The sequence below is a fragment of the Meles meles genome, chromosome 12, assembly GCF_922984935.1.
Source record: "Meles meles chromosome 12, mMelMel3.1 paternal haplotype, whole genome shotgun sequence".
NCBI lineage: Eukaryota > Metazoa > Chordata > Mammalia > Carnivora > Mustelidae > Meles > Meles meles.
In genome coordinates this window covers 90719875-91008232 of record NC_060077.1, presented here as the reverse complement: position 1 = coordinate 91008232, position 288358 = coordinate 90719875, and the positions used below count along the sequence as shown (strand labels likewise).

Sequence of the window (288358 nt, the reverse complement as noted above, 5' to 3'; positions counted from 1 at the left end):
GCCTCAGCTAATTTAGTTGGGCGTTAACCAACGTGATAAAGTCTGATTACAAAATGGCAGATGTATCAATGACTGTGCCCCCAAGGACCTGGCATGTAATAGTAAAAGAAATGCATGAAGTGACCAGAATACAATAGGGTCACGGAATATTCCCAAGGGCTATGCAACACAGAAATGGTTGTTTGCCTGGAGCTTGGGCTTTGATCTCAGTTGGAACAGGAACCTAACTTATTAACATGAAGGCTTCATAACTGTGGAAATACAAAGGGCCATACATAAGTGATCAAGAAGTAGCAATTTTTAGTTGCAGAAGGGTTGATCAGACACCGTACTATTTGCCAAATAGTACATGCACATTTCTTCGTGCACATTTGCTTACTGTAATAATCCTGCATCTGGTTATCACTAAAGATATTTGTCACACAGGAAGAGAAGTGTGGCTTCAAGAAGTGCAAGAAGCCAGATTAAGCATCCCAGGTCACATGGCAGGAACAAAATGGATTTGAACCCACATCTAAGAGACCCTCATGTGGAGTGCCCTGCCATCGAACCACATTCCTGGCAACCAGCACAACTATTCAGTAGAGCCCAGGAACACACATACATATATCTGTAGGAAACCTGTTCAGCTTATCAGTCAGGGTCCAATGAAGACACTGAATCCACACCAGTTGCTTTAACAGAATTGAGAAAGAACTTAACCTCCAAGCAATTGTTACCCAGCTTTTGAGATCTGAAAAGACAAAAAGGCAACACTGGGATATCTTGTGGCTTTGCACTAGGCAGCTACTTCTTAAGTTTAAGAATAAAGGATAGCAATTGTGATAATTTTGAAGTTTGAAAGATGGCCCCTTTATGTGGGATACAGATGCCTAAGGACAGCTCTATTTGACTACGACCCTCATTTAGGAGCTCAAAGGAGAGAACCCCATATATGTGCCAAGGAATAATGTGGCTTCAAGAGGCCAACCCTATGTCACAAAGCAGTCTACCAGAACAGGTTTGAAACAGAGAGACAGAAGCTTAATAACCAGTATGTTCACTAAGGCTGTATTTCCAGAAACCCAGATGCCCTTCTTGCAACTTTCAGAAATTCTTCTTATAGTTGCAACTGGTTATGAGTCATCGCCATTACTGAAATTAACTAATATCAGGAACTGCTATTAAGTAAGTATTTTGTTCTCAAAATGCCATAATTTAGCAAAAAGAATTTGGAACTTAATTGATTTGATATATAATTCGTGTTAAATTTTATTTATAAAATGATAGTTAATTTTAACTTGGATTTCAAAATTAGTACAGGAGTGTTGGTATTTTTATCATAGACTCACCACTAAATATAGTTCCTCTGCTGCAAACTTACATAAAATATTTACTTAAGCATAATTATACCACAAAAGCTTATTCAAATGCCAAGCTCCTTTAGGAGATTTTCACAGTTGTCTTAAATCTAGACAGGGTGGTTAATCATGGCATAATTACTCTGACCTTAAGCCACATATATATCTTTTTATATATCATGCTATTTATAGTGCATTTTGGCAGATCAGCATTTCAAATGTATAGGAGCCTGTTTAGTAAAATGAGCCTCATTATTGTCATCGAGAACACACAGACACCCATGAGAGACAGCAACAGGACTCCACCTGGATGCACAAGGCTCTCCTGGAGACACAAAGGACTATACAGGTCTTGGGCACGCTGTGAATTCACATTTGTGTGGAAGATAATTCATGCACACATGAAAACTACATTGCTCAGAGTATGTCATTAGAACCAAATGTATGCAATAACCTATAAGTGTTAAAAATTGAAAGCAGAGAAAGAAATTCCCCGTGGGACCCAGTGAAGTAGAATGAAGTAGAATTTGAGTTTGACCTTGAAGAATCATTGGTCTCTGCTGTCATGCACCCCCCACGCTGAGCACTGTATTAGCACTTAACTCGCCCCACGTTAGCTGTCTCTCCCATCAGTCTCCTGAGCGCTGCAGCAGGGATGTTGCCTTCGTGGACCCTGAATATCTAGTTTGTTTTAATGAGCATATCTAAACATTATGTTGTAAGGGACTCGATTACCCATTAACGAAGAGAAGTCAACAACCCCTATTCTTGCTCAGAGTCTCCCCAGGAAAGCAGGCATGTCAATGAAAAGGACAGTGTGCTAACCCAGAAAGGCAGACAATCTGTCTATAACCAAGAGAGAACTAATGATGTACCAGGCAAAATAAACAGCCACATATAATATCAATTCCATGAGTCTTTATAGGTTTTCATCCCAAAAACCACCACTGTGATTGATTGCGGAATATTTCCACCATTCCGCAAAGATTCTAGGCCCCTTGCCAGTCTGCCCTCCCTCTGCCGCCAGCCATAGGCAACCACCATTTTGCTTTCTGCTATTACAGGTGAGTTGATAGTTCATAAAAATGGTATCATATAATAATATGATTCACATATGTGTAGCTATGTGTGATGAGGGAGCAGAAGGTTGGCTGAGGACAAAGCAAAATGCGGACACCTCACAATCTCCCCCTCACTCCCACCACTCCTGGGTGGGACAAACATGACATTCCTTAGGAATCTCCCAACTATCTTGATGTTAATGGTTTGCTAAAGGGAAAGACAACTTTTTTTTTTTAAATTTCTTTTCAGTGTAACAGAATTCGTTGTTTATGCACCACACCCAGTGCTCCTTGCAATACGTCCCCTCCTTAATACCCACCACCTGGCTCCCCCAACCTCCCACCCCTCGCCCCTTCAAAACCCTCTGGTTGTTTTTCAGAGTCCATAGTCTCTCATGGTTCATCTCCCCTTCCAGTTTCCCTCAACTCCCTCTCCTCTCCATCTCCCCATGTCCTCCATGTTATTTGTTGTGCTCCACAAATAAGTGAGACCATATGATACTTGACTCTCTCTGCTTGACTTATTTCACTCAGCATAATCTCTTCCAGTCCCGTCCATGTTGATACAAAAGTTGGGTGTTCATCCTTTCTGATGGAGGCATAATACTCCATCGTGTATATGGACCACATCTTCCTTATCCATTTGTCCTTTGTCCTTTGAAGGGCATCTTGGTTCTAGGGAAAGACAACCTTGATCAAGCCGTAAGACCTCAGGTATCCCCGCACCTTGTAGGCCCTCTTTAGCATATGAAAGCTCCGTTGAAACCTCTCTTTCCCTCACCTTCCCCCAAAGGCAGGATATATAACCTGCCATCCCTCACAACCCAGGGCAGCAGATCTCCCTGCCCACGGGTCCTGTCCCCGTGCTTTAATAAACCACCATTTTGCACTAAAGATGTCTCAAGAATTCTTTCTTGGTCATCGGCTCTGGACCTCACCCCACCAAATCCTACCTATGTTCTAGAACTTTATCATGTGTACCCAATTTAGTGACTGGTTTCTTTCATGCAACCTGATGATTTTGAGTTTCATCCATTTTTTAAAAGATTTTATTTATTTACTTTTGAGAGAGAGTGAGTGAGCACATGTGCATGAACAGGGGGTTGGGAGGGAGCAGAGGGAGAAGAGACTCCCTGCTAAGCTGGGAGCCGACCCTGGAATCATGACCTGTGCTCTTGGCAGATGCTTCGCTGACAGAGACACCCAGATGCCCAAGTTTCATCCATTTTATTTCATGTATCAGTAGTTGGTTTCTTTCAATCTCTGAGTAGTATTTGTGCCACTACAATTTTTAATAAGGAACATATATTTGGTCTTTGTCCTTTCTGGCACAGAGGTCCTAAAAATTTTGGAATTTTTAAAGTGGGGACAGCAATAAAGGTGTATCTTTTTTTCATGTTAATGAGGTGACTTTTGGAAAGCACCTAAGGATGAGGGCTGGTTGCCAAAGGAGCCAGCCATGTTATTAAAGGCTTGGAGTTCAATCCTTCAGACATTTGGGGGAGGGACAAGGCCTAGAGGTTGGATTGACTGTCTATGGCTAATTTAATAAGTCATGTCCCTGTAATGAAGCCTCCATAAAAACCCAAAGGACAATTCAGAGAGTTTCTGGGTTGACAAACACAGGGAGATTCGGACAGAGTGGTGCTCTTGGAGAGGGCCAGGAAGCTCCATGCCCTTCCCACATACCTTCCCCTGTGCATCTCCATCTGGCTGTGCCTGAGTTATGTCCTTCTTTACTAAACTGGTAATCTTATAAGTGAAATGTTTCTCTGAATTCTGTGAGCCACTCCAGCAAATTAATCAAACCCCAGGAGGGAGTCTTTGAAGTCTCCAACCTATAACCAGCCCATAGGAAGCCCTGGTGACAATCTGGGCTAGTGATTAGCATCTGAACAGAGGGGAGTTTTGTGGAACTGAGCCCTTGGCCTGCGGGATCTGTTGCTCTCTCTTGGTCATATCAGCACTGGGCTGAATTGTAAGACCCTCAGCTGGTGTCCAACAACTCATGAATTGGAATTGGTACTGGAATTTTAGTATTCAATTGTATGGATTTTTTTGTCTGTTCAAGTGTTCATGGATACTGGTGTTGATTCCAGTTGGGGGCTTATGCATAAAGCTACTATAAACCCTTAACAAGTTTTTGTGGACATGTATTTTTCATTTCTTTTGAGTAGACTCACTTCTTTCTTTTTTATGGCATTATTGTTTTGGGTCCCTTGTTAACCACAGTTGAATCTCTCTGTTATGTATCATAAAAGCTAAATCTGATAAGTCATGTATATATTAGAAGTACATTTTCCCCTTCCATTATTTAAATAATTCCACAGGTCATCCTTGTTTATTTTTGAATATTTAATATTATTTTCAAATGATCAAAGAACCTATTCATTTATAAGGGAACCTAGTCTGTGTGATTAGACTGTCTTATAAATTAATAACCTATTTTAAATTGAGTTTTGAATAAAAAGTATGTAAGGAGGCAGTTAGGGCTTACAGTGGTCAAATCACACAGCTTCAGACATCCTCTGAAATAATAAAGTGAACAAACTATTACATCTCAAGTCAGGCATTGCTTGGAATACAATACAACTATTAACCACATCCACTCCAGACAATACCACAGAAGTGGGTATTTTTATATTTCAGATAAGGAAAATGAGGGATTCAAATGTTAAGTAACTTGCCCAACATCACAAAGCCCATAATCAGGAGACCTTGGGGGACAGTGGTGGACTCAATCCAAGTCATCTTCTCCAGGTAAGCAGCAGCACTTGGGGGACAGTGGTGGACTCAACCTAAGCCATCTTCTCCAGGTAAGCAGCGGGACTTGGGGGGAGAGTGGTGGACTCAATCCAAGCCATCTTCTCCAGGGACCACACACTAAACCTTCAGTGACTTTATTAAACTTTGCTGACTGAAGGAAGGAACCATGACTTGTCACTCTGCATCCCCTGTGCCCACTAGAGTGACTAGACATTCAATAAATATAACATATTTAATGTAATAACTCCAAAGTTTTCTAATAAAAAGCTCTGAACACTAAAAAAAAAAAAAGGTTGTTCTTTGTATTTCATTAAAATTTTCAGATAACATTGCTCATCATATTTTTTTAGTTAGTTTTTTTTGATAAACTCATGAGTCAACAGAGCTCTCCTGGAAGCGAGGAGACTATACGCTGTGGGGAAACTCTCCACCGGTGGTGAATTACATTCCAGGAAACAGCTTTCATTGTGTTCAGTCAACACCAGCTATTTGTACAGAGCAGACAGACTCGCTCTGAGACCTGGAAATCTAACTCAGTTCCTTCTATTGAACTCCACATAAACTCAGCTCTTACCTTTCCTTTTGGGGGGGAAAAAAAGTAAGAGAAAAAAGAAATCAAAGTTTAAAAGAACAGAAGGCACCTCCCATGGAGGAACGGCTATCCCCAGGAAGTTTCTATTCATGGGCCAGATCTGCTCTGCCAGGTATAAATTATGCAGCAGCAGAACTAAGTGATGGAACGACTATAACTTACTGGCAGTGCTCAGTAGGCATAATTGACATAGGATTCACAGGTCCTGTCTCCCGAGTTCATCCAAGCCTTTTACGCCTCTGGAGCTGATGTTTTTTTGATGTCTACAAGTGGGCCACAAGGATTTCCAATGGACCCAACCTCTGAGTGGTTTGCACCCACTTGAGTCAAGTTGCGTTCACCTCATCATCCTGTTCTTATCCTCATAGGAAAGGAAAAGAGGCTGCTTTCAGTCACTGCTATGCATGTCTAGCTATCTGAGGGGACTGAAATGCAAGGGAAGTCGGTGTTTTAGTCCATAGACAGAATTTAGGCAATGATGAATTACTAACTCAAGCACAAATAACCCATCAATCTTCATACTGTTAAATGCTTTGATACATCTTTTATTCATCTATTTATTTAAAGATTTTATTTATTTATTTATTTGAGAGAGAGAGAGAGAGAGCTTGAGTTGAGGGAGGGAGAGGGAGAGAATTTCTAGCAGACTCCATGTTGAGTGCAGAGCCTGATGCAGGGCTCAATCCCACGACCCTGAGATGGTGACTTGAGCCCAAATTAAGTCAGACGCTCAACCTACTGAGCTACCCAGGCATCCCTTGATACGTATTTTTTTTTTAAAGATTTTATTTATTTATTTGACAGACAGAGATCACAAGTAGGCAGAGAGGCAGGCAGAGAGAGAGGAGAAAGCAGGCTTCCTGCTGAGCAGAGAGCCCGATGCGGAATTCGATCCCAGGACCCTGGGATCATGACCTGAACCGAAGGCAGAGGCTTTAACCCACTGAGCCACCCAGGCGTTCCCCTTGATACCTATTTTAAGCTCTCTTTTGTTCACATTATTCCAGACCAAGAAAGATAACAAACTTAAATGACAACTCAGAATGAGAAAGGGATTGAGATCAGGGAAGAGATGCATCTGTTCATGGAAAAATACCATTGTTGCCCACCATGTCTAGGACCCTAAATGGTACTAAAGGGAAAGTTAAAGCTTCTGCTGCTTGAATATAGACATACATCTGCATGTTCACTTGAAATAGGTGACGAGAAGAAAGGATCCACATTCATTCTTCAGTGATGTAGAGATAGAGACGCTATTCTTTATAAAAATAAATTCAATTAAAATAATAAAGGTGAAAACATTTCAAAATGATAGAGTGTTTATTATATAAATGTAGGAAATTTATTACAAACCTACCACAGAGTGTAGAGATTTAACAGAAATCAAACAAGAATAAAAATATGTTCTTTTCTGTCCTATTTCCTAATCTCTACTTCCATTCTGAATTATATGACAAGTTAAACATCACGCTTGGCCTTGAAAAGTGTGAATAAAAAGCAGTTTAAAATAGCTATCAAATCACTTAAAAGTATGGAGATTGATGGGCCATTTGCTCTTGAGTTAATTATTCACATTACCTAAAATTCTATCTATAAACGGAAATGTCAGCTTTCTTTGCATTTCAATTAATTTTTTCTTGAATTCGACAGATTATTATTTCTTTAGTTCTTTGTACTATTAAATAACCTTTTACTTCACTGACAATATTGATTTTAATATTCTTCCCTTAGATTTATAACTTGGTGTGTGGTGGATAATACTCACAGTTGCAAAAAACAATAATTTATTGATAAATACATAAAACTCTTCAAAGTGTAATTAATATATAAGTAAAATAGCATTTACAGCCTTGTATCAGAATATAATACTAAAGTGCTGAATTATAGAACTGGTCATTTATTTTAAGGTTTTCTATATAGTGACAGAGAAAAGTATAAATATTGAACCCCCCAAAATTGAACACTGCTCTAAATTAGCCAGTATGTGCTGAATTTTTAAAACTTGAATATTTTTTCAGTATCTATTGAGGCACTATTATGTATAACATTCTGATACTCTATTCAAAAAAATAAGAGATTTGGGAGCACCTAAGTGTCTTAGTCGATTGAGGATCCAACCTTTGCTTTTGGCTCAGGTCATGATCTCATGGGTCCTGGGACTGAGCCCTGTGCTGGGCTCTGCACTCAGTGGGGAGTCTGCTTGAGATTCTCTCTCCCTCTGCCCCTCCCCTTCTTGCATGTGCATGTGTACTCTCTCTCTCTAATAAATAGGTAAAATCTTTTAAAATATTAAAAATAATAAAATAAGTGACTGTAGAGGTAGAGAACAGTTTAGGCTGGGAATAAACCTTTAAAAAGTGATTTTTTAGGAGTTATCAGAGGAGAGAAAAATTGCACAGTAAGGAAACCACATATGAGCATTTTGGATTCAAGATACATCTTAAAGAAAACTAAAATTTGGGTGGAAGAGAGAGAGAAAGCAAATTTTAGGGCAGTGGAGTGGTTTGAAGAAGATATGGAAATAAAAGAGATCATAGCCTATGTCTTCTACATTTGGACAACCTATCTGGCCAGAAAATGGATTTTACTTGGGAGCATATGGAGAAAGTTATGTTACATGCACTTATTTTTAATTATAGGAAGATTCTTCTGGCAACATACAAAACAGCCAGTTTTTCTGCGTAGCTGCTAGGCTATTTAGAAGCTAACATGAAAGTACTTTGTCCTGAACCATTCAGTCTCTCCTTCTCACCTACCTCTTCATGGGTAACAGAGGGCTGGTGGTTTGAAGAACTGCCATAGAAATATGACTTGGCTGAGGGGTGGGAAAATGGTTTCTCAAGTCCAAGGATTGATGCCAGAAGAGAGAAGGTATTTTTATGACATTTTAGTCTAAATGACATTTGTTCTGGGTAAATTTCTCTGTCAGTTGGCAAACCAGTTTCTTCTCTTCCCGCGCATGCTGTTGGAGCTTCCATCCTAACAGTGATCCTGATGTCCTGGGTAATTGTCTTTTCCTTGTCTGTGTCTCTTCCTGGGTGTCATGAAAGCCACAGTACGGAATGGTGTGAAAAGAAGAGAAGTGGATTTTTGCTCAGCACCTGAAAAGAAGAGAAAAGGAATTCGGAAAGTAAGAAAGACTCTGCTTCTCAAAGGCTCCATTTGCTTCATCACGTTTCCCTGGCCTCCTGGAAGTTGGGTTTTAGTCATGTGACCGATTTGGGAAATGGGTTATACATGGTGATGCTGTCATTTTGGGGCTGCGGGATTAAAAATCCAGTGTGTTTCCACTATTTCTCTTTTCTTTCAGCAGTGCTTATAAGAAGTCTTGGGAAAAGGAGATGATGAGTCTTAAGATAAAAATAACCCAAAAATCTGTGAAAGTTGCTGGACCCACACAGGACTTTGTACAAGAAATAAGCATTGTTTAATAATAATTTTGTGGTTTGAAGTCGCAGCAGCCAGCATTAGTTATTCTGAAGGAAATACATATGTTCCTAACTAGCTTAATGCTGGTTTCTCATGCTTGATACTGAAATGTGTTAGAATTCTTTTTAAGGCTGAAATAATGGTTTTCTAAAATGTAATACTGCTGGAGAAATTAATGTCGAATCTTCAAGTACCACCTCGACTTCAATTGCACGAAGAGAATAATTATAATCAAAGATATCCTAAATTTAAAGGTCAAGTTAAAAAAATAAACCCATCTGAAGAGACATTTACATGAAGATCATGCAGCCAATATCATATGGATAATTTGAGATCTTGAACTTGTAATATTCTGCACATGTCACATAAGTAAATAATAAATAAGTCAGTACTTCATTATGCAGCAATTCCAGTTGATTAATTCTATGAGGGCTCAAAATATTTTTTGACATAAATTTAGCCATTATCCATAATATAGATCACTACTTTTTTTCTTTCTTTCTTTTTTTCACAAAAGCCCTTGAATAGAGCTATCATATTTAAATTGGGCCCTTAGAATAATTTCTGCAAGTATATACAGAGAATGAATTATTTTTTAACCTGAAAGATTTTACCAATGCAGTTGAACTACTTTTGAGTAAAAGACTTGCTTTTGAGAAAAATTGGGTTATCAGTGCTGTGTGAAGGAAAATGCTATATTTTACTCATGAATACACAAAAACCCAACCAACCAAATAAGCAAAACTCTTGTTCTCTGTGGTACATTAAGAAATTCTGTGAAATCATGTGGGGGAAATTACTATTGTTTCTCCACCATTATGCTAACTGATAGATGTGTAATCACTAAATATGATTCCCATGTGAATTTACCTTAAATTGTAAGTAGAACAAGACTGCAAGTTTGAAGGGATTGTGCAGGGAAAGTTAACACACAGGGTTAGCAGGGTCCGTGGGCACCAGGTCTCTAATGGGCATTCCTTGTAGACATCGTGTGTGCTGTCTCATCTCGAGGCTGAGAGGGTTAGCATATCCTGTGTGATTTCATAGGGGGAGGACTCTTGGAGGTTTGCACCCAATTTCTCCCTGATTTTGGCCCATCTGCCTTTTCCCTTTGTTGATTCTGCTTTGCGTCTTTTCACTATAAAAAATCATAACCATGAATGTGATGATATGTGGAGTCCTATGACCCCCCAGGACCCCCCCAACACAAAATGAAAATTACCAAAATTGTGCATTTGTCTGTGGAGAGCTTTGAGCATAGTTTTTAAAACATTTTATTTATTTATTTTGGGGGTAGAGAGAAGCAGACTCCCCACTGAGCAGGGAGCCTGAGGGGCTCTATCCCAGGACCCTGAGATCATGACCTGAGCCAAAGGTGGATACTTAATGGACTGAGCCACTCAGGGGCCCCCGAGCTGATTTTTTTAATAAGCAGAACATTCCCCTGGGCTCTTGTGTCCTCACTCAGCTGGAAAGAGAGGTAAGTTCAAGGAACAGGGATTGGAGCTTCTACAAGAAAATAAAATGCAATTAATGTGAATTCTGAAAAACTAGACTATGTCAAACCAATAAATAGTAGTCACAGTTAGGGCTCAACCTACAAATCTATCTTTAAAAAAGAAACATAAATGTCTTATTTCGTATATCAACTTGTGGTTTTATAATTCTGCAAGCAATTACTTGGCTGAAAAAAAATTTTTGTACATATCATAAGAACAAGGACTGATTTACTATTCACTTTCAAAATACCCTCATGTATTCACACAATTTCCAGGCTTTTCTTTTGCCCACTTCATCTCTTAACTTCTGTGTTCCATGGTCAACTTATTAACTGTACTAAAAATGTCTTTAAATCAAAGGATCTACTCCTTACTTTGATTTAAAATGCTGTAGTATCTCTTTAGGCCTTATTTGACTATAATCTACAAATTTGGTTGCTGGTTTTTGGGGATTGAAAGATGAAATATCATATTGTAAAAGAATTAAAAAACGTGTTATTGATAATTTGTTTCTATCACTGCATTTTTAGGAGAAAGATACTAAATATTGAATAATATGATTGCTCTAAACCTACTCCACATTGTCATATTTTTAGGACTGGTCAGTTATTTTTAATTGTATGTTATGGACATTTTATTTGCATTTCAGGGGCAAGTTTCTTAAGTGCAGAACTTTGATATACTTTTGAAAAATTACCCAGAATTAAATCAGTAATACTCAAATAATATTTTAGGTTTTGAAGCATTAACTTCATATCACATGTTCCAGAGGTTATCAGAACTATTGACCATGAGAAATTAGGTCGAAGGGACGATTGCCCAGCAGCCCATTCTGAGAGCAAAAGCACAACCCTGCAGAGTATGACACTCAGTGTAACAAGGGGTGGGTTTGTAGAAGGAAAATTGATGGTGGTTGTTATTAGACCCACTCTGCAAAACTCCTGAACATCTTCTGTATCTTCCTTCTGGTGCTCATGTTACTTCGCTTTCTGCATTTCTACATTCATTTATGAGTGATCAACCCACTATAGAGACTCTGGACCATTTCTTGAACTTTGCAGCCACTTTTCTCTCTACCTTGGCATGGCCATCGCCCAAGTAGAACCAATGTCCTGGACATTTGGAATTTCACTGAGACCCCGAAGTTCATGCAGTTTGGTTTCTCAGGATTTACCCAAAACCCAGCCAGCCTTGGGGACTGAAGCAGAGAGACCAGCAGTTCTGAACTCTAAGTACCCTGAAGATTTGCATTAATGCCTATGCTCAGCTTCATGTCCAGGCATTCTGATTGAATTCCAAGGCCTGGTTGGGTATAAGCATTTGCAAACTCTCTTCAGGTTCTGGGGATGGATAGCCAAGAGGAGCCTTGGTGAACAGGTGATTGCAAACCTTGCTTCTCTGAATACCTTTCTCCAGTAACTGTTCCAAAAATGCATGCATGGTAGAGCAGCTTAGGGTTTAAGAGAAGAAATAACAGAAAGACAGATCTTCAAGCACAGAGTAGCCAGTGGAGGGCTGGGAAATGAAATGGTCAAGACAGCAGTGATGGGCACTGGTGTGTGGGCAGGTGCATGGCTTTTAGCTCTAACTTTGGCTTCCCTATGTGTGGGATCCTCAGACTTCAGGTCCTGCATCTACCCATTAAGTAAGGATAATACTACTTTCATTTCAGGTTTGTTGTAAGAGTTAAAAGAGACCGATAAACGTGAGTATTAGCCTGTATGAGAATCAGTGTCTAAACTGGAAACCTTTTAAGGATGAGTGTGGTTGTAGCCTGATGCTCTAACTCGGCATTTGCATTCAGACAGCTAGAGTTTGCATTCTCAGTCTGTTGCAGAGCTCTGAGATGTTCAGCATGTTCTTTAGCCTTTCCACATTTCATTCTTTCTTTCTACAAATGAGTATCACAGGTGTCCTATAAATAAGAACTGAGAAGTGTATGCTAAGTGCTTGATACAGAACTTCTCACACACTACCAGCTAGGTGAGTGGAAGCTGTCTTTGTTTACATGTGCCCATTATGATGGATATAATATAGCTCCTTGCAGTGTCCTAATTACCAACAGCTTAAAGCTCAATGCACTGAAATCCAAGATTATTTTTTTGATCTTGAGAAATACCGTAAGAATCAAAGTAACTATTTTTTCACTTTGTTCATTTATTTAAGACTTGGTGCTTATTAAATTAAAGTTATTAAATTAAATTAAAGTAATGTTATATATCTCTCTGAATACAGTGTTGTAAAGTTCACGGAACTTTAGTGTGATGCTGAATGCTTGCAACTGTGAGTGTGTTTAGTCTGAGAAAGAAGCCTGAGCTAAGTCAGAAATCTAGATACTATAGGAAGAAATTATAGAGAGTCAGAGTTTAATATACCTGCAGACATTGTATTTCATTTCCTATGGTGTAAAAATTTAATTTTATTTTACCAAAAACCATAAACCTCAGGTAATCTTACACAAATTATTTTTTAAAACTTATAGTAACAAAAAGCAGGTGATAATAAATAAGATGCTCACTTACTTTATTAAATATGTATATAATGCATATTTCAACAAATATGAAAAGTGGCATTTGAATGTGTAAATAATGCATACAAATGAATGGCATACTCAGTTCTCAATTCATGGAAAAATGTTACTTATTGTCTTTGGATATGATGCCCCACATATTTTCCAAGAAATATGATTATCTCTGAAAATATAATATTTATATTTTTTTCCTTTTCCCCCCAGGTTAGTCCATCTCACAAAGCTTCAAAATATATAATTTTTATTTCAAAGTAAAAAATATATGCTTACTTATTCACCTTGTAATTATTATGAAATTACCATTTTTCCATAAATTTAAAAGCAATTACCATATCCTAGCCATTAAGAAAGAAAAATCACTGAACAACTAGAATTTATTCTTTAATGAAATTAATATTGCACTCCCCTTATTTTGATCATTAATCAATTAGCAGTGATGATCAAGCATTATAATACTCAGGAAAAGTTAGTAGAAAGGAGAGAAAAGTGGTACAGGAGTCTTTAGAACTGGATTTAAATCTACTTCTATCAAAGATAATATCAACACCCTTTAAAAGCAGATGTTTTTGTGGACGTCAGTGTACATATTTGTAAAATGTGACAATTGACCTTGTTCTGTGAAGTGTCTTCCAAAAAATAAATTGCTTGATTCAATTCAGAAAACACTGAATAAATATTAGCTTTAATTAATATAAGGTCACTAATTTAAGCTTCCTCTTCTTTGTTTTCAATTGGTCAAGCAATCAGCATATTTAAGCAATCATTCACATGTATCAAGCAACCCTATAATTTACAATCCTATAAAAGGTACCTTTCTTTTTTTTTTTTTTGAAAATATTTTGCTTTTTTTTTTAGATTATTTATTTATTTATTTATTTGATAGAGAGAGATCACAGGTAGATAGAGAGGCAGGCAGAGAGAGAGAGGGAAGCTGAGCAGAGAGTCCGATGCGGGACTTGATCCCAGGACCCTGAGATCATGACCTGAGCCGAAGGCAGCAGCTTAACCCACTGAGCCACCCAGGCGCCCCCATACCTTTCTTTTAATAAGAAAAATAATTTATCATGAAAGCAACCACCCATAAGAAATCTGCTTAGGAAATTTAAGTTTTCTAAATTCTTCCTTCTTTGTATTTGCTCACAATTTCGATAAAGCAGATAACGGCTCTCATGTATTTGACTTCCTAAACACAAGTTTTTTTTTATTTTCTTGTATGCCATTACATAACATCTAATTTGCATTGTATGATGGTCTATAAAATGTTGCCAGACTAACTCATGTGTTATGACTCTGGATATGTTAGCATACTCTGGAATCCTAATAGAATATAGTGTTGAAAATCCTCAGCATTTCTTTCATGAATCAGTACTCTATAGTTGAGAGCAGTGATACCCCTGGGCTTATTGATCAAAATCCTTCTCAAGACTTCTAAAATTTGTCAGTCACATGGGAATTTAATGCAATCCTGCATTATTATTCTATTTCATTACTTGCTTATATTTTCTAAAAGGGTGATTATTACATTTGATTAACTAAAAAAGAATAAGAATAGTAGCTAACTGATTTGTTTTAGATTTTAAAATAGATATTTTAAAATTGTATCTCCAACTCTAGAAGACCAGCATTTCCACCAGTAATAACTTGAACAATGGTAAAAGTGAATTTAAGAATCTGTTTAAGGGTTGGGACACCTGGGTGGCTCATTTGGTTAAGCATCTGCCTTTAGCTCATGTCATGTTTAGCCCTGGGGTCCTAGGATAGAGCCTGCAGTGGGCTCCCTCCTCAGTGAAGAGTCTGCTTCTCCCTCTCTCTCTCTCTGCCCCTCATCCCACTTGAGTCTGCTTCTCCCTCTGCCCCTTAACCCTGTTCACTCTCTCACAAATAAATAAATAAAATCTTAAAAAAAAAAAGTATTTGTTTAAGGGCATCAGAGCATGACCAAAGCAGCACTGATATTAAAGTCAATGTCATAGAAGAAGGGGAGAGTCCCATCTTTGGCAACCCTTTTGTCCATGGGGTATTTGTTGATTTTAAGCGGCAGCTGATACTGAGTAGAGTTTTTAGCAGTTTCAAGAAGTGGTATTGGGAGCATAGGAATGTTGAATTCAGGCTTCATCAAGGAGTGCCTGCCTCAATAAGCATACTGTACTTTTAGTTTGGACCCAATAATAACTATAATGAAGGAATAAAAGGAAACCTGGTAAGCCAGCTCTCATAAAAACTCAAAGCTAGGTTTAAGTAGCTAAATTTTTACTCGGTACATAATGATTTGCCTCTTTCTTCTTCTTCTTCTTCTTCTTCTTCTTCTTCTTCTTCTTCTTCTTCTTCTTCTTCTTCTTCTTCAGATTTTATTTATTTATTTGAGAGAGAGAGAGCAAAAGCAGGGGGGAGGGGCAGAGGGAGAAGCAGGCTCCCCACTGAGCAGGGAGCCTGATCTGGGGCTTGATCCCAGAACCCAAGGATCATGACCTGAGCTGAAGGCAGACACTTGAGAGATTGAGCCACACAGAAGCCCAATTCATCCTTATTCTGTTTGCCATAAGTACAATTCCTTTGCTGGAGGAAAAGAACATCACCTAGATTATTTAATTATCTTTCCAATTTTTCAGACACAACCATTATTCACTGGGAAATAGCAATGCATAAGAAAGTCAAGAATTCACCAAAAAAAAAAAAAAAAAAAAAAAGTGAAGACCAATAGGGCACCACAATGTTACAATTAGTAATAACTTTAAAATAACCATGAGTAATCTAGAATATCAGAAGAGATTAAAACACTATGCAAGATGATCAGGATAAATTCTACAAGTGAAGAAAATATAAAAACATAAATTAAGTCAATCAATAGTTTTAACATTAGTTTAGACACACTTGGAGAGAGGAATAGTAAACTGGAGAGTAAGTCAGAAGAAAATATACACATTGAGGCATGGAGATAAAAGCCTGAATTATACAGAAACAAATGAAAGACAAAAATTGAATAAAACAAAAAGGCCCAAAATAACTGTGCTTTGAATTTTGGAAAAGAGGAGAAAGGAAAAAAGAAAAATTAGACCAAAACAATATTTGGAGATGTAATAGTTGAGGTTTCCACCCCTTCCCAAATATTAAAAACCTCAGTGTGAAGGTCTATAACTCCAAGCAGGGAAATATAAAGAAAATCACACAAGCATATCATAATAAAACAGTTAAATTTAAGATAAAGAATCTTAAAAGCATCCAGAGAAACATTGCCATTAAAGACATAGATGGCTTCTCAACAAATGAAGATAGGAAACTGAAGAAAATGGGTAGATCAAAGTACAAGACAAAAATATTGTTAATTTAGAATTCTATACATAGCAAAATGTCCTTTAAAAAGGAAATAAAATATTAAATAATATATTATAATATTATTAATATATCATATTATTAATATAAAATAAAAGGAAATAGAAATGAGGATTAATGAAAAGCAGATCTGCATTAAAAGAAATAATCTTCAGACAGAAGAAAAATGATCCCAGATAGAGCTATAGATAGAAAAAAAGGAATACAAAGCCCTACTAAAAGTAAAAGTAAATCCATGGATATCAATGAGTATAGATGGACTAAAACAATAATGATAAAATCTTGGGTATGTAAATGTATATAAAAGCAAAATAGTTGACCCCAGTGATACCAAAAACTGAAAGCTTTTGGGGGAATAAAGTAAGAGTTAACATGTTTTAAGTTCCTTGTCATTTCTAAGTTAAAAATCTAATGTACATTAGATTTTAATAAGTCTAATGATGCATTTTGTAATTTTCAGATTAGTACTAAAAATTAGTGAAATAACCTATAATACAGGAAAAACACAATACAATACAATTTAATTATTTGAAAATTAAAAGGAGAAAAGAAATAGAGGAGTATAGACCAGGCAGGACAAAAGGGGCACAAATAATAATATAGTTGATTTATACAAATTTATAGCAGTATTCATATTAAAGATAAATCAAATTATCCAATTAAAATTCTAGTCTTATCAGACTAAGATTTATAGTGCATCTATTATAAGCTTCTTCTTACAGAATAGATCCTTTAAAGTTATACATTTTTTTTTACTTTTTAAAAGATTTTAATTAATTATTTAACAGAGGGAGACACAGTGAGAGAGGGAACACAAGCAGGGGGAGTGGGAAAGGGAGAGCAGTCTTCCTATGGAGCAGGGAGACTGGGATCATGACCTGAGCCAAAGGCAGGCACTTAACTACTAAGCCACTCAGGCGCCCCTAAACCTATACTTTGAAAGCAGACATATTGCAAAAGACAGTAAGTTGCAAATATGAACCATAGGAAAGTTGGGAATAATATACAAAAAACAGATTCAGTATTCTTTAAGAGAAGATATATTACTGAGACAGACATTTCAAAATGTGAAAGGATCAATACATTAGAAACATAAAACATCTAAATGTGTTTGAATCTAATATATAGCCTCCTGAAGTTAAAGGTATCAGAACAAGTGAGATATCAATTTTAAAATGGAATTTTGTATAATTGTGTTAAATTAGCTTTTAACTAAATCTCACTTAATATTATAGGAAAATAATAATTTGTCAGTTTCAATGATTATCAGCTAATTAAACAACTTGAAAAAATTGAGATAAAAAAGATAATAGCATTTCTCATTTCATTCTATGTTTTCTCCTTGGTGCAGAAATTTTCATTCTGTCATTGTTTTAAGAACACAGAGATGTAGGGGCGCCTGGGTGGCTCAGTGGGTTAAAGTCTCTGCCTTCAGCTCCGGTCATGATCTCAGGGTTCTGGGATGGAGCCCCGCATCAGGATCTCTGCTCAGCAGGGAGTTGGCCTCCCCCTCTCTCTGCCTGCCTCATTGCCCAGTTGTGATCTGTCTGTCAAATAAATAAATAAAGTCTTAAAAAAAAAAAAAGAACACAGAGATGCTTCCTATGGGAAGTAGAATCTTTACTACTATTGTTTCCAATTTATAAAATAACTAATATTGAAGATAATAATAAAATTAAAAGCAATGTCTATATTGTGTCTTTACATTTTCAATAATAGGGAGTTTCAAAGAGTTTGTTTTTTTTTTAGATTCATTTATTTATTTGAGAGAGAGACATTACAGAGGGAGAAGAAGAGAGCACAGAGGGAGAGGGAGAAGCAGATTCCCTGCTGAGTGAAGAGGCCCACGAGGGCCTCCATCCCAGGACCCTGGGATCATGACCTGAGCTAAAGGAAAATGCTTTGCTGCCTGAGCCACCCAGCCAGCCCTTGAAAAGATATTTAAAAATTACTAGAGGGGTGGCTGTGTCTTTAAACTTTGTCAAGGATGATTTATTGTAATTCCAAAAAGATTTCAATCAAGAAGCTATGAACTGTTATGAATATTGTGGATTACTAGTATTTATTTACCAAAGGCAGTAGTGGAGGCATATGGACATCCTTTTGGTGCCTCTTGTTCCTCATCGCATATAGATCTTAGTGCCACACTGGGCTCCAGGCAGCGGCGTTGGGCTGTCGAGACATCACACCTATGCCCCTCTGGACTTGCCTGGGCCTTGGACCTTTGCCTCCACTCTTCTGTCACCAACTCATATGTTCTCATGCTTCTTAATCTGGATAGGTAGTTCCATAACTTACATATGAACAATGGCTTTTTAGAGGCCTATCGGTTTGTACCCATTTTTCAAGTTATAATTGCAAGTATTAACTATTCTACCCACTGAAGAGAGTGATTAATAATGAAAATAAAGATAAAAAGTTTGTTTACCGTAAGGTATTGCCAGATTTCTTACATCTAGGACCTTGCACTCATAACCACTTTTAAGTAGATATTCAGTGAGTTTGCTTAGTGATGGTATCACTTCATTGTTGTTTCTGCTTATGAATAGGATGTTGTTTTCCATTGATATATTGAATTTTTTTTTGCTAGACTTTGAAAGAAATAAACACAAGAGGGGAAAATGAATAAGCACTTGACTTGGCACAAAATCAAATAGAATAAAAAATCCTCCATAGATATGCTTTGATTGCTGTGTAATATCATAAATCAAACTTTCTGGAAGTTCTTGTAGAACATGGCAGAAGTGTTGCATTCCTACACTGCCAGCGCAGGGGTGGAAACTCTTTATTTGCTTATTTGTTTATTACAGAGGATGGGTGGTAAAATACTTCGTCTGATTTTACTCAAAAATATCTCACATTCTTTCTTTTTCTTGGATATTCCTATGGACTAATGTCTTATTCTTTTGTATAAGGATTTCAAATTCTCTATAGAAAGGTGTGTGTGTGTGTGTGTGTGTGTGTTTGGTGTGATTCATAAAGAGAAAAAGAGAGATGTCATATGTTCTTTATATACACTAAATTTAATTTGGGATGAAGTAATGTATACAGACATAAAAATAGTGAGAACTTCCTACTGCTTTGATACTTTTTATTATGCATTACAGATACACATATTTTCTCTTTCCCACAGATATAAGAGAACTCAATATTATTTTTTCAGTTCTAGAAAGAACAGAGACCATAAATGTGATGACTATTGGCTTGTTAAAGTCTAAGTCTAGTGCTTTGTGGAGTCAACTTTACATGTATAATGTTCATTTATCAATGGGTTTATTTATTTTGGGCTGAATTTCATTTGGGGAGAATTCTGAGCAAATTGAAACTGCTACACTTTAATATGAAATATGCAGCCAAAAGGAAGACAGCCATTCAAAATGACTCGTGATCAATTATAACAAGAATGAGGCACATGGTCCTGCTTTTATTTTTTTATTTTTTTGGAGGAGGGGGGAGAAGGAAAGTGACTTTAATAAGAAAACAAAATATAGAGAGCCAAAGTGCAAATTGTCCACCCCCTCATGGTCTTCTTTTAAAAAGCTAACAGGATTACTTTCCAAGTTCAGGTGAAACCAAATTTTTGAAACTAAAATGGAAGAAGTGTGAAAAAGAAGGAAATGGGTACTTTTGCTGAGATGTTGATTTCAATCTGTCCTTAAAGAGTCTTTCTTATCTGGGCTGATTTCGGTGCTACAGTGTGGAACCCAACTTAGAATCAGTTTGCGGCTTTCTCTTCACTAGGTATATAAGTGAGTTGCTCTGTGTTCTTTGCTGATGCTGATGTCCATGTAGCTACAGAATGACAACAGAACAGTGGCTGTCATTGGAACTGTTTGTTCTTCTGAGCTTTTGCTCTTACTGAGTTGAAATGTGGGAGCTCTTTCAGTCTAGATCTCCTGCCAGTGGCCCTAATTCTTTTTGTGGCCATACTGGATAAAAACAGAGAAGAAGACTAACAAAATGCTTTCTTTTTTTTTTCCAGAAACATCTTCACCTTGAAGTCTGTATATTCAAAGCCATGGATCATCATTTTTTCCCCTAAGGATGCCATAAAATACATCAAGTTGCATTACAATGCTGACTCTATTTGACTAATTGTGACACCAGAATAAGAATGATGCTAAGAACAAATCAACCAAGACCAAGATCAAGCACTCTTAGTTGATCACATGTCATTTAAATACATTTAATTTATACTGATAATATACTGATAAAATACAAATAATTTATACTGAGTACCTCCTACCTTTAGGTAGAAGGGATGCAAGTGTTATCAAGATGTATTCTCTATAACGGAGAACAATTTTCAATCATGCCATTACAAAGCTGTGACCAAGACTATAGAAGGAGCCTACAGGCTTCAAAAGACATAAATAAGAGAAGGTTTCTAAAGAAAGTTAACTTTAAGAAAGAGTACTCATGAAGAATAGTGATTAGCCAAGTGAAGAAGGTAACCTAGTGAGCTTCTGATAGAAGTTTTATAACAGCATTAATCCTAATAATAGCTAATACTTCATGTACGACCTACAATATATACTGGGTGTTGTTGTAAGTACTTTATAGTGCTCATGACAACTTTATGACAGAAGTAGTATTACCACATTCGTATTGTAGATAAGGAGGCTGAAGCACAGAGATGTTAGTTAACTTCCCCAAGTCACACAGCTAACAATTGGTGGGGGCAGGTTATCTGCCTCCTAAGTCTTACTCTGGTCATTGTCTTAAGGAAGAAACCTTTCTGGAGTGTCAAAAAAACCTTTAATCAAGACACATGTATATCCCCCTTTTCTCATTAAAAGGGCCGTTTCCAATAAAATTTTGCTTTTTATGCTTTTTTCAAAACTTTCGTATATTTACATTATTTTTATTATCTGTATATCAATAATAATTATAATGACACACCAATTGAGAATAAAACAATATAGGGTCACAAGAACATTTTAATTTATGTATATATAATATATATTATACACAAATACATATAGAGAGATATTATTGATGTTCAGTGAAATATTTTTAAAAATCAAAGCACACAATATTGGGATGGGATACTGTGGGGAAGATGAAATGCAGTTAGTGGTTCAGAGAGGAAAATGCAACAGTATAAAATTCACAACTTAAGAAGAGTACTTCTTTCTTTTCTTAATATGGACTCGGAGGTACTACATGGCGTGTCTATAATCTGTGGCATATATTTAGGTGAGATAACTCAGTTGTAGTTCATAATGCCCACATTTACAACATTACACAATAGAGCCTTTATAACAATTTAAACTCACGATGAAAACCTCAAATGCCAATTTGAAACAAGAGGTGATACTCAAGAACTTAGTGAAAAGACCGGTTCTTTCTCCAAAACCCAGAAACCATAATTTTTCTGCCTATTTCCTTCACACCAAAGAAAAAGGAGATACCCGCCAGTGTGGCCCCATCCAAGGGAACGTCACAGAGAACTACCCAGAAGGTATGAGGAAGTATAAGTAGATGGTTAAGCTACAGAGTCTGAGAAATTCACTGATGACGGTTAAATTACAAAACATTTTGGATGCTTGTATCTCTGTAAGTACATTCGGGTTCTGAGGAATGATGCATGTCTGCACACGGGACATGTTAGCAAATAATTTTTGAGAAGGGAAGACCCAAGAGACCTGTTCTCCCTTTTATTGTCACTCAAGTTCAACAATGGTAAGTCACTTAGGAAAAGTATTTGGCAATGAATCTTCTGAGATTGTTAAGAGCTTTAGAATGTCTATGGTCTGGCGAGCCGCCAGGGCAGTGTTCCCAATCCAGATTAAAACAAGTTCTGCAGAAGGAGCTAATCAAGAGTGACTTGGTAATGCTAATTATTTGAAACTGTTGGCTCCTGAATCTTAAGAGCATTCTACAAGCCACCGCCAATGTGACAGAGCTGTCTCTCTCCCTTTATGCCATAATTCTAAGAGAAGTGATTGTTTCTTTCCAACAATGGAAAACTTCGTCTGTACTGTTCCTTCAACCTCACCGGATGGCAGATAGCGGGCAAGTCCCCAGAGAATGAAAATGTTTTTCCAAGTCACTGTCTTTTTTTACCCTTCCCCCCAACATTACCTTAGGTAAAAACAAACAAAACCAAAGATAAAAAGTTCAAAGTTCAAATTTCAAACTTTCTCAAAACAGAAGTGAGCCTCTGCCTGGCGTGGAATGGATAAATTCTCTCAGAACGGGGCGGGCAGCATCCGCATCAGCCGAAGTAACACCTGGAATGTGCTAGACACACAAACTCTGGGGCGCAGAATGATGAGTTAAAGCCTCTGGGGTGGGGCCCTAAGTCAGTGTTCTCACGAGCTCCCCAAGCGCTCTTATGCACACTGAGTTTTAGGAACCGCTGGCCTGGAGTAATGCCCACGCTCCTCAGAGTGGTCAGAGCCTGTTTTGAATCCCAGCTCTGACGCTGACTGTGCACATGGCATCTGCCCATTTCCTTAGTGCCTCTCGGTTTTAGTTTTATTATCTATAGGTTGCAGACAGTGTTGACTACGATGAAATTCTAATAGACAGGATGGCACAGCTGGCTTCTCAGTCACCGACACTGAAGTGCCATACAAGGGGACGATGGAAACGGAAAGTAATCTGAGCCTTAGGACGGAAGACACTGGTTGCTGAGCCAGATGGGTGCATGCACACACACGGGGAGAAAGTTACCCCTGCCGTCTGTCTTTAACAGAACGCCGCCAACCCACCCACCCAGGCTCTAGGGGTCATAAACTTGCTAAAATTGATCCTGCTGAGTCTTTCCCAACCTGTCAGGCGCATTCCCTGGAAATGGCACGGAGATGAATGGATATTTACTGGGTTGTGAACATTTAATATTCTTGACTCTCCACAGATGCTCACTGTGAAGAGCACTAATTCAGTTAAATTAACGACTATTAAGAATTGGTGAGTCAGTGTGGAGGTCTAACAGTTACTCACTGTTAGTTACTGTTAATTTTAAGAGAAGACATATCCCATGTTCAGAGCAAACAGATGATGTTTTCAGAGATAAGGCAGTGAGGAGTTGGAATGTCTCTTCCATCCCAACGGAGGGCTTCCCAAATCAGACTGACATCCATCAGGAATCTGAGCAGAGTGCCCCATTAGAGAAGCTTCCCCTATAATCCTAGTTAGTATTATTTAATGTTCCTTTTCTCTCTATCCCTTTCTCTCCTTTATTTTTCATTATAACATTGATCGATATCTGATCTTTGAAACATGCATTCCTAGATGCCTGAGCTCTACAAAGGAGGGACTCTGCATGTTTGTTCACTGTTGTGTCCTCTGCACATAGAAGCATGCCTGAATATAGTTGCTGCTCAATAAATACATATTCTTTGGATGAATGAATTATTCTCTTTGCTGTTCTCATCACAATAGGCTCATCAATACACATTTTTCGATATACAATCTTTCAGTAGGCACTACATGTCGTGCCTCCTACATTCTACTTGGAACAGCAATGATTCCGAAAACCTTACATTATCAGAAGCCTAACACTCCTATATGCCGAAGCGGTCAGTGTCCTTTCTTAATTAGAATTTAACACTGCTGTCCATTTTCTGTTCTCTTTGAAGCACCGCGAAGTAGCAGTCTAAAGACGTATGCCTCTGTTTCCATGTCATCCTTTTTTTTTAATATCTAACATAAAAAATAGAAAGTACACCATGCCACATGAAAATACAGGGGAAGAATTTTATTTCACTTCCTGAGGTAAATCTCTATTTGGAAAGATAAAAACGAAAGGAAGGCAGCAATTCACAGATCTTGTGGCGCGGGCGGTGGGGGGGGAGTCGGATGGGGGGGTGGGAGGATGGAATGACTAAGAGGAAGTGCACAGAAAGAATGAGACATCGATTTGCTTTTACAGCTTCTCTGACAGGACAGTCAAGAACGCCAAGAGCAGAAGGACGGATCCGAGAGACAGAAGGGAGCCTGAGGAGTCGGGGTCTCCCAAAGGAGGGCAAATGTGGGAATCTGCCTTAGAGGAACACCTGCGTGAATATAGCTTCCTCAGTCCTTTAGAAACATATCTGTGTGGTATTTCTTGAGGGGGAAAAAAAAAGAACTACAGACAATCACTGCAGTCAAGTAATTCAAGAAGGAAGAAGGAACTATCAGGATTACAGTTATGGCTCTGCAGCTTAAGAAAAGTCGAAACTATTTTAAAGGAAAAAAAACTAGGAAAAATTAAAGACACGAGCTTTCTGATTTTATGTCAAGGAAAGACCAAAAGGAAACTAAATCTCATTTCTTCTTAACATGGGTTCTGTGGAAGTTGGCCCTTATCTTTTTCCCTGTTTCTACCATTATGCTTCAAGAATGCCCTCAGGAGTCTATATCCTCAGAATGACTGCAATGGCAGGTCTAAGGGGTGGAAGAGGGTCTCTAGGCCATTGCCCACAGATTCCTGTATCACCAAGAATCCTGCGGTGGAATTGGGAGGACAGGTCAGGTCATCAGGTCACGGGTCAGGAAGAAGGAACTTCTGAGCTAGATGGCCCCACCCACTGCCTGAACCCCTAATTTTACAGGCAAGATTGTCTTTTATGTATTATGATCTGAAAGTCTTAATTAGGGAGCCCTTTCACATCACTTTGCGTGGACAAAATCTTGTGTGTGATATATTACCCTAAATCATGCCCTCCCTTAGAAAACATAGTCTGGGTTTCCACAGTGTGAACTCTGACCTTCACAGACTAATCCATTGCCTTCAAAAGCCCTATTATGCACACTTCTGTGCATTAACTGTATTATTATGGGGGCTTTTATACACCCTTCTCATTGACGAATCCTTCAATTAAATTTGAACAGTGTTTAGACTGGCAGATGCCTTGAATGTAGCAAGCTTAATTAACAACCCTATTTATTCTCATTTTCACCTGGTTTAAGAATCTTTATTTAAGAATAATTTGAACGTGATATTCCATCCTTTCATTCCTAAGCAGGTAGGAAGAAATCACGCTCCATTCATGGTACTGAATAAAGCAGATTCACACAAGAAAAGTTCACACAATATCTAAAAACTTGTGAAAGTCTTGAGGCAGAGTGTCATGTATGAGCCAGTCATCCATGGAGCCTATGGACAAAATCAATACAAACCAACATCTAAACACCCACCAATCACAATTTATTTCCGTTTGAATTTTTTAAAATTTGTATGAAAGTAGCAAAATATATATTAAATTAGATAAAAATTACCATTATATGTACAGGCAGACATTACTCAAGAAATAATAATCAAGATCTTTGTTAGTAAAATGGAAATTCAATGAAAATTTAGATATCTTCGAAACGTTTTCTCAAAGGGAGGAGAAAAGTGAGAACACAAAATATCTTCCAAAATAAAATTTTATTAGTTCTAGATATTTAATATTGACTTTGAATATTCTCTAGTCCTCTCCTTTAACAACCTTTTAATATTCACTCCCAATAACATTTGAGTTAATAACAAGAAGGATCTCCTGGAGGAATAAACTTAAACTGGCATCCAACACTATGACTACAAATGGTATTCAATTCTGATATTTGGTCTACAGGGTCATATTTATCTGAATATTATTTCAGTATTCATACTATAACATGGTCATTTCAATCTATGGGGGGAAAGATGGATTATTCAATAAATACTGGGATAATAAGGCAGCCAGTTAGAGAAGAATCACAATGAATCTTAAGTTTACAGCTTTTACCAAAATAAATTCCAAAGGGATTAATTATGTGAAATAAAAACAAAATAAATCATAAAGCACTAAAAGAAAATACAGACTATAGGGGCGCCTGAGTGGCTCAGTGGGTTAAAGCCTCTGCCTTCGGCTCAGGTCATGATCCCAGGGTCCTGGGATCGAGCCCCGCATCAGGCTCTCTGCTCAGCAGGGAGCCTGCTTCCTCCTCTCTCTCTGCCTGCCTCCCTGCCTAGTTGTGATTTCTCTCTGTCAAATAAATAAAATATTTAAAAAAAAAAAAGAAAATACAGACTATAAAACATTTGGAGTATGGAAGATCTTTGTAAACATGAAACAAATCAAGAATCACTAAAAAGAGACATAAAAAGGTCATTACCTAAAATTTGTGATATTCTGCAGGACAATAAGTAACCACAAATGTAAAAAAAAAAAAAAAAAAGGTTAAGTTGAAAATGAAGAAAATCACTTGTGACAATGTGACAATCACGGCATGGTAAGCTTCATATTCCTATATACCAACAATAATAATTATAGATAAATAAACCAATGGGAAAATGAGGAAGGGAACTGCCAGAGTTCTCCATAAATAAGAATGACTTTCAATCAACATAACATATCAATAATCTCACTCATCATATGAATTATATGAAGAAAGAAACTGAAAGGGATGATATATCATTTTTACCGAGCAGTTAGCAGAGACCAAAAAGTTAGGTAATTGTTGGCAAAATGTGAGAAAAGAGGGATTCTCATCTTCAATAATAATTATTAATTACAGATAATTAAGGAAATCATAGATAATTAAGGAAATAACCAACGAAGAAAATTTAAAGATTCAGCAGATTAAAAAAGGTAGATGCTTATTTCTCCCTGTATCCATGTCTACCCATCTCAGGGTCCTTGTGCGACTCTTGCCCAGGAAGTCATTAAGAGACCCAGGTTATTCCACAGAACTGCTCGGCCATCCCCTAGGAAGACATGCATCCATCTCTGCACAGTGGGAGGTGGATGGCTGCTCCTTCCACATTCTGACAATGAGGAGAGAAAGGCAAGTTCCAGGGTTCATGATTCCCTGCCAGTCCCTGCCCAGGACTTTCCCCACTCTGTTCCAGATAAGAGGACAAAGAGAGTCCTTAGAGAACCCTAGACTGATGACAGACAGGCCCGGGGAATGAATGCATCTGCGCATTCACTGAAGGTAGTGAAACCCTTGTCTCCACTGGAATATGTCTGGACTCCCTGACCATAAGCAGGAGGGAAGATAGTGAGCAAGTGTGATGAGTCTTTTCTTCTAAGCTTGGGGTTGACCTGGAGGATACCAGGAGACATAGACTCTTGGTGCTTAATTAGTGTGCTGGCAGTCTCCCGATGACCAGCTGCTACTTTACCAGAATCAGATTATCAAATTAGACTGGCAAGAATCTGACATTTTGTCAAGGATGAGACAAATACTTACAAAGACTGAACCCAAGAGATCCAAACAAAGGAAAGATTTGAAACCGTCAACTCAGCTCTCCAAGGTCATTTCTCACCACCTTGACATACTTTGGTCTTGAAGAACATGAAAGGTCTCTGGGAAAGTTTTGCAGTTCCTATTACTTACATAGTTGAGAGTAATTTTGTTATGAAAATATTTTATACTCAGTTGCACAACTGCTATAAGCTTATGTGATATTTTCATGGATCCATGCTCCACCAACCCTCAGAATACAGCCTTGTTTGTTGTAAGTAATTCTAGACAACCAGGTATATCCTGCTTAAAGGGCTTCAGAGATAAGCAGTCCTGCTAGCAAGCACTGTTATCTTATTGCATGAATATCTGATAATAGGATGTTTACAAGCAAAGAGTTTATTCACCTTTTTTTCCTTTTTGGGGTCTTCCCACTGCTGTTGGGAGAGATGAAAGCACAGAATTGTTGCTTAATCCCCCTGCAATATTCTTTTCCTCATGATCCACATGTGACATTTAGTTTTCATGTCTCTTTATTTTACCCAACTCTAGAGAAGTCCCTGAGATTTTCATTCCTTTATGAGAATAACATCTTTTTGAAGTCCAGATTGCTTATCCTGTAGAATCCCCTATATTCCAAATTCTCAGGTTCGTCCTTTCTTTCTCATTTTTAGAACACAGGTAAAACATTGCTGGCCAGAAAACTACACAATACTATGTATATTATGCTATGTACATTTTTATTTTTTAATCCCTAAATTATATAGTACCAGTTATTATTGATAGGATGCACAGCAAATGCTACTCACTGACTGAGGAGTTAAACGGTTAACACCATGAATTAATAGTGCCAGGAAAGATAAGTCACTAGCACAAGAAAAAAATCAAAGGAAGGTAACTTTCACATGCATCTAAATGCTTCATCAAAAACATGGTTACTTAGATACGCAGCTTTCCGCAGAACCAGGAATTCTTGCTTCTGCAACTCTAAATGGATTCTAGATTGATAAAGCAATGGCCCACTTAGGGTGGGGACTGACTGCAGCAGGTGCCATTCATAGTTTGATTTACCTCTCTTAACTGTTTTCAAGAAGATAAACAAGTGATTCTTGGCTTATTTCTTATCTCTATAGTTCTTGAGCTCTGAAATCTAGACCAAGATTTGTGTAACCTTCAGTAGACACTGCATTGGTTCTGTGAGCGTGGTGCATGCCTGGGGGTGCCATGAATTGCTGTTTTATCACCTTATCATTTTACTAAACTGCTCATATAATTTTCTTGGTGATATTTATATCTTAACTGTCTCTCTTGATACAAAAAAAAACATTTATTTGCCTTTTTATTGAAATGTCGTCATACATTCTTAAATTGAATGTGAGTCTCATTGATTTTTTTTCTCAGCGAACTCTTCTGTGTAGAGGGCTAGGTAATTTCTTCTTATGAATATGATTTTTATTCATTCTATTGTCTCTGTACATAATACCAGGAGACACTAATTTGATAGTAAATGGTTTTTCACATTTGTAAGTTTACAATATTTTCTGCTGGAAAATATCAGCATCTCACAGTAATACTTCAGGTGGGTCCTTTATCCTCAATCTTACTGAGCTCTTAAACTTCTCAGAAGTATATCTGACATGCTCTTATAATACTTCACGGTTTCTCAATATGAAACCAAAACTACAAAGTCCTTGATGATACCCATGTATCTTTCCATGTCAGATCATCATTTTCTGAGAATTAAAAATGAATAAAAAATATTAGGTATTATAATGACATTGCTCTTAGTCATACATATAGGTGACAAGACATAAGATGATTATCGATTCTAGCAATAATAATTGTTTTATAACCAAGAATGAATTTGCACAGTTGAACTACATACTGGGCATCCTTCTGTTGAAATGCAACAAAAGGAATTATTTGGGAGAAATAATTATTTTAAGCTATAGGAAATGAAATGCTGAAAAATCATATTTTGATAGTTTTAGAGAGAATGATCCTTCTTAGTTAAGACCACTCTCTCAAAACATGTTTTACTATCATTTAAAAAAAATTAAAAGGCGATCAGCTACAAAAACATTTCTGGAAATAAGTGAAATCTTGCTTATTTCCACATAGGTATCCACAGAAAAGGACTTAAAATGTAAACAGCTTCCAAGAACAAAGAAGTCTACTGGTAGAGGATGGTAGGAGGTAATGGTGATAGGGAAACATTAGAAGAATGTATTTTGAGAATAATCTACAGGATGAAGAATGACTCTCTCTCCTAAGGGTTAAAGAATGGAGTATTTTTGGACTTGCAACCAAAGGAAAAAATGTCCACTTGAATCTCACGGTCCTTGACATTATTACGGGTGATGGTCACAGTATAATTTAATAGCCAACACTCTCAAGATTATGTCTAGGCACATACACTCTTTAGGGACAAGGTAAGTAAAATTATATCATTAGATTATTTTGTCGTTTGCATAACTAATTAAGTTTATTCCATGCGATTTTTATTTTCTAAGACTTATTAATCAACACACATTTAGCATCTAAAAGCCAGGCATGAAACTTGATGAAATTAAGAATATCATATAAAGGGGCGCCTGGGTGGCTCAGTGGGTTAAAGCCTCTGCCTTCGGCTCAGGTCATGATCCCAGGGTCCTGGGATCGAGCCCCGCATTGGGCTCTCTGCTCGGCGGGGAGCCTGCTTCCCTCTCTCTCTCTGCCTGCCTCTCTGCCTACTTGTGATCTCTGTCTGTCGGGTAAATAGATGAAATCTTTAAAAAAAAAAAAAAAGAATATCATATCAGTAATATTTTAAATTTGATTAATATTTGAAGATTTCATTTCATTATTTGACAGAGAGAGAGAGAGATCACAAGTAGGCAGAGCAGCAGGCAGAGAGGGGGAAGCAGGCTCCCCACTGAGCAGAGAACCTGATGTGGGGCTTGATTCCAGGACCCTGAGACCATGACGTGAGCTGAAGGCAGAGGCTTAACCCACTGAGCCACCCAGGTGTCCCTAATTTGATTAATATTTGATTCAGTCCCATAGGCTCTTCTGACTGAAATCAGTTGTCACAGGATTAAGTCAATCATAATAGGTTAAATTCCTTTTTGTTTAATTTTACCAACACTCACGTGTGGTTTAATTTCTACTTTTTAAGATTAAATATTCCATCAGAAAATATCGTAAATCCAAATTCCATTTTGGACTTAAAACAATGTGATTTGTGACAAAGGCATTAATTTGTTCTATTAATAACCTCTGAAATACAACATCGTAAGTGATGATACAATGTAGTTAGGTGGTAAATTTTGGCCAGTATAAATGATTACATCTAAAAACTAATAAAGGTTTAGAATATTTGAACAAGTTCAGTGAATTTTAATAATAACTTTCTTTGGGAGATTAATGTATAAAATAAAAGTGAAGTCAGTTTCTGACTTTGTAGTTAAATTATGTCAAGGATTTTTATCATTTGATTACCGTGTGAGATTAAAGTAAAGCACCATGCGGTATCTCCTCTTCAAAGTTAATGTCATGAGAAAAAATGGTCCCTAAATAATCATGATTTTGTTTCTTGTAACTAAATCATAAACTATCTCTTTTTTTATCTGGTTGCCAGGAAACTTAAGTATATGTAAATGCATATATTATAATAATCATAATATATGCATAATTTTACTGATGTGTTGCATGTAGTATGTAAATTTCTATGATTCATGTATTTAGATATTGGGGATACAGATTTGTGTTAATATTTCATTGATATATGCTATTTCTTATCACAGGTATTCACTATAAATTAGCTAAAATATATTTTTCTTAGTTCAAAGGTATGCTTATTATAAAATAAATTTTACAATCTGAAACCTCTGTCTTCCTGCTCTCCAGATAGAATAGGCGGGACCCATGAATGTAAGCCCCACTAACTATTCAGAGCCACACCGTCCAGGCCACTCGTACCTAGGGCAGCAGTCAGATGCTGTGGTGCAGATTGATGCCGGGTGGACACGTCCTTTCTCAGACTGACCAGGTTTTTGATTTGAGGATAGGCTTCTACTCACTAAAACCCCCACCACTTTCCTTACTAAAGAAGACATTCTGTTCTTTTAAAAAAAACCAGGCACCATCAATTTCTGGGCTGAACGAGGTTTGGTAAAGCCTTTGGAAATTTCTCCTTACCCTATTGATTGTTCCTCACAGGTGGTCTCTTCCCAACTTTCCTACAAAATCTTGTCCAATCTGAATTCTGTCCATTTTCCTGTCTCTTCTCCGCAGCAGATTTCTAAGTCTTAAGATCTCTATGTTATCAACTTGGAATATAATAAATATGTGGGTCAAATAACAGCAGATAGTGGAGTTTACCAGACAAACAAGCATTCTATAGATTGCTGCTCGAGATGTGTGATGCAGCCCGATGCGTCCTGTCCTTGACTGTTTATTGTAATATTTTATCATTTACTTGCTAGGATATAAAATACCAGTTACACAAATATATCAATAGTGCAAAGCGAGGAGGCTGTCATGAAGAATGGCAACAGCAGAATTTACAATGGACTTTGAAAAACTATAACAAAAGGCTGAAACAAGAAATACGAAATGTCATACAGGAAAAAAAAAAAAATGTCCAGTCTTGTATGCAGGTGTGTTTAAGGAAGAAGGATTGCAGGATTGAAAGAAGCAGATTCCAGAGTTAGATAGAACTGGGATCAAATCAATGAAATATCACTCTTTCTTTTGTGACCTCGGTCAATGATTTATTTCCTAAGATTCAGTTTCCTTTTTTCTAAATGGAAATGTGAGGGTTAAACAAGATAATACGCATAAGATGCTTAGCACGGTACGGGACACTAGGTACGTGACACTCTAGAAACATCTAGAGTGATATTTCACTCTAGAAGTATCATTTGCTCTTATGACAATCACCATTATCATCGCGTGGGAGAGGATAAAATTAAGATCAATTCATTAAGAAAAGCCTGGATTAAGAGTTAATCACAAGCGAAACATGAGCTGCAGAAAAAGGTTAAGTCGGTTGTACCCTACATTATCAGAAAAAAAAAACAGCTACCTCAAGGTTCGTAAACAACCTCTGTTAGTTCATGGCCTGATGCTTCCTGACCTTGAAAGTGCACATGAGTCACCTGTGAATCGGGTCGCATCAGATGCTTCCAGAGGTGTGGGTGAATTCTCAGGATCATCGAGCCAGTTGCCGGGCAGATGTTCATGCTGCTGGGGGCGGTCATAAGCAAGAATGAGTCTAGAGTGTATATTTCACAGAAGGTACTAAATATGAGGAATATTGACAATCTTTCAAGGACATTCTCTTAAAGAAAGCAATGAAGAAAATGAAAGATCAAAAATTTGTTCAAATTATAGGATAGTTAATAGAAGGCACTGGGTATAATAGCACAGACGTTAATTGTCTTCAAGTTATGTGAAGAGCATTACAAATAATTTATTAAATTTTTTTTAAAACTGCTTTTTTCCCAAATCCCACATTTTTGAGGACTAGGAAACTTAACGAGCACTTTAAAATACTAATTTGGGATACTCAGAAAAAGTGCCAAAAATTATTCTATGTTCAATTTTGCTGATGTTATCTTGTTAAAGGTCTAAAGTTAATTTTAAATATTTATTAAACAACCTATGAATATATGTCATTGTACTTAGCCTGGAAATTCTGTGAAACACTCTGCATTTGAAAATTCACACAGAATTAGGTGAGACACATACAGAAATATCTATTTATCATATAATAAATAAAGCATAAGCAAATACAAACTAATTTATGAGACAGCTATCATAATAGATAAACTGAGTGTCCTAGAGAAACAAAGATACAAAATGTGTTAAATTTTGCAACAGCAAACTAAATTGAAAAAGGTTCCATAAGATTCTAAGAGTCAGAGATACAGCCAAGTTCTACATCATATTTAATTCATTTTTCGGAATAATATGTCATGCTTTATTCCTAAAATAATCTTAGCCATTTTTATTATTACAGTTTATTGTGGTAATGCATCTATGAAATTAATGGCTATACCTGAAAGTCATGGTTTATAATGACCATCTGATAACCCCTCGTCCTTTTAAATTGTTCTAAATGGAACATCAAATTTCAAAATAGTTGGCTTATTCTGATGTTGCCTCATTTTCATACTGGTTTTCTGCTTCCTTGCCAGAATCACTATTAAATAGATTGCAAGTAGCACTAATAATAGTACTTTCCTTACGGAACTGCTTTGTCAAGGTTACAGACTGTATGTATTAATTTAAAAATAGGGGAACCCAAGTGTGTGTGTGTGGGGGTGCATGTATGTGTATATGTGTGTGTAAGCGTGTGTTGGGTTAGATTTTCTTAAAGTGTTTCCATATTGCCAGCATTATTCAGATTTCAATGTGGACGGGTGGCATGGACAACAAGAATCTTTGCCCACGGTCAGCATTTTCTCTTTCCAGAAACTATGGCCAAAATAAAACTGCAGGAAAAATGGGAGGGGAGAAGCATTTGAAGAGCTTGAAATGTGTAGGCGTCCTGCTATGCATGAAATGTTAGAATAAAACAGATCAATTTATGTTCAATTTAAATTTTGAAGCGGATGTCAAATGAAGTAGTGATGCTCCCGTGATCTAAAGAAGCAATTGTAAAAGTGGTCCTCAGAGTTCCTGAGCTGTGCTGCCCACTGGGCGTCCCAGTCTGGATGTATTACCATGGACGAGTCTGCCTCTACAAAGGGTGGAAATTGGGAAAACAAGAACTTTAAATGTTCTCTTTGACAAGGACTCTTTCAATTCTGGATAAGCCTGAGGCTCTTGGAGAACATGGCGTTGAGGGGAAATGACTGCACCAGAATTACAACCTTCCTGGCTTCCTACAGCTCAGAGCAGGTTGGCTGGTCTTCTGTTTTGTTCTGTGTGCTTTGTTTATATTTTGATACAAGGCTTTAGACAAATTCGTCTTCTTTTCTCGGCCTTCATAGCTCATGACTCTAGAGTCAGGTGAAATCACTGTGGTCTGTTTAGTTAGTGGCTTAAAGCCTGAAATAATAGTTTTGTCGAAGGAAGACTTGTGGCCGCACAGAGAGAGCTGGGGCTGAAGGACGTTGCTGTGAATCCAGGTTTCTCCAGGAATGAATCCTAGGACTCTGGGAAGGTAGGAATGCATACTTTATTTATTTTTTAAGATTTTATGTATTTATTTGACAGAGAGAGAGAGAGAGATCACAAGTAGGCAGAGACAGGGGAGAAGCAGGCTCCCAGCTGAGCAGAGAGCCCGATGCAGGGCTGGATCCAAGACCCTGAGCCGAAGGCAGAGGCTTAACCCACTGAGCCACCCAGGCGCCCGGAATGCATGCTTTAAAACCACGTTCATCTCCTTGAATCCTCATGTGGGGGCATTAATGAAAGGAGACTCATGCAGGTAACTGCTAACAGCCAGGTTAAAAGAAACACATAGGAAAGGAAATAATGGAGCTCTCCAGGATCAGTGAAAGATGAAAAGAGAAAGTCTCTGGACTTCCCTGTTCTAGAGCGTCTTTTGAAGTAGAAAGACAACTTAGCTAAGCCTTCATTTCAAATATTGCTCTTTTGGGAAAATCTGGAGGGGCCAGATAAATGAGGTCGGGGTATGGTATCATGGAAATCACGCCAATGTGTCCATTTCTCATAGTGTAAAGGAGCAGGGGAGGAGCAGTGGTTGATTGATTGACAGGTCCTACAGATTATTTGAAGAGAATGAGTACAACAGCTCTAAGATAAGCATAACTCACCCTTAAATAAACTGCTATATGCAGAGGGAAGAAGTCATTAAAAATATCTGTAAAACAATATATATGTGAACTGCCTTTCTTATTTTATTAGAGTTTGAAATGGTCACACTTGAAAGCGGTATTCACAATAGTCTAAGAAATTAATTTGTGTTTGACTTTTCCTCAGTTATCGTTCAGGGGTGGACCTGAAGTGTGGAAGACGTGCCCAGTGCTCGTAAATGCCTAAATTGCGGGGTCACTGGTCCTGAAAAAGATCCGAGTGCCTTTGCATGTACAAATAGATATGATGTGTCTGTCTTGGTGCTTCAAATTTCCCTTTTTCATCACACAAAGTGGATAAACTTTGCCCTGCTTCTTTGATGAGCCATTGGTCCTTCCCATTAACACAAGCTTAGGAAATCCCTTTGTTCTCGACTTAGAATTCTGCAGATTAAATGATGAGAACACAATTTCTCCTCCTGTATAATACTTGAAAGGCCAATTTATTGAAATACAGTTTTCACACCAGATTTTTACAAGTAGAGACAGGGTTTCCATTTAGGTTTTTCAAAAGTAAAAAGTTTTGCTTCAGATACAAGCACGTTTTGTGATGAATAGCATGAGTATGTGATTTTTGCTTGACTGTTGCCTCCCTTTGAATATGAAGCTGGGACTATTACTTTTCTCCAGTAGAAAGTGCTATGTAGTAAAATGGCTCTGTTTCTTAAAAATACAGTTGTTATTTTGTAGGTCAGACAACTGAATTTTCTTCTGTACCTCACAGACTTTCCAAAATCATATCTTAGATTTTATATCAAAACATTTATTAGTAAGAAGAAAAGATATTAAAAAGGAAATATGAAACACATAATAACTGATAAAAGTTAAAACTATTAGAGAGATTTTTAAAAAATTTTTAGAAATTATTTGAAGACTCGGTTCCTTGATAGTTTAAATTTAGACAGTCTAATATTTCCCACTATATTCTGTTTTATTTAAATTTCTATATAATACTATCATGCTTGTAGTAATATTATGATGATATAAAATCATGTCAAGTTTATGAATACACACACAGTTTAAGCTTAATTGCAGGAACTTATCAAAAATCATAATGTTCTAAATGCAGTGTGGTGTCCTGGATTGAGTCCTAGAAGGAAAAATAAAAGGTGTTAGTGGGAGGAAAATCCTAAAATGCAAATTAAGTGTGGACTGAAGTTGGCAGTGGTGAGATGGTTTTGGTTTCTCGTCTCTGACAAGTGCGCCAGGTACCGTCTACATCACCAGACACGGGATGAGGGCTTACAATGACTTTATTACCTTTGTGGCTTTTATGTAAATCTAAAATTATTCCAAAGTAAGATTTTTATTTTAAAATTACAAAACCTCAATCATGTATTTCTATGCCTCTGTAATGGAAATTACAAGTAATAACATGACCTTTTTAAAATAATTTGTAGGAAAGAAAATATTAATTACAATTAAAATCTGGTTGTAACATTTCCCTAAAAAATTCATGGTAAAAATTAGCTTATTTTCTTGTCCTGGTAAATTGTTCCATGCTACTGGTGGTAATGAAGATGAGTTTATTAGTTATGATGAGTCATTTTCATACCTTCATTTGTTTAGCAAATTGCATTTTCTATTTAATGCACTTTTTAATTTTAATTTTTTAAAATATTTTATTTATTTGTCAAGGAGAGAGAGAGAGGGAACACAAGGAGGGAGAGGGACAGAGGGAGAAGCAGAGTCCCCGCTGAGCAGGGAGCGCAATGTGGGGCTTGATTCCAGGTCTCCGGGATCATGACTTGAGCTCAAGGCAGAGACCCTTAACCAACTGAGCCACCAAGCTTCCCTCTCTTTAATGCATTTGAGAATATTTTTTGGATCCATAAGACACAATCCATTAAAAGCCTATAAATGAAAAAATATTCTCTGTGACAATAGATTATCTCCTACATCAGATTCTAGGGTTAAGGTCGTTGACTCCGATGTTTCCCAGCTATATGAAGGGTCACAAAGATTGTTCCCTTAGATCAAATATTGCTACCAGAGAACGATACACCTACAGTGTTATTCCCACCCACCAGAGAAATAAAAAATTAGCAATATTTGTCACAGACAACGCACTCTATTTACCAGATGCTAAAAAGAAATCCACTCACCAAATTTTGAATTGATAATAACCATTTCATATTAAACTCACAGTCTGGCAGGAAAGAAACACGGATATAAAGTTCAGGGAATCTGCAGCCAGAACACAAGGGACACATCTACTTTTACTGACAATGTTCCCCGAATTCTAAGTATAACTGACAGATACCTACCGAAGATGAAGACGGGACAATAATCAGATGTGAACTGAAAGCTCGAGGAACTAAGACATTTTATTTAAGCTTGCATAAGGATGTTTATAACAGCTCGAACTGGAAACAACCCAGTGTATGTCAACATGTCAATGAGAAAACACTCTGTGGTCCATTCACACACACACCGGAACTAGGACCTTATCTTGAAGGTTTAAACTGCCACAAGGCAGAAAATAGTGATGTGGCTAAGAAAAAAGAGGAATAAGTTTGGGACAGAGGAGAAAGATGAAATTTGTTAGACAATACAAAGCAGAGAAGATGCAAAGAATATGATCCCTGCCCTCATCGTTTAGTTGAAACCAGGCCTATAAAGAGGTTTATCCTCTAGGTTTATTAGTTTAAAATATAATACATTTTTTAATGACTTTCTCAAGGCCAGAGACCTCTTAGTAAGTGCATAGTAGTGAGGAGCGATCCATTAGTATTTATAATTGTCTTAATTAAAGCACTATGTTGGGATGCCTGGGTGGCTCAGTGGGTTAAGCGTCTGCCTTCAGCTCAGGTTATGATCCTGGGTTCTGGGATCAAGTCTGGCATCGGCATCCGGCTCCTTGCTCAATGAGTCCTGGGATCAAGTCTGGCATTGGCATCTGGCTCCTTGCTCCCTCTCCCTGCTGCTCCCCCTACTTGTGTTTGTTCTCTGTCTCTCTCTGACAAATAAATAAATAAAATCTTAAAAAAATAAAATTAAATTAAAACAACCCTCTATTCTGAATCTCAGAGTAATTTTTTGTACTGCGTCTACATTTTATTAGCGTATTGTTGGATCCATAGGAGAAATGAATAAAACTAAATGCTTTTTATTTTCAATCACTTACACAGAATATATTGAGTAGATTGGATTGTATTTGTGCACTTAAACATAAAAATCATAACATCGAAATTCATACACTTGCATCTAAAGTAAAGATGGCATAGGAAATCTGGGTAGAGAGATGTCCAGCTTCCTCTGACATTAACACTTTAATGATGCTCAATTTTCTCTGGACTGGGACAAAAAATATTATTAATTCTCTACCCCAGGTGTCCTTCTCTGGGGTAAAGAACATTCCATCCGTGAGCGAGCGTCTCTCATGAGACAAAGAATTTACAAAGCTTACAGTCTCATGAACTCACATTAGAGCCAAATGAATGTTTTCTATTCTGTGTTTTACAAAAAGTTAGTTTTCCTCTTTTGCAGGCCGATGTTATAAAAATTACATGAATACTCTAGGTTTCATTTTATTAAATTAGATGAAATACAGTCTATGGTAACTGAATTCTGAATGTTTTCATTGACACTCTATTCTTTTAAATATTCAACCTTCTGTAGACATAAGTAATTTAATTAGAATCCTGCCTGGTAGGCTACCAAAAGTCTTATTAATAGACAGAAGAAACATATATCGAACTGAATTTCTCTTAAGGGAAGCTGCTCTTACATATACTTGAACATTTAAAAATATTAAATAACTACATCCATTTCAATAATGTTGGTTCCTGTCAAAATTTACATTATAATCTTCATGAATACACATCACTGTCCCATGTGTTATGTGATTTAATGCCATAAATTCAAGAAAGTTATTGAATGTAATTGCCAATATTTACATAGTAGGGTTTTTGACAAATGCCTAGAGAGTTGTAAAGTGTCTATTATGCTTAGAGATAAATAGTATAGTATAGATTTGCTTTATATTCTGATGTTTGCTATTGCTTTTAAGATTTAAAATGATTTTTAAAATTAGCATATAATGTATTATTTGCTCCAGGGGTACAGGTCTGTGAATCATTAGGCTTACACATTTCACAGCATTCACCATAGCACATACCCTCCAAAATGTCCAAAACCCAACCACCCTCCCCCTCTCTCCCTCCCCCTGTTTTGTGAGATTAAGAGTCCCTTAAGGTTTGTCTCCCTCCCATTTGCTATTGTTATTTTTCTTTAAATTTTTGTTTATTTCTTATTTTTTAATAAACATATAATGTATTTTTATCCCCAGGGGTACAGGTCTGTGAATCACCAGGTTTACATCCTTCACAGCACTCACGATAGCACATACCCTCCCCAATGTCCATAACCCCCCCCCAACCACCCTCCCCCCAGCAACCCTCAGTTTGGTTTGTGAGATTAAGAGTCACTTATGGTTTGTCTCCCTCCCAATCCCATCTTGTTTCATTTATTCTTCTCCTATTCCCCCTAACCCCCCATGTTGCATCTCCATGTCCTCATATCAGGGAGATCATATGATAGTTGTCTTTCTCCGATTGGCTTATTTCACTAAGCATGATACCCTCTAGTTCCATCCACGTCATCGCAAATGGCAAGATTTCATTTCTTTTGATGGCTGCATAGTATTCCATTGTGTATATATACCACCTCTTCTTTATCCATTCATCTGTTGTTGGACATCTAGGTTCTTTCCATAGTTTGGCTATTGTAGACTTTGCTGCTATAAACATTCGGGTGCACGTGCCCATTTGGATCACTATGTTTGTATCCTTAGGGTAAATACCCAGTAGTGCAATTGCTGGGTCATAGGGTAGTTCTATTTTCAACATTTTGAGGAACCTCCATACTGTTTTCCAGAGTGGTTGCACCAACTTGCATTCCCACCAACAGTGTAGGAGGGTTCCGCTTTCTCCACATTCTTGCCAGCATCTGTCATTTCCTGACTTGTTAATTTTAGCCATTCTGACTGGAGTGAGGTGATAGCTCATTGTAGTTTTGATTTGTATTTCCCTGATGCCGAGTGATGTGGAGCACTTTTTCATGTGTCTGTTGGCCATCTGGATGTCTTCTTTGCAGAAATGTCTGTTCATGTCTTCTGCCCATTTCTTGATTGGATTGTTTGTTCATTGGGTGTTGAGTTTTCTAAGTTACTTATAGATTTTGGATATTAGCCCTTTATCTGATATGTCGTTTGCAAATATCTTCTCCCGTTCTGTCAGTTGTCTTTTGGTTTTGTTAACTGTTTCCTTTGCTGTGCAAAAGATTTTGATCTTGATGAAATCCCAATAGTTCATTTTTGCCCTTGCTTCCCTTGCTTTTGCCGATGTTCCTAGGAAGATATTGCTGCGGCTGAGGTCGAAGAGGTTGCTGCCTGTGTTCTCCTCAAGGATTTTGATGGATTCCTTTCTCACGTTGAGGTCCTTCATCCATTTTGAGTCTATTTTTGTGTGTGGTGTAAGGAAGTGGTCCAATTTCATTTTTCTGCATGTGGCTGTCCAATTTTCCCAGCACCATTTATTGAAGAGGCTGTCTTTTTTCCATGGTCAAGATTAGTTGACCATAGAGTTGAGGGTCCATTTCTGGGCTCTCTATTCTGTTCCATTGATCTATGTGTCTGTTTTTGTGCCAGTACCATGCTGTCTTGATGATGACAGCTTTGTAATAGAGCTTGAAGTCCGGAATTGTGATGCCACCAACTTTGGCTTTCTTTTTCAATATTCCTTTGGCTATTCAAGGTCTTTTCTGGTTCCATATAAATTTGAGGATTATTTGTTCCATTTCTTTGAAAAAAATGGATGGTATTTTGATAGGGATTGCATTAAATGTGTAGATTGCTTTAGGTAGCATAGACATTTTCACAATATTTATTCTTCCAATCCAGGAGCATGGAACATTTTTCCATTTCTTTGTGTCTTCCTCAATTTCTTTCATGAATTCCTCAATTTCTTTATTTCACTTTATAGTTTTCTGCATATAGATTCTTAGCCTCTTTGGTTAGGTTTATTCCTAGGTATCTTATAGTTTGGGGTGCAATTGTAAATGGGATTGACTCCTTAATTTCTTTTTTCTGTCTTGTTGTTGGTGTAGAGAAATGCAACTGATTTCTGTGCATTGAGTTTATATCCTGACACTTTACTGAATTCCTGTACAAGTTCTAGCAGTTTTGGAGTGGAGTCTTTTGGGTTTTCCACATATAGTATCATATCATCTGTGAAGAGTGATAGTTTGACTTCTTCTTTGCCGATTTGGATGCCTTTAATTTCCTTTTGTTGTCTGATTGCTGAGGCTAGGACTTCTAATACTATTTTGAATAACAGTGGTGGTAATGGACATCCCTGCCTTGTTCCTGACCTTAGCAGAAAAGCTTTCAATTTTTCTCCATTGAGAATAATATTTGCAGTGGGTTTTTCATAGATGGCTTTGATAATATTGAGGTATGTGCCCTCTATCCCTACACTTTGAAGAGTTTTGATCAGGAAGGGATGCTGTACTTTGTCAAATGCTTTTTCAGCATCTATTGAGAGTATCATATGGTTCTTGTTCTTTCTTTTATTAATGTGTTCTATCACATTGATTGATTTGCGGATGTTGAACGAAACTTGCAGCCCTGGAATAAATCCCACTTGGTCGTGATGAATAATCTTTTTAATGTACTGTTGAATCCTATTGGCTAATATTTTGGTGAGAATTTTTGCATCTGTGTTCACCAAGGATATTGGTCTGTAGTTCTCTTTTTTTGTGGGATCCTTGTCTCCTTTTGGGATCAAGGTGATGCTTGCCTCATAAAATGAGTTTGGAAGTTTTCCTTCCATTTCTATCTTTTGGAACAGTTTCAGGAGAATAGGAATTAGTTCTTCTTTAAATGTTTGGTAGAATTCCCCTGGGAAGCTGTCTGGCCCTGGGTTTTGTTTGCTTGGAGATTTTTGATGACTGTTTCAATCTCCTTACTGGTTATGGGCCTGTTCAGGTTTTCTATTTCCTCCTGGTTCAGTTGTGGTAGTTTATATATCTCTAGGAATGCATCCATTTCTTCCAGATTGTCAAATTTGTTGGTGTAGAGTTGCTCATAGTATGTTCTTATAATTGTCTGTATTTCTTTGGTGTTAGTTGTGATCTCTCCTCTTTCATTCATGATTTTCTTTATTTGGGTCCCTTCTTTTTTCTTTTTGATAAGTCTGGCCAGGGGTTTATCAATCTTATTAATTATTTCAAAGAACCAGCTCCTTGTTTCTTTGATTTTTTTTTTTTGTTTCTATTTCATTGATTTCTGCTCTGATCTTTATGATTTCTCTTCTCCTGCTGGGTTTAGGGTTTCTTTCTTGTTCTTTCTCCAGCTCCTTTACGTGTAGGGTTAGGTTGTGTACTTGAGACCTTTCTTGTTTCTTGAGAAAGGCTTGTACCACTATATATTTTCCTCTCAGGACTGCCTTTGCTGCGTCCCACAGATTTTGAACCATTGTGTTTTCATTATCATTTGTTTCCATGAATTTTTTCAATTCTTCTTTAATTTCCTGGTTGACCCATTCATTCTTTAGAAGGATGCTGTTTAGTCTCCATGTATTTGGGTTCTTTCCAAATTTCCTCTTGTGACTGAGTTCTAGCTTCAGAGCATTGTGGTCTGAAAATATGCAGGGAATGATCCTAATCTTTTGATAGCAGTTCAGACCTGATTTGTGACCCAGGATGTGATCTATTCTGGAGAATGTTCCATGTGCACTAGAGAAGAATGTGTATTCTGTTGCTTTGGAATGAAATTCTCTGACTATATCTGTGATGTCCATCTGGTCCAGTGCATCATTTAAGGCCTTTATTTCCTTGTTGATCTTTTGCTTGGATGATCTGTTCATTTCAGTGAGGGGAGTGTTAAAGTCCTCTACTATTATTTTATTATTATCGATATGTTTCTTTGGTTTGTTATTAATTGGTTTATATAGTTGGCTGCTCCCACGTTAGGGACATAGATATTTAAAATTTTTAGATCTTCTTGTTGGACAGACCCTTTGAGTAGGATATAGTGTCCTTCCTCATCTCTTATTACAGTCTTTGGCTTAAAAATCTAATTGATCTGATATAAGCATTGCCACTCCAGCTTTCTTCTGATGTCCATTAGCATGGTAAATTGATTTCCACCCCCTCACTTTAAATCTGGAGGTGTCTTCGTATCTAAAATGAGTTTCTTGTAGGCAACATATAGATGGGTTTGTTTTTTTATCCATTCTGATACCCTGTGTCTTTTGATTGGGGCATTTAGCCCATTAACATTCAGGGTAACTATTGAGAGATATGAATTTAGTGCCATTATTAGCCTGTAAGGTGACTGTTACTCTATATTGTCTCTGTACCTTTCTGATCTACTACTTTTAGGCTCTCTCTTTGCTTAGAGGACCCCTTTCAATATTTCCTGTAGAGCTGGTTTGGTGTTTGCAAATTCTTTCAGTTTTTGTTTGTCCTGGAAACTTTTTATCTCTCCTTCTATTTTCAATGATAGCCTAGCTGGATATAGGATTCTTGGCTGCATGTTTTTCTCATTTAGTGCTCTGAATATATCATGCCAGCTCTTTCTGGCCTGCCAGGTCTCTGTGGATAAGTCTGCTGCCAATCTAATATTTTTACCATTGTATGTTACAGACTTCTCTTCCCGGGCTGCTTTCAGGATTTTCTCTTTGTCACTAAGATTTGTAAATTTTACTATTAGGTGATGGGGTGTGGACCTATTCTTGTTGATTTTGAGGGGGGTTCTCTGCACCTCCTGGATTTTGATGCTTGTTCCCTTTGCCATATTAGGGAAATTCTCTCCAATAATTCTCTCCAATAGACCTTCTGCTCCCCTCTCTCTTCTTCTTCTTCTGGAATCCCAATTATTCTAATGTTGTTTCGTCTTATGGTGTCACTTATCTCTCAAATTCTCCCCTCGTGGTCCAGTAGCTGTTTGTCCCTCTTTTGCTCAGCTTCTTTATTCTCAGTCATTTGGTCTTCTATATCACTAATTCTTTCCTCTGCCTCATTTATCCTAGCATTGAGAGCCTCCATTTTTGATTGCACCTCATTAATAGCTTTTTTTTTATTTCAACTTGGTTAGATTTTAGTTCTTTTATTTCTCCAGCAAGGGCTTTTATATCTCCAGAGAGGGTTTCTCTAATATCTTCCATGCCTTTTTCGAGCCTGGCTAGAACCTTCAGAATTGTCATTCTGAACTGTAGATCTGACATATTACCAATGTCTGTATTGATTAGGTCCCTGGCCTTTGGTACTGCCTCTTGTTCTATTTTTTTGTGGTGAATTTTTCTGCCTTGTCATTTTGTCCAGATAAGAGTATATGAAAGAGCAAGTAAAATACTAAAAGGGTGGCAAAGGCCCCAGAAAAATGCACTTTAACCAAATCAGAAGAGACCCCAAATTGTGGGGGAGGGGGTGAAGGGGATAAAAAGAGGTTCAGAAAAAAAAAGAAAAAAATTTAAAAAATAAAACAAATAAAGAAAAAATATAAAAAAGAAAGAAAATATATATTTTGGATAAACTGGTTAAAAAACTTTAAAAAAAGAAAAGGGTAAAAGTTTTAAAAAATTTAGCAGAAGAAGAAAAAAAAATTGAAAAAAAATTAAATTAATCGCAAGACTGAAGAATTATGGGGAGAAAGCCATGAGTTCCGTGCTTTGCTTTCTCCTCCTCTGGAATTCCGCTGCTCTCCTAGGTACTGAGCCTGCTTTCATTGGTAGATGAACTTCGAACTTCGTCCTGGCTGGATTTTTTGTTGATCTTCTGGGGGAGGGGCCTGTTGTAGTGACTCTCAAGTGTCTTTGCCCGAGGCGGGATTGCACCGCCCTTACCGGCGGCCGGACTAAGTAATCGGCTCGGGTTCGCTTTTGGGAGCTTCTGTTCCCTGAACGCTTTCCGTAGAGTTCCGGAGGACGGGAATGAAAATGGCGGCCTCCCAGTCTCCGGCCCGGAGGAGCCGAGATCCTGGGGCCCCACTCCTCAGTGCGCCCCCAGAGGACAGCACCCAATCACTCCGGTATCCCCAGCCTCTAGCCGCGCTCCGAGCTCACCCAGCCCGCGACCAGTTCAAGGTAACCCCGAGCTGAGAGTTCAGTCCTCGGCTCTGTCTCTGCAGCCGGCTTCTCCGTTCTAATACCTGCGAGCTCTCCAACACTCCGACACCCCCGATCCTTCTGTGACCCTGCGGGGCCTGGGGCCACGCTGGCCCCGCGTGGGCTTCACCCCGGTTTAGCCCCTGGAGCAATGTCCCTCAGTGGAACAGACTTTTAAAAGTCCTGATTTTGTGCTCCGTTCCTCCGCCGCTTGCCGGGAGCCGGCCCCTCCCCCCGCGGTCTATCTTCCCGTCGTTTTAGATTCACTTCTCCGCCAGTCCTACCTTTCAGAAAGTGGTTGATTTTCTGTTTCTAGAGTTGCTGTTCTTCTTCTCTTCGATCTCCCATTGGATTAGTAGGTGTTTGCAATGTTTAGATAAGCTATCGAGGTGATCTCCTGCTACCTGATGTAGTCTCAGCCTGCTACTTCTTCACCATCTTGACTTCTTTCCCATTTGCTACTGTTTTTAAGACTATACAGTTTCCATAGTATGGCAAGAAACTCAAAAGCCTTTTTTTCTTTGTAATATGCTAAAGGATAACTTTATAATACACTCATAGTATAACATTCCCTGAACAAGCTACCTTTTAAATACAGCTTTTATTTTGTTGTCAGACCCCACTATATCAAACATGAACTATGAGCAGGAATTTTTGCTACTGAATAGGAATGTTTATTATGTTTGGGATTCTCATCAAAATAAGCTAAAGGAAGGGTAGAGATATAAAAATGATTTTTAGCTTACTTGATATTGCTATATTACTATAATTACACAATTTCATTTTTATTCATGGTACTCTAAGGCACTCATTTGTCTTTCCAAATCAATGCTTGAAAATTAGAGCATAATTTGCTGTTTCTTATATCAGTTGAGACCCACTGTGACTTGGAGACAGTAAACATTTGATAGAACCTTCTGGCGTGGAGGTCCTCTCTCCCCCGACTTTCACATCTGAAGTCCATGAACTGTCCTTCACTCACTCTCCCTTCATCACCTAATTCTGTTTCTCATGATCTTGTCCCTTCTCTCTGCAGTCCTTTCTTTGTACCCTGTGAGGGCAAAGCTGGCAGAGAAAGATGCTTGGCCTCTCCCTGGAGAAGTGGGGAGATGAGCAAGACAGGAGTTATGGCAGTGAACAAAGCTTCACATGCAGAGAGAAGTGTGAGCTTTTCAAAAGCATGATTCGAGCCCCTTGAGCTTCTCTGTTTATTTTCAGGACTGCTTCCTGGAGAGGAGCAAGGGTAAAACTAGCAAATAAATGTAAAGAAACACCTTTGCATAGTCGGCGATTGCTGGGAATTATCTTTCTTGAACTCTTTGGTTTCTGTTTTGCACGTGCAGCTTTAGAACAAGGTGAGCACCTGTGTTTGCCCCAAATCACCTCCCTGCCTCAGCGTCTAATGGCTTAAATACACCATCATCTGTTGCGCTGGGAAGTCCTATGAACGGATTCAGCATGACTTTTCATTAAGGAAAAAAATAAATATGGTTTCTATTCACTCCTTTCATTTTCCTCAAGGAAGGGGATTTTTCTCAATTTAAAACCAAACACTATTATCAATATCCCTTGGAAATTCTACTTAATTAAAATGCTCTAGTCATAAAATCTGCCAAATAAAAACTTCGTTAGGTTTTTCAATTAACTGCATTTAATTAGAACTATATAATATGAAGTAGATAGGCCTGGGTACCTTATCCTAATCAAAGAGGTTTGGGTTTGGTCAAAATAAAGAGAACATTAAAAAAGTAATGGATATCCATGGGATAAAATGTTCTTCATTCCAAATTAAGCTCTCCTCCCGCTGACACCACAAAGGGAAAAAGCCTCCCAGTCTTGTGCAGTGTTTGTCAGGAGTGCTTTCCCAGGCTCCAGCCTGCTGGTGCAAAGGGGCTGGGGCTCAGACCACAAGGAAGTTCTGTGTCTGTACCCAGTGCAAACCCACATTACCTGACCGTGTTCAGGGCATGGACTCGAAAAACAACAACAACAAACTGGCATGTGAGTCATTCAACTTATACATTTTATTTTCTTCAGTTAAAAAAAAAAAACAACAGAAAATAATTTCTACGAGCATTCAGTAACAATAGGACAAGATCCTAGACCCGTCTTTAAAAAGAAAGGGGAAGAAAAAGGTCATCCCTCAGGAAAACTATATGATCAAGGTCTGTCATCTGTATTTCTCTTTAAGGTGATGGCAACCTTTTCCAATATGTGAACAACAGCCACATAAGAACAGCATGCTGGGTTGAAGGCCCACTTCTTTTCATGCAAATCACATTCGCGACAAAACATTTGGGAATAGAATGTCCTGAGATCAGCTGGGATGTCCCCATTTCTAGTCACAGTCATAGATTGAGATTTCTAAATTTGCATTAGGAAAACTTTCATGCTCATAAAATCGTGATTTGGGGAGTAAAGAGTTTCTTTAGATGTCGTTCAGACTGTAGTGAGAGGAACAGAAGCGTGTATTTTAGATCTGGAGGCTTGGAGAGAGGGCTTGGTCTTAACCAGAAGCAATCTGGCAAATGTGGGCGTTTTATAAGAAGAGAGAGGGCAGCTCAGCAAAGCCCACGTCCTGACCTCAGTCAAAGGGAGGATAGCATAGGGACACCTGCAGCCTGAGGGATGTTCACTCCTTTGGCTTCACTGGCCAAGAGATTTGTTTGTTTGGTTGCATTTTGATTTATTTCTCTTGCTTCTTCAACTGCATTAATACATTATAAGCCTTCCTAATAAGGTCATACCAACTGCTATAATCCAAAGCAATACTGGTTAGAAGGGAGAGCCTAAAGCCTCAGTCTGCCCACAGGGCATTCTGGAGCGTGACCCGCTGGCCAGAGTTTGCCTGCAGATTTTATGGGCTGCAGGCTACGAGGGAGGCAGCTGGGGACGGGCTCCCGAAACACCTGGATCGTGTCTGCCGACAGCATCCTCTCTTCCGATGGAACAGAAAATCATCTGTTTGACAGATGGCCTGTAGCTGAGGCCCTAACGACGGAGGTCATGACTGGCATCTGCCCTTTTTCTGTAAGGACCAGAGTGGTCAGCAGTCATTCAACAGCAATGTATTGGGGCTCGGATTCATTCCGATCAGGAAGGCAGAGTGTTTCTGTGAAGGATCAGATACTAAATATTTTAGGCATCTTGACACACCTCTGATCTCAGTGACATTTCTTCTTCTTGTTTGGTTTTAGGATCTTTTGAAACCATAAAAACCATTTTTAGTTTATGAACCATGCAGTGATAGTTTGCAGCCTGAATTTGGTCTACAGGCTGTACTTTGCTTACCCCTGATTTATATGCATAAAGGTGGCTCTGATTTCTGTTGTGCTTACCTCCCCCTCCAACACAGTGTAGTTTGGATTCACTACTTGGCGGATGTGAAGGAGCAGTTCCTCACCCTTCTGCTGGGCCCTCTCACAATAAATGCCATCTGTGGCCTGGCTCCGATGTGCTCCCATTCTGACAGGGATCATTATTACACATGGGGTCTTCAGATAGTAAAGCCAACATAGACTTTGTGTCCAGCAGTGCTCGGAATGGCCGGGCATACCCTTTCCTCCATATTATGGGTTCAGTTGTGTCCCCCTAATACTGACAGGTTGACGTACTAACCTCCAGTACCTCGAATGTGACCTTTTTTGGAAATTGGCCATTGCAGAGGCAATTGTTAAGACCAGGTTATCCTGGAACGGGGGGCCCTGATCTGACTGGTGTCCTTACGGAACAAGATTCGGACACAGACACAAACACAGAATGAACTTCTTGTGAACATGAAGGAAGAGCTTAGGGTGATGTTTCTACAACCCAGAGCACTGAAATGGCCAGCAAGGTACTAGAAGCTCAGGGAAAGACCGGAAGCAGACTCTCTGTCCCGGCCTCAGAAGGACCCAACCCCACTGACACCACGGTTTCAGGTTTGCAGCTTCCAGAACTGTGAAAAAAGACATTTACTGTGTGTGAGCTGCCTAGTTACAGCAGCCCTTGGAAACGAGTATTCTCAGTATACATACGCCCAAGGACATGACTGGAGGGTCCTTGGTGGAAGGACAGAGACATGTTGCCAAGGACTATGGTGACATCGTTGAGTCCTTCCGTCTGGGAACATGGCCTCCTCTTCAGCGGGTGGGCTCCAGATTGGAAAGCTGGCACAGGTCCAGACATGGAACAAAAGATTTTGACAGTTGGGGAGAGGAAGGGTTCAGCATCCTGGGCATATGTCCTTGATTTATGGTAGTTCAAACCTTGCTGACCTAGCATCTATGTTGTTCTTAGGGTCCCCGTGTTCTATTAATTATCTCCATAACGTTCACTGGATTAGCCTTCTTTCCTGCACTCATTCCAACACGATAATGGTGACGCTCTGTCCACTTAGTTTCTTTCGTTTTAGGGTCCTGTCATCCCCATGGCTATCGGTGTGCCTAATTCTGTAATGACCTCCCTTGCCATATACCCTGGTGAGGAGGAGGGCCACCATTAAACATTTGGAGATGCTGGTGCCTTTGTCATCAGCTCATTCCTCATGATGGTAGTTAATGGTAGTTCCTTCAGACTTTACTGTGGATAGTAGTCCTCTGCAGGTCTTACACAGTATACGCACCCGAGCATGCCCATTTACCTCAGCCTGCCCATCCCTTAGCCACTCTCTGTTATGGAACTCTGACATTTCAACTTCACTTACTGCTGGAGATGCAAGACACAAAGGAGGGTAGACATTCATCTAGGCTGAAAAGAGGAAAATTAACTGAAAATCTTTATATACATTTGTAGGCTGTCATATCCTGCCTTCATGCACAGAATTTTGCATGTCTGGCATCTGTCTTCCCTCCCATTCCCCAGGCAGGAGATCTAAACTTTCACCCTGGGGAAATTAAACTTTCTTAATAGAAAGGCAATTCCATGATCTAGAATTTGGTTATCTCTCAGCGTAATTACATCTAGCTTACTTCCAATCATTCTTAAGCAAATCTGACAATAGACAAGTCTTAGAAATGTACCCAAATTTCCTACTATCTTTTAATCACATTATTTTTTAAAAAATAAGACAAAGTATGGACAGATACTTGAGAAAGCCTCTAGGTTGAAGTACATATTGAGGCTCCTCCCAAGATGAATAAAAATAAAACTAAGTATACCAAGGTGACATCTCATAACATTTAAGATAATCAGAATAATGAGAATATTCTGAATGCTCCTAGAAGTAAAAATGCAATTAAAGTACAGAGTTTCAGAATTTTTTTTCCTTTTACCTCTTATTCTCAGTACCAGACTCTAAATGCTTTCAAAATATCAATGGAAAAAAAAATATTTTCAACCTAAAATGTTATACCTCACAAAGCTATCAATTAAATGAAAGTCAAAAAAAAAAAAGACTTTTCAGTCATGGAAGAGCTCAGAACAATTTCTTCCTCTTGTAAGCTTCTCGCAGGAAATTATATGACAGCGCATTTCAGCCAAACCGAATATGAAACCAAAAAAAAAAAAAAAATATTAGATCTGTGGTAGCATCTAGGTCACGTTCCACTTTGAATACCAGAAAACCAATAAAAACTAGCACAAGCAAAGAAGAACGGCCAGGACAATAACGAGGTGGGTATCCTTTACTCATTTGCATGATGGTTTAAGGGCAGGGTTGGTGTTAGTCTCCAACAATGCTATCCGCAACTGATGACCTCCACCTTGACTCAATTCTCTCATCCTTGATGGCAATGGCAGGTGGATGCAAAGGATTCTGACACACCGTCTCAGACCCCTGTTCCTAAGGGAAAGAGAGCCTTTCTTCTCTTTCTCTCTCTCTCTCTCTCTCTTTCTCACACACACACACACACACACAAAAATGGTATCAGTCCCGATCACTCTTCTTGGCCCAAAGTGGTTACTCTATCAAAACTGGAACAAGAAGAATTAGTTAGAGTACGTAGCTTAAACTACTGAGAATCCACCTCTTGTGATGAAGGTCTCTCTCAGTGAAATCACATTATCTGAGAGTGGGATAAGGTGATCCTCTTGAAAGATTTCATGGATGCTGACAGGGCAACAGAGACCACTGTACTGAAGAATCATGAAACAGTGCATTAAAAACAAAGGAATGAATGAATATTCCCTGGTTTATAACCTAGAGGGCTACGAGATCAGTTGGGAGCTGGAAGAGACAATATTCAGGTTAGAGTTTACCAAGAAAAAAAAAAGTAATTCTCCTAGAACACCTGATATGATAAACCTTTTAAAAAATGATTTTATTATGAAGAGGACATTATAATAGCAAAAACAGTCTGAAACTCCAGTGAAAAAATTTCTAAGTGAAAGAAATATAATTGCATTCCACCTTTTGATTTTGGAGTGAACACTGTTTACATGATCATGTTTTTGTACACACTGAATATTCTTTTTTTATTTAAGTAAATATACTAAAAATCTCATGAGAGCTTGAAGCAGGGAACGTAGTGTGCCATGAACAATAGATAAATCATTAGCTGTCATTATAAGAAATAAATAGGTCGTGTCTCACATGACGAGAACTCAGGATATGGTGGTCTAGTAACCTCACAGATATGATTGTTAGCACCCAAATATAAAGCTTCAGGATGTAAAACCTATTGCCTTGGAGGGAAAGAAAGAGGGAAGGAGGAGGAGGTAGTTGTTTTTCATTGAAAGTTTTTTACAAGGGGTCCCTGGGTGGCTCAGTCGGCTAAGCATCTGCCTTTGGCTCAGGTCATGATCCCAGGGGTCCTGGGATCGAACAGAGTACCCCCCACCCCGACTTATGCTCGCTCTGTCTCTCTCTCAGTAAACAAATAAAATCCTTAAAAATGTCTTTCCCAATTATGTTATTTCTGTCCATGTTCATGTTATTTGGGAAAAATTAACTTTGTAAAGAGAAGCTCAAGTCATCTCTGTTGGTCTAATGCCAACTCTTTTAAGGTAAGAATTATCCAGTGTTATTTCAAGTTTTCCATAATTTGTAACTTTTTGCTTTTCCTTAGATGTGCTTTGTCTGAACAAAATGCAGCCAAGAATTAATTTGGAAACAAAAATGGCCATTTTTCTTCATGCATTCCACTAATGCCAACTTCTTACTATGGGTTGGTATTTTCACTGATCCGAAGTTTGTACAGCCCAAGTTTTGATGTAATGGATGAACCACAGGGCATATGAAAGTGGATGGATAAATGAAGGTATGAGCCGTTATATTCATGAGGTCCATGTGGTGCTCCTCTAGGATATAAAATGGCATATCCAGTCTTATTATTCACCTTCTCACCAGACACTAGAACTTGTCTTCAGGTAACAGTGACAGAAAAAGAAAACAAAAGAGATCACAAGTAGTTTATCTGTTCACCTTTCTACAATTTAAATGTATCTTCAAATGAACAAAACCAGCAACCTTGCATGAGAAACTAGAAATGTATTATGTCAGGAAAAGAAGCCTACAGCTTGTGAGTGGATATAAAAGAAAGGAGAAAGAGAGGGAATGTCTTGCAGCTTGCTGCCCTCCCACCTGTTTCTGGGGAGCGTGCATCTGTGAATACCTCAGCCTGTCTTAGTCCTGCTTGGTGGGTCCCCCTCCACCTCCCCCCTGCCACTTCTCCACCTGCTTCACATCTCCAGGCACCTGGTCCTCTCCCACCAAGTCTCTACCATACACTTGTGGCAACAACTTTATGCACAGTGAGGTCTTTGCTATTTGATAATCCTTGAAACTGACTTAGCAAAAGGGAATGGATGAAGCATGATGTGACTCCTTGTGTTTTTAGCGGAAATTATGCATTCAGTTCTTTGCTTCTCTGACACCTAACCTTTTTTTCTATAAGTGTCAAGGGGTGCTTCTAACAGGACCGATATTATTGAAATGGTTTTTCATCACAGATGTTGAATTTTAATAGAAACACATCTAAACACAGCTTTAAAAGCTATAGAATAAAAAAATCTAAATTTCAGTGTGTTTTAGAGAAAATTCTTATGCATTTTTTTTGAAAAATAAAACAACTTAATAATAGTATCAATTATTCCCTACTGGAAATTCTGGAGGTGATTTCAAAACCCAAGTGATATCATCAAATAGCCTCTTTCAATCTTTTCAAACTACCATCTTCAGTAAATTGACGTTAGTCTCAAGCGTGACCCCTCATGGTCAAAGTAGCTATGCGACCATCTCTTTGTACAGCCCCAGGAAATATCCTTGCAAAGATTTATATGAGAATGCTTACACTTGCTATGAGTTTGCCTCTAGGCTGATATAATAGTTTAAAAACTAATAGTTTATTATCTTATTTCTTAATATTGGGTCCTATAAAACAAAGTATTTATCAATAGCCAACTAAGACATAGAGATGATATTTTATCTCCTTTTTATTTAGTTTTTAAAGATTTTATTTATTTATTTGACAGAGGGAGAGAGAGAGAGAGAGAGAGAGAGAGCAAGCACAAGCAGGGGGGAACAGTGGAGGGAGAAGGAGAAGCAGGATCCTTGCTCAGCAGGGAGCTCAATACGGGACTCATCCCAGCACCCTGAGATCATGACCTGAGCCAAAGGTAGACACTTAACCAACTGACCACCCAGGCGCCCCAAGTTGTGCCATTCTTGATAGTAGCTTATCTGCATAATAATAGGTCCAATTTATTTATTTGTTTTTTAAAGATTTGTTCATTTATTTTATAGAGAGAAAGTTTGTGCTCAAGTCGGGGGAAGGGCAGAGAGAAGGAGAAAAAATCTCAAGCAGACTCCCCACTGAGCCCAGAGCCTGATGTGGGGCTCCATCCCACTACCCTGAGATCATGATTTGAACCAAAACCAAGACTAGGATGCCCAAGCACCTCATGTTTTATCTCAAAATAAACAAATAATAGAAATTCTTTCTCATATACAGAGTATTTTTGTTATTTCAATTTTCCAAACTTAGGTCTTCCTCCTAAAATATTTCTAAATGGTAATTCTAGTGATTTCTTATCATGTCAATATTCTGTTCATTAACTTAACCATTCATTCATTTACACATAAATATTTATTCAATTGAACAAGCAATAATATAGTGGAGAGACAACATGATCTAATGTTGAACTGTATGGATTCTCCAGGAAAACTGCCTAGGTTTGAATCCACTTCTTGGTATATAATTCAATCTCAGGATGCCTGGGTGGCTCAGTAGGTTAAGCTTCTGCCTTGGGCTGGGGTCATGATCTTTGGGTCCTGGGATCAAGTTCTGCATCCAGCTCCCTGCTCAGTGGGGATCCTGCTTCTCTTTCTTTCCCTCTCCCTTTCCTCCCCACTCTCTCTCTCTCTCTCTATCAAGTAATTAAATAAATAAATAAAATCTTTCATAATTTAGTGTCCTTGTGCCCTAGTTTTTCTATCTGGAACAAAATGAATAAAATGCACATACATTATAAGTTTATCCTTTTTATAAGAGTTACCATATGTAAATTGCTTAGAATATCAGGCTCTCAATAATGAGTAAATAATCATTAATATTTAGTTAAATGCAAATAAACAAATATATAGTATTGAAGGAAAAGGCACATTGTTTTCTTAATTGCCATATTTAGTTGTTTCTGTATGATAGAAAAGATGGCAAAAGTAAAAATAGAGAAGTGGACCTACATCAAGCTAGAAAGTCTGTACAGCAAAGGAAACAGTCAACAGAGTCAAAAGGCAAACTTACGAAATAGAAAATATTTGCAAACTTATCAGATAAGGAGTTAATATTCAAAATACATAAGGAACAGCAAACGAACAAACAAACAACAACAACAAAACTTACAACCACATAATCCGATTAAAATGGTAAAAAAAAAAAAGTTGAATAGACATTTCTCCAAAGAAGACATACAAATATCAAACATACACTATCAAACAAACAAAAAACGAAAAAATAGAAAATAAGAAGCATGGTAGGGATGGGAAGAAACAACTTTTTTTACATTGTTGGTGGGAATAGGAAATGGTGCCACCCCTATTGAAAGCAGGATGGAAGAATAATAAAAAATAATTGAACTACTATATAATCCAGCCATCTAAATTCTGGATATTTATCCAAAAGCACTGAGATCAAGATCTTTTTTTTTTTTTTTTTAAAGATTTTATTTATTTATTTGACAGAGAGAGATACAAGTAGGCAGAGAGGCAGGCAGAGAGAGTGAGAGGGAAGCAGGCTCCCTGCCGAGCAGAGAGCCCGATGCGGGACTCGATCCCAGGACTCCGAGATCATGACCTGAGCCGAAGGCAGCAGCTTAAACCACTGAGCCACCCAGGCGCCCCCTGAGATCAAGATCTTGAAGAAATGTTTGCACTCCCATGTTCATTGTAACATCGTTCACAATAGCTAAGTAGTGAAAACCACCTAAATGTCCATCGATGGAAAACTAGATAAAGAAAATTTAATGTATATACACACTGGAATATTAGTCAGCCTTAAAAAAAAAAAGTATACCTTGCTATATGTGCTAACACAATGAACTTTGAGGACATTGTGTGAAATGAAATGAACCTGAGTGGGAAAAATACTGCATAATTTCATCGTCATGAGATTCCTGAAATAGTCACTGTCCCAGAAGCAGAGAGGATAATTGTGGATGTCAGGGCCTGGGAAAGGGGAGATGGAGAGGAGGAGTTCTGCAGGCATCCGGCATCAGTCATGCAAGACGAGAATGTTCTTGAGATCTGCCCACAACAATATGCATATAAATAACAATATTGTGCCGTTCACTTAAAATTTTGTTAGCAAGTAGATTTCACGTTATGTGTTTATACCACAATTAAAAACAACAAAAAAAGAAAGTTCAATCAATTCCAACCCCGGAAAAACTGGGTTTGTTTTGGGCACATATCCCGCACAATCTGACAGCCGGCTGAAGACCTGTATCCTCCATTTGCTGCTTTGACTCCTGGTAGGGCATCACCTCAGAAGCCTCGGCTCTCTGCCGCTATCCCCGTGGTCCAGCTTGACCAGAGCAGGATTTCATCAGACAAAATTGCTTTAAATTGCATTGTGTCAATTTGGACTCCCTTCCTGTGCAAATGACAATAAACCAATGTAGACTGACTTTTGCCAAACTAGACTTATTGACTCATAAACCAAAAGATTCAGGGGTAGTACTTTGGACATAAGTTAATCCAGAAGTTCAAATTATTTGGAATCATTTGTTTCTGGTGGGTTTTTTGGTTTGTTTTTTGTTTTGTTTTGTTTTTTATTGTTGTTGTTTTGTTTTGTTTTGGCTCTTGGCTTCTTTTCTGAGGTCCCTCTTTACTCCCAGGCTCAAGACTTCTTCTCTGGCAGCCGTTCCATCCCCTTCTTCGCTAGTGCATCTGTAGTATCCTGTATAATACAGATAGATAGTATATTGGTATAAAATTATCATTCCTGGGGCACCGAGGTGGCTCAGTGGGTTAAAGCCTCTGAGTCATGATCTCAGGGTCCTGGAATCGAGCCCCACATCGGGCTCTCTGCTCAGCAAGGAGCCTGCTTCCTCTTCTCTCTCTCTCTCTCTCTCTGCCTGCCTCTCCACCTACTTGTGATCTCTGTCTGTCAAATAAATAAATAAAATCTTTAAAAAAAATTATTCCTGAGTAGGCTCAATAATATTCAACAGACAACATAACCATATTCGTAAAGCCCTAAGGTAAACATTCATCTGGACACGTGGACCAATGGATTCTCCCTGAATATTTGACAGAAGTAGTGTCATTCTATCTCATTGACTTGATCACGTGTTCATTCCTGAGCAGTCACTCTGGCCATGAATTTTCTGCATTAGTTGACTGACCTTAAATCTTCCTATAGTCCTAGAGGCAGGAGTGGAGCAATGCATTTTTGTATTTCATATTGTTTAAGCAAAGCCTTTAATTGTTAGATTTTAATAATCCCTTTGAAACCTGTGTTCCATCTTTCATTTCTAGTCTCCAAATTCTGCTTTCAGTGATGGGCTTTTATTTTGCATTCGGTATTGCAGAAGAGCAGATTTTCTTTTCAAGCACCTCTATCCATATGTATGCAGTTACGAATCCTGAGTTGTGTGCCTAAAATAAAAGAATATGAGTCAAAGGTATATACTAAGAATAAATCATAAAAAATCCTTATTGCTAAGGGAAACAAGAACAATGTGTTCCATCTTTAAATTAATATATAGATTGTCTAAGGCAAGGCAAATCCTTCATTTCAAAAAGATGGATAGTATGGTACTTGCAAGTAAATTCTCAATAGATAAAAAGAAGGCATTACATTTAGACATGAATATTTGTTTTCTATCTACCATCTATCAATCATCTACCTGTCACCCATCTATCATCATTGTCTATTTCCCTACTTGTCTATCCAATCTATTTTCATTTATTGAATGCTTTTTTCCTATTTTGGAGGGTCAAAATTATAACTCTTTCAGTCTTTTTAAGGGTACTACATACTCTTGATATCACTGTCTAATTCAGTTGGTCTAGGCTTTGCAAAGCAGACCCTTTGGCTGTGTAAGAAATTTACTCTAGCATAGCACCCAGCTCTTTAGGAATCAATCTGACCTTCTTCTCTCACTGCCTTGCAAATCTACTGTTTATTCAATGCAGAATCTTCTTGCAAAGGAAAATAAAAACGCGAAGGGAACAGACTTTATGTAAGAGCTTTGCTCTTCCCTTGAGGACTTTTTCATTCGAAAAAATAAAGAAGAAAGAAAGAAAAAAGTTGGGAGAACTTCCAAAAACAAACAAAAGGATGAATTGTCATGGCTACAAACTGGCAACAATCGTGTATTTGACATGAATTCGACCCTATTCCCTTGAATTCTCACGACCCCTCCTTGATAAGTGCTGTAGGCTCCTACCTCCGTTCCATCTACTACAGATATTTTTTCCTTTTTCAGTTTTGAGAAAAATTTTTGTATTGGGTGTAAGATTTCAGGTGGAATCTCGTCTCCTTGGTAGCTATATGCATGTCATGAGGAATGCTTCAGTCAAATTTGGAAATAAATTTGTTTTCCGGAGCAAAGAGAGACAGCCGGGTGTAAATCTAGCAGACTATGTACTCGGTGAACAAAAATATGACTAGCTCTATTTTCTTCTTTCTGAACTCAGTCTAACCCTCAAACTCTAATATTTGCTCAAATACAGGAAAACAGTTATTTTCCATATGGAGGATAACATGACTGCTTATGATTTAAAACTCCCTTCCTCCCTTCCCCTCGTTGATTCTAGACCAATGACAAGGTTCAAGGACCAGCATGTCCCAGTTGGGGAAATCCTATTTCTGCTTTGAGAGGAACAGAATTAGTAGCAAGAACTGGGAATTAATGAAAAGCTGCCAGGCTGGAGACAAATATAATATAAATGTCAATAAGATAATTTGGATACCCCATGACTCAGAACTTAATGATTTGACAAGGACACCTGAAGCAGGTACTGATAATAAACTACTGAAATGTTTCCTTGAAGCCTTCAGAGAAAAAATAAGGGCTTATAATGAATCATCTGGAGATGCTGTTTTCAAGGGTATGTAGCACCTTCAAGATCCAGTCCCAGATTCTGCTGAAGATCTCTTTTGTCTCAGAATAGATAGGTTAAGCTACCTAGATAGTTAAGATAGTTAAGATAGATAAGGTAGATAAGATAGTTAAGATAGATACTTAAGACAGGTAAGATAGATAGTTAAGCTACCCTGAGACCTTAACCTACTAATTAGTCTGGAGTCAATGAGGGGAGATGAGGTTAGACCTTGAGAAAGTAATTATCAACCTCACAGAATTTGTCTGGGGGGAGGGAATTCCACAGTTTTGAGATAAGGGGAGGCTGCTCTAGCAGGTGTAGATGAGACACTTAGGCTGGCCCAGAAGAATTAGGGGTGTCTGAATAGTCAAAGTCTCAGGCATGACAACCACGAACTCAGAGGTCTCAGGATCCCACTTCTTTCCCATCACAGCCTGACTTTAGTATGGACAGAGTCTTGATGGGCAAATGCCAGGGCACCCTGTTCTATTTTTCTGGGTCAACTTTCCATAGACCAAAGTCTTAGCAATTGTGATGTTACATAGTGTACTGGGTGCATCAAGATTCCAATTATCCCCATCAATGGAGTATCTGTTACTATATGGCCAGTGAATGATTCTAATCCAGAATCCCATCCTAGGGATCTGCCTTCTAGGAACACTTTGGGTACCAAATCAATTGTTTTCTTTGCCTTTCCCTTGCAGAAAACCAAAACCAAACCGAACAAACACAAACACACAAACCAAAAACAACCTCTGGGATATTAAATGGTTATTTTAGAGGTTCTTCTAGGAAGTATTATCAGGGTATTGGGCACGGAGGCTAGGAAAGCAATCAGCTGTGTATGTGTGTGTTATCCAACAAGCCACTGGTGTGGGCAGCTCCTTAATCCTGCTTTGAAGTCTGGATCAGGGTCAAATGTGTACTTCGAGATGGCACTACAGGGTGGGTGAGGGACACCAGCTCCTGGCAGTTGTTTGAAAACTGCTTGTACTTTTCCCTGCTGAGAGCTACTCAGGAGGAGGCCCTCCAGAGAGAGCCTGTAGAAAACCCTCTGCAGGGGCGCCTGGGTGGCTCAGTGGGTTAATGCCTCTCTCTGCCTTCAGCTCAGGTCATGATCTCAGGGTCCTGGGATCAAGCCCCGCATCGGGCTCTCGGCTCAGCAGAGACCCTGCTTCCCTTCCTCTCTCTCTGCCTGCCTCTCTGCCTACTTGTGATCTCTGTCTGTCAAATAAATAAATAAAATTAAAAAAAAAAAACTTTAAAAAAGAAAACCCTCTGCAGGTGCTAACCTTGGAAGAGTAAGCCAGTGTGAATGGACAGGGTAAGGCCCAAGAGGACTGTATGCTTATTATTTTCATTGGCCAATTTTGTTTTTTTGCATAGGTTGTATTTATTTTTAATAAATGTTTACTAGAAGTTTAAAATATGTTTATTTTCGTCAGATTTAAATTTCTGCATATGACCTTATATCCATGTGTTCTCAATCTTTGCTAATTTTGGGTATATTTAATCAGTTTCTGAGATGATTGCATTAAGAATTTTAAACTAGTTATTATTTAAAATAATTTTCTCGCTATTTTTTCATTTATTCTCTTTTAGAAAAATGTTAATCTGAGGCTAAATTTTAGCTGCATATATGTTGAGGAACATTCAGTTTGCCATATTCTTTTTTTCTACAAATATATGATAACATTTTTTTCCTTCATGATGTTTATTTTGCTTTGGTTCTATTTGGTTAATATTAAAATTGTCTTCTGGATATACATATTTGCCTGGGATGCCTTTTACTAATCATTTATTCTATGTCTGTAAACTATGTTAAATATTTCCCTTACAGATATCTTACTGATGGATTTCATTTTAGTTGATATCATTTGACATTGAATCAGAAAGACTCATTGCATTGACATATTTAATCCTTACATGTTCATAGCAAATTAAATTATAATTTAAATAATTTTTGTAGATCTGTTGTAATTACAGTTTTCCTTTTTTCTTTTGCTTTATTTATTTAGTACTTTATTGTTTTTACCTGCATCTTCCATTGGATGGGTTGATTTTTTTTTTTTTTTAAGATTTTGCCTACTTATTTTTCAGAAAGAGAGAGAGCACGGACACTGTGGGGGCACTAGGGGGAGAAGGAGAAGTCGACTCCACACTGAACAAGGAGCCCCATGCAGGGGCCTTGATCATGACCTGATGAAGGCAAACACTTAACAGACTGAGGCACACAGGTGTCCTGAATGAGTTGAATATTTCTTTTTATTTATTTAATATTTTATTAATTTGACAGAGAGAAATCACAACTAGGCAGAGAGGCAGGCAGAGAGAGAGGAGGAAGCAGGCTCCCTGCGGAGCAGAGAGCCCGATGTGGGGCTCGATCCCAGGACCCTGGGATCATGACCTGAGCGAAGGCAGAGGCTTTAACCCACTGAGCCACCCAGGCGCCCTGAGTTGAATATTTCTTAATTGACATGAACATTTACATTGTTCTAGTCATATAGTGATAACCTCTAATTTATTTATATAGAGTTACGCTTGTATTCCCTACCAATGGCTTGTGATATTAAATATCTATATATTTTTTGTCCAAACCAGACAGGAAACTTAGAACACACTTATCCTCTCTGTCTTGCCACCTGCCTGCCATACCCAATATACATCAATTGCTCACTTAGAGAACAATAAATTTTTCTAAGACTTTGCTCACCTTTATTTCCATATTGCTATATATTCTCCTTAAGTCATTATTCTTGCTGCTATAACTAACATTCTTTAAAATCAGATGTGCTTAAAATACCTTTCTTTTCCCTCTTGAATTTAGGCAATGATTTATATGCAATGCTTTTCTTTAACACTGACAATACTTGACTTTTTGTGCCCAGAAGGTCTCTGTGAATATAATTCTACTTTTCAGAAGATCACTGTGAATATAGTCTACTTTTCTGAGGTGCTCTATGTTTTTTTTCTGTTGGGCTTTGTTTGCTATTGTTTTCTCTTTCCTTTCTTCATAATCTTTCAGAACTTTCTCCTGCTTGTGATTTTATTAAATGTTATTATTGGATTCAAGTTGTTTCTTTTTCTCCAAAATATGCTGCTCAGTCCTCATATGTGGTTTTGGCTTGATGTCTGATAAAATTCTGTAATTATGCTATTATTAAATTAATATTTCTCATATTTTGTCATTTTTAACCTTTCTTTCATTCTGAGATGTATGTATTACCTGATATGTCTATCCCCTGTATCCATTAATATTTTCTTGAAAATATTTCTGGGAAAGAAATTCAACTTTGACCATTTCAATACATTAAGTTTTTTAACATTTCAACAATGATCATTCATATACCCAAATTTCCAATGTCGTCTTCTGTGTCAGTGATCCATTCCTAAAATAAACCAACTCAAAACCTAGTGGCTTAAAACCATACTCAATTTATTGACTCATGATTTTGTGGTTAGCAGTTTGTACTCTGCTCAGTTGGGTGGTTTTGTAGCTGGTTTTATATGAAGTCATTCATGCAATAGTGGTCATTAATGGCTCAACTAGTGTTGGATGGTCTAAGATCATCTCACGCAGATGTCTTGCAGACGGTGATGGCCCTTGGCTGGGAGTTTCTTGCTCTAGAAGCCTTCACTGGGATGGCATATCTATGTTCCAGATAGTATCATCCTTCAAGAGGCTGTCATTTTTCGCCAATGATGATGGAAGACTTCTCGTGAGCAGCAAGTTGAGTCCAGTTTATAAGCACTTGCTAAGTCTCTGCTTACATCACATGTGCTAATGTCTCATTGGCCAAAGAAAGTCACTGGGGTTAGGTGATAGAGAAGCGAACTCCAGCATCTTTGGGCGGGAAGCATCCATGTCATATTCTAAAAGACTGTGCAGAGAGAGAGGAAGGAATTATTGTGACCATGGATGACAATGCTCTACTACACCTTTTTAACTTCTTAAAAGTTTTCAATAGCCTTCTTTTATAGTATTTTTTTTCTTATGCTTGTATAGGTATTATGCCTTGTCCTCCTTTCCGAGTGCTTATACAAAGTCATCTGTTATTCTCTTGGGACTAGCAGCTGTCTTGACAGGATGCTTATGTAAAGGAAAAACAATTCAAGCTCTAGTTTGTTCTTCTCCACCTCAGTTTGGAGTATGTCTCAGGATAGGGAAGCTCTAGTGTTTTCATCTTGATTTCCCCATCCTCTGTGCACCTCACAATGCTTCCCCAGGGACTACTCTTGTTCCAGGGCATCCAACACCTTTAGTAAATGCTTGATTCGAGGAGGAGTGGATATGGATTAAGTGAAAGGATACTGATAACTTCACTATTTCAATGGCTCCCCATTATAGCTACACTCCTGGTCTCCCTGGATATTTACTGCTCACCTAGATGCATTCTAGCCCAAGGATGGCAGTGGGGTAGGTACAGCAGATTATATTTCCAAAGATGGTCGTCATCATATCTCTAACGCCACATGTTCTTCTGCAATGCGACCATGCTGTGAGGTGGATCCTAATTCTCTCTCTCCTGGAAACTGATGGACCCTGTATTTTGTATTTCTTTGACCAACAGAAGATGACAGAAATGGTAATGTGCCACTCGAGGCGTCCATTTCCACCGGGCCTGCAGTTTGCATTCCCTATTGAGTCAGAAAGCACTGACAGACATGCAGGTAGTCTTGAGAGTACCAGGTGAGAAGCCCCAGCCACATGGAAACACCGGAGGACACGTCATTGAGGAGAGGGAGAGAGAAGAGTGTCAAGGGATTGGAATTGCAAGTAAGGGAGTTTTCTGGAAGTTGAGCCTCAGTTCTGTCTACTTTGGCTGATACCAACTTCATGGAGCAGCACCAAGCCACCCTTCCACACTCTTCCCGAGAGTTTGTTTTCAGATGAAGCCTTGGGGCAGTTTGTTACACAGCACAGAATTAGGACTTCGAAGGGAGACGGTGCTGCTGTGAGAAAAGGCTGAAACAGATGGTGCTGTCTTTGGGACTGAGCTTCTGGAAGTCAGAGGCCTTGGGACCCGAGGAAACTGTGTGTAGGAGCTGAAAAGACAACGGGTAAATTGCTGTCAGAGGCAGGAGAAAAGTCGGCAGCTACTGTGTTGTGACAGAAAGTGTAACACGACTGTCACCTGCGTTAATGTAGAAAAGAGAAAATACACCTAGTGATGGAATGGATTTAGCTAAGGAGCTTCCTGAGAACATGCCAGCAGGTTTCTTAGAGCCGGGTGCGGTAAGACACAAGTAGAGAGGGAACAGCTACAGATGGAACTGTTCATCTTTTGAGCAGAATTTAGAGGAAATAGAAAGGAATCAGAACTTGCTATGTTAAAAAAACAAAACTTTTTGTCATTCTCAGCCTTTCCGGATAGCAAAATACTCTCAAATTTAAGAACTGGCTTAAAAAAAAAAAAAAAAAAGTCAGCCTGGGGCATAGCCAGTAAAAGGGGCTTGAGAGGAAGTTCAAAACAAGGTTGGAGTTATAAGAACCTTGGTTAAAAATTCAGAGAGAGTAAAATGTGTCAAGAATCTCATGTGAGTCTTGTGCATCCTCTCAACTAGACCAATCAGACAAGGGAAGACCTTGAAGGCATTGTTCCACGTGCCTCATGGTTAGCCCAAAGCTGAGAGAAGTCTCTCAAGGAGATTAACGAGTGTAATTTTTATCTGATGAATGGGAGCTTCTCTAACAAGATCTACAGGAAACCCACATTTTTAATAAAAGTATACTTTTAATAAAAGTATACTGATAGAAGCTTCCAGAGCAATGCAAGGTATATTTACAGCATTAATACAAACTCTTAGGTGTGTCTGGGTCACCCACTCAGTTAAGCATCCCACTCTTGATTTCAGTTCAGGTCATGATTCCAGGGTCCTGGGATCAAGGCCCTTGTCGGCTCCAGGCTCAGTGGGGAGTCTGCTTGGGGGTTCTCTCCTTCTCCCTCTGCCCCTGCATTTGTTTTCTCTCTCTCAAATAAATAAATAATTAAACAAACAAACAAACAAACAAAACATTCAAACTCTCCCTCAGCAATCCCCCCACTCAGCCTCTAGCCTGTGGTGTCTTTGCTGCAAGCCCCAGTTTTCTCAACTCAGGATACTAGTATGTTTGATTTCTTGAAGAACATCTCACAATATTTGTATTGTTACGAGCATGGCCGTGATATAGACCAACTTTTCTCAGCTCAGCCATGAATCAGCATTGTTACATTAAACCGTAAAACCACATATGTCTTAATGATAGAACTATATTCTAGGGATTGAGAGAGCTAGAGATATAAATGCAGATATAATACAGACAGAGATATAGAAATAGTTTTGGGTATACATATTATCCAGGTACTTAGGTTTTTATGAAATTGCTTCCATCTACCAAAACACAAAAATAGGTAGTTTTCATCACTGTGTTAATAAAAGTAGCAATATTTATTTACACGTCTGTCACTGTGCACAGTGCCTTATATGTAAATCCATTTCATCATTAAATAACTCTGTATATCACTATTCCTGTCTTACAGGTGAGAGAAATAGGCTAAGAGAGTTTAAGTCATTTTTATGTGTTTACTAACTGACAGAGCTGGCATTCTCACAAGAAATTCCTGACTCTAATCTTCTCAACTTGTACACATCACATTTAAACAATGTAAAAAGCTTATTAAGGAATTGTCCTTTCTTCCAACAGGTGATGTTATTCAGCTTGGTTATATGTATTGTGTACCCACCTGCTTTCTCCTTATGTTGTACATGTGTTTCTATATGAATGAGCATGCGGTTATTTATTTATTCTAGCAAGACTTTAACAACAGCACAATGATCACTGACATTCCCCACTTAAACCTTCTATGTACCAAGGCCTTTCTGTTCCCTAAGCTTCCCCCCCCCCCCACATTCACCTGCTGTTTTCTTTAATTGCTCTTTGAATTTTTTTTTTTTTTTTTAAATACTAACCCTCATGGACACTTCCACTCAGCAGCGGCAGTTCTAGAAGCACACACACTCTAGCCAGGAGTCAGTGGAACAATGGCAGAAAACATTAGGTTTTTCCTTTGAGCTCAAGGAAATGCATTCAAGTTGAACAGCAAGGTTTGTTTTTGTTTTCAGCTGTGAGTTGGAAGATCTGGAAGCCAACAGTTACTATGTTACAAATAAAGTAACACTGTGGAAATTACTGCACTTCCTTTGGCCTCATTTTCTTCATTCTTAAAATGATAAAATGGGAGAAGATCAAGTATTGCCAACTCACATGCATACAGAAGTGAGGCAAAGAAGCCTAACAATTCTAACTCTACTGTGTGTCCCCACAGACAAAACTGGTGTCATAACAGTATTGGCAGAGATGTAAAACTGCTGGTGAAAATGGTATAGAAGTGTGGATATTTCCTACATCATGTCTCAGAGCAGTGGAGGATGGCGGAGATCGTAGCATATGATCAAATATTTAATTGAATTAAACAGGCTGCTGACATTGGGAAGGTTCGTTAATTGTGGTCCAATCAGGATTTTTCAGAGAAGCAAAGATTATTAAGAATTGGACTTAATAAAATACATACCTCAAAAGCAGCAACTTATAACCTTTGAGCAAAAGAACTCTGTTGTGCTTTTAAATTATGAATTAAAATGATTTTAACTTAGTTGCTCTCAGATGCTAACTTGGACGCTAACTCCGAGAACTTACTCAGTTCTCATACCCTGACCTTGTGGGATGGGTTCCTGTAATACCAAACGTGTCATCCAGCTTGCAGTCTCTAAGCAAAACCTGAAAACAAACATCTTTTTAACAGAAGATTCAAATTTGTATCCTATGCATACTCAACAGTTCTTGTGGGTCCGTCTCATTACTTATCTGTCTGTTCCCTTGATAAAGGCGCATCCTGTGCAAAGGACTGTGTTAAGACAGCTCTCAGAGTGCCCCTCAGAAGGTTAATGCTTTATATCACTTCCAGCAACCTTTCTTTCCTTCTACTCGGTTGGAGAGCATCCTTTTAGAAGGAACTATAATTGCCACAGGAGAGTGTACTGTGCAGAGACACCCATAACTACAACAAACCCTTTATTTACAAGCTACATATATTGAGAAATTAACTATGTATGTCAATTAGAAAACTATTTGCAGACTACTGTTTAAAACGGTACATTTACAAAAAGCATTGATAGCATTTTTCCCTCGACGTTTTTAAAATCATCATAACTGTAACAGCCTGGCAAAATTTTTGCTGCAGGATCACTCCCTTCTGAAATTGTTTTTTTTTTTTTTCACCTTGGTGCTAAAATGGGGGAAAAGGACCATTTTACATTTTTCTTGTCTTACAAAAGGAACTGAGAACTTTGGGGATGTTTCTTGATACATATTGAATATTAAAGAGAATGGACAGCCAAGAAAATAATAGACACATGAATTTGCTATTATATGTATTTTAAAAAAACAGTATTTTCATTCAACATTCATTTCCATACACCACAGCTTGTTCACGCTTTAGAATTATTTCATGAGTCAGACATAAGTCCTGTCCTAGCCCAACATTAAGGCTTATTTTCAACAAGCACATCCTTGCTTTTGCTGTTTTCTAAATCATCTACTTAGCACCCAATAAATCATAATCATAGTATGACATGCCCTAACAATGCAAAGGAAGACAATTTGGATGATGCTGTTAACTTTTATAATTAAGTATAAAAAATGATACCTGATGCAAACAATAGTCACATATGTGGTTTAGCAACTTTAAGTGAAATTTTGTATTTCTTAAAGGACATTTTGTCATGAAATGTATACATTTGTTTTTTCAACTTAACTTATACTTACCAAATGTGGTTAGATTTCTTTTTCAACTAGTGATTGTTTTTTCCCCAAAATCACAGTGAGTGGTGGTTGCGGGCTATGTCAGTAGAGAGGCGGATCCTTTAGGGAGAACAGTGTACCTTCCTCTGTCAGGATGTATCTTCCAGATGTTCCTTTTGTCTGTGCTGATTTACAGAATACTAGCTATTAATTAGGCTGTGACTATTAAAATAATCCTGATGTTATCTTTATAAGCCACTGTCAGATAAATATTAATCACAAGTATGATAAAGCTTTTCTAAATTTTCCCATAGACAGGTGGATCATGGAGTTATTTTTACTTATCTCATTTCCCCAAACAGAGATACAATACATTGTTCCTGGAGCACAACCATCATGGGATATGAAACATTGTGGACAATGACCACACATCTGTAAGTACTGATAACAACTGGTGGAATAGTGTGTTCTGAAAATTCTTGCCCACAAAAGGCTAATATTCCTGCAATATCTAACAATACCATGTATTCATACTTCTAAGAACTCCATGTTTTATTTCTCTGTCATGTTCATAAGGTATCCTGCCTGGTTGAAATGTAAGATTTCAGTGATTTTCACTATCTCCTGTATCGTGAAGATTTTCTACTCTGCCCCAATATATTTACAGATTGTTGAAGGTAAGTGGCTTCCCATGTTGGTTCAAACGAGTTTCATGTTAGAGAATTGGAGATAATTTTTAAAGATGTTTTGATATTTGGCAGCATTTATTAATAATTGTTTTTGATAAACTAATACCATGATGTGTAGATTGATTAGTTAATAAAATGGAAAAACAACTTTATATAACTATGCAAGTAAATGAAAATAATTATTTAAAATAAGTTTATTTAATAGAGAGCATCAGAAGCACTATTTTGTTTGCTGCTTTTGTAACATCATCTGTTACGGTCATAGAAAAACAACTTTGAGGGTGCCAATACTGCAGATAAGTTAATGGAAGAGTCCTGGAGGATCTGAAGCTTTCTAAGTTTTTATAAAGAGCTATGAGTCTCAGACAAATACTACTTGCATTTGAATCCAAAGAGCAAGCGTCCTACACCAATTCTTTGAAGGGTTTTGGGAATCTTTCTTAACATTTATCGTTATAAGATACAATGTAAGGAAACCAATGTTACCTTAATTGGGTTCCAGAATTATGCATTCTGCATTTTTTTCTGTAAGTAGTATCTACTTTAGTGCTATTTTGAAGAACTGTGACAGGCACCATCTTCTGGGATAGCACATTGGGTTTACAAAGCTATCAGTTTATAACCACTCCCTCTCAAAACCATCAAGTCTTGAAACCTGACCATATGCACGCATAACCTTCCTTGGAGAAGCTGAACTTCTCCCATATGTTGGTTTTTCTCAGAAAGAAAAATCTTGTGGGTTCCCATTAGGGAGGTAGCATTACTCAGCAAGTGGTGGTTCTAAACTCAAAAGTGCAAAGGCAGTTTGCCAAGACAGCAGAATGTGGTGGGTAGTTCAAAGTATTTCTGCATGCCTGTGTAGGAAAATGAATAGAATTTTCAAGGAAAAGTTGCAGCCACAGCCCAGGAGGATTGGGCAATAGTGCAAACCACATCATCCGTCCGCTTCAAGTCTCTGGGTGAGTGAGCAGATGCCCTGGTCCAGGACAGGCACGCTTCTGCCCTCAGCACTGAGGTCTGAGCAGAAATGTCACCTCTCAGGCCCAGACACTGCCCAGGAGAGCTCTGGGGTTCATAAATCAAAGAGGCCACTATGTCTGAGAATTTGACTTCCAACGCAGACATATGGAGCCACTAGGTTATTGTGGAGGAGTGAGAAAATGGATAAAAAGTTTTTATCACCCTCCCCTTTTTTCCTTCTGGGATTTCCTTCCTGCATTTCCTGCAAGAACCACTTTTGTAGCACAATTTAGGAATGGCCCCTTCCTTGGCCCAGTAACACAGTCTGTGTGTTGGGAAACTGACCTAGGCAAAGGCAAGGAAGCAGGTTAGACATACTTGAGTGGGTGGATTTAGCAAAGTCCAAGTTTGTATTCTCTCATGTTCAAATGGCAACTGAGAAATGTAGTAATTTCCCTAAGATATTTTTTTAACATTGTTACTGTTGAATGGTTTTATCATTTTCCTAAAGAAGACATATTTTCCGGATGTAAAACATAATTACCATCCGGTTTTTAAAGTTTCAACATTCCACAATCCAACCCAAATGGGCTGAACATCTTTTGAGGACCCTCCCTCCCGCCTTGGGGGCCTGTGTCTTTGTCACCTATTCACACTTCTACTAGCCACTCGAAAGGTCTGCTAACCACCCTCTGGTCACTCCTGCTTCTTTGCAATTGGGGCATTTCTTCCTCGACTCCACTCCCATCCACCCCCAACACCCATGCTGGGACAAGAATCACGTGTGGGTCCTAGGACTCCCAAGGGACCTTCTGCCTATTTCTCCTCTTGACCCCTTTACAGGTACAAACCTGGCTAGATATACACCGGTTTTCTGGGGGCGCGCCTCCTGGCTTTCCACCCATTCACCCACCCCTTGCTATTTCCTTGAGCTCCTAGCTCCTCTCTCTGGCTCCCATCAGGTGGAGTTGGCTCTGTGGGTGCGCAGTCTGTCTGTTCTTCTAGCTCTTGGTTCCCCCCTGCCCCATTTACTCCCCCCCTCCCCGTTCATTAAATGGATGTAAACACACACGCGTGCGCGCACACACACACACACACACACACCCCTCTCTACCCTCTACCTTGTCACTTTTACCCACCTCGAGGACTTGCAGCTGCCTCGAACCCAGAAACCAAAAGCTCAGTGGAAGGAGACTTGGAGGTTGTGTCTGGACTCGGGGATCCCCCCGCCCCGGCCTTGGGGGTCGCCTCACTGTCCCTCTTGTCACGTGACGGACAGGAGCCCTCCACCCTCGCGGCCTCGGTGCCAGGGGAAGGCGCGCAGTGCGCTGGCACCGACACCCGCACGCACGTCCCCACGTGGGCCGCCCCGCGCCGCAGCAGCAGGTGCCGCAAGGCGGAGGCCAGGCCGGGAGCCCGGCGGCGACCGCAGCCCGGCGCTAACGCTCTTTCTTTCGTCCGCTTTCGCGGCCCTGTCCTCTCTCCTCCGCCTTCGGAGGGGGTCGCCCGCGTCGCCGCACCGCGCCTCTCCGCGGACCGCCTCCTGAGTCCTCCCTACCCCCAAATAATCACCGCCATCGTCCCCAACCTGAGCCCTAGGCCGCGCTCGGGAAGTGGGGTGGGGGAGCAGCCCTGGGGTCCAGGACCACTAAGGCGGTGGCCGCGGGTACCGGGCTTCGGGGTGGCGGCGACGTCCTGCCGGCGGCGGTGGTGGCGCGGGCGGTCCGCAGCGGCCGGGGAGGGACTCCCCCTCACCCCTGCGCGCTCCGGCCCTCCGCCGGGCGGTCCGCTGTTCGCTCTGCCTCCGCGTTCGTTTATTCGCATTGTGCAAGCGGGGCTTTTCCGGGCTGTTTCCCAGCAACTCCCCCCCGCCCCCTCCTGAGTTCAAGGCGCTGCGCCCGCGCGTGTCGGCGCGTGTCGAGGTGGGGCGGGAGGTGTTCCGTGTTTGCCCTGGGGCTTTGAAATACCTGGGCGAGGATGTGGGAGTGTTCGCAGAAGCACTTTGGTGGGGGCGACCTCTGCATCAGGCCGGGCGATTAACCGCGAAACTTTTACCGCGGCGTCTCCCTCCGGCGCGCCCCCGCCTGGTCTCCCAGCCCGAGAGCGCAGTAAACGGCAAACCTCCCCCCCAGCCCCGATGAGAGAGACAACCCGCTTCCTCTAGACAGATGCAATAGAAGGGGTGGGAGACACATCGGCCGCAATCTGCAACCCGTGAAAAGTGAAAACTAAACCCCGAAGGGAATTTTCACGCGATGGACCCTCCCCCTTGCTCGCCTTTTATCGGGCATCTGGATCCAGCTCCGGATTTGCCTGCTCCCTTCGGGTCCCCTCAGCCCCGGCTGGCCGAGTGACGGATCCCAGCCTGGTCCTCACCCCCTCCCCCTTCTCCCCCCCCCCCCCCCGCCCCAGGATCCGAGCGGGTGTGATGTCCTTGCAGCCGCCGTCGCCGCCCCAATCCGCCGCGCACCAGCCCCGGGGGCGCCGGCCGCGCCGCGCTGCCCGATTTCGCCCCGGCTCCGGGCTTCCTTGAGGGTCGCGCAGCCCACGGCTATGACTCAGGCGCCCACTTGGTAACTCTGCCATCTTCCTGCTCCTTCCTCCTCCCTCCCTTCCCCGCCCCCTTGGCCACCCCCGTTTCCCTCCGCCACCCTCACGCCCTCCTCCTAGACGCCCACCCACCCGCTCCTCTTTCCGCAAGATCGCAGAGGTGGCGCGGAGCCCGGCGAGCCGATGACGGACCCCTTCCTCCCGTCTTCAATGCCTCAGCGGAAGATCCCCAAGGGCTGGGGAGAGGAGGGCTGCTGCTGGACGTCCTCCCGGAGAGGCTGCTCCGACCTGCTGCTCGTGGTCTATGAAACTGGGGACTGAGCGAGCCCCAGCCGCCGCCGCCGCCGCCCGCCCGCCCCGTCGCTGCCGTCGGTCTGGACTGGCCCCCGCCTCGCCGCGCCCGCCGCCAGCCCCGGCCCCGGCCCCGGTCCGGGCGCCCCGGGGCTCGCCCCGCGCCCGCCGCCGCCCGCGCTCAGACTGCCCGCGCGTCCTCCTGACAGCTGCGGCGGCGGCGATGATGCAAAGGAGGAGGGTGCTGCCGCCCGCGGTGCTGATGGTGGCGATCCGCGCCCGGGTGTGAGGCGAGCGTCATGGTGGGGATGCTGGCTTCGCGGCGGTGAGAGAGCGAGCGAGAGCGAGCGCGAGCCAGGGGCGGAGGACGCCAGAATTCGGATCTTGCTGCTGTGTGGGCTCGGATCGCTCTTTCCCCCCGCTGTCTCCCCCCTGCATTTGGTTCCTGGTTTGCACATTTACAACCCCCGATTCCGTCCTCTCCCCACCACTGGAAGTCTTCCCGGCTCTAAATGGAATTAGTGGAGATCGGAGCCTCTGGTGTAAGGAACAGACATGATCTATGGACGCAGTTTGTTTCACAGTGAGTACCTTTCCCGCCGCGCGGGTCCACTTGCGGTCCCTCCTCCCTCTCTCCTCCCTCGTGGCCGAACGCGCAGGGGAAAGCCTCGCCGCCGCGCTCCAACCGGACCCCGCAGTCCCCGCGAGTCCGGGCACCTGTAAACTTTCTGGGCTGCAGCATAATCGGTCGAGGCGTGGGGGCGGCGCCCGGTCCGTGGTCGCTGGGGCTCAGAAGCCGCGGGGGACAGCATCCTTTGGGTCCGCAGGAACGTCCTGGGGGCGGAGGCGAGCACGTGCGGGAGCGCCTGGGAGTGGGCCCGGGTGAGGGCGCAGGTGGAAAGGAGGAGAGCTCGGGGCCGGCAGTCTGTGGGCTGCAGAGAATAGCCCTTTTCCGGGGGCTTCCGCGGGCTCCTGTTTTCCCTCCAGGAGGGAGTTTAGGGCGCACCTGAACGCAACGCTTGTGGGGAGGGCGCGGGCCAGCCTCAACTCTGTGGCCCGAAGACCTTTAGTGTTGCTTTATGGGTGTGCGGAAGCGCGTGCGGTTGAGAGGAAAATGGCTTCAGAAGTCTTCAAGTAAAAGGCAGTGTAAGAAAATGTGTGGTGGAAATTCCACATTAAAAAGCTAGGATTCCAGTGTTAATCCTGTACCACGCAGTTAAAAGACCGGTTTGTGGATGTGTTAGTCATAGTACTTGTTCCACCGTGTGATTCCATCAAAACAGGAAAAGCAGAGTAAAGACAACACCGCGAGTACGTCCTGGTAATGATGGCCCTGTACCTGTGTGTTTGTGTGTGTCTAGAATCCCGGCAAATTAAAATAAGATTTCTTTTTTCTGTTTAGACACAGACGACAACAGTTAATGTTTTAATCTAAAAGCGAATGATCAGGCAAGATTAGGAAGTAATATAACTGATATACTCTCTCAAATGCCAGTATAAAAGCCCACGTTCTCTTCTTGGAATAACCTAAAAGCATAGATTTATAAGCTCCTGCCGTGAGCTTCGGTTGAGGAAATCATTGCAAATTATACCTTCCCTTTCCCAAGTTAATTTTAAGTGGAATTATGATTATATACCCAATGGAAGTTAGAGCTTTTAGGGAATAGGCAACAAAATAAATAAGAGATAAAGTAGAAGAGGAAAAACCAGTAATTATGAAGACTAGATTGTTGCATTACTCTTCTAGTTTCAGGTTTTATAAACATGGTGTGTAAATCAAGGTACAAAAGTCAAGCAGAAGTTTGGGTTGCAATGGTCTTTGCGGATTCACTCTTGTTAGAGATGGGGTCTTTTTTTGATACTGAAAAACTGGCTCAGTAAAATGCTCGTTTCTATAATACTGAATATTAAGTCAAAGTTAAGGTTAGAAGAATTTAATTGCATAGCTTAGGAAGTGCTGAGGACAGGGGTTACTTGGTGGTATAGTCCTTTTTTATAAGAAACATTTTTGTAAAACTGCTTAATGCCCTCAATCCACATTTGTGTTTTTCTCCTGTTCCCCTCCCCCACCTGCCATAAGATTTGCCCTAGTATTTATTTTCTCAAATACATCAACACTGGCAGTGCCTTGGGGTCAGTCACAGAGCCCTTCCTCACTGTTTGCCTTTTCCGCCTTTCATTTGGTTCACTCTTTCTCTTCTTTGCTAGCAAAGCCATTCCCTGTGGGCAGTTAGAAACAATACAGGTCCTGAAGTGCTACTGTAATGTGCTTGAGTAAATTACAGCATTACCTCTGAAGTCTTGAGGTTCACATTTGCAGTTCTGGGGAATCATTCATCCTTAACTTGTGTTACTTCCTGAAGGGATTTCTAAATTTTCCTGATTTGTACATTTTTAACCAGTTTTGGCACATTCTGAGTTAACTTGGAACAGCTAACAATAATACCGTGAATCTGCTTTGATATTATCTTATCTTTATGTTGTTATAGAATGTGATCATTTTGGTGTATATTAATATGATCTCTTTCTAATTTTTCTTTTCTGTTTCAGTTGTAGCAAGTTTAATCATCTTCCATTTGTCTGGGGCAACCAAGAAAGGAACAGGTGTGTTTCTTTGGGAAAATGCAGTGAAAGACCTCTAATTATTTACATTTTCCTATTTTCCCCATATTCTTAATATTCCAGAATATCTGAACATTGTATAGTGTGTATAATTGATTGATTTTGACTAAGACGACATTTCAAAATTAATTTACTAATGGATATTATAAGAATGTCCTCTCTATTTTTAGTCTTATAGAAAATTGGATGATGGCACTTGTTTTTATTTTTTACAGAAAAGCAAGCCACCTCAGAAACTCAGAAGTCAGTGCAGTGTGGAACTTGGACAAAACATGCAGAGGGAGGTATCTTTACCTCTCCCAACTACCCCAGCAAGTACCCTCCTGACAGAGAGTGCATCTACATCATAGAAGGTAAGGGGCGAGACAGCCTGGGCTGGAGAGAGCGCCAAGCCAAACCTGGCCATCACTGATTTTGATGGACAGTATGCGTATATATTAAAAAATTGGTTTTAGAGACCATACACAGAAATATCTCTTAGTGAATCAAATAACTGTAAAATTTGGGATCAAACTAATTATTGAAATTATTAGCAATGGGTTTTGAGTAAGTAAATTCTGGCAAATAAAAGCAAACAGTTTATTTGGCAGTTAACAATTGATTTAGAATTCTTAATTAATTGGAATAGACGCATAGTTGGGATAATATTACCTAATGTATAACAATTTTAGAAACTAGTATTTTATTGGTTACCAGTTAGTATAAAAGCCTATACATTTGTTATTTTTCTTTAACAATATAAAGTACAAAAATAGATATTAATGTCAAAAATCAATCTATAATCATGTTTCCAAAGAGTCTGAATGATAGTTGCCTTAATTTATGTTAACAAGTGGCATTATCATCCTTTAATGCCAAAGTCAGAATTCCAAATTATGATGCTTCTTTTCATCATTTTCTTTCCTAACTCAAAAGATAAATAGTTCTGAAAAAGAGGTTCATTTCCCTTTAAACATTTCCAATTTCCATTACCCTTGTAAACAGCACTCGATTAAGTAACAGCTTTCTAAAATGATTGATCATTTCATCTAGTGATGAAGATTTCAATATTATAAATGTTAATACCTAAAAGCCCCAAACATGCAACCCTTCTCTGTACCCTACATGCATAGACAGATTGGATCAACTTAATGAAAAAGACAGTGTATACTCAGTGTTTATATCTAAATGAGGGGCGTGTTCATATGGTAGATCTTGGAAAGGAAAAGGCTTTCTGTTTAACTGATTTCAAAAATTCCTATTTAACAATGTTTCTTTTTTTCTTTTTATAACTTTTAAGCTAAGGATATTACTTCTCTCCTTTCTGTGTTTGAGGGTGAACTTTTAGCGAAGATATACTGCACTATAAGAAGGAGAAAAAAAGCATAAACTCTGATAATTAAAAGAGAAAACTGAGAAATATGAGCTCTGCAGTTTTATTCCTCATGTGATTGATAGAAAAGGAAATTGAAATATGGAAATTCTGGGTTAAACTCAGTTGTTCTCTTCACCAAGTTAATGGTACCTATCAGATATACATATACCGATATGTATATCTGTGTGTATATGCATAAAACGTTCAAAGATCTTAACATATATTAAAACATTTAAACATAGGTGGTAGGTACTTTTTGTTGTCCTCATTTTATGACAAGGAAGCAGACACAGGGAGGTTAAATGTCTTGCTTAAACTCACATGATTCGTGTTTTGAAGCAACAGTATTTTTAAACAGAATTATTAAAAAGAATAAAATCAACTAGTTCTCTCATTTAAAGGATTAATTCAGAAGCAGATCTTTGTATATTAATTGTGTTTCCATGTTTATTGTTATTTAGAATTGAAAAGCAGCACTAGCATTTTATTCTCACATCATGCACATATCTACATTCGTTCTCAGTTATGTCAAGGACTAAACATAAAGTTGAGACGTTAGTAGAACTTTCTGTTACTATTAATCATACTTCTGCACTCTTTTTGAAATACTTCATTCTAGCCATTGTTTTCTTCCATACATTTATTTAACCAATATTTATTGAACAATTACTAAGGAATAGCCACTCTTCTGGGTATAGTTTAGAGAGCCTTTAACAAAACAACCATGATACTTGCCTGTGGAACTTAAAATGTGGTCTGGGGACTATGCCCCATTCAGTAAACAGTCTAAAGGGACCCCCAAATTAGCAGTGTTTGGAGCAGAGAGGAGAGGAGCTTACGAGAAGAAGGAGATGATTTCACTCAGTTTTGAAAAACTTCAGGGAGGTAATTCTCTATTCGGAATGGCCTGTGCAAAAGCTCAAGATACGGCGTGGTCTGGACCCAGGTGTAGCTTCTGCGTGGTGTGAGGAGAGGGAGAAGCAAGGAGGCCCAAGAGGTCGACCGTTTCAGATAAAGGAGAACTGGCAATCCGTCTGGTCCAGCTATGAAAGTTTGAACTTGGTATCATAGACAACGGGATGCCACTGAAATAATTTAAGTGGAAAAATAATAAGCTGCTATTTCGGTGAGGTGACGGAAGGAAAAGTATAAGCAGAGACTATTGTGAAGGACCACGTAAACCATAGCTCTTACAAGTAAGAGCTAGTGTAGTAAGAGCTTGAACAACAGAAGTAACATTGGCTGTGGGTCAAAGGGAGAGATAAGAGGTCTTGAGGAAACCGAGTCACAAGTGCCTGGATGTAGGCAGGAGAGACAGGAAATCCCGACATGATTCTTGGTGACATATAGATGGAATTTCCATGCCAGGTAAAGAATATGGGTGGAGAAATAGGGTTTAAAGGAAAAATAATGAATTCCGCTTTGGTGTTTATAGAGATGTCACGTAAAGAAATTGGATATGTGAGTCTTTAGCTCACTGGAGAGCTCTGGGCTGAAAATAGATATTTATAGGTCATAAATATGGATTGTTGTTGAGGCTCTTGGTATGAATAAAATTATCCAGAGAGAATATTTGGAGCACTATTTTATAAATCTTTCAAAAAATACAGATCCCTGGGTCTGTCCCCAAGAAGTCTGGTTTAATTTGTCTTTGATGGAGCTGCAGGCATCATTACATTGTAATATATACATCCATTGGGATGCCAGTGGTACCCAGAACTCTGGTCTAGAAATAGTGGAAAGAAGACATAAAATGGGTTTCTGCAAAACAGCAGGTAAGGGATGGGAGAGTAAGGAGAAGGTAACAGGGACTGTGAAGGACGAACCACAGAGGTGGACTAGAGGTCAGGTAAAAGATGCCCCAGCACATAATGGAGGAGGCATTTCAGCAGGAAGGGAATAGCCAAAACACCAGCTATTACAGCAAAGAGAAGTAAGGTAACAGCAAACACATCTATTGCATGAGGCCACTGAGAAGCTGATAGTAACTTCCAGACGTGTGCACTCATTGCCCCAGTGGAGGTGGGAACTGGCTCACAGCCAGTGGAGGCATGGTGGGGGTGGGTGTTGATGGACCCACTGTTGGAAGGCAGTTACTTTCTTTGCCTTTTTGTCTTTTCTGCTTTCATGGGGGCAAATTGTCATGTTTAATTTTGAAAAGAGTAGCCTCTTCTGTAGAAAAAGGTGAATGTAAAATCCAAAAATGGTCTAAATCATTGGTCAAGTTTCTTGAGTTAGGACAGGTTCTGATGAACAGTGGAGGTCACAGAAAGGAAGATCCCTTTCGTGGTTTTGGGTTGTCCTAAAACTCCCTCAGAGAGGGGGCAATGTTCTGTAGCAATGTGCAGTTTTCAGGTGAACGTACTCAGGTCTTCAGTATGCACACGGACAGGTTAGGAGGGTAAGACCTCTCAAAAAGGAACGTCAGAATCAGATACCAGACGACTTAGAGAAAACGTGGACGTGAAAGGCCACTGTGAATTGAGAGATTCGAAGGGAAGGAAAGCGTTAAGTGTAAGGAGCTGAACCTTGAGAGCTTCCAATGCCTTCCAGGTACTATAATCACTTTTTTTGAATTACAACAACCACATGACATGCTCACTTATAAAACCCTATTTTATTGCCTTTGAAAATTCAGTTAGTGGAATTTTGTATATGAATGTGTGTCGTTAACTTCAACATGCTGACCAGAGGAAGATGAGCAGTCCATGTAAGTGTGGCCTGCCCAAGGCCACGGTGATAGTATATATTGTAAAGGAACACTGGGAGGTTTGTTCATCCACGTTGGGCAGAACTTAAGCAACAGTGAAAATGAAGGTATGCATACATGAGTTCATGTCCGATGGCCGTGCCTTTCCTAATAGGGAAAAATAGATGAATGGATGTTGCTTCCTAGAGTTGTAAGTAAAGTAGCACAGTTGTTCTCACTGCTTTATTGCTCCCTAGCCATACATTATTTACATCTGAAAGAAATATCCTACATTCTGAAATAGCTTATTTCCGTATAAAACTTACCATACTGGTTTGCCGATGAGCAGATAAACAGGCACAGGCTATAAGATACTAATGCATACAAATGATGTACTGAATTCTACTACATCAGGAGGTCCAGTTTCTTTAGCCTTTGCCTTTTTGTTGCTGGACAAATAATCTCAAGGGGGGGAAAACACATGGTTTTCCAAGTAATTTCTTAGGATACTTTCCAAATTACAGATATTTTTAAAAAAATTATTGAAACTTCATCAAATCTATCAATATGGTAATACTACAATTGTTGACCTTCATGAATATACCGTAGTGGTAGGTAAAACCATCCCTGGTTTTTTTTGAAGAGTAATAAATGTCTCTTTTACAATGTCCAAAGAGTTACAAACATTTTTAGAGATTAAAAATATTCCCTAAAATAGTCTTGTCACATGCATTGACCTTTAACCAAATGAGCTTCGATTATTCTGTACGTCTCTCATTTCCAATTCATCATGTATCTCAATTTCCTCTAAATGTTTGACATCCATGCACGCAAGGCTTTCGTGTTAAAGCCATCAAGGGTGATATTCAATACACATTTAAGAACTGGTGTGGTGCGGACGGCAGTCATTCAGAATGATTACTGACCACATGGGGAGCAGGCCATGCCGCACCGGGTCATAACTTACAAGTTTCTGGAGGGTGTTTGTCCCTGAAGAGGGCTACACGGCAGGAGAGCACCAAAGGACTCAAGGCAACAGCTGTTCACTAACTAGGATAAATGTGTACGGATATTTCAACCACTGTTATGGCTATTCTGGGGTATTCTGGCTGAATACCAGTCTGGAGTGCCAGGATTTTGAGCTGTTTTGGACAGGACAAGGGAGACATGGCAGGGCGCTAGCAAGTGCATCCAGTGTGGAGGTCTGTAGAGCTTCGAGCCCTCTGAGGCTCTCCCTGATGCTGTGCAGAGCTCCAAAACACATTTATGAAGATAACCTCATTTACTATTCACCCAACAGAGATTTTTTTTTCCTTTTCCTTTTTTTTTTTTTGAGAAATCCTCAACGACAAGTACTGTGCTGAGTGCTGAATTAAGAAGGTGAATACATTTGTCCTTAGTGAGTAGATTCAGAGGGGTGGTTCTTGTAAACAAGGTTTTCCTGCATAAACAGGAGTCAGCAAATTGGAGGTAGATACTCCAGAAAGTGCTAAAATATGTGAGAGCCCGAAAGAGCACACTGCGTTAGAAAACAGTGTTTCTGCAGTGGCCAGAACTTGGGCTGTGTTTGGAGTAGGTAGACCCTGGAAGTCTGAGGAGTAGGATACCCTCAAGGGTCCTGCGGTGTCAAGTGCATCGATCATTTTCCTGTAGCTGATAGGGAGTTGCTAAGTTTAAACCTGAGGGTGACGTAGTGAGATTTGTGTACTAGAAAAATTCTTCTTAATATCCTCGTATATGATCTTGGGTCTAATCAAGACGTCTGACTGCGAGTCTTCGAATGTTTGGGTAACTCTATGCTTAACAACTTGTAAGTGGCTTTTGACCTTAAAACTGGACACCTAAGAAGATATGAGCAAAGTGACAGAAAGATGTCTTTTACATTCTAAACCTGACACTAGTGGTCTTTCACAAAAAATTCTGTGATTTATGAGGTCTGTGTTAGACACTGAAACAGTCATTTTATATCTGAAAATCTTTTGTGCAACATCACCAGTTTTAAGGAGCATCCCCGAGACATTCTTGTGGAATGTTATCCCTTAGAATGCTCTGTACTACAGACTTGCTTTGCTCTTCTACGCAAGTCATGCTCAAAGTTTGATAGATGTACAGGTACAATCTGAAGTAGAATTACAAGTATCTACCTAAAGATTGAAAAACGGTCTTCTGGACATAGTCTTCCCTTTTTTTCAGCTGCCCCAAGACAGTGCATTGAACTTTACTTTGATGAAAAGTACTCTATTGAACCGTCTTGGGAGTGCAAATTTGATCACATTGAAGTTCGGGATGGACCTTTTGGATTTTCTCCAATAATTGGACGTTTTTGTGGACAACAAAATCCACCTGTAATAAAGTCCAGTGGAAGATTTCTGTGGATTAAATTTTTCGCTGATGGAGAGCTGGAATCTATGGGATTTTCAGCTCGATACAATTTCACACCTGGTAAGTGAGGGTTTGGTTTATTTTCCTATGTTTTTTCTTCCTTAGTTGTCTGTTGTCAAAGTAGAAGAACTTTCATAAGACAACTTAATATTTTCTCAAGTGTTCTAGCTCTATTTAAAATCACACCTACAGTGCTTTCTCTTTTCATTTCATAAATTCTGAAAGCAAAATAAGTTTTCCTTAAAATTTAGCCTCCACTAGAGGTGAGTGTAATGACTCAGGGGTCTTCATGATCATCAGGAGTACAGTTAATTAAATGGACTTCCATTATGCTGAAATGTGTAATTTGAGAGGCGGTCTGTAATAAAGAAACTAATTACAGTATACATTGAATCCCTATAAACTTGAAAAGGCAATTGTAGTATTGTAAAATGTATCCATCAAAATGATCTTTGGAGAACTTGAATAAAAAATTCTTTTGTTCTGAAAATTATGATTTTTAAAGCAAATGGATCTTACTATAAAGCAGTCTAATCCCTTTTTAGAAATGCAAATTCCTGAGAGTTCTGATCAAAGCAAAACTGAGACCCATAGCAGCCAAATATTCATTTGCAAAGTCTACAGACATTATTTGTCATTATACAATTATGCATTCTATGTCAATTTTCCTTTTAACTTGCTAATATTAAAAAAAGGGTCTATGATGTCGACTGGCTTACTTGATGATGAGTTGCCATTTGTTACAATAAAAATTGGTTATCACATTTTTAAATTGCAACATCAGGCTGAAGCGATTTGAGATTTGATGAAGTGAAGTCATTTTTTTAATGGAAAGATGACTCAACTTTACATAAACCATGTTATTTATATGTAATTACATATTTTTCCAGTCTGTATATATTGCTTTACTAAGGTTATAACAGGCAGTAGATGAAATTGTAGTATATGTAAAATTTTTTGAAGTTTCTATTACATACGATGGAGGTAACGTAAGAGCAGGGCTTAGCTGCTCAGTTCAAGCACTGAAATTAAAAAAAAATAATATAAGATTAATGAGGACTTTGGTTACAATATCATGGTTTATGTTAAATAAGTCATATATCAATCTATCACATGTATTAACCTTAAACATTAGGAATGTTTTCACAGTATCGCTAAGAGGTATTGTGGTTTTAATTATGCTTTGTTAATATTGGATTTTTCACAGAAGGCATGGTTATTTCATATTGGTGATTAAACTAACTTGATGTGTTCTGAAAAATTGCAAACATTGAGATTACTTTATTAGTTGCTATAGTTATACATGGAAATGTGGTTTTTTTTTATCCTTGACTGATAATTTCAAGTATAACCATGACCTGAAGATAGTTCTAGGCCTTTATAAGTTAGATCTTCATCCTGATATTGGAAGTCATGGGGATAATGTCCAGGATTTAAAATTGAGGTTGCATAAAGTTGTAGGGTCAACTTTATCAACATAAGCATTGCTGTCTACATTTCTAGCTCTGCCAGAGAGAACATAAATGTTGGAGCTCAGTGTGGTCTCCCAAGTTTTGAAAAAACCACTCTGGTCCCTGTTCTTTGCACCTTGTTTCTTTAGAGTCACTTTACTATATCTGTATATGAAAGGAGATTTTATTGCCAGGAACTACTGAATCAGAAGGAAACGTGAGGAGAAGATGGCATGAAATTGAGGATGAATTATGGATTGAGTGAGGCTTCTGTTTCCATTTAGATAAACTAGAGTAAATTAAGGGCACAGGGAGGTGTAGGCTTGGCGTACAAAGGAAGAGGAGGACCATAAAAGAGAGACTTGTAAAACTTCCATGACTGCGAACATTGATGTTCCATGGCTCAAGGCCATTGCCTGAGTGGCACAATCATCTACAACTCATTTCATAAAGAGGCAGGACTGAGGAAGCCAATTAGTTAATGAAAGAGGAAGGGGGCAGGGATTAGTAATAATTCAGACAGCATTTAGGGAATAGGGAGTCAGGCAGGCTTCAGTTTAATTTGGGCTTAATTTTGATATGGGAATGTGCTTCAGGTAGTGATTTGGGGAAACTGAAAAGGTAGAGTTCATGAAGTCAACTTCATGATTTAAATCACGAATCACTGTTGCTGTCACCAGGTGGTGACACCAGGTGCTGTCACTAGGTGCAGTCCGAGTGGACCCCACATTGGAGGGGGATGCCCCCTGCCACCAGGTCACTTCCAGAGCTAGACCCCACCGCGGTTCTGAGGAACACTAGTTTTGGAACACATCTGGCCTCAACACCGGCTCTCTTATTTCTTGCTTGCTGTAAACTGTGGACATGATCCTTAATGTTCTATGCCTCATATTTTAATTTATAAAATAGGGATGGTATTGACCACCACATTGGAGCGTTCGAAGATTGCGTGTTTGCCAACCAATGACTGTCTATGAATTTTTCACTTCATATGAGATCTCAACTCTTGCTTGCTATTATTTTTATTAATTTGATCACATGTTCCTTAAGAACAGAGGGGCCTTGTTATAGTTTACTGGGAGAACAAGTGTCCCAGAGACTTTAAATTACAACCGTTCTCGCTCTGATTTGGGGGGCAGATGTGCAACACAGATGCCTGTAAGATGTCATTTTTCCCTGTTAGTTTGTTTGAATGGGTCCAGGCCTCTGTGTGCGGTTGTTGTTATTCGCGTTGGAAGCCGTAAAATATCTCAAAGCAGAGACAACAGTGGGAAAGCCAGGTGGTCTTCACTATGTTTGTGAGATTCCTCCAGTCTGAAACCTGGGTCTTCACTGACAGCCTCAGAAACCTGAAGTCAGCATACTGAGAACATACCCACTTTTAAGAACGAATGACGTCAGCCAAGCTAAAAAGACTGAATATGCTTATAGACTTGTATGCATCGACACACACACACATACACACATATATATACGCTCGTAAACCTACAGGCACTTTCAGTAAGAATTCTGGGAATCACACGGCTCAGTTTTCCTTGTAAGGAAACATACGGGCATGGGTATCCAGTTTATATTGAGAAGATTACATGGTGGGTGTGCGATCCAAATATTAAGGCCTAATTACATGATGCCTGTTGACGAGCACACGGTTAAGTTTCATGATGATCTGTCTCTGTGGCCCTGGACCTTTTTTTCAAGGGTGCTCTTACGTCTCACACTGCCATGGGTCAGTTCCTCTGTCCTGTCTCTGCTTTCATCCTGCCTGACCGGGATGCTAATTCATGTCAACTCTTGCCTCAAAATTTGTTTCTATTTCTTAATACTTGAGTCTCTTTGGCTTTTCTTCCTACACAACTTTAAAAAACAACCTTTTCATTCTGGGCACCTGCGTTCTGGGGCGATGGTGGGTGGGAGCTAGCGAACTGGAGGTCTTGTGTGGATGTGCAGGGTAGGAGGGCAGAGCCAGAAAAGATGCCGTGGAAGCACTCTTAAAGGGGTAGCTCCTCTCTCTCCTGACACCCTGGACACTTTTTATTTCACGGATTCTGCTTATCTTTGCATACTGTGTCAATGCCCGGGACCACAGTGTGCCGGTGAATCACCCAGGGCTGTAGTCAGGCAGGTGTAAGAATTGTGATGTTGAGCAGGACTCAGAGAGCAGTTCGCTGGGTCTTGCCTTGGGATATGCAGAAGCAAAGGACAAGGGTGGGGCCTGAAGAGGGACCAGAGGACCCAGAGCCCTGATGGGAGGCCCCAGGGTGACCTGTAAGGGAACCTCTCTTCTTCCTTTGTAAACACAGTTGTGCTGTGAGCGCTCCTCAACTATGTGCTCCCGCTTCGGAGAAGAGGGATGAATTCAGAATCACCAAAAATGTTAAACGTTACATGATGGACAATTTGGGAGCCCACAGTTAATAAGAAAACATAAGAAAGTGCTCATTGTAGTAAAATGATATTGTTTTCTCATCTTCATAGGACTTTTTTAATCTTTTTTTTTTAAAGATTTTATTTACTTATTTGACAGACAGAGATCACAAGTAGGCAGAGAGGCAGGCAGAGAGAGAGGGGGAAGCAGGCTCCCTAACTGAGCAGAGAGCCCAATGTGGGGCTCGATCCCAGGACCCTGAGACCATGACCTGAGCCAAAGGCAGAGGCTTTAACCCACTGAGCCACCCAGCCCCCCCTCCTTTTTTTATCTTAAAAAAAGGGAGGGCACTTATTGCATGAAGCATTGGGTGTTATACGTAAATGATGAATCTTGGAACACTGCATCAAAAACCAATGATGTATTGTATGGCGATTAACATAACACAATAAAAAATAAAAGAAAATAGGCTAACTCGAAATAATAAAAATAAACAATGTAAACAAAAAGAAAGAAATATTTAAATCAAATACATTGCAGAGAAATGAACAACGGTTACCCCAGCTAGGTAGGGGTTGGTGGAGAATGAGGAGGAATTAAAGGGGCCCAGATGGGGATATGGTGACAAGGTATGAGCATTATCAGTAATACTTTCACTTTTGAAAAGGATACTACATTTTTCGTATGACTTATGTAAATAGAAGCCTTTAAGATTAAAAAAATCAAAAAAGAGAAATACTGTAGTCAGTAATCTTTAAAGGAATTTTGGAGGAGAAGAATACCATTTGTCTATAATCCACATTTTCTTTTTTACTCAAACTGAGAATGCTTTTTAAATTGAAAATAATTCTCCCCTACAGCCAGATCCCTATATGCCTCTATTTTCTTTACCACTGGAAAATATAAATGAGGGAGAAAACATGTAACACCTGCTGTACCCCCAGTCCAGTGGCATTATGAGGGGATTTATTCAATATTAAGGAAGACAAATATCTAGGATGCTTTACTCTTGGGGAAAGTAATCCTTTCAGTCTCTAGGAACAAGTCTCTTTTGCTAGCCTTGTGCTTTTCTTCCTAGTAGAGGCATTTTCTGCTAATCACCAACATATAATGTTTATGATCTTCCTCTTTCGACGATTTCTTTTTCTGAATTAGTTTTATGAAACAATGTTATATATACCCTATTAGAGAAATTCAACTTAAGGGTTATGCCTCAAAATACCAAACGGGTGAGGCAGAGTCAGGTGTCCCCATGCAAGTGAGTGGAGTTGTTAAATATATTGAGATAATTATGATTATTTGTACTTAAACAGCACCTTTCATCTGAGAGCTCAAAGTGTTTTAGGAACCTTCTGCCCAATTCTTAGCTTCCATTTAGACTCCAAGCTGATTGACATCAAAGGCATGCAAGTGATATACCACAGTGATTTAAATCGAGTGTTCTAAAAATATTTCTATGCATATTAAATAAATATATTATTTAGGTAAAATATTGTCATGGACTCCATGCTACTTTAATTATCCCACACAGTGCTTTTCTTCTTTGTATTTGAAATGTGAATGCATGTGTGAGTATTCACCCTATTGAAAGTTCCTACACTTGCTTCTCTACATAATCAGAGTTGTGATACCTGCTCTGGTAGGAAAGAAAAAAAATGCATACATCTACCTATCTATATCATTTTTTAACAACTAAATTTTAATTTGAACTTTGCTTTAAAAGATGAAAAAATAAAGGGTTTTAAAAGCTAAAATCGAATGGACTTTGATTACTTTTTCACATATAAATAAAAAATTGAATGACTTTAGATCAGATAGAATGTGTTGCCTTTCTATTATCTTTACACTGCAGACCCCAAATGGTCTAACTTCAGCCCAGCAAAGGCTGTCAGATAGAAAATGTATGAAATAACATCACATTTCCTCTTTCTCTCTCTCTCTCCTTTTAATAATTGAGGTACAATAACATTGCATTGGTTTCAGATATACAACATAATGATTTGATATTTGTATACACTGGGAAGTGTTCACAATGAGTCTAGTTTCCCCATCACCATATAAAGTTATAAATAATATGCCATACATTAATTAGAGTCACTATGCCGTACATCACACCCCCAGGACTCATTTGTTAATGACTGGAAGTTTGTACCTCTTGATCCACTTCTCCAATTTCACTCCTGCCCCCCAGTTCCCTTGATCAGGCTACCACTAAACTGTTCTTTGCATCTATGACTTGGGTTTTGTTTTGTTTGTTCATGTGTTTTGGTTTTTGGACTCCACACATATGTGAAATCATACAACGCTGGTCTTCCTAAGGCTGATTTGCTTCACATAGCAGAGTGCCCTTAGGATCCATCCATGTTGTCACGAATGGTAAGATTTCATTCTCTCTGTGGCTGAGTAGGATTCCATTGTGTGTGTGCATGTGTTATCAGTGAATTAACCCTTTGTATTACATATAATATGTATACACACATATATGTATGCACATGTATGTATCATCTTCTTCATCCATCGTTCACTGATGGACACTTACATTGTTTCCATATCTTGGCTTTTGTAAACAAGGCTGCAATGAACATAGAGGTGCATCTGTTTTCAAATTAGTGGCTTGTTTTCTTTGAATAAATACCCAGAGCGGAATTGCTAGATCATATCATAGCTCTATTTTTAATTTTTTAAGGAACTTCCATCCTGTTTTCCATGGTGACTCCGCCAATTTATATTCCTACCAACAGCACATGAGGGGGTCCCTTTCCTATGCATTCTTGCCAGCAGTTGTTATTTCTTGTCTTTGTGATGATAGCTATTCTTGGAGACCTGAGCCAAGGTCTCTTTGTGGTTTTGATTTGCATTTTCCCCTGATGGGGAGATGTTGAACATCTTTTCATGTGCCTAGTGGCCATTAACAGGTCTTTGGAAAAATGTCTATGCAGAACCTCTTCCCATTTAGAAAATCAGATTGGTTTTTGTTATTGAGTTTTATGGTTTCTTTTTTTAAAAAAATTTTTATTTATTTCTTATTTTTTAATAAACATATAATGTATTTTTATCCCCAGGGGTACAGGTCTGTGAATCGCCAGGTTTACACACTTCACAGCACTCACCATAGCACAACCCTCCCCAAGTCCATAACCCCACTCCCCCTCTCCCAACCTCCCCCCCCAGCAACCCTCAGTTTGTTTTGTGAGATTAAGAGTCACTTATGAGTTGTATGATTTCTTTAAATATTTTGTTGTTGGTTTACTTTACCATGCGGAAGCTTTTTAGTGTGATATACTTCCATTTGTTTATTTTTCCACTTGTTGCCATTGCCTTTAGGGTCAGAGCCAAAAGAAATATTGCCAAGAATGATGTCAAGGAGCTTACTCCCTATGTTTTATTCTATGAAGTTGTGTGATTTCTGGTCATATATTCAAGTCTTTAATCCATTTTGAATTAATTTTTGTGTATGGTATAAGGTAGTGGTCCGGTTGCATTCTTTTCTATGTGGGCTGTCCAGTTTTCCCAACACCATTTATTGATGACACTGTCTTTTTCCCATTATATTCTTGCCTCTGTCATAAATTAGTTGACTATATATGCATGAATTTATTTCTGGGCTCTCTGTTCTGTTCGACTGATGCCGTGCTGTGCTGTTTTGATTATAGCTTTGTATTGTAGTTTGACATTAAGGAGAACGATGCCTTCAACTTTGTTTTTATTTCTCAATATTTCTTTGGTATTTAGGACCTTTTGTGGTCCATGTGAATTTTTGGATTATTTATTCTATTTCTGCAAAAAACATTATATTTCTGTGAAAATACCAATGGGATTTTGATATAGAATGCATTGAATCTATAGGTTACTCTGGATAATATGGATATTTTAACAATATAAATTATTACAGTCCATGAGCACAGAATGTCTTTCCATTATTTGTGTCTTCTTCATTTTCTTTCACCAGTGTTTTGTGGTTTTCAGTGTATAGGACTTTCACCTCCTTGGATAAATTAATTGCCAGACTTTTTTTTTTCTTTGAAGCAATTGTAAATGGGGTTGTTTTCTTAATTTAAGGATTTTCTTGATTCTTAATCTGATTGCTGTTCATGTATAAAAAGACAACAGATTTTTGCTATTGATTTGCATTCATTTAATAGATTTTGGTGGCGTCTTTAGTATTTTCTGTATTTAGGATTATGTTGTCCTCCAGTAGTGACAGTTCCACTTCTTCCTTTCTAATTTGGAAGCCTTTTATTTCTTGCTCAGGCTAAGACTTCCAACACTCTGTTGAATAAAAATGGCAAGAGTGGGCATTCTTGTCTTGCTCCTAATCTTAGAGGAAAAGCTTTTGGCTTTTCACCCTTAAGTAGGATGTCAGCTGCACATCTATAGCCACAGGTGGTGTTTATTATGTTAATGGACATTCCCTCTATACCTGCTTTGTTGAGAGTTTTTATCCTACTTGGTTGTTGAATTTTATCAAATATTTTTTATGCGTCTATTTCAGATGATCATATAATTTTTATCCTTCATTTTGTTAATGTGGAGTGTTATGTTGATTGATTTGTGGACATTGAACCATACTTACATCCCTGAAAAAAAATCTCAGTCGATCCTGGTGTATACTGATCATTTTTATTGAATTCAATTTGCTAATATTTTGTTGAGGATTTTTGTATCTGTGTTCATCAGGGATAATGACTTTACTTTTCAATTTTCCTTTCCTTCCTTCCCTCCCTTCCTCCCTCTTGCTCTCTGTCTCTCTCCATTCCTTCCTTTCCAGGTTTCTTCCTTCCTTCTTCCTTCCCTCCACCTCCTTCCTTCCTTCATCTATCTTTCTTTCTTTCTTTCTTTCTTTCTTTCTTTCTTTCTTTCTTTCCTTCCTTCCATCCTTCCTTCCTGCCTTCTTTCCTTCCTTCCTTCCTTCTTTTTCTGTCTCTCATTTTGTGGTGTCCTTGTCTGGTTTTAATTTCAGAGCAATGCTGGCCCCATAAAATGAGTTTGGAAGCATTTCTCCTCTTTAATTTTTTGGAAGAGCTTTAGAATGATAGCTATTAAAATCTTTGAATGTTTGATAGAATTCACCAGGAAGCCATCTGGTCTTGTATTTTTCTTCATTGAGAGTTTGTTGATTACTGGTTCCATCTCCTTGCTAACAATTGGTCTATACAGATTTTCTACTTTTTTAAAGATTTTTATTTATTTATTTGACAGAGAGAGAGATCACAAGTAGGCAGAGAGGCAGGCAGAGAGAGAGGAGAAAGCAGGCTCCCTGCGGAGCAGAGAGCCCTGATGCGGGGGGGCTCCATCCCAGGACCCTGAGATCATGACCTGAGCCGAAGGCAGCGGCTTAATCCACTGAGCCACCCAGGCGCCCCTACAGATTTTCTACTTTTGATTCAATTTTGGAAGACTGTATATTTCTAGGAATTTGTCCATTTCTTCTAGGTTGTCTAATTTGTTGGTGTATGATTTTTCATGATAGTCTCTTATGATATTTTGTATTCCTTTGGCCACTTATAACTTCTCCTCTTTCATTTCAGATTTTATTTATATGAGCCCTCACTCTTTTTCTTTGTGAGTATAGATAAAGGTTTATCAGTTCTGTTAATATTTTTTAAAAAAACCAGCTCTTTGGAACCATCTTTTTAGTCTTTATTTGTTTCTACTCTAATTTTATTGTTTTCTTTCTTCTACTAACTTTGGGCTTCATTTGTTCCTCTTTTCCTAGTTTCTTAAGTGAAAAGTTAGATTGTTTATTTGAGGTTTTTTCCTTCTTTCTAGAGATAGGCCTCTGAACTCTTCCAAACTGCTTTTGCTGCATCCCATTGTTTTTGGTATGCTGTATTTTCACTTTCATTTGTTTCAAAGTACTCTTATTTCTTTTTTGATTTATTCATTGACCCACTAGTTGTTCAGCAGCATGTTGTTTAATTGCCACATGTTTGTGATTTTCCAGTTTTCTTTTTTTAATTGATTTTCAGTTTTATACATTTTTGATAAGAAAGGATGCTTGACATATTTTTAATCTTAAATTTATTGAGACATATTTTGTAATTTCTCTCTATTCCTTTCTTCTTCTCTTGCTTTATTCTATTGTAGTTTGATGTCTTTTATGTGATGTTTAGATTCCATTCTTAGTATCTTTTATGTATCTATAGTTTTTTGCTTTGTAGTTGCCATGAAAGTTTATGTATCAGTTCAAATATACCAATCTATTTTAGGTTAATAGCAACGTAAGGTTTTGTTTTTGGTTGTTTTTTTTCCCCCCGCCTTAAGATTTTATTTATTTATTTTAGAGTGAGAGAGAGTAAGCAGTGGGTGGGTAGAGCTTAGAGGGAGAGGGAGGAGGGAGGAAGATAATCTCCCGCTGACTCTGCTGAGTGCAGAGTCCTACTCAGGGCTTGATCCCAGGACCTTGAGATCATGACCTGAGCCCACGTCAAGAGTTAACCACTTAACCGATTAATCCACCTAGGTGCTCTACAAGTTAAATTTGCATATATTGTAAAACTCTATGTATATACTCTCCTCTATGTTTTTTGTTTTCGATTTCACCTATTACACCTTTTAATTTTGTGCATCCCTTAACTAATTGTTTTAGTTATGGTTATTTTTACTACATTTGTCTTTTAATCTTTCTGTTAGCTTTATAAGTAGTTTTTTCAGTTTACTATGTATTTACTTTTAACAGACAGACTTTTACTTTCATATGTTTTCTTGTTACGAATTAGTGCTATTTCTTTTCAGCTTAAAGAAGTTCCTTTAACATTTCTTATAAGGCCAGTTTAGTGGTGGTGAACTCTTTTAGTTTTTAAGGATAACATATTTCTCCTTCAATTATGAATGATAACCTTTCTGGATGGAGTATCGTGGTTAGAAGTTTTGTGGTTTTTGTTTGTTTTGTTTTGTTTTTTCTTTCAATACTTTGACTATTTCATGGCATTTTCTTCTGGACTACAAAGTTTCTGCTGAACAATCTGCTGATAGTTTTCTGGACATTTCCCTGTATGTAACAAGTTGTTTTTCCCTTGTTGTTCTTAAAATTCTCTCTTTAACTCTTGACATTTAACTATAATGTGTCATGATGTGGATATCTTTGGAATTATCTTATTTGGAATTCTCTGGGATTTCTGGACCTGGGTATCTGTTTCTTACAACTTATCAGGTCTCCTGGATAGAAACCCCATTGATTTTTAAAGCCAGACGTTTGAGAGGCTCATCTCTCCAGTGCAGGTCCCAAGAGTTGGGATGCCTGATGTAGGGCTCAGACTTCTCCTTCCCCACTGATACATTCCATATCTGTGACATTCCTCCCTCTTCACCTGCTTGGTGGAATCTACCTCTGCTTCTTCAGGCTTCTCAATATCCTTTGTTGTAGAAAAGTTGTTCAGCTAGTTTTCAGGTCTTTTTTCCAGGAAAATTGTTCTATATGTAACTATTGATTTGATGTTTCCATGGAAGAGGGGAGTTCAGGTTTTCATATACCACCATCTTGAACCACTCTTTTTTTTTTTTTTAATTACTTATGGGGGCTTATGTTTTAAGGAACAAAATTAAAACCTTGAGAGTCACAGCAGGGACAAAATTGAGTGTGTAATGGATACCAACATGTTCATGTCAGGGCAGTTTTCTCTATCCCCTACTCTCATCCACCCAGCCCATCCCTTGGTTCATCTGAGCTGTACAATATAGGGCTTAAGGGGAGGGATGAGGAATAAAGAGAGAGACAAAATGCTATTTGGTCTTGGTGGGTGTTCAGGAGAGAAGTTGAGAGTGGGAGAGAGGATTTCCAGGATTAGCTGCCATCTGTGCAGAGAATACTAAAGGCAATAACAAAGGAGAAGGAAGATTTTTAAGAAGTTTCCCGTATAGAAAGAATGCCTTCTTCAACTTGTTTCCTGGAGAGGCATAGAAAAGTGTTTTAAGTTGTCTATATTTATTTAGTGGTTAATTGCTGGCACACAAGATTAATTATGGTACATCTGGGGCTCGACCACATGGAGACTCAGGCACATTTCTGCTGTAGATGTGTATTTTCTTTAGTTCTGAAAGAGAGCTTGGAGTTCACCTCATTCAGCCTTTTCATTTTAAGGATGCAGATACCAAAGATGTAGATAAAATCTGCTGCCCAGGTTTAAGACTCTGTGTAGAAGTTAAGTTACTGCTCATTTATCTGTTACACAACCTAGTGCTGATACACCTTCTTCAAAAGGTAGAGATTATGACTTTAATTACATCACGTATTACAAGCACTTTTAGTACAGTTATATTAAGAAGTTTAATTAACTGGTGTGTGAATTTAAAAATTTATCTTTTTCATGTTGTCCAAAATGTCTTTCAATTCAAAATGGCCGAAGAGGCAATGATTTGTGTCCTCTCCCTCTACCTATGATATTATAAAACTCTGCCCTTTCAACCTATCTGAGCCTGAAGTTTGTGATTCATTCCCTGTTCTCAAACATCTGCTATGATGGACATGGCCAGTTGCTTCTAGTCTCCAGCACCATCCTTTACTCCAAGGTTGCTGTGGACAGCTGTGTACCCTAAGGACACTCAGTTGAAGGAGAAGGAAGGGCTGATCCCATTTACATTCAGATGCCCTAGCGCAGAGCTATATCCTGAAATCAATACTGCTTACTAATTTGCACAAACGTGTATTACGGACTAGCTGAGGCTATGCCTCAGTCAGTCATAATAACATCACCTCCGTACCCAATCACACAGTAGTCCCAGCATCAAAGGACCAGTGTCCACCCTTCACTTAGATAGTCCTAATGAGAAATTGTATCATTTAAGCAAGAGGAACACCTAAAAAACCAAACAAAAGAAAGAAAGAATGTTCATGTTCTGTCTTCATTTTGCATTGTCATGTTTTTTTTTTTTTTTCTGGATGTCTGGAGTCACTAAGCTTCTTGGCAAAATAATGAAGAAAACTCTATCATTTCTTTTATCACTGCATATTCAAGAAGTATGTGTTTCAAATTACAAACATCTGATGTATTTTGCCTTAGATAATATTACCTAACTGTAATTTTTTAAAACATTTTCTTCTGTAACAATTTGCATATAGTTTGAGACTTAATGTTATTTTATTTATATGCATAAAATCAAGGAATTATCAGGAAAGCAACCCACAGTGTTATTTTCTTGACCAAAAGTGTTTCCCTACTTTAGCATTTGTGTGCCATTATAGCTACTTCAATATAGCTCATACGACTGTTCTTTTTTTTTTTTAATATTTTATTTATTTGACAGAGAGAAATCACAACTAGGCAGAGAGGCAGGCAGAGATAGAGGAGGAAGCAGGCTCCCTGCGGAGCAGAGAGCCCGATGCGGGGCTCGATCCCAGGACCCTGAGATCATGACCTGAGCCGAAGGCAGCGGCTTTAACCCACAGAGCCACCCAGGCGCCCTCATTTGACTTTTCTTAAAGTGAATGCAGAGAATAGCGATTTCCACTAGGCTGTATGTGCCACTACATTTATTCAACACATGTGCTGTGGAGATGTAGTATATACACGATATATGTGCTGTATATCAACATTGTAGAAATACGATATATGCAAGCTTCCGTCCTCCATACAATGAGTTTATAGTTTATAAGATAACAAAAATCAGAGAGACTGTACTAAACAGAGCAATGCCCCTCCCTACACTTCCAAAAAAAATATTTATGACCAAATCCCTGGAATCTGTGAATATATTTGGTTAATGGCAATGGGAATTTAGATAATAGATTGGATCAAGGGTGCTACTCAGGGTACTACTGTGAACACAAAAGTTCTTTGGTGTGGAAGGGGGAGGTTGAAAAGTCAATGTCAGAGCGATGTGATGTAAGCAAGAATCAATGCCATTTCTGGTCTTAAAGTTGGAAGAAAGGACCATGAGCCAAGGAATGTGGGGAGCCCCTAGAAACTGGAAAAGGCAAGGAATGGATTTTTCCCTAAAGCCTGAAGAAAGGAAAAGAAAATAAATAACCTTGTCATCTCCTTGATGTAACCCAGTGAATCCCATTTCAGATTTCTGACATTAAGAACTATAATATAATACATCTGTGTTGTTTAAATCATCTAAGTTTGTAGTAATTTGTTCCATCAGTGATAGAAATAGATACAGATTTTCCTACCTGCAAGTAGAATGCTGCTGTAAAAACTCATCTAAAAAATGCGGATATGGTTTTTGCAGTTGGGCAGTGGGGAAAAGATAGAAGAATTTTGCAGAGAAACGTGATAGAAAGAGCCTATGTTATGTTAAACAGACTGTTAATAGATACATGGATATTAACAACTTTGCCAATAAGGAATCACAAGGAAGTGAGGAGGGTTGCTGGAAACATATATGCCTTCAAGAATACATGTGTCATCATAAACAAACTGCTGGTGGAAATATGAATGTGGAAGGTGCCAGTTTTGGGGACTCAGAGGGAATTGAGGGACATGGATTTGGAAATAGGAGGAAGAGGAATCTTTGTTCTCTTGAGTCAGAAAGCTTAGCAGAATTATGTCATGGAATTATATGGAAAGCAGAACTTTTAAGCAATGAATGTGGGTATTTCACTGAGGAGATTTCCAAGCAAAGTGTTGAAGGTTCAGCCTGGTTTCTCCTTAATGCTTTAGGGAGAAACAAGAGGGAAGAGACAGATTGAAGAAATAACTTTTAAACCAAAAGTAATTGAGGCTTAACAACTTGTTAGATTACAAACGATTCTAAAATTAAGAGATTCACTGCCTATTGAAATTTAGGGAGCTTGGGACGGGATTGGAAAAACATGCTCTAGAGAGAAAAACGAAGGTTTTCTCGTTGGACAACCTTTTGCTAATCCTATGGAAAGATAGAAACATCAAAATATTCAGTCTCACAAAAGGCTCTTTCAAATGATTAAGTGTGTGACTCATAAATCTCTTCAGTCATCTCAGCAGAATCCAAAAATAGAGATGGGATTATCTAGAAAAGACCTGTGGAGGAGACTCTTGGCTAATAGAGTGAATCTCGTGATATACACAGGAGACTCATGAGGTTGCTGGGAATGTTGTTATATCAGCAGAAACATTGCCATCTTGAACTGTAGGAGACAGGATGAAATGGAAGAAAATGGTTAAGACCACCAAATCTCTACAGGCGAGAAACCTGCGACAAAACTCCTCAGCTGCAGACATGTTCTACCTTTTATGAAAAAGGAAGGCTGATTCAGAGGGTGCAACCCCAAGCCCAGAGGATGAGGTTTTGAGCCCAGAGGTAGAGCTAAGAATCACAGAGGATGATTTCCAGGCTTTGAAACTAAGGGGAATTTTCCAGGTGGATTTCCTAGTTGCTTGGGACTGTCAAAACTCTTTTTCTTTCCACTTTTTCCTCTTTTAAGGAGAAATCTCTATAAATGTTACCTTATGCCTTCCTCACCATTGTGTTTTTGGAGCAGGTAAGATGTTTCTTGGGTTAAAGTTCCACAGATAGAGAGAACTTTTGCCGCAGGATTATACCCAGTGCCTGCTCTCTACCTGACTGAAATGACACAGATGTTGAGCTGATGGGATTTGGACTTTGGGTTGATGCTGTAATGGGTTGAGACTTTTGGGTGCCTTGGATGGAATGAATGTATTTTGCATATGGGATGGACTTCAATCTTGGTGGGCCACAGGTTAGACCATGGTAGGAAGAATCATGGCCCAAAAAGATGGGCCATTTTTCTACATCCAGAAATCTTGAACCTGGCTGTATGTTCTTTTACATGGCAAAGGGAAATTACGGTTGTGAACAGAATTAAAGTTGCTCATCAGCTGATCCAAAGATAAGGAAATTATTCTAGATGATCTGGATGGACCCAGTGTATTCGTAAGGGTCTTTCAAGAGGGAGGCAGAAGAATCAGTATCAGAATGATATAATGTGAGGAACACTCAAGTGGCTGTTGTTGACTCTGAAGATGGAAGGTACCCATGGGATGCGGGTAGTCTCTAGAATCTGAAAAAAAACAAGGAATGGATTTTCTCCTAGAGCCTTCAGAAAAGGAACAGAGTACTGCCAACACTTTGATTTTAACTCAGTAAGACATATATTAGACTTGACATCTAGAACTGTAAGATAATAAATTTGTATTAAGACATTAAATTTGTGATACTTTATTAGAGGAGCAAAAGGAAACTAGTTTGGCATGTAACTAGTTTTCAAAAATGTTTTGGAATTTGGGGACTGATACAGAAAGTAAACAAATGATATAAGAATTCATTGTTGGGATGAAGGACATAATCCTTTGAGTCCATCAGCTCAAACTTTGAAAATACTTGTGTTCAAAATGAAGAATACCCAGTCATTTCAGCCTGACTTTCCTACACATGAACTGATACTCTCTTTCTATGTGGATGTATACATATGTCTGTATATATATAACCATTTGATTTTATGTGAATGCCCTCATTATGCATAACTATGGCTGAAACTGCAACAAAATAATGACTTGCAGTCCTTCCCGAAGATGTGCATTGGGACGGTGGTATTTTTGTTTGTGGTAATAACAGCTATTTGTAGAACCTGGCACGCTTGAAGCCTCTGCCTCTTCACGGTGTATCTGCCCCATGCCTCTGCTTCAAAAGAGCTCTGCTGTCTGTTCTTGGTTGCTCACTTGGCTAGGTTCCCACCATTTTCACAGCTATGCTGACTTGCTTGAAATTCTGCCTCGGTACATCCTTATGGCATTTTCCCTTTCCAGCTACTTTCAGATACCTCACTTCAACTAGACGACCACAGAATTATAGAATGATAATAGCACAGTAGGGCTCTTTGCACTCAGCAAAGGCATGTACCCACAAAAGAACTAAACTTGACTTTTCTGAGCAGGTGGACATCTTAGTCACAAATATGTCACTTCTTTTCTGTTCTCTGTTGATCAGAACCTAAATCAGAAGACTGTTTTCTTCCCTGGGAACTTTTCCTCTGAAATTTGCACTTCAGAGCCCCAAGGATGTTCTCTAAGTGATTCAGGGAAAATTGTGATACAGAAAACCAGTACTCCCTTAAAACATTCCTAGATTCTATCATGCTTGCTGATGGGTCTGAAAGGAATGTGTAGCAGATTTGGTGGGCAAACATAGTAGAATTTGTAAACTGGTCAGTGTCTGTGCGATGAAATTGGTAAAGAAGATGGTTGTCCTGACAAGGGCTGGTAAAGCTGGCAGTCAAGGGCTTCCATGGGCCTTACTATGACCTTCTGCCATAGATCATTGGTTAACTGGTGAGAAAATTATTCCTGGTTTTGTTGCATGTGTTTATTACTTTCTTTTAATAATAATTTTCAAATTGTATTTACATCTCAGTTTGAAATGAAAGGACACGAGCATTTAAACAGTGATACAACTGTGCTTATTTTTGGTTGACAGCTGTTTGGTTTTTTTTTTTTTCTTAAATCTCATTTCCACTTGGTCCGTTCCCTTTGTTATTTTCTTGGATTCTTCCTCTGTTCCTGCCTGCCACCCATTCCTTCTCGATATTTCTCATTTACGGGCAGAGGCTGCATACCTCTTTCCTTGAGACTCGCTGGCCATGCAGCTCCAAACCCTTCTCCTTCCTGCTTCTCCTGGCTGCCGATTCCCTGGGCTGTCCCTCGCACTTCTTCACTCTGCTAGATCTTATTTATGTTTTTCTTTTATTTTTGTTTCTTTTGTCTTTGTTTTTCTCTTGGTCTGCATCCACATTTTCTAGAAAAAAAGATCCAGATGCTATTTCTATCCGAACTATTTGTGAACCCTCAACAAAAGAGAAACGTAGCAATTATATAAATAAATACAATAGTTTGCTGTTTGGAATGTCAGGGCTGGCATTTATGTTCACTGTGCCAAACATTGGATATAGTTTTTCTTTTAACAACAACTTCCATATTCTATTCTAGAACATAAAGTAATCCACAATGAAGTCCAACTTTTTGTGGAGGTAAAGTCACTCTAAAAATGTGATTTGGTATGGCTTTCTCGTTATCTGTGGATGAAATTTTCCTTTATGCCTATAAGGCATGCATGTTCTAGAGAAGTTCCTCACTGGTCTCAAACTATTTCTAGTGTAACTTATATTTTCTCATCAGGGAAAAAAATTAGTAATTTTAATTTACAAATAATTTAAAGCTGTAATCTTAATACATATTCAACTAAAAAGAATTTATTTTAGGTCTTTATTTTAAAATATATTGGAAGTTACTCTTTCTATTCAGAGAATATTAACAATGTGCCAAGTAATTGCTATAGTGAATTTGTGTATGTTTTTAGTTCTCCACTTCTTTATAAACGCATTATTTCTCATATTCATAGTTTTTTCATAGCTTCATATGGCATATAAACTTGCACACATATACATATATATAAACACATGCATATATATATATAATGCATATATATATAATATATATATTTATATAAAATATATATATATTTATGAAACATGGTCAAACATGCGCTCTGATGCTAGCTTGTTGTCTAAGTTCAAATTGTGGCTTGGAAACTTTCTTATGTGACTTTTGGCAAAAGCAATTTACTTAATCTCTTAGCTTTAGTTTCCTCATGAGACCAGCACTCAACACATTATCATTATAGAATTTTCTACTTAGTGATACATCCAGAATATTGGCATTACTTCACTTGTGGTGTGATTTTCCCCAAAGTCACATCTAAACCCCTGATTCATTATTTCATAAATTCATTCAATAACAATGGAAGATTGTTGACCCATAATTGGTCCAGACTCTAAATGCCAAGACATGAGATTGAGCACAGTCTTTGTTCTTGAGGAGATTACAGTGTATTTGACGGAATAATATTTTACCCAGTATGATGAGTGCCACGGATAAGTGGGGGAACTTCTGGATCTGACATGAAGCCTGTGCCTCAATGGTCCTTCCCCACGCAACCCTCCCAACATCTCTAGGGTGGACCATGTGTCCTCCTGTGCGTACCTGCCATAGCTCTGTCGTGCCCTTATGGAATACATCACGGAAATATTCTTTCTCTCTGTCAACACCAAACTTCGTAAAAGGAAGGAACTTTGGTTTATACCTTTAATTTTCCAGTGCATTGACAGTGCCTAACAGTCATTGACATTTATTGAAATTTATTTTAATAAATACCTGGATAAGATAATGAATGAATAAATGACTGAATGGGTGGATTGGATAATCAAATGAGGAAGGAGTAAGATACTAGGTATGAAAAAGTTGGTAAAATGTACAGCAGGTAGTCAAGACCATTTAAAAAGTAAATGTGTGACTTTGAAAGGAGAGGCGTTGAGATAAGACCAGAAGAGTAATCTAATTCAAATGCTGAATGGTTCTATGAATGATACAAACACAACTTCAGGAAAAGTGAGAAATGTACTAATATTTTAAACTGAATTGCCATGGATGGATTTAGAAGAGACAGAATAGAAGCCCAGAGAATGAAGATGAAACCATTTAAACACTGCAGGGAAGAAATTGTGAGAACGGAGATTCAAGTCATGTTTGGCCCTGCAGTGAAAGGGCAAATTTGAAGATTGAATGACACATCAGATGTGCATATTGAGAAAGAGAAGTGGAGATGTCTGAGGTTGCTGTCCTCCATGATCTGGTGATTGGTTGTGTCATAACTTATGTTGGAGAATAGAATAATAGAAAATTGTACGTTTGTTTTTGAAGATACTGGAAGAGAGGGACCGTTGTGTTATTGTAGACATGTTCTACAAGATCTTAGCAATGTTGAGCTAGAGCATAAGAAAATAGCCAGGGAAGGGGAAGAGACATAATTAGAGAATGAAGCACAAAACTCCAACTAGTGATGACATCCTCATATTAGAGTAGAACGTTAGAAGAGTTTGGGCCGCTGATTGCAATTGCAAGTTTTAACAGTGTAAATAGCAATGCTACTCACTATTGGCTGCAATTTAGATGACTGGATTGAGAAAGGGGATACTATTTTGCAAAATATTCTTATACATATATCCTACATATTTGCAGGAAAAATATAGTTTCTTCCTCAACAAAAGCATATGGATTTATTAGATAAAACACCTTTCTCCCAAATTTCTTTATAAAATTATCCAGCATAACAATATATGATAAATTAGTCATTCAAAATTAATTCAAATGAAATAATGGTATAATTAGGCAGTGATTCCTGCTTTCTACAATCTTATTATAAGATATTCATCTTAATAAAAATAATGAGTTATTGAGTTCTTATTATATGCCAGGCATTGTTCTAAGCACTTTGCATTCATTATTCCATTTGATTTTTGTAAGTATTGTAACATTGCCATTCTTCTTTTGGGTTTTGAAAAAAAAAAAGGTTAAAAATGGCTAAATACTATGCTCAAGGTCATCTCCCTAGCAAAGCTGAGAGTCGTACAGAAGAAATGTATATATTTAGGTATAGGCCCCACTCTCAACAAATTATCTATTTGCTTCAGGGCCTAATGTCTCAAACATTCATTTTTTTTTCATCCTTTGTGATTTTATTATGGAGTTTTGAGATGTTTTTGGTGATCCTAGAATTTCTCTTTTCACTATAGTCTAACACGTTTTATATAGCAGCAATATTTTCCTCCTGTATTGTAATTAAGCAAAACAATTGCCCAGGAGTTTTAAAATCTTAATTATAATATTTTATTTTCATTGTTGGCATCATCATCATTATTCATCAATATTAAGAATCAATAATAATAATATCACTGCTTATAATTATCTTATGAGTCCATTTTTATTCCATAAAATAATATTCATATTTTTCAAGTACATCATAATGCATATTTGTCAGAAAAAGACTAATTCACTCAATCACTATGTTGTCAACTAGTAACAAAATAGTAAATGACAATTTCAAACACTAAAAATATAATAGGCCTCAATCCTCTTCATTTTGAATATTTCCCCTCACAGGCTCTACTTTATATTTCTTTACACTTTTAAAGAAAATTGTGAAGCAGTTTCAAACTTAGAGAAAAGTTGAAAGTGCAATGAGACTCTCTTCCCTCCCAACTCCAAATCTTTTCTGTAAATATTTTATTTGTGTTCCTAAGTGGAAAGATAGCATCAATCAGCTTTACCTTTTTATTAAATTTCAGGAAGGGCTCAATATCTTTTCTCTTTAGCATCCCTTCATGACCATGAATGTCAAAGTGGTACAGCCCACAGTATTAGTGCATGGTGACAGGCAGGAGTGCCATGGGACACAGCAAGAAAAGCACAGCTTTTGAGCCAGCCAGGCTGAAGCTAAGACTTTAGACCTGGGAAATCTGGCAGTAGGTTTAGGAAGTAAGGTGAGCCTGTGTTTTAGCTGAAGTTAGGATGCTGTCCAGCTATTAATAAAAGCAAAACAATTAGCCCTTCTGAGCCTGAGATTTCTTGTCTGCCATGTGCTTGTTAGAATGACAGTTCAATCCAACTTTGCAAGGACTAAGTAAGATAATATATGTGTAACCCATTTGATCGGACACTTCGAGCCTTCTTCTCTACCTTGGGCCTGTGTGTAGACTGTAGGAAACCATTTCATCCCTCCCTACCAAAGCCACAAATATCATAGCCTAGTCTTTGATCTATGATGCAAATTTTGCTAAAGCTTTCTCGAGGAGCGGGGTTAGGTAACTACTTCAAATACCAAAAAGCAAATTTCCTAAATGTTTTATTTAAATATTTACTTCCTTCCAGATATTCTTTTCCTCTCCCTTGCCTCAAATTTTTCTGTCTCTCTGAACGTCTGACCCAGTCCCTGCCTCTCAAATGCCTCCCCTCCATCTTTCTGATGATCAGAACAATAGTTAGAAGGACTGTCACCAAAACAAAGGATGCCAATAGTTACATAACCAGCAACGGTTGTTCCCCAAATTTATGCTGCTGGAGCCCCAAAGAAGGGACTCTCTTCTTTGGAAAACAATATGTTGCCTGGGACAATATGAATTAGCAGGCACACTACAAAAGGTAGCTAATAAGCTTATATTAACTATGTTGGTAGTCACCATTCTCCTCTATCTGGTGTCTGTGAAGGTTTTCATTACTATCCTACTGTGATCACATCTGGTGTCAATCATTCTACCTTGAACCCCTAAAACAAACACTGATCTCACCAGGAAATTCATCTGCCTTTAAACTTACATTAGCCACAATCTTTTATCCATGTTAGTGGTTAAATCCCGGAGTACAATTCCCAAGAAGCACTTTTTTTTGTTTCCCCCACTTTACCTCTGAATTTGCTGTTGGAGCAAACTCAAATTCCTTACTCGGTTATATAATGCACGTTTGTGGAAAATTTCTCTAGGCCACTAGCAGACTTTCTGAGATCTTTATAAATCACCCTCGATAATTACTCCCCTCTTGCTTGTATCATTGGAAGGAAGAGTGATCCTTGAACTAGGAAAGGCTTGCCTGGCAGCCCGAGATTGATTTGTTGGGTTGTTTGTCTTTAATTGGCACTCTGATAATACCTATAGTGGCTCCAGATCTATGGTAATAATTGTACACATAAAAATTGAATGTCAGTAGACCAATGATGCCATTTTGGGGCTATTCTGGCTTCCTGTGAGAATTAAAGGCATACAGAAGGTACAGAAAGAGAACTGTGGTGAGCCCGTGAGTAGCTTTCCGTTTTGCATTTTCTTGCTTCCTCCTGCCATGCTTCCTTCCCTTGTCCATGTTCAGAAATCACCTTAGAATTCTATCTGGTCTCTTTCATGCAGATATTTATTCTGAACCCCTGTCCTGACTGGAGAATGGTCTTATACACCAGTCTCTACCGATGAGGAATTGTATTCCCTCAGCCAGGGCAACTGCCTTTCAAATGGTGACTGACAAACCCTGAAAATGGTTGGCCTCAGGGAAATGAGACACTGAGGTTACACTTCTAGGCAGTGGGACAAACAATGGACGAATGGAAACAGCTTCTGACCCTGAGAGCTTTGGAAGTCCTTTACTTGTAAACTGCGTTCACTAACTGGTGGTCATTTAGTCCCTGCTTTGTGTTAGGGGCTAGAAATAATAGATAGAGACTGTCACAGTTCTCCAGGAATAGGAGATAAACAGACAAATACAATTATGGCAAATACAAAAGGGTATGGCTGAATTAAAAACAAAAACAACTTAATAATAACCTTTCTTAAATATGCTTGGATGTTGGAGCCTCAGAAAAAATTAACCTTTCCCCCTTCTCTAGTCCTTTAATGTGGATAATATCTCTATTTACACTCTCTGTATACCTTAGGGAGAGTGTGTACTTTTATTTTTTTTTGTGGAAAGAAATTAAAGAAGTGGGCATTTTAAAGGCATTTGAGGTGTTCTACTAAAATGAGAGAAGGTTATCTTCCCTTCAAAGCACTTACATAATGGGAAAGTCTTACAGGCCCTGGATTAAGAACAAGTCATATGACCTTGAACATGTCCTTCACCCATCTAAGACTCCCATTTGCTCATTTATAAAAAGGAATGCATAGAACTTGATGTCATCCAAGGCTGTTAGAGCTCTAACATTCTAAAATTGTAGAATCATTCATAGTCCATTAAAAATGTTTTTAGAAACATCTATCCCTTAATTTTTCAAAACTTATTTGTATTGTTTCCCTTGTTCCTCTGTTTTATAGATGAGTAATCTGAACTTTGGAACATGTCTTAGTCCATTTGGACTGTTTTAACAAAATCATAGACTGGATAGCTTATAAATGACAGAAACTCATTTTTCACAGTTCTAGAGGCGGGGAGGCCAAGATCAAGCCACTAACGTATTGAGTACCTGGTGAGAGCCAACTTCCTGGTTCATAGACAACACCTCACTGTCCTCACGTGGAGAAGGGGAAAGGCAGTTTTCTGGGGTCCCTTTTATAATGGAACTAATCTCATTCTTGAGTTCTCTGTCCTCATGACATAACCACCCTTTGAAGGACCCACCACTTAATACCACCATCTTGTGAGTAAGTTTTCAGTAAATTAATTTGGGGAGGGGCGCAAAAACATTGAGTGGATAGCAGCGCGGCTAAGCGCCTTGTCCACTTAATGAATGAATGAATGTGCACAATGAGTGACTGAGGAACAGGAGGAGCTGAGAACGCAGTCGTTCAGCCAACTCTAAATTCTGCATTGTTTCTTTTTATTCAAACAGGGAGAACAACAGATTCGAATTCTTTGCTTCGTATATTCAGCAGAACTTCTTGATATTCAGTACTTTGTTTTTTAAGATTTTATTTATTTCACAGAGAGAGACACAGTGAGAGAGGGAACACAAGCAGGGGGAGTGGGAGAGGGAGAAGCAGGCTTCCCGCTGAGCAGGGAGCCTAATGTGGGACTGTATCCCGGGACCCTGGGATCATGACCTGAGCAGAAGGCAGATGCTTAACGACTGAGCCACCCAGGTGCCCCTTGATACTCAGGTCTTAATAATAAATCTGCAATAAGACAATTACCATTATTCTATTTACTTTCTCTCCACATTATAGGAACAGAAGCATACGTTTGTTAAAGGTCATGTGATTTTCAGTGCTTTGTGAAACAGTAGGAAAAAAAAATAATAACAAGAGACAAGTCTACATAGGTCCTTCATGCATTATTGCATTATTGCCTTTCACCTCCAGGACAGCCCTAATATTTTAAGCATTATTACAGATATAACAAGATGTAATTTTTCCTGTTGTCTACAGATTTTAGTCAAAGCCTTACAGTTGAGAAAAATAGGTAAAGAAAAAAGTTTAAATTCCAAAGACCACTGTTAGGTACATCCATGTGGAACTTAAGTGACCAAGATTGTGCCTCAAATTTCACCCACTACTTCCCAAGAGCCTTTCATTAAGAAAAAACCTGAAAATTCACCAAGTCTTAGAAGAGGAGAATTTTCATCCTGGTTGGGGATTCTCTAAGAAAACCAGTCTTAAAAGTTGGGGGTTCCCACAAGAAGTGGAGCTAGGAACTTGTCACAAGAGATGAACTGAAATGATGTGACCACGGAGTTCTGGGACACCTGTGTCTTGGGGTTTGAAAGTGTATGTCAGCAAAAAAATGCTGCCTGCTTCCTACTTAAAGTACTTCATAGGCGAGGGTCTGACTGGAGCTGCTTGTGATGGATGCAGAAATATAGGGGAGGAGAGGATCCCACTTGCTCTCTCACATCTTGGTGTAGCAAGAATGTATGTTTCCCATGGGCCGGGTGGTCACTGCCCAGCCAGGTGGACCATCTGGAAGGTACATGTATCGGAGATGCAAGAATTGTCTCATTGCAGAGTCAAAGAGAACAGGTTGGAGAAGAGTCCAAACTTCTCACATAACTATGACCTCTGTGTGAGAACGATTATTTAAATGTCTGCCACTCACGGTGATTCATCCATAGTCAAGAGATGACCCTGAATTTCCAACAGCTAAACGTATAAATTTATGCTCCTTTTCTTTTAGCCTGTGCCTAAGCCAAATGGGAAAGATGAGAGGGGTGAAGAAGCTAAGAAGAAAGAAAACATGTCTCCCCTCTCCCTCTGCAGGGTTCTCAGGACATTTGTTAGGGTTGGAGATGGGGGAAGGAAGAATGTGTGATAACCGGTGACTATTGGATTCTAAACAGTTGAAATATCAGAATGGGAGTCTTAATGATTGTAACAAGAAATTTCTTAGAAATTAAAAAGCTGTAGGGGCATCCCAAGCTCTCTTTTACTCACAGGGAAAAGAAATTCTTCATCAGTCAAAGGCTAGACTTGGAAAAAAAAAAAGTAAGATTATTCCTCTTTGAACCCCATTGAGATAAGCCTAGCAAATCATTAGGTTTATAATTATTTTCCTACATTAAAAAGAAGAAAATGGAAGCTCCAAAAAAAAAAAAAAAGGCGAAAAACCTACTCAGCGTAGCTCAATTTGCAAATTCCAACAGGAAATTTTAAGTCCCATGCAGTCTGACCCTAACACTTGTGTTAGCCTCTATGAAGTACTTCCTCTGTAAACAAAAATGACCAATTAAACTTACAGGTATCTTCATGGTAAGCAGGCTAAAAGAAAAGGAGCATAAGTTTTTATGTTTAGCTGTAGAAATTCAGGGTCATCTCTTGACTTACTGAGAAAGGGAATGATCGGTTATTCTTTTTTTTTTTTTTAAGATTTTATTTATTTATTTGACAGAGAGATCACAAGTAGGCAGAGAGGCAGGCAGAGAAAGAGAGGGAAGCAGGCTTCCTGTTGAGCAGAGAGCCCGATGTGGGACTCGATCCCAGGACCCTGAGATCATGACCTGAGCTGAAGGCAGCGGCTTAAACCACTGAGCCACCCAGGTGCCCCTGATCGGTTATTCTTAAACCCAAACTCCTTGGTATTCTTCCGTTTGTGTTACCACACTTTAGCTGGAGATCCAATTCTGCATTCCGAGCTCTTAACTAGGTATCACTTCAATGCACCCCAGACGATGAATTTACAATGTCCAAACTTGAGCTCACTGATTCCGCACCCCAGATGAACACCACATACTGAACATTCCCCACGCCTAGATCTTTTCCTAAGTTCCATTTGTGATTGGTCAACAGCAAGATGGTTCACTCAGAAACTCAAGGCCATAGGAAACATGCTTGATTTTTTCTTTCCTATTCACTAAGTCCTCATCTCTCACTCAAACGGAAGTAGCAGATGAGGGAGTCAGCACCAATCTGTGCATCGCTTTGAACACCTAATAACCTTTTTAATTTAAATCTTAAGAGAATGAGGAAGTGTTGAAAGTTTAGGACTATGGGAGTGCCATAGTTTTATCTGTAATTTACAAAGATTGTTTTGGCTCTTGGGTCCACCTGATAAACATTTGTTTGTTTGAACTGACATATAAAGTTCTGTAAGTTGAAGTCGTACAACACTGCTTGATACATGTATGTGTCGAGCAGGTATTACTGCCATAGTGTGAGCTCACGCCTCCATCACCTCACATCGTTATCATTTCTTCTCTGTGGTGAGAACAAGAAGGATCACCTCTAAATACTGCCCCCTTGGTCACTTCTTTCTCTTTACACGTCCCTCTTCCTGTCTCAAGGCAGAGAAGGTTCATTTCATGCCACTCCAGTGTGTGTGTGTGTGTGTGTGTGTGTACCTATATCTTTCTCTTGCTCTCTCACACTGCCTTGTAATTATCTATTTACATATTTTTCTCCCACTACACTGTGAGATTCATAAGGAAGTAAGTGAGTCACATTTGTGTTCCAAACATTAGCCATAGTGTCAACATATGGAAGAATATACTTCTCACCCGTTTATTTCCCAACACACTGCTGCTTTCACTTACAGATCCCATTTCCTCTTCAAACTCAAGAATATCAGTATTCCTTCCTCAGAAAACTACCGTTTCCTTCTGTGTTTCACATTTGGGGTAATGACTCTACCAACCCTGGTCTGCCACACAGTGACCTGTGATTATCCACCATTCTTTCCTCTCCTCTATCCCCACATGCTACAGAAATGCTTTCTGAGAATTTCCTGAGTCTCCACCTTATTATTCTACCTCATCACTAATTGCAGATATTCCCAATATTTTACCTGTGTTATTAGATTTTTAGCCTATGTTCCTACTTCGGAATTGCCCATCCCACCATACTCAAACATCTACTAGAGCGAGTTTCCTAAAATTCACTTGATCAGGAAACTGTCTGTGAAGGTCATGAATCTCTTTGATTGGCAGCTCATTGCCTGCAGGATACAATCTAAACTCTTGAGCAGAACATGTAGGGTGTTTCATGGTCTCCCTCCCTCTCTGGCTTCATCTCTGGAGGCTCCAGTGCAGAACTCTGAGCGTCTTGAACCACACTCAGAACACCCCCTGCATTACCACTTGAGCTCCTGAGAACACTCACTCCATCTAGAAAGTTTCTCCCATTTACCAGCTCCTGGATTACAACCCACACAAAGACCACCCTTCACTGTGAGGTAGTTTATGTTTATCCCTACTGAGACATTCATGACCTTTCTATTACAGTGTTAGCCATGACCTCCCCATGCTGCCTGCCCACCATATTGGGAGTTCTTCAGCCTTGAAGCTAAAGCTTATTATTATTATTTTTTTAACCAGCAGTGCCTGAGAATTACCATACATGTATTGTAGTTTTTATTCAAACAAATGTGCCAGTAAAAACTCAAATAATATTTTATTTCTTCAGTCAGTGAGAAAGTTGGAGGTGATTTTAGGGCCAAAAATAAACACATAAATAAATTAATGAGTTACAAAACATGGATTTTTCTCTATCATCAACTTCACTATGATCTGAACAATAAAATATGAAATTGACACCGAAGTTTTTTTCATTACTTCTGCATCATCTGTAAAGAAATCGATGTTCAGGATAGCTAATGAACGTCAAAAATCATACAACCTAAAGTTGTAATTGGAGCATGGGCCCAAGCATTTTGTCTGTGTTTTATTGTCTAGTATAGATTGTGACTGTATGAAAATTGTTAGTATTAAATACTGAAGGTCTGCCATAAAGTCACATATATTTAGATCCTTTAAACCAGTGTTCCAAAGATTTTGCTACAACAAAATGGAGGCTGTGGTTCAGAAGGAAGTAACTCAGTACAGAGAGTCTGATTAAAATCCTGCTCCAATTTGGCCTTTGGTGACCTTTAGACCTCTCACCTGTAAAGTGAGAACAGCGTGAAGTTCATTAGGGTGACAGTTGAGCATATAAGGCCATGCAAAGTTTTCAGGACAGTGTGTTTGTTCCATATGTGGTTTAATAAGGATATGTTAAGATCACTATTCTTCTCTAGTTTCAAGGTCAACCCCTGAACCTTCAATGAACATTTGGGCAAGAAGCATGATTAGATCTGTTGCCAGGGCAGGAAGAAATATTTCTAGGGGGCACTTTCAGTCGTAAGCTAAGTGCAGCCTGCCAACTGATTGTTTGTTCAATCAATGATTACTTTGTCTTATTTTTCTGTCTTTTGATTTTGTATTCTATCAAAATTACCTTGGCGGTTGTTGTGGCTACAAAGAGAACTGAAGGAAGGGAAGTGTGATAATAAAGTAACTTTTTTTTGCTTTCTCTGAGAAGCTCTGTACCACCCTTTGCCACATTTTTCTCAGCTTCTTTACCATTAATCATCTAAAGGGCGACTCTCCCTGGATTTTGACCCTGTGGAGAGAACATGTTCTACTGCTCTTATAGAGTATTTCCTTCCTGAATCTTCCTATCTTAGTGACCTTTCTTTGCTTTAAGTTCCTGTAACATTCCTTTTAGAGACCGTATCCCCCAGATTTGGCAGTATTATCTATTGTATGTTATTCTGTAGTTACATGTTGATGTGTTAAATATTCCCAGGTAGCTTTAGCATTCTTTGGTCTAAGGCTGTATCTCATTCCGTGCCTACCATGGATCTTTTGAAATCGATATATACACGATTACAGGCTTATGACCAGAGAAAATAAAGTAGAATAAATAATAATTTTTAAATTGATAATAATTATTTACATTGGGCAATGCTCAAACTCTCCAAGAATATTTCTGACTTTTTTTGCTCATCTCCTTTCATATTACCGGCATTATAAATCCTGCATTAGAAAATAGAACGGAATAGTATCACTTGCAAATAAAACTATAGCAATATTAAGAACAGCTCTACTACACTACTTTTTCAGTAAAAATATGCATATGAACATCCAAAGTATAAAGTTTTAAATGGAACACTGAATTATAATAAAGCATACTTTAGCCTACCCATTACTAACAGCCTGTAGAAGTGAGAGCAGCAGGCAGAATAGATTAGGTTAGTCCAGTCACACATCAGTCCCTTGGATGACACTAGGAAGCCAGAAGATGTTGTGCTACAGGTCTTATAAACATTAACTGCCAGATGTTACCTACAGGCTCCGGAGACAGAGTTCTAAGAGCTGCTTGTTGCAGGGCATGGGTTAGTAAAAGCCCAGGGAAGACTACTTGACTACTTCTTTATTCTTTTGCAGTATGAGTGAGAAGTGGCTGTCCCTCAAGAGTAAATACAAGTAAACACAATCTGAAGTGTTTATATTGCCCTGAAAGAAACTTGGTCTTTATGAAGGTGATGCAAATCCCTCTAATTTCAGACCTCAGACTTATGAACCACTGCAAACAATAACATTTCTTCTAAAAATATTTTGAGTCTTACTGGAATTTCTGTGATGTTGTGAAATATTTTTAATAAGTTTTGGGGACTATGTTTTTATTTTATTTTTTAAGAATTACAAAACATTCTACATTGCATCAAAACAGAAATAGCACGTTGTAGAGCTAGCAGGAATTTTTAAAATATCACCTGGTTCATCCATCAGTTATACATTTTTTCCTGTGCTCAGATAGAACTTGCTCATATCCTACCTGGGGACACGGGGTGGTGCAGTGTGACATATGTCATAATAAAGGTAACATGTGGCTTCTAGGAAGTAAGAGACCCTGAACTTTGATGAAGTCAGGCAATAGAGAGACAGTCAAGAGGGAAAACCAAGTCTGATCTCAAAGCACTTAGAACTAGCGAGGCGGAAGGTCTGACTGGGCCTCCCGGGGTCTAGGACTGTGATGCCCAAAGACAAATGTTACTATTGTTTTTCTACCAAAGAAATTGCAAATGATTTGACTTGTTGACATAAAGACTATGCACAAAAATGTAATGAGTGATGTGTTTAGAAAAGTTATCCAAGATGAAAGTCAGCATTTGCTAAGCTAACGTATTTGAATTTAGTCATGACATGGTGGAAACCACCAGAAGATTTTATATATGGATATGAGCATAGTGGAAACATAGAAACACCACCCGACCACAAGAGATTACAGTGAAAGAGGCTGCAACTGTTTATGAGTCGGGAAGCTGTGAAAGATGTCCAGGTGAATTAATATGAGTTCCAGTGGTAACACTGGAGATGAACAGAAAGATGTAGCTTCAGGTGTTAGGGAGATATTAAAATTTATAGCATATGGTTTCTGAATATATGTAAGGAGAAATGACAGCGAATTACATTGTACATCTTTGCTTTGAGGTACCTTTGAAATATGGAAGTGAAGTAACTTGGTGTCTTTTGTTATCTGACACAACAGACTGCAATTCTCTGAAGAAATAGATCATTTTTAATTCATTATCGTAGCTCCACTTGCTGAGTAGGATTTTAAATAAAAACGAGGGTCTGGTCAGTGAAATCATGCATCAGGCCTCTGCACGGAGGTGGGAGCAGAAATCATGGTGTGGATGGATGTCATTTCCCATCAGAGAAATATCGAGAAAGATAAAGACAGACTATCTGCATAGAGGTACTAGCGAGGGAACAGACAGGTGTTTTGGTTGAAGGAGCCAAAAGTCAATAGTCAGCAGTGTGGCTAGTGAGGATCAGGGCAAGTGAGCTTCAGGTGGGGGAGTAGAGGTCCTGGAAACCAGGGGAGAGAGACCTACTCAAGTTACAGTAGTGGAATACAATTATCAATCAGATTTTTTGATTAGAAGTTATTGATACTCCTACCAAATACAATTTCCTTGCAGTGGCCAGGGTAGAATTCAGATTGCAGAGAACTAAGTAGTGGATAAAGCTGAGGACTGGAGCCTGTAAGTGTGGGAATTGCATCGTTCTGGATCCTTGTCTGTGGGAGCAATGGTGATAGGAAGAAGAAGGGGTAGGTGGTTGAATTTAGGAAGAGTGCAGAATCAAGGAGATACTTTAAGGTTGACCTTTTGTCCCTTCTTTATGCAAGTCTTACTTGCACTAGGAATTAGCTTCGAGATAAGTTTCCTTTTGCCTTGCTTCTACCTGGTGACACCTACCCACCTCCCCCTTGCCCATTCTACCCCCTAAATAAAGTGCGCTCCTAAAAAATTGTCTCAGTGTTCCTTATCCTACCTACTCACTGCGCAATTGCAAGCTAAACTTCAGCCCCTGTGACTTGCTATTTTTGCCATTTTTCTACTTCTTGCTTGGGATCCTTATTTAGATGCCCCAGTCCCTTCTAGTGCCCACTAGAAGTGATAGGACAAGAGTGTTCGGAAACGCATGTGGTGCTACCGTTGCAGAAATTCACGCCTAGCTGCCACCCCCACTCCTGGCGTTTGGAGACTGTCCAGGACGCTCAGCGTGTGGACGCCAACACCTCGTTTTTGCCAATTCCAGGCAGCACAACCTCCACCCTCTCTCACCTCCGCCAGTACAACACTGCTGTTCCTACTCAGCACGGCGGCTTCCTCACCACACTGCCACTTCCCCAAGTCCACGGACGCCATTTATCCCCATCTGATGGCATGATGACACACTAGAGATTTTAGGACTTCCTTTGATTTCAGCAGCATGTGCAGATCTGGGGACAGGCCTGAGGCAGTCTCAGGGACAGGTGCTCTGATCTTCCAAATAGCCCACCTGCTTTATACATATAACCAGAAGTGTCTCTTTTCTGGAAGTGAGGCTTCCTTACTTCACCCGTGGACACACTCCAAATATATTCAGAGGTGTCTTCACCTCCCTGGTCAGCCCTGGGGGAATGCCTTTTAGCCTGGAGCTGGAGTAAGGCAGTGTTGTGCCCTATGTATGTGCATGTTGCCTTCACTGCTGCAAGGATGTGACAAAACCTTGCAGCTAGAACAACGTCCATGCTCTCGCTCCCAACCAAAGAGCTGTGGTGTGGGCACCACCTGGGTCTGAGAGAAACTGGCCCAAACTGTTTTGTTTTCCTAGGGTTCCTCTTCTGTCCTTATCTTTCCACTTGTTTCTCAGTGAACTTGTCGGCAGAGGAGCAAGTAATTTGCTTGTGTTTCGAAAAGTAAACATATGCTAAAGTAAAACAAGCATAGATCCATTTTAACAGCTACAGTAGACGCTGGATGTTAGAGTAGACCTCTGAGTTCATAGGTTTGAATATGGCAGGTGTGTTGGGAATGAGCTAGAGCGGAACACACAGCAATGATAATAATAAAGAATGACATCGTAATAAGACTTCATAACCCGTTGGAGTGTCTTGGTTATTTTTGACCCTGTATTCTTCCAGAGGGAGAGAGCATGAAAGAGAGAGAAGGAGAGAGAGAGAGTGAGCTTCTCATCTTCATGTAAAGAAAATCACTTTTGGGGCTTTGGTTGGTCTATAGATCAACTTGAGGAGAGCTAGCATTTTTAGTATGTTGAGCGTTGTGTTTCATGAACATGGCACATGCTGGGCCTCTCCTCTTATTCAGGTCTTATCTGTTCAGTAAGTGTTTTAAAATTTCTTGAGCCTCCCCTTTCTTTTTTGCAATAATGGTAGTATTCAACTTCTAAGTGAAATGAATTTACTTTTTGTTATTAACTTTTTAAATTGTGCTGTGATCAGAAAACGTGGAGTGTTCCTTGCTACCGTTTAATTTGTTTGCTGTTCTTTCCTGCATTTGAGACTATTCTGGGATTGTTTTTTCTTTTGGAACTACATCAAAGTTTCCTTTAAGACAAGCGTCTTAGAGATAAAATCCCTCAGTGTTTACTTACTTTCTAAATGTCTTCATTTCCCCTTCATCCTTGAAAGATCTTTTTGCTCACTGACAATTCTAGACTGACAGGTATTTTTTCCCAGTTTTTAGTAGATATTATTTGACTGTCTGTTGACTTGTGTTTTTGCCATTGAAATGTCTGCAATCTATTCTTTCACTTCCTTTAATTGACATGGTCTTTCTCTCTGACGCGTTCAAGGTTTTATCTTCATCTTCTGCTTTGTGATTCCATTGCCGTGTCTGTAGGCATGGGTTTCCTTTTATTTATTTTTTTCACGGAAGATATTATACTTCATAGATCAGTGGCTGCATATTTTCACCAGATTTGATGATCTAATATTTCCTTAAATATTGCCAGATTTCAGTTCTTTTCTTTAACAAATTTGTATGTGGAAATTCCATGTTCAATCTCTGTTTCTTTGTAATTTCTGATTGTCTACTTAGTTTCGAAAATGCCACTTTTAGAAAAAAGCATATTCTATATTTGATGATTCCAAACTCTAGAATCTATTAATTGTGCATTACTTCTACTGGCTGTCATTCAGAGTAATTTTCATTTGTGTATGTGGGGGGGGTTGTGAGCTCTTTATTTGGTTTTTACATCTATTCCCATTAATGTGTACTAATTTGAGGGAAAACTTTCCTCTAAAGATGACTTGTTATCTGTCTTGTTTCTCCCTGTAGCAAAAGAGAACATTTGACCAATACCATTTCAGCATCCCCCAGAAGTATTGATGCAGAAAAGATTATCAGGCCCAGTTTCCTTGTGTTCTCTCCCAAAGTTCAAAATCCCCCCAGAAGTGTTGCTGAAGAAATCCTGCATCAGGGAACCATCTGTTTCAGGGTGCTCTGACATTCAGACCATTTTCTGCACTTCTGCTCCCCACATTCCTTCCTCCTAAGGGTCTGTCTACCCATTCTGGATTCCAAGCATTCTTCTCCCAGATACTGAAGGCTAGTGTGACCTAGGGTCCAAGCATAGCAGGGGCTCAGCTCCCCGTTTTAGGATTGTTTGGGCCTGAGAGTCATCCTGTGGCTCATGAGACCAGTGAGGCCTTCGTGAGTGTGCCTGTCAGGAATTCTGTGGGGGAAGTGTGTGCATGCACATGTGTGTGGATGTGTCTGATGCCTCTCAGAACTCCTAACAACTGATATTACAACAAATGGAAGTCCTCAGAGTTATTTTCCAAAATTACTTTATTATGAATATATTAATGATCAAGAAAATATAGGGAGATTAATATAAACCTACAAACCTACCTTTAAATATAAATCTACAAACCTACTACTGAACCTTTACAGATATTGGAAAGTTACTATGAAAGAGGTAACTTACAAACTTGAGTTAAAATGGTAATCACTAATGATACAGAAATACACTCTATAGTGTCCAAGCCATCAAAGAATAAAAGGGAAACAAATCTTATAAATACAAGAAAACAAGAGAGTAGGAAAAAGAAAATGAAAAGAAAAAAGAAGGCTAAGAAAATACAAATTATGATTATAAAAATAAATCCGATGTTTTACTAATCAATGTAAATATAAATAGAGTTAATTCACCAATTAAAAAATACGGCGAAACGTGGATTCCACTAAGGAAAAATATCAGGAAACTAATACATAAAAAAACAAAAACAAACAAAAAAAAAACTAAACTTAAAATATACCCATCTACCTGCAGGAGGGCTAGAAATAAGGAATATAAAAAGATAGGCATTAGCTAAAAGAAAACCATAGGCTTCTGATCTCTTTCCATGGATGTTACAGTTGGCTTATGAGTCCGTGGCTGGAGGTTTCTTTCTTGTTAGAACATATGACAAATTTTCTTGTTCTAATAATTCTAAAGTCAAGACATAATTTTATATTTAATCCCAAAAGTCTTTTATGGTAATTTATTTTCTAGTCTGAAGAAATGAAATAAATACTTGGGAGCTATTTTTGTATTGTGATGTCCTCAGTAGTTAATGAGTATTTCTCAGAACATTTTCTGTTGTTCAAAAGGGATACCTAACTCATCTGTAGCAAGCATACAGAGCCAGGTAATTATAAATTCAATTTAAGATCATAATTTTAAGATTGAGGCTCACAAAATAGTTATGATAAAAGAAACATATTAATAATAGAATGCCATGGAAATATAATTAGAAATAAAGTTACTTCCAGCCAAGCCCCAGCCTGCGATTTGAGTCCGTTAGTTCTTTAATGAGTATAACATGAGTACCTGCTACGTGTTAGGGATTCTGAGGTATATTTACTGAGATTAAAACAACCTAGAAAACTCTACCTACCTTCAAAGTTTGTATCTAATCCATTAGGAGTTCAGGATGAGTAAACATTATTACTGTAGAACAAAATGCTGTAATTCAGACATAAAATTGTTAATAAAGTCAAGCCCTTGTTCCCAACAGAGTTTTTTCCACATAGCAGCCAGAGTGATCTTTTGAAAATAGAGTCAAAGTCACTCCTCCATAGAACCATTCACTGGCCCTGCTTTTCGATAAGAGTTCTTCCATTACTAAGCTCCTCTTTGGTGAAGGGCAAGATAGTAAATATTTTGGGATCACTCCATTTCCATGGCATTTACTCAGCTCTGCCCTGTGGTGGGTAAGCAGCCTCAGACAATGCATAAACGAGTGGGTGAAGACTGTTCCAGTAAAACTTATTGACGGACAAGAAGTCCTTTTGACTATCCTTTGTTTTTTTGTTTTTTGTTTTTCGTTTTTGGAGGGAGGGAGGGAAGAGAGGAGAGAGGTTGAGAAATTTGTTGCTATTGCTGATTTCACTTCCAGAAATCTGGTTGTATAAGCAAATTTAATAATTTATAAAACAGCTTACAGAACAGTGTCTGCCACAAGTCTTCAGCTTTTATTCCTGTGACAAGCCGTGTTGTTTTGATAAAAGTAGCACAATTATTCTCTCTCTTTTACAGTTACAAGATGCACATAACTCAGGGGCAGAAAAATGTCACTCTATTTCATAATCACAAAAATTGTATTTTTGACTGTGAGCTCACAGTTGTACTTGGCAATAGTCAATCTAACCAGTGAATTTTCTTTTCTTTTTTTTTTAAGTCATATTCAAGATTCAACTCAATTATTTTTGATGTATCTTCTGCAGATGACTCTGCTCCCTGCTCCACGTCCCAAAGTCCTGCAAGGGGACATGAGAGTGGCAGTAGTCTTGACCTTGTTTTCTTTGTTTTCTGTGCTGTGGCCACAGTTGGCATCTATTGGTGGTATGGGTTGTCTCTGTGCTGGCTTGTCTACATGCCACCCTGGTCAGCCTGCAGCTTCCTGTCATCATGAGCCCATGGGAGTCAGGCTCCCTCTCTCAGTTCACTGACTTGCTCATGCATCATGGTCCCTCTGGTGCCCACCCTTCCCTGTCCCCCAGCCTCTGAGACTGGAGTCCCAGCCAAGCTCCCAGAGAACTCCTACCATCCTCTTTCCATCTGTGAATCACATAGAAATTTCCCAGCAGCTGTGAGAAGCCACCGTCTGGTATAAGACCCTTGCTCCTCTCCTGTCACGGGTTCCTCCCTCCCCGATCAGATACCAGCAGGAGAATATCAAGTTCCTTTCCTCCTTACTTCCTCTACCTTACCTGCATAGGGACAACTTAGAAGACTCACAGGACCCAGTAGGGGAAGATCCAGCATATAACTTAGGTGAGCAGTGAGGGATATGTCCCATGACTGCCTCACACCTTGCCCATTACAAATCTGTTAAACTAAATCTTAGAAGGACATTTTAATTGTGGGGCGCTTAAAACTGTGGATTTTGCCTACATTCAGATTCTGGCTTTGCCACCTGTTGGCAGCGTGACCTTACCAATCCTCTCAGTCACCTGAAGTCTCACTTTCTTCAACTTTGAAAATCAGGATGATAACCACCCTCTACGATAGGTATCATTCTAGGGATTAATGAGATCATCAAAGTTCCTACACAGGGTCTGGCATATAGTAAGACCTTGCTAAATATTGCATGATTCTTCTGAGATATTCCCCTACATTTATTGACTTATATAAAAGGAAGAAATACAGGGCAAATAAAGCTCGTCTCCTGGAGATAAGTAAAGAGCCAAGGAAATGACAAGATATAGTGTGTCAGCCAGAGAAACTGTTTCAGGGTCAAGAAGTAAAAGGGGATCTAGGGCTAGGCAGGACGTGGGCAGGGATACAGGAGAGATGATAAAGGCTCTGTGCCATCAGTATTAGGCTTTTTGAGTGAAACAGAATCAATAATATATATATGTCTCTGTGTGTGTGTGTGTGTATATATATATATATATATATATATATATATATATATATATGACATACTTTGTGTGTGGATTTATTTTAAGGATTTGGCTCACATGATTATGGAGTTTGAGAAGTCCAAAGATGTGCATTCCACAAGCTGGAAATCTAAGAGCTGTTGGTTTAGTTCTTGTCTGTAGCCAGAGGTCTGGGAACCAGGACAGCCATGGGCATAGTTACAGTCCAGAGCAGGCAGGCTCGTGACTCAGGAAGAGCCAGTTTTTTAGTTTGAGTCCAAAGGCAGGAGAGGACTGATGTTTCAGCCCAGCAGTCTGGCAGGAGTTCTCTCTGCCAGTTTACCTTTTTGTTCTATTCTGGAATTCAATTTATCAGGTAATGATGCCCACCCACATCAGAGAGGACTGTCTTTTCACTGTGTTTACAGATTCACAGGTTAATGTCATCCAGAATCAACCTTAAAGAGACACTCAGAATAACGTGTGGCCAAAGGTCTGGGCATGTTGTGGCCCAGTCAGGTTGACACCATCCCATGTTTTCAAAGCTGTGGCAAGGAGATCACATGTCTGGTGAACAAATGGCACTACCACCAAGAGAGTGAATGTGCTGGGCTGGCAAGAATCACCAAGTTCTATTGCCTAGTGAGGTAACGGAGGCAAAGCAGAAAGTAGTCCTCTGTATTCTGTAATTGATTTTGCTTTCCAGTCTGCCTGGTGGTTTGCCACATGTTAACCTCCTTGTTGACTTGACCTATGTTGAGGCACATTGCAGTTCCAAAGATGAAGCTTTGGAAGCAGGAGCTTATAAAATTTAATCTTCACACATTTATTATTATTCTTTTCTGAAACATAAAAAGTAATTTCTCCTTCTCTCATCATCTATATACAAGTTAAATGAACAAGAATTGGCTATCCATACATCAAAAGCCTCTTCAAAATTTTTTAGAATAGCTTATGAATTTGAATGTTTCCCACTTAATGTGGCTTTAATACAAAATATATTCTTTCTTTCTAGTACAAAAGCAATAATAGAAACCTTTTAATCTTTCTGGTGCTAGAGTAGTGCCAGCTACATGTTTACATTTATGTTGCATTCATCTCTCATCAACAAAATAAACTTTGAAATAGAGATTGGGAATGATTTAAATCGAATGACCTAAGAGAAAGTAGGTCCTGATATAATATTTAAATATAATATCCTGAAATGCAGTCTTTGCCACATCAAATATGATTCAAAATGAATTTTATGTATTTAAAGAAAAAAGTATGCTTTTTTTATTTTCAGCATATTTTATTTAGAAATATCCCTATACTTAATATTGTAACTTTGGCCAAATATTGTTTTATTTTTTCCGTATGTCTCACTGTGTGAAAATTTTCATGATAGAAATTTTAACGTTTAAGAGAAGGAGTTTTGACATACAAATTAAAGAATGAAATTACAATTATATTAAGAGTTTTAATGTTTTCAAATATTTTAAAGGTGTCTCTTTAAATCCAGATTGCTTTGTATATTTTAGAGTTGATTTAAATGCTTTGTTACTAGGACAAAACTTAGGAATGTTATGAAAATATCTCATTTTGAAATATCCAGTATTGATTTCAAATGTTTTTGAAATCATAGCATAGTAAAGTGTTAATCAGTCTCAGAATTTCAGCAAACATACAGCTCCTCAGAATCTTTTCATTTTCTGTAAAGAAGTAATATCCAATATATGAATAAACTAGAGTTTGTTTTAAGTCATTGGATTGGAATGTGCCACACTCTTCCTATAGCACGGTTTTATGTAGCAGACCTCTCTTATCCCTGCTGGGCTGGATGTGATTGCCAAATGATTGCTGTGGCCTTACATTCACACTCTCCAGAATAGTTCTCAACACAAATAGGGAGGAATGTTGAGAGACAAAGAAAAAGGGAGAAGGTAAGAAGGGAGAATGAGAAGGGGCAGAGACAAAGAAGAGCAGTGATTTAGAGTCACTGTGGCTTTGTATGCTAATGGCAGGTGGAAAATAAATGGAAGAAAAGACAACTTAGTGGAGCTTATGCAAAAACATTTTATTCTAAATCAATGGAAAAATGGAATTCATTGTAGAGGCATGTGTGCATGTTTTAGGAATAGAATATATACACGCACACACATATACACACATATATACATTTATATACATATACATAGATGTAACTATTTTATATTCCATTTTAATATTTTTAGTTAATTTTAAATTTTCTGTGCTATTAATATTGGAAAATGATATGTGTAATATAATTGTAATAACTATCATGGGAGTTTCAAAAGACTATTGCTTATTTATGTTATTTGACTAGTAGATAAACAATAAAGGGTCTTTTATAAAGTTATAGCAAGCATAATATTTATGGCATAAGTTTTCTCCACAAATTGTAATATTAATATTTTTATCAAGTCAGTCATAGCATCTCAATTGGCAAAGGATCTTCCATGATAAAAAAAAAAGTCTCAGGTTTAATTTTAAAGTCTGAAAATACTAGCTGAATAAGGTCTTGATTTATAAAGAATAGGCTTGAAATGGTAAAAGGAACACTTTGTTCTGAAGATCAAACCATCTATTTTTATTTTGAAGAAGTATACGAGAAGCTTCCACATTTTTTCCCAGCATGCTTTTGCCACACAAGGATTTGAGCTCTCCACAGTAGAATGCCCTAAATTGCTTCCTGTGCTTTAATACTGTTTCTTAAATATGGAGGAGCATATTGCCAGAGGCCAAATCCAGCATATATTCTATTGTCAATATTTTCCTTAATATCCTCAAGTTGCAAGAGACAAGTGCATGAGAGAATTTATATTTCTGCTTGAAAATTGTATTGACCTCAGGTGTCTTCCAATAGTGAAGAGGTATTGTGGTCAAATCCATTTTATGTGGTTTTCCTGCTAATTTCCAATTATTGCTAAATATGTCCGTATCCTTTTCGTTTTGTTTTTGATCATTATGTGACATTTTTGATTAATAACAACTCCTAAAAATCAGGAAGTACAGAGATTGGATTTTCTTACACATGCCAGCCAAAGGCTAATATTATTTAAGACAGACACAGCTGAGGTTGAGAGCTCTGTGCGTACCATCTTTATCAGCTAAGACTGCAGATCTCAGGGAAGGTGCTCTTCGTGGCTCCCTCCACTCATGGCTCTTCACATGACTCAGTTCTCACCATCCATTGGTCCAAGACAATATTTCCTTGCTGTGGGGTTTCTCTATAGTTCACAAGATGAGAACTGACTTCCCTTAGAGCAGATGAGAGACAGAGAAAGAACAAGAGAGAGACAGAGGGAGAATGTGATGAAAGTCACTGTGTCTCTAACAAATTTTGGAAGTCACATCCCATCATCATTATTGGAATGAGTCACTGTTTGTTAGAAGTGAGTTACAAGTATGGCTCACACTGAAGGGGAAACAGTTACACAAGGACATGAATAGTAACTAAGAAGTGGGGAACATGCAGGGCTTTCTTAAGGCTATTTACTGCATAGTGTTTCAATCTCTGTATGTAGGTTTTATAGATCAATGATCTTTTGGTGTTCATATGAAACTTTTTGAGTAAAAACAACAAGAACAACAAGCAAACAAAAAGCTCTGAAATTTAGTGCATTAAAACAATAACAATGTGTATTTCTTCTGTTTCTGTTGGTTGACTTGTTGGGTCCTCTGCTTCATGTGATGGTGGCCTGAGCATGAGTTGGTCCAGTGGCCTCACTCCCATGCCAACCGGTTGGTGTTGGTGGCAAGCTGGGAATTCAGCTGGGGCTGCTGCCTGGGGAGACTTGGTTTCCTTCTGCCTGGCTTCTCGATGTGGTCTGTTGACTTCCCTCACAGTGTATTAAGAGGGAGCATCTGAAGAGCAAATGCCCCAAGGGAAGGAAGCAGGCGCTGCCAGCCCCTTGAGATCTAGCTTCAGTAGTCCATGATAATACTCCATTCTGTTGATCAGAGCAGTTCCAGGGCCAGCTCTGGTTCAAAGGGAGGGCACATAATATCCACCTCTTGACTAGCTGTCATCCCCATACCCGAGAAGAATTCTGCTGGAGAGCATCTTTGAAGACTGGCTACCTCAGTGTGCCCCCTGCCATAACTATCCGTATACCTTCCACAAGCTACAGCTGCTTACCCCTTTCCAGGGCCCTCCAGTTGTCATGGATTAGACACAACTTGAAATCTAGTATCCCATCATCCGTGTTGGGTCCAAGTGCAGATGGCTCTGCATGGCCGCATCCCAATGGCATAGCTGTTCAAATGCAGTTCCCTTGATGGCAAGACCTGTGAGCTAAAAAGTCATGTTATCTGCACTCTGCCCCACCCCTAGGTCCCACCCAATGTGCAACGGTAAAATCAGGATGGAAAACCATAATGCTCACTCCCATTAGAAGAGGGAAATTGGGAGGCTCACAGTAGTGTCACCCATGGTAATTCTAAAATCCAGCCTGACCTAAGTTACCATTTCCTCTGATTGGCAGTAGGAACTTTTCCTTATTTGGGGTCCTTTCCCTTTGAGTGCCTGGAGTGGTTCTGGCCCCTGGGCTCTGATTTTGGCGTCTTCCCTCCTTCCCCATTCAAAGTGCCCATGTTCACAGCAAGTAGGTTTCTCAGTGTTCTTCCTGCCTATAGAGGGTTAGCACACTAGAGGCCTCTTTTCATGTTGAAGTTTCTCTGTCGCTTTGAATCAAAGCAGCTGTGAAAGTCATCAGAGCTTTGAGGTTTACTGTGTAACACAACACGATCCACTCCAGCATGCTTTGAGAAGATGCACTTAAGATCCTCTGAGCCAGTTGCCGAGCTGAGCGGTCGGCTGAGGTGGCCCTTCCCATCTCTCCGGAGTGAGCCAGGAGCCACACAGCTGTTCTGCTCTCCCTTTAAGGAGAGGGTTCACTGCCACACTCTGGATCAATCTTTGCCCCCCGATTGTGTTTTACTTTTAGGATAATTTCCAGGTTGGAGAAGTAAGCAATAGACCATAATGGCGTCCTGAGTTGGCAAAGTCTCCCCTTGTTTCTGACGAAAGTTTCTTCTCAGGTCGATCTGTATCATATGCACTTACAAGAAAGCATTTGGCACTTTCAACATTCTTTCTGGAAATCTCCTTAGTTTAACCTCTCTCAAGTTCACGGAGTCTAGCTTCCATGTTACCTAGGTAACAGTGTTACCCATGCCACTTCCAACCATGAAATAACCCAGCTGTCTGTTAAGAGTCTAGTAAAATTTTTCTAACCGTTCTTCCAGCTCTCTTTGGTAGCTTTCTCAAGGGCTTTCTGACCTTCAACCACTATCCAGTTCCAAAGCAGAAAATGGAATTCTTTTTAAATGGAGCAGTAGCACCCTATGACCCAGCAATTGCACTACTGGGTATTTACCCTAAAGATACAAACGCAGTGATCGGAAGGGGCACGTGCACCCGAATGTTTATAGCAGCAATGTCTACAATAGCCAAACTATGGAAAGAACCTAGATGTCCGTCAACAGATGAATGGATAAAGAAGATGTGGTATATATACACAATGGAATACTATGCAGCCATCAAAAGAAATGAAATCTTGCCATTTGCGACGACGTGGATGGAACTAGAGGGTATCATGCTTAGTGAAATAAGTCAATCGGAGAAAGACAACTATCAGATGATCTCCCTGATATGAGGACGTGGAGATGCAACATGGGGGGTTAGGGGGATAGGAGAAGAATAAATGAAACAAGATGGGATCGGAGGGAGACAAACAATAAATGACTCTTAATCTCACAAAACAAACTGAGGGTTGCTGGGGGGAGGGGGGTTGGGAGAGAGGGGGAGTGGGGTGATGGACATTGGGGAGGGTATGTGCTATCATGAGTGCTGTGAAGTGTGTAAACCTGGCGATGCACAGACCTGTACCCCTGGGGATAAAAATACATTATATGTTTATAAAAAAAATAAGAAATAAAAAAAATTTACCCTAAAAAAAAAAATGGAGCATAGCAGTGTCCACTACCATTAGCAGGGGATGAACGTTCTCATTGTCCAAACCCTCACAAAGCTTGATGTTGTCAGTCTTGGTCTGCTCTTCTGGTTAGTTACCTGTGTAACAGGATCACATCACATGTTTTAATTAGTGTTCAATTCTTGATGATGAATAAGATTAACTATCTTGCATTCTGTTTTCTGGACTCCTGGATTTCTTCTTGCGTGAAATATCTGTTTAGAATTTGCCCATTTTATATGGTGGTGTTGCTCCCATACTGTCAGTCTGTAGATATTCTGGATATCAGGATTTGAAGGTTACATGTGTTGATAATGTCTTCTTGCAGGTGCGACTTGGGTTGGCACCCGCTTCTCCCAGCACGCCGCATATGTCATCCCAGTGTCTTCTGGATTCTGTTAAACATAAGTATCTGCTGCTTTCTCTCTGGCTGTTTTAAATATTTTCTCTCTCTCCCTCAACAGCTTTTAAAACTCTGAATAATTACTTCTTTAAATATTGTATGCTCTCTCTTTTCTTCTCTTTCTAGAAATCTGATATGATCAGTATTTCTCCCTCTATCCATTTATTCCCACCCAGAGGTGAAATTTTGGGGTCATATGGTGATTCCGTTTTTAATGTTTTGAGAAACTGCCATTCTGTTGCCCACTGGAGCTGTACCATTTGACATTCCCACCAACAGTGCATGAGAGACTCAGCTTCTACAGATCCTCACCAATACTTGTCATTTTCTCTGTTATTGAGAGTAGCCATGCTAATGGGCATGAGCTGGTATCTCATTGTAGTTTTGTTTGGTTTCCCTAATGATTAATGTGTGATATTGAGGATCCTCTCATATGCTTATTGGATATTCATGTCTTCTTTGAAGAAAGGTCTATTCAAGTCATTTGTCCATTTTTGCATCGTGAGCTGTTAAGGTTTTTATCAGTGGTCTTGTTGCATTTTAGGCGTTCTCTATACATGCTAGACATTAGTCTCTTATCAGATACTGCATTGCAAATATGTTTTCCTGCTCAGTGAGCTGACTTTTTTTTCTGTTGATATTCTTTTGATGCATAAATTTTTTCAAGTTTCACAAAGTCCATTTGTTTATTTTTTTTCTTTTGTTGCTTGGGTCTTTGGTATCATATTCAGTAAATCATTGCCAAAGTCAATGTCATAAAGAGTTTAAGCAATGTTTCCTTCTATAAGTTTTATAGTTTTAAGTCTTACAATTAAGTCTTTGGTATATTTCAAGTAAATTTTTGTACATGTTAGATAAAGGTCTGAATTCATTACTTTGCATGTGGATATCTAGCTTTCCCAACACCATTTGCTGAAAAGACTGCCCTTTCAACACTAAATGTCTTGGCATCCTTGTCAAAAATCATTTGACCTTATATGAGAGAATGTATTCCTGCCTTTTATGTCAATTTTAGCTCAAATATTCACAAAGTACCACAGGGAGGAGGGACTAAGGCAAAGAGATTGCCTAGGCTTCTGATATCCTAAGGTGATGAACGCCAGAAATAAGAAGACCATGGCAGACTGGAAAGGGAGGTTAGTAGTGAAAGATTTTACAAAGAATAATTGAAAGCTCTTGGTGGTGTTTTGTTTTGTTTCGTTTGAAAGCAAAGGTGTGAAGGAGTCAGGTTATTTTGTTTCAGAAATTTCAGCTCAGGTAATTAGGAGAATGCCAGTAATTAATAAAAATTAAATGAAAAGTCTGGAGGAATAAAATTGATGGCATCCCATCAATCACACTCTCTGACTTAAAATAAGAGAGACCTAATTGTCTCTTTCAATTTAAAATTTATGATATTGATTTATATTGCGTTAGACCATTACTTTGGGGAAACCTTCCATTATTTTCACACCTCTTAATGAAATAACTTTAGATGCTCTTATATTTGAATGACAGAAAAATGAGCAAAGGGAGAGCAGATTTAGTAAGTGTCTCAATAAACTGGGTCTCAAACTGCAGTCTCCAGGCAAATGAAACATTTTCAGGTTTTGATAATGTAGCATCAGCTTTACAATTACACAAATATTTCTTAAATGCCAATGAAAACAAATGTCAGTACAGCACTATTAAGCATTCTAAGACTTCCATTTCAATGGACATACTGAGTCGTATTTGATCTAGGCTAGAAAAGCATTTGATTCTTGCAATCTTTGGATGAGCGATGCACGGCCAAGTAGACCCTGACAGCCCAGCTCTGACTGGAGCTCCAGGATCTGTAATTCTCTCCAGTTCCCAAGATGGAGGCTAAATTTCCCAGAAATAATGCTTTCTCAGAGGAGGAGGAATTTAAGAAGCTGTATTCTACCTTTACTAACATGTGATTCAAGACTAAATACCTGACTGATCACTTATATTCTCAAATGAAATACTCATTAAAAAACATTGGTTTCAGACACCCATTCCAATCTTCAGAATCACTGTGGTATTGGAGAAATTAATTCCAGGGGGATGACAAGAAATGTGAGAAATGGAAATGAAATGATCCTGGATTTTTATTTTTGTAATCATTTAATGTCCCTAGACTTAAGTGGAGCAAAGTTACCTGCTAGTGGAGAAGGCAAGTACATGGTGAGATGTCCAGTTCTCAGACAGGTGTGTGCTTCTAGGAGAAGTCCTCTGAGATCACCAGCTGTGACAGAGGCACAATGTTTTTTTCAGTGGCTTCATACATATTCAGATAAGCTCAATTTTACCATCATCTAAAATTAAGGTATAAATTTTGAGCTAAGTTGACATAAAAGGGCTTTTTATACCTCGTATATATTGTCATATGTTAAAGGAAAAGTGGATGCCTGGGCATTTACCATCTATCTATCCTTATTTGGATATTTGTGAATATTCAGTAGGAACTATGTTATTAGTTTTCTGCAGGAATTCTCCAGCTGATCCCAGACATTTGAGGAAGAGTGATGAAATCCTCATCGACCCCAAAGTTAGATGCTATCCAGTAGAAATACATGCAACATGCAGAATCCTCAGTGAGCTTACAACAATGGGATTTGACTTGTAAATAAGGGTTTCAGAATAACAATAATATTTTAGGTACATTTTAAAAACAATATTTGAGGTATTTTTTTATTTATTTACCATGCAGGAGCTTAAATTTTGGTGTGCCTGGATGGCATAACTTATATCACATTTTATACTTTAGGAAATCAATATCTTATCCATTATCTAGCTTATTTTCATAAGTTCTCTGCTTGGTACCAAGTTGGTTGATATTTTTATCCTATTTTTTTTTTTTTTTTTTTAGAGAGGAGGCAATTGATACCTTAGAAGGTAGAATTCTGCCAATAATTGGTGTTACATAACACAGGTTAAGTATCATTAAATCTTTCTGGTGAATTTTTTTTTATGAAATTAGTGTTTGACCTCCTTTTTGATTATATACTTTAGATTTGCTTTTAGGACCACTTTGCTTAACATAATATTGTTTCAGAGTTTTTTTTTTATTTTTTCATTGACTGGAATATCATTTTTTGTCCTTTTAATCTCAGTCATTCCACATCAATATGCATTGCACATTCATGGCTTTTATAAAAAGTAAGTGGCTGGATTTTGTGGATTTGAAGGATGGCTAGAGTTCAGTGATTCCGACCTTGGTCCAGGAAAATGAGAGTTGTGGGTTAAAGACACACTTCCTTTTAAAGACAGAACACGGTAACTCAGCTCTTCATCCCCATGGGCAGGAATGCATCTGTTTAGATCATTCCATGGGCATCTCCAGGATGGATCAAGAGAAACCTCATGCATGCGTTCATGACAATCTACTGGCAGGGGCAGAACTTGGCATTCTGCGTTTGCTCGTTTTTTCCAGTCCCATGACGGCTCCACTTGCCTAAGTGCACTGCTGGCTTCTGGCATGAAAACTCTAGTGTCCTTGCCAAGGGCACCAACAGAGGACGCTCCCACAGTCTCCAATTAGAGGCCATTCCAGCTCTATTTAGAACCAGCGAAGGCTCATCAAATCCACTGGAAGCATGGAAGAGCTTGTCTCGAAGCCACATTTGTACGGCTTGTGCAGCTTTATGATGTCCGCGGTATGTTTAGTGAGCTGTAACGTGCAAGGCTTTCTCATGGTTCTTGCATTTGTATTTTTAAATAAGATTGGGAAGACATAACTTTCTCTTATATGCATTTTTCATTTTCGGTGACATTTGTTAAGCATGTAGTGACACAGTGGGATAAAAGGGGTTGGTGTGAGGCTTGTACCAAACCCTAGCACACTCCACACACACACGCCCACACACGCACACACACGCGTGCGCACACACACACACACACACACACACACACACAACTTTTGGTGCCTCCCCCACTTTCAGTTGTTGGCATGTCAGAGCCGGGAGTACCTTACTCCTCTGTAGCTGAGTGCCACGCCTGCTCGCCCGAGGCCCAGACCCTCACTTCCTCCTCATGACGTCATTTCCTACTCTCTCTTCTAGGTATGAAACCTCAGATGCAAGTCCCACACTACCTGCTGTGATATTTGCTCTAAACTCTTCGATGGTCAAGAATTCCACATCTCCCTTATTCCTATGAAATAGCACTTTCATTTTCTTTAAATATTTTATTTAGTTGAGAGAGTGAACGAGGGAGAGAGTACCAGCAGAGGGGATGGGTAGAGGCAGAGGGGGAAGCAGACTCCCCGCTGAGCAGGGATTCCCCCCCCCTGACTTGGGGTTCCATCCCAGGACCCTGAGATCATGACCTGAGCTGAAGGCAGATGCTTAAATGGCTGAGCCACCCAGGCGCCCCTAAAATAACACTTTTAAAAAATTAGTTCTCTTGAGCATAGTTGACGCACAATGTTACATTAGTTTCATGTGCACAGCATCGTGACTCAACTTCTGTATACAGCACCCTATGCTCACCTTCAGTGCAGCTCCCATCTGTTACCATACAATGTCATCACCATATCATTCACGATAGTCCCTATGCTGTGCCTTTTATTCCTGCGGCTTATTCATTCCATAACCGGAAGCTTGTGTCTTTCTTGTGTATATAGATAAACACTGCTGGGTGTTGGGAAAGCAGTAAACGTGAAGTTGCTGAGAGGAAGAAGAGGGCATGGGAAGTGTTCATTCAGGGGCGCCTGGGTGCCTCAGTCAGCTGAGTGTCTGACTCTTGGTTTTGGCTCAGGGCATGATCTCAGGGCTCATGAGATTAGGCTCCATGTCACCAGGCTCTGTGCTCAGCAGGGGTCTGCTTGGATAGTCTCTCTCCCTCTGCCCCTTCCCCTGTTCTAGTCCTCTCCCCTTCTCTCAAAAGTAAATAAAGGAAATTTTTTGTTAAAAAAAGGAAATGCTCATTCACTGACGGGGATGGCATCACAGTTATGCCAGCAAGAAGTGTCTTATTAGACCAGTTCTATAAAAAAGATGGTTCGAAAGACAGATTTGTTCATCTAAGGTTTCATGTCATTTAGGATATACGAAGTGAATGAGCGAATAGGAGCTTCTGAGACAAGTGGGCAGGGGGCAGGAGGCAGTGGGCAGGGGGCTGCTAATCAATCAATCAGTCAATCAATCAATAATCAATATTTTCCTGGCTTCCTTTGCATTCAATATTCACACACCAAATACCAGTTTTGGACAATCTAGGTTTTTAAAATTTGTCTTTATTACTCTTTTGGTCTTCTGATGATTTCTTCTTCCTTTCTTCTCACAAGTTTTTTCCTTATTCTGTATAGTAAATGCACATTTTCCCCATAGAACAATACTATTACCTGGTGACTATCAAAAACATTGTAAAATCCTGTTTAATGTGAGCACAAGCAAAATCCAGATTCTTTGCATACATTTTATTAAAAAGAGTTATGTTTCCTCAATATATTTAAAAATGTGAATATGAGCAACATGAGAAAACTTTCTATATTATATCTAAAGAAATAAAATAAGGAAACAAAAGATCTGTACAAGCCCATGCAAATATCAATAATATTTTAAAGGCCTTGCAAACTTCTTTCCTGAAATTCTTTAAGTTTTGATTTCTAAAATCCATGTATGAGTAAATTTTATGTTAAGCCATAAGTCATGATATATAAACTCAGTGCCAACATTAAAACCCTTAGGAAGAGAAACTCTCTGTGAAGGTGTATTCCAGCCTTATACTTATAGATAACAGCAACCTTAAAAAGGTTTAAAGTGTTATATTATGAATTTTATGTTAGAGCAGTGTTGCTTCTAGACAACAGTGAAATAAATCAGATAATATGATGATGCAAGCTATTTTAATAGTATGTTGTCAAGATTTTTTGCAATTGCTTTTAAAATGGTATTTTAAGTTCAGTTAACAAATTGTAAAACCCCAAAGCCAGTGGTTTTTCAGTCTTGAGTAGGAAGCTGGGAGCCAAGTCTGAGATGTGTTCTAGACGCGTAGAGAAGGGTGGAGATATCAAAGTGGCCATTGGAATGGCAGTTAGTTTCTGTGCAAGAGTTGACAGAATAAAAATATATCCAGAGATATTTCAGGACTTTTCCAAGTAAATAAACAAGTGAAGATATTATGTAGCTTATGACATAATTCAAAATGTGTGAGAGTGGGGAGTTTGAGGGAAATATTGACTCACATTCTCTAAGACTATCCGGTTGGGTAGTTGAGCTATACCTTGCAAACATATCCAAGTATTGAAGTTAAGTCTTATAATCAGAGGGTTTTGTAGTTCTGGTTACATGGCCAGGTCAGGCAATTCCATTTCCCCATAAACTGTTGTTCGAGGAATAGCTCTGTTTTTGTGACATAATGGCATCCGTAAGTTGTAAAAGCCTAGACCAACAATATTTTCAGCTCAGGAAAAGGAAGTTTTGGGGATATTAAATGAATGGTTCAATGTTATAAGTTAGTTATAAAGCTGTTTAAGTTTTAGGTCAAAACAAGTTGCATTTTTCTAAAGTAACAACCTCCATTTTGTTCATTTATGAAATGAAGATACCTCTGATTTCTTTCAGTGATAGTCTAATCAGATAGACATTAATTTACTGAGAGTCCATCTACAATATGGCTAGCAGTCAAACTTTCTTTTGAATATGAAATAAATGTATCACACAGTCCTGAGTTAATAAATTGCAACTTTGAATTTTGTTGGAAGAAGACATTTACCCATGATACAAAGGTGGGGTTGGCAGGGTCAAACTGCAATACTTTAGTCTTAAAACCCCTATCATTACCTCAAAGTGCTTTGGCTTATACGGCCATATCAGTCAATTCTTATTATATTAAACATTCAAGCTGATAACATTTTAAATAGCTATTTTCTAATTCATAGAAAAATTATACTGTGGTAACATAAAAACATGCATTAAAGGCATTGATTGATATTAACATATTAATAAATATTAAAATAATAATTAGAAGAATTACATTTTTCTACATTTTTTTGAAACCTACTTAGTGTCTGGATTATTAAAAGACAACTAGATTCTCACATCCACTTCATTAAATGCATCACAATGCATTCCTATGGTTGAAGTAAATGAAGAAAATTCAGCCTCACAGAGATGGGTAGTTGAAAAAGGGAGGTGTATTTTCGTAGCCTTTTCGGATGGATACTACCTCAAACCTCAAAAAGTGATAGTTCCTTAAGGGTTAGTTGCGATGAGAATGTGAAACTTTATCAATGAAGTTTTTGTGCTCTGTTCATTAACATCTGTCTATGGCGTTTTTACCCATGCAAGATTTCTTAAGGTCATGCATTACTCTTTGACAATTTTTGGATCACCATAATGCAAATCTTCCAAATGTTGATCCATTTCATTATTGAACATCAAAAATCACATTTGTTCTTTTACTCAACAATCACATTTAAACATGCTTTAAGTACTGAGAAGCTGTCAGATACACAGTGATGGATATGATTTTCTTTGCTTGAAGCTTGAATTTGATCATTGGCAGCAAATATTGTCAGTTGTTTTTCTTAAAATCAACAGATTCACTATGTTCATTCTGCAGAAAAGACATGTATTCAAAATTTTAGATTTAAAAAAATAACACTTTTTCATGGAGGAGATTTTTAAGCAAAATCGTTCTCTACCCCCACAAATGTGTGGGCACGAATGATACAATAAATACTAATGGCTATGATTTGGTGCCATTGTCTTGAAGGCTGCTAAGGCATCAGCAGTTTATTTACCATTGCTTTTGCACCGTTGATGCAAATGTCAACACAGATGTTCCAGCGTAATTCATAAATTCAAAAGTTTTCCAACAATTTGAATATTTCAGCACAGCTAGCATTTGCTGCCAAGCATTATCATAGGTGGTCATTGATGGTTGGCTCACAGTGATACTGGATGAACTCAAGCAAAAGAAGCAAGCGCACCCATGTCTGTGCCCTATCTGTTACACAAAAATAAAATTCTGTAGACAAGATGTTAAGTCTTTCTTCTTGTTTAAAACTAAAACTTTAAATCAGCAAGTTGCTGTATGGCTGGAAAGCAGCAGACTCCTGTTTCTTGTTGTTTTTTTCATTTTTTTTTTCTAATTACCCATCCAGTAGGCATCCATCAATGGCAGCCATGCAGTTTTCTTAGTCTGGCCTCTCTCGTGTGTGCTTCTCCAGACAACACAGGACAATAACTTACTTTGTAGGATGCCTCAGGGACTTTATCAGTTTTAGTTTCAAAAGTGTAATATAAGATTTTTAGCTTTTGAAGAACTGATTATGTCTGCATTTGAAGTATTCAATACTTCTTAAACAATTATTTATCTCAAAATAATGTTGCAATCAAACTGTCACAATAAAATTACCAGAAAATAAATCACAATAAAACAAATTATTATCATCTATAAAACTGAAGGGATGATTACTTTTGCCATATTTTCATTTCTTATGGACAGCTTTCCCATCTTATTGGGAGTAGATTTCTCTTTTTCATGAGTAAGAGGCCTCTTTGGAATATTAGTGTCTCCTTTTCTCCAGCTTTAGAAATAGACTGTGTCAGGACGGTGGAGAAAGGAGGCTGTCAGTCTCCTCCATCTCCAACAAATGTCTCCCCTGCACAGGAAGAAGGATACATTACAGATATATCTCTTTTATTTCAGGGAAAATATTACTGAATTTCTAATAATATTCATAGTTAGATGAAAATTTTAAAATTAGGAAAAAATTTAAAATATTTTTTACATATGTATATAATTATAAAATAAGACATACATTGCCTAAATTCTGGTTGTGCTTTCATGTATGTTCGAGATATAACTAAATTTCATAACTGTCTTAGACAAAATGAGATTACAGAGATTACAGGAGGGAAAATTGAATGAAGCCAGTAAGTGTCCAGTAAAATTATTAAGAATTAACTGGATTAATCTCTGGAAATGTACATCATTTATACCCTAAATTCACTACCTTAAGAATATTCTTGGACATGCCAGCAAATATTTCAGTAACGTAGTAGTGATGATGTCATCAAATAGCATGTAGGGTCTGGAAACCACCATACGTATTCATTTAGGAGCTGAGGCTGATGGTGTTCTGTCTTCTGTGTATGGCTTTTGAGGTGGACCATGGAAGAGAGGAAGAGGGAGTGGAGAATTGTTTCAAGTAGTTTTTATGGCTCAACCTTCAAGTGAAGTTCAGCCATTTTGTCCACATTTCGCTGGGCAGAACTCAGTCACACAGCTACCCACAACTATAAGGGGGCCTGGGGAATGTAGTCAGCTGGTGATTTCTGGGAAAGAGACTCGGGTTCTGTTGATTAGAGATTAGTCCTTCATACAGCATCTAATTCTATGATTTACTGTGGGAGCCTCTGATTTAGAAAGGGGTAGTTTTATGTGTTCTAAATACCTCAACAGTATAAGAAAATCAACGTGGTATAAAGTCACTGTATTTTTTATATACACAGAAAAATATGTTAAATTCAGAAGTATTTATGGGGTCCCCACTATGTCCAAGGGGTATTCTAGGTCTTGGAGACAAGGAGCAGTAGACAAAAATCCCTTAGAGAGTGCTTCCTTATAGTCTGGTGGGAGTCAACGGCCAATAAGAAAGTAAACCAATAGGAAAACAATAGTGGATTTTGATAGAAGAAACCATGCAGGAAGAAAATAAAGTAAGAGGTAGAGTTACTTTAGAGAGGCTCATGGAGGAAGGTCTTTTGAGAAGGTGGTATCCCAGTCATGAGCTGAAGAAGGGGAAGGATCCAGCTGTGCAAAGAGCTGCAGGGGGAGGGGCAGGGTAGACGCAGGAGACAGCAGGTTCTGAGCCCTGAGTGCCCAGCCTCACGTGAGGGAGGAGAAGGAAGGCTCCACGTGTTTTGAGAGATGACAGAAAAGTCCAGAGCCTGTGGTACATTGGACCAGGGGATCAGGGGCAGGAACACAGAGAATTACAGTCCTTTAGAAAGATCTGTGGTTTTATGCTGTGGGGAGTGATGAGCCAGGTGAGTATAACGATTTGATTTATATTTTCAAAAAGTTTATTTGGGTTGCTTAGTGGAGAACATTTGGGGAAGGTCTAGAGTAGAAGGCGGCTTACTGAGTCTAACCTCACTGTGCTGCTGCATAATCATTTCTGTCATTGCCCACGAACAACCTGGGGCAAAAAAACCCCAAAACAACAACAATTATTGTGACTGTGCTATTACTGGTGGTTCATCCAAATGGAAGTACAGAAACAATTTCTCCCTCTCTCCCCCGTCTTTTCTTAACCATTAATACAAAGACAAAAATAAATTTTCAACTCCCAGAACTGGCATTTCTCTCAACATTGTCTAGCACAAGTTATAAAAATGACAGATGTTAGCCTTCAAACCAGAAAATGGAATACCAGCTACATTTTCACAAGAATCATAGGAACAGCCATGCCTGCTGAAACATTCGAACCTATAATGACTATTATTAAATATTATGTAAAATAGTGAAAAGGACATAATAATAAAGAATCTGGAACACTGAGGTGGGCAAGCTTGATATAAAAGTGAGGGGAAATATTGGGTCTCTTCAATACCAAGACAACTGCTTAGTGGTGACAACCAATCTGAGTAATTCTGTACAGAGCATGGCTCTTTTATTGTACACAGAAGGTATTAAATACACACTTTTTTGAGGGGCACCTGGGTAGCTCAGGCAGTTAAACATCTGTCTCTTGATTTCTGCTCAGGTCATGATCTCAGGGGTCATGAGATGAAGCACTATGTTGGGTTCTCCACTCAGCAGGGAGTCTGCTTGAAATTCTCTCTCCCTCTCTCAAATTATATACTATATATATATGATGTATATTGTATATATATATGATATATATATTTAAAAGAATAACCAAATATCCATTAATTTAAATAAAGGCAAAAAAAATCCACTTGGGGATATCCTGATCCAAATTAACTATGTGGTCCTCATTTCTGCATCTTTCATGGAAATTGCATACAGTGACTTCTTCCTTCCTCCTTCCCTCACTCTTTACCTTTTCTTTCCTTCCTTCTTTCTTTCCTTTTTTCCTTCCTTCCTTCTCCCTTCCTCCCCACCCCCATTCCTTCCTTCCTTCCTTCCTTCTGAAAGGTAAAAGAACTGTTTTCAAAATAATGATCCAAAGGAGTTTGTATCTCAATTCAAAATATATTAGCACATTGCAATTGTGTTCTATAATAAAGTGAATCTAAGTAGTGGATCTAACTAAATCGTGGCTGGCATATCCAGGCTTTTCGATTTCAATATATCAGTATGTATTATTGCTTAAGAAAATAAGGAAAAATAAAACTGTAATGAAAATAAGTATAGTGATACAGTCGCTGAAAGTCATGGGCTTGGCATCTCCAGGCACAGGGACATATAAAGGAGCACCCCTAGATACACATCGACATCTATGCACACACAGTCTTGATGTCCAGAAATTATTGCCTCCTGAGAGTGCTGTCCTTTCCTATTTCAGCCCTAGACTCCTATCGAGCAGTGTCTCTCAACATATTTCTAACTTTATAAGATTTTTAATTTATAGTCAATACCTTAATAATATAAAGAAATTAAATTTCACAGTCCCCTTTTAAATTGGATGCCATGTGTCTCCAGGAAAAATTGTCACAGCCATTAATGCCTTTATCCTTATGGAAAAGAAAATGCAATTCAAAGTAACTGAAATTATAAGGACATACATTGTTTCAAAAAGCAAAAGGGGGAGGGAAGTGTGACTACAGGATAGTTGAATACGGTGCCCCAATGATGTCCATAAAGTTTTGCGTTCTCCAGGTTTCTATTCTGCTCCCCCTTGAGAGTTAGCATCTCCTCATGTTAGTGCCTGTCAACATCAGACCACTGTGCATGATCCCAAAGGGACCCCATATGAGCCAGATCACAGAGGAAGCCAGAAAACGATATGCCTTGTTTCTTCTTATTACTGAAGAAAACTTTCTCAAAAGTCCTTCAGATGGCTTACCATTACATTCCACTGGTTGCATACCTATCTCAAAATCAATTTCAGGAAATGGAAACAAGCTCACCATGATGGCTTTTAACCTAGGACGCTTCTGAGTCTCATTATAAATCAAGCTTCCCCCAAGTACGTGAGCAGAGAAGGACACATACATGGACCTGGGGTGGGGTGAGGGGAAAGCCAGAGAGGGAGCTGGCTTTGAGAGGACCCAGCGTATACTTAGGAACACTTTGGAAACTAGCATGGACTAAAAAGTTAAGGAAAAATGTCTGCTGGAAACAGGATTGTGCATTCTGCTGGGGGACAGAGGCTCTTGGTTTCACAGATGAAATTTGTACTTCCAGTATTTCAATGGCAAAGAGAATTGTGTTTCAGCAACTTACAGAATCTGCTAAATCTGATAAAATGATTGTATGTGTCATAGATGGAAGTTTACTCAAAGCTTGACTTACCTATGGATACATTTTACAAAACCGTCTGGTGTCTGATTATGGATTTAGAGGTAATGAATAATATATTTACTTGATGCCTAGATGATGAATGGCATTGGAAGGTTTTTAAAAATGGCTTCTTCTGTGGTGATAAAAATGCTATGGTAATAATTCTGTTTTATAAATTAATATTTCAATTGTAACATTATCATGCATTTTGTTTAACCACTTACTTTCTCTCAATATATTTTTTGGCAGATTCTGAATAATTTAATGGTATATTACTCACCATCATTTTAAGGAATAAATGCAGAATAAGACTAATTATCTTTTTCTCAATTTTTAAAGATCCTGACTTTAAGGACCTTGGAGTTTTGAAACCATTACCAGGTTGGTAAAATAGATACTCGATAATGTTCAGAGGTCTTTGTTTTCTGCTCTGAAATATACTTTTGGTTTATTATTCAAGCTCCATTTTTGTGTGTTTGTTTGGCATTTCGTTATTTAGCATGTGAGTTTGAAATGGGCGGTCCTGAAGGAATTGTGGAATCTATACAAATTATGAAAGAAGGCAAAGCTTCTGCTAGTGAGGCTGTGGATTGCAAGTGGTACATCCGGGCACCTCCACGATCCAAGGTCAGTCTGAAGGTGAAAACAGATTTGACAGTCAGCTTGGGAAGTGTCTGGAGCACGCATTGCTTTGAACCAACTGGACATGCTTTGTGGGTTTCAGAATGCAATCGTAAACTTTCGTTTTATTTTGGTTTGAAATGCAACTTGTCTTACCCCACTCAAGGAAATTTTTGATGCCATAAATAATATGGAGAAGGTGCTTTGAAAAGATCATTTGATCACCTGGACAACAGACCCTAATGTGACACCCCTCCCTCTCTGGAAAATGGATTGACATGCTATACATAAGCTGTGGGTCTAAGTATAATCTTATGCCTTTATTGTCAGTATCTGTATTTTGCTCCCTTTTCAACATAATATCGAATCTTTGGAATAAATTGTCCAGGCCTTGCCAAAACCCCATATCTCTGGCATATAAGATATAAGATGTCTTGTGATAAAGCTGGGGGACTGTGGCAAACAGGATCTAGGTGAGCCTGGCCCAAGCAAAGAGGTCAGCCAGGACTTCACTGCCTCTTAAGCTACTTCTTATTGTCGTTATGAGAACATTTTGGTCTTACATTACCAAGCCCTCCAATGTTCTCATGACAGGGAAGTCAGGTTTTTATGTTATCACCTTGATTTTTAAATACTACAATACATTTTTTAAATTGTAAATTTACATGGAATTAAACTAAATACATTATGGGTCAGATTCAGACTCAAACCCTATTTTGGAACTACTTCATTAGAACAACCATATTTATCCTCTTATTGAAATTTTAAGGAATACTGGGGATAGTGACTGTGTCAGTCACTATCATTGGTGGGGACTGTTGATTATTTGCCAGTCTCCCTTCCTGTATTGTCATTCCTCAGTTATATAGTTTCAACTAAGCCTTATGGATTTATTAGGTTTGTCATTGACTTTACTGAGGTTGAAACAGTTTGTTATTTAATTAATAGATTTAGTGGCTCTGTAAAGTCTCGAGCATCATGTTGGAGAGATGAAGAAAGCATGCCAGCCCCTGTCCTCTTCCTGTTTAATTGTTAGACAAATGTGTAACCGAATAGCCCAAGGAATGAGCCATGAGCATTGAGGTGTCCCTAAGGTCTAATAGAGAGAGGGGGAAGTTGCATACACCTGGGAAGGTAAGTCAAATGTGGAATCAAATTCAGCCAGGGTGTCCACTGACTCTTAGTAAGAAACAGCTTTGTGTCAGGTAGATCAGGGAGGGGCTCTCCAGGTAGAGGGGAGAGCATTGGGGCCATAGAATCAGAAGACAGTTAGGAATTAGGTAATTGAATGTGACCAAATAAGAGCATGGAGGTGAATAAAATTATGGAGGTCGATGGTGAGTCTTTGAGCCCAAGGCTATAAAGAACCTGGATTCATTCTGGTAGCATTAGTGATACGCAGAGGAGCATGAAGCAGGAAATCGATGTGATCAGATCTGCATTCTGGAAAAAGAGCTTTTTCCTGGGAAGCAGGGACAGAGGCATGAACACTGCAAACAGAACACTCAGGAGGAAGGTATGGCAATGAGCCCCATGGTTGAGGCTAGCTGATGACGGTAGACAGGCCAAAGAAGGAATTCAAGATCAATAGAGGAGAATTTGGTGGCTGGATATTCAGGATAGAGGGGAGGGAATAGAGGCATCTTTGAGGAGTCTGGCATTTCAGGAAGTATGTTGGTTTTCTTCACTTGATTTTCCCAGGAATCTCTCTCTGGGTCTGCATACGATTTATAAGTGCGGGAGGCTTTGCCCCAACATCGCAGTCACAGACATTCAGAGCCACACTCCCTCTTCCAGCTTTGCCCCTGACGGGCCTCTTTGCATCTGTGCAAATCTTTGAAAACTTTTATTGTATTATCAAGAAAGACCCAGTGATTCCTCCTTTAAAAAAAAGAAAAAATCAGAGAGTGTTCGTGACATGAAAGCCAGCGCACTCCCTGGATTATAAAGGAGCTAGATTGCAGTGTGTTATTCTGTCTCATGTAATCTGTGGGTTCACATGCAAGTGCTATTCATTTTTCCTAAACTCTGTGAATGAAAGATGAAAAAAAAGTTCTCCAGCTGGAAACATGTGAGGGCCCCCCCTCCCCCATTGCTGTAAGCAGCATCTTTGTCACGGCAGTGTTAAAGAGAGGGCTTTGATGGGAGCGTAAACACACGTCGTTTTTTTCCAGCTGGTAAATAGACTGTCTTTTGTACAATTCCAGAGCAACAATAGCCAGTGTACCTGTCTGTTACAGAATTTGGCATTCTGTGACCCAAAGGGGAAGCTGCCTGCAGAGCTGGACAAAGATGACTCTATTGTGACAGGCTTTCTCCATTAAATTAAAGGTTAGAAGATAGGAAGTGGCTTTGAATAACTGTGGAGAAAAGCAAGAACTGGATATGACTGCCTGTGTGGGCTTTCTATTTTTGTGGAGTTCCTAACAGCTTATGAGGATAGACTATCAAAGCCCGAGTTAAACTTGAAGGGGCTCGTGGTGAATATTTGAATGATAACTGGGGAATTGAAACATGTTACACAATGCAAGTGCTAAATAGTTTCCCGGGGTTCTAGTAACATTTATATCAAGGCTATATTGCTTCTCAGACATTTGACAAATAGAAAACAGTCATACAGATGACCACCTTTAATTAGAATGTGATTAGTCCAGATTTCTTAGAATTTGGCATACTAGAGCCAGAAAGAACGTTGGGAATCTGCTCCTGATTAACTCATTTAACAGATAAATAAGCTGAGACATGATCATCAAGTCTTTTATGGGCTAATAATGGAATATAGAGATCTCTTTGTGTAGACTCCAGAGCAAGGATGGTGGAAGGGCGTTACGGTGTCTTGTCCTGGATCTGGTACAGAAAAGAACGAACAGAAAAGAATGTTGGGTGATCACATCATGGTAACTATTTGAATGTTAATTCCGTGAAGGCTGTGGCTTAATGTATCTTTAGATACTCAGTACCAAGTGAAAAGTCTGTCATTCAGTTAAGACTCATGGAATACAAAACAGACTGACGCGTCTCTAGAAAAATGGACATGGTGGCAATCTTCAGACATTTGAAGGATCTCATATGACAGAGGAACAAGAGGACAAGGGTTAATCTGCATGATTTCAAGTACTATAATTCATTTGAATGCTTGAAACTGGAAATATATAGCATTTGGTTCGATATAAAGAAGGTTTGTCTTTAGTTTTAATAATGGAGCTGCTCAAAAACTGAATGATATTCCGTAAGGAGGAATCTAAATAAAGTTTGGCAAAGATTTGGTACAATAATTTAAAAGCAAGGTAGTTCTTTAGCATAGATAATACTAAATTCCCCTCAAGACCAAAACTTGTTGAGTGTATGGTAAGTGACTGCCCAAGTATTTGGTCTGTTGGTACAGAGCTAAGGCAAGATTTCAGTCTCCTGACTTGCAGTTCAATGTGATATCACCAAACCACACTATTTGAGGGAATTGTCAAATCTGTTAAGATAGAAAAAGAGATAAACCCAAGACTTATAAAAGCACACAATGAAGATGATTAACTTAATGATTAAGGTGTTGGGACAATAAAACTCTAGCTTTTAGTAATTACCCATCATTTAAAACTTCACATTAATTTTTAATGTGTTGTTACTCGAGTCAAAAATGTTTTGAATAAAATTAGCATTAAATAAACAGGAAAACTTGACAAATATAGTAAGTCAATATTTTATAGTGAAGTTGTTTTAAGGTAAATTATATGATGAACTTAATTGTAGGTGGAATCTTAAAGATGACACCCAAGATTTCTAGCCCAATCAGTGACTGTGAATATAAAATATCACATACCTGATTATGTTAAATTATCTGGCAAAAGGGATTTTGCTGATGCAATTAAGGTTACCAATCAGTTGGCTCTGGGTTAATTAAAAGACAGTTTATCTAGGTGAGCCTATTCTAATCACATGAGCCCCTTAAAAGCTGGATTTTCTCTGACTGTAGGCAAAAGGGGGAGTCAGAGGAACTAATAATGTTTTCTAGGAGCTAAAAGTGATCCCTGGTAAATGAGCATCAAGGAAAGAGGGACCTTGCTCCTAGAATGGCAAGCAGGTGGGTTTTTCAGCCTCATATGTTCTTAGCAGAGAACATAGTCCAGCCCCCAGTCACTTGCCCCACAGAACTCAGGGATATTGAATGGGTCTTGTTTAAAGCTGCTCTATTTCTGGGAACTTGATAACGGGGCAAGGAGAAAACTAACAGCAGATGAAGGGTAGTAACTATACTTGATTACAATGATAAGTTTTAGGGTTCTAAAGACTGAGTCTTCCTTTATTATCTCTAAAAGTGAAAATAAAAATTGAGTCAACAAAATGGAAATTTTAACTGGCTAGATAACCACCAATGAACAGCTCACGATTCACTTTGTTTTTAACTGAAATCTCAGTTTTGTACGATCAGATTTTTGAGATGGAGTGCTTTGATACTTGCTTATGCGTGCCAGAAAATCATTTTAATATTCCCATCAGGATTTGTTATAGGATGTGTCATTTCAACATTTCAGAGAATATGATGTTGTGATTTTCTCCTCCGAATAAAGAGGATGCTGCTCCTAGCCTCCAGATTCATGGGATATCAAACCTAAAATCCTAAGACCTGGAATGTCCAGTCACAAATCAAACAGTAAACAGGGAAGTTCTGGGCTACACATTTTTTAGAATGTGGCTTTGTCTACTAAAGTAGAAAGTATTGAAACCATGGACAACATTTCTTAGGCTGTGGTGTGTATTTAATTTGTATGTTCATGGAGAAAACTGTTCTGGCTAGTCTTAAATAATTGCCCCAAACAATGTCTGTTTTCTGCATTTCATTGCAACACTAGGGGAAGGACTAGGTTGAAAGGTTGGTATTAAATGTTTTTTTGTAAATATATTACTTAGTAAATTTTTGGCTAGATTTACTTGCCTTAAGTACACAAAAGGGATTCTGCTCTCCATATTAGTGTGATTTAGAAGACAGATATTACTAGAAATTGATTATGTGTTCTGAAGCTTCTCTGGTCCTATTCAATAAATCATTTTGTCAGCTCACACTCTGTGATTGATTAGAAAGAAGAATGCATCAAAATGATTCACTGAGAGGAGATTGTAATCTGACTATTTTACTGGAGTTATATATGATTCTGTTTATCATTTTCCCTTTTTCTCAGCAGAGAGACTAAAGAGCTTTCTGTAGTTTTCCACCTTAAATAAAACCCATGTCATGGGGCATTCTCCGCCTTGGTGATCTTATGGCACAAGTTTTAAGCTGGCCAGATATCATTTAAATCCCAATCTAAGGAAGGCTTTTATATGATGCATCCTAGAGCTAGTGTGGGGAAGCTTGATCACTACTGGCTATGGATAGTTGGCTTTTGCACCAATAGCACTCACCAAGTAAACCAAAATATGCCCACGGCATATTTTGTATCTTTTCTGAAATGATTTTTAAAAAATGAAGTTAAAAAAATAATAGAACCCTTCAGAAGTGAATATATAAAATTTCGTGACTAACTGTTCACTTCCTCTATAAATGGTGTCTTGTCTAAGAATGGCCTTTAAATGTAGAAGGTGCTTAGGCCGCTGTCAGTGAACTTCATGTGAGAATACCAGTCAGTCACCTCGTATGGAAAAATGTGGACGCTCTCTTGAGCTGTCAAATGAGAAACCACGGGCTGAATATGCAAATTGTCTTTCTAACTATAGCAGTCCTCTTCTATGAAACAAACTTCTTTTTAAGAAAATTTAAGACGGGCGCCTGGGTGGCTCAGTGGGTTAAGCCACTGCCTTCGGCTCAGGTCATGATCTCGGGGTCCTGGGATCGAGTCCCGCATCGGGCTCTCTGCTCGGCAGCGAGCCTGCTTCCCTCCCTCTCTCTCTGCCTGCCTCTCTGTCTACTTGTGATCTCTCTCTGTCAAATAAATAAATAAAATCTTTAAAAAAAAACCTTTATAAAAAAAATTAAGACAGCCCTTTATTTCAGTGGGAAACATTTATTTTCCGTGAATCTCATTTTTTAAAAAAGATTTTATTTAAATTCCAGTTAGTTAACATACAATGTAATATTAGTTCCACGTGTACAATAGTGATTGTACAATTCCATACAACACCCAGCACACGACAACCAAAAAATGCACGTCTTCATTCCCATCACTTGTTTAACTCATCCTTCAATCCAGCCCCACACTGGTATCCATCAGTTTCTTCTCTATAGTTAAGAGTCTCATGATTTGCCGGTCTTCTTTTATCCCCTTTGCTTGTTTGTTTCTTATATTCCACATGAGTGAAATCCTATGGTATTTGTCTTTCTCTAATTTCACTCACTTAGCATAATACACTCTAGCTCCCTCCATGTCATTGCAAAGAGAAAGACTGAATTCCTTTTTATGGCTGAGTAATATTTCATTACATATATCTCATATCTTCTTTCTTCATTTCTCAATCAAAGAACACTTGGGCTAGACTGAAGTAGGAATGTTCACTGCCACTGAGTGTGGAATTGCTCCCTCGACAAATCCACGGCACAGACACAGCCAAAGCGTGGGACTATACTCATCATGGCACCGAGTAAAGCGAGGAAGGTCCCGCACAGAACTGTGTCACCTTCCCGGAAAACGTCACCCACCAACAGTGGGTCTAAACTATGTTGGGGTTATACACCTGGGACACTAGCGCATTGTGCAACCACAGCACACGCCTTGCTGATCCCCTCTACCACACTGTCCAGAAGGCTTCTTCATCTCCAACATCTACTCAGCCATGTGCCATTTTTAAGCTATGCCCTACAGAATGGCATCATCCAACTCCCCCTACTCCATCGAGGCCACTGATCTAGGCCTGAGCAATCACAGGATCATTGTTGTCCAACAGCATCGGGTCCTTACCAACACAAAGGAATTCAATTAAATCATGAAGATAAAGTACAACTTCCCTAATTCGTGAATCTCATTTTTATCTGGATAGTCAACATGTTTCCTCGCCCCTGTAGGAAAATCAAAATAGCTTGGCTTTGCCAGTTTAGTCATTTATCTTGTTGTGGTTTGTTTTCCTTAAGATGATAATTTTCTTTCTGGAATATAAGTCTGTGAGAATTATTAAAAAAAAAATCATTCTGCATAGTGCGGTACAAAGGAGGAAACCGTCGGGTGGCTCTCCATTCAATACTGATCTGTCACCTAAGGGCCTGCATCACTTTGAAAAGGTTACTTAGTTTCTCCTGGTCTCATCTTTTTCATTTTACAATGGTTATAACAAGTGTCTGTTGTTGTCGAGAGATTGGAATGAAATCATGTGTTAGCACAATGTCTTCAGTTATTGCCAGTTTGGGATGCGAATAATAAATTAGTATTTTAAGCTGGGTTTCTTCAGGCAGGGTAAGATACTCAAAATAGGAGGGCAGGCGCCTTAGGCCACTGACTCGCTCAACCTGGAAACATCCGGCTCTCAAATATCTTTCTTTCTTAAATTAGTCAAATGATGATTTATTTCTCTTTCTGTGGGCAGAATGTTTGGTTTTTGTAGCTCTGAAAGGGCACTGGAGGGAGGGGTTACTTTACATTCCAACTCCAAAGGACCTTTTCATGTACCTGACTCAGTGTTTCCTCCTGCTGATAACTATGTGTATTTACAATTGTAATTGCATATTCTTTTGATGGCTAATTCTTTTGAGGTTGGGTTGATTGTATACTATTTGAGAATATAAATATCTACTTGATTTTTATTGCATTTAACAAGTTTATATTACCTAATAAGAATACCTAGATTTTGTAAGTATTTATATTTATATAGTGCTTTCAGCCTGTTTACTTTTAGTCAGGATCAGGTGATGTAGTGTAGTGGAAAGAGCTTTAAAACAAGAGTTAGGTATTTTAATCCTACTTAAGGCTCCCACATCGATTGTTTCCAACCCTTGAGCAAGCTGTTTTGTCTCCTTTGCTCCAGCTTCCTGGTAAAGGTCATCTGAAAGAACCAATCCCTTTTCATAAATCCACGTGAAAATTTGAAAAACACAGTAGTTAGTGAAAATTTGGAAGGTTTAACATTTTCACATATGCGTACTTAAAGGAGACACTTGGGGATTTCCTGGATAGCTTTCAGGAAAGTAATGGTTGGGAAGAGTGCATCCCAGATGGATTACGTGAGTAATAGCTGAACTTCTGATAAAATGAAGTAGAACATAACCTGGGAGTGAGGAACAGGAAGGCTTTCTTAGGGCATATGTTTTATGTCTGTAATAATGGCAGTTAAAATTACCATCAAAGTGTTTGGAAACTTTAGAGTAGCTCCAACTACAATGTTACAGATTGCCTTTGTATGAAAACCTCACCAAGAAAAGCATCATAAAACTCAAATGCTTTCCACTGTTTCTCAATTTTTGCCCATTTCTCCCTATTTCTCTGTTGTTCTTCCTCAAGGTTATATGAGTATTTCTTGACTTGGGACTCACAGTTTATTTTTAGTCCGTTCTCGCCTATAAAGTCTGTAGCATATTATTCTGTGGTTCTCTGATAGTTCAGAGTTATAAAGAAACACCTTGTCTGGGGAACTTTTGCATTTGGTTTCCTACTGCAAATAATAAAATGTCAATTATTCCATATAATTATTATTTATAGCACTTTAAACAGTCTGGCATATAGGGGCCCAGTCAATAGTTGATTGATAATAAACAAATGAAATCAATAGCAAAATAGAATTCTCCAATCAATCAGTCATTCACAGGTGCATGTGCTCACAAACTCTGATGGAATGCCTAGTATATACAACATGTGGCTTGATGCCTCAAATGCAAAAATGCATGCCACTGCCCCAGCTTTTTAGGAAAGTGAAAGTAGTAAAAATTTTGTAGAACCTATAACTAAAGCTTAAAATAAATTCAAAATAATATTTTAGGATAGAGGATGCATAGATTAATTCTGCCATGGTTGGGGAGTGGGGGCCATGGATATTCTGGACTGGGTGTGTAACCATTGAACTGGACCTTGAAAAACCAGGAAAAGCTTAGTAGGCAGAGAAGAAGGAATCGTTACTCATATTTAACTAATGTCCTGTGCAGAAAGGATGGCATTTTGAAAAATAAATATGGAATGTTCAGACATGAGAAGAAAAATTTGGCAGGTCACGGTTTTTAAACTTTTTAAAATTATAACAATTTGGATACCAGTTAAAAGATGGTAGTATGACTATTAAATTTGTTTCTTAGGAATATAAGTTTGATGGGCCTGGGCTTTGGAAGTGGACTGGAAAATTAGAACCTTGGACAGATCCAGGCCAGCTGGGAGACTATTGAAATATCATAGACCAACCTGCCAGCAGAGATGGAAACAACTCTTTTGGAGCTCAAATTAACAAGTATCACTGCCTGATTCAGTTAGAATGTTGAGGGCAAAGGCGAACTTTCTTTTAATTTGAAATACTGAAACTTATAAATTTAAGGCAGACAAAATGAACCCAATAAATTTTTGTTGTATGGAGTTCATAGTTTATGCATAAATAAGCAAAAATGAGTGTTGAGATGAAAGAGATGGATATTTAGGTGAACACATGTCTTCAGTTTACACCCACGGTACATTAATAATAGAAGGGTGTCTGAGAGGAGATAGCCCATAGCTTTTCATGTTAGAAAGCATAAAAGGCTTAGTAGATATTTGTGAAGGGTGCTTTCTTTATTTCAGAACCATTCCAGATATCCCTCTCATAGTACACAGATTTTTTTTTCTTTATATCACTTCTGTCAGTATGACATTATGTCCATGTGTCATGATTTAATGAATACATACTTGCAACACTGAGCCTCATTCTTTTGAGCACCTGTGTTTTCTCAGTGCCTTAAATAGTGACTGGGATAAAGTCACAGGCCAGGTTGTAGATAATGCTGAACCAGTGGCTGAAAGGACCGATGACTTCTTTTCAAACTTATCTTTGACTGAATTAATTGCTTATGATTTTGTAAAGCACACTGGAACAGAGTCAGATAAAATCTGTTGATCATAAAACAGTATGTCCGCAGCAGTGTTATCTTGTGGAAGGCTCATAGCTTAGGGAGTTAGAGAGACCCTGTCTGATGTCCAGTGTATACCACTTGAGTCTCTGTTTCATCATCTGAATAGGACAATAAAACTGTATAGAGTAGTTGGGAGTATTTAAAAATAATCTATAGAGTAGGTTGCAGGGCACTTCTACTCATTAAATGTTAATTTAATTTTTATTTATGTGGACTTCACTAAATGGCTTGACTCTATGTTGTGGCAAGAATAATCACAGATCAGCTCTCTTTTATTTTATTCTTTTTAATGCGCTCTACTTCAAAAAGGAAACAGTGTGGTTCAGTGAAATGATCAGAGACGATCTTTTGATACCGTTTCTGTTTGCCTTTAATAGTAATATAGATTATTTATTTCTGTACACTTATGTACGTCTAGAAAGGAAAATAACATTTGAAAAAAAAATATTAAGCACGGTTTGATCTTAGTTGTACATCTTTACCTCCTCCGCCCCACAGGGGAAACATCCTAAGATTGATTGCAATCAAGACTGACTTGTGAGACTAAAGAGAAAGCCTGGCGCTTGCTGTACTACTTTCCTGTTTTGATTTGAGGAAATTACTGCATCTTTGTTGTTATGTTACAGATCTACTTACGCTTCTTGGACTATGAGATGCAGAATTCAAACGAATGCAAAAGGAACTTTGTGGCTGTGTATGACGGCAGCAGCTCCGTGGGGGACCTGAAGGCCAAGTTCTGCAGCACCGTGGCCAATGACGTCATGCTCCGCACGGGTCTTGGCGTCATCCGCATGTGGGCCGATGAGGGCAGTAGGAACAGCCGGTTTCAGATGCTCTTCACATCCTTCCAAGAACGTAAGAACCCCTGAACTTGACTGTTTGTACTTCAGGAGGTCCTAGGCTGCAGGTCCCGTCAGCGGCTCACGGTGTTTCTCCTTGCAGTGCGAGCACGCTAGGGTGTGTCTAACAAGTTCTTTCTGAGATTCCTTTTCCGTCACTTGGGCCCAGAGACAGGAGAGAGTTACAGATCACTTTTTGATGACCTGTTTCTGCACAGGCATCATAGCTTTGCTTAAGACAGCTCAGCGTTCAACCGGGAAAGGACAATTTTTTTCCCTTTGCTTTAGCAAAGTGCGTGGAACTTGAACAGTTTCTGATGAAGTTTGACTTTAAATATTAAAAACCTGCGTAAAAATATTTGGTAGCTTCTCTTCAGTGAGCTCCTCTTGCAGTCGCACTTACTGCAAATAGGTCCGAGAGGACGGAGTTCCAATTAACGTAGGCAAAGAGAGAGAATTGTTTGGGAAGAGCGTAAACAGAAAAAGTTTCAGAAAGTATTTAAAATGGCACAATGGGTGATATCCAGAGTTATGTGCAAAGCACAGCAATTTTAGAAAATGATGTTCTAACAAATAATGAGTCATATTAATAGATATATTTGGAATGTTCTTTAGAAACCCTGAATAACTCATGTTTAATAATTTTATACAAATGAAAAAAAAATCCTGAAAAATTCAGCTTTAAAAAATCAGCACCTTGTATTTTGAAACAATCTATTTATTAAATAGAAAAATAAAATGCTTTTGAAACCTCCAGGATTTCTCGGTGATAGGCACGGCATGCAATATTTTTTTCAGTTCATCAATATTAAATATACTGGACAATTCTTTTATATAGTGAAATTCCTCTCTAATTACCCAGTTGGAGAGTTCTAGGACACTAGAAGTACCAAGTGTCACATCAAATCTTAATACCATCATGGAGCGAATTACCTTGCCCAACGTTACTGCATATTTAAGCAGCATTTCCCATCATGTCCTCATTTCAGTGGTTGATCAAAAGGTTAGAGGTAGTGCATCTTGATTTCAGCGAGGTTTTGGGTCAAAAACAAACAAACAAAAAACCAAAAACAAACAAACAAACAAACTTGTCATTTTCTTGACTAGAGTAGGAAGAAATTCAGGCTACAAGATAGCACATTTAATGTCCTCACTGATGATTACTCCACAGTGGATGGTAGCTCTTGCCTTTGGTGAGAGGTTAAAGGTACTTATTCTATATTCTTATCAGTGTTGGATGATAATAGGTTGAGAACTCCTATTTGATTTAAATGATACACATACAGTAGGGTTAGCTTATATGTTGGTGAATATTATCAGGTTTTTAAACAATATCACAAAAGTCTTCAGTTTTTATCAAAACTGTACCATGAAAGGTAATGGGGGGAAATGAAATTATATATCTTTATCTTTCAAATATTGACTAAAACAACAGTAGTATAGAAGAACCCTAACTCCTAGGACTTCCTGAAGTTGTATTTCATTCAAACTCATTTTGAGCCAATACTTAAAAAATAATAATAATGGACAAAAAATAGCTTAGCTGTATTAGCTTATATTAAGGAAATTGAAATAAACAACTCAAAGGAGATCGTCTCATGGGAAGACTGCTGATGACATAATCTGTTCTTTTCTGGGTTTTGTGAATGAGGAGGAGAGTAATCACTTAGAAGAGGCTGAGCAGGAATCAGGAGCCACTGGAAACATGAGACCAGTTCAAAGGAGGAGAAGTGTTTATCTTAGAGATTTTGTTGTTGTTGTTCAAAATGCGATAACTACCTTAGACTTCTGTTGGTTGGATGGATTAATGTCTGAGAGCTGATATTTGTTTGCTAGATTGTAGGGAAACATCTAAGTGAAATTCAGGAAAAACATGACTAGCTTATAGGAATGCTCCAAAACTGAATGGATTCCCATGGAGGATATGGGCTCTGGATGGAGAGTGATCAGTCGGAAAATGGATCATCATGCTGCCTAAATGGGGAAGGGGGAATGTCGTTTTTTTTGTAGGGAAAGGACTGGTAAACCTTGAAGGTCCCATTCAGCTCTAACAGTGACTGAGTTCTCCCATTCAGCTCTAACAGTGACTGAGTTCTCCCATTCAGATCTAACAGTGACTGAGTTCTATGAGTCTTTAGAATGCTGCTTATACAAGAAATGGTGAATTATATCATACTGTGCAAATGCCATTAGAAGTATTTCTATCTGAGCTAAAAAATAGAGTTTTCGTGCATGTACGTAAATGATCTCCAGAAGTCCTTCAAGTGGGTGGACATTTCAATGTTGAATTCAGGAAAAAAATTGGCCTTCTTCATCCGTGGGAGGAAAGCACACCAATCCTTTATATTCCGGCACGAGGGATGGGTTATCACTCTCATTTCAGTGATGAGTATTACGAAGCTTTCTCTGTGATTATCTCATCACTTTACAATAAGCTTCGATTAGAACAGATTTATCCTCTGCGTCATGTTGCCTATGCAGCTTTTGGATATTCTGCTTTTTCTTGCTTTTTTGGGCAACTAAAACTGGGTGGAATCTACCATAGCATCTGCCTAAAATCAAAGTCATTGTGTGATGAAGGATGTGGGGATGGACTAAGTCGTTCTGTATTGAAATCAAAGTATTCCAGATATGAGATGATAATTCCAAAACAACAAGAACTGAACGTCAATCAGTGCTACTACTCAGAAATGAGTGGTTATGTCATTTTAAAGGCTCCTAATGAGGAAACAAAGGAATTCTATTTAGAGAGTTTCAAGTTCCACAAATGATATTGTTTTATTCAATATTAGTGCCTGGGAGAGTACGTGGCATGACATTTTTGTTTTTCTTGATGATGATAGGCATAAAGTTTATGTAATATAGATCATATACATATATAGCTTATAGATAATATACTATCTTATATATAATTACATAATATATATTAACATTCGTATTTAATGTAGTTCTCTAATCTTTCTCCATAAACACCTGCACACATATGGAGGAAAGATTAGACTTGTGAAAGCAATGACCAACTTTGTAATAGTCAAATAATGAGTTTTTCTTGATTCCCTGATTCCTTGGTTCCTTGCTGTTTTTCTTGGTTCTTAACATTTATAAGGTAGTATCGCCCAGCGCAGTGTTCAGAAGTGCTTACAGCATATTCAACAATATTCTAATTCCTGTCAAAGGTCTTGGGACCATATGATGTATTTTTTTTTACTGTAATTGATACCCCATGTTACATGAGTTTCAGGTGTACAACTTGAGCGATTTGACAAGTTTATACATGATGCTGTGTTCACCGCAAGTGTACCTCCTGCCTGTCCCATGAAATCCCTGTGACAGTATCATTAGCTGTAATCCTCATGCAGTGCCTCTTATTCCCACAATTTATTCTTTCTGTAGCTGGAAACTTGCATCTCCCACCCTCATCGTCCATTTTGCCCAGCCCCCACCCACCTCCCTGTCGGTTCATTCTGTGTATGCATAGATCTGATTTTGCTTTATGTTTGTTCTATTTTTAGGTGTTAAAGGACAGCTTAGGGTCCATCTATTTCAATCCCAAACATTTTGTGAAGTGAAACAGAATAAGCAAAGACCCAGGAACTTAACTGAATTTCCCAGCACACCCTCAACTCCATGCTTAGTAACTGAACACTACTGTGGCAAGGACTGAAGAGCAGATTCCAAAGGTGCTAAAGCTCATTAGCTTAGGATACCTTGGTCCCTTGTAAGGGATGACAGAGCTTCCATTTTCTAAAGATGATGGTGATAAAGATGGCAATAACAATAGATAGCACTTACACGTCACCCATATAGCACAGATATGTCTGCACTGGTTTATACGTTTTCAAAGGGAACTTTGATTCTCTGGCCCTATCTGCTGCACCTGAGGTCTACATGTCATACGAACATGCTATGGTCATACCGTATACCACTTCCTTATGACTTACAAGATTAGAGGCACGTAAAATTATAACAAGGGACTTCTACTCTGGAACATACTAATCTGGAGACTAATGCACATAGAAATACACTTTCAATCATCATATTTTTGCATTTGTATCTGAATAAATTCCTGAGAAGGGAAAGAATGTGTGTGAGGGGGGCGATCTCAAGCAGACCCCTGCTGGGCATGGAGTCTGATGTGCGGTTCCATTCCATGGTTATGAGATCATGACCTGAGCTAAAATCAAGAGTCAGTTGCTTAACTGACCTGCCACCAGGAGCCCCTGAATCACTTTTTATAAGTCATTGATTTTGCTCTAAAGAATCACTCAATTTTTAAGAAATTTGATTATTGTTGGTATAATTTCAATATTAAACATACTTAAAATATAAAAATTCATAACCAATTATAATGGAATTGTATACAATACATAAGGGAAATATTATTGAAATGTGTTCAGATTGAACTTTTTGAGACTTTTCTGTGTAACATAAGTTTGCAATGACTGGAATGGATGAATGACATAAGTAATTCTGAAGTTCCACCTTCCATCGCTTCTCTTTCATTGAGAGGTTTTGCACAATAAAATCTTAGTCACTTAGTACTTGATTAATGAACAATGTATTTCTGTTAAAAACAGACAAGTAAAAAGAGGTGAAAAACAAATTGTCCATTTTCTGATTATAGCATGTTGTTTAAAATAATTTGCTGGAGCGCCTGGGTGGCTCAGTGGGTTAAGCCTCTGCCTTCGGCTCAGGTCATGATCTCAGAGTCCTGGGGTTGAGCCCCATATCAGGCTCTCTGCTCAGTGGGGAGCCTGCTTCCACCTCTCTCTCTGCCTGCCTCTCTGCCTACCTCTCTCTGTCAAATAAATAAAATCTTTAAATAAAATAAGATAAAATAATTTGCCAAAATGACATAATTTATTTAGTTTTTTATTTTGTGACAAAGACTGTATCAAGTATAAATGATAGGTTTATTTACAATGAAGACATATACACAATAGCATCTAAATTCCAAGGAAAACTGAGTTGAGGGGCGCCTGAGTGGCTCAGTGGGTTGAGCCTCTTGCCTTTGGCTCAGGTCATGATCTTAGGGTCCTGGGAGCCTGCTTCCCTCTCTCTCTTGCCTGCCTCTCTGCCTACCTTTGATCTCTCACTCTCTGTCAAATAAATAAATAAAATCTTAACAACAACAACAAAAACTTTTAAGCTGAAGGATTCTATGGAAGGCAGAATTTTGAGATGAACAGAAAGATCCCACCTCTGGGTGTAGAAGTCGCTCACATCTCTTTCCCCTTGAAGTAGATAGAACCCATAAGAACCTTGGGATATCATTCAGTGATTCAGTTGCATTCTGTGGCAAAAATTATTTTGCAGATGTAACTACATTCCTTAATCAATTGACTCTGAGTTCATCAATAGGGAGATTACCTTGGGCTGACCTGAGTGATCAGGTGAGCTCTCCGAAATAAGGTGAAGCCTCAGCTGCTGACCTACAGAAAGAGTATGGACAGGTACATTTTGAATGGCGACTCAGGGAGCTCAGAGCATCCCTGGCCACCAGCTCACAAGAAAATGGGAACCTCAGTCATAGGAATGCAAGGAAGTGAATTCTGCCACCAAACTGAGTGAGACCCTGGACCCAGGTACAAACCACAGCCCCAGCCAACACCTTGTTTGCGCCTCATGAGACCCTATCAGAGGGCCCAGTGTCCAGGCTTCTGACGTTGTGTGGTTATAAATGGGTATTGTTTTAAGATCCTAAACTTGTGGTGGTTTGTTACACGGCAGAAGTGAAGCTCTGAATTTGGTGCTGAGAGGGAGCTGTTGCCATAACAGATACCCAAGATGTGGAGCAGCCTTGGATTAGGTGGGCGTCAAGGGTTGGTTAAATTTTGAGGAGCATGAGAGAAAAAGCTGAAATTAGATGGACACAGTAAATCTGGACTCAGAGGGCTGCCAGGGACAGAAGTGGGAGGGGTATGTTGTTAGAAACTGGAGGCTGGGAAGTCTTTGTTTGGCAGTGGCAAGAAAGCTCAATGAAACCGTGTCCTGCAGGCATGCAGCAGGCCACCTGGTGAGTGACTAACAGTGGCCATGCATTGAAGGAATAACCTGGTTTCTCTTGTTGCTTGTAGAAGCTTGTGAGGGAAGGGGGACACATGGAGGGGAGAACCCTTAAGCAGAAAGCAATTAGGACGCAATGGTTTTGAAAATTGTCAGCTTCTCTGGGTGGCGGAGGTGTTAAAAATCAGAATAAGTGCTGAATGCCTGCAGAGAGATGAGGTGGGACACATGACTGTAGAGCCTTTGCTAAAGGACCGGAAGCAGAAAAGCACAGTGTCAGTAACAGAAGGGCCCTTTCCGGAGGTGAAAGGCGTGCCTCATGGATCTTTCAGTCAAACCAGAGGGCATCCAGGAGGACAAAGGCCATGACCCTCTGCGATGTCAGCAGGAGACAAGGAGAGATGCAGGATCGTCTCAGAGTTTGGGTGAGTATTTGAGGGTAAAACAGAGTGAGTTTCAAGCATGGGCCATGGGGTTCTTGAGGAAATCACTCTAGCAGAAATACTTCTAGTTTGGACTGAAAGGAGTGGAGTACCGATGAGAAGACATCATAAGAACCCCTAAATTCTTTTTTTTTAATATTTTATTTATTTATTTGACAGAGAGAGGTCACAAGTAGGCAGAGAGGCAGGCAGAGAGAGAGAGGGACAAACAGGCTCCCCGCTGAGCAGAGAGCCTGATGCGGGGCTTGATCCCAGGACCCTGAGATCATGACCTGAGCCAAAGCCAGAGGCTTAAACCACTGAGCCACCCAGGCGCCCCAAGAACCCCTAAATTCTTGTGGCGGGAAGCTGCCAGCTAAAACTGCTGAACCGCCAACATGGGGCACCTTTCAAAGAAAGGAAGAACAACTCTAAAAGCAGCACCAAGAGCCTGGAAGGTGAAGCCCAAACCATGAAAAGGCTTTTCCTAGGACTGGAAACATAGTCCGGTGAAATCCAGCATGTACCCTGCTGAACTTCAAAACTATTACTATTTACTCTCCATTCTCTCTATTTCCAACCAGAATCTCTACGTCCATTATGCTGTGCCTCTCCCACCATTGTGTTTGGGGTATTGGGGTAGGGGGTTTGTCTCTTTGGTTCCCTGGGCCCCTGGGTGGAGGGGAATAGGACCCCAGGGGCTGCAGTTCAAGGATGGCACCCAGCAGCCTCTTCTGCACCACATTTAGATGGTTTGGACATGAGGTTTGGGACTTTGAGTGGGTGCTGCATTGTGATGTCACTCCTGGGAACCTTCAAAAGGGGAGAATCTGTTTTGCATCCATGAGGGAAGAGAAGCACTGGGGACCATTGGGTGGGCTGTGATGGGCAGAATTTTGTGATGACCCTAATATTTCCACCTACTGCTATTCAGGTCTTGTATATACCCCTCCCCTTGTGTGCAGGAAGAATCTGTATCATGGGATGTCATGTTCTATTTTGTGACGAAAAGGATTTTTCATAAGTAGTTATGGTCCCTAATCAGTTGATTCTGAATTAATCAAAAGGGAGACTAGCCTGGTGGGTTTGACTCTAAACAAAAAAATATTGATAATAGTCTTTAAGCTCTTTTAAAAGAAGTTGGAAAGGTCAGGGATGGAAGAAGTCAGAGTCATTCTAAGCTGTAATGAATACTCCCGCTACCTTAAAGAAGCATGCTGACCAATTGTAAAGAAGGCCAGGTGGCAGAACAGGGTGGGTGCGCTTTGGAAGCTGAGAATGTCACCCAGTTGAGAGCCAGGAAGAAAGGAGGAGCCTCAGTCCTTATAGTCCCAGAGACTGAGCTCTGCCAACAACTCAAATGAGCTTGAAAGGGACCCTCATGCTGCAGGTGAGTCCCAATCCTGCTGCCTCCTTGATGTTGGCCTTGTGAAACCCTAAGGAGAGAAACTACTCAACCCAGACTTCTGACTTACATAACTGTGGGATGTAAGTGGATGTTGTTTTAAGCCAGCAAAGTTGTGGTACTTTGTTACTTGTCAATAGAAAACCAAACACCTTCCTATTGTAATGATGTACACTTTTGAGTGCAAGAGATAATCAAGATGGGGGCACCTGGGTTCTCAGTGGGTTAGGCCACTGCCTTCAGATCAGGTCATGATCTCAGGGTCCTGGGATCGAGTCCCGCATTAGGCTCTCTGCTTGGCGGGGAGCCTGCTTCCCCTTCTCTCTCTCTGCCTGCTTCTGATCTCTCTCTCTGTCAAATAAATAAATAAAATCTTTAAAAAAATAAAAGAGAGATAAGATGTCCATCTACATATGTTACTTACATATATTAACTAGTATATTATTATTTATTAACTGTTTATTGCCATTTCTAGAAGTTTGGTAGTTGAGATGTGACAAGGTAGAATGGTAGGAAATATATAAAAATAATCACTCCAACATCAGCTTGACCCTAAAAATTGAGTAACCACCACTATGTATTTAACTTAGTCATCAGGGTTTTCATTTTGATACTTGCTTGTATGATTTCGTTTGTTCTTTTGTTACTTCTGTAAACATGTGAGCACCTAGGTGCAGAAATGAATGGATGGGTTGTTACTGCACTCATTCAAACTGAACTCCAGCCTGTGACTCGCTTCAGAAAATGTGGATTTCTGTCTGGTACTCTGCACCACACTGTGACCACATACGTCCTAAGTTACTTTAGTAAGTTATCCACTGAGACACTGTATTCTAAAACGCCCTTTTTTTTTCTTGTAGGGGATTTTTCCTCTCTCTCCAGCCTTGGTTTAGATTAGTAGAATCTTTATGCTTCTGCCATAGTAATCAGTTATTATTTCACAGTTCAGTTTTATTATCGTTTCTTGTCTGGAGCCTACCTTGGTGTGCCATCTGCCTCTTGTGTACACAATTTATATTCTGTCCTCGATAGTGTGCCTTCTCAGTTTTGCAATATACAAGTACGCTTGTCATAGGACCTCAGTAAATTAACTTTGGTAGATCCTAAAGGGGGAAAGTATATAGATATTTGATTCTGAATGTAAAATGCACCAAGTTCAGTGGCACTCTGAGATTATACACCAGAAAATATTGATGATGATCAATTCACAACAATAATATTTAATGTCCTCTCCAGAAAAAGCAAGACCAAACACATTTACAAGATTAAGGTAAATGGTAAGAATGAAAAACATTGTATTTGCATGTATTTCATGAAAGGAGAAAAAGTGATATTTATTATAGGAAGCCATGTTACCAGTTATAACACAGACCAAAATGTAAACTGATGTGTTTACTGATAGAGATCTCCATGCCTCACTGTTATGGCTTGGTGTGTTTTAAAAAGTGAAAGACTACTTCATTGATACAAGAAATATTTACTTATATCTCTCCCTACAGCTGCACCCATACCAGATAGCATAGACTGAAAGATCAGTAATACACGAAATAGGCTGCGAAAATTGCTGCATAAATGTCTGATTTGGGCCTGTTTTCTAAAACAGACATAAAACTCTTTACAGACAAGGGAACATATCAGATATATAAATATACAAAATTTAAGATAGGTATTATTATCAAAAACATAATTAAAATTCAAAAAGGAAAAGCTGAATAGAGCAATTGGCAACAGAAACTGCAGACAGTGGGTAAATATTCTTAACTGATAAGGAATAAAGATTGCATAAGATGATTAGAGAAAGTTATATAAGCATACCAAAGAAAATGGGGCAGATAAAGTGAAAATTTAATATCCAGAGAAGCATAGATGGCTTGTTGGTACAGGAACCACACACCTATCCATATTAGTGAACAAAGAGATGTAAATTCCAATAAGAAAAAGGCCTCATTTTCATCTATCAAATTGCTTTACAAAAATAGCAATAATAAAATACCCGGTTTTGGAGATGGTGTAGTAAAATGAGAATAGATGTCTGCTGGTACAAAAGGGTAAGTTTTCTGAAGGGTAACTTAGCAATATCTATCAAAATTCTAAAACAGGTTTAAAAAATTTAAAAAAGTGTACTGGGTGGTTCAGTCCGTTAAGCATCCGACTCTTGGTTTCAGCTCAGGTCATGACCTCAGGGTCCTGGGATAGAGCCCCACAACAGGCTCCCTGCTCAGCACAGAGTCTGCTTGAGATTCTTTCCTCTCCTTCCTCTCCCTCTCCCTCTGCTGCTCTCCTTACTTGCATGTTGCCTCCCACCCAAAATAAGTAAAATCTTTTAAAAAATCCTAAAAAACAAAAAGATTAAAAAAATAAAATTAAGATCTTTCCTGTAGATCTAAAAAATTAACCTGAGAGTATATATTAGTGATAAATATATTTAGAATCATTTTAAAAAATGAAACTTGCTTAACTTAATGGTTAGATGGTTCTTGGAACATACATATACTCTTTTCACTCTTATGATTTGTGTACTTCTATCAACATGTGTGATAAATGTTTAACATAAAGGATCTACTATATATGCAATGCATGTGTGTAGAAAGCAATGCAATTAAGGTAGTAATAGTGATTATTTTTAGGTGATGAGATTTTTTGATTCTCGATGTTTTGTGATTTTTCTACAATGAACAGTTTTTGTTTTCGTAAATATTTTTGAAAACAATAAATAAAACATTTGACATAAATGACTTTCTGAAGGGATGTATTAAATCTGAGAAGAGTATATATGCCACATCTCTCTCTCTCATCCACACACACAAACACACACACACATACACACACATTTTAGGTAGGTTCCATGCTCAATGTGGAGCCCAATGTGGGGTTTGAACTCATGACCCCAAGATCAAGACCTGAGCTGAGATCAAGAGTTGGACAATTAACCAACTGAGTCACCCAGGTGCCCCATATATATATATATATATATATATATATATATATATATATAACTTTCTATATTGAGAAAATCAAGACACATCTACAATGTCAGGAAATGATAACTGATCAAGAGTTTTGGGGGGGGTTTTAATAATGCCAACACATGAGGACAGGTCACTATCCAATGACCTGCTCTTTTAGACTAGGTAATTACTAGTCTACTACTAGTCTACTGGTCTACACTAGAAATTCTCAACTTTTTACCTCCAAGACCCTCTCACCTGATGGTTTGTGTATGGCATGACAGATGCTGATGCATAAGCCTACCTTTTTGTAATGTTCTTAGAACACTAGAGGTCATGTAGTCCTTCCTCTGCTGGGTGACATGAGTAAATCTTTGAGTTTGTGTTAATGTTTGAAACGTTGTATGTAATTAGAAAATGTTGCTTTTTGGGCACCTGGGTGGCTCAGTGGGTTAAGCCTCTGCCTTCGGCTCAGGTCATGATCTCAGGGTCTTGGATTCAAGTCCTGCATCGGGCTCTCTGCTCAGCAGGGAGCCTGCTTCCCTCTCTCTCTCTCTGCCTGCCTCTCTGCCTACTTGTGATCTCTCTCTCTGTCAAATAAATAAATAAAATCTTAAAAAAAAAAAAAAGAAAATGTTGCTTTTGATCCATTTCAGAAATCGTGACTCAAGAGTTGCTGGGTGTCCTGGTTGAAAACCATTGCCCTCCCACGTCAGAGATCTCATTCGTCACTTTTCCCATCTCTCACCTTCCTGACCCTGATCCTGTTGCAATGTTGTTTGGCCATACCTACATCAACAGTTGTGTTCTGATTACCCTCAGAAATAAGCTACTAGGTTTTAAATATATGTTTTTAAATGTATGTGTTCAGAACAGAGCAAATGGTGGTTGCCTATCCTGTCAATTAATGGGATAATAACATACTGAAATTTTCATAGTCAGTAGTTTCTTACTTGCAAATTTAATGAGGACTTTGAGCAAGGAATTATAATATAAAATTGTATAGTCTGCTAGGGACCCAACCTTCCTTTTAAAGCATGTGGTTGAGTCCAACTGTAGCATAAAGAAAGCAACTATCAGAAACATTTTAGTATTTGAAGTTAATTATTGGTTGACATTTATTATTGACTTGGTCATTTAACACAAATTATGTTTTTAAATAATATGGTAATGCAGGTCAGTGGAATAATTAACATTTTAAAATCATTTTCCTTGGGTGACTTTTTAGACTAAGATATTTAAATCATATTGGTTTCTATGTGTATTTGTTGAATTACTTAGAAAATTTTGCAAAATTTTCATTGAAGTTTTTAGGTCAACATTGTCTTTAGTTAAGTTGTCAGTCTGCCAGGGAGCCTGTGGACAAGAATAAAGGCAGTAAATTCCTTGTAATTTTTGTAGGCTCCTGGGGGATAACATATATTGATTTCTTTGATTCTGACTTTACAGCTGGTGTAGTTTATGTCTACCATGTAAAGTAAACTCTGTATAGTCATTATATGCAGACAGAAAACTATTGTTTTGAATTGTTAGCCTTTGAACTAGGAGAATCACAAACTCAAGGTTATGATGGCCCATGTTTTCTCCACTCTAATCTTTATTTACTTCAGTTTCCATTTTTGGGACTTGGCATGTTTGACAATGAAACCAAATATAGTAACTTTAGCAGAACAGCATGTCTCTACAACTGTTGCCGTCATGAAAATAAAGCCTGAGACACATGTCCAAGCACAATAATCATCAGAGTACTGACCCCGAAGAACCGTAATATCCTCCTTATGGTCATGCCGTCCTGTCTGATTACAGATGATGAATAAATCATCATGTAGCTGACCCAAAGCAGATGTAACATAGTATAAAAATGTACACTTATTCTTGGAATCAAACAGAATGGATAAGTTCATGATGTGGCTCATGTCCTATGTGAGGAAAGAAATGGCCTCTGTGGAATATAATTTTCTCATGAAGATGCTTTTCTTTTCTTAATATAATGTCTTTTTGGAGCCATAGCAATATGCTATTCAGCAGAAAGATTGGGGGAAATCTAATAAATGTGAGTGGGATTAGACTGAAATTGTGAATAGATTTTCTTGTATTTAAAAGAGATTAAAATGTATCTTAATAATACTGGATATTTTGACAGATAACTAAATCACATTGGAACATAGAGTTTTGGAGGCAGATACTGATCTTTCAAAAAAAAATATTTGAAGATGATAAAGGAGATGAAGAGAAGAGGCACAAATCTATTTCTGGCCTGAAATCTGGTCAGCATTTTTCAGGAAAAAAAAAAAAAAAAAAAAAAAAAAGGTCATTTTCTCTAATTGCATAGCCTCAGGGCCCTTTTAAGTTTAAAATACGGTGGCAGGGGGAGTTTTTCCATTTATTTCAAGGAAAAAGAAGACCTTTGTTTTGGGGACAATTCTAATGGCCATATATATATTTTTCTTTTACATTTTATTTTCCTGTAATTAGAATATCATGATTAAAAATGATACTTAGCAGCAAGCTATACACTTTTGAATCTAGTTTTTGAAGTGTTTGAATTCTTACTCAGATGCTTACTCATAATTGTTATCTCTGATATTTTAGATTTCTCTTCCCTTTAGTTCGTTAAGAACAGTTTACCTCTTTCTTTTTTTTTAACGATTTTATTTATTTATTTGACAGAGATCACAAGTAGGCAGAGAGGCAGATGGGGGAGGGGGGAGCAGGCTCCCCGCTGAGCAGGGAGCCCGATGTGGGGCTCGATCCCAGGACCCTGGGATCATGATCTGAGCTGAAGGCAGAGGTTTTAACCAACTAAGTCACCCAGGCTCCCCAAGTTTACCTCTTCCTTAGAAATTAAAATGATCATCAGAATTTAATGGGAAGTTTGCCCTCCATATCCATCTTACTATTGAAAACTTTTTGCTCTGATGCCTGTCAGTCAACCAGTATTTAGTAAGCATCTCCAAAAGGCACGTATTATTCAAAGCCCAAGTGATAAAGCAGTGAATAAGACAACTCCCTTGCTTTACCTTTTTATAAGAGGAGGAAAAAGATGTACGGGTTCGTAAAGTAAAGAAGATAAACTCCAGTCGTAATAAGTACTGTGGGAAAACAACAACAGTGGGTAACATGGGGGGCAAGGGTGTGGATCTGGGGGTCCCGTGGTTATGGTGGGTGATGTTGGAGTTCAGGAGGCAGCAGAGTCAAGATTTTGGAAGAGCAAAAGGGGTCTTGAGAAGTTTGGGATTTAACCTAACTTTTTAAGTAAGGTTTTAGAGTGTTTGAAAGTGGGGTGAACCATGGTCTGATTTATAGTTTTAAATGACCAAGTTTGGTCTGGTGGCTGAGTCCATGGGTCTGCTATAGAAGACAAGTTGGTGACAAGTGCCCCTGAGCCACTTTCACCAGTGGAGATGACGGCAAGAACTTGGCAGATGGATTGATGATAGAGGGACAGATAGACAGATTGGGCAGACACACCTAAAGGCCTTTTGGATGTGGGTGTTGAGGGAGAAAGGGCCCAAGAATGACCTCAACCTTCAGTGTTAAGGGCTGAGAGGATGGGGGATAGTCCTGCCCCTTATTAACGTCAGGAAGGTGTGAGGGGAAGAATGGGTTGGGGAAAAGGTAGTTAAAGAGGATTAAGGTGACAGCTGCTTGTGCAAGCCTATCCAGACATGTTCCATTTGAGATGTGACTTAGAATCCCGAGTGGAGATGTTATGTAGGAGTTCGATGGTTTGGTACAAAGCTGGACCTCAGCTGGGAGACAGAGCCAGAAGGGTGAGCCTGGGAGAAAAGAGAGTGCCAGAGACTTTGAGTCTGCTGGGATCCCCTAGGGGAAGGCTGTGGATAGAGAAGAGAAGGGACCTTGGATGATGAACCTGGAGACTTGACTACAGGGTTCTGAGAGGCAGAGGAAAAAGTCCTCTCTGTCATCTAAATCAATTAAAATTATTGAATAAAAGTAATTAAATTTCCAAGCATGCTAGATCTCACTCCTTAGTGAATGAATTCATTACTTAAATATACAATGTGGATATGTATCGCATTTACGTATTTACGATAAATTTAAGCTTGATTTCCATCTCCCAGGCAAAGGAACTGATAGCTCTAGAGCATCTTGAGTGTCAGAAAGTTTTCATAAATCAGTGTCTTCAAGGCTGATAAAAGTTGAATTAAAAAATGGAAGCAGGGACATGTAAGTGTACTCCAAGCTACGCCCTCACTCTCCTGCAGCTCCGCACATTTCTGTGACCATTTCCTCTCCAACTTCAGATGGGAGAACTCAGGAGGGATAACGATGAGCCGAAGTAGAAGACCCAGTGATATGGGTGCGTGAGTGTGTGTGCATGTGTGCGCGTGTGTGGCTGCACCCACACGGGCCAGAACAGAGGGGGTAGGCTTTTGACAAACTTCCCATCAAAGAAGTTCGAAGCACCCGAGGCAGGCGAGAATCAGTAGTCTGTGCCTGGAGAGAACAAGACTCGGGTCAGGAGGTGTGGAGGGAGCATCTGAGCTGCCGTGTTCACGGTAGAATCAGTAACAGGAAAATAGGATCATCACTTCCATTTCTTGGTGGAGTATCACGTCCTTTGACTTTGAACGAACCTACTAATGAGAGTTTTATTAACCATAAGACACACGTATTTGAAGTACCCGTGTTTCAGGAAATCTGCCAGTTTCTAATTTCTGTTTTAATATTCCCTAAGGGTAGCACTTAGTGAATTGCGAATCTAAAAAGAATGCAACTGGGTGAAAAAACTAATTTGAAAAGAGATGTGCACCCTTATGTTTACTGCGGCATTATTTACAGTAGTTAAAGTATGGAACCAGCCCAAGGGTCCCTCGGTAGATGAATGGATAAAGAAGATGTGGTGTGTACACGATGGAATGTTACTCAGCCGTTAAAAGAATGAAATCTTGCCATTTGCAACCACATGAATGAATCTGGAGAGTATTATGCTGAGGGAATCAGTCAGAGAAAGACACATGCCATATGATTTCACTCATCTGGGAACATAAGAGACAAAACCAAAGAATAAAGAAAGAAGGAGACAAACCAGAAAACAGACTCCTAACTACAGAGAAGAAATGGGTGGTTGCCAGAGAGGAGGTGAGAAGGACGATGGGAGAAACAGGTGAAGGGATTCAGAGGACACTTACCATGATGGCCGCCGAGTCCTATAGAGAGTTGCTGAATCACTATATTGTACAAATGAAACAAATTCTGCTGTATGTTAGCTATACTGGAATTTAAAAACAACTGAAAAAGAGAAAAAATAATAAAAATAAAAAGAAAGCCGTTGTGAAGAAATGAAGTGAAGAAATAGTGAGAAGGAGCGTTAGTAACTTCAGCATTAAACAGTACTATAAATTTTAAAATTTTAAGTACAGAAGCGGAACAATATTTATAAACATGTGGCACAATACTGAAAAATGATAAAACATTCATGATTAGACCTTTAACATTAGAGTAAATACATTTTATGGCTCTTTATTAAAATTTTAAATAAAACTTCCTTTATGTTGAGTGTTGTGACTGCCCTTCTTTCTCTTGTCCTCCCTCACCTAATTCAGATATGCCCAAAATTATTTTGGTTGTCTTCTACGGAAGTTTTTATTTCTTAAAAATCAGCAACATATAGGTACGTGTTTGTCTCAGATGCCTGTAGGATTTAAAGGTTGGAGAGAGTGAAGTGCTCTTTCAGGAAATGTGGTGCATGCTTGCCACCTTGTGGTGAGAGTGGGAACAAGCGAGCATTTCAAAACAACCCCAAAGAAAGCAAGGAATTCAGTGAAAACCAAGTTCGCTAATTATCTTTAAATATAGTAAGGTATAAATCTTATGTGAAAACTATTATTTTACTGTTTAAGTTATAAAAGAGAAAACAGATTTTTAAAAATATTTTTGGTATTATTCTCATGAAAGCTTAAAAGATGTCTCCAAATTACAAAAAATAAATGTGTGTGGATGTACAGATACACAAGTGTAGGTATACATATTTTTATGTGTATATGTTCATATGGAACATTGCTCAATAAAAGCTAAATATAATTTGTGAATATCCTAGAAATAGTCATTGCCTACATTTTTGCTTAATATTTCCAGTAAAATCTCCCATGTGTATATTTGTATATAATTTAAAACAATCTGTTTCCTAATGTCTCATCCAGCTTTATAACTTAGTAATTTCCCATACTGTTCTCCATTCCTTCAATAAATAAGAATTCTATCAGGATAATTTTTGAACACGGGGTAAGACTTCTCAAGAGTTTGCTTTGGCTTTTGTTTTTGTTCTTGTTTGTCTTTCAAGTGGTCAGCTAATAAAATTGGAGCATCTGGATTAAACCAAGTTAGATGGGCTTCATGGTACCCACTTCTGTGAACAAGGGAGGGTTTACCAAAAGCTGATAATGGAAGGGCACCATGCTTCTCAGTCTTACTGACCCACAGTACATTTCTTCCTTGCTAGAGCAAAATGTTGCATTAAATTTCATGTTTCCGAAGAACTTATCATGACATATTTGATAAATGTTCACTTAGGATACTTTAAATTGCAATTTTAAAATTGGGCTTAAAGTACTTATCGATGCTTTCAAAATCTGCATCTGTACGTGGTGTTTCTCCGTTCCTAAAACTTTGTTATTACAGTTGTAGAACAATGTTGTCACTTCTTTCCAACCTCAATTTACGGGATACTAAAAACTTCAGAAAAAAACACTCAGGGACCAAGAAAAAACACTCAGATTGTGCCAAAACACCCAGATCTATTATACACACTTCTGGTCTTGGCTTTCCAGGATGGGACTTGAATCTCTCTTTCCAATTTGGTGTGAGAAAATGCACATATCTTGATCGTCTTATTATCCTGTGAGTCAGAAGTATCATAACTCTCTTCTACATCTGAACCTTCTTCCTTTAGCGTAGTTTAAGCATGTGGTAAGATCAGCATTAACCATTGTATTTAACGTGCATAAAATCCATTTTCTCTTTCTTTTTTAGAATTGAACTACAGTATATAAAGTATAAAATACTAGACATGAGTAGAGCAAATAAATTACTCCCCAAGATGTTAAAATAACTCAGCAAGTCTCAGTTTCAGGAAAGTCCTGAACATATCTAGAAAGGTGTGTAGTTGATGATAAAAATGGAGACTGGTTACAGACTTAGCTTTTTTTTTCCTTTTTCTATGAAAAAACTACAACATAGATTAAAAGAGTTGGAGCTTCCAAGTTTCTGGTGTACTAGTGACTTTATTTTCACATTTCAATATATTGCTATATTCATATAATTACTTTCAAGAGAGAAAAGGGATAAATGCATTAATTTCTGTGAGTCTTGTAAGGTGAAGTATTGGTATTACTGGTCATTGTTCCTTCATGTTATTTTAGAAATAATTTGAAACCATTTTGTGACTCCTAGAAGGGAGTTGTCTGCTTTGCATGTGGGATTGGATTTTTGTGAAATGAATGATGAGTGTTGTAGGAAGTAACAGTTTGGAGAAAGATATGCTAGGGACACACTAAAATTAATATTCCCCAGACATTTTTGAGAAAAAGATGTTTCACGATACATTCCTGGCTGTGAACGGGGCTGTCCCAGAGCTGGTGTGCACCGCTGTGGGGGTGTGCCCGGTGAGGCATAGCGGTCAGCGTCCACTGCTCCCATGGATTGGTTCCCGTGAGCTGATTGTTAGGTATTTTAAATATCACCTTGAGGTATAATAGCTTATACACCTATGTGGGGAAACCATGTAATCATTTCTCTTATAGTGTTGTACTCACTCCAGAACAGCTATGTCTTTTATTACACAAAAGAGTAAATGCATCTGTGTATAACTCATCTTTTTAGACACGGTTTATTGCATGCTGTTATGTATGAAAGCATTCGTTTAGGTCTGCATGGTCATCCAGTGTTGGTGAGAGATCTGTGAATGACCGTGTTCTCGTAAAGGTTTTATTTTTTACTTGACGGGTAACTACTTTTAGAATGACCATTATTTAATATTACATCGCTCTACTTTCATATTCTATATCTCCTTAATATTATAGGTTGTATTTATTTATTTAATTTTGGGTAATTATCATCATAATTTAAAACCAGCTACCATGTGTCTCTCCTATATTGGCTACAGTTTTTCAAGATAGATCACCTTTCATTCTCACAACTGTATGTGGTAGTCAAGATTAGCTTCCCTTATATAGGTGTAACTGAAATTGGGGGATTTTCAGGAGCATTGGCTCAAGTTTGCACAACCTGGAAGGGATGGATCTGGGTTCCAGCCTCAAGCAGTTTGGATGCGCAGCCCCTGTGCAATGCTTGCATTCTGGAACAGCTTATGGTCACAGCTATAATACTTGCATCCACAGTTCTCAGCATTATGAAATCACTTAGGTAAGTATGATCCTTATTCCCATTTTACAGATGTGATAACTTAGTAAGTGTTCATGGAAGGAGCCATCTATCCTTTGGGATTACCACTCCTCGAAGCTGAGACCCAGCTCTGCCCACAATAGAGTCATCAGGACTCTGCCCTCCTAGATTGAAGTGTCTGGAGAAACACAGGCTAAGCTTCATTCTAACGTGCAGTCTCTTATATAGCCAAATAATAATAATAACAACAACGCTTTGCAAAGAAGGATATATTTTGGTGCAGGAGGGAGGAGGGAAGGGTGAGACTCAATTTGTGGGGTTAGAATATCCAATTTCTATGTTATCTTTAGGATTTGTATCAAGAGCAATGCTGCAGTTGTGCACATGACGTTCTTTTGACTGACTAGAATAGTTTGCTACATTCAGTTTCTGTCCTTCTCTTAAAAAAGAAATACCTAGCATTGTATCTAAATAATAAAACGGGGAAGTTCAGTAAGTCCTTCCACGAAGCAAGTTTGCAGAGCTGTGCTCATATTTCAATACACTTTAAAATAGTTCAGAGATGGGGCACCTAGGTGGCTCAGCCAGTTAAACATTTGACTCTTGATTTCGGCTCAGGTCATGATCTCAAGGTTGTGAGATCAAGTACTGCATCAGGCTCTGCACTCAGTGGGGAGTGTGCTTAAGATTCTCTCGATTCTCTCCCTCTCTTTCCCTCTCTCTAAAAAAAAAAAAAAGTTCAAAGACAAAAGCCATGAGAATATTTTTTTCTATATAGTTGGTTTTTAAAAAGCCAATATGAAGCTATATGTGTTATTCTTTTTTTTAAAGATTTTATTTATTTATTTGACAGAGATCACAAGAAGGCAGAGAGGGCAGGCAGAGAGAGAAGGAGGAAGCAGGTTCCTTGCTGAGCAGAGAGCCCGATGTGGGGCTCGATCCCAGGACCCTGGGATCGTGACCTGAGCCAAAGGCAGAGGCTTCAACCCACTGAGCCACCCAGGCACCCCTACATTTGCTATCCTGATAGCAACAGAAAACCTCCTTCCAGAAATAAGTAGATTCTTGATGTTGGGAACCACGCATGTGAGGTACTCTGAACTGAGTATTGAATTGCTTCCTCGATGGCCATGTTATTGTGAGTAAATCTCACCCTTCAGTTTGTCACAGATAGTTTTAGGAAATAAGGCGGCTGGTTTTTAAGAGGCAAGAGCTTTGACAATGTGTACTGAATTTCTAAGTAGAACAAGTCCTTCACAAAGCGGTAGAATTTGTCTTTTTCTGCCATAGTAAGAGCCAAGGAAATGATCTGAGGTGTAGTTTCTGAGAATATCATAAATTGGATTATACCTGAAGGTTAGCTCTCCACTAATAAACACCTGTTAGAGTCTTCTGCTTTCTGGGACACTCAGGTAGGCACCCTGGCCAGAGTTAATCCGTTCTTTCTTTCTTTCTTTCTTTCTTTCTTTCTTTTAGGATTTTATTGATTGATTGATTTGAGAGAGAGAGAGAGAGAGCAGGAGGAGGAGCAGAGGGAGATGGACAAGCAGTCTCCATGCAGAGCATGGAGCCTGACACGGGGCTCGATCCCAAGACCCTGAGATCATGACCTGAGGCCAAATCAAAAGTCAGAGGCTTAGCCAACTGAACCACCCAGGCGCCTCCAGAGTTAACCTTCTGCTCAGGAACAGTAATCAATTAAAAGTATCTGTTGAATATTTACTATAAGCCTAGAAATGTTAAACCATATGAGAGATTAAAAATGAACATTTTTAAGAGGCATGCCCTTAGTCTCAAAGAACATGTGGCGAAAGATGATAAGCATATGCTACGTGCTAAGCTCTTTTGAAAATTTTAAGTATAATAGAATTTAAGAAAAAGATAATTTTCTTGGTAGCTTGGAATAATATTTCAAAACTGCACAGAGAATACAGTGCTCATATGATGTGGATATCAGTGTGGAGAATGGATATCGCAGGACAGAGAGAGGGGAGGAACATATTTGGCCTCTGAGTCACAGATATCCGGAATGTGCAGAGGGTCACGGGAAATAATGTCAGTGTGTAGAATGTGTCCAGACATCCTCGAAAGCACAATAAGAACGTAGCTTGCTTTGGGAGGCGGGAAGGGGCCATTTTGTCTTTTCAGCAGGAGGTAAAAATAAGATCTTTAATGAACTATTGCCTATGTGCGTTTACATGAGAGAAATAGTCAGACATACAAGAACATTCCAACCCAATATAAGTTGTTGTACGTTTGTTTCTTACCCACTGCAAGATTTGCTTCATTTGTGTTTGTCATTTTCATAGCAATTCTGCACGTTCTGGCAAAAGTAAGAAGAAGATGGAATGGTACCCAGAATAATATTAACTGGAAAGAATGGGATGATTAACTGACACATTTCCCTAATCACTTGATGTAAAGAAGTGCGTCAGGAATGTGATTTCTTGACAGTGCTGATTACCTGTTACGTTACCAGTCAAACCACCAATATTTAACCATAGCTGATACTGGTACATTGGTTTATTAGAGACCTTCACAACTTACAAACCATCAGAACTAGAAACAAAATCCCATTTGGAGACTTCACAATTCAAGTTCCAGCACTCTTATCAATATTCTCTTCTATTGCATTCAATTACAGAATCCAATGTCATTTTTATTTATATACTTAAAATTTTAAAAACTAACCCATTCTACTTAATAGTAACTGTAGCAATTTTTCCAACTTATTCTGGAAGGGCAATAAAATTTATGCCCTCATAAAGGTATTTTTTTTACTTGATGGTTAACTGTACTTTCAAAACCACCGCAATCTATTAGGGCATACTTATTTTTTATGTTTTTGTTTGTTTGTTTGTTTGTTTTTTGACTAAGGCATTTTGCAGCTACTCCATTTGCAGAAAACTCCTTCTTGTTCTATGTACACATTTTGACAACATTCATTATCTGCTTAACAGACCATATCAGTTCTGCAAAAGCCATTATGGTTGAATACAGAAATTTAAATTTCATTCCATACTAAAGAGCAGATTTTTGCAATCATATATCAGATCATTAAATTTTACATTATAAAAGGCTTATATGATGCTTAACAAGTCACCAGCCCATGTTTAGCATGATACTTTCTTTTCAAAATGACTACTGTATGTTTTCTACTTTACAATATGTTTCTTTGTTTTTTGTTTGTTTTTTTCAAAATGACCACTGCATATTTTTAAATCTTTAGCCGGGGACCTAAAGTCAAACGAAGCCAAGGGAAGAAGGAACTATCCTGGGAAGGGCGAGGGAAGAGTGTGGAGGCAGGGTTGTGGAGATCCAGAAAGAATCACTTTGTTTGAGTTAGCTCTATCTTTGCCGTATTTTTTTTTTATTTTCAAGACTTGAGTGTTTTTGTTTTGTTTTGTTTTGTTTTTGTTATTACTACTGTTAGGATTTCTCTAGGCGTGTTAAAATACACTAAGTTGCTGTATGCAAGTTATTTGCCTGACGTTTTTGGTTAGTATAACAAATATATTTAACTTTCTAAAATACCCGTGATATATATATAGTCTTGAAGGTGAAAAAGGCATTACCACGTGACTGGCATTTAAGTAGTGCTGATCATTAATAAATCTTTATTCATCGATTAGCCACTGTAAATGATGTGTTTAATATTGAATATGTTTTTCTAGAATCTATCTTTAAAAGGGTTTTAGAACTATTATTGAAAAAAAAATACTGAAGTCACATTTTATAAGATAGGTGGGATCACTGTGGAGGTAAAAACAAAAGTTAGCTGTAAAGCATGATCTATAAATTACCATCCCGAATTCACTGTTATTCCAGAGACTGATTATTGTAAACATCCTATTACTTGATAAATAAATGCATTTCCTAATATTGAAGTCATATCTAATGTTATACTTTGCTGTGTTAAACTCCTCACTATTTCTCATATCTATGTACTGGATACTTTTCCTGTGTTCTTATTTTACCTCCCAGCACCCTGAGTGTACATTGTAACCTGAGATCATGGATCACTGTACCTAAAGTTACTAGGACGTGTGAAGTACATGAAAAGTAGGCTAATTTCATCAACATGTATATGTTAAATGTTGATGAGAACAATACATTTTTTCTTATGTTGTTCAGGATTAATTTTCCCTTGTTCTAAATTTCCATTGTGCTCTTTGTTTTGTTCATGTGCTTCAATGATGCTATAAGGATGTTTGATAGATACTTTCTTCATTAGTATTTTGCAAGTCTGTGCTTTACGTAGTTATTTCAATGTCAATTGAATGAAGACTTTTTGCACAATACTACATTTGTACAGACAGAATTTCAGTGTAAAGCATAGCATTATCCATGTAGCAGGCACTTTATTTTTGTTAAATGAATGCACCGAGTTGAAGAAAAAAAAGAACCCATATAGATAATGTACTTCATTTTTAGGATGGAAACCCCCTGTGCCAGTTTTATCAACTAAGCACATCTAGAGAAGGGCCAGCCCTGTTAGCAACACAAGGAATAATTACCGCAATGGCAGCATTTCTGAGAACGGAATGTCGGGTGATTGATCTCAATTTGACAGAAAATTATCATTCCACTCGTTTTTAGATTTGCAATAGGAGTGATTTGCTACTGAGTATCAGGTCTAACTTTTCCCTTCATTTTCCTTTCCTACTCTTATCTTTAGCTCCCTGTGAAGGCAATACATTCTTCTGCCACAGTAACATGTGTATTAACAATACACTGGTCTGCAATGGACTCCAGAACTGTGTGTATCCTTGGGACGAGAATCACTGTAAAGGTAATGATAAAAAATTTGCAGAAGTCCTCTGCCTATAGAGTGGGAAGCCTTTATTAGGATGTGGAAATGTATCAGAGCTACTTGAAAATTGACATGCATATGGGCTTTGTGGAGCCTTCTGTATATTTTGTAATTCATGGGTAAACGTCTTTCTTTGCTTTTGTCAGAAGTTTCCTTATTCATTAATGTATAGTAGAGAATCTTTAGCATTTGAATGCTCATTAAAGACACCTTGTTAGCGCCTGCAGAGCCCTGGAGAGGAAAGGCAGCTTTTAGTGCAGTGTGATTTTCCTGTCTGACCTGGTGCCCTTCCTCTGTGCCTGCACCTCTCACCAGTTTGTCTTCACTGGACTGTGTCCATGTACACTAGGGGGAAGGTGCATTGAAAGAACATTTGTACTTTCAGGTACTTCCAGCCACTTAACTTGACTTCAGTTTTGCTACCAAAATGCTTTTTCCTTTCCAAAGAAAATAGCTCCCAATGTCCCTGCTCCCTTTTCTAGCTTGAACACAAAGGTTTGTTTATGTAGATAACAATCCATGGTTTGGCTATGAATGTTGCCTGTTTTAGTTAAGTTGAAAAACGCCAGGCATATTCTTTTATTCAGGTTCAATATTAACTGATCTGTAAAGGGAAAAGAGCAGGCAATTAACCCTTTCATGCTTCAAGTCCAGTATTGTCTATTAAAAATGTCTTCTGTGGATGGAAGCCAAGAGGCATCACCATAGTTGCATGGTTCATGGTCAAGGAGAAAGACATATGCAGCCTTGATTATTTTGTTGGTGGGAGTAGGTGATTATTCAAGGAACCACTTCTGAATGGATGGGAGAATAAGTTATCTGTGTAGTAGAATCTTAAATCCGCATCATTAATTATTGGTAGTCATAAGCTTTATTTGCCCAATAGGATTTGTTCCCACGTACATAGGACCATTTGACATGAGAGAGAAGTGAAGAGAATGCGAATGGATAGGTTTTATGAGCTTCCATGTTTATCTTCTCCAGATGGCAAGGCCACTATTTTGATTTCTACTTCATTCTCTTTTAGGGAACACATCTTTACCATTTCAATCTTTGTGACAGGCTGCCCTCAGAGATACTGCGGGTTCCATTCTAGACCACCACAATAAAGCTAATGTAGCAAGTCAAATGAATTTTTTGGTTTCGTAGCGGATATAAAATTTGTTTATGCTACACTGTAGTCTATTAAGGATGTGATAGCAGTATGTGTATAGAGGCAATGCATTATGCAGCTTAATTAAAAAGTACTTACTGCTAAAAACTGCTAGCCATCACAAAACCTTTCAGCAAGTCAAAATCTCTGGTCACAGGTCACCATAACAAATATAGTAATAATTAAAATGTTTGGAATATTGCAAGAATTATCAAAATGTGACACAGCAAAACAAAGTGAGCAAATGTTATTGGGAAAGGGTGCTGATAGACTTCCTCAATGCAGGATTGCCACAAACCTTCAGTTGTTGAAAAACAGTATCTGTGAAGTGCAACAAGGTGAAGTGCGAGAAAACGAGGTCTACCTGTAGTTTATTGGAGTTAGTATCACAGACTAACACAGGGTGTATCCTAAAAAATGTCCCATGTGCCCTTGAAAAGAATGCATGTTGCCATTATTAGGTGGCTTGCTCTAGAGATGCAGGTTTACAGCATTGTTCAAGTTTTCAGTTTCTGTTTGCATTTTCTACTATATTTTATCTATTTTTTTTACACTTGAACTTTATTTTATTTTTTTGAACTTTATTTTTGTTTTGTTTTGTTTTAAGTTTTGTTTTATTTTATTTTATTTTAGTGTTCCAAAATTCATTGTTTATGCATGACACCCAGTGCTCTATGCAATACATGCCCTCCTTAATACCCACCACCAGATTAAGTGTTTACATTATCCTAAGGTTTCTAGTCAACAAAAGGCTGTTAGTAGTTAGCTTCTGCCCGAGTCAAAGTTGTACATGGATTTTTAAAAACATGTGGATCGTGTCCCTAACCCCTGCATTATTAAAGATCAATTATATATTTGGTATGCAACTGAAGACTCTGTCAGTGAATCCAGTTCAGGTATAGACTGATCCAGGTATTTATTTATTTTTCCATTTTATTTTATTTCATTTCTTTTCAGTGTTCCAGCATTCATTGTTTATGCACTACACCCAGTGCTCCATGCAATATGTGCCTTCTATAATACCCACCACCAGACTCACCCAACACCCCCATTCCCCACCCCTCCAAAACCCTCAGTTTGTTTCTCAGAGTCACAGTCTCTCATGCTTTGTCTCCCCCTCCAATTTCCTCCAATTCAACTTTCCTTTCCTTCTCCTAATGTCCTCCATGTTATTCCTTATGCTCTACAAGTTAGTGAAACCATATAATAATTGACTCTCTCTGCTTGACTTATTTCACTCAGCATAACATTTTCCAGTTCCGTCCATGTTGATATAAAAGTTGGGTATTCATCCTTTCTGATGGAGGCATAATATTCCATAGTGTATATGGACCACATCTTCTTTATCCATTCGTCCACTGAAGGGCATCTTGGCTCTTTTCACAGTTTGGCAACTGTGGCCATTGCTGCTATGAACATTGGGACACAGATGGCCCTTCTTTCACTACATCTGGATATTTGGAATAAATACCCAGTAGTGCAATTGCAGGGTCATAGGGAAGCTCTATTTTTAATTTCTTAAGGAATCTCCACACTGTTTTCCAAAGTGTCTGCATCAACTTGCATTTCCACCAGCAGTGGAAGAGGCTTCCCCTTTCTCCACACCCTCTCCAACACTTGTTATTTACTGTCTTGTTGATTTTGGCCATTCTAACTGGTGTAAGCTGGTATCTCAATTTGATTTGAATTCCCCTGATGGCCAGTGATGATGGAGATTTTTTCATGTGTCTGTTAGTCATCTGTATGTCTTCTTTGGAGAAGTGTCTGTTCATGTCTTCTGCCCATTTTTTGATGTGATTATCTGTTTTGTGTATGTTGAGTTTGAGGAGTTCTTTATAGATCTTGGATATCGGTTCTTCGTCTGTGCCATTTGCGAGTATCTTCTCCCATTCCGTGGGTTGCCTCTTTGTTTTGTTGACTGTTTCCTTTGCTGTGCAGAAGCTTTTGATCTTGATGAAGTCTGAAAAGTTCATTTTCACTTTTGTTTCCTTTGCCTTTGGAGACATATCTTGAAAGAAGTTGCTGTGACCAATGCCGAAGAGATTACTGCCTTGTTCTCCTCTAAGATTTTGATAGATTCCTGCCTCCATTGAGGTCTTTTATCCATTTTGAGTTTATCTTTGGATCCAAGAGTACATTAAAGAGATTATCGATGATGACCAGGTGGGATTCATCCATAGGATGCAAGGGTCGTTTAACATTTGCAAATCAATCAATGTGATAGAACAAATCAGTAAGAGAAGGGAGAAGAACTACATGGTCCTCTCAATCGATGCAGAGAAAGCATTCGACAAGATACAGAATCTGTTTCTGATTAAAACCCTCCAAAGTATATGGATAGAGGGAACATCCCTCAACTTCATAAAATCGATCTATGAAAAATCCACAGCAAATATCATCCTCAATGGGGAAAAATTGACAGCCTTCCCTTTGAGATCAGGAACACGAGAAGGATGTCCACTCTCATCACTCTTGTTCAACATAGTATGAGAAGTCCTAGCAACAGCAATCAGACAACAAAAAGAAATAAAAAGTATTCAAATTGGCAATGAAGAAGTCAAACTCTCTCTCTTTGCAGATGACAAGATACTTTATATTTTATCTATTTTTGAAAGTACCATTTCAATTCTCCAACTATTATGGTTGAATTTTCTGCTCTCTTCACTTCTGTAAATATCATTTTATGTATTTTTGAGCTTAGTTGTTATGTCCATATATGATTAAAAGTGTTGTATTTTTCCGATGTCTTGGCCCTCTTATTGATCATTAAAAACCATCTTCTTATTTCTAATCACCTTTTGCTTTATTTTGTCTAATGTTAGCACATCCACTCCAGCTATCTTCTAAATGCAGTTTGTATACTCAATCTTTTTCCATCCTTTTGTTTTCAGTCCATCTGTGTCTTTGAATATAGAGTATATTTTCTGTAGACAGTATACAGTTGGATCTTATTTTTTGATCCAGTCTGAAAATATTTGCCTTCTGACTGGATTATTTAATCCACTCATATTTAATGGTGATATTGATGTATATTTGGATTTACATCCGCCACTTTACTTCTTTTTCCCTCTATGTCCCACGTATTTTTGTTCCTCTTTTCTTCTTTTATTGGTCTCTTTTGCTATAAGTGAATATATTCTAGTGTAACATTTTAATTCCTTTAGTGACTTTTAATGTATTTTTTTGAGTTATTTTCTTAGTGATTATTTTAGGTCTTACAACACACAGCCTAACTTCTCAGAATGTATTTCAGATTTATACTAATTTAATAACATTATTTCAATATAGCTCTGTTCTCTTTCTATTTACCTGTTACTTTTGTCCATATTATTTTTATGTATTTTCAAATCAAAGAATACATTACTGTAATTGTTACTTTATGTAATTTTTGAGCAAGAGCATATTCATGCAGTTCATTACATAACACTTCTTCTTTACCATTTATGATTCTCTTCTTTTGTTTCTGTAGATTTACATTCCCATCTGATGTCACTTCTTATTCCAGGACAGTTTTGCTCCTACCTACATCACTTGAATTTTTAATACCAAATATTTAGTATTTCTTTATGTTATAGGCCCAACATTACAATTTTATACGTATGACATTACTCTTTTAAGAAGTTAAGGGAAGAATGCCAAAGATATATGCAACTAATAGTCCTTTGTAATTATGCATATAATGGCCTTTATTGGCAATATTTATTTGCCTCTTTAATTTGCTCTCTACTTTTTTTTAAAAGATTTTATTTATTTATTTGACAGACAGAGATCACAAGCAGGCAGAGAGGCAGGCAGAGGGAGAGAGGAGGAAGCAGGCTGTCCACAGAGCAGAGAGCCCGATGCGGGGCTTGATCCCAGAACCCTGGGATCATGACTTGAGCTGATGGCAGAGGCTTTAACCCACTGAGCCACCCAGGCGCCCCATGCTCTCTACTTTTTAATTTGGGTTTGAATTAGTGTCTGAAGTCACTTACTTTCAATCCCAATAATTTCTTTTAGTATTTCTTGTAAGGCATTTTTTCAGCATTAAATTATCTTTAGTTTTGTTTACCTGGAAATGTGTATTTTATCCCCATTTTTGAAAGTTAGTATGCTGGATATTAGTTTTGTTTTGTTTTGTTTTAAGATTTTATTTATTTATTTGTCAGAGAGAGTGAGCACAGGCAGACAGAGTGGCAAGCAGAGTCAGAGGGAGAAGCAGGCTCCCTGCCAAGCAAGGAGCCCGATGTGGGACTCGATCCCAGGACGCTGGGATTATGACCTGAGCCGAAGGCAGCTGCTTAACCAACTGAGCCACCCAGGCGTCCCAAGGATATTAGATTTTTGATCAATGGTTTTTGTTTTGGTTTTTTGGCCTGCAGCATTTTGAATATGCCATGCCTCTGTCTTCTGGCCTCCAAAATCTCTGATGATAAATCAGCTATTAGTCTGATTGGGGTGCCTTTCTATGTGAGGAGTTATTTTTTTCCTTGCTGCTTTCAAGATTTTCTCTTGCAACATTCTTTATCTTATAGGTCAGAGTGTGGGTATCAGTTCATTTATCTTACTCAGAATGTGTTGAAATTCTTGGATGGAATTTGCTCACCAAATTTGGGAAGTTTTCACCTTTTATTTATTTATTTGAATATTTTTCTGTTACTTTCTCTTCTTATACTCTCATCCATTAGGTTGGTGCTGTTAATGGTTTGTCTCATTTTCTGAGGCTCTATTCATTTTTCTGCATTCTTTGATCTTAGTCTTCTTCAGATTGCATAATTTTCCTTCATCTCTCCTCAAGCTTGCTGTTACTTTCCTCTTTCAGCTGAAATGTGCTGCTGAGTCACTCAAATCAAGCTTTTATTTCAGCGACTGTGCCATTCAACTCTACATTTTTCACTTTTTTCTTTTTTGTAATTTTTGTTTCTTTGTTGCTATTCTGCATGTGATAAGACCTTATCCTCCTATTTTTCTTTGCTTCCTTAGCCATTGTTTCCTTTAGTTCCTTGAACATATTTGTAACAAATCATTATCTGTTAAGTCTGATGTATGGCCCTCTCCTAGGCTTTTTCCCCCTTGTGTATGAATTGCATTGTCCCATTTGTTTACATGCCTTGGGATATTTTATTGGAAACGTCCTGTTAGATAATGTATTGTAACAATTCTGGATACTAATTCCTCTCTCCCCAGGGCTTGTTGCTGCTATTGTTTTTGTGTGTGTGTGTGTGTATGTGTTTGTCAGTGTAGAGTTGGCTGGCCTGTTTCAGCGATGTCTGTCACTGATGGTGTTGCATGGAGACCATGCTGTGGGCAAGCATACCGTAGCCTCAGATGGTTATGGTTTAGTAAGACACTCTCTGACCATCCTTTTCCTGTCCTGTTTATCTGTCTTTTTTTTTTTTTTATCACACCCAGCTATTAGTCTCTATTAATTGTCAAATGATTGTTCTGTTATTTTGGACAATTCCCAGGAGTGTAAATTGTTCCAATTAAATTCAGTTCCTTTAGTTAGTCTTTGAGTCTTTGAGGGTTAGTCTTTGAGTCTAGGCTTTGTGATTTGTTCTAAACTAGGAGGGCTTTCTTTACCTGTTATTTCCTGATATTTTATGTTAAATTTCTACCTGTTCCAGTGTCTGGTTCATTGCTACTGTGGAGCTTGACAGTCTCTTCTTAAACTACTTCCCAGAAGATGTCTGTTGTTTTGAGATATCCTTAGTCTTGAACATCTCCACACTGTTTCAAAAAATGTAACTTTCTTTGGGGAAAGCTATAGTGTTCTCTGTTCTTGTGGCCTGCCTCCCTTCATTGGCGAAGTGTCAGCATTACTGCTCTGGGTGCTGAAAGGAGGCAGGGATAGCGACCAACTTCTTTTGGAGTAACACCTCTGCTTTATGAATAGGGTACTGGGGGAGAGTGGTAACCTCTTGTCTTCTGAGCTTGCCTCTCCAGGCAGTTCAACTCTATGAGTGAGCTTGGGCAAGGGTGATGGGAGACACATATTCTCAGCCTTCTGCACCTGGTGTAGGGTTTCCATCCTACCAATGGGGGCTGGGAGGAAGAATGGAACCCTTGATAACTCAGGATCTCTTGCCTAGAATACAGTACGTACCCACACTATGGATTCGGGGAGTGGTGAGAGATGCTTGTGGTTTGCTCCACTTGGGGAGGTACTGTAGCTCTATGTGGGGAACATTAGGGAGAGGAAGCCCTATGCTATTGTCTGAAACCTCCCTAAGTAAGCTTCCATCATGGCAAATTGGGGTGGGGGTGGGGAATGTGTTTAAAGGACAGATTCTCACTGTTCTTAAAGAAATTTAGTAATTTTCCTGAATAAATGTACTTCCATTTGTTGTTTCCATGATTTCAATATCCAGAAACGATGATTGATAGATAGATAGATAGATAGATAGATAGATATAGGTATAGATATAGATATATAAGTATAAATATAGATACAGATTTTTGTTTGTTTTTAATTGTTTTTACCAGTTGTGGTTGTTTCATTGGGGAAAAGGCCCACAGATGGAGTCATGCTACTATTCCAGAAGTGTCTGTCAAGAAATTTAATGACCTTTTGGTATTAGAATATTGGTGTTACTGTGAGTTCAGTTACTTAAGTCAGGAATAAATTCAAAACAATATAGGTAGAGTTGTGTTCCCACTAGTCGAGTTTGGATGTTTTCTTATACCTATGAGGAGAAAAATAATTTACTGTTTTTAACATTACTAATTTATTTCCAAATGTCTTGCTAAAGACCTCATAAGAACTTTTTCAAACATATGTTGAAAGTAGGGATGCTGGGCAATGGGAGGTCTCTCTCTAAGTTTAGAAGATTTTGTGAAAAGGGAAGCTTCTTGTTTATTTTTAAGGATTTGTTCATGTTACTTTAAGCCTGTACAAATTCTCGGCTCAGTGTACTCCTTTTTACGTGCTCTGACTACCATATTAATGCGTAGTGGATTGTTTCTTGTTTTGTTTGTTGTTTTCACTCTCCTCAACCTGTAGAGAAGAGGAAAACCAGCCTACTGGACCAGCTCACCAACACCAGTGGGACTGTCATTGGCGTGACTTCCTGCATTGTGATCATCCTTATTATCATTTCTGTCATTGTGCAGATCAAACAGCCTCGTAAAAAATATGTCCAAAGGAAATCGGACTTTGACCAGACAGTTTTCCAGGAGGTGTTTGAACCTCCTCATTATGAGTTATGTACTCTAAGAGGGACAGCAGCTACAGCTGACTTTGCAGATGTGGCAGATGACTTTGAAAACTACCATAAACTGCGGAGATCCTCTTCCAAATGCGTTCACGACCATCACTGTGGGTCACAAGTGTCCAGTACAAAAGGCAGCCGCAGTAACCTCAGCACAAGAGATGCTTCTGTCTTGACAGAGATGCCCCCGCAGCCCATCAAACCCCTCATCCCGCCCATGAGCAGAAGAAACATCCTCGTCATGAAACACAACTACTCACAAGATGCTGCAGATGCCTGTGACATCGACGAGATCGAGGAGGTGCCAACGACGAGTCACAGGCTTTCCCGCCACGACAAAGCCGTCCAGCGGTCAGTATCAATAGATTTTTTGATGACACCTAGAACCTGAGGACTGAAATGCCTCCAAAATATTGTGTTCTAGTTGGTCTTCCTATTTCAGTTTCTCTTTTTATTAACAATTTAAACCGTAGTGTCTCAATCTTTTCCTCTCCCTTTTCCTTTTCAATCCTTTCCAGACCCTTCCTAAGTCCTATTTATATACATAGGTGTTTGTGTGTGAGCACACACAGACCAAAGATATTTCATTTATTTCTACACATATATAGTATTTATTTCTACAAAAATTATGGTTTTAATTTATATTATAAATTTGTATTGCTAATTTGCTGCCCCCTACTCATGAATTTTACTTTCATCAATGCTTAATATATTTTCAGACATGAAATGCTTTTTGGAAATAACTGCCTTACCAAGATGGGTAGCCCATCTCATTGAATAATTTTAATGTAAAAATAACATATTTTGCAATATGATGTATTATATTTTTGTATGAAAATGAAAATACCGATACCCTTTTTTCCCCATATCACATGATACTTACATGACAAATTGCATATAATAGTATGGTATGCTAAAATACTAAACATTTATATTTAAATGTAGAAAAAATAGTAGAAACATTTGATTCATCTTCAACATAAAGATAATATCTGTATCATATTATTAGCCCTAAAATTGGTAAAAATTTTGGGGAAAGAAAATTTAATTAAGGAAAAAAAATCTATTTTAAACCCCAAACCCGAAATCCATATGTCTTGTTTTGCATGTTTACTAGCATTTAGTTTGTTTTATAAATGGACTTACTTTCTCCATTCATCATGCATCCTCAAAACCTAAAATATTTTCAGTTGATTTAATATTTCTGCATGCTGATGGAAAAAATCTATTTCCATAGTTTTACGAATTTTTAGGAATGCTTTTAAGTAAATATTTGTATGCATATTTATTTTTTGTGCAAGTATTACTTTGTTGAATGAAATAGCCATAACATTCCAGGTTCTGCCTCATTGGGTCTCTAAGCAAACATGAATCTGAATACAACACAACTAGGGTCTAAAAAGAAAATTCAAGGTAAGCGAATGCCCTTGGTTCCTTCTCCCACCTTGTTGTATTCTGTTTTGTTTTGTTTTGTTTTGTTGCAATTGTCTTGTAGATTTTTTTAGGGAATGTGCTCTTTTTTCATTATCTCTTGAGATAAGTGTTTCATAATACTTCATAATCAGAAATATGCTGGATTCAGTGCTGATGGAATGATGGCTTTTAGCATACATATCTTTAAAATAAATGTTCATATTCTTATCATCAGGCGTTGTACTAGAATGTTATTTCAAAAAGGATGTTAAATTAGCAAGTTAAATTTTACATATTTTAAGGTTAAAATAAAAAAATAGTAAATTTTCAAAAATATCAGAAGAAGTGCAAGTTTTTCATAACAAAAACAATGGAATATTGTCCCAATATAACTGAAGTCAACACATGCAGTTGGTAATTTTCTTATTTAATTTGGCAGTATTCTACTCAGATTCATACACTAAGTGTTTGGTGGTATTTATACTGTGTGTGCACTCTTTATTTTTGCATGAATATGTAGCTTATTTCATCAAAGTTAAGTGCAGCATGTTATGCCAAATTCTATGACATCACACTTGAATGCTTAATAATGTAAATGTTCCATAAATACTAGCTGTCTATGTGTACATCTGTTTTGTGATCAAATACCATAAGAGCTTTACTTTTAGCACTTCATAATCTGTATCTCTGTTAGACTAATTTGTCTCCAATTAAATTTGCTTGACAGCTAAACTCTTCAAAACACTTCAAGCCTATCAACTATTCTTGAATTAGGTGAATGCATTTCCATGCTCTATATTACCTTGATAAATTCGTGTGTTTGTATGCGTTTTTCACTGGGAGAAAATGTTTTAACTGTGTTTTATTTTCAGAGAAGAACTATTTATACAAACATGGGGACTGAAACGAAAATTCTCTAGTGAATTGTGAAAAGTGGACATATTTCTAAATTCATTCCACTGCCTTTATCCAAACTTAAGAATTAGAGACATTTGTTATTCCTTCGGCAAGACATCCCTGCTGCACAATGATATATGTTCATTTCATAATTTGGTTGCTGGTCACCAAGTGCTCCTTAGTTTTTAAATACATTTTGAGATTTACTGGAAACTTGAAGAAGAAATTAGTTCCTGATTAAGACTATCCCAATCTTTTCTTTTTACTGTTAGTTTCACTTTGTTTCTATGTTGTTGTATGTCCTTGTTATATAATTGTACGTTGTGTGATATGTGAACAACACGATTTTGGATGAACTTTGTGTTACATGTACATTGTTTTCATTAGATAGACTGCTTGAGACTAGTGCGTCTCTGAGGGATTTTGAACATGCTACAGTTAAGAAGTGAAAATATGGACAATGGAAGCACCAGCTAGAGGTTTTATGGACTATTAACATCTATTATTGTATTATGACTAAATGCAGCCGAGTCATGAGTAAAAATACTAGATTGCAATAAGAAACATCTGATTTTTTTTTTTAGTCTTTCCCAAATATCCCCAATTTCCTTTTTGTTTTATATCAAAGGAAGATACTAAGTTTCAGAAAGAGGTTTTGAAATCCGGTAATTTACCATTCAGACCCATCAGTAGAAATGTTTTTTGATTAAGCACTTAGCAATATGACTGAATTGACAGTTTGAGAAAATACCCTGCATGTCAGTACTGGATATTTGAGTTGGAAAAATATCCTTTTTATTAGACACATTGTAAAAAGCATGCATTCTCGAATACTGCTGTTACGCTTCCATTTCTTTGTGTCATATGCTTGCTACTTGTAACTTTTTATATAAAGATATATAAAAATGTATAATAATTTCCTAACGAGTTAAGAAAAATGTTTTCTTCTATTAGAGTGATAAAAAAAATTGACTTACATAAGTGCACACTTTATATCAACTCTTTCTACCTGTTAGGTTCTAGGATGTCTTTTAGTATTGAGGCTTACTTCTCTAAATTTGATCTCTCAAATTTTATGAACTATGTTCTCCTTTTAGAATAGGACAATCTTTTTAAATGCTTTAAAATCACAGGCCCTTTTATGAACCAAATTATGCCATTCTGAGTTGTTCTCCTACTCAGACACACATATAATACCTGAAAGCTTACTAATCATGATGTGTTTAATATAAAGCAAAATCATATAATATATTTAATTGCTGTTGAATCATATACACACTCTCTAAAGTTTGATTTAATAAATGGGTACTTTTTAAATATTCAATGTGTATTCCTAGAAAATAAATTTTAAAAATCAGAATTACTGTAAATCCGCTTACCAACATCTCCAAAACTGCTGAATTCTATGGAAGTCTGCCCTTCAAATAGTGAAGTAGTCTGGTCTATCACAGTTAAAACTTTGTGACTCAAGCAGGCTTTACAAACCTATAGATGAATTACTTGCATACATCTCCGTTAGGAATTCAATTTCATATATGCTACAGAAACAAATAAATGGGAAAGGAAATAAAATTTTATGATAGAAACATTAAAGGATTATCATAGCAATTCTGAATAACCTGTATTGAAAAAAATGTCAATATACATAAATAATCACTTCCATGAATGTGATACACTGATGTATAGAAAAATATATTGAATATGATAAAGAAAGATTATTTCTATTGTTTTGCTACCTATTCTGTACACAGTTTATGTCACAATCTAGCCTTTAGTATTTGACTTGACTGATTTATTTAGTTGCATGCCAACCCTTATGCCCTTTAATTCAAATTTAATGCATCCACAGGTTAATTTTGAAGTGTTTAGCCGTATTTTATTTTCCCTATTTAGAAATCTTCATAGGACCACTTACAATTTGAATGAATAATCTCAAAAAATTATGATATTCATGTCAAGACTTCTTTATACAGCAAAAAAGGAAAATAAATTAAGTGAAACACTTGGCTCTTCACTTGCCCTATAGCTGTCCACAGGCAGTTCTCCCTAAACATGCAGAATGCTCCTGATCTGCTGGTTCAATACTTAAAAGATATTTGCACCAGAAGTCCACTCATCAACAACCAAAAATCCAACCACACTAAATAAAATGACAAAGATGGATGTTTTATGTATATTTAGTACACAACAGCTCCATGGGAAAACAAAAATATTTCAAGTGAAGGCTAGGTCTCCTCAGTGGTCATACAGAAATTAAAAAAAAGACAAACTTTAACAATGGTCATTGATGAATCATAAGAGAAGGTAGTGATGACGTGAAGGCAGGGACCTGGGGCTCCCTGTTGGCCCTTTATGTAACTCTAGACGCAAGATCTGGGAAACAGGGTAGTCCGTGATGCCTGGGAAGTCCCTGGAGGAAGCTTTTAAAAGCCAGGACTGACATTTATCCATATATTAAAAATTCCTATTGACTGGCACACCAGATCTTACACCTAAATATCAACCTTTGGTTTAGATTCAAATAGGGAGACACATTGTGGTTAAGGAATGAGGTGTTTCGAGACATTCAAGATGTTTCGAGATATTTCAAATCAAGTTATTTTAATAACTAATGATATTTTTTGATAAAGTGAATTCAAATATGGCTTACACAAGTGCTTTATTAATTCCACAAGATGTTCTCCAAAAACATAGTTGCACACTATGTTAGTTAATTTGAAAATAGCCGTTTTCCTTTTATTTCTTTATTTTGAGTTCACTTTCAAAAACTGGAAGACATATCATGAGTCTATGCAACACCTGTGAAACCCTGCTTTCAGCCTCTTCCATTTGTCCAAGTGCATTTCGATTGCCTAATTCAAGATTGATGTGCTGATTTGGAAATGCGATTTTATATATATGCACTTTCTATGAATCATATTGCAAAATAGAGATATGTGATGTTCATCTTCCATAGTTCACTTTCATTTGGTCAGATAATTAAATGTGGCTATAAATGTAACTGGAGATGAGTGTCTTTGGACTTTTAAAGGAGAACAATCCACTTTGTGGAAATGTTGGCTTTTATGTTTTGCATAATTTTTTTCCACTAAAAATATTTCAATTGGTCTGATTCTATAAACTGTTATTCCTAGTATTTAATAAAGTTAGGTCTTTGGCAAAAACTGAATGAATATTCACATAAGCTGTTGCATCAACTTCTTCTTTGTTTTTTCCTTAGGAATTTGGGTTTTCCTCAAATTTGATAGCTTAAAAAAAATCCCATGAATGGATTTTCCTCAACCTCTGAATATCATAATAAATGGCAAAATATTATACTGGTTCCTGTTACCTCAATTAAAGTAATGGCAAATAACTTATTGATGTATTAGTGGTAAAATAAATAATAGAATTTTTTCTTATTATGAAGTTTGTATATTTCAATTATGAAAATGATTCCTGTCAGATTCCAGCTCTGGAGGGAGGTTAGGTAAATAAAACCTGTAAAATTCTCTGAATCCTGAATGTATATGACTTGAGGAGTGAGTTTCAGTTTTTTCCAACTTCACTGAAGTGAGTTAGTTTTGATGTCATGTCTACTTATGATTCTTTTTTCCTTTTTGTTTGTTTCTGTCACACAATGGCACAGAGAGCTCAGCCAACAAAATGTTAAATAGATGAGGAACAGAAGAATTTATTCTTCTATAGAAGAACTTGGACTTGAATTTATTATAATTCTCTTATCCATTTAATTAATATTTCTCATTCCTCTCCTAAGGGTTGAAAAAAGTAGCAAAGCAAAATATATTGTAAAAATAGCAGAGATGTGTTTTTATAAATAATCTTGTTCCATAAATCTGAGGCCCTATGTTAACATAGATTTATCCTGATTCATTTTATTAATGAGTTGTTTAAATCATACTACAAATTCTTTAAATTTATTTGACTCACTCGAATAAATCCAACAATGTCATAGAAATACCAGTGTGGGTGACCAATGTCAGACACTCTTCTTACCTCATCAATTTTTTTTATCAATTCTTAATACCTCAATACAATTTTTTATTGTAGCCTCTGGTTCTATACTTCCTTGTGCATTATTTAAAAAGCAAATGCCCTCTTAACGTGCCTTTAATTCCTCAGAGTTAGGAATAATAAACTCTACCTGCTTCAGATGTATGTCATTTATGAAGGTCTAGGGTTGGTTTTCAGAAAATTGTTTATTCTGCACCAGTACAATTATGTAGTTAAACCACTGTTTTATAGTCCCAGTAATTATGCAGTTCAATATATTCAATATATTCAATATTCAATATTGGTTTGTCCCCAACTTCCACCACCTAAGGTCTGAGCCATGCCATTTTACATTCGTCAATTATTTGAAGTTATTTTTTTTGTTCTCCAAATAGTCACAGATGTAGACACAAAATGTAACAACGAGCAGAAAACACAGTGTTTAGATTTTTTTAAAGAAAATATTTCTATTATGTCATATTATGAAATTTGTACTTTTTTGTCACTTTCTCATGAGTTAAATTTAATAGCATAGCCAATCTTTTAGATCCTGTACAATCTGTATAATGGGATTCTGCCTAAGTGATTTGGGGATTAAAAAAAAAAAGGCAGTAGTCTGTTGGGGAACATAATTATGGAGTTTCATAGAAGGAAGGGTGTTTAGAGGAGCTAGGTCAGAAAAATGAAACCCAAAATTATTTGCCAAGTTTTTCACCTTAAAAAGCTAATTAGTTATCACCTTCATAATCTTGAATGGAAGATCAAATATATTCAGTTGTCAAGAGAATGCAACGCAGATGATTTTTCTAAGATTTTATATTTACTTGAGAGAGGGAGAAAGAGAGCATGAGCATGAGCAAGCAAGGGAAGGGGAGAAAAGGAATCCCAAGCAGATTCCGAGCTGAGCATGGAGCCCAACGTCGGGCTGGATTTCAGGACCCTGATATCACGACCTGAGCCGAAACCAAGAGTCAGCTGTTTAAGGGACTGAGCCCCGCTGGTACCCTACCCCCCCCACCGATGATTTTTCATAGTAAAGAAGTTGGTAACATAAAAATGGGATACAAACATCTTCTCAAGGAGATCGAAAAAGGCTTAATGAATAGCTGTCCTGTTAAGCAGATCTTGAAATTTGGAGACCATCGAATAACGAGTCAAGGAAGTATTTTCACCTAGAGAAATTGGAGCAGGAGTAGTTGGGAGGCCACATATTTATTTCAGTTAGCTGGAGCGTAGGAGTAGACAAAAGGAGAAATAGTAAATATAGTTGAAAGAGTAGGTTGGCATTTGCATCATGATTTCTGAGTGCACGTAGTTTCATCTAAAGAGGTTCATATTTTATTACAAGGAGAATATTTTAATGCTTCTTAGCATATATGGTTTATGAATTATACTTTAAGTCAAATCCTCTGATAGCAGTATGTTTGCTCAATTGAATGAGACTAGAATAAGTAAAGGAAATTAAAACATTAAAAAAGAATAACTGATTGTTAGATATCCAGAAATATCTGTTTTGCTTTTCTGTTTATTTTCTGCCATATTTTTTTAACTCTCAAGATTATGATTAACTCACTAACCAACCCATTGAGCCCTATGAGCTGAACACCATACAGAGTGTTTTACAATCAAGTGTTCTGTTGGTCCTCTTAGCAGTCCTAATACTAGTAATAACAATACTTGTACGGTTGTTGTTTTTTTTGTTGTACATATTAGGAAATTGAAGAGATTTTTCTGTTAACTTTTCCAAGATTCCATGATAGGGATGATAAATCTGGCACCAGCCCTAATGATTAATGCTAGAAGCAGCCAGCAGCCCTCACCCATGTGCTTATGGCTCTCTAATGGTCAACATGGCACTAAGTGCATATTCATAGAATATGAATTCATATTCATGAATTCATGAATATAAAAATATTCATAGAATATTTTTGTGTTTCCTCATCTGTAAAAATATGTATTACAACAACTTCTCTCTACCCTGTAGCACTTAAGGGTCAAATAACAATGCACTGGAGGATATTTTTATACCCTATAATACATTATAAATACATAGTTTTTCCCAAGTCATGTGTAAACTTCATTTATTACCGATACAGAACAAGTATATCATCTATGACGAGCAGTCATGAAGAATGATTCCAGCCTTCTTGTCTTCACAGTGAAACGACTGACTCCCAGAACCCACTGATTGTTATTCACTGGAATGGCGTTTTCTCTGATGCTCACTTTGTTACGTTATTTTATTGAGTTCTGAAGTGACCCCAAAAGCCCAAGACATAAGTATACAGTGAAATACCAACACTTGAAAGAAAATCCTGTTTTCAATCCCAGCCAATTGCTCAATATACATTTGCATGATATAAATAGTGGATAAGCGAGCATGTAGACGGTTATGTAGAAGATTGCACTCTCCAAGCCACAATTATGATATAAAATGTGGTATAATGCACTAAAAATAATGTATCCTTTTTGAACAGGAAAAATTCAAACTCAAACTTTAGGTTCACTTCATACTACTTATGTGCTCTTAAAAAAAAGCTATTTGAACCCTCTGTTCACAGTGCATAGTCAATGTGGGTCTATTAAATGAGAAAATGAGTAGAAAAATTACATTTAAGAAGTAACTAAATTTCTTTATTTGACACAGAAGCACTGTCCTGACCTGACACCTGCCCATATTTATCTAGCCCTTCCTTCCAGAACTTATAGAACTAAGCCGGATTCTACAGGAAGCCTGAAAAAGTACTGTTTTATAACTGGTATGATAGGATACTAGCTTTAAAAAAAAAATCAGCAGGTTGTGGTTTCCAAACAAGCACACACAGGATACAAATGAACAAACAACAATGGTAAGTTTTGAAGCACAAAAACTTAGAATAACATTTAAATAGAATTGCTTGAAGTAGCTATACTCATGGATCAATTGATACATATCAATTCAGTATACTTAGGAACCTTGGGTGGTTCATGATTTTTAACTTCTCACATATGCTAACTTTAGGAATGGAAGTGTCTTTTCAAAAATATCACTCTTTAAAATGCAGCTTTTCCAAGCAGCTCATCATTGTTAAGATGTATCCTATGAACACATTTTCCTATAATATATTCACCCAACTTTCTGAAAGGACTGTCTTTCTGTGTTTAAAATGATTCTGTCATTAATTGATAATAAAGTATTTTATAAAATGTTAGTGCAGTTGGGAGAAAACACTCTCTACTCCCTTATAACCAAGCTTTTTCTCCCATTGACACTGAGACTTATAAAATAGGGGTATTTTCTGACCAGATGCTTATCCTTTTGTCTCTTGTAAATACGTATCATTTATTGAAGGACTGTGTCTGTTGGTGGGATAAACTATCTCACCTTCAAATTGGCAGCTGTGAATGACCAGGCCTGGGAACTGCAAGCTGGTCATTTCCTTTGCCAGCTGGTCCCTGCTCAGATCTCCTAACAGGGCAGTAGAGGAAGAAGGAGTCAGCTGAGGACCTCAGAGACTTACTTGCTGTTTGCTTCTGTCCCTGTAACATCATCCAAGCATCCTCGCTTGGGTTCAACAGCAGCCTCAGCCTCTTTTCGCACCTGAAGACCATTCCTCCTAGCATCCCTCAAAGTTATCCGCAGAACAAGGCGTGTGCTTCTCAGACCACTGAGCCCTGCCTCCAGGACACCTTCTAGGTTCTGGATTATGAATAAAACTCATTCTGTTCCCATTGTTTCCTGAGCCTGAGGGCTGGTCAGCCTTCACATACCTTATGATCTTTATTTTCTGTTGGTTTTCCTGGCCTTCCAACCTTCACAACAGATTCCCTTCATCACACGCCCTCTCGATGTATCTGGTACATTTTCTATTTTTTACCGGCTGGAGGATTCTGATGGGTTTTACCTGGCATTCTTATCCAAGAGCATTTTAAAATTTTTCCCTGAGAGTCTTTGCTTACCTTATGAAACTTTGACTAGTTAAATTTCATATGCTGGCTAAATTATTTCTGAAATATTACTTCTATAGCATGAACTATTAAGATGTATGTGACTATAATGCATATGTTGGTAATGAGCAGGTGTTCTTTTTCACGGGGTGGGTATTTTTCAAGTCTTGTTGGGACTTTTAAGTGAGGGGGGGAGAGATAACATTTGTAGTGATATGACATTGAAATGAAATTAAAATCATCATGGATCCTCTTTCTAATTTATATTCCTGACCTAGGCAGGCTCCAGGCAACTTCTTAATTCATTTATGTGCACCATAATCAATTTTTGTGGGTCTTTAAATTTTACTTTATTCTTCAGGAATAAAGTTTTTGTCAAAATGGCTGGACAGTTTTGGTCTGCTGATGCCTTCAGGAGAGCCTAGAGATCCTGCTCTCGTCTATTAGAAGTTTCAGAGCATTTCCTGGGGGCTAATAACTTAAATTTGAACTAATCAGCCACAGACCTTGGCAAGTTAAAATTTTATAACTTCAGTTTTTCAAAGGGAATGCCTTCGGGTCTAATTACCTGATGGTGAGAATTTTAATCTAAGTAAACCACCATCAAACTTTTATCTCAAGGGAACAGGAAGACATCTACATCTGGCTGATAGGTGAATTGACTAATTTTGTCTCAGTCTGTGGTCTATTTAAATTGTGATTTTCTACAGTTTGTGATTACACAGAAGGAAAAGATCCATTTTTCTGGTTTAATCAGATGAAACCATAGCTTGTTATGATAAACTCATTTCATACAAGAAATATTCTTGACACGACCTAAATTTAGACTTTTCCCAGAACACTCACATGTATCTATCCCTGTTTTCCCAGTAAATCTAGGAAATGCAGTCATTTCTGAAGGCACAGAAAGAGCAGACTTTATCTCGACAGAGCTTTAACCAGCAAAACAGTAGCTCTGCATTGAAATGTTAAGAATACGTAACCATTGCTGAGTTTTCAGTGTGTGTGAGATACTATTCTGAGTATTTTACAGGTGTTCACACAATCCTCACAACAACCTTACAAGGTCATTATTATTAGTTCTATTTTACAGATGAGAAAAAAGGAGTTCCAAAGATATTAAATATCATTTCCAAAATCATGTAACTAGTACATGGTAAGGCCTGGATTTAAATTTTGAAAGTCTGGATATGGAATCTATAGCCTTTTTTTTTTTAAGATTTTATTTATTTAATTGAGAGAGCACGCACAAGCGAGGAGGAGCAGAGGGAAGGGGGAAACAGGCTCCCCACCAAGCAAGGAGCCCAATGAAGCGCTCCATCCCAGCACCCTGAGATCATGACCTGAGCCAAAGGCAGATGCTTAACCCACGGAAACACCCGGGCGCCCGTGGAATCTATAGTCTTGAACTGTGAATCAAATGGCTGCTCACTGATTCCCCACTTGTTGATTTTAGTGAATGGGAAGAAAAATATTAGTTACTGATTTAAATCCTCTCTTTCTAACCTCAGTGAGTACCGAGACGGGAGAGACAAGGATCAGACGTTAGACATAACAGTGAATTTTCCTTAAAAGCGTGTTTAGGAATTCCCATGGGGATACTGGAGAAAAATAATGGAGGATCTTTGTCTACAGTTTTAGCGTGATGTATCTGGTCTGTCTAGGTTGCTTATGGTAAATGAATTTAGAACTTTTGGATTTATGTATGGTACAAGACCTGCTGAAATCTGTTGGGAATCAGCATGCCACTATCTTAGTAATGTTCCATAACTAAAATATGTTTGTGTAAGCGATACCCTGCATGCACCCCTTAGAGAGTTCCCGTACATAAAGTGTGTTGCGGTTCTCCTGCTACACTAATAAAGGACCTAGTAAGTTTAGTTTTTACAACCGTGCTTCCCCACACATCACATTTAACTCAAAAGTATCCGTAGTCTTTGAATTACTGGTAAAATCAGATTCTCTGTAAGATATGTAAGATATGTCTTTTAAGTCTGACTTTTTTTCCTTTCTTAAGGGATTTTGTACAATCTCTTTTGGAACTCAAGAAGTTCAGTGCCAAAGCTGTGTGCTCCTTTGACTTGTGTTGGTGGTTATCACCAGCTCCGTGAAATTATTCAACAAACAGACCACAGCTCCTCAGTAAATATTCACTGCATCCATACTAGGTGCATGGAACCGTTTTAGTCACAAAATGGACAAAAAGATTCACTTTTGTGTCACATAATCTAGGTGAAGGAAATATAAACTAAAGAATAAGGGAAAGCAATAACAATAAAAATCATATGGCATGTTGTGAATTTACCTTGACCAAAAAAATAAAAAAATAAAAAAGGCTATTAGGAGATGAGAGTGTTGAGATACAGAATTGGCATGTCATGTGGAAATGGCACAGGCAACATCTCTGGGAATGTGATTTTTGACCACAATCTTAATGGATTAAAGTAGTGAGACTTGTCAATATCTGAGAGAAGAGATTTTTCTGGCAGAAAGATTATGCTGGGTGTGCCCGAGAGGACACTGTGGTGGGGACCGAGAAGGAGAGTGGACAGTAGGAAGCAATGAAGGGGAGTGGCTGGGACGGAGAGCAGGTAGGGGTAATCAGCAAAGCTTGCAAATACAGAGTTTGTTTGGGCTGAAATGGGAAGTCACCAGAGGGTTTTGTCAGAGCGCTGGCACGTTATGGCTCTGCTTTTCCTGCTCTGCTCTGTCTGTTGTGTTGAGAGGAGTCTGGGAAGGAGTAAGGGGGAAGTCTGTGAGAAGAGGAGGAAATCCATTGGTGCAGCTGAGAGATGAAGCAAGTATGGCGTGTCTGTCAGGGTGCAGTCAGGCAAACCAAAGCCACTGTACATAGTCAAGGCATTAAAACATATACAGGAGTTAAGGGCTTAAATAACCCTTGGAAAACCTGAGGAGCAAAGGTCAGAGAAGCTTCACTGAAGCTCTGAACCTGATGAAGCCCGAAGATTATGCAATTCTCAAGAATCTCTGGAAAACGCCGCAGAGCTATTTGAATCTAATGAAGTCGAGTGGGGAGGGTAGTTCTAAAGAACACGCCTGCACATACGTGCACGTCATACATGCATTTGGCTGTGTGTGCCTTTGGACGATAAGGGCCTCCTGTCTCTTCCACCAGTGGAATCTCACACAAGTGCTCATCACTGACAAGTACTACCCTCCATCTGTACTTTCTAAAATTCCTGAAACCAGAATTATTACCTTTTGTAGTATGGCTTTCAATGTAATTTCCTTTTCACGTGCCATTCATTATTCAATGGCTTGCTAGAGGAAGATAAATACAGTATGGTCACATTCTGTCCTCTGGAAGTGGGAGTTCACTGAACGAATTTCCTTATTTAAAAAAGTACCTTGTTATTCTCATAGCTTCCTTTCCTACTAGTGTACTAGCTTTCTGAGGAAAGTAGAAATCCTTTTCATTTTTGTATCCCCAGGATAGCACCTTCCTGGAATATCCTGGATGCCCCATAAATACTTTTTGGTTGAATGAAAAACTTTTCCATAATAAAAGGAATCATCATAGGGCAAACCGAATGCTAACACACTGAAACAATCAATATGGACAAGGTATGGAGAGCTATATATTAAAATGTGTAAATCATTTTATGACTTATGACAAAATCATTAATGATTTATAACAAAATTGTGATTCTAATTTGAGTGAATTTGTGAAGGTGTAGAAAATAAATGTGAAGAGCACAAAAATATAAGAAGCAAGGTTTTAAAAAAGAAGTTATGCAAGGCGCAGTGAGGCCTGAAACATCTGTGGATTATTTTGAGTATAACATTTCACTTTTTTCTATTATTATTATTTAATCAAGGGAATCTTTCAACTGTTTATGGTGGACTTGGGAAGAAAAGATTAGAGATTTATACTCTCAAGGCTTACCAAGTATAATGGAGTCGATATGCTTGTATTTCTTTCAGATACAATTACACTTTTGTTGCAATATTTTATAAATAAGACAATTCAATCTTCTTGTCAAGTTCTGAAAGGATATATCTAAGAACTATCCAAGAAAACATTTTGGAAATTGTGCATATTTTTTTTTAAGATTTTATTTATTTATTTGACAGACAGAGATCTCAAGTAGGCAGAGAGGCAGGCAGAGAGAGAGAGGAGGAAGCAGGCTCCCTGCTGAGCAGAGAACCCGATGCAGGGCTCGATCCCAGGACCCTGGGATCGTGACCTGAGCCAAAGGCAGAGGCTTTAACCTACTGAGACACCCAGGCATACTTTAAAAAAATAACAAAAAACAACAATGTAATAACAACAAAACCCTTTTAGAACCGGACTTGATGCTGTTGCTTTCCATGGAGCACTTTCCCTTTACCTGATGGTCCTTGGCAGGTTAGAACATGGCAGAAGCTGGAGCTCAGTCACAGTGAAGGCAAGCAACACACACATCTGTTAAGAGAGTCTGGTTTTCAACAGTAGACACTTAGTTTTCTCATGTCTTAGAGTAAGCATTCATCATGAACATGACAAGTTGCTACGAGTAAGATAAGGTTAACTGTAAAGAAGATTCTTGGACACACATTGTTTTATTTAATTGTATCCTGACTGTCATTTTGGAGGAAGACATTATTACATTCTTCACTTTACAGGTAAGTAAACTGAATCTTAAAAGAAGTCAACCGATTTATCTAGTTAACAGAACCAATAAATGGAGGGACTCACAGACTCTAATCTAAGCTTTCCTACTGACACACTCATTTGCTACCAAAGCACTAATTTCATATACTGAGCCCCAGGGATGTGCTAATCCTTGATATACATTTTCCAATTCAACCCTCAGAACCACATTGCTGGTCGGTATGAGTAGCCCCGTGCTTTATCTGAGGGGATTGGCGCTCAGTGATGTTCAATGACCAATGCCAAAGAAAGAATTTGTAACCATTTGGAGGGTAAAAGCAAAGCAAAACAAACAAACCAAACAATCACATGCATGCATCCTCATCTCTATGAGAACTATTTCCCCCACATCAGTAGTTCTTTATTTGGTTTCTCTTTATAGGAATAATATTGGATTGTCTGTTTTAATGAAGCGCCGCCAACACTCTCTACTAGGACTGCAGACTAGCTTTGAAAGTATCCCTTCCCTCTCTGGCTCTGAGTTGGAATTTGTCAATGAGAGGAACTCACAAAGACTTTGGAAGGGAAAACGGAATGGAAGTCATTCTCCTTGGGAGGTCGCAGAGGGCAGATGCAGCAGCGCCTTGACCATATCTGTGAGTTTCCAGTTCTCCATCACAGTGACTGGATGTGGAGACTCCAGCAATCTCCAGGAGCTCTAGCTTCTCTCCCCTGCCTGAGGTTCGGTCCTCAGCCCTCAGGGACCACATCTCCAATCCTTGGGCAGCTGCCCTTCCAGACTTTTACTAGCCATGTCCTCTCACACCGGTGGGATCACCAACTCCCATGCTAAATTCCTAATTCTTATAATGCTATAGAAATTCTATTTTCCTGACTGAACCCAGACCAATACAGGTGGAAGATTTGTCTTGTGGCCTAATCCAAATTGTGTTATGGCCAGTAAAGGTGCAGTGATTCTTGGCCATTGGGTGGAACACACTTGAAATTTTAAAAAATTATGTATATTGCAATAAATTCACTTATTTCTACCCAGTTGACTCCGGAAGGGAGGGAATGATAGAAGGCATCAGAGAAATAATTAACATGAGCAAATAAGCCTGTGGAAATGATAAGGTGAATGTTTACCCTACTGCTTTCACTGGTCAAATAGTGCCATTAAGAGAACATGAATGATGTGTGTTAGCTTTGATGTGAAGGGGCTTGCACACATTTTGACATTGTACAAGCAAAAATAGGAACAGTATTCTCAGTATCTAGAAATGAGACTAAGGATTTAATGTGTTGACAATGATATTGGTATATTCTATATATTGACTATATTTTTAAAAGTCTGTACTCTAGAAAATGTATTTTACTTTTTATTATCAATATGGCTACCATTTGTTGAATCTATACAAAGTTTGAGCCCATTGAATTTATAAGAAATTGCATATATTTTTTGTGATATGTAGCACAAGCATATGAAAATAACATGTTCAGGTAAGCCGATGTTTTAAAAGCCTAGGTTTTTAAATCATAGATTTACATAAATGTAAGGTCTTACTACATGCTAAGGGACAGCATATTAAAGTATATGTGGTGGGGAAACAAGCAGCTTCTTGGGTGCAGAGTGTACAAACCTAAAACAAATTGATGGTACTCTCACTGAGGCTGCCATAAAGATGAATGCAGAGGACGCCCTTTGAAAACGAAACCTGCTATGAAGTGTTCATGACGAGATCCAGCCCCATCTATCAATACCCACTAAATAAAGATTAACAGCCTTCTCTCCATTACAGATGTTACTTCTTCTGTCTGTGTCTCTGAGAGATGAAAGAATCTTTATCCATAATACGGCTGCAAATTTATTATTGAGTAGAATGATTACTAAATACGTTGTTTGTATACACGAATATATTATTTGACTCTTAATAGTCTGATCCAAACAGTTGTACACTATGCTGCCGGTCTGTGACTAAAACAGATTATAGACAACATTCTGTCAGATGCAAGTGAATACTGATTTTTGAATTCAAAATATGATTTATTGAGAATAATATTTCCAAAATAGCATAATGAAGAACGAGGAAATGATATGGTAAATGTGTAGTGAGCCTTTGCCACAGTGTCACACAGAATGTATCTAGAGCCAATTCCCAATTCAGAATGTCGCTTACAGCGACAACAAAGGCATCTGGTTTCTGCCTCTCTCGCTTGAAATATGAAAACTCTTGCAATCATCATGAATGACAATGAGTTACACAAACATGCAGAAGGAGACTTACCTTGCAGTGTTTGCCTTCACATATGTTCAACAGCATCATGTGAAGTTTTAATGTATAAATGTAAAGAATAAAAGAATTGTTTCAGAAAAAAAAAAATCATTCTTGTGTTCTTGCGAGAGTCCTGTCTTGGTTACTGGATTTTGCAGCTTCTATAGTAACAGCTTTCCCTTGTTTGACCTTTGTTTTGGCTGAAATACCATTTGTCACTAATCTGCAGTACCTGCATTCCTGTATCCCTGTTGGGTGGTGCTTACTTATGTTCTGCAACCCACCTCCCCACTGAGATAAATATTACTCCAGTGGACCAACAATTAGTATAGGAAATAGTCATCCTTCATGGGGAGCAGGAGCTCTGTGTTGTTTGTTTCAATTACCTCTCTATATACTGTATTCAGTATAGCTCCAGGAACATAGCAGGCTATCAATGTATACCTCATGAATGAATATATAAATGACTCAGATAAAATATTTTTTAAATAATGATTTGTTTCTTTCCTTTCTTCCTTCCTCTCTTCCTCCCACCCTCTTTCTTCCTTCCTTTCTTTCTCTCTGTCTCCTGCTCCCTCCCTCCCTTCCTACCTTTCTTCCTACCTTCCTTCCTTTCTTCCTTCCTTCCTTCCTCCCTTCCTTCCTTCCTTCCTTCCTTCCTTCCTCTCTTCTTTCTTTCTTTCTTTCTTTCTTTCTTTCTTCTTTTTCCTTTCAAGGGGTCTTATAGCTTCTAGCACTAGGATTTTTTCTCTATAATAGTCATCTTGGCAGCACTAAGATATGACACATGAACTCAACGGCTCATGCCAACAAACATTTATTTCTTATTCTCTTTTCATGTCAGAGACAGCGGTTCGGCTCCTCTAGCTCTGCTCCCCATGTTTCTCTTTCCAGAAGCTGGTCTGGAGGAAACACTTTCATTGAGGACATGTGATTCTCATTGGGTAGAAAAAACAAGAGAGCTGAAAGACATTCCAGTGATATTTCTGCAATTCTGTTTGGTCTTGGTTTATGGTATGGTTGCTACATTTGACACTGGCCAAACTTGTGACATGACCAGACACGGAATCAGTGGGGAAGAATATAAAATGTCTTACAAAGAAAAGGGGAGCAAGTCACTGGAGACAGTAATGCAACCCACCTCATCTCTCTATAAAATTTCTCCTGTAAAGTAAGTTATGTTCTGGAAAATAACCCCCACTTTAAGTATGACTTTCAAGGATCAGCATTTGTTATTCAAAATGTTTAATTAAAAATCATAGAAATTAGAAAGGACTTAGGCATCAAACACACGAATTTGAGCTTTGCAATGCACATTATCTGTGATGGTTATAAGTTTCATAGTTATCTGCCCTCTCTGCATCTTAGTGTCGGGATATGTAAAATTTGAACTAAGATAACTACATTATAAAGTTTTCATGCAGATTATAAAATAACATGTAAAAAAATTTCCGAGGACAGCTCCAGACTTAGAGCAGCACCTCCTCCCTCTTCTCCTTTGTCTGAATCATCTTCGTGCTGGGATACACACTTAGCTTCACTGCTTTACCCCGTACCTGTTGGCTCCCTGAAATCGACCATCCTTGGCATTATACACCTAAGGCACTTAACATCAGTTGGCTTTGATACTGAAAGCTGGGGATTTGTTCTCCACCTCTAGGGCTTGAGGTTCAGCTGGCTTCTATAGCTACCCTCAGGCAATATATTCTCCCAACCTACAGGATTTGGTATAAATAAAGGAGTAGTTTTGTTTTTCCTTCTTAAATCTAGAGATCTGCTGGGTCATTGTCATCCCTTCCACCCTTTCCTTTATCCTTCCTCATAACAAAGACATTGAGAAACTTATGTAAGAATATAGTTCCTGGCAACAGGAAACTCAACTTTTCAATTTTGTTCTTGAAGAAGAATCTCTCTTCTCTCCCACCCACATTCTTGTAAAGTGTCTCAGAATAAAGTGACTGTTTGTACTGTCTTCCAACTTGAATAATCTGACAGATTGCTTCTGAAATGAATCTTAACTTAAATCAAAATACAAAACTTTAATTAACAAATGTAAAATTCTGTACATATGGATTTTGCCTAGCATCATGACAGTTTCCTATACTGTTTATCAGGCTCTTGGTAAAAATCAAGAGTGTTGGGGTGCCTGGGTGGCTCAGTCATTAAGCATCCGTGGCTCAGGTCATGATCCCAAGGTCCTGGATTGGAGCCCCATGTCGGGCTCCCTGGTCTGCAGGAAGTCTGCTTCTCCCTCTCCCACTCCCCTTGCTTGTGTTTCCTCTCTGGCTGTCTCTCTCTGTGTCAAATAAATAAAATCTTAAAAAAAAAAGTCAAGAGTGTTTGTTAGTTTGACTTTTGACCAGCAACAAACATATTTATGGCAACGTATTTATGGCAAATATATAAAGCATTGTAATGTAGATGTATAATTATATATGTACATTTCATACATATATAGCAAAATTTAACTACAAAGTGATTTAATTGTGTTCATGTAAAACTGTCTCTTTTTGTATTTCAGAAATATTTATTTGACCCCTTAATCTTTCGGTCATGTCTTCATACATTAAATTGACATTTATGTATTTATGGGCTCCATACTAGACACTTCTCCTGAGACCTAGAAATGTAGATATGATCATTCATGTTCCCATGAGGAAGAAAAATAAACAGATAATTATAGTGCCATAGATTCAAGCTACATAGAAATATAAGTATCAGTATTTATATAATACAATTTATATTGAATATTGTAAAAGTAGTAATTCCCTCAGAAAATTAAAAAGATATGCTCCTATATGCTTGAAATTGGTATTTATTTTCTTAAATACGTTGTCTTCCTGTGACCTCACAATGACAAACTTCTTTGGCAGAGGCCAAATTCAAATGCAATTTGCCTGGTGATAAAGCCTATGCCCCTTAAATGACTCTTAAGCTGGGAGTCAAAGGAAAATATAAGGAGTTTTCCAAGTGGAGAAACTTGCCAAAGCCTGTCCAAGGAGGAGGGTTGCCAGTTGTTGTACAAGAGGGCAATCTCTCAGAGAACCTCTGTCTGGGAGGTGGGACCAGACAATAAATAGAGGTCAGGTTGTGCACTTTTCAATGTGATGGTCTGGCTCAGATTACCTCACTCACCATTCACTCTTGAACTCAAACTTTGCTGAGAGCCATGTCAGATCTGAAGAGCCAGCGATGCAGAAAAAGAGAGTGGTTCTCTGACTTTGAGAAGCTTTTGATCATTAGCAGAGAAGAAAGTCATTGAGTATTCACACAAACCAATGCAGCATGGTGGGGAGAATGAGATCACATTCTTGGAAGGTTGATGTGAGAGAAACCATCCTGGGAAAGCCTGAGTTTAATTAGTCTGAACCAGCTGAATCTTAGGGATGCTCTTGGCCTCTGAACATGAAAATTACCTAAATTGCTGTCACTTGCTGGGTAGAGTTTTCTGGATCCATTTTCAAAGCAGCCATATGCCATTCATGCAAGCTACATCCACCCCTCATCTCTTGTCCTGTAAACTTCAAAGGTTTTTGAATGTTTCTTTTAGTTTTAATCAGTTCAGACTATAGCAGATCAAATTTCAACAAAAAGAATCCCTCTTGACTCTTAGTATCTTTGAAGTTCTCCAGCCCTTCCTTCCTCAGTCACCACATATACTGTTTCCCATTAATTGCCATTACTGACACTGAGACATATACATTTTCTAAGTAGACATCCTAGATTAATTTACCTTCCTTTTGATGAAGAACATTCTGACCTAAATATTTCCTTTGTGCCAGATTGACATTTCAGAGACCCAGTTTCATGACAATAACTTCTATTTTAACCCGGGAACTTTAGGATCATTGTACTTCCTTCTTCTTCCAGATTGACCCTTGGCAATCCTTTAGGAGGTTCACCATCTTTCTTACATTCCATAATATGCCTGACTTTATCAGTCTGGGGTGGAGACCTCTATATTCGGCTCTCAGAAATTTGAATTCATGTATCAGCGCATGTCATCACAATGACAGGTTTGGTTGGTTATTTTTCTTCATTGTATTTGAATATTTGAGATGAGGGATGGTTCTGTTTATATTTTATCAGTAGAATTCAGCAAAACGTCTGAGGCAGATTATATCTAATAAGTGTTTGTAGAATTCATTAGCAGATATCTTCCACTCCAGTCTTAAGTCAAATTTTTATTAAGCATTCTAGTCATCATTTCTTGCATGTCTTTTCCAAAATTGCTGTTTATGAATAATTATCTTGCATTATGTGTTAATAGACACTTTTTATTAATTAATCCATCTACACTGTGTTACCATGTGAGAGGGAGTGGTTGGATCTCTTTGTTTCTCTGTCATAAAAGTTTTCCAAGAATTAGGTGGGTGCTACAGGGTTTTTAATCTCTTTTGGAACCTGAGGATTAAAAGAATATCTTACCAGAGAAACAGCAGAGTGAATTTAAATTAAAAATTCTTGGGGCGCCTGGGTGGCTCAGTGGGTTAAAGCCTCTGCCTTTTGCTCAGGTCATGATCCCAGGGTCCTGGGATCGAGCCCCGCATCGGCCTCTCTGCTTGGCGGGGAGCCTGCTTTCCTCCTCTCTCTCTCTCTCTCTCTCTCTCTCTGCCTGCCTCTCTCCCTACTTGTGATCTCTATCTGTCAAATAAATAAATAAAATCTTAAAAAAAAATTCTTCCCTAAATAACTAAATTCTTGACCAATATTAATCATACTAATTATGTATTCATTATATAAAGATTATTAGGCACTGGGAGGGGATATGCAAATACATGGTTTTAGGGAATGCAGATTTAAAGGCACAAGAGGGGCAAAATACTAAAACTTCAATATAGGAATTAGCATACTGAAACCCTATTTCCTTACTTATTTCTATTTTCTTCAACTCCTTAAATTACTTTTTTAAGATTTTATTTCTTGGAGCGGGCTATGGACATTGGGGAGGGGAGGCGAACCATAAGAGACTATGGACTCTGAAAAACAACCTGAGGGTTTTGAAGGGTCGGGGTGGGAGGTTGGGGGAACAGGTGGTGGGTAATGGGGAGGGCACGTTTTGCATGGAGCACTGGGTGTTGTGCAAAAAGAATGAATACTGTTACGCTGAAAAAATAAATAAAATGGAAAAAAAAAAAGAGAGAGAGCACACAGTGGGGAGAGGAGAAGAGAGAGAGGGACAAACAGATTCCCCACTGAGTGTGGAACCCGAGTCCCTGCTCGATCTCAAGATCCTGAGGTCATGACCTGAGCAAAATCAAGAGTCAAATGCCTCACCGACGGAGCCACCCAGGCACCCGCAACTTCTTAAATTATTAACAGTATTTACTTTATTTTTTGGTGACTTATTTATGGAAAAAATGGAATTGCAATAGATATAAAGCTTACTTCTTTCTTTGGCATGAGTAAAAAGGACAGGGATCACTTCTAATTCATTTATATTACTAAGCATCGTGTCCTTGGATTGATCATTTATTATCATTTTCATTTCCTACCTTTCTTTCCTACCCTTCCATGGCTTTCCTTATACCAAAATAATAAAAGCTCTGCAGTCTTGCCACTGCGATCATCAGGGTGACATGTGTGACCACTACAAATATTTCGTATATAGAAGTCCTGTCCTCCCCACCACCTCTTTAGGGGGACCACATGGACTCTTGTCAATATCTTATATATATAAATGTTATAACTGCATTTTTGTATATAGTGTACTCTTTGGTCCCTTATTGGGTATATTTAATTATCTATATATCTTATAAATAATTAGGGTGATCTAATGGCTAAACCTGCCTGTGAGTGGTTCTAATTGGATCCCACCAAGGGAGCACTCAGTGTTGTCTAGACATAAACTAGTATTTTTAAAATCTTTTTGTGTTTACGTCTTTTCCAAAATCTCATTCCCTTCCCTGTCTTCTGTTTGAATGATTTTTGAATGACAACAACTTGAAGCAATGGGAGAGCAACTCTGCCCTCTAATGAAAGAAAACTCTATCAAATGATCTACACAGCATAAAATAATCTGAGAGTCATCAAGTGCAAACTACTGGCTTTACAGATGAGAAATCAGAAGCCAGAAAAGTCAAGTTACTTCCCAAAGGTCTCTCACCAGATCAGAGAATACCAACGTTTTCTTTCAAATTGTCAGTTCGGTGCTGTCTGCCAACTGCCCCACACAGTCTACCACATGAGCTATGTCAGGAAGAAACAAATAGATCTAATGTATCTGCAAAGCAGATTTCATTTCCTAAGAACATATTTTACTCAATACTAACAAAATCCGAAAGGGGAAATATTGTCTCTTTGAAAAAGAAAGAAAGAAATGCTGGGTCTTGGCAGTCATGATGTTGGGGACTTTAATGATTTCTTGAAGCATACTGTAGGTGGAGAACTTGGGGTGGGGGTTTGTGGCTAGCAGAAAAGTAAGTTGCAGATGCTCCGGAATACTAACTATGAAACCAGTTGACACAGAACCTTAGGTGTTGCCATTGTCACAGAAGATAAAACACATCTTTTTGGTTTGTAAAGATTTTGGAGCCCTTTCATGAAACCAGATGGGTTCTAATTAATGCAGTATATGTATACAAGCCTACGTCTTTTTATTCCTAACTGGCAGCCTGAGATCCATTTGGGATTCACCTACGGGTCTATTCCAGGAAACTACCCTTTGCATTAATTAACTCTATGGCATGAATAGGGGGAACATGGAGAGAGCTGTTAAAATTGAGGACAGAATGACAAACTCTCAGTTCTCTGGACCTTTACACTTTAAACAATTGTTTTGATGAAGAAGAAAGCTATCTTCAGTACCCTGGAGAGTTCCCCCAGCCTCTAAAGTGTTGCCAATGTGTCCCCTTTCCCTTTAACAGCAGAATCTCAATTTTATCAGGAGCATCCATGAGTCCAGCTAAATGTCTACCCTCCCAGCTATGCATGGCCACGTCAGTGATGCCCAAATATGTTTGCGGAATGTGGTTTCGGCAAATGCCATTGTTTTGGGTCAAAAAGCAGTCAAGTGGACTTTCTCATCTTTCTACTTGGGCTATAGATATACTGCCTGAAGGTGAAGTGGTTATTTTTTTTTAAAGATTTATTTATTTATTTATTTGACAGAGAGAAATCACAAGAGAGGCAGGCAGAGAGAGAGGAAGGGAAGCAGGCTCTCCGCTGAGCAGAGAGCCCGATGCGGGACTCGATCCCAGGACCCTGAGATCATGACCTGAGCCGAAGGCAGCGGCTAAACCCATTGAGCCACCCAGGCACCCCTGGTTATTTTGATTTTATAAGAAAAAAATCCACATGATGAAGGAAGCAGAGCACAAAAACGTAGAGTCCAAAACAGGTTGCCCTCATGTATGCGTATACCTCTCTGAGCTGGCCAAGGAGATTGAAGACCCAAATCCTTATTTGGCTGATCATTGATATCCCAAACCACAAGGGTGTCTTAGCTCTTTCTAGAACTTTTTCCCAATTAAGTAAAAAAGGTCTTATATTTTAAGAGTCATTTTTGCTTACATGTCGTGAGTTTGCTTATTGTCATGAAAATACAGGAGAAGAAAGTCCAGCCTCTCACTTCTTTCCAGCACACCCACAATCTATTCACACCAAGCACTTGTGAGTAAGGAAGACTTCTCCAAACACTTGACAATCACAGGAAGTGTCTCCAATCTTGGAATCCCAGTGCACTTTTAAAACCACATAGCTGAGATTTCAAACTTTGTCTGTCTTTTTGGACCCTGCAAAAATGGAGATTTTCTTGACAACTTTGCCATGTAATGGCTAGGGTCCTATCCTCCACTGAATCTTCTCTGCAGTCTTCAGTTCCCACTTTTATGTTTTTATGTAACTTCTCTTTGAAAGCTTAAAAGCAATTCTCTCCTTTTATCTCATGAGCAATAGTCTGATTTTTTCCTTTTGAAGACATAATGCCAACACAAAGTCTGACTTTCTACCTCAACCATGTCTTAAAGTATTATGTATTTGACCATATTTTTAAAGAAAACGTTTTATTGTTTTGCTAAGAAGATCTTGGTATCAGTTATTAAAACATACAGATTGTTTTCACTTTTTTGTAAGTAAAGGAACGATGTATGCGTACATATTGATATGGGTTTATGCCTAGTTTTATATTTCTAAAAATAATCATTTATGTGAGATGCATCAATTAAATTTCTACCTCAAAGTGCAGACATAGTCTTTATAAATGTCTTCTAAAATATGGGTAGAATCTCAGAAGATTTGAAGAGGGAGCAAGTGTTGCTTAGCAGGAAAATCAGACAGGCTGGCGGGCGCTTCGCAATTTTTTTTTTGTGTGTGTGTGACCACTTATATCTCTGCATCATTTCTTTTTTATTTTATTTTATTTATTTATTTGACAGAGAGAGAGAGAGAGATCACAAGTAGTCAGAGAGGCAGGCAGAGAGGAGGAAGCAGGCTCCCCGCTGAGCAGAGAGCCCCATGTGGGGCTCCATCCCAGGACCCTGAGATCATGACCTGAGCCAAAGGCAAAGGCTTTAACCCACTGAGCCATCCAGGTGCCCCTCTGCATCATTTATTATATTTCTGCATCTCCCTGATTTTTCACCCATTAAACAGAAATAAAACACTGTGGTCATTATGTGGCTTGATGGGAACATTAAGTCTGGTGAAGATTAATAAGACTGTAAATACAGTCTGCATGAGACAAAACAGAAATGCTGTAAAATTGTGGAGTGGTTGTCTGTTGAAAGAGACAACAAATCTTAATTTTTAGATTGTGGACTCTAATTTTTTTAACCCAAAGTCGATCTGAATATTTTTAAAGATTTATTTACTTATTTGAGAGAGAGAACAAGAGAGCATGATTGGGGAGAGGGACCGAGGGAGAAGAAGAGGGGTAAAGAATCCAGCAGCACACTCCCCCTGAGCACAAGGGAGCCCAGCAGGAGGCTCAACCCAGGCCCCTCCCTGGTTTTATGACCTGGGCTGAAATGAAGACTCCACTGCTTAACTGACTGAGCCCCCAGGTACCCCTGGATCTGAATTTTGATAATTGTGGTTTGCCTTAGATTTCTTCTCAGTATCTATCCAGCCAATGAGAATTCAGACAACGAATCCATGATCCTAGGTAGTGGTGATCACACCATTTAGTAGCACGTTACTATATGATGATTGCTGCTAACCAATGACGCAACAGGCAATGAGTACTCTACAATCAACTCAAAATAGAGTTTTCTGGTGTGGTAAACTCACATAGCACACCACCACCAGCACCCTACAGTGTGGCTTCAGGATGACTCACTTTAAAGTATTTCCTTTTTTGCAAGTGAAATCATCTGTAGATAGTTAATGTGAGAGAAAACAAGTGAAAAGAGGTGGTTAGTGTTAAAGCTTGGAATGCAGCTGACGATCATTAACCTAAATTACCACTCACCAGCCCACAGAGACACCAAGCAGAATGAAACCAGGGAGGTTTCTTATTTGGATTCCAGAATATATACAACCATGTGGTGTGAATATCTGTCGCTTGATCCCTCTGGAAGGGTAGAGCTTCATAGTTTAGAATCTGTGTCAAGACCATGCTTAGAATACAGAAAGGAGAAATGCATTTGCTTTATTCTGTTCATTTAAACAATCAAATAATAGATAAAAATAGGTAAATTTTTTTCATACTTTTGAAGTTTTACAAGAAAGAAAACTCCAATTTCAACATGAAATTTTTATATATTCCTCTGATTAGGTAAGTTGTTTTTTTTTCCCCCTTCACTATCCAACAATTTTGGCATGAGATATAGAACTGTCTATGTTTGAGGGATGTATATGACTTGGGAAACAATTTTGTATTTAAAAAAAAGTCCTTGCTATAAATGCATCTCTGTGTTCATATTGGTGTTCCTGTCCCCACATAGGATGTTTCTTTCCAATCTCAGGAACCCATGCTGAAGTGACATACAGAAAAAAAAATAGTTTAAAATATGAACACTATTGACTATTTCATGACTTACTCGCTAAAAGCTACACTTTATCGCCCAGTGTTAGGTGGAATCAGGTAATGCAGCATTCTCCTGATACAACTGACCTCTTTTGGAAGCAGGAATTCCTCATGAAAATTTTACCAAAATGACTTTTGTAATGTTATAAAACCTGCATTATATTATATAATAAAAATGCAACGAAATGTTTATTGACCTCTTTAATGTATTAGGTGTGAGACTTTCATAGGTATTTACATTTTAAGGAGTATTGAAATTGAGTCTAATACATTTTATTCCTTAAATAAAAAAATAGTTTAATAATTTAATTATTTTTCTAATAGCTACAGTTTATTAAGTGCTTCCTATATGCCAGGGATAATGTTCACCAAATTACAGGTATTCTCCTATTTGACACCCACAGCAACACTGTGAAATAGTATTATTTTTCCCATTTTAAAAGGTTCTGAGGTTTAGAAAAATTGAGAATCTTGTCAAAGTCTCCTCAGCTGCAGCTGGACCCACACCAGTTTAACAACAAAGCTGATATTCTTAACAATATGGATGTTCCTCTACAATATTCTGCCAATGTTTTATATCCTTATTTCTTTTCAATACAAAACTTTTTTAAAATTTAATTTAATTTTTTTCAGTGTTCCCAAAATCATTGTTTATGTACCACACCCAGTGCTCCATGCAATGTGTGCCCTCCTTAATACCCACCACCAGGCTCACCCCACTCCCCATCCCTCTCCAAAACCCTCAGTTTGTTTCTCAAAGTCCACAGTCTCTCATGGTTCGTCTTATCCCTATGCTCCTGGCTAATACTCTTAAGATTTTAAAAATAGTTTTCCAAAGTTTATATAATAAGAGTGTGACATTAAGTACTTCTCTTTGATTCAGACAATGTAATCCTAAAGAGACACATAGTTGACTCTGTGTTCAGACTGACATGCTTTATAGGACTGCTGCTGCAGAATTCTTCATGTGATGAACTTGACCCGTCTGCCTTAAATCCATGCATTTCCAGTTGAAGAGAAAGTCCTAGAACAGGGGTCTGTGATTGTATCTCTCTTCCTTAAAAGCTTCCTTAGAAGCTATTAAGTACCTTTGTGCGTAATGAGCCACGTGGGTTTTGCATCTAGTCCAATTGGTGATTTGGGGCTTCCCAGTCTAATACTGTATCATGGAGTTAGTAAGCCCAAGATTTACGCTAGGTTTGAGAATAATGTTCTGAGCAGCCTTTAGCTTTTCTTTTATCAACTCCAGTTCTCCCTCTAGGAAGTGGAAGCTACAGTGCTTAGATATACCACAGGGGGATGCTGTGAATGGCTAGTTACAAGGATTCAGCCTATTAAAGCTGTAGATAGCTGTTAACCATCCTTTCAACCTCTGCTCTGTACTGCCAGAGGGATGGAGGTAGTGAGCTAATGGGTTTCTCCCATTCTAAATGCGCCATCTTTAGAGGTTAATCATCTGCACAAGAGTGTGCTTCTTGGTGAAAATCAAGTAGAATGGAACATGTTTCTAAAATAAAAAGGGTTCATTGGTTCAAAATAAGGCATTGGCCATTGGCCATTCAATATAGTACTTCCTACACAACCTTTCCTCAGCCTTTTGACATCCATCTCTCATCTCCTCCATGTCACTCAGAATGGCTTCCTTTCCTGTTATTTTGCCTGGTCAGTTCTTCCCCAAGATATCCAAGGTGTTGCCTCTCTGACTCAAGTTCTCTGCTCACTTGTCATCCTGGCAGAGATGACTTCATGGGCTCTCCACCTAAAGAGTCCCACTCACCTCTATTCTGCCTCTACCCTGCCCTGACCCCCACCCCCACCTGTCTTTAGTCCTTGGTCCTGCCTTATTTTTTTTATACTGATCGTGATCCCTTGGCACATTATATTTGGTGGCTTACTCTCTGTCATCTTATTCTATAAAGGTAAGCTTTATGAGAACAGGTAATTTTTTATGTTTTGCTGATTACTGTACTGTATTCTCAACACTAAAAGAGAGCTTAGAACACTTCAAGTAGTCAGTAAGTACACAGTGACTAAGTGGATAAATATATGGGGAATATTTCTCCATTATATATTATTCAGTCCTTATTTCCCAGGTACCTGCTCTCAATAATCCATAATGTGGTCCATATTCGATTTTTGACATTTATAAGGCAGAGGAAAATCTTGTCCTTCAGAAAATCTTAAAAAAGAACTTACAAGTCTCACAAATTCTCATTCACTTTATAAACACCTAATGGAAAGGCAACAGGAATCTTTGTGTTGCTGATGCAGTGTGAGTTTTATGATCATACACATCCAAACTTACTTTCATCTTTCTTGAGGATGTATAGTATGGTGTAGGCTGAGGTTCTGAAGACCTGAGCTCTAATCTATTCATAAGACATTTGCCAACTGTGTATTATTGTGCAGTGTACATGCAGGGATAATAATGCCGACACATTTCTTTTTTTTCATGAAAATGTATTAAATACAATTATTCTTTTTTTTATTTTATTTATTTGATAGAGAGAAATCACAACTAGGCAGAGAGGCAGGCAGAGAGAGAGGAGGAAGCAGGCTCCCCACGGAGCAGAGAGCCCGATGTGGGGTTTGATCCCAGGACCCTGAGATCATGACCTGAGCCGAAGGCAGAGGCTTTAACCCACTGAGCCACCCAGGCGCCCCTAAATACAATTATTCTAAGAGACCTAATATGTGTTGGTTTTTCTTCTTCACAGAACAAGATAGATAAGTCTTTACCCTGGAAACCAGGCAAATATTTCAAATCTCTAACTTTTCTCCTTTCAAAGACTGGCTAAGTCCCTCTGCAGGTATATCCGCTGGTGGTGAAGTTCTGGAAGATTCTTTCTTCCAGCTGCTTCTCCATGTGGCTCTTCTGTGCCCTTTCCATCACTCCTTATTATCTGAACTTCTTGTCCTGCAATAATCCCATCAGTGTTGTTGTTTCTAAGAATTCTGTTCTTCTCCCTTCACTCCCCTTATTCCATAAATATTCTCCAAGTGATGTTGTTCATTCTCCTCTTTTTCTGTGGTCCACATGCTAATGGTCCCCCATCCCAGCCCTCCCCTCTGAGATCAAGCTCATGTATTCAGTCAGTGCTCTGCCAGCTCTCTACTGATGATGCCTCTAATAATAATAATAATTGAAAAGTGGAAAAGCTTTTCCTTCAAGTGAAGTTGATCTTTTGCTGTATTTGCTTGATAATTGGATGGGAGGAAGTGGGAAAAGGGAGAAGCCAAAGCTGAGTTCTGGTTTCTAGTTAATGTGACAGGAATAACTGAGACCGAGAGAGAGAGAGAAGTGGGTGACAGTAATGTCTTGGCTCTCAGAGATGGTGTTGGTGACACAGATAAGTAACTTCACAGAGAAGTCTGGCAGATGCTACCTTAAGTTAACTTTAAGTTCACATCAACAGAGGATTCAGAGCAAACTTGACAGGATGCAATGAAAAGAACACACTATTGTTTGTAATTTTTGCTTCATGGATACATTACCTGAGTCAAATCCTATAAAGAGGTGAGATAAACCCAAATTAGAGGACATTCTAGAAGATAACTATTTTGTAATCTTCAAAAGTGTCAGAGTTGAGGAAAGACTGAGAAAGAGATGTAATTAATTTTAACACATGATTTTGATCTGGATCATTTTGCTATAAAGAATGTTGTTGAGGGGCGCCTGGGTGGCTCAGTGGGTTAAAGCCTCTGCCTTCATCCCAGGTCATGATCCCAGGGTCCTAGGATTGAGCCCCACATTGGGCTTTCTGCTCGGCGAGAGCCTGCTTCCCCCTCTCTCTCTGCCTGCCTCTCTGCCTATTTGTGATCTCTATCTGTCAAATAAACAAATAATATCTAAAAAAAAAAAAGAATGCTGTTGAAGTCACATTTCCCTTTTAAATATCAGTTTGTCCTTCTGTATAATGAGTAGCTTGAATTAGTTTACAAAAATGACAGCTGACATTTATCAGATGCTTAGTTTGCCCTAACACACACACACACACACACACACACACACACACACACAGAGTATTGAAACAACTCACTAAACTTGAACAGGACCTAAAGATGACATTGTAGGAATGTATCTATTTTTGTTTCTTACTTTTGTTGGCCATACTGTGATTATATAAAGAAGGCCCATTTGTAGGAAATACACACCATAATATTTGGGATGATGGGCAACATGTTGACTATTTTGAAATGGTTTGGGGGAAAACATTCTTAGTACTGTACTTGCAATTTTTCTGTGAAGTTTGAAATGAAACAAGATGGGATTGGGAGGGAGACAAACCATAAATGACTCTTAATCTCACAAAACAAACTGGGGGTTGTGGGGGGGAGGTGGGGTTGGGAGAGGGGGAGGGGGTTATGGACATTGGGGAGGGTATGTGCTATCGTGAGTGCTGTGAAGTGTGTAAACCTGGCGATTCACAGACCTGTACCCCTGGGGATAAAAATACATTATATGTTTAAAAAAAAAAAATTGGAAGGGGAGGCGAACCATAAGAGACTATGGACTCTGAAAAACAACCTGAGGGTTTTGAAGGGTCAGGGGTGGGAGGTTGGGGGAACAGGTGGTGGGTAATGGGGAGGGCACGTTTTGCATGGAGCACTGGGTGTTGTGCAACAAACAATGAATACTGTTATGCTGAAAAAATTAAAAAAATAAAAAAATAAAAAAAATAATTAAACAAAAAAAAAAGAAAAAGAAATTGTTTCAAAATAAAAGTATTTTTTAAAAAGTACAGACATTTTCTAAGTGCTGGATAACCATTGGAAGGTAGAAGCGGTACAGCAACCTAACCTGATTTATATCTCTAAATGGTTGCTCTGACAGCTCTGTGGAAAGTGTTTGGGGAGTGAGAGGGTGGGAGGCTTGTAACACTCCTGGCATGTGACTTTTGGGGGAAAATGCAGTAGGATTCCTTATTGGAAGGACACATCGCAAAATAACAGCCCACCCTCCAAGTTGAGATTTTTCCAGGCCAAACTCTCAAAGTGCATGACTGTCTAGAGAGTCTATGGGAGATGCAGACTAGATGGAAAGCTACAACAGCTGTCTACAAGATAGGTGATAAATTACTTCAGGGAAAGATGACTTCCAGGTATATTTTGGAGATTAAATAGGTAGAAGAGGCTGAAAAGTCTGATGTGGAAAGTGAGGAACAGAGAGCAATCAAGAATGACTCATGAGGTTTTAGCCCGAACTTCAACAATAGCTTAGTGGTATCATTTATATGTGGAGAAAATGGATGAGCAATTTGGGGAGAAAAATCAAGAATTCATACCTTGTTTTGAGTAGGCGACTCACTAAAGAAGAAACCCAATGGCCAATATGCACAGATTAATATTCAATTTCATTCTTTGTGTTCAAAAAATGAACAAAACATCAAAGCATTTTTCATCTATCAGATAAACAAAAATTTTTCTTCCAGTTTCAATTTCTATTATTGATGCTCTGGGTACAGAGACAGATTTTTCTTACAGCGGCAAATAAGTTGGAAAAGTAATGGAGAAAGAATATGCCTAATAGGAATCCAATAATCCATATTTTTTGAAAAAAGTAATTCAACTTTCATAAAATTATCCAGATGAAATTACTAAGGATGTGAAAAAATAGCTAGCTATAAAGACCTTTTCTTTAAATGGGTATTATTCCAAATATCCATATAATGGAATGTTTATTAGCTTACAGTAAACAAAGGAACTGGTCCTTTTTCCTAGAGTTTCTAATGTGTTCATGTAAAAACTGGCCCTGGGATCCTCAACCTTGTTACCACCTGCTTCTGATGGAAGCCAGGAGGAAACAGTGGGAAACAATGGCTAACAGGTAGTTGGGTTTTCTTTCAAGAATCCTCACCCATTAGGGACCTCAGTAAGGTTGCCTCCCTACCTTCCCCTGATTACCTGGGATGAAAAAAAAAAAAAAAAAGGAGATTTCTTCTCCTTGCCTTCCCAAGCCAAATGAGATGAGATGGGATTCATCATAAAAACCACCATTTCTGCAAACAAAGCAAAAACCAGCAATGAAAACCAAAAACATAGGCTAAACACCCTGCCCCCAGCGAGTTGTTTATTGAGCTGAAGGAAAATATTGGTTGGAGGTGGTCTGCATTCCGGAGACAGCTAGGCAAGGACATCAAGTTTGGCTCAAACAGATCCTACAGAAGGCGCTCTCTTGAAAATTCCCACTATTGGGAGATGGGAGGGGCTGTGGTGTTTTGGAAGAAAAATGTAATACCTCTACATGAAGAAAGAGAACCTTCCACCAAAAAAAATAAATAAATAAATAAGTAAATTAATTAATTAACCAAAATTTGGTACCAGCTAAGACCAACTATATTTGGTTCAAAGATCAGGTACATGATTTGGCTTTTAATACTTGACCTTCTTCTTTAGTAAGGCGAAGCTGACTGTAATAAGGATTCCAAATCTTATGGCTTAACACATAATCTTGTGCAAACCTGAGGGAAAGGACTCCACACAACGCACTCATTCCAGTCACGGTGCTCTTTGAGGGACTGGAGATCTCCGTGCATCATCTGCATTCAACAAGGATGGCCTGGTGGAAGGCTGACGTCACTCTACTGGCATCCCATTGGCTGCACTCAGTCACATGACCCCACAGGGTACACAGTAATGTGGTCCAAGGTTTGAGTAAGCCAGCACTCTCTGCTCTCATCCTTCCTCTCTGGCTGGGCCCTGGGATCCAGAGGAGCCAGAAGCAGTAAAGAGAATAAGAGAAGAGAAAGGAACAGAAACGGACTTAAAAAGGTGAGTTCCCCTTGTCCCACCGCACCTTAGACATCATCTGGGAGCAGAGATGAAGGGGCAGATTTTGAACTGGGTGAGAATTGGATTTTTAATAACTGAAAATAAGACAATGGTAAAATGAAAATTAACCGGAAAAGTTCTGGCATCTTCTCTATATGGGATAGGGAAGGGAGAGCAGACAGCTCGAAGGCAGTGATTACAAAACAAAATTTTCCTCCTTTTGAGGCACCCAATTAATTAACCGGTTGAATTGTTGGTTCCATATGTTGAAATATAATGCTGCCATTAAAAATCATGTGGCATATTTAGATTTTGTTTGCATGGAAGAATATTCTTGACGAACTACATTAGAAACATCATACTTTCACAAACTAATCATGTATGGAGTTTACATTATTGGCAGCAGTGTATGCGTGTGTGTGTGTGTGATTCACATAGGGAGAAGGAGAAACATATACATGAAAAGGATGAAGCTGATCATCTCTGGCTGGTGAAATTTATAGTAATCAAATATTTTTCTCCTTAGAACATGGGTTTATTAACTTTTACTTACCTGTTACGACTTCAGGAAGAGAAGAATAAAAAATAAGGATAATGTGAAATAAACATTAACAAGGAAAGTTATGAAAATATGTTTTATGTCTACCTACCACTTATGCCTTAATTATCTCTTAAGTATTATCTGTATTTTATGATTTTTTTGAGTCTTAAAGAAGTGCAGTGTTAGCTGATGATGATAGATAAGCTGAAACCAGTAAGGATATTTGCCTTTAGATAAATTACATTTTCCGTCTCTTATTTCAACGAATCTCATTATATCTCTTTCTCCTTTTATGTTTTCTATTACTATAGTAACTATGAAATAAGAATTGCAACACTTATTTAATAACAGATGTTTCTGCGGTTGGAGAAAATAGCATCTTTTACAATTTTGTGAGGGAAATTTGCATTACCCTAAACTGCAGACACTCTTTCCAGCCTGTAGGTGGCACCAACGTTCAGTCCTTGTAGCAGTCAGAGACCATCGGATTCCGTGGTCCGGGTCAGAGGGGAAGCAGCGGCTTTCCAGGTGGAGCCCACTCTCAGGACCCCTCGTTTTCAACAGACACACACTTCTTCAGCCAACACACGCTCCTCACGTGGTGTGTGTTCTGCTTCCAGAGGGTTGAGGGCTTCCGTGCTCCTGGTCCCTCAAACTAACTCTAGTGACCCCCTCAAATAATACAAATTATTAGTATGGCCACCTTATTCATTGCCCTGGTCTGGAAGTATTTTCCTTTTCTACTGGCGGCTCAGCCGGCGTTTATTTGAGTGCGTCCGTCTTACTTACTGCACAGAGTATATGGAAGATTTTATTGGATAAGATTTAAGAAGGCAGCACTCCAATGCATTGCATGCCCTCGTGTTCAGTATATAAATGCGGTGTGCTACTTTATTACAGTCAAAAGTCAACTGATTTTTTTAACTGATAATTGGCACCCAGTGGACGTGGGGATAATGTGCCTTGATTCCATGAAATTCCAACTGAGGAACAATAATACTGTATATATGATATCCTAGACTCCAGTTTTTTTTTTGTTTTTGTTTTTTTTATTGTCACTAGAAAGGTATTGTGCACTTAAAACATCGGGATAGATCCTGAATCGATATCTATATGTTCCTTATAATCAATTACAGCTGAAGCCATAGATCCATGGATTTCATTAGTCCCAGATATATTCACTTGTCATTTTGCTCTTAGAAAGTAAATATAAATCATATTATAACATGTAAGAGAATTAAGGGGTTTATGTTTTTAAGTCAGTTGAACTAGTCATAAACAAAAATACAAGTCCTCTACTTAAAAATCAAAGCTGTCGCAGACTTTCGGTTTTCCCAAAGTAATTTTTTTTTTCCTGAACTATCAATTCAGTACTTTGTAAGATATTTAATTCTGTCATGACAGCGGTGAGAACTGAACCTCTCTTTTGAAAATATTAAATCAAAAAATCTTAAAAAAAAAAGAAAAAGAAAATACTAAATCAACAACCTGTACCTTGCTTCATGCGATGCCCTGCACCTGAAATCTCCCGCATACAACAAATGGTGTTTTAAAAGCACTCAGGGAAATCGCTGTTTGCGAGAATCGAATGATGCATTTCCTCTTAATGTGACTAACTTGTTCTGTAAGTTATGTCCTCAGTTAAATTTAGATTTTGCTTAAATCTTGAGTTTCCTATCACAGGACCTCAAAATAGTTGATGATATTATTCTGGAGACTGCTTGTTACCCAGCTCCGGAATTTATTCAATATAATGTGAAACCATTTTGAAAACCATGGTTGGAGAATTTTTTTTTAATGGTGAAAAATCACTGTGTTGAATGTATTTTAACTACAAAATCGTTCCCAAAACACAGTCCCTGAGTGGGATGTCGCCATGATGCTTCTGTGCTGGGTTTTGCTGCTTCACGGAGCAGGTGACGTTTGGACACTTAGTGAAGTGGAGGTTTTCTGCTGGAGAACAGAAAGGAAGGAATGTTCTGCTCAGGGCAACCAGGTGCAGAAAGGTATGGTTGATAAGGCAGGTGCTGTGTTCAGGACACCCTCCTTGTCCTATGGTGTCCACGGGGCCCTGGGCCCAGGAAGCAGGGGCTTGGGGGCTCAGGGCCAGACTGAGGGATTTATACTTTATTTTTTGGCATTTAGAGGACAAGGAAGGTTGTGTAGGAGAACTAATAGGAACAGGAGACCAGGGCCACTCAGCTGTGAAGGAAGAGGGTGACTCTGCTCACTTTTTCTAAGATTGTTGTGACGCAGCAAGTGCTGGGACAATCACGGCAACCACACTACGTGTGTGTTCAGGCTTAGTCGTGTAGGAGATGTTTTTACATGTAAAGCTAATTCGTATAGTAGTTCACTCCTGAGAAAACAGGCCCTGAGAAGTCTTAAACTGGTGGTGCCTGTGAGTGGCCATGCTGGGATGAGAACACTGGCCAGAGGATGGGCACCGTCCCCTCTGGGCTCTGTGGTCAGTGACCTGTACCTGCCTCCCCATGGGGGGGTGGGACAGCAGCATTCACCTCTCCGCTCCTCCCCAACTGCCCTGGGTGTCAGTCCCAGGAAGTAGAGCCTTGTGCATACAAACTGAAATAAAAGATCGAGCTCTGTTTGACACCAGGAATTTGGGGAGAAGGATAAGCAGTCCGATCAGAAATAAATTGAGAATTGGGTAGAAATGGTTTCTATTATCAGCTCTGCTGCTGACTGGTGGAGACTGAGTAAATTGCTGAATTGCATGATTTCCCCATGTGTAAAATAAAGAACCAAGTGATTTTCAAGGGCCCTCTAGCTCTGAGATCCAGTTTATATTTCAAATGGAAAGTATCTGCCTGAAGGCATTAATATATTGTTCACAGTTTCCCAATAAACTACTTTCCAATAAATGAACTGCCTAAGGCCATTTGAAGAAGTCTCTCTCTTGCTCTCCCTTTCTCTCAGTCTCTCTCTCTCTCTCCCCATTTCCTCGTTTCAGATTAATGATGCACTAATTTTATACTATGGCATTGGCTTCTGACTTGATGGGTCATACAACTCACACTTACCCTCCACCTGCCTATTTTCTCAGCTGAATTTCCATGAGCTTTCACTCATGGGCTGGGTGCTGCGGGAGTGAAGGGCTTTCACCCCCTAGCAGAGAGCTCCTAAGGGAAGGCATTTTATAGGCATGGCTCCCGCTGGAACTCTGCCGCTGTCCTATCTGCCTGGAGCAGCAGGCTGCTGAAGTTGCATATTGTGCTGATTGATCTTCCCATTTGTGACTGAGACTTCCCATGTTTTGAAGTATGTTTACACCTGCCAGTGGATTTCATAACATCTCCCTTATGTTTTACATCAACAGTATTCAGTAGAGTCCATGGGGGTTCATTTGCTATGAGGAGCAACAGATGACATTTCGTTTTTCCTTGTATAACAATTATGAGCAGGGTTTTAAGGTGTCGGAAGTGGGAAGTGATAAGTACCTGTGGGTCAGGGGTAGCTCTGCAGAACACACCGTCACATCAATTTGCCAGGATTTTGAGTTTAAAATGAAACAACCTCGTAATGATTCCTTCTGATATTACATGCAAAAAATCCTCTATAAATCCCTCCCAGTGTGTTAATTCAGTGTTTTAAAATGATTTGCCAGATGTTTAGAAAGTACATCCACTGCCTTCTTTTCTGTTTGAATCTAAATTGTCCTTATTGGGGTACCTGAGTCTCTCAGTCTAAGTAAGCGTTGCCTTCAGCTCTGGTCATGATCCCGGGATCAAGCCCCGCATCAGGCTCCCTGCTCAGTGGGGTGTCTGCTTCGCCCTCTGCCTGCTGGTCCCCGTGCTTGTGCTTTCTCTCTCTCAGATAAATAAATAATATCCTGGGAAAAAATATCCTTATTGTATTCAGAGTTGTGGAGTTAAATCCCTGTTGTTTCTCTGAACAATAAAGCCCTTCACAAAAAGAAGCTGTTTCTAATGTGAAAGAAAGTTAAGAAGATTTGAGGGTATAACCTAGTTACCTACAGTGTCTACCCAGGATTTGCAAGTGGAATTACTTCTCTGAAGTACAGTAGATATTTGTTGGCTCGCCATTTATTTCTTTATGTAGACAATAATAAAATAGTTAAAGTAGCACAAAACTAGTACTTATTGGCAATCATTATTACTAATTACTGAAAAAAATGTGAAACATCATACAATCACATCATAATATTAAGAAACTGATATTCTGGGGCTGAGACATGGATTCATCCTTAGCTTCTGTGATAAATCTTAGTTCATTGGCTTTTCTTTTAATTCTCTAGAGATCATTCTCTAAATCCTATGTAAATATTCAGTTCAGTGCGTTTGTATTTTCATTCGGTTTGAAGTACTTCTTTTATTTCCCTTGAGACGTCCTGTTTGACCTAAGGATGATTTAGAAGTATATCGTTTCATTTCCAAGTGTTTGGAGATTTCCCTGGGTTTCTGTGTTATTGATTTCTAGCTCAGTTCCACTGTGGCTAAGGAACACCTTGTATATTATTTCAATTGTTTTACACTTACTGAGGTTTGTTTTCTGACTAAGGGTATGGTCTAGCTTGGTGAATGTGCCATGGGCACTTGAAAAGACTATGTATCCCGTTGTTTGAAGTGTTCTGTGATTATGGATGAGAACCTGTTGGTTGACGGTGCTGTTGAGTTCTCTCCACCCTCGCTGATTTTCTCTCTAGTTCTCTATCAGTTGTTTTGGGACAGGTGCTGGTCTCCAACAGGAGGTGTGGATTTATCTGTCTCTCCTCCTAATTCTGTCCATCCCTGATGCATTACCATATTGTTCAGCTCTGTAGCTCTGGTGTTTGGCACATACACATTCGGGGTTGCTATGACTACTTCTTGGTGGATCATTATGTAATGTCCTTTTCTGTTCCTGGCAATTTTCTTTACTCTGAAGTCAATGCTAACTGATTTTAATAGAGCTACTTCTGCCGTCTTTTCATTAATGTTTGCATGATAGAGCTTTTCTTCATCCTTTTATTTTCGACCCACCCATATTATTATGCCTGAAGTGATTTTCTTATAAGCAGCGTATAGTTGGGTCAGTTTTCTTTGTCTGTATTTTTTTTGGTTGGTTTTGCTTTGTTCTGTTCATTTTTTTATACATCCATTTTGCAAATCTCTGTGTTTTAGCTGGTGTATTGAGACAATTCAAATATAATGTGCCTATTGATATCATTGGACTGAATGCTGCCATTTTATGTGTTCTTTTCAGTTTGTTCTCTCTGTTTTTCATTTATCTGCCTTCCTTGGAGTTGCTTAAAGAATTTTTAGAATTTATATTGATTTATCTGTACAGTCCTTGGATAGATTTTGTATAGCTTCCAGTGGTTGCTCCAGGATTATATCACTCTAACAACACAGTATACTTGGGAATTTTCACTAGGTTGAGGACATATAGAAGCTCTACTTATCTTTATGTTACTGTGCTCTTCTCTGTTTTTAATTAGCCATCCTAAATATTTCATTTGCATGCACTGAAACCCACATTAGGCTGTGTTATATTTTTGCTTCTATCATCAAACATATTATAAGAAACTCAAGAGGAGAAGGAAAGTCTACCATATTTATCCATATTTTTGCTTCCCTTTTGTGTCCTTCTTGTCCTTCTGATCTTCCACAGTTGGCTCTTTGGGGCTTCCTTTCAGTTTAGAGAACGACCATTAGTCATTCTGTCAGACCAGGACTGCTGGCAACAAGGACTCTTAGTTTTCTTCATCTGCAAGTATCTTGACTCTCCTTTCATGCCTGGAGGATATTTTCACTGAATACGGAACTTGTGTATGAGAGGTCTTTTCTTTCAACACTTAAAAAAAAAAAACAAAAACAAGGGGCGCCTGGGTGGCTCAGTAGGTTAAAGCCTCTGCCTTTCGCTCAGGTCATGATCCCAGGGTCCTGGGATTGAGCCCCGCATCGGGCTCTCTGCTTGGCGGGGAGCCTGCTTCCTCCTCTCTCTCTCTCTGCCTGCCTCTCTCCCTACTTGTCATCTCTATCTGTCAAATAAATAAATAAAATCTTTAAAACAAAAACAAAAACTTCATTTGGGTGAGAAATTCCCTATCATTGGAATTTTCCCCTCTGGTGTTTAAGATGTTCTTCAGTACTTTGAAAATTTTTTCTTGTCGTAGGTTCTTATAAATTTGATGATGATGTATCTTGTGGATTTCTTCAGGTTTGTACTGTTTGTGGTTCCCACAGCTTTTCAAATCCATAGGTTTCTGTGTTTGGCCAAATCCATGAACTTTTTAGCCATTATTTTTTCAACTATTTTCCAATCATGCCACCCTACCCCATCTCTATCTAGGATGCCCATGGCCCGTAGTTCAGGTCTTGAGTTGTAAGTACCCATGCCTCTATTGCTCTGCACATTTTCTTCAGTCTGCTTCTCTCTTTCGTTTACCTACTAGGCAATATATGTTCATCTGTCTTCAAGTTCATGGATTTCCTTCTGTTTCTCTGTTCTATTTTTGAGCCTATCCCCAGAGTTTTTGGTCTCAGTTATTACATTCTATAGTTCTAAACCTTCCATTTGTTTCATCGTTGTATCTTTCTATTTCCTTCTTGAAATCTTCTATCTTTTCTTTCCTTTGTGCTTACAATGTGAAAACATTTTTGTTGTGGCTTCTTTTAATTTGTTTGTCAAATAATTCTAGCATCTATAACACTTTGGTGTTTGGGATCTTTTGGTTGATTTTCTCATTTAGAGTTTTTCCTGGTCCCTGGTATGATGGATGAAACCAGAACCTGTTGAGTATTATATTAGGATAATCTGGGTCTCATTTCCATCTACTTTTTTAGCTGGTCTCCCCTTCTATCCTTCAGAAAGAAGGGACCAGCACTTCTTTACTGCCAGGTGGGGTTGGAGATCAAGTTTCCCCATTCAATCAATCTCTTAACACCAGGGAGTGGGATAGGGTTCCTCCTTACTTCATTTCCCTGTTAGACCCTCAGTGGCTTAGACGGACAGGTGCAGCTTGTTAACACTCCAAACTTGGCCTCTGCTAATCTGAGGGGAGTGGAGAGGTTAGCCTCATTTGGCCTGGGCACTAGAGCATTGGTGATGGAACCCAGCAGGGAGGTGAAGGGGCATCTCATTACTGTTCAGTGGGGCTGGAAGTCCAGGATCTCCATGTGAGGGCACCTTGTTATTGCCCAACTGGAATGATACTGTCCAGTGGGGAGCTTAGAGCCTGGGGCAATCAGAAATCTAACCTCCCTACTCCTTTTGGTGGCAGTGGTGGAATGAGGTCTCATTTTATTCTTGTGGTGTATGCTGAAGTAGAGAGATTACTGTCTCAAATGTTCTATCTTCCCAGGACACCTCTTTCCAGATCCTTAAGCCAAAAGAAGCAGGCTTTTCTGACTATATCCATTCATAAATCTGGGTTGCTGGTAGAATTCTTCAGCTTCATATGTGAGCCAAAAGAAAAAACAAACAAACCCAGGAACTCAGTTAATTCCTTTATTGAGTTTCAAGGTCACCGATTGGTCTGCCTTCTTCTCTCCACCTTTCAGAGTTTTCTTGTGTTTGCTTTCCATATAAAGTTCAGAGTTTTATCAGCATTTAGCAGAAGGAAGAGGGGAAAAGTCCTTTTGTTTCGTCTTTACCAAAGCAGAGTTGCCCCATATGATTCTTTAAAACAAAACAAAACAAACAAACGAAACAAAACAAAACAAAAAAACATGTCTACAAGGCCTGGCATTTCCATTAATTTATTAAAAAGGAAGAATCAGTTGACAATTCAGAAAGCTCATGGTGTCATCTGTCCCATGGCCAGCAATGGAGATGGAGTAATGAAGCCCTTCAGAACCTGGGTTTGCATCATTGCTAAGAGATAGCCAGCATTTATAGAGACTGAGTCACAGAGGAAATGACTCGGTGACCTATTGCATTGGAATAATAGGTTCACATCACCCCCATGAGCACAGATCCTCATGTTTCAGGAAAGTGAACATGACTGATGTAGAATTAAGAAGTATGGAGAGGAGATAGTACACTTTTGACTGAGACATTATTATGATCATAATGATCATGATTATATCGTGACCACTTCCCACTTCTTCTGAAACTGCTTCCAGTAATGTCAATATCAGGACCAAACAAAAGTGCACCCAGTTGTCGTACTCACTCTGAACCACATTCTGCTGTACTATTCCTGCTGAGATGACAATTTAATCCATGTTGTTTTTTATTTGAAAGCAAAAGTGTACAATTTGTTAAACCTCAAAAATTTACCTCACTTCCTTTACAAAAGAAAGTTTGATAAAATTTGGAAACTTCAACATTGAAATAGATAACTTCAATATTATTTTATACTAGAGGAATGTTGGTTTCTTCAGGAGTAACTGGATATTTAGGTTTTTTGCAGTAACATTCAATATTCATGATCTAGAGGCATTTGGTTTACTCTGTCCCTGTGGCTGTTTTATATCACTGTTTAAAGGGTATTTCAGGAAAAATAAAGTTAAAAAAATTAAATACAAAAAAACTGTCTTATTAAAAACATAAATAAAATTTAAAAAGGGTATTTCAGTGGTCAGAATTGACAAGAATTGAAGAAGGCCTTCAAAGAAGTATTACTTTATTTACCTTACTTGAAAGACACATGATAAGTTAAATCAGAAAAGTTGTTTTGTTTTAGAGTTAGAAGGATCTTATGGGATCCAAACCCTTCCTCTAAAATAAGATAGATTACCAATTTTTATTTTTATATTCACTTCCTTGAGAGAATTTGTTCAAAAATTAAGCAATTAAAAAAAAAGGTTTGTTAAATTCAAGGTAACCTATTAAAGTGATTGTCATGCACATTATTTGACTTCTGAGCCCATATAGGCTTGATGAATACTAATACAAAAGCCATATAAAGGTCAGATATTGCCACAAGCTACATGTAGGCCAAAGAGTAGAGTCACTGTGTGTCTTGGAGAAAGTGTGACTCAGGAGGGATGCAGACAGTTTTGAATTTCCAAGCAACGATGTTTGATTCCGGTTCTCTCCTTTAACCTCCATCACATTTGTTGCCTCTCTTACAGAATGAGGAGGAAAGGATGATGGATTTTATAGATTTTGAATGATTATGGATGACCTTTCTTTGGAAAAGAGCACTTGAGAACATTTCTCCCCCTATAGTCTCATTCGACTTTCAGGGGAAAGTGACGTAAAGGGAACAGCATTTCAAAAGAACAACTTCCAACCCAGCTCTCAAGACTCATTTGACTCAATTAAAGGAAATCACAGCTGTTATCTCACAGCTGCTGCCAGATGCCCTCTGCCAAGTGAAGCGGCATCAGGAAGTTAAACTAAGATCAAATAATCTGATGCTTGCTGAGGGAATGAACAGTATGCTTTGCCTTTCCAGAACACGGATGTCTCTGCCCGCCTCTGTTTCAAAGTGGAAGTAGAGATTGCAAACATCTGGACATAAAGGGCCTCGCTTTCCTAAGCATTTGGTCACCAACATTAAGAACCCAACAGCTCCTCACCTTTGTAATTGTTAGAAAAATCCTCCAATTTTATTTAAAGTTCTGTGTAGAAAAATAAAATGAAAGTCAACCTATGTGTAAAGAGTAGGAAAATATTTCCCTAATGATGACATGCTTTGAAAATGATTTTCAAAAACACTCAAAGCTGAGAGTAAAAAGTATCACTAAACAAGGATAGACAACCCTCGTTTAAAAAAATCATTGCCTAGGATAGTTTCTAGATTCTTGAGAAGGTATAAGAGAGACATCTACTGGAGAGAAGAGGGCATACCTTGTTATCAGATAAGTTTTCGGTTTCAGGGAGATAACACAACTCTATTTCCATTGCCCTAAGACTTCACACCATATACTTCTGAGATGAACATGTTACCATAGTTATGAAGGTTCATTTATGAAAATGTGTGAACACCATATGCTCAATTGTCAGGAGAAGGCTAAGTTTAATTCAGAAACCACTTTGGTAAGTCAAAAGTGTTGCTCCACATCTAAAAAATTATATGTAAATCATAAAACCACTGACGGATTTTTTTGTGTGAGATACTAATGTTATGTAAAAATTTCAGAACGTTTCTATAAACCTTACATACAAAATCATAGGGATTATTATTTTACAAGCTAGAAAACTCATATCTCTTTGAAATTGAACTAGTACAGATTTGTGACTTAAAACATTACAGGCTGGAAGAGGCCCGAATCTGGAAACGGACACAAAACAATTGTCAGTTATCTAAGTAATACAGGCACAAGTCTAGCTGGGATATACAATGACAAACTGAACAGAACAGGATAAAAGTATGAGTTTTAGGTCCTGCTCCCCCACGGCTTGAAGAAGCTGTGGATGAAGAGTGTGAAGAGCTTGAAAGTCACACAAAACTTACTGGAAGCTCAGGTGCACCAATGCCACAAGGCCTGATTTATCTAAATAAAGTTGGAGTAACTCTCCATGGAAGTTAGCCTGGGTGTGTGCTGAGGACATTGTACCAATCTTATAGGTACACAAACTAGGAATATTAGGTATACTCATGGATGCTGGGCCTTAGTTCTGGCTGTTGTAACAGAATATCATAGACTGGGGACTTAAATCACAGAAATTTATTTATCACAGTTTCAGAGTCTGAGAAGTCCAAGATCAAGGTACCAGCTGATTCAGTGCCTGGGAAGAAGCCCCTTCCTGCATTTTCATAAGAGATCTTCTCCTTCACATGGTGGAGAGAAAAACAATCTCATCTCTTCCATTTTTGTAAAGGCATTAATCCTGTCATGATAGCCCTATCCTCATTACTGAATCTAGCCCTAATTACCTCCCTAAGGTCTCCCCACCAAATCCCAACACTAGGGATTAGGAGTCAACATACGAATAGTTCACAATACTTTATTGTATTGTATTGTTATTCTATACTGTATTGTATACTTAAAAGAAAATTGTTAGAGAGTAATCTCGTGTTTTGCATTCCTACCACAAGAGAGGAGAGGCATGAGGAAATGTTTGGAGGTGATGGGTTGGATACACTTACGACCTTGAGTGGGATGATGGGTTCACAGGGGCATACATATGTCCAAACTCATCAAAATGCATACATTAAATGTGCAGTTTTTTGTTAATTATACATCAATAAAGTTGTTAATAAAAAATCATGTTACTTTTAAGATTGTTTAAAGACAGAACGGTAAAGGAGGCTTTATGTATTTGGAATGCCAAAGAGTCAATATACAAGTTAATTAATTAAAATAAAAAGTATTTTCCTTTCCTAAAAGTTTACTGGAATGCTTGATGATAAAATGATATGAGTGTTGGGGCGCCTGCGTGGCTCAGTGGGTTAAAGCCTCTGCCTTCGGCTCAGGTCATGATCCCAGGGTCCTGGGATCGAGCCCCGCATCGGGCTTCCTGCTCAGCGGGGAGCCTGCTCCCCCCCCCCCCCGCTCTGTCTGCCTCTCTGCCTATTTGTGATCTCTGTCTGTCAAATAAATAAAATCTTTTTTAAAAAAATGATACGAGTATTATATTAAAAGCTTGAAGGATCTGAGATACTACCTTACTTAAAAGTCAACAGTTGATCTTGGGATAGGTAGATAGATAAATGGCAGGTAAACAGATACATAGATACATAGATGTATCAGTATCAGAATAGTGCTGTTTCTATCAGATATCCCTGTGAGGAAAAGATTACTGTTGATCCCTACCTTGTCCTTCTCTACATATTTATTAATGCTTTGAAAAGTACATTGAGATGCTACTCCCCTATTCTTTATGAAACTCCAAGCCGAATATGAGAGAAGATATGTAGCACAGTGAATAAGGATGACAAAATTAGTACTCAACAACTTTGAACGACAGGATATAAAATATCAGTTGTCTGAAGAGAAGCGAGGGGAAACTGTGAACACAAGACAGTGTATGTTTTAAGGGTCGGTTTGCAAGTGACCTCTGTGCATGGCAACATCATGTTATGACTACAAGAAAATCTTAAGTTGAATTAATGGAAGAACAGAAACTGGAAAGAACAATAAAATGCTGATGTATTTCTTACTCCATATCTGGAGCGGTACACCTGTCCTGTAATGCAGAGAGAGATAAACTAGGGCTCCTGGAAAGAGCAGTGATCAGGGAGAAGCTGAATTCTGGGTCACAGAAAGAACATTCAAAAGTACAGTGGATGTTAAGTCCGAAGGGCAAAAGTCTTAGGAACATAGGATACTTCCACATCGACAAGTATCATGCTTATTTCCTATGTGAATAGAGTATAAATTATGGAATCTATCAGGCAAATAATTCAAGCTTGAAGTAAAGAAGTGTCATCTGAAAAATGTTGTCTAAAGAAAACATAATTTTTCCCCATTGGAAGAGACTATTTATGGAATAAATATTGGTTCAATATCTATGATCATGGAAAGTTTCCCATAAATTGTGGCATCATATCATTTTCCAGCAAGCCCCATGCAGCCTGTTCACTGGAACAGCTTGGAGACAGACTTGTATTTGGTCCAGAGAGCACAGGAGAATGATAAAGGCGAATGTCTATTGAGTTGCGGGTTTGCCCTCCTCTGGCGCTTTTCTCTGTGTTCCTCTTGCATTGATGGGGTTCATCTGCTCCAGCCCCGACAGCAGCAGCGCGCTCTGACTCTCCTGCAGATAGAAAATAAACACAGATTTTATTTAGCTGGTTGGTTACTGGTGGGGCCATACAATGGGAAAAACCTTTTCAAACAATAATCCAAAGGCAGACACACACATAAATGAACAGGGGGCTGACATGAATTTGCATAAAATGTCGTGGAAGGTTGGAAGCATCTTCCCTAAAGGTAGAAATTAACTGAGTGGCACCTGGGTGGCTCAGTTGGTTGAACATCTGTCTTCGGCTCAGATCACGATCCCAGGATCGTAGAATCAAGCCCCACATCGGGCTCCCTGCTCAGTGGGGAGGTTGTTTCTCTCCCTCTGCCTGCTGCTCCCTCTGCTTGTGCTTGCTCTCTCTCTCTCTGTCAAGTAAATAATAAATCAAATCTTATCAAAAGAAATTAATTGAATTTCCACCTAATACAATGCATTTGAATATCTAAGAAAAAGAATTACCATTAACTTCAATTCTCTATATCTTAAAGAGTGTGTAAAATAGCTCAGTCAAAAAAAGAAAAAAAAAAAGAAAGGTTCAGAAACTGTAGAATCAGATAACCTTTGAGGTCTCCTAGATGTTCTAGTATTTCATTGAAAGAACACAATCTCTCTGCCCATTATAAAGTCTTTGAAATTCTTTTCAGATGGAACTTCATCGAGTTGGCACAATATAGAGTATTAAAACTAATTTTATACCCTAGATCGCTCACTAGGTAATAGTGGAATATATCCTGAAACAGGCTTGAAGAAATAAATGGCATTGTGAAACCAAACTTCATTTCATTCCTGTTTCTCTGAGCCAGGTTTTTAAACATTTACATTTGTAAAAACAATAATATAAAATTGTGCCCAACCCTACTTCACTCTAGTAAGACATGGTGCTGCTGCACACATCTGTCCGAAATATTTGAAAATGAAAGAAAACCTCCTATCTCTCTCTCTCATGAGATTCATGTACCATGAGTTTGCTTTTTATGTCTAATATTTCATAAATCATATAGTAATTTGTTTTTCAGTATGTTTTTGCTAAAAATAACTGCAACAGTAAGTTAATCTAAAACAAATGTTAACCCTGATGCCTTCTGAACACAGGGCATTGTAAAAATTAAATGGATATGCTCATTTGTGTGGCACAGACATACGGCAGGGCGTTCAATAAAACGTGCTTACAAGCATTCTCCGGGGGAAGTGGGAAGGACATAGAGATTAAAGAAGAACCTGGTCAATGTAAAGTCGTTGGCTTTTAAAGAGGGGCTTGTTCAGGTGTGTTTTAAATAGTTTATGATGTGATGGATATCACATTGCCCTAATATGCTTTATTCCTGGGTTATATCCTTTATAATGATACGTATTATAATGAAAAAAATATAGATATCTATTTAAATACATAGGAGAAGGAGCCCCCTCCTTTTTTTAAAGTAACATGGAGTAAAGGAACAACCCCCAGAAAAAAGAAAGGAACTGTGCATGTTGAACCAGTTCTGCACGTGGAGGGAGGGGGGTTGCTGCAGGCCCACAGCCCCAGGGTCTTTCCGGGTCTCAGTCTCTAGGACTCTGGGAATGGATCTGCAGGTCTGGTGCACTCAAGATGGCTATGGTAGTTTAGAAATACCATTCTCCATCCTCGTCACTGAGTATCCTCTCCATGATGCCGCCGAATTTTTTAGTGAAGACAAAGGTTATTACCTTTTCCCCCCCTTCCTTTCCTTTTCCTTATCCATTTCCCTTCCCCTTCCCTTCCTTTTTTCTTTCCTTTATTTTCCTTTCTTCTTCTCTCCTCTACTTTTCTCTTCTCTTCTTCCCCCCCCCCCACTTAATTTTTTTTTTTAGCTTTCCGGGGCTCTTGAAATAAAGACCACCAGATCTGAAAATCTACCTGCGACACCAGCCCCCTCTACCTTTCCTACTGCCCTCACTTCTTTCCAGCCCCCACCCCCCTTCCACCCTTCTAGGGTGGTCTGATCGATTCCTTCCCTCAGGACCTGGGCTCAAGTCCTGGGCTCACTACTGCCCATCCCCATTCCCTTCAGCTCCTTCTCATCACAGATCCAGTATGTCTGCCTTTGGTAATTCTTCCCTGACCAGCAGACTAGAGCAGGCTCCCCATTTTACTTTCCCAACACACCCCATATTTGCTCACATAGCACTTCATGCTTGTCATAATAAATATATTTGTGGAATGATTTGATTACCCTTAATCTCTGACAGTTCTGCAAAGGCAGGAACCGTATACCTTTGCACAGCACGGTATGCCAGCATCTACTTCGCTGCCTAGAACAGGACAACCATTCAACTCCTTATAAGACACAGTGAATGACTATTTTATCCGACATGATCCACCTAGAGAAGGGCAAGTACAGAGTTTAGGAAAGGCCATATAAATGCAGTTTCACATGGATAGTTGTGCACTAATGAGTCAAGAAATAGTTCCTTTAGTACATTTTGCAATTAATTTTAGATACAGCTGCAGGTGCGATTTTAGATGCAGCTGCAGGTGCAATTTTAGATACAGCTGCAGGTGCAATTTTGAGGCCAGTGGCTGATCCACTGTAACATCTGACCACAGGGGTGAGACTATGGAAGGGGTGCCACAGCCCAGGCGACGAGTTCAACTTAAGATTTTGGTCATTCACTGGGTTTCTCTAGGTTTCCCCATTTGTACAATCAGTATTTTGTTGGATCTGTATGACGTGTATAAGGCCTGAAGTTCAGGGAAAAGAGAAGTATAAACCTGCAAACTGATATGTCGTTTGCAAATATCTTCTCCCATTCTGTCAGTTGTCTTTTGGTTTTGTTAACTGTTTCCTTTGCTGTACAAAAGCTTTTGATCTTGATGAAATCCCAATAGTTCATTTTTGCCCTTGCTTCCCTTGCCTTTGCCGATGTTCCTAGGAAGATGTTGCTGCAGCTGAGGTCAAAGAGGTTGCTGCCTGCATTCTCCTCAAGGATTTTGATGGATTCCTTTCTCACACTGAGGTCCTTCATCCATTTTGAGTCTATTTTCGTGTGTGGTGTAAGGAAGTGGTCCAATTTCATTTTTCTGCATGTGGCTGTACAACTTTCCCAGCACCATTTATTGAAGAGGCTGTCTTTTTTCCATTGGACATTCTTTCCTGCTTTGTCGAAGATTAGTTGACCATAGAGTTGAGGGTCGATTTCTGGGCTCTTTATTCTGTTCCACTGATCTATGTGTCTGTTTTTGTGCCAGTACCATGCTGTCTTGATGATGACAGCTTTGTAATAGAGCTTGAAGTCCGGAATTGTGATGCCACCCACTTTGGCTTTCTTTTTCAATATTCCTTTGGCTATTCGAGGTCTTTTCTGGTTCCATATAAATTTGAGGATTATTTGTTCCATTTCTTTGAAAAAAATGGATGGGATTTTGATAGGGATTGCATTAAATGTGTAGATTGCTTTAGGTAGCATAGACATTTTCACAATATTTATTCTTCCAATCCAGGAGCATGGAACATTTTTCCATTTCTTTGTGTCTTCCTCAATTTCTTTCATGAGTACTTTATAGTTTTCTGCATATAGATTCTTAGCCTCTTTGGTTAGGTTTATTCCTAGGTATCTTGTAGTTTTGAGTGCAATTGTAAATGGGATTGACTCCTTAATTTCTCTTTCTTCTGTCTTGTTGTTGGTGTAGAGAAATGCAACTTATTTCTGTGCATTGATTTTATATCCTGACACTTTACTGAATTCCTGTACAAGTTCTAGCAGTTTTGGAGTGGAGTCTTTTGGGTTTTCCACATATAGTATCATATCATCTGCGAAGAGTGATAGTTTGACTTCTTCTTTGCCGATTTGGATGCCTTTAATTTCTTTTTGTTGTCTGATTGCTGAGGCTAGGACTTCTAGTACTATGTTGAATAGCAGTGGTGATAATGGACATCCCTGTCGTGTTCCTGACCTTAACGGAAAAGCTGTCAGTTTTTCTCCATTGAGAATGATATTTGCGGTGGGTTTTTCATAGATGGCTTTGATAATACTGAGGTATGTGCCCTCTCTCCCTACACTTTGAAGAGTTTTGATCAGGAAGGGATGCTGTATCCAAAATCTATAAGGAACTTAGCAAACTCAACACCCAAAGAACAAAAAATCCAATCAAGAAATGGGCAGAGGACATGAACAGACATTTCTGCAAAGAAGACATCCAGATGGCCAACAGACACATGAAAAAGTGCTCCACATCACTCGGCATCAGGGAAATACAAATCAAAACCATAATGAGATATCACCTCACACCAGTCAGAATGGCTAAAATTAACAAGTCAGGAAATGAGAGATGCTGGCGAGGATGCAGAGAAAGGGGAACCCTCCTCCACTGTTGGTGGGAATGCAAGCTGGTGCAACCACTCTGGAAAACAGCATGGAGGTTCCTCAAAATGTTGAAAATAGAACTATCCTATGACCCAGCAATTGCACTACTGGGTATTTACCATAAAGATACAAACGTAGTGATCCGAAGGGGCACGTATACCCAAATGTTTATAGCAGCAATGTCTACAACAGCCAAACTATGGAAAGAACCTAGATGTCCATCAACAGAAGAATGGATAAAGCAGATGTGGTATATATACAGAATGGAATACTATGCAGCCATCAAAAGAAATGAAATCTTGCCATTTGTGATGACGTGGATGGAACTAGAGGGTATCATGCTTAGTGAAATAAGTCAATCGGAGAAAGACAACTTTCATATGATCTCCCTGATATGAGGATGTGGAGATGCAACATGGGGGGTTGGGGGACAGGAGAAGAAAAAATGAAACAAGATGGGATTGGGAGGGAGACAAACCATAAATGACTCTTAATCTCACAAAACAAACAGGGGGTTGCTGGGGGGAGGTGGGGTTGGGAGAGGGGGAGGAGGTTATGGACATAGGGGAGGGTATGTGCTATCGTGAGTGCTGTGAAGTGTGTAAACCTGGTGATTCACAGACCTGTATCCCTGTGGATAAAAATACATTATATGTCTATAAAAAAAAAAAGAAAGGATGAATATCCAACTTTTGTAGCAACATGGATGGGACTGGAAGAGATTATGCTGAGTGAAATAAGTCAAGCAGAGAGAGTCAAGTATCATATGGTTTCACTTATTTGTGGAGCATAACAAATGACATGGAGGATATTGGGAGATGGAGAGGAGAAGGAAGTTGAGGGAAATTGGAGGGGGAGGTGAACCATAAGAGACTATGGACTCTGAAAAACAACCTGAGGGTTTTGAAGGGGGGGGGGTTGGGGGAACCAGGTGGTGGGTAATAGGGAGGGCACGTATTGCATGGAGCACTGGGTGCTGTGCAAAAATAATGAATACTGTTATGCTGAAAAAAATTAATTAATTAATTTAAAAAAACCCTGCAAACTAATTTTAACAGCTGTATCGCATATTCAGACTTGGAGCAGTAGGGACAGAGGAGTCTGGAAGCTGGTTACCTATCAGCAGAAATCAGCAGGGCAGACAAATCAAAGTAGAGGATATATGGAGAGAATAGCCAAGGTTTTGAAGACATGATGCTTGTTTCTTATTAAAAAAGAGAAAGAGAGAGAGAGAAAAGAATTCAAACTAGACAAGTTAGGGCCAGGACCAGGCAAACTCCCCAAAGCAGTTTCCATAAATATAAACAAAAGCATACATAATAAAACACAAACAAGCCCATCTGTAGAAATTCAAGAAACAAGTTACAATATAACAACAGTATCTGGAAAGTGATTTATTTTTTCTCTTTGTTCTGGTGGACTATCTTGCATTTAGTTGGATTGGGAAATCATCTTTAAGTTCTATTGTTTAAGAAGAGGTGTACATTTATGTAAGTACACTAGACATACACGTGATAGGCTCCAGTGACCCCTCTGAGCGAGTATCCCTGTCCTGTGAATCCTCCTGGAGTGATGTGAGCTGTTTCCCCTGGGCCACCAGACGGGACTCCATTTCCTCCAACAGCCTCCGAGGGGGCATACGGTAGCTTGGGTTCCAGACGTGTGACCCCCAGCTCCTTTCGACCACATAGCTTTATCTAGTTTCACATGGATAATAGTGTACTAATGAATCAAAAGAGAAGTTCCTTTACTGTGTTCTGCAATTAACTTTGGGCAGAGCATCAGCTATAATTTTGTGGCCCATAGTTAATCCATAGTGACACTTGCCCATGAGGAGCTCTCTCTCCCTCCTTGCCAACACCTTCCCTCGCCCCTGTGAAAAACAAGCCGCTGTTTCAAAGACAGAACTTTCAAGGTGGAAACGGTCTTCTTGGAGTCTAAGGGTTAGAGTTTTTAATATCTTTGGAGAACTGGGGCATGTCTGTCCCCGTTAGTGCATGTCAGAGAAGGTAACAAGCTGAAATGTTTGACATCACCCTGTCTGGTTGAAGGGAACATGGGTGGTTGATGGCTGAGGGTTCACTGTCCCCTCCAGCTTCACGATCCTGTGAAATCCTTAATGATTTTTTTTTTGTATAAACTTGAAGTGATATAAATATGTGTGTGTGTGGCTTTCAAACTTTTGAAAAATGAATTAGGTGAGACTCCCGTAGTGTCTAGTAAGAAGTGTTTGTACGTTTGTCAACTAAACACCCATAATCACTGTAGTTGCGACAATGTAGTCAAGACATATTAATGACAACATCCCCTTGGGTGCCGTTTCTGTGGCACCTGGCCTGGGATGTAGGGGAACCAATAGAATGGAGGGAACGTCCCACCCCCTTCTTCCTCACTTCCCCAGCTCCTTACCTGTTCTGCCGCCATCTCTCTTTCAGCTGTCTTCTTGTACCTATTGGTTGTCTCATGCTCAGGGACTTTTAGTGCTAGGAGGTAGAATTTGGGAGGAATGGAGCTATTCCACCTTTCCCAGAACTGATCGATATGCTTGTGAAATACCATTACGCTCAACTTTTCTGTCCAACTATTGAAAATTAAGGGCACATTTTAACAAGCAAAATCCAGTTTTTAAAAAAAGGGAGTAAGTAATTTGATAAAATCATTCATGGAATAATACGAGTTATTTCAAATAGCTCATAAAAACATCATGAAATATATTTGCTTTGAAAGCAGTGATGAGATTGCTTCAAAAGCTGACAAGCCCACATCTGTGCTTTCTTGTTTTTATTCATTTACTGGAAGTCTTGTCTTTGAGCCAAATCTTTCTCTCTTCCTTTGAGGCTGAGTGGCTGTCAAACTGAGAAGATGCAAGGGTGTCTGCTATGGGAAAGGGAAAACGAAAACAAAAACAAAAAACCAGAGCAACAAAGATTAGAACCTTTTGATGCAAGAACCTCTCTGGGTCTCAGTGCATTATCTTTCCCCTGGGAGAATTCCTAAGGACTTCTGAGGACATGAAAGTAATCATAGAGTTATCTCTGCCTGGGAACCGCCAAAGTTTGTTGGGGTAAATACAGGTCCCAAAAGAGAACCCATCGGCCTGTGGCAGAATTGGCAGCCCAGATCCTGTTCAGGGTCCCCTGGGCTCTGCCTGGGTTTCCCACATGGAAGAAGATGTTACCTTGCAGGTGCTGCATTAATTTCAGAAATGGGAGATCATGCTCAGATCCTGAGAGACAGAGTACAGAAGTCATAGGTACAACACAACTTCAGCTCCTTTTCCAACCCTGGTGGACCCGTAGGTGCTGGGATGTCCCTAGGGGTTAGCTTAGCCCTTATGAAGCAAGTACCCAAGAAAAACTCTTCAGACATGGACTCGGCTGTGGCCAGCTTGCCACTGTGTTTTGGTAAATTTAGAAACCTCCTCAGCTGTGCAAGTCAGGAATGTAACGCAGGTGTCTGCGGATGTGTCCTTGGGAGCAGGCCCTTCCTGCGAGTCCATACCCCACCTGCAGCGCCCAGGTCTGTGAACATGTGGGTTGAACACTACGCGTTTGTGTAAAATATATACTGATTGCCTCTGTATCCCATAGATATTTATGACCCACTATACACGTGTAAATACCGACGGTGTAAATTCCTACCGAGGAGGAAACTTAAAGTACATTCTATGCGACCCTGGCTTTAAATTTGGGGTGTCTGCGAAATGAGGGAGATGCGCAAGGCACCCAAGAAATGAGCATCTACTGGGTCAAGATAACACCCGCGGGGGGGCGCCTGGGTGGCTCAGTGGGTTAAGCCGCTGCCTTCGGCTCGGGTCATGATCTCAGGGTCCTGGGATCGAGCCCCACATCGGGCTCTCTGCTCAGCAGGGAGCCTGCTTCCTCCTCTCTCTCTGCCTGCCTCTCTGCCTACTTGTGATCTCTGTCTGTCCAATGAATAAATAAAATCTTAAAAAAGAAGAAAGAAAGAAAGACAGGCAGAAAAAGATAACACCCAGGGCACCGGAAGGCCTGGTGACTTGCGGAGCACCAGGCGGATCCTGAGAACGTCCTTCCTCCCTACCCTGGTTATTCCATCGCACGGAAATCGAGACGCTGTTTTGAGGGTCCTGGGCAGATAAAAACAAGGTTAAAAAATCAGCTGGTTTTAAGACGCGGAAATCATCCGGGAGGAGGGGCCCGCAGGATCACGTGAGCTCTCCAAACCGGAAGTGGACTGGGAAGGGCTTCCGGGTAGGCGGGAGGGGGGTGGGGGTGGGGCCGGCAGACACCTGCTGCTCCGATGCCCTGCCAGGGGGTGGGGCCGCCGACACCTGCGGCTGGATCGACGCCGGGGGTGGGGGCGGCAGTGTCTGGAAGCTGAGATTCCCCTCCGCTGAGAGCCAGCGGGGAAGCCACAAGGAAACCCTGAAACCACAGGGAACTGACTTCCGCAAACAGCCTGAAGAAGGCTAAAGGAGAGTCTGTCTCCTCCGGAGGCTGCAGAGGAACCGCACCTGCCAACACCTTGATCGTGGCTTTTTGAGACTGGGGCGGACAGCCAGCTGAGCCGTGTGTAGCGGTGGAAGGTGGAGAGCTTTGTTCAGGCTCAGGAAGGAGGGAGTTGTCCGCCCCACGCGGCGCAGGGCTCAGCCGCCAGCCTGCGAGCGACTCCTTCCTCCTCCTGCGTCTCCACAGCTGATGCCGCAGGGGGGCGGCTCCTCCCTTCAACATAATCCACGATTTTATTTCTGCGTGTGTGTCCCGTGACCCAGGAAGCCCCCATCCTTTCTGGGTTTAGAGACTCTCAATCCATGCCCAATCTTGATCAGCAGCAAGACGGGCCTGTCCCAGCCCAGTTTCAGCCCTTTGGGGGTAAAACCACCACCTACCCGAGAGGAGGGTGAAGCTCCCGAAATGACTTCCACGCTGTGGGAGACGCTGCTGTCATCAGACCGTCCGCCCGTGGCTGCGGACCGTCCTTGCGAACAGCTACGTCGCCAGTCTTGTGGACGGAAGAGTCTGGCTCCTGGGGAAGAGCTGAAAATACCAGTTCCCCTGCGCTGGGCTCCCAGTTCACCACCTGCAGAGGGTGCGACCTTGAGCTCCAGGCCCCGCGGACCTGTGAAAGGCAGGCAGGGCTTCTCCTGGCTGTCCGTCGTCGAGGCCTGCTCTGTCCTCCAGGCGTGATCCCAGAGCTGGCCTGCGGTCCGCTGGGGGCCCCGACGCCTCGGAGGGGGCCGCTTTCCTCCGGCGGCCCCGCCGATGACCCAGGGTGCTGGTGCGGGGCCTGCTCACCGGTGCCCACGCGGGGGCTCTGTGGGAGCAGTCCCTGCCCGGGAGCTCCTCGTTGGGCTCTGGGACACTTCTGGAGGGACCCCACAGTCGTGGGCTCCTCTTGTCCAGGCTGCCCTCCCCGGTTCTCACCCTGTCTGACCTGAGGTCTTCCCCTGCCTCCTCCTGCTCCCCATCCCCGTCCTCTTTCATAGGCATCCCCCCCACCCACCCCTTGACATCTTCTCCTCCTAAATCTGTTTGGCATGTGTTTCCCGCAGGGACCCCGCAGGCACCGGCATTTCTGGGGCCACATCCACGCTGCCCGCAGCCTTCCATGCTGCCGGGGTTTGTGCTGCAAACAGGTCTTCCTGACGGCACGGGTCACAGCTGGGTCCCCCCCAACCTGTGCCTATGGGATGAACTTTTAGCTACAGCGTACCTGCGTTCTTGGGCTGTGTGAGTGTTCTCACATCCGCTTAATTATCCCTATTCTTTTTCTGGGGAAAGCAGCTACCTGCTATTTCTGTTCCTTGCTACCGAGGAGCCTAGTGGAGAAACAACTACACACACAGTCTCCAAACTCCGTCAGAGATCTTCTCAAAGTGTTTTCAAGAGCACTACAATAGAGAGAACCTATTTTTACTGACCTCGAATGAGAAACGTTAAGAGATAGCTGTTGCCTTATTGAGGAAAGATGCTGAGAGATGAGAGTTTGGAGGTCATGACTCCTGAGCCCCCCGGTAAAGGCAGGTGAACTTGGATCTGCTCTGACAATAAGGTCAGCTCCGGGCTTAGGGACAGACTGCTCGATCTGCTTCTTAACCTCTCTGTATTCTCACATCTTGCCTGATTCAGACAATTTTATTCCAAAGGCACAATATTACATCCACAGATGAGCCTTGCTTTGTCTTATAGATACTTTTTTTTTAAGATTTCATTTATTTATTTGACAGAGATCACAAGTAGGCAGAGACGCAAGCAGAGAGAGAGGAGGAAGCAGGCTCCCCGCGGAGCAGAGAGCCCGATGTGGGGCTCGATCCCAGGACCCTGGGATCATGACCTGAGCCTAAGGCAGAGGCCTTAACCCACTGAGTCACCCAGGCGCCCCTGTCTTATAGATACTTCTTAAAAATAATTCTGATATCTAAAAATATATTTTTGTTACTATTTGAAAGTTTGATAGTAAATCCGGGCAACAATATCCTCTGCATCTTGGGAACCACTATGTGTTGTAATCCAGAATTCTCTCTGGAAGTGTCCTCCCGACACCGCTGTATTGATTCTAAAGCTTCAAGGCCCCTCCCTTCGCAGTTCCCGGGACTTTGTCACAGGCCACATCTCACTTGCTCATCACAGTTACTGTCAAATAATTTCATCCCCATGTAAGTGATGTGGAGACTTAGGGGCTCTGAGGTTAATTGACTTTACCAAGATAACAAAGCTCATAAATGAAGTACCTGAGATCCAAAATTAGGTGTCTTTATTGTAAATAACATTTGTCTTCTGGAAGAATACACTGATTTTCTCACTGCATGTTATTCTGGTTTGAACTCATTTCTGGATTTGGAATGAGTTAAATTCAATTACATTGTGAGTGAGTTTTTTGAGAATATGTTTCGATGGAGAACCGACATTCTAATTTTCTTATAATTTCTTATTCCAAAGTAAATTTATTTTTGCTTTCAAGATATAATTTTAGGGAGGGGATTCATGAAGAAATGAAGGGGAGGAAACTCTTCTTCCCTTCCTTTCTGTATGCAAAATCGAAGGAGACACTTGACTACATCTATCTATTTATCTATGAATCTTTATGTATATATGGATATAACATATACATATATACATAACATAATATATATGTGTGTATATATATGGGCTATATCTATAGATAAAGATACAAATGTATTTATTCCTATTTTAGATATATAGATACAAATATATATTCCTGTTTAAATATATGTAAAGATTATATATATACATATATATATAATGTTGATGTGATTTCTTCAAATAATATGTTAGGAACCATATAGATCACTTTATTAAAAGCACCTTAAGGTGATTTTAAAACCCCTTTTAGGTATTGTCCTGAATTAGACCTATTATTGGGCACCTGGCTGGCTCATTCTAGTAAGCCTCCCACTCTTGCTTTTGACTCAGGTCATAATCTCAGGGTCGTGGTATGAGACCCTGCAACAGACTCTGGGCTCAGCGGGGAGTCTGCTTGAGATTCTCTCTCCCCCTCTCTCTGCCCCTCCCCCCACTTGAGCACAAGCTCTCTCTCTCTCTAAAACAAATAAATAAATCTTTTAAAAACCCCAATAAATAGGGGCGCCTGGGTGGCTCAGTGGGTTAAAGCCTCTGCCTTCAGCTCAGGTCATGATCCCAGGGTCCTGGGATCGAGCCCCGCATGGGGCTCTCTGCTCAGCAGGGAGCCTGCTTCCCTTCCTCTCTCTCTGTCTGCCTCTCTGCCTACCTGTGATCTCTGTCTGTCAAATAAATAAAAATAAAATCTTTAAAAAAAAAACCCAATAAATAAATTGGGCCTGTGATTGCACAGAGAAAGTTCTATCAAGAATGGCACAGCTTGGGGCGCCTGGTTGGCTCAGTTGGTTATGCGGCTACCTTCCGCCAAGGCCATGATCTCAGGGTCCTGGGATCAAGCCCCAGGTGAGATCCCTGCTCTGTGAGGAGCCTTCTTCTCGCTCTCCCTCTGCCACTCTCCCTGCTTGTGCTCTCACTCACACTCTTTCTCTCAAATAAAGAAATAAAATCTTTAAAAAAGAAGGAAAGAAAGGTACAACTTTTTGAAATTCCGTTAGCTGCATTTGCAATCTCACTGCCTCTTTGCCTGCCCCTGGACACAGCGTGTCCCTGAATAAGGCTGGTGTGACTCAGCGTACCAGATCTCTTGGGAGCGTCCCCACGTGTGCTGCGGGTGTGGCTCCGCTGAAGTAACGTCCATGACACTGCCCACATCGTCAGTTACCATGCACCACCGCCACTCGGGGAGAATGAGGGCTGCACGGTGGCCTCGGGTCTGGTTAAAACTCACCTTCGTGCCCTTCCTAATGTGACGTGCGAAGTGCGGGATTTATATGCCCTTTGTCTCTGTAAGTGCTTACGGGGGATTTATGTAATCTTCTGCTTGACTGGGTAAGAACCAGCCAAACAGGGCTCCTTGTCTCACCATATCAGCCTCTTCAGTTCCAGATTTTCAGATGGTCGCTGACAGACTTCTGCTTTTGTTTCAAGGTTTCCTCAAGGTAAACACGATTTGAAAATCTTCAATGAAAAGCAGACATTGGTCACATTTATTAGAGATTCAGACTTTATAAGGGAAAATCATTAATTTTATTAAAATTTATATAAGCATAAATTCTTTGAGAAAGTCTAAAATGGATTGCAGTTGTGGAAACAAAAACGTATTCTTGATTATTTCTTCCAAATGACTTCCTGGTAATAGAAAATCCAGGGACTTAACGGAAGAGGTGAATGGTGGTAGTACCTCAATGCCACCATCAGAGGGGGCTAGTGACTCTCATTTGGACTATGATTCTAAACAAGGAAAATAATGAAACTTGCTATAAACACAGAGGTTCTAAAATCTTGCTTTGATTGCTGGATCTCATCCAATGAACCAACACTCTAGAATTGTGTACTGATCTTTTAAAACGTGATTAAAAGCCGAAAATACAATTATTTTATGTTAGTGCCTGGCCCTTCCCTCTCTGCCTCCAGAAGCAGTGGAGTAGAATAGGGATGAGAATTAAAGGAAAAACTGGCCGGACACTTGCCTATGCCAATAAGTGCTTCCACTTCCACACTCCACTCACAACCCCTCCAGATACTGATCACAAGTCAAATAAAATGCAATATTAATTGCGAAATACATCTCGCATCCTGTTTTCAAATCAGATTAAAAATTCATGGTTAGCTTCTAGTTTGTCAATGCATTAACTTTCCTTAATTAAAAAAATTGTTTGTAATCGACTTGCTTTTTTGCGTGTAGGCGATTGAGCGGAGAGCATGCTGTGAAGACATCGCAAACCATTAGTGTGCTGCCTGTTTATGAGGCTCTGCCTTCATGAAACGGCAGATGAGGGGCAGTCAGGAGCAGGTGTCTGCACAGGTGTGGAACCATCAGGAACAGGTGTCTGCGCAGGTGTGGCGCCATTGGGAACAGGTGTCTGCACAGGTGTGGGAGGGCACGCCTGCTACCCTACCTCTGCGGCCTCCACTCCTGTGCACGTCGGTACGTTAAGCACAGCCTTGGGAACATCAGCTCATTTTATGCTTCTCGGAAGAGTTTTGGGCAGTAATTATTTCAGAAGTTAATTGGAGTTAATGTTTTCTTAACGGATTATCATTTAACCCAGATTGCCTCTTTTACTTATTCATTTTATTTTGTTTATTTTTTTCCTATTTCTTCGACATATTGACATCAGCCCATGACCTACGACTGCTTCTGGCTTAGCTGAATGCTCTCTACTTTGTCGATTGTAGAATTTCCGCTTCCTGTAGTTAATTGTATGCTTCCCAAGAGATGGGTTTGCTTCTTCACAATGCTGTGTATAATGGCTGAGTTCATTATTTTAATCATAGCATAAAATCAACTGTCATCTAAAGGGACGAATTGTGAAGGCACATGGAGATAATTTTTTCTGTAAAAATTATACTGAATGGTTTTGAAAAACTTGATAGAAAAAGTGGAAAAAACCACACTGTTTACATACGAGTAAGAAATTTAAAAGATTGGCGAAAACATAAAAATTCATTCTGATTCTGAAACCAGATTGCTTCACAATTCTGCAGATTCCTGCTCTACATTAAAGAAAATGAAACCGAAATCATAAAAGATGCCATATGGCTATTATTTACTCAGGATAGACTAGATCAGACTTTACTAAAGGGAACGCAGCTCAAGCAACCGCAGGGGTCAGTTTTAAAGGTGCACAGTATAGTTTAATAAATTTTCCTGTCTTTGTTTTTCAAAAGATGAAATTAGCTTCTTTGTCAGTCCCTGTCTGCTAGATTGTGGAAAACGTTTAAATGTCCTTTTCTGAGGCTCGGTATTCTGTTCAGTTTATACAGCCATTTCATGATTGAAGGTCGATTAAATCAGTTTCAACTTCCTGCCATGATTTCTCTGGACTTCAGCTTCCTTTCTTTCCTTCTCTTTCCTGAAGAGGCACGTGTGGCAGGCGGTATCCTCCCCAGGGTCCCGACAGAGGAAGGTACAATCCCCACTGTTCTAGGGCTCTATGTGGATGTTATTTCTTCCTTGTGTTCCCCCAGCAACTCCCACCAAAGTAAAGGAGGCCATGAACAAGGACGCGCTCCTCTCAGTGGCCCTGACTCCTTTGATGTCATATTCCTCTGGTTCACCTCCTCCACACCAGAAGGGTTTTTTGTGTCCTTCGCATGATGGAAGAAGTTATGCTTACAGACTAAATTGCCCTGTGCAGTGCTCATGTCCAACTTTGGGGTGTGTGTGTGTGTGTGTGTGTGTGTGTGTGTATAATGCTCTCTACTCTTTTAATTCCAATGGAAGTACAAGCTTTGAATAACCTCACTATTACGAATCCTTAAACACATTTTAGAAGTCAAAGATGAGCAATGGATTCTTTACAGAGCTGATATCCACCTTCTTTTTGAAACAAGGAATGCATCAGCCCTTATGGGTAGGATGTCAATAGAACAACATTTAATGGAATAAGAAAAACACGTGGAGAACAATCTAAAAAGAGATTTTCTGCTATATTTAACAGTCAAGGGCTAGAGAGGGACTGTACTAATGTGGAAAAAAATTCGTGGAAACAAACAGAAGGGCCAATCCGTTGTGTTTTTCACGTATTACTCTTTTGAGTTTGGAGAATGAAGCAAAAGTGATAACAGCTGGGGAAAAATAAATAAATAAGTGAAGCTTCCCTCATTTTACAAACCTATTTTTGTTCATCAGATTCTTTCAGGACTCTCCCTGCCGTGTTTTCAGGGAACTGAAGCAACTGAAGATTGTTCTTTAAAGGCAAGAGACGAAGAGAAACATGTAAAATAAGCCGAGACATATGGACGCTTTGTGTATTCTGAGTTTGTCTGCTTATCTGTCAGCATCGCGACTTCAGAGCTGATTGAATACAGGGCTTTAGCATGGAGCGTTACCCTAGGTGGGAGAGGGAGGAGGAGAAGGAACCCTCACCTAGCACCGAGGTCATGCAGGTATAAGTCTTTGGGCTGTTACTCCTTTAATTCTGCTGTTGATGGCTTTTCGGAGTGCCTAACTTGATATCTCTACAGAACCCTTGATTGTTGAGGAGGGTTCATCCATTTAATACTCCATGATTCAGACTTGTGCAGGTGTTGGGGGTGTCCTTCAGCAAAGCAGAGATGTCTGCCCTGTGGGTCTCATGGTCTTGCACACGATGTCCATAAATACAACTAAGAGTGGAGTCATGCAGTGAGGAGGTGGAAGGTGCTTTGGGAAAAGTAAAAGGTACACTAAGGCAGATTTGGAGAGAGGGTTGCAATTTCGAATAAGCTGGGACAGGTGGACCTTCTGGGGGAGGTGCCAAGAAGCAGACACTGGCAGGAAGCATGGGAATTAGCCTGGTGGACACCTACGAGAACATTCCATTCAGAGGAAATGGTGGGTGCTGGAGGTGGGAGGTGGGCAGTGGCCTGTGGGCTTTCTGGAGGAGCAGGAAGACAGGTCCAGGTGCAAATAGTGAAGAGCGAAGTGTGGGCAACCAGGGCCAACTCCTCACGGGCTAATCTAATGATTTTGAGTGAAATGAGAAGCAGCACTGTGACAGAATCTGAGATCCAAAAGGATTGCTTGGATGCTCCCGTAGGAGAAGACAGAATGACAGGGGAAAGACCTGCCAGTGGCATTGATGGTCGTCCCGGCGGGAGGTAAGATGGCGGAGAAGGGTGTGGGACCAGTGAGTGAACCCGAACCGCTGGCTCTGGATACACTCCACAGACAGAGACAAAGCAGTTCTGACTCTTCAGTATGTGGGGCAACCATGTTCCAAGGATTTTCTGCATATTCCTTGGCCATGGTGCACTAAACAGTGAGATGAGTGGAGGATGAGATAGAGGGTTTGGCTGAGGGGATGGAAGCAAAAATTTGCCCTCAGCACAGCTGGGAATACTGCCATAGAGCAGATCTGATGAGAGGTATTAGGATTTCACTGTGCACGTAGCATCTTGGGGGTCTATTAGGTATCCAAGTTGCAATTTCATATTGGTGGCTGGTTATATGAGTCTGAATTTCAGCATCTTAAGACTTAAGACACAGATACAGGAATTGTCAGTATATAAATGGTGTGAGGACATGAGACAGGATTAGATTACTAAGGGCGGAGTAAGTACGGAGATGAGAACTCAAACCTGACCCCTTGACACTTAAGAGACTAGGGAAGAAAAGGAGGAACCACAGATGTGTTCCCAAGAGGGGCAAACTGTGAGGTAGGAGGAACGAACATCAAGAGGATACAGTGCCCTGGAACCAGTGAAAAAGTATGTCGAGGAGGAGGAGAAGACATCCGTGGAAGGTTGCTGACAGGTCAGTAAGGAGAGGATGAAAGCTGACGGGGAATTAGCACCTGATGGGGAGTCATTGGGAGCATGGTGAGAACCAAAACTCTGAACAGTTTTTCATGTATAATTGTGTGAAATCCAGATCTTTATTTGGTCTTCTTCTGGAAAGCATGGCAGGATGATTTATTTCCTCAATGTGCTATTAATTAGTGTAGAAGACCCTGATCATCTTCCCAGCTGAAAGTTACACATTTCTGCTTCTTTGAATTGGCTCCTGTAGTGATTCTAGGTTTGTTAGTTTTGACTGGGGGGGGGGGGCGGGTATTGTCATCCTTGATTTCTTCAAGTTCTGTATGGTATTCAAATGAGATGCTCTGAAACCAGATCCCTAAGTTAGGTGTATTCTCTTCTAGGGTCCTATCTAAAGATAGAAAGGAAACACAAAAGAGCAGATCAGATTAGCCTCCCTGTAGTGCTCTATGGTGTCTTAGTAATAGCATGCATTTGCACTGAACAGTGTGCCTGCTTTGAGTAGGTATTCTTAGGACCTAGTTTAGAGCCTCTTTATTTCTTAATGTGTTAGGCGGTGTGCTGAGTCTCCTGATTCTTGGTACCACAGCTTACCTGCCATGACTGAAGTGGAGAGGGACTCAGCGAGGGTCGTTAGTAGAACCTTGTGTTGGAAATAATAAACATGGTATTATTGTCCTCTTACTGTCATATGATAGAAATAACTGACCAAAGAAAATGTTTTCCAGTAAGAGTCAACCCCAACCTCAGAAGAATGAGATTATGAGATTTGGTGATAAGAAGTCCGATATCATAATTGCATTTGATGAGGAAATCATTCCATGGGGAGAGACTTCCTGTCTATGGGTGTACCTGTAGTATCAATCTCTTATTATGGGAAGATAACTTGGAATTTAGATAACGAATGCACTACTCTTTCTATCCCTATCAATGTTTTCTGCCCGTAGATGTGAGCTGACCAAAAATTCTAGGAAGAAACATCAACAATGAACAGTTTTCATAGCCAGATAGATCCAAAATGATTCGGTTGAGGACTAACATACCATAATTTTGGATTCCCACTGACCCTCTGCTCAGTAGTGTGTGTCCAGCTGCTTCTTATGTATCCCACAGAAAGGGAAAGCACTCTTCCTTCCTTTGGAATTCTCTTTGCCTGCCTTCAGCGTGCATCTGTATTTATGCACTTGGGAGCATCAAGGCCCCGTGTTTTAGGAAACGTGGGGATTCAGGATGCAGAAATGTGTGCGGTGACCAATGTGGTGGGGAATTTGACATTCACCTGCTACAGCGTAACTTGCCCCTGCCGGTGCACAACAGAGCAGAAGGGGAAGAAGTTGCCTCAGTGAGGTCTGCTGGTGTCCGTCTGGGCCTCCACGCCTCAGTGCATCCAGGAGAATGCGGATGCCCAATTATCCCAGGAATTGAGGCCTGGGAATGGAAAATTTTAATTGTTTCTCCCAAAGTGAGTAGCCACTTGAACAGCAGAATCAATTCCAAAATAATTACTTATCCTAGTGTTTATCTAGTGTTTGAAATATATATATATATATATATATATATATATATATATATATAGTCCTTGGACATCAGGTGGAACATGTGAATTGAAGTTCAGAATCAAAAGAATGTCGTTTTCTCTAAGTAGCAGTGGGTTATCTCCCTGGGAAAGCCAAACCCCCATGAGAAGCAGAATTGTTTTCAGACAGTTTTCACAGCTAATGTAGCAGGTGAGTCAGTGTGGAACACACATCCTGGGTTGTACTTATCAGGAAGAAGCGGAGGGAAGTGGGAAAGCCTCAGTGAAAGTTCACCTTTATATTTAATTCTCAGTGAAGTAAGCCTTCATTTACTGGGCTGGGGTTGCCAGCGATTTTTAAACAAATCAGTATTATGCACAGCTGTATGAGGAAGGGGCTATGTGTGCTCACCAAAACCCAGTCTCATCTTCCAAAAACTCATACATAACCCACACTAAGTATGATCCAGAATGTCCCAGCAGATGCAAGAAAGGACACAAGAAGAAATCGTTATTTCAAGAATTACCCATGTTGCAGTCAGGATAAGCTCCCCCAGAAAGGGATATGCCCACAGTGCTGTGAAGAGAAACATTCAGAGGGAAATAGATGTTTTGATGTTGGAGATTTGCTGAAAAACAGAGTTGGTTCTCTACCCACTATTGACCCAGCCCTTCAGAGAGGATGACAAGAAAACTCCTAAGTAGCTCTGGAGAACCCAAGAGCAAGGGATACTTCTGTGTTTCCTGGGGAAGTCTCTGGAAAGAAAGTAGAACCCCACTTTAGAAACTGTCTGTGATTTCTCCAGGCAGGTTGACCCCAAATAGACCTACAGAGTTCCCCTTGCTGTCATGAGTGAGCCACGGAATGTTTCCCATGTGAGCTGGCTAAGTGTGTAGAGCGCGAGTGAGCAGAGGCAAGAGGACTTGAGTGTAGATTCCAGTACTGGCCCAGCAGCACCTGAAAGGGTCATGGAGTGAAGATCGCCACGGAGAGACTGTCCACGGGGAACCAGTGGTTGCTCCCACAAAGTCATGTCGTTGGTGCTGGAGTGAAATGAAGCCCCTTAAGTCCCACAGAATTGGAGAACAACTCCAAACTTTTGAGATTAAATTTATGACAACCTAGGGAACAAAGACTGATTTTGATAGATACATCCAAAGCTATATCTTTGTACACACGTGTTTGTGATTTGAGATCTGTGTTCATGATATGCATGACCAGCAGAAAATCAAATATGCTTTGTGGACATAACAAAAGAAACCCGTTTTTGATGACAGAACCATTGACCATCTCTCTGATGCATCAGTCTTAAGTAAAAAAAAAAAAAAAAAAAAAAAAAAGGTAGAGAAAAGTTAATCAGGTAAAGAGTAGAGGGGAAGAGATTTTTCTGAGGAAGGTGCCTCAGATAGGAAAGTGTGAAGCTGGGAGAAGGAAGAGGAGACTCAAGGGGAGTACATGCAGGGGTGGGAAACCCAACTGAGGGTGCAGGGCCACTGGAGGCCAGATCAGATCCCATGTCCCCAGACTGCAGCAGGCATCCACTTTATCCTAAGTGAATTGGCGGAAAGGATCCCAGCAGGGAAGTGACGTGCTCAGATCTCTGTGTTAAGAATCCTCAACTGCTATGAGATGAATAGGTTGGAATTCATACAAGAATGAAATCAGGGGAACCTGTCAAGGGACACATAAAATAGTGGCTTTGAAATGACAGAGATTTCCGCTCAAGGTAGATTTCTGGACTCCGTGAGACACCGAATGAAGAGGATCTGGAGATGCTTTCTGGCTTGAGCAACCCAGCAGATGAGGAGGAGTTCTCTGGAGATGGTGGGCTGGCAGGGCTATAGGGACACAGTGGGAAGAGAGGTTGCAGTGGGAGAGCAAGGGTTCCTTCTGGATGGCTCAGCTTGAGAAGTCCAGGAACCAGGACGAATTGACTATAACAGGCAAGGATTGTATCTCTATCTACAAGATAAGAAGATCAATGCCAATGCCAACTGAATATTCAAAATTTGCTTTTTAAGTGTATTGCTCTCCTTGGGTTTGGATTTGGAAACTCAGTGGCTATCTCTGCAACTATGAAAAGCATTATTTTTCTGATATATTTTTCTTCATATTAAAAATCAACATGGCCCTAGAAATGTATTTATTTAATCCATTTTTAGAGGTGACTATGTAATTCTCCTTTGATCCATTATGGATAACTTCATAGGTAGTTCTACGAAAACAAATATATCTAGGTTTTTTGTTTTTGTTTTCAGATTCTCAGGTGGTAACTCTGTTGCTCTCATGAACTTTACCAGTAAAAGTTGGATCCACGTTTGAGAAGAACAAGGCTAGATAATTTAGTCATCTCAAATTAAGAGTGTTCCAGACATTAAACACCCAGACCTAGGTTTCTAAATGTCATTCTCTAATAAATACCACTTGTTTTTAGGACTTCTTGGAGAAAGGCTGGATTCTAAACCTGGGACAGCGAATGCATAAAATGGGACAGATATATGAGTTGGGAACATGACAGAAGGACATGGGCTTCAACATGAAAGTGCTCCCAAATGACCAAAGCAGGACCAATTTGAGCAAAAACAGAAACAGACAAAACCAGACTGAAATGTATTGGATTATAACACAAAAAAAATTATTTAAAAATGGATCCACACTCAGATAAATAAGTGATTGAATGAATGAATGAAAGAATGAAAAAAATGAAGGAATGAATAGAGGAAGGAAGGAAGGAAGGAAGGAAGGATGGATGGAAGGAAAGAAGGAACTAATCTTCCTTACAGAAGAATCCCAGTTAATGAAGACGGACTAACAGAAATGAAGAGGAGATAACTGTTGGAACATCACAGTTATAACTGCCCTGGGCAAAATCCATCATGAATGCTAACATCAGTGAGCAAATCCTTAAAGGGTAACTAGACAACTGCATATACTCCAAGTATCTTCCTAAAATACTTATCAATTACTGTGGCGTTTTTAAAAAGATTTATTTATTTATTTGATAGAGCACGTGCGTGTGCTCATGAATTGGGGGCAGGTTGTTGCAGAGGCAGAGGGAGAGAAAGACTCTTAATCAGGCTCCACGCTCAGCAGGGAGCCTGACTTGAGGCTCCATCTCACAACCCCAAGATCATGACCTGAGCCGAAATCAAGAGTCAGAGGCTCAACTGACTGAGCCACTCCTCAGGTGCCCCACTGTAGCAGTTTTAATACATGTCAGATCATAAATTATAGATGCTCTTGCCTCCAAAATGTAGAGGTTTCCTCCCTTCCCTTGAACATGTGCTGCGTTTAGTGACTGACTCTCTGCTAAGGAACATACTATGTAAGGACAGGAGTGGCGTTAACCAGTGGTCCCTGTCAACATCACAGTACCACGTCGCTATCACTTACCTTCCTGATATGATTCACAGAGATGAGCACATCATCTCTGAGTCATTCTCACCCCAAAACATAACCTGCATGCAACATCTAGGAGAAAGCATTAAATAAACCCACATTGAGGGACACGCTCCAAAGCACCTGGTAGGCATGTTCGGAAGTATCAAGGTCATGAAAACCACGGGAAGACTGAAAAATGCTACGGGTTAGGGCATCCTAAAGAAGCAGCATGACTAATACAATGTGGTGCTCTGCTTTGGCTTCTGGAACAGAAAAAGGACGTTAGGGGGAAAACTGGGGGGGCGGGGGGGCGGTCCAAACAAAAGTCTACACTTCCGTGAAGGTTATTGTATCAGTGTTCATTTCTTAGTTCTGATAAATGTGCTGTGGTTACGTAAGATGCTAACATTGGAAGTCACTGGGAGAAGGCTACCCAGGAACTCAACTATTTTGCAACTGTTTTTGGAAATCTAAGATTATTTCAGAATAAAACTACCGAGATGAAAAATAGTATTTGGAACTGGGATTTTTCTAGATTCTCCCAGCCCAGTAGCTGACAGGAAAGAAAGATGTGGAAGGCTGTTCTTGTTAAAAAGAAAATATATATTGCATACGCTCTTTTTCTTTTCTTTTTTTTTTCCTTTCGTTAGCATGGTTACGGTTCCTCACAATGACTCTTGGACACTCTAAGTGATAGGAATTAAAGTACCGTGTGTATGGGGCTCAGTTCCTACATCTGGGCTGTGTGACTCTGTGTCAGCACACGTGCAGATGGTGTGCAGTATAATCCCTTCGTAAACGGAGACCTGCCCATCTAGGGTAGCTCATCATCCAAGTCACTAACAGCTTTTGCTCTAATCCACCAAGAGGTAGTGAGCAGTGCCTCTGAAATCATCATGAGAACAGAGTTTCTAGGTCTTCCACCGGCAGCAAATTATCAGTCCCTTTCTGTTTCTTTGCTTCTTGGTAATACTTGGCAGCCCATAACTTAATTCTCCTTCCTGGAATAGTCTTCTTGTTATTTCTTTTGGGGACTTCGCTGGTGCCGACATTTTCCCAGCTCAGTGGCTGCACCTGCTCAGCTCTCCCTTCCCCTCCTCCTGGCCCCTTCCTGCCACAGCCCATGGGATTCTACTACCCTCCACAGGCACCTGTCCCAGGGGAGTTCCCCTTGTATTTTTCAATAAAGACCCACATAAGTTCATGAAATTAGTGTCTCCAGGCTACTAAATTTGAATATCTGATAGCATACTGACATTTCCACCTGCACCCAAACTTGACTTGTCCCAAAAGATAGCTTCCTCGGTTTTTGTGACCAAATATGGGCAGCTCCGGCTTCCCCATTTTGTTTAGACAAATGCTCAAATACCTCTTTAGAGAATCTTTCTCTCTACACCCCTCAAATCATTATCTCCTTACTCTTCACATTTATTCTGAGAGCTTATCACCACCTGCCATAACATACATGCGTTCATCGTTCTTTTGTTCTTTCCTGCATTGAAATATAAGTCTCTTGAGGACATTTTATCTTGAATGTTCACCTCTTAAATTCCAGCATCTAGAACAATGTCTATACCACAAGAGTTGAGAAATATTTCTTCAGTAGATAAGTGGGGATATAAAGCAATAAAAATATGAATGAATAAATGAATCAACTTTCTTAACCCTTTTTGTTTGTTGGTTTGTTTTGTAATAAGCATGACCTTTCTAACTCACAGGTATCTGTAAGCACTAGGGTGTACAGCGTTAACATTTGGGATCTCAGTCGGAGAATCGCATCATGATTTGGGATATTTCTATGCTTAATGAACATGATCTTTAGAGTGTCCCAATGGGTGACATTTCTCTGGGGTCTGCTTCATCAGTGAGAAAATTGCCTTCCTCACTTTCTTCTATAACTTTCCATCCTTCATGAAGCTTTTCTGATTCTGTCATACATTATCATCACTATTTTAAGACCCAGTACAGAATGTGATTGTTGCACTTATCACTGAATTATAATTACGATAATCATTTGTTAATATTCCTGTCTCCACAAAGATACTTGAAGTATTTTAATATCACAAACGATCTTGTTTATTATTTATCGAGGAGGCTAGCAGAATGTCTATGATGTGTTGACTTGAACCAGTCCTCAAAATTCTTCTGTCTCTATTGCCCTAAGTGGGAGGCCCATGGCAAGGATTGTGTAAGAAAATTCCTGGTTCTGGGGGCAGGAGGTATTAGAACTTCTAATATTTATTTTAAATATCATGATTTTTAATTGTCTATTTTGTATGCAGTTTGTATAAAAATATATCTATCAGTAGTTCATTAGTTAATTCGTAATTACAGTGCTTATGTTGATGTGGTTGCTTGATTATTTTTTTCTGGTAGAGGTGTGAACATAATTGAACGGTTTGGAGCTGTTCCAATAGACTAGCTCAGTGACCTTGTATGGACCCCGCCAGCCTGTGCCTATGGAGAGAGGCCCCGCTAGAGGGAATACCCTCATCGTAAGAACCGGACCTTGGCTGGCTCAGGAGGCAGAGCTCATTCCCTTGTTCTTTGATAATATCTCCTTATTTTCCAGTGTACCTGACCACAAGCCTGTGAGCCCTCTCCTGTGTGCTGTTCACTGTGTGCCCACACCCTGCCAGTCATGATCTGTCCTGCTGTCTCCCCCAGAACTGAGTACTGGACCTCACTCTTGCTGTCATGCATGCTCACAGGCTCCAGACAGTGTTAACACTGCTCTCAGTGCACACCAGTCCAAAATCCGGGGAGTCAGATGGGCCCTGGGTTCAGCATGGACATAGGGGGATAGATCCTGCAGCAGAGTCTGCCCCATATACATGCTCCACTCCCTCCTTCATAACACTACCCAGCTTGAAGAGGGGCAAGAGTGAATTCAACTAAGGGACTACCTTCTCTATTCCCTTGTAAGTAGATGTGAATTTTTGTGACAAACTTTTAGCTAATTCCATGTAAGTGAAAGCATTGTTTATGACATCAAGAAAGATGAGTTTAAAAGATGCTATGCCATATGTAGTGTTTCTCTTTTTGCCCCTTTTATTTCTCATCCCTAAAATTTGGAATACAGCTGCAATGGCTAGAGATCCAGCAGCCATAGTGTGCCATGAGTTGCTCTGCAAGATAGAAACAGATTTTGGCATGATTGAGTGGGAGGACCACAGTCTGATCCTGAATAAGATGTGGGAATTGGCATACTAATCATAGATGGCCGATCTCTAGGTTTATCATACATGTGAGGTAAAAATTTATCTTGTATTTGGCCATGTTATTATATTTATTTTTCTGATAAATGCAACAGAATCTAAGCCTCTTACTGGGTTTGAAAGGCATGTCATATATGTGCTCCCACATATGTCTTCACAAATCCAACCCACTCAGCGTTTTGGTGTATCCTTTATTTCCTGCAAGCCAATCAAGCTGCTTCCTGAATTTGTCGCATCCTTTCCAGAAAGACACTCAGTTTTGCAAAAACAAGCAATAATTAAAACATAGTGAGTTCTCAATATATATGCTGCCCAGGGACAGAGACAGAGACAGAGACAGAAAAAGGAGGGAAGGAATGAAGGAAGGAAGGAAGGAAGGACGGAAGGAAGGAAGGAAAAAGAATCCCAAATTTATTATATTAACTGAACTAAACACTTAGAGTGTGTGCATTTAAAGTTCCCAGTTTAGATAAAGAAAATGTTAGCAATTAAGAAATTCAAAAAACATAACAAGCAAACAAAATATTCAGCAGTGAGAGTTTTGTTAGTGCTGGCTTTGCTTTTGGCTTGTTTGGTACCAGTTTGTACTTTAGGAGCTCTGTTTCCTCATGAAGTTTCTTATATCTTAGGGCAGAGTATCAGCCAGGTCACTCCACTATAAATCAGCCCTAGGTCTAAAGAAAATTAAGACGATGCTTGTTTTCCCCAGGAGGCAGAAGTTGCATTGAAGAGAAACAGATTTTTCTAGCTGCCATCCTTGGGCTCTTGTGTTCAATTTAGGGAAGTATTTATTTTTATTCCATCATATTACGAAGACTACTGGCACCACAGATCCAGCCAGTGAATGAGAGGAAGAAAAGAAAGCAGTGATCTTGATCACACCACTGAATGTAAGGGAAGAAATGGAAGCCCATCTCGATAGTAACGGCGACAGGGTCTGGTGTGGTTGCCTGGCCAACAAGCCGAGGGGAGCTGCCGTGCTGGAACCTGGAGTCGCGGCTGACTGTCACACTTCCAAAGTGTTAAAGCAGAAGTAGGCTTCAGGAATTTTTGAAGATACATCTCTTTAAAACAGTGCAAGATTTAGACAGGAAGCTGAAAGCACCTCAGTGTCCATTCATTGATGAGTAGCCTCACAGATTGTGGTATATCTATACAAGGATAGCGTATTTGCAATAAACAGGATGAAGGCTGAGTCCTACAACGTGAGCATGCCACAGAAACATTATGCTCAGTATTGGAGGCAAGACGCGAGAAACCGTAAGTTGTCTGACCCCATGTATTGGCAGTGCCCAGGTAGGCCAGAGACAGGAGATAGGTTTGGGGTGGTGTAGGGCTGACAGGTAGGAGAAACGGGAGTGATGCCAGGGAAGTAGGGGGTTTCATTTTTGGGGCGGTGAAAAACGAAAACCATTTGCATTGTTGTGATGGTTGTACTACTCTGTGAGTACACTAAAAAACACAGATTTGTATCTTTTTAAATAGGTACATTTTTATGGCCTGTGAATTATTTCTGAATGAAGTTGTTAAAAATAGGGAAAAGGAGAGAGGAGATATTTTTAAGGAACGCACGCTAACTTCTTAAAATAAAAGGCATTTCTCTTCCTCTAACAGAAAAAAGAGCTGCCATTTATTTGTTGGGGAAGCTTGTGCCACAGGACCATGAGTTGATCTGCAAGATAGAAACAGATTCGGCAGTAATACAGGTGGCCGCATACAGCCATGTAAATTACGCCATCAGGCTAAGTCCCTGGTTACAAGATGACACAGCGAATCTTTTCCTATGGAACAGTAAGTCCATGTTAAAATAACACATTTATGCTTAATTTAATAAAAGTGTCTTTTTAGGGGATAAGTACAAAAAACCCAAGTTAACCTAGATGTGCACAAATCAGCACAAATGGAAATATATTTATGGAAGTCATATATGAATTATTCAGTGTTCAGACACCAATCTTATTTTGCATGAAATTACATTGATAGAGGATACCTGATCCTGACACAAATTAAACATTTGCAGAGTCTGACCCTCTCTTTCGTTCCTGCCCTGAATGGGGATGAGGGGACGACCCTCATTATACATAGTCAGTTCTTTCTATTTTTCTGAAAATGGCAGGTAATAAACCCTGCCTGAGGCTATTACTGTAAAGGACATCAACTGCATACATTATGCGTATCTGTAGGACGCTCTTGTGGACGATGTGGGGGATAAAGAAAAGTCCCAAACACTTGCCCTCAAAGATCTTAACTTCTAGGTGAAGAGACATTATTGACCAATAAGACTTAAACAGTGACGAGCAGAGGATGATGGCCACGTGGGTCTTAGAAGCAGCCTGATGTTTATTATAAGTTGGAAAAGACCCTGAAAATATACAAGAGGAGTTAATCTGGAGGATTCTGTACAATATGTTGTCAGCGACACACGGATTTTGACATATGCAATTAACCAGTTCTGCTGTTTTCCCATTATATCTGGATTTTTAAATCTCTATGGCTCTTATCTAGGCCCCAAGTAACTGAGAAATCCTTTTTCTTCCAGTCCAGTTTTGGATTGGCTTACTGTCCTTGAGTTCCTTGCCACAGATTTGATCTTAGAAGGAGCAATTGATAGGGCGCCGCTGTGGGGGAGATGGTCTGCCCATTTTGGATGCTAGCCCAAGCCTCTCCAGAGCACTAATTTCTCACTGCGTTTTCTCTTTATTTCTTTCTGGCCACTGGCACAGATGTTCCAGCTGTTTGTGTTTGGGCCCTCGATGTTTGGTGACATTACCTCTGGCCGCTTGTCCTATGTGGGTCTATAGCTCTGCGGGAGGGGAGCTAGCGTTCTTTGGATAATTATAATTCTTCCCATCAGGCGCAAAGATGATCGTGAACTTCTACCTCTCTTCCCTGTCTCCCCCCATTGTGTTGATCTATCGTCTGCTCTATCCATTTTGGTTTCCAAGATTACAGAAAACTACCTTGTATGTACATATTCTCTCTGATTCTCCTGAAACTTTTCAAATACACGCTGAGCAAATCAGGTGAATTCTGAGCTCACTAGTGACTTCAGAAACTCTGTAGTGTCAAGTTGCACAGAAGCCCAAGTGCACCCTATGGCTCTGTAGGAAGTGGATTGCCAAAGAAACTGGTTTATAAATCACTAGGGTCCAGCAAAAAGAGGGATCCAGGATCTCACGTGTGGTTGGGTGGCATGGCGAAGGAGGTCTACACAGTCTCAGGCCCTAGAAACCCCTCTTAACTAGGTGTTTGCTTCACTTGGCGGGTAAGATCTAAGGAGCCAAGGCTGCCCTTGTACCAGCTGGCATCTCAAGCCGACGCTGCCCTCTGCCCATTGTAGCCCAAGCCACTGGCAGTGAACAGATGTGGGAGAAAGCATCCTTTGTCCAACTCATCATCTTGTCAGCTTTCAACCCGTACCAGTCCCTGTGGCCTCCTTCCTTTCACTGGCCAATATGGATCCATTTTTTTGAAAATTAGCAGCAATCCCATTTGAAATTTTTTATAAAGGGAGAGAAGGAGGGGAGATTTGGAATTGATAACTAGATATGCCAAGAGGATGGGAAATTGGCTATCTCTGTATTTACAGGCAGAACAGACACAAAGACCTAGGACCTCTCTCTCGGGCATCAAAGGGCCAAGGGTGGTTTCCTACTTCCAGACGCAAGGTCAGTCAGGACCTCAAAGGTGGTGGTAAGCTGATCATTCCTATCAGTCTCGGAGAATGTGAAACAGACTCCTTATGAGGACATTCAAGCCTCCCTTTACAGGAATGAAAAATTAACATTCACGACTTGGAAATCAGGGACCTTGAGTTTCTCAGCCTGGTGTTCATAGCTGGAAGTCCATGTCACCAAATGACCAGGTGAGCAGGTGGACAGGAACCTGAGAAGTCACTGCCCGGGAGCTGAGCTGGTGCGCAGAAGCCAGGGAGAAAATTCAGCTGCTGCCCGCAGTCCATGTGTCTCCAGAGCCCAGAAGCCAGCAGGAAAGTTACCCCGCCCACCCATACCTCTCACTGTGTCAATGACCTAACAGGCCAGGCATCTAATCTCCTGCCGTGTCGCCCCTTGTAAGCTGAGTGACAGCTCTGAAGCCAAAAGACTTGTCAGCTGACTGTCCTAAACACACCCTGGGTTTGATCGCTTATAATGTATGTTCTCTGCTGAAGTCCTCTTTGGAATTCTCTGCATTTGCAAAATCCTTTAAGGACCAGATAATACATATTTATTAAATCCGTTCTATATGCAAGACACTCACAGCATGTTGTAATGTGGGTATAGTCATGTCACTGTCAAAAATTTACTTACATTAACTTACAGGCACAAAGGAAATATAGTATTACTTTTCATATCCTGCATTTGATTAGTCTCTCCTGTAAGCCCCCCAGTCTAAGTACCCCAGTGGGTATTAGAGAAATTAAGACATAATAATGAAGACAATAATAAAGACAGCCTCGCTGTCTCTTCCCATTTTAACAGGTCCCTTCCCACCAGTCATTTCCAGCTATTCTAAGATCCACTCATCACCTTTCAGGTTTGGTGTCTGTCAGATATCATGGCCCTTAGTTAATTCTCAGTCTTCCAGAGTTCTGCCTTTTCCACCTTCTCCCCAAATGGGGTCCTGATGAGAAAGTGGTGGTATGTGCTCACGGCATGCAAGGTGGGGACCTCTTGTTGGTTTGGGGCGGGTGTTGTCGGGATCCACCAAGCGGCTCTTCTGACACCTTTCCGGAGCTCTGTCGGCATCCTCTGACAAAGACCATGACTTGATCACGGTGCCGTCCTTCCTCGGATGCTGTCCCCGCACATCGTATCTCCTGTAGGTGATGGCATGTGATTACAACTCTCATTTGATCTCTGACCTGAAGTCAACCCTGAAGACTTTTCCTTCTTTATTTCCCCCTTTCCACAGCTACCTGGTGTATTAATTGAAAGCATTTTGGAATGCTGGGATCCTTCCTGGCCCATAGGAATGGATGTATTTTCTCTGTTCAGCCCTGCTGTGCCATCACAAGAGAAACACTGTTCCCTCTACACTCGTGCAAGGTCTGCTTGGCATGGTGACACCGACAAGGTTCCTCAGCGTGTGGTGGTCAGGGGTCTTCCTCTGTTTTCAGATTTCCATTGAAACCACATAGCTGCTGTGATGGTTGCAAAGCCTCTCTGCAGATTCTTTTGACACTTCTTCCACAAACAGAGTTTTTAACTTTCTTCCATGAAGTATGGGTCAATCTTAGTAACGCTTGTCTGATAAGTGTTACCTTTCACACTTGCCCCGCCCTTCTCTCTCTTTCTCTCTCCCTCCTTTTCTCCCTCCCTCCTTATAAATGAGCCACTAGGTAAGAAGCCCAGCTAACATGAATTCATCCACATGGAGTTAGAGAGAAATGTGTGAGGGGCCTCTGCTCTCTCCCCCCCAGCTGTTGGGGTCTCCCTGTCCCAGCACCCCTGTGGAGGCATGAGTGAGCCTGCCTTCCGGTGACTTTAGCCCGCACTTGACATTGACGCAGGTGGCACATTTGGGAGCAGAGCCTACCCAGGCTGTGGATTTGAGCTCCGTTAAGGTCCTGCATTTCTTTCTGGATGCTGTATAACAAACCCATAGCAACTGACTCACACACCCCACCCCCCAACCGGGACTGGAGCTGGAGAGAGGAGGACAGCATCTCTGTGTCAGCCCTACTTTTTCTTTTTTTTTTTTTTTTTAAATGATTTATTTTTTTGACAGATAGAGATTACAAGTAGGCAGAGAGGCAGGCAGAGAGAGAGAGAGAGGAGGAAGCAGGCTCCCAGCCAAGCAGAGAGCCCAATGCGGGGCTTGATCCCAGGACCCTGGGATCATGACCTGAGCCGAAGGCAGAGGCTTTAACCCGCTGAGCCACCCAGGCGCCCCAGCCCTACTTTTTCTTGATGAATCTCCAGTCAGCCCTTTCTCAGTCAGCCCCAAACTGAAGGTATATATTTTCTATCTCCTGCTAAGTCTGTTTGAGGTTTTTCCTTCATCAAGTCTAAGATCAAGTTAGCATAGCCTCCCTCTTGGTCCGTTAAGTGGGAGTTAAAGGACTGTGGATGAATGTGGAGCTTCCTTTTAACAAATCTTGGCTCTCAGGACTGTTGTCTACTGTAAGATTCAAAACAGTCTTTTCTGTGGCTCCAAGCTGATCTGCTGCTCTTCTGGTCGGTACCATATTCTCTTTCCCTGGGATCTTCCAGCTCTTTGCTTAGCCAAGGAGAGAAAAGACAGCAAGGCAAGGTAACCTAAGGAGGAAATGATGATATGCCATTTCATCAGACCTAAAATAGTATCCGCATTATACAAGGAAGTATAAAACATATTCCCTGTCCTTGAATAGCTTTTGAGTTATTTCTAGAAGAAAAAAATACCAAAAAAAAAAACCAAACAAAAAAACAAACAAAAAAAACCCAAACCCATACTAAAAGCTCCTTGTATTGTTAGTTTTAAACGAGAGATACAGACAGTACTTGCATATTCAGTGAGTGAGATCATTCGGGATTGTAGCTACTAAAGATGGTTGTGGGGGACAGGACTTGAAGTGGTTTCTAAAGACAGACAGGAAGACAGGGTGGCAGATTGGGAAGGGTGTCTGGGTAGGGGAGGCAGCGTGGCAGAGATGCAGCTTCGGGAAAGTATGAAGTGCATGCGGGATAGCACATGGCTGAATTTGAGAGAAGTGCCCATGTGTGTGTCCAGGGGACCACAGGTCAATGGGAGCAGTGAGTAGTAGTGGGCTGGATCAGCAGCCAAGGAATTCAAGCACTATTTTTAGGGGGGTATAATTGGGATCCAGGAAAAGATTTTGAGCAGGGAGATGACATGATCTGAACAGCAATTTAGAAATATGATTCTGCCCACAGTATGTAAGATGAATTAGAGTGGTCGAAACGCTGTGAGAATCCAAGAGAAGGAGACTACGTCACATTATATGTGAAGCTCTTAAGGCATAGTATGGCAGATTGTAATTGTTCTCTTCATATTATAGTATCTGTCTTATCAGTTTGATTATTACCAAGCATGAAGAGGGAAGTCATCTTCTCAAAGATAATGACAATGAATCTGGATTTGAAAGAATGAGTAGACTTTAATAAGTAGACACCCAGAGTCTGTACTAGGAAAATAGGGAAGCAAGAAAATAATGAGCATAGGAAAGTAGAATGCTTGTTGAGAACCTATTTGGGAATCAGTTTGATTAAAATATAGATTGAGTTTCTTCAAGTTAAAAACTTTGGAGTCAAGTCACCAGGTGTCTTTAATATTCTGAGAAGTAAGTTGTATAGTAATAATAATCTTAATAATAGCTTAATATATTCCATATACTATCTTAAACATTGAGTAAGGAATATTGTTATACCCATGTTACAGATGAAGGAATTCCGGCCAGTCACAAAAGATGGTATACCGCTAAAAGGTGGTATACCTAAGATTCAAAGCTGGCTCGCTCTGACTGTCTCTGTGTTGTAATTATTCTCTTCATATTACCTTAGGTTTTAGTTAAGTGCAAAGGAAGCCAAGAAAGACTTTAGAGCAGGAATGCAGAGCAAAGAGAACACTGAGTAAGGAAGATTCTGCTGGCTCTAGTGCGTTAGACAGAAGGATTTGATGGAGATTAGAAGCTGGCGCCCAGCAAGGAGGATGACTGCACTAGTCTGTGCAAGTATCGAGGACGTGAACCAAGATGGGTATCATGGGATTAGAAACATGTCCAGGGTAGACACAAACAAGATATAGGAAGTCAAAGGCAATGGTGATGTTCCAAAGCGTGGTAAGAAGTTGATAACAATATTCAATAAAGGAAATACAAGAAGCAAATATGGATCATTAGTTCCTGGGAGGAACAGATGGAAGGCCCAGAGACAGCAGTGACCTTGATTTGAATGTGCCGTAGTTTAAGTGTTTACTTTTGGCAACATGGTAGAAATGCATCCAAAGACCTTTAACCAGATAGCCTGGAGGTCAGAAGATAAATGGGAACCAGAGAGAGATCTACACAGAGCCTTTGAAAACAACTTAGAGCATTCAGGGCAAGGTGAGAATATGTAACGTCGGACTAATAAAATTAACACAAAATGGGTGACATGAACGATTTTCATAAATATTTCTCCAAGTAACCCATCTTTGAAGTGTGTTGATAATAGAACTAGGTGGTTTTCTAGATGTCAGTAAGAGGTCAGATGTCTTTTCTTCTAAGAGCAGCTCAATTCCAAATGTGACTACATTAACATAAAGCTGTGCTTTTGGCAATGGGAAGAGATCTAGCACAAGGAAGTATTATAATGACGAACACCCACCAGCTGACTGGTTGGAAACCCTGGGTGGGGAGACCGAGCCTGAGGATTTGCCAGTATCACAGCAGTGCCGTCTGGCAGAAAGAAGATTTTCTGATGCTAATGACTAGCCCTGATATCTGGGTAAAAATCATTCAAAATAGAGAAATGGGGATCATCTACTACGAGAGCTTGATGTTTCTCTTAAAAAAAATCACTTAACTTCTTTTCCCTTGGCTCTGATAACAACCCCCTGGTCATGGTTTTTTTCTCACTGGGGAACCTCAGGGAGTTGCTTGTCACTCAGCAATCAAAAATACCATGAATCCACAAGGAAGGTTTCTTTCTTGGGTTGTGCTTGTCTCTAGGAAATGGATAAAAATGAGGACACGAAAAGTATAACACAATAGACCCGTTGCTAAACTTAGAATGACTACATCGAGAAGCAAATGCCCCATCGAGGCAAATCTTTAAAACATATTTGGCCATCTTTTCTTGTAGTTTTATCCTGAAATATAACATATACATGATAACATCACTATGAGTTAAATCTTTGTCCTATGCAAGGTTGCATCTTGGGTGAGGGAGGAATGCATGGAGAGAAACAGAGAGAAAGGACGTAAAATTCATAACCTTGGAAAAGACCAGCACTATAAAGAGAGGGAAATGGGTTTGGATCTGTTAAAAGATAGAAAAAAAGAGCAATTAGGGAGGAGGGCAAGAAAACTCTCACACTCTCGCAACCAAGGTAAGAAATCCTTGGTAGGTTAAGTGCTACAGAGGATAATGTTACCTGAGGCACAATAAAATTCATTGAGTTTGGTGAAAAAAATGCCAGTTAAGAAAATCATAAAGAATGGTTGGGTAGAGGGTCAGAGACATAAGCTGGATTGTACAGGCGTGTCAGGCATTGAGGACATAAAGAACTGTGATGGTGGTCGATTGTTCTGCAGAAGTCGGATGTGTAGGATTAGGTAAAATCTGAGGCAGTGCGGTGGGCATCAGGGAGGGCTGTGCAGGAGAGGGTGGCCCGGTGCAGGGTGGGGGTGGGGCGTAGGTACACCCACAACTCAGCAAGGAAATCTCAGGTTGATTCTTTTCCCCATGGTGGATATCCACATTGTTTCCCCAAATAGAAATTGTATTTGACAATTGATGTGGTTGTAGGAGATGTCCTTATTCTGGGAGAATGCTTCTTGAAATTGCATTTTTAAAAGTAGAGATCTAGAAAATGTTATGACAACTTCTTGAACAAATGTCACATTTTAAACGTTCGTAGCCAGTGTTCATATTTCCACAATCTTCCCCATGTCAGGATATTTTATTTTAGCAAATGCTGCATTTCAGGGAATGGAGTGATAAATGTCAGGTTCTTAACTGTATTAAATGGGATTCTCCACGTACCTCGGTTGCTTTGCGGATGATAGCTTGAGTCATTAGCTCGGGCTTATCATGAAAGTCCTGGATCGTTGGAGTGGCAGCTGAGGGTTTTACAAATAGCAGATCAATTCAAGTGCCTTTCCTCAATCTTTGTTTTTCTTGGCAGCTCTACATTACATGATACTCTTAATGACTCTCTCCTTCTTGAATACACTCTTCCCAAGAATTTCGCTTTCTCACTTGCTGACTTTATCTCTTCCCCTCAGTCTGAATGCTCTTTTTTGTTCTTCTAAAATGGTTCCTCCTTCTTGCGTATTCCTGGGTGGAGATTTATTTCACCCTGCTTTCTCTTTTCTCTCAAGATATTTTCCATCAATATCTCATATAATCTGATATCTATCACATTTATATGACTTGCTCTTATGTTTTATAAGCACATTCTTTTCCTTTTCGTAGAGCTTTCCAAATTTTATTGTAAAGTTCATCATCACGTCAATGTGTACATGTATAAAACAAATATATTACCAAAAACATAGGGAGAAAGCATATTGTATTTGACCATATAAAATTGTTAAAACAACCATGGTTCAATAATATCATAAGACAATGACAAATTAGGAAAATATTTTTATTAAAAATAATCAAAAAAGGATTCATTCTTAAGAGTCTCTTACAAACATATTTTTACCAGCACCCCAGTAAAAAAGAATGGATATGAACTTACAATTTATGAAAGAAAAATATAAATGACATTAAACAAATAAAGATGATAAATGTTCATATCCATTAGTAATGAAACTGGACCATGTAAACTGAATGAAAAATATTTACTTCCATCAAGCAAGCCAAGATGAATTAAGATTAATACTCAGTGTAATCAGAATTACAAAGGAACACCATTCTTTAGTATAAAATGCAAAATTAGTGGAATGTTTTTTAAAGGCAAAATATATATCGAGACTTAAAAATATTTCTAATCATTTACTTAGCATTTTCTATTTCTAGATTTCTACCCTAAGAATCAAGTCATATATTCACCCCAAGACTGAGATGTAGTGATTTTTTACTTCGCTAACACTATTATTATGCCCAAAAGAAACATTCACCATGATTCCACTACAAACATTCAGTGGCCAGAACTTAACCTGCCAGCACTAACGTGGGCCATCTCATTGTCCGTATCATGCTCACATACCACAATGTTACAATAACTTTGCCTACTCTTAATACACAAGAGACATAAACCTGCCTGGGCAAACGCATGGTAACTCTATCCACAATCCCAAATTATGCACACGTATGTGTTAATGTGGGCAGGTCCTCCATCTCTCTTCTAGCCCAGGAGAGAGCTGACCCGGGACAAAGCCGCTGCAGGAGCTTAACAGACAGAAGCAAAAGTGTCTAGACTCTAGAAATAAAGGGAATGACAATGAACCTATATGCAAATGTCCAGTTATCCCAGCTTATTCTGTTTTGACGCCATAGTTTTGAAATACCAGGTCTCACATAGAGCCAGTAGGAGTCCATGCAATCATTTTTGTCCACTGGATTCCTTTACATGATCAATATTAAGCCTCGGCAACACCTGTCACTAGCTTATGGTCTGTGGCATATTCCTTCCATAGGTACGAGGCTCCACCCCTTCTCGGATTCCTTTGAAGTCGTCCTTTGCTACACACACACACACACACACACACACGCACGCACGCACTCATGCACAAAACAGTATAAGCTAATGATTAGAAAAGTACCAGTTGGGCTCAAAGCAACATTTTTCGAATTAAAATCCTTCACCTTAGGGAGAAAATGGCAATTTGACCTTATGACATGAGAATGTGCATTCAATGGTGCCTTCTTGACACTTTCTTTTTTAAAATTCACTTGTCAAATAGCAATGCTGTGGGTTCCTTTGTTATGAGTTCCAGTTCACATGTTGCTCAACTGACATTCCTCTGGTCTGGGGGTGAGTTCATTTACATCGTGAAGGCTGTGGCAGGATGAGGTGATCAAAACTGTCGTGCGGCCGAGTGCTTATCTGTAGGACCATAGGAAGGGGCGACAATAAGGTAACGGACATGTAAACCTGAAATGCCAAGAATTTGTGAGGATTTACGCAGAAGCTTCAGTCTGGGTGAGGCTCACTTTGCTGATACAAAGAGCACTTTGAAGACCTTGGGACACTAGCCCCTGATATGGCAAGGCTGCTCCTTGCTGGCAGCAGGGAAAACCATGCAGAGGCCCCATGAAGAAGACCCTCTTACCGCCAACACCCGCTAGGATCCTCTAGCATCCTTCCCTAGAGACGTGGGCCTTTGCTTTGCCATGGCAGCTGGTCGACGGTTCTTAGTTGGCAAAGCTGATTCCAGAGAACGGGCTCCCAGAAAGGGACGCCTCAACAAAATTTGGGTTTTTATTTCTTTCCGCTCCCCTTTGCCTGGAACAACTGGGTGATTAGCCTATCATCGGTTTGGAGTACGCTATTTCTTTGTTAGCTTATTAAGAGATGTGATTCTGTATGGTATGGATATGTGAAATCGTATTATAAATTATAATGCCCACAGTGAACCTGCATTAAATTAGTGGCAAAAGTAATCTGAGTCTCTGAGCATTACTTGCCATGAACAAAACCAGTGTCTACAAATGCCGAGCTGAGGTCGAAATTCTGCCTTCAAAACGAAACACGGTCTCTTGAAATTCTAGCAGCCTGGTCTGAAAGCCTGGTATGTTTCAAGTGGTCTAACTATGTGCTGCTCGAACCAGAGGACACAGAGAGGTCTTGAACTTGCCACGAAGCATCAATCAGACGTCACATGCTGGAGAAAGAGCTCCTCTTTCTTTCTCAAAATTCTCAAAATAGCACTGAGTTTTAGATGCTGGTGAACGGTTGTGCTCCTGGCTAGCATCATACCCTCTTGCCAAATAATGCCCTGGTGACTCCATCGGTCTGTAGCAGCCGAAGCTGCTGCAATTTAAAAAAGTGTCCAGGATTTCCTGCTGTGGCATGGGAGATTATGTGGCATATGTCATTTGGAAAAAGCAGTGCTAGAACAACATATTTCAGAACTGCTTCTCCCTTGGCAAGTCTAAAATAGATGTGTAGGAAATAGCAGATGATTCATGGACCACTTGGAATTTCGTCATAAGCATAAATGGAATAAGAGCGTACAACAGGTCATCATTGCATCCGCCTGCAAGGATGGCGGCTGTAACTAGGCTACTCCTAGGTGAAATTAGATATGAAAATGGAATAAATTGAATTTACTTGGCAACTCCTCTCCAAATCTGGAGGGACCTATTTTCATTTTCTGCGAGTATTGGAACGGAATAGAGGTGGGGGCCAGGGAAACTCTAGCATTTTGTCCTAGAAAAAGTCAGCTCCTGAAGAGCGTGGGATGAACAAAAAGGAGGTGTAATAAATAATTAAGAACTAAATGTAATCCAAATAGTTACACATGTTTTCTTAACAATAGACATTCCCTTCGAACCATTAGAAGGCACTGACTGTTTTGGAGATCAGTGTATTGGGGAGACATCCTTTTGCTTGTGTATATGAGGAGTCTGTAATTATCTCTCCTATCATATGTCATGTGTGTGCATAGTTACATATTATAACATATGTGTCATATCTGCGTAATTACATAGTATCTCATATACATTGCACAGGTAGAACTATCAAAGCCTGTCTCATCTCACGAACTCTCCAAGATTTGCCGTCACAATGACCCTGCCCTGCTGTTTTCCCTCCGAGGATGTTCCTTTCCTTGATTTTCACACAGGGCAGCTCTAACTTATCTCCTCTCAGCTGCCATATCCTGGCTGCCATGTTCAAGGCCTTCCTGTCTTTCTGTCCCCCTTGCCCTGCCACATCTGCTTCCACCATAGCTCATACCCTGATTCCAGATGCTCTTACTTATGGATTTGAGTTCTGTTTGATGCCTTTCTCCCCCATTTCTCCCTGGGAACGAAAGCTCCCTGAGGGTAAGCACCCAGTCTCCCTGGGTAACCACCACGCCGGGCAACAGTAGACACTTAATAAATAACTGTTGACCTCATTGAATGAAGTCTATTTATCAGGTACCAATTTCCCTCCAAGGAAAAATAACACAGAACGTGTGCTCTCACAGAGCCACAGTCATCGTGTTGACAAGAAAAGTCTTCCTGTCACGGTAGCTGTTCATTCAAATGTGACGTGCAGCACACTCCTGTCACTTTCTATTCACGCCAGCCTGGGTGCCCACAAGAACCCGCAGCTGCCGGCGTGTCAGGGCTGGGGCTCGGCTCAGAAAATGTAATCGGAGTCTCGAGAGTCTTTCATTTGTTGTCATCAGATGGACTGTTTAACAATGGGATTCTTTGCAAACTTATTCTGCAGAGAAAGATAAGTCACTGGAGAGTAGGTCATACATTATAACCTAGGACTATTTTTATTTATTTTATTTTTTATGTCACGGTCATTGGACTTTGAGATGTGCACAAGTGTTTACACTTAGCTCAAAACGATTTTTGCCTTCAAGAAAATATAAACATTTAGGAAAAGTGTCCCTATGGCTTGTCACAGTTGCTGAAGTTCACAGTTTGTGGGAAAGCAAAGAGGTTTCACTGCCCTACTCCCTAGTTGGTGCCCCTGCATTGCTTCCTTCCCGCAACCGGGTTCCATTAAGCGCTGATCCCGATCATGATCTCTTCACCTCAATGGGGTGAACATCTCAGGTCCTTTTTCATATGAACAGATGGCTGTGTGACCGAACCTGAAATTTTAAATGTGAAATTCCAAGGCTAGTATCGTTGTCCTCGTGCGCATGAAAGAGTTAATAATTTTTCAGGCGCATCTTGATGCCAGGAGTTTACAAATGTCACTTTGCTCCTTATCACAACCGTAAATCTAAATAATTTCCGTTCTCGATAGGAAAAATGAAGGTTCATGGTCTTATTCATAATGGAATTTCTTCTAAACTTTTATCATGGGACACTTTCTCAAACTAACTATGAAACCAGGGTGGTGGGTTTTCTGTTGCTTCTGAAGGGAATGAGAAGGTAATCAACCCAAGGATATGTGTTTACCTCTAGGAAAGGGAGGTTTCTGGAGGGAGAAGTCATGTGAACATGACATATTGCGGGAGCTTATGGAATATTTGTTCCCCTCATTCAATGTGTGGAAAAGCATCCATCCAGACCACTTTGTCCTATGGAGCAGAATCCTTCTCAGACACTTAATAATTAATTTGTTTGTCATTTTATTGGCCACATTAAGTTACCTAACTGTGTTGTGACTTGTTAAATAATCAGTTCTGCCGTGTTGTATAATCTGTACAGAGTCAGAAAAAAAATGCCTGCTTATATAATAATAACAGAATGTGAAATCTTCTTTTCAGGACCTACATAGTTGGCATTTGAATACTTTTGAGTAATATATCCTTTAGCTAATATTATCTCTCGCAACAGAAAAAAGAAATAAACCTGAGTTTGGAAAATATAAATTACACATATTAATAGAAAACATATGTCTGGATATTTCTGAGATGAGCCAATTACTTTAAAATTTCTAACATGGAGGAAAATGTTATTTTTCTTTTTAAACAGTGGACATCAAACTTTAAAAATAAATTGCCTGTTTGACTTGAAATAAAACCACATATCTTTCTTGTTATTTTACTGAGAAATAATTTGCCAGTATAAGACTATTGTGATTGTTTACAGAGACATTTGTTTTTTTCTTATCCACTTTCTTTCCTTTTCCATGGAAATGCACCAAGATAAATGCCAATGATTACTCACTTTATTTTCTGACATGACAGGATTGACTATGGTTTGAGATGTTGTTTCTTTTCAATGATACCCTCATAGTTTCATTTTGAATAGGGCCTTTCCATCAAACGCAGTTGGACTTTTGAAAGTTAAATATCTGAGTCTCTTGAGTTTTGAGTAATTTTGTTTTCTTGCCCTTTCCCAACTTCTTACTTTTTTGTTGGTTTAAAAATAATTATGGCTGATAGTTTTCCTGAAAATGTCTGCCATATATTCTTTTACATAATACTGTTATAAAATCAATTGACTTAAGGAAATAAAATGAAAAACCTCAATGGAGAGAAAAACCATAGTGTGCTGAAATAAGGGCGTGCATCAAGAAAGAATTGCCTTGTCTTACAAAGAATGGCCATAATCAGTTTTTCCTATTCTCCTCAGTTGCATCTCCTGAATCTTTGAAAGCAAACATTCTAGGTTAAGAGAAGTGATATGGAAGACAGCCATTCTGGGCTATTTCCTCGGCTGCTCCTCACGTCCCAGAGTAAGAACAGAAATATAAGTGTACAAGCTCTAAGATTTTTTTTGAGTAACTAAAGGCTATCACTTTGTGAAAATTCCTTATGACCACAGGAGGCCACTGTGACTACAATTATGAATCCCTGTTAACAGCTTGCCTTGCAGCATAACGTGGGCTTGCTTGTTAACCTACCCCTAGACCGCTCTTCCCTGGAGCTCCTAAAGCATTTGCTTTTGTGTCTTGTGTCTTGTATCATGTTTCTCACACATGGTATCAGTACCTCCTCACACAGACGTCACTTACCTTGTGTTGTAAGCTCTCCTGACCTGTTTACTTCTGCATTCCCAGTAAGGGTACACTTCATATGGTCCTCAGTCTACATTAAAGGGAAGGAATGCATGACTTACGAACGGCAGATAGCAGGTTTTAAAAATTAGGTTTAATTAGATTCTGATTTTAGAGTTAGTGAGATCTTTTCTAATGTATCTGAATACACTTTGGATCACACGTATCACAGATTCCTTCACAGAGTAGGTAAAGGTTAAGCGGCATTTAATTGAATTTAATTATATCATTGACCATAACAACAGGTTGCTATAATAGGTTAAAAAGGCAGTGAGTACTATTACATCCTCTCTGACATATTTGCATATGTTAGTGGGATCCCATCAAAATTTGTTTCTCACAAAATTATTGCATGATGGGGGCGCCTGGGTGGCTCAGTGGGTTAAGCCGCTGCCTTCGGCTCAGGTCATGATCTCAGGGTCCTGGGATCGAGTCCCGCATCGGGCTCTCTGCTCAGCAGGGAGCCTGCTTCCCTCTCTCTCTCTCTGCCTGCCTCTCTATCTACTTGTGATCGCTCTCTGTCAAATAAATAAATAAAATCTTAAAAAAAAAATTATTGCATGATGGACTGAATAATAGATTGTTAGTTACATTTGGTATACATCTAATTCATATTATTGTCAGCTTTTTAAAAGATTTATTTATTTATTTGAGAGAGAGAGAGTGGAGGGGCAGAGGGAGAGAGTCTTCAAGCAGACCCCCTGCTGAGCATTGTTTTTTTTTATTCCCCCCCACTCGGAGCTTGATCCCATTACCCATGAGATCATGACCTGAGCCAAAACCAAGAGTCAGACAATCAACTGACTGAGACACCCCAGTACACCCATTGTTAGTTTTAATTTTATAAATATAGGGGCACCTTGATGGCACAGTTGGTTAAACATCTGACTCTTTGTTTTAGCTCAGGTAGTGATCTCAGGGTTGTGAGATCGAGCCTGAATCGGGCTCCTGGCTCACTGCAGAGTCTTCTCTCTGTTCTACTCCACCCCACCCATGATCTCTCTCTCAAATGAAGAAATACATTTCTAAAAAATAAAATAAAATCACAAAAGTATACATTCTGTGCACATCTAAATGCAAACAATGCACATAGTTTCTTCTTTCACTGTATTTCGAATTATTAAATTGTTTAGTGCTTGCTTTTTTATTTAACATTTTATTTATTTATTTTAATCTTTTAAAAAATATTTTATTTATTTATTTAACAGAGAGAGAGAGATCATAAGTAGGCAGAGAAGCAGGCAGAGGGGAAGGGAGAAGCAGGCCCACTGCTGAGCAGAGAGCCCGATGATGGGCTTGATCCCAAGAGGATGGGATCATGACATGAAGGCAGAGGCTTAACCCACTGAGCCACTCAGGCACCCCTAGTGTAACATTTTAAACTCATAGTACTTTAGAGAGGAATCTGTAGGATGCCACAATACAGGAAAGTGCTCTCAAACAAACTTTGCTCAAAGGAGTGCTGAAGTATTATCCTCTGTCCTTCTAAAGCAAGAGGAAATCAGAGAAGGAGAAAACCATAAGAGACTCTTAATCATAGGAAACAAACTGAGGGCTGCTGGAGGGGAGGTGGGTGGGGGGATGGAGTGACTGGGGGATGGGCATAAGGACAGGATGGAATGAGCACTGGGTGTTATAGGCAACTGATGAATCACTGAACTCTACCTCTGTAACTAACGAAACACTATATGTTAATTTACTGAATTTAAACAACAAAAAGGGAACCCCCCCAAAAAACATAAAAATAGTTTCTAAATTAGAAATAGACCAGGATGTTAGTGAGCGGAGCAGAATACATGGCCCCAGAATATGACACTTTGGCCAGTGGTTTATTTTGAGTTGAAGGCAATCAAGGCCTAACATACCCCAGAAGAGGTTTTTAGGGTCCCTCCTCCCTAATTGCCTCAAAGAATTTCCTTGGGAACCTGTCCCAAGAAGAGAGCTAATGCCAGGGATCAGTTTTGCCTCCAAAAGACTTACTGCATGACATGGCAAACATTTACTTACCACACATTTGGCTCTTCCCCTCTCCCTGTGAATTGTCTTCCTCTTTTTTGAACCCCCAGGTCCCTACTCCTTTCTACTTGTAGCTCAGGATAACTGTGAGCTCCAGCTGCCTGACTGTCCAGGAGCCTCATATCTCTGCGTTGTTCTATGTACAGAACATATTATTAGGCCTGTCAAAGAACCTGGAAGGGAGAAGACCAAAGTTTACCTCCCCAGCAACGGGATGATGGCAAAGAAATAACACTGGCAATAAATCAAATTTTAATTCCAAAAGAAGGATATTCAAACTATCAAAATCATCAATCATAGGATGATATTATTCCTTTAAAATGCATATGTAATACTTGATTCAAACTGCATCCCTAGCACACTGTGTAATGCCTAAATTTGTGCAAATTTGAACTGCATATCCTGAATGAATTTCAGATGGAAATTTGTAGCTCTATTGTTGGTGAGATATTTTGAGGAGATCTGGGATATGGCAAGGGTGCCAGGCTTGACGAGAGATGAATTTTGACAAACGATGGTCCTGAGAGCCGAGTTCCATGACTTCTACCTCGACATTTGCATACATAAGCAAGCAGAGACATATCGCTGTGATTTTCCATCCCCAAATTTCTTTAGTAACAGTGATGGAGAATGAGGGAAAGTCATGCATCCCATGGCCTCACACACGTTTTCCACGTATAAAATTCAGAAAGCACTTTCCATATTTGGAGTGGGTTTTGAAACGAGTCACTATGCAAGTTCAGGTTTTTGTTTTGTTTTAATAAGAAAATATTTTTTTAAAAAAATATATACTAGTCTTTTCTATTGAATCACTTTAGAATACTTTTGTGATCTGTTCATGTTCAGGGGTTGGTGGCCCCCAAATGTGCCAATTGGCCATAATGATTATTTTAAATTAAAATCACTTAAAGGAAGAGCCAGGGCCAAAGGGACATGCTGACCCTCCTTTGTCCCCCCAGAAGTAGGAAATAAATCTCCTGTGTTAAAGTCACCCTTCTTGGACCAGGAGGTAAAGGGATACCTTTACCACCAGAGACAAGGAACTCAGGGCTGAGCAGTCTGAATAAACAGACCTTGTTTCTTCTCCTGTTAATCTGCTACCTACGTGCAAACTCCTTTGTCTTATCAATTCTTCATAAACGTATTGTTTGTCTAAAAGACATAAAAATGGCTCCTTCTGGTCACTTCTTTTAGTCTCATATTTTTATGAGCTCTCATAAGCGCAAAATTAAATTTCTATTTCTCCCATTAATCTGTTTTGTATAGGCCAATTTCATTATTAGATGAGCCAAAGGACCTAAGAGGGTACAAGTAAAGTTTTCTTCCCCTAGTTGGGTTTCAATGTTGTAATTACAAACCCAAGAAAGCTGTATCAGGACCATATAATTTAAACCAAGACTCAGGATCAAAACAACATGATAAATTCTTTTCAGGTTGTCTTTCTCCTTTTTTTCTTTTTGAAGGCTCAAGTGCCATAAATAGCACCTGAGTTGATCTATTCCCATAAGAAGGTGGATATAGATTAGTGTAGAACTTTCCAGTTGCTAGGAAACAGAAATGCCCATTAAAAAAAAAAAAAAAAAAAAAAGAGCAGCTTCTTCACCAAAGACGTTGGCAAAGCATCTAATCTCCTTGTTAGTATGCTTGTGTCACAGAGGTCCTCCACAGGAAAGCATATTTTACCGATTTCCTTGTAGAAAGGAACAAGTATCCTATTATTAGATAGGTAACAATTTTTTGGAGTTACTACAAAGATTTTAGTCTTAAAGCAGAAACAGTTTCAAAACTATGTTTACTCTTCTGTGCTTGAGAATTCAATGAGAACTGTTTTCACACAGTAATGGCTCGTATTAATTTCAGGATAGGAGTGGATCCGTTATTATGTGTTTGAGTCCAGTAGAGTAATTTTAGCGTAAGGCTGTTTGTGTTCAGGTCTGTGTGAAAGAAGACGGCAAAAGAATTCAACAGATATTAAAGTGATTGCAGAGGAAAGAAGAGTTCATGCCTTTGAAAGAATGCCGGGCTCCAAATGAAAAGACTTCACATTATTATCAGACCTGCCAACATGCTGAGTGCCCTTGCATCAGTCAGTTGAATGTTGAATCTCAATTTTCGTATCTGAATGGTAAAATTCTGTGTGCGTGTGTGTGTGTGTGTGTGTGTGTGTGTGTTTGTGTTGGCTGGAGCAGCAGGGGTTCATCAATTCTATAACTTCTTCCTTCTGTAGTCATTCATTGAGAATTCACTATAACTAAGCACTATGCTAGGAAAATTCAGTTTCAAAAATAATCTTTGACTTCAGAAAGGTCACGGTGTAATGGAGGAAATAAATCATAAGTCAGCAATTAAGATATTGGGATGCAACTGCAAAGCTAGGAGTAAGAAGAAGACTAGTCACAATGTTTCACTCAGTATTGTGCACTGAACTGGTCCTCTGACCACTTAAGCTCCCTCTCCTCACTCAGAGTCCTAGTGCCTCTATCTAGACACTATGTGATAATCCTTCCGGTGGTTAAAACAAAAAAAAGGTGAAGACCATGATGGGGTGTGGTCCTCTAAGGGCTTACAGCAGTTTTATCAGGGATAAAATCATAGTGCATGAACCTATGGTAAAAGAATTCGTGCATTTCCAGATTGTGGGATTAGACCCTTCCAGTATATCTGAAATTGTATCATGTAAGATTTTATTTCCCCTTTTCAAGAAATAGCCATTTGGATGCTAATTTTATAACTTCCAGGTTGATATCTTTTGCTTAAGAAACAGGTGGTTTGGGCTGAAATTGATTTCCAGTATCTCTGGAACCCAATATTAAAAAGTGTGTGATCAGAAATATTTGGGGATATTTGGAGTTGTTTATTCTAAATACTAAGAATGATGAAAGCATTCCATTTAGTTCTTTATATACTGACCCTGCTGGTGTTTTATATGATCCTAGAGAAAAAAGGAGTCAAGTTACTGGAGAAATACTGTTACCTTCTAGGCTTTGAGAGTCTCAACACAGAATTTGCAAACAATTATTTTTCTTGCTCCAGTTTCTTTGAAATTGATCCAAATTAGTAGTAGTCAATGGGTCAACAATTAAAGTTAAATGCCTTCTTCCTGCTTCACTTAGAATCTCTGGAATGTTTCTAGAAAACAACGTGATCTGCTCTCTTACTTTTGCCTCCTTGTAGTCACCAGACCATCCTTTTTTTTTTTTTTAATTAACAAACTTCATTCTTCTTAGATTTTTTTGCTTTCTTTATGCTAATAGAGGACATCAGCAAGATCCTAATTGTGTGTCTAATTTTTGGTATTTTAGTTTCTGGTCCATGATTGTAAGTTTTTGGTCGTGCACACACACGGGTGTGTGCATGAGTTTAATGCTTCTGATTTTATAAAGCAAATCAGAGTGGAAGGATTAGCTGACACTTGGCATTCTGCTAATTTTTTGGCATAGTTAACACACTTCAGCACTTATTGATTTGTTTTGTTATTAATTGATAATGAGGAATTGATTTCGTTATAGTACAGTGGATAACCAATGGATTGTTGTCTATATTTGCTAGACTTTAGAAGCTATGTGTATAAATATAGTGGATGGTTCAATGGTCCTCACTCCTGCTGGCAACTGGAGCAGCCTAGTTTTGTGAGGCAAGTGCGGTCATTTTCTTGGGCTAGGAGGCACATTAATGAGGTCAGGGTCCTGGATTCAATTCCAGTTCAATTAGCCTTGCCCCACTCCATTGCCATGGGCTGAATTTTTAAGTGTAGATACACACCCAACAAATAAATCCCTGCACAGGCCAAAGGGGAAGTAATGAGCATGGCCCATAAAAATTCATCACAAGTCAGGGGAAGAATCATTTTATAGAACAGAGGCTAGGAAGCGATGAAAGAGTGAACACATTGGGTGATTATCAGTGCCAGGAGGATATTTGAGGGTGCTACAGAAGTGTGTCTGGAGAGTAAGGGCCTGCTCACAAATGCGGAAGATCACAAGGGACAGGGTGATGTCCAGTGCAGGCCCTCGTCAATGAAGGACTCTGTTCTAGATGCTGTCAGTGCTCTTGACTTGGATCTTTGGCTCTCAGGCCTTCCAACAATTACCTTGACTGCAGAGAGCATCTCTCCATCCAACCTGAGAGATCTTACCCCCATGGGGCAGCCTGGATTCAATAACTGATTATTGGGAGGGACAGAGAGAGAAAGGCATAGCCAATTCAGTTCAAATCTGGACACTTCTGAAAAGGACAGTCTAACTCCTGAGCACCCATGTGTGGATGGTCCAGGATGACAGCTCAATTTTTTCTCTGTCCAATTATGCGTTCTTCCCATTCCTCCCACAGATAGGGATCCTGCAGGTGTCCTTTAATACCTGTTCTATGTCCTGCACTCCCATGCAGCGATGACCTCCTGGGAAACCTGGCTGTGGCAAAGACATTTTCACTTGCCATCTAATGTCAGGATGAATTCCAAAATTTTCAGGTCCTGGCATAAAATGAAAATGCAGGACACCTTCTTTAAAAGGTATTAATAATTTCAAGATGGCAAGGCAGGGCATTAAGCCAAGTGTGGGATCTTCTTAGTGCAGGACCTGGGTGAAGACACAGGTTCTACCCATGCCCATGCAACCAGCCCTATTTAAGTAGAAATGACTGTTTTCGTCAAGAATTTAGAGAATATAAAACCATAATTCAGACGATTTACTGGGACAGATGATACAAAGACAACAACATCATAGTTTTAGAACCATGCAAATAGATTCCTGGTAATAAAAAATAGACTGTAGGCATTTTACAAAATAATTTGACAAGAAACACAATGTCATTAATTTCTGTGAAAAACTAGACCAACAATATCTGAAGCTATAAATATATGTGGACCAAAATGACTTTCGTTTTAAATTTTGACCTTTGGAAACTTACAGCCCGGAAGAGTGAAATCACTTATATTTCTAGAAAGGCTCTGATCTTTTTATGCATGCCAACATGACAACAATTGAAATATGTGCAAGGGACTGTCCCATGTGTTTTGCCCACATTCATACATTCGTTGTAATTCCAGTCCCCTCCAAGGCCCAAACTGAGCACTGTCATTCCACTTTTACAGACAAGAATGCTGTGGCAGGGAAAGGAATTCAAAGTCATGGAAGTCACAGGGAGCAGAGTTTTATCAGTGGAAATCTTGCTGATGGAAAATAGTTCACAATATTTAACTTGAGCAGTGATGAGAGAAGCTAATCCACACTTAATTATCTGGAGACAGTTCTCTGAGATTTGTCTTGTTAAAGATTAATCCAACTTCTTTTTTTTTTAAGATTTATTTATTTACTTGAGCGAGAGAGAGCAAGCACAGAGCAGCAAGGGCACCGAGCACAGAACCTGACATGGGGCTCGATCTCTCTGCAAATTTGCCAAGGAATAACCTGGCTCTTGATACATCCAAAATCATAGTAAAAGCAAATATTTAGCAGTAAGTCCAAGAGACAAAGAAATCTATAATTATTGTACCACCTTCAGACTCATTTATTCATGAATCTGTTCATTGATTCAAGCAATAACTGGTCAGCTGCTCCTGTGTTGGCAACAATTGGTACAAGAATGAACGGAAAACAGTTAGGGTCCACATACTTTCAGAGCATAAGTACCCAAGTAAAGAGAGTTTAAGGAAATAACAATAAAACTTCAACAGTGGTAAATGTGAAGAAGGAAAGGAATCTGACTTTAGGAGAATATAAAAAGGGATATCTGATCCAATCTAGGAAATCAAAAAAAGAAAATAAAAAGATCTGAGATTTGACCTATTGGTTGGATTCAACAGTAAGGAAGATCATGAGACATTTTTTAGGCAGAACAGAGGGATGTGCAAAAGCCCTGAGGCAAGAAGACACATGGCCCATTGAAGGAGCTTAAAATGTCTACTGTGCAGTTCCAAATAGGCCATGAGAGGGCAGAGGTCTGTATCAGACAACCCCTGTGGGATACACCAGGGACTTGTGACTTTGTTCTAAGAGAAATGGAAAACTTTTTAGATTTATTTTAGATTTATGTTCTTAAAAGAGTGCAGATTATAGTTGATCAAGAGTGGAAGCAAGAGAATGAGAAAAACGTCTAAGAAGCATGTGGATTTTTGTTTATAGGCAAAATAAGTAGAATTTGGTTAGATAAAGGAAATAAAACAGCAAGTTAGTAATGATAACTTTTAGGTTATATAATTATAGAATTATAATAAAGTATGTAATACTTACATAATAATATAATTATATTTATCTAAATATAAAAACTGAGCCAAGAGTCTCTTAATAACCTCAAATACTGTCATTTTCTTTATTTTTCCATATTAGGAATATATATTTATTTATCTAGAGAGTCTGGGTTCAGTTTTTATCATATTGATTATGAAATACTTTGGAAACTTCCAAGGGAAGGTGTCAGGTGTTCACAGTCACTATAAAATCACTAGTCATTTAAGCTATTAGGCTGGACTAATACACTTGGTTCATTACACTGAATATTAGATCCTAAAACATACGATGGACGTTCGTTGAAGAGCTCAGCTAATATTGACTGAAAAATATTACAAAATACTCAAGAACACAAAAATAGAGAGAGCAGCATAATACATTTTCAAACACTCATTACCAGATACAACAATTTTCAAGATTTTGCCAAATTTGCTTCATCTTTTTATTTTTAAAATTTTATTTGTTGAAACATTTCCAGCATCATTTACATCATTTATTACATGTCTTTTAAAATGACGCTGCTGTCATGTCTACTGCAAATGGCACACCTAATCCAAGAAGCCAGAATAAAAGTATCATTGTTAATATAGTGAACATTTTTATGCACATCTAATACCAAATTAACAAAAAATGTTCACAGCTTAAAAAGTCTCTTTTTAGAATGAGTTTATTTGAATAAAAATCCAAAGGCCATACCTTGATTTTCTAAAATTATTATTATTCTGTCTCTTCAATCTATTTATTTGATAGCAGGTCAGTCTCTCCACCCCTGACTTTTCTTTTCACTTTTTAGTCATACCTTGACATGCTGCATAAATTGAATTGTCCAATAAAGTATCTCCTATTCTAGACTTATCAGCTTGGTTTCTTGGGTACATTTAACTTGTTCTTTTACCTGTATTTTACTTATAAGTTCAAGCTGGCTTTCAAGGATTGATAAAGTTCAACATTTTGGTAAGAATATTTCATAGGTGCTGTGATGTGCTTCACTTTAAATCATATCAGAAAGCAATATCAGCATCTGTGTTTAGTGGTGCTTGGTTGTGTTTTGTGGAGTCAAGTGGTGATAGGTTGATTCCTTCCCTGTAAAGCCAAGTATCAATTTTTCACTTAATTTTTGGGATGGACTTTATATGACTGAATTTTTATTATATGTTGAAAATTGGCCATTTCCTAATTTTATCATTCCTGTCTAATGTAATAGGCAGAATTCTTCTGGAAAGTACTTTTTCAAATAAACTATCTATTCAGATATCATAAAATATAGTTCACAAACAAAAAAAGGCTTAATTCTTTCATCAATCTAATTTTTAGAGGAATATGTGATATGCTCATTTTCCATGGGCCCAAGTGCTGTTACCGCTGCTGGCTTGGTGGATTTCTCTCTGTGTCTGTCTTACCTAAAAGCATTATGGGTTCATACTGTGTGATATCGTTCACCGAATTGCATGGTCTCTTTTGATATGTAATTCTCACAATTTTAGCCAATGAGTGCATCATCATGCTGGCTTTCTTGTCCTTTAGGACTACCACTTGTGTGTTTCCTACATGACATGTGGGACTGGCCTCTTCTCGGAGGATCCCTAGTTCTTTCCAGTGAGGAATGGCATTTAGAAACCATTTTCTGGGTGCGGAAGGTGCTCATTACTATTTCACTGACATTGCTTCTAGGCTTTTCTGAGGACAGAGTTAAGATATGCATATTTTTGGAAATTAAAAGAAATCTGGATTTCAGTAACTTATTTCCAATTCAAGTTAAGCACTATCAGATTTTTAAGTAATATTGCTGATTTTTATATCAGTGTACTTTCTCCTACACACACAAAAAATAGACTTTTAATGATCTTAACATCATTAAGACCTACAAAATAGTTTCAAGATAATCTCAAACTATTACTACTTATACTGAAAAATGAAGTCTAAATTTAAAATTAGGTTTAAGGGGGGGATTTGGTTGTAATTGGTGGTGGTGGTGGCTTTTTGGTTTGTTTGTTTTGTTTTGTCTTTTTAGTTCTATTCATCTTTGCATCCATACCATTGTGGATTCAAAACCTTGGTGTTCCTTCATTATTTAAAATGATTCTTTTCTAACTATGTTTACTTCATAAGCTTCAACACTCATTTGTATGTTTACTTTTTATTCTGAGATACTGTTTTTCTTTCATTTAATTTCATTTTTAAATATGTGAACCATTTAATTTTTTTAAAGTTATAAGAAAATATGATCTATTCAGGAATATTGCTTTCTTCTCTCTCCTCTCCACTTTCTTTCCTACTATGACTTGTAGATAATAGTTTTTATTAGTTTTTGATTTGTTCTTACAGTGTTTCTTTTTGTAAATATAAGCAAATGCAGATATTTATTTTCCCATTGCCTTTATTTTACAAAATATAACGTGTTATATCTATGTGTGGATATATATATATATGTACATATATATATTTAATTTAGCAAACCTAAGTGATGAAAGGAGTAAGACAAATATAATATAACTAAAAACTGTTTTGTAAGAAGATGAAGAGAAATAGCAATCATTGAAACATAGATATGAGGCATGTTACATCATACTGGGAAAAGATTAATTGAGATTATCTTTAAAGTTATTGATGTAGGGGCACCTGGGTGGCTCAGTGGGTTAAGCCTCTGCCTCCGCCTTAGGTCATGATCTCAGGGTCCTGGGATCGAGCCCCGCATTGGGCTCCCTGCTCAGCAGGGAGCCTGCTTCTCCCTCTCTCTCTGCCTGCCTCTCTGCCTATTTGTGATATCTCTCTCTCTCTCTGTCAAATAAATAAATATAATCTTTAAAAAAAAGTTATTGATGTAATAAAAACACCAATTATAGGATTACATGTTTGTTGCTGCATAATATAGTAACACTAAGTATAGAACCAAACATGGCACTTTCCTCAGGACAGCCCAATTTATGTGTATGTCTATTTGCCTGGAATGAAAATAATCACCCTTATAAACATCCTGGGTTTACCTGTGAATTATGAGTAGAACTTGCTTGAACTAGTTCCATGAATAGACTGGGGTATTTGGAAAAGAAGCTATACATGGGAGAGTTGTGAAATTAAATATCTAGATATAGATATATATGTGTGAGTGTGTGTGTGTGTGTGTATCTATGGGTGTCTATAAAGCTAAGTTGGAGCAATATTTTAAATTTACTTACATATCACATATCACTGACTAAAATTTTTTTTTGCAGTTCCCCATCAACAGTTGGAAAATAGCGTAAATAAAGATGTATTTTAGGACCAATAATCTGGTGGTTCTGCTTAGTATGGGTGTGAAGAGGTAAATTAGTATTCTAGAAAAAATTTGGAAGGTTTTTCACTGCTGAGGGTGAACCAGGAACTTTCAGATGGAAAAATAAGTCATGGGAAAGGGAGAAAGAGTCCAAAACACGAAGGATTAAATCTCTCAGAGTATTTGAAAACAGACAGAACTGGATCTTGCCTTTCAGAAGACAATGCAACGGACTACTCTGCCTTGAGAGGGACCTTAATCCGCTTCCTTCTGAAGTTCGAATTAGGTTGTCACTTGTTGCACTGTAAAAAATTCACTAGACGTCATAAAATAAGTAAATTTGCTTTCCTGGGTCACTCATTTTTTTTTTCTTTTTTTAAGATTTTTTTTTTCATTTATTTATTTGACACAGAGAGACACAGCAAGAGAGGGAACACAAGCAGGGGGAGCGGTCGAAGGAGCAGCAGGCTTCCCAGCCAGCAGGGCGCCTGATGTGGTGCTCGATCCCAGAACCCTAAGTTCATGACCCAAGCCAAAGGCAGACACTTAACGACTGAGCCACCCAGGCGCCCCATGGGTCACTCTTTATAGATAATCATCAAAACCAAAATAAGACAAAACAAAATTCATTTAACATATGCATTGTGCAATATGGACATGTATTTCAGTTTAGGTAATACAAAAAAGAAAATTCATCCTATTCTCCTAATCTGCATTTTAAAAGACTTTTCTTCATCTCCTTGAGTTGTTAACTGACAAACAGAAAGACTGTCTGTTTTACATTTATAGTCAAAATAGTCAGACTCAAGCCAATATACATGTATTATGCTTACAGCAAGAGATATCCTTATAATACATAGCTATGGTAATTTGGAGACACTATTAACATAAACTTATTTCAAATCTGGAGTAGATATATTTTTCTGAAACAAATTACGTTAGCTTGATAAATGCATATTTTAGCTATCAAGAAAAATTAGCCAACTCTACAGAAGGAATGAATTTAATAACATCTATTTAACTGTGTAGCAATTTGTCAAAGTCTCAAAAGTACTTTGTATTTAATTTCATATTTAATCAGTGATTTGCTCTTTTCTCGGTTGACAACTAAGGATTTTCCTTAAGCTACATTTAAAAAAAATGTTTTAATAGTAAAGTTTACCTTTTTCTTTATTATTAATAATTTTAAAAAATCACAGATTACCTATCTATCCCCTCTGGCAACCACCAGAAATTTGTTCTTTACATCTATTAGCTTTCTACTTTCTTTCTTTCTTTCTTTTTCTTTCTTTCTTTCTTTCTTTCTTTCTTTCTTTCTTTCTTTCTTTCTTTCTCTTTTTCTTTCTTTCTTCCTTCCTTCCTTCCTTTCTATCTTTTTTTTTTTTAAAGATTTCACATGTAAGAGAGATTGTGAGAGTGTATGCTGTCTTTGTCTGAGTTATTTCACTTAGCATAATGCTCTGGAGGTCTATCCATGTTATCACAAATGGCAAGATTTCATTCCTTTTTATGACTGAGTAACATTCCATCGCATATATATAACACATCTTCTTTATCCATTTATTCATCAATGAACAAGAAGATTGTTTGCGTATCTGGGCTATTGCGAACAAGGCTGCAAAGACCATGGGGGCACGGGCATTTTCCAGTGAGTCCTTCCATTTACTTGTATCTGCTTCACTTTCTTTCATTAGAGTCTCACAGTTTTCAGAGTATAGATTTTTCACCTCTTTTAAATTTATTTCTAAGAAATTTATCCTTTGGATGCAATTGTAAATAGAACTTTTATTCTTTTCCCAATTGCTTAATATTAGTGCAGAGAAACACAGCAGACATTTGTGTATTGATTTTGTATCCTATAACATCACTGAATTTGTGTATTAGTTCTCACAGTTACTTTTTATGGAGTCTTTACAATTTTTTATACATAAAATCATGTCATCTGAAAATACTGACCTCTTTCTTTTCAGTGTAGATGACTTTTATTTCTAATATGCCTAATGGATGTGGCTCAGAATTCCAATAAATATGGTGAATACAAGTGGTGAGAATGGGTATCTTCCTCTTGCTTCTGATCCTAGGGGAAAGGCTTTCAGTTTTCCACAGTCACTAGGATGTTAGCTGTTAGCTTGTCATGTATAGACTTTATAATGTTGAAGTATAGTTTCTCTATACCCAGTTTGTTGAGAATAAATGGATGTGGAATTTTGTAAAATGCTTTGCCATTTTGCCAGATGATCATGTGATTTTTATTTTTCATTTTGTTAATGTGGCGTAACACACAGACTGATTTGCAGATGCATAATTCTCCTTGCATCTACATAATAAATCCCATTGGAACAGGTGTATGTTCCTTCTAATGTATTGTTGGATTCAGTTTGCTATGTTGGAGCATTTTACACTATGTTAATCAGGGATATTGCCCGAAATGTTATTTTTCTTGTGGCGTTCCTGTCTGGTTTTGGTATCAGGGGATGCTGGTCTTGTAAAATATAAGTTTGGAGGCGTTCTCTTCCTATCTATTTTTTGGAAGAGCTTGAGAAGTATTAATATTATTTCTTCTTTGAATATTGGCTGGAATTCACTTATGGAGCTGTCTGATCCTGGATTTTTGTTTGTTAGGGGTGCTTTGATTACTAATTCAATATCCCCATTAGTAATCTATTCAGATTTTTTATTTCTTCATGATTCAGTCTTGGTTGGGTGTATGTTTATAGGAATTTATCTGTTTCTACTAGGTTGCCCAATTTGTTAGCAATTGATTGTTAATAGTGGTCTCATGATCCCTTCATTCCTGCAGGGTCAGTTGTAACATCCCTTTCATTTGTGATTTTATTTGAGTCTTCTGCCTTTTTTTTCTTGGTGAATCTAACTAAAGGTTTAGTAGTTTTGTTTACCTTGTCAAAGAGCCATATCTTATTTTAAATGAACTTCTCTGTTGTCTTTTTCGTCTCCATTTCATTTATTCCAGTGTTAATATTTATTTCCTTCCTTCTGCTAACTTGGTGCTTCATTTGTTCTTTTTTTTTTTCCCCCTAGTTCCTTGAGCTATCAACTGAGGTGGTTTATTTGATTCTTTCATTATGTCTGAGGCAGGCACGAATCACTATGACCTTCTTTCTTAGAACCACCTTTGCAAATCGGCAATCTAGAGTTTTACAAAGGCTACATTTTAATGCCAATAGTTCGATTATGGTGGATATGGTATATAAACAGTGGACATTTTAAAATAAATCTTTGGCTCTTCCAGATCAGACATGCGATTCTCAAACCACCAAACCGAATGGACTTTTCACTTTCCACATAGTTTGTTCTCTAATGAAGTCTTAATGCACACACAGACACCAAAGAATAAACAAACAAACAAAACAAAACAAAACAAAATAAAAAAAGGTTATTTGGCCATCCTAATGCTTTCAGTGAAAGAAGAAATAAAACTCAAACCTCAGAATGAATAGCATAATCTGGCAAGTTCTAACAGTCAACCTCATGTTTAGATACTGTGTTAAATTAATTTTTTAGACTCTATTTAGGTGACATATATGACTAGAGACTATAAAAATTTAAATGTGTTATTTGTTTTCATTTTAAGATTTATTTTATTTTAATGGATTTGTTATTTATGCTTAAGTTCACAAATAACATTGAGGCTAAATGCATCTTGTCATTTGTTTCTGAATTTCCCCCTCACGTCTGAAGGTAATAAGCATCCTTTTCCAGTGAGACTCATTCCAGTTGGCTTAGGTGAGCATTCCTGAACGGCGTCCTGTGGTGCGGCCAACTGTAAAAAAATTATGTAATAGGAAAAATAAGATCATAGAGGCCATTTGGAAATCTCTTTGACAGAAAGTAACAGAAGAAATCGTATCTCACAAAGAGACTTCAAAGTACTTCCTTGGGCTCAAGGGATATATTATCTTAGAAGATATTTTGAATATGAGTTGCATTTACCACAAGACACTAAAAAGAAAGATAATATAAATTTAAAGAGTAACATTGTATAAAAGGTTTGACACTTCACCTCTGGAGTCAACAAGATTGGGATGTACAAGAATTTCAAAGAAATGGACAGGCAGTGGCTTGAGGAAAACATGTAAATAAACGTGTCGCTAGGGCCCAGGGCAGTGACACTGTTCAGATGGGTGGTTTTCTGCATATGCTGAACAAGCCGGATATTTCCTCCCCTCTGCCACTTCCTCTCCCTTTGTGCTCACCCACTTACAACCACCCTCCTCCAGGCCACACTGTTATTCTCTGTTCATGTGAATACTAGAAGCTTCTACAAATGCTTATATTAGTAGGGTATATGCCACAGAAACGTGTAAATAGAACTGCTGTTTTTTTCCTTTTCTTTTAAATGAAACAGAAGGATAAACTTTCAACAAGAATGTATAAGACCAAGTCACATTGGTCAATTAAAACTTAAAATTTGTTGCTGAGTAGTAACTACGCACCCGCTGTTGGGAAAGATACTTGTGCAAGGAGCATAAGTAACACCGTTCACTTCAAGCACAACATTATGGGGTCACTGTAAAGACAGAAACCGTGGGCGGGGACACCAAGGCCCAATGAAGGCAGAAGACAAGGAGCCCTTCTAAAGGAACTTGTTGAATGCGGGGTTGAATTGTGTCCCCACCCAAACTCAAATGAGGAGGTCCCCATCGACAGCACCTCAGAAGGTGACCAAAGAGGGCCTCGGTTGATAGAATAAGGTCACGCTGGAGTAGGTTGGGTCCTAATCCAAAATGGCTGTCTTTGTGAGGAGGAGAAATGTGGACACAGAGACGTCTCACAAAACTTGAAGGCAGAGACTGGGGTTAAGGAGCAGAAGCTGAGGGATGCGAAAGATTGCCAGCAAACCATGAGAAATGGAGCAGAGGGTGCGGACTCTGCCTCTGAAGGAACCCACCTAGTGAGCGCCTTCATTGTTGACTTGTAGCCTGGACTGCAGGAAAAGCTTCAGTCAAGCCTGTTTTGGCCTCTTTGTTGAGGCAAGCCTAGCAAACTGACACAGAGTTCGTTCTGGGAGGAATGAGATACACACACCCATAAGAGAACTGCAAAGCAAGACTATAAATCATAAGAGAAGAAAAAGCAGAGTCAAATAAAGCTTTAAAGTTCCTGGGAGTGGAGGGGAGGGCAGTTAGCGGGGTGTTACAGACCAGAACAATCTCCACAGAAACAGACCAGAACAATCTCCACAGAAAAGGGTAACATTTAAACTAAGCCTGAAGGCGACTGACAGAATTGGGGCAGGTGAGGCAGGAATGTGTATAGTGTGGAGGGGAGGTTTCTGACTAGAGGAGGACACCAAGCAGAGAAAAATATAAAAAAATGTGCATCTCCATTGAGGGAGGGAAGGCCCCAAAGGAAAACGGGGGCCATTCTACAAAGGTCTTTGAATATCAGGCTGAGGACTTCACCTTTAATTTGGCGACAGTGGACCTTTGAAGTTCTATGAACACACGCATGCATAAACACATATAAACAGGTGTTCCCTAGCATGTGCTCACACACACAGACACACACACACATAAACACATATAAACAGGTGTTCCCAAGCATGTGCTCATGTGCACAGACACACGCACCCACAAAAAAGCTGATTCTTTAAATCAGACTTAACTACCAACGGATGTGTCTCGGCAGACAAACCTTTACATCCCAACGGAGAGAAATACACAAAAACAGCTTCATGGCTCCTGGATATAATTTCAGGATGACAACAGGGAAGGCCGGTCATGGTGGGGAGAGCCAAGGGGCTCCCACTTCGGCCGGCTGAGGTTTCAAGGGGGCCTTGGCTGAGCCTTAGCTGAGGGGGTCAGCACACACAGCAGACCCTCTCAGAGAGCTTGCCCGTCCCCAAGGAATGATGGTAAGAGTGTCAGTGAGGTGGGACACGGAGGCGGAAGGCCTGTCACAGAAAACAAGAAAAACCATCCTGAATGGCTGAATGGCATAGAGAAAGGCGGTGGTAGCTCCATACACCAGCTAGAGACGAGCGTTGCCAGGTGTCGGGAAGACAGTCAAGAAGTCCGCCCGCTGGGGCTCCTGGGGGGTTCCGTCAGTTAAGCAACCAACTCTTGATTTTGGTTCAGGACATGGTCTCAGGGACGTGAGATCAAGCTCCTCCTGTTTCTCTCCCTCCCCCTCCACCCTTCTCTCTCTCTCCCTCGCTAATAAAGTAAAATAAAATAAAATAAAATAAGTCCGCATACCGCACATTTGCTCAGGAAAGGGATGAAGTCCCAGTCCAGCTTACAGGGAATGATAAGGAGTGACAAGTTTTGCGCTTGGATATGGCATACTCGAGCCTCTCCTGTTAAACTGGCCCATGAAATGTAAAGAAACATTGTTATTTTAAAGCTTCTCTTAGTTTGGACTAGAAACTAAAGACGATGGTTTTCTGCAACGGTTTGTTCTGGCAAAGAACCAGCCCCAGCGTCCTAAGCCACAGAAGTGTACTGTCGCATGGTTCTGGAGGCTGGAGTCTGAGACTGGTTCCCTCTGAGGCTTTGGCTCATAGACGGCTGTCTTCTCCCGGTGGCCTCACATGGTCTTGCCTCTGCACCTGTGACCTAGTCACCAATTCTTACGAGGACACCAGTCATATTAGAGTAGAGGCCACCCACGGGGCCTCTGTTTATCTTAATCCCCGCCCTAAAAATCCTCTTTCCAAATCTATGTACAGTTGTGTTCTAGGGTCTTGGGGGTTAAGACATCAACACATGAATTCGCAGGGGACGCCGTTCAGCCTGTAACATTTCGGTATTGATGAAAATGCATCGGTGTTCTAATTATTTTAAAAAAGGTCAGTCATCTCCCTTTTAGGCCTGTGCTTAGGCACAGAAGCTTTCCTCCCTCCTTCCTGTTGTTTCCAGTCAGCCCCCCTCCTCTGCTCTGGGCCCACATGAGCAAAGCCTCCTTGCAGGCCTT

General features: G+C 39.2%; 1 protein-coding gene and 1 long non-coding RNA gene across 11 annotated transcripts; one reads left to right on the top strand and one right to left on the bottom strand.

Annotated features, from left to right (window-relative positions):
- Positions 1-57514: 57514 nt before the first annotated feature.
- On the bottom strand, positions 57515-72409 carry LOC123954533. 4 transcript variants are annotated; one of them, XR_006821097.1, is made up of 4 exons: positions 72194-72409; positions 67887-68047; positions 61794-64126; positions 57515-57628 (listed from the first exon to the last, which is right to left on the bottom strand). It is a non-coding gene; the product is annotated as an uncharacterized LOC123954533 (long non-coding RNA). The 4 variants fall into 4 exon arrangements; XR_006821096.1 differs by lacking the exon at positions 57515-57628 and adding an exon at positions 66032-66200 and having other exon boundaries at positions 61477-64126; XR_006821094.1 differs by lacking the exon at positions 57515-57628 and having other exon boundaries at positions 61477-64126.
- Positions 72410-72552: 143 nt separating this feature from the next.
- On the top strand, positions 72553-198547 carry NETO1 (neuropilin and tolloid like 1). Of its 7 annotated transcripts, XR_006821093.1 has the most exons (12): positions 72553-72935; positions 74903-74956; positions 75190-75327; positions 81211-81459; positions 137985-138026; positions 138106-138272; positions 148893-149121; positions 172932-173045; positions 181202-181760; positions 182748-182822; positions 183550-183596; positions 183695-187034. XR_006821093.1 is itself a non-coding variant. In XM_046025798.1 (11 exons), the coding sequence occupies exons 1-10, from the start codon at positions 72908-72910 to the stop codon at positions 182806-182808; spliced, it is 1641 nt and encodes a 546-aa protein (XP_045881754.1). In that variant the 5' UTR covers positions 72553-72907; the 3' UTR covers positions 182809-182822; positions 196676-198547. The 7 variants fall into 7 exon arrangements, 6 of the variants coding, with proteins under 6 accessions (XP_045881754.1, XP_045881757.1, XP_045881756.1 ...); XM_046025798.1 differs by lacking the exons at positions 183550-183596; positions 183695-187034 and adding an exon at positions 196676-198547; XM_046025801.1 differs by having other exon boundaries at positions 138145-138272; positions 183550-187034.
- Positions 198548-288358: the final 89811 nt, after the last annotated feature.

Coding starts and splice junctions, on each gene's coding strand:
- NETO1 (XM_046025798.1), top strand. CDS start 72,908: ATGATCTATGGACGCAGTTTGTTTCACA. Junction 74,957..75,189: donor GGCAACCAAGAAAGGAACAG/GTGTGTTTCTTT, acceptor TATTTTTTACAG/AAAAGCAAGCCACCTCAGAA. Junction 181,761..182,747: donor CACGACAAAGCCGTCCAGCG/GTCAGTATCAAT, acceptor ATAACATTCCAG/GTTCTGCCTCATTGGGTCTC.